Source organism: Diadema setosum, chromosome 1 (assembly GCF_964275005.1).
Source record: "Diadema setosum chromosome 1, eeDiaSeto1, whole genome shotgun sequence".
Lineage (NCBI taxonomy): Eukaryota > Metazoa > Echinodermata > Echinoidea > Diadematoida > Diadematidae > Diadema > Diadema setosum.
The window spans coordinates 2,599,079-2,858,144 of NC_092685.1; the positions used below are offsets into that span (position 1 = coordinate 2,599,079).

Below are 259,066 nucleotides of genomic sequence, written 5' to 3' on the forward strand. Positions count from 1 at the left end.
CTCACAACAGTTGCTAAGAAACTCATTCGGTTATTTATGGCTAAAGATGCATGGTTTTGTACCAAGGTGCAAGACTTATTAGTATTCCCAAGCCCACAGTACTAAGAATAACACCTTAATCCTTCTTTCATCATTCAGACATAAGAGAGAAAGTTATATATGAGTGGAGAATGACTCTCCAATCTGAAGCTCATTACTAAGGCCACCAGAAATAAGGTACCTGGTGCTTGATGTTCGCTATATAATACACAGCCTAGCCATGGTTTCATGCCACTGATGCAAGGATCTTGGCAGATTGCACTTGGTGTCACACTTGCTATGTCAAAACTACGGCAAAGAGACCCATTACATTATCTATCAGTCAGGAACTCTGATGATTCAAGTTCAGAGACTTGGTTTGGGTTTACCAGCTATCTCTCTGGGGGTAAACTGTGCTCTGCAGGTCGAATCTCTCGACTCTAGAAAATGTATCTAAACTATGACAGGAGCAAAATACTGTTCACGGTTAAAATATCAATTTAGTCAACATTATAACAATGTTTTCTGTGCCTCTCAATGAGCCTATTGTAAAGTCTGACACTATTCCACAAGGTGATCACTATGAATGGTAAGCCATTCATAACAAATCGATTGATTTTTTTTTTTTTTTTTTTTACATATATATATATTTTTTTGCATCCTCCCATTACACCATCAGTAACATCATGACTCAGGCACAAAACCTTGTCAATACCCTCATTTTTAATAAAGCATGTAGCTGTTGTGATTTTAAATTTTTACAAAGCAGTACGATTTAAATATCTAACAACATATAAAAGAGCTCAACCATCACTGCTAGAGACAGCTGAACGCCAATGTTCAGCTATCTCCAGCAGTAGCGTGTGATTTTATTTTTCAATCACATTTAGGCTGATTCTATCCATGACATCTCAGTCTGATCCATGAGCCCTGCTCTGCTGAGATATCTGACTAAGCCAGGAGGTTATTTTTCCAGCACTGGTAGTCAGAACTTTCCCTTCCCCCTTGTCTTATCCTCACTATGTCTGCATATTGGGGGGCTGTCTCGGCGGGGGACCTCTCGGATTCATGCCCTGCAGAACAGTCAAAAAGATTACAGATGTGGCACAAATGCTGTAACAACAACTGAAACAATACAGAACAATGATAGTGGCATGATGGGGAACAAAGAGCTGCATTATCAACTTTGCTCATCTTCATATTCATCTTCCTTGGTGATAGGTTGAGCAATGCTGCACACTGGCACTGGTCTGATGGTCTCTGACCAGTTAAAATTACTGTCGGACCAGTAACTTTTGCAGGAATGGACCAGTAAAACCTGGAAAAACTGGGTACCTACTGTTCCGACAGACAGGTTGGACCAGTATAAAAAAAAAAAAATCAAAAAAATGTGTTAGTGTGCAGCCCTGGGTTGAGTCGTATTTTGAGTATAGCTGGACAGCAGGAACTTGTTAAAAGTTACAAACATATGTTTGCAAATGCAGTGTGAAAAAAACTTTTTCTCCTGTGAAATCACATGCATGAAAACCTGGTCATTCTTAGTGATCTATCAGATTATTTCAAAATGGAATAAAATCTAAGTGAATATGTCACACACAAAAAAGGTAGTTTGATGAGAACAAAGTTACCTGTGGGCCATCAGGTACCATTGGAGATGACGTCCTGGGACCTCCCATGGGACCCTCTGGAGCACCAAACTGACCAGCTCTACTTCCTGGTCTCATACCTACACATGACATTTACAAGAATGAAAAAAAAAAAAGAATAAACAAATGAAACTCTGGACTCACAGACATAGTGCAAAACACATCAACTTTGTTTGTTTGTTTGTTGTTGTTGTTGGTTTTTTTTTTCAGGAAAAGCAATTCAATAATGAAACTGTGAAGTAAATTACACAACAAAAATATCCGCATCACAAACATACCTATTGTAGTTCATGGCTTTACTGCAAATCTTACAAAGAAAATAAAAATTGTTGGTCATAATGTGGACAATTTGTTGGTAAGAATGGGACTGAGATGAATTTCTACTTTTCAATCAAGTGCCCCACAACATGATACATAAGTATTTGCAAACCTGTAGATATGTATTGCTTTCTTTGTTGAGTATTAATTAAGTATTTGCGACTTTGAGTGAATTGATACAATTAATAAGTTATTGATGTGTTTACAGAGAAAAATGTCCTGAATGAACAAAAGTCTGAAACACATACAATGCCAAATGCTGTGATTGATGTATCTATTTTTTAATGTTGAATATTTGCGATTGTTGTTTTTTTTTTCTTTATACACTGTATAGAAAGGACTAAAGGCAATTACAACTGTCTGCTGAGGGGAGAAACAACTGGATAATGACAGCACAGAGAGTCAGAGCAGAGAGACAAGACTCATTAAGCTGTATAATTCCTAAGAGCTTGAGACAAAAAGGATCATGGTCAAGCAAAAACTTACTGCAGCTGAAATATATGAAAAAAAAGAAAGAAAAGTTGTGTAAAGTATGAAGGAGGTATGGTTTCATGGGTGGATAGAAATAGCTACTTATCAGGCCGTATTACAAGATAGAAAAGACTCAAGATTACCTGGGGGTGGGGGACCTCTTCTATCAAATAGTGGAGGTGGACCATCCCCTGGGAGGGGCCCTGGTCCACGCATGGGAGGGCCCCTGGGGTCCATACCATGAGGTGGAGGGGGACCAAACCTAGGACCAAAGTCTGGATCCATTGGAGGTGGTGGACCATGGGGATCAAACTCTCCCCTGCCTGGTGGAGGGAACCTGGTCATGGGCCCAAAATCTGGATGTGGTGGCCCAGGAGGGCCAAAGTCCATATCATCGGGATGGGGTGGGAAATCGGGCGGGAAATCTCCAGGTGGGGGACCATGCATGTGAGGCGGGCCATGTGGAGGGCCATAGGGATCGTCATAGGGGCCTGGGGGCCCAAAGTCTGGGTGAGGCAGCATGGGTTCCCTGCCATATGGTGACGGGCCAATATCACGCTGCATCGGAGGAGGGAGCATTGAGGCAGGAGAGTCGCGGTGTCGTTGATCTATTAGAGGCGGCGATGGTGAATCTGCTTCTATGATACTATTGCGACTTGGACCTGTGAAACACAAACACATTACACGAGTATTATCAGCAAATTTCACACATCCCTTCAACCATATTGCACTTGTTAAAATGTAATAAATCATCATAAAAATTTTTACTTCTTTGTCCCTCCAGCAAAAAGTAGAAAATAAAAAGTAATAAAGTAATATATAAAGAATTAAACCTAAATGCCAAATTTGAGGTTTAAGAATTAGCAGTATGTATATGTTTCTACATGCAAAACAGTATTAACAGTATAGCCTTCTTTATCCATGACAGAGTCTTCAGTGTTGCCACTGCTCTACCGGAGTGCCCTGCCATTATCATCACCCTAGCATTGCCAGGTAGGTCTACCCATTTATGCACCTGGGTTAAGAGAGACATGGCAGGTAAAAACATCTTGTCCAAGGATGTAAGCATCGGACTGGATTCAAACTTGGGTCCCCAATTGGGAGTCAGCAGTCTCATCCATTATGCCACAGTGTAAATTCATATTCATAAAGTGCAACCAAGATACCACGGGAGAAAATGTCTTAGGTATGTATCAATACATACAGTACATACAGTATCATCAAAGATTGTGAGCTCATCTTCTAAAATAAAAGAAAATTAAAGAAAAACCGTGACACTCACCCCTTCTCGATGAGCGATTATTTCTTTCCCTGTGGATAGGAAAAACAGTGTTGACACATTTTTTAGTATTCAAGACAAAAGTGAAATCAATCAACAAATTCTGTGGATAAATATCAAAAGAAAATAAAATCAGATACCAGTAAATCACTTACACAATGTTGACATGTGACTGTGCCAAGAAACTAGTCAGATGTGAGCCATAACACATATGAAGTTAAATGTGTATTTCTTAGAAGGATAATTTAAACCTTTCAGTGCCAGGGACTTTGGACAGAGTGTCCACTCATACATGGTTTTCTGTGTCAATCTGTACTCAGAGCACACAAAGAGTGGATATGTCCCTGTCTGAGTTACTTTGCAGGGCAATATATGGACATGTAAATTTGTAGGCACCTCTAAAAAAGCACAATTTAACCATTTCGTCTGAAGAGTTACCAGTATCACAAATAAAGCACAAAAGCATGGCGCATCTGAAAAATAATTACCAGCACTTTAAAAACAAAATTCTTACAAACTCTGAACAAACTACCAAATACTACTACTACTACTACTACTACTACTACTACTACTACTACTACTACTACTACTACTACTACTACTACTACTACTACTACTACTACTACTACTACTACTACTACTACTACTACTACTACTACTACTACTACTACTACTACTACTACTACTACTACTACTACTACTACTACTACTACTACTACTACTACTACTACTACTACTACTACTACTACTACTACTACTACTACTACTACTACTACTACTACTACTACTACTACTACTACTACTACTACTACTACTACTACTACTACTACTACTACTACTACTACTACTACTACTACTACTACTACTACTACTACTACTACTACTACTACTACTACTACTACTACTACTACTACTACTACTACTACTACTACTACTACTACTACTACTACTACTACTACTACTACTACTACTACTACTACTACTACTACTACTACTACTACTACTACTACTACTACTACTACTACTACTAATAATAATAATAAACAACTACTTACCCTGGTCTGAATGAGGGTGATACTACACCTGGTGGTCAATATAGAAAGAAAAGTAGGGTTCAAACAATGTTGCAGAGCATTTTATAACAATTAATCCATATTACAATCATTTGCATTTCCATACTGCATCCCAATCACAGATTGCATATTTTCATCTAAATCGGCACACACCAATGCCCACACTGTCAAATATTCCCCAAGGTTTCCAGTTTGAAATCTCTCTTCAGAAAATGCTACACACATAAACACACACAAGTGGCCCACCATCAACTTGGCGCAATAGGAAACTAAGATGGACTAATTTCCTTCACTGAAGAACTATCCTTTGAAGTTTACTATCATATCTAAATAGACAGATTGATTGCACGATTATCAAAACTTTTTAAAAGCTGTATCAGTAGGAGAGAAAAACATCTGAAAAAACAAAAATAAATATTTGTTACTCCAATAATGCAAATATAAACTTAATCGAACAAGACAGAGCCTAATTAAATCTAAAAAGAAATCATGAACATAGACAAGAACTGGATTTAATATCAATGAAGCATACTTCTAATTATTCATGCTCTTAAGTACTTGCTAGTCTGTAATGCTAAGTTAACTCACGCATTGGGGATGGTGCTGCTGCTTGGGGCTTCACCAATGGGGCATTCTCTGATGTGGCTCGCCTTCCTTCTAACTCTGTCAACCTAGGTATAATTAGCAATAAGACAATTATCAAAGCTTTCTTTCACCAGGATAACAAGAAAAGATACAAGGCTCGGTTTGGCCTTGCCATTACATATATAGACAAACAAAACAACCTGGTGGAAAATATATATATGAGAGAAAAAAAGTTGAAGAGGGAGAGATGAAAAGTCATGTAACAAATGGATAAAATGCGTCATTTCCTGTCTACAAAGAGCTGCATATCAATCACGGACTGGTCCAATGTAAAATTCCTGTGTTTCACATTGCATGCTGAAAAATCAGTATTTTGCTTTTGATTCTATTCAAACTGGCCTGAACTCAACATTACTGTGCTATTGTGCCACAGGGAGTGTACATGGTTGTGAGTTGGGAGGTTATCTGGTCATACCTGTGTCTTAGTGTGGCCGCCTCTTTCTTGGATTCCTGCAGCTCCCTTTCAGCTGTTCTAAGTGACATCTGATGAAGGAAAGAGAAAGTTTCACAGATTTGGATGAGATATACAGATAGCCAAGACATGAATGCAAGTTATGAATTAGTATACAAATGTACAATAACTTTCAAGGGTCTAGCAAAAACTGGAGCTAATGAAGAGGTATAAAGAGTCACTTTACAGAAGACTTTCCCTCGAGGCAGATTTATATCAAATTTACTAAACCCATGGGTACAGTAAATTTGATATAAATCTGCCTCGAGGGAAAGTTGCTCTTTATGCAGAGCTGCCAACCTTTTGAAGCACAAATTAGTATTCAGCAGCTCCAAAATGCGTATTTTTCCACCAGAATTCGTATTTTTCAATCTCCCTCTTTTTGCTATTTTGAATTAAACTCGTCGACTTACGAGGCCTACAGGCTCTAAACATAACGTTATGACATATGCCGAAGCATCGAGCTGGTCACCAGTACGATAAAGATGCCAAACTACGCAATGTTCAGTGTTGACCGATTGCTTTCTCGCAATGAATATGTACAAGTGCAAGTATGTACCTCCAAAAACTTGCTGGGCTGATTATGGAAGCTTCCACTATCTAGCAGGGGACAGGGAATGCTTTCATCTTCTCAAGAGAGCTTCTGTGTGAGCGGATGCAAAACTCTCTTCTGTGTTTTCAATTATTGTTTACTATTAAAACATAATCATGCGTTGTTTTCAGGCTTTTTGGATTCTGAATTCGTACTTTCTAAGGACATTTTCGTATTCCCTTCGATTTTTCGTAACAAATACGAATTTTTCGGAACGGTTGGCAGCTCTGTTTATGCCTTTGAATGCTCACAGTTTGTTACAGCCAAGAGTTATTACCTGTATTACAATTGCTTTGTGAAGATAAGTGCAGATAGTTCTCTATGCACCTTAACCCTAAAGGGGCCGGGCTTTTTTGGCTATGCTCAGACCGGGGGGGGGGTTCCCCCCCCCCCCGAGATCTCGGCCATCGGTGGTGCGATTGCGATGAAATTTTGCATGCGTGAGACCCGCGTCATAATCTACAAGATTGTGTCATAAGATTTTTTGAAACAATCAATTTCTAATTTTAATTAATTAATTATGCAAATTAAGCTCAAGGTGATATTTTAGCTTAATTAAAAGCATTGAGAGTCTAATTTTTTGATCTGTAAATCTGTTTTAGCATATTCAACAATTGTACATCACAAAAACTTCCAAAACTCATTTCAATTCTTATGTATTTTATTGTTTTCAGAATTTCTTGTGTATTTCTTTGTTTTTCAACTTTTGTTTTTTCTTGTTTTTTTCATTGGAAATTGTCACTGACCACTTTTCTACCATAATTAGCACAAAATTAATCAATGAAAGTGATTAATTGTAAAAATAATCAGGTTTTTATGCCTTTCATGACAGAGCACTGTTTTCCATAGGAAATGTACACAAAATCACAAAATTGTGCCCGTTTTGGAGCGACATTCCGTTACAAAAATGGGCGTGGCTTCGCAAAAGTATGCGCGGACGTTGCAAATTTGGTCTCAAAAGTTGCGCGAGACTTGAACGAAGAAAGTCAAGAAGCCTCGCGATGAGGCCTTCTCGCGTTACAGAATTCTAGCGCGAAACGTCGAGGGGGGGGGGGCGGATTCCGCCCCCCAGCCCTTTTAGGGTTAAAGGGGAAGGCTAGTAACTGATCAGTGGGAATCAGTGGAAATGCTGGGAGTTGATTGTTCCAATCCTTATGGGATTCATTCAAGAGTTCATTGTATATCTATTGTTGTGTGAAAATGATTTGCTTCAGAATGGTCTCATATTCAAGTAATGTGCAGTTTAATGCTTCCAGGTTAGCGTCCCTGGTCAGTGACGGAGCATTAGAAGCAGTAGAAGGTCTATTGCTCAATAACATTTAACCTCTGTCATAAGACTTCTTTTAAGACTTGACTCACCCAATGTTCATGGGCCTTCTTTTCATGAGCATTAACCTGTATAGAAAGTGGAAAATAAAAACATTGATTTGCAGTTATTAGTATTCACACAACAAATCCAACAGATTTAATATTTCTTTGACACAAGACTAAATGTATTGGATTTCTCATGGCTAAATTCCTATGAAGAACATACAATGCATTTGATTATAGGACATTGACACGACTTTAACATTTCATCTTACTTCTCTCTATTCAAGAACCTGTACAATGAAAATAACTTATGGAACTCAGATTTGAAAAGCAGTACTTATCATTAATTAATAATAATAACAAAATAAAACCAAATCATTAGATGAAATAGAGCAATCACAAAAATGTTATATTTCTTTGATGATGCTGGAGAACACATAAAAATCTAAATTTGTGCATCTCATTTTCTGCCAGACGATAATTTCTGATGAGAATTGACCTGTCTGCCTTTTCTTTTCTCCAAGTGAGATCTGCCTCATATCGGTTCCTAAAACATACCTGTGTCCTGTAATTTCTCTCTGACTTATCCAATTCAGCTTTGAGATCAGCAATCTGTTGTCTGTAAAAGAACAAAATGTGTTAAATATTGAGGAAAGTTTATCAAGATCTATAATCATGTGCAAACGTGATAACAGATAAAATTCTAAGGAAAAAAAAAATAAGAAAGTTACTTCATCATATGTTTTGTATCTTTCTTCTACTCTATTTAAGATACATACACAGCTAAACTAGTTAATGTAAATGAAGTCAGGCTCTCAGCTAAGTAAAAACCTTAAAACGAGTAACATTAACCATATGAATCATTTCCCAATCTGAGGTCATAAAAATCATGCATCAGATCTGAACCCACACTTATGCTTCATCAGAATCTCACCAATGGCAAATAACTAGGTGAAATTCTCATTATTTGAGAACAATGTTTTGTACATGCTTCAGAAGAATATACATCCACAAAGAAGAGAGCAAATACATCATGACTCAAAGTAAATTAATGAGGTAATGTATGGATAATTATTATCTGACATGGCTTGCAGAAGGCCAGAGAGTGGTCAAGTGATTATCAACTGACCTGTAGTTGTTGAGGTCCACCTCAGCACTGATGGCCTTCTCACTCAACGATGTCACCTGTTCCTCACTCTGCAGCTTGAGGGCTTCCTCTCGGCCGAGCTTCCTGCACAAAGAACAGCCACCAAACGACACTCATTCAGTCAATATTCCACATTTTAAGACCAATAAATGATGTCTGGTACAAATCAGTCATGCATTCAAATGAATCTGCTAGTCTTGTCAGAGCAATATCATACTGTACATGATGTGATACAAACAAAGCAAAATCTTTGGTAAATTACTCATGATTCTTCAGTAGCACAGTTAACGCTTTAATATTTCATATCAGAAGTGATGTATAATTGATCTATCTTGAACCAAAAATGGTTGTACCGGTATTTTTTTCAGTTCAGCTTGATAAAAACTGTGGAGACAATCCTTGCATGCAATATCTCAGGATGCAGCAGGGGCCCGTAGTACTGCAAACTTACAATAATGGTGACTTACCAAGTGTATTTTGATCTTCCATGGCAAAAGTAAATCTGCTATGAGGTTTCAAGTTGTTGGGTTTCAAGTTGTTGCCATGGTACCTCCTTCTGCCATTAGTGACTGTCCAAGTTCTATGGAATTGGGCCCAGGATCTTTCACTCACCCATTTCAGGATATCATCATTAATTGTTTACAAATACAGGCACAAAAACTGCACTATAATTCAAACTGATATTAAAATGTATTCCCCATGGACCCCCCCCCCCCCCTTTGCGATATACATTTGACAAAGACACTTCATTTTCTTCTGATGCCTTGTCAAAGGGGTCTACATCTGTCGATAGTATTGCATGTCGATTGCATTTAAACAGTTTTGATGGAATGTATATAAGCACCAGAGGGAGTTTAATCCTATCGGGGGCCTCTGCTCACCTCTGAAGATCCACCTCTTTGGTCTTGAAGTACTCCTGCAGGACCTCCATCTTAGTCTGGGCCTCCAAGTGGTCACTCTTGGCCTTGCTGTGCTCCATGCGCAGTCCCTCAATCTCCTGCCTGAGGGAGCCCGTCTTGGTCTCCAGCTCCCGGACAGACTTCACCTCCAGGTCCAGCTTGTCCTGGAGTTCGTCACGCTCCTTGAGGACCAGAGAGAGCTTAGCATTGACCTGGAGAAGGAGGACACCAAGGATGATGATCAGCAAGATGGCTGCTACCATCCTCCTTATGGGTGACTTTGCCTAGTGAATGACTCCACATTTTGAAATACATCATAGCATTTACAAATGCATATTCAGCATATCAATCACTCCAGTGGACTTGGTGAATTGCAAAGTGTTTCATAATTATTACCATTACTACATTGAGCATTACACATACTGTAATCATTCAAATAATTCATCATTCTGAACAGAATTGAACAAAAATTTGGGATATCACATATTCCTTCCACATTAATTTCAGTATAAAAGCAAAAGGCAGAAAACAAACTTGGGCATCTTTTCTTCTTTCTTTTCTTCTTGTACACAATTACAATGTTTTCAAACATGATTCACCCTGACTAGTTAGTTATTAGGTGTGTCAGAGAAGTAAAAATTGAAGAAAAAAAAAAACACTTACTCTTGTTACATCCATCAGTTGTTGGATTTTGGATTCTGAGTCAACCTCTGGAATGCAAATAAGAAAAACACACACATAATAAACAGAAATTGAAGGAATCACTTTAAATGCTTCAGCAAGATCATGGGCAGTAACAATAAAATACTTTCACAAACAATTTTATCATCTTGGTTTCCTTTCATATCAGTTATACCACACACCATAAGTCAGTAGCAGTTCTTTTTTCCTATTTAGTTCTGATCTGTAACACGCCTTTAAAAAAACAACAAATACATGCATTAAAGAAGAAAGTAACAACAATGAAAACAACTCTGTGGTGGAATATTTGAATCAAAGTGCTCTGTTCCAGGTACACCATACATGTATATCTTTTCCCCAATCAAGTCACAAAACATTGCACACAGAAAATGCTTACCAGGACCCTCATTTTGAAGATGTTCAATCCCCTTTAGTTGTAGTAGACAATCTTTCAGAACCTAATATGAAAACAGATGTATTAGCAAAGTGAACAACATACTTGCACAACAGAAAAGGCTTTGTTCACACGATAACACAGTACATTTTTTTTTCTTTTAGTAATGTGATCTCTTCATATATGTACGTTCAAATTCTGATATCAAGCTACTCTTTAACCCGTTGAGGACGATTTGATTTTGCTACAACACGCATTTCCCATAGACGCTTGCCCGAGTATACTCGGGACTCGTCCTCAACGGGTTAAGATACCTTGCATTTGATGTCGTAGTGCCAGTTCTTAAAACTTGCAAAGAGGTCATTCAAAGGAAAACCATTTGTACATGTGACATTGATTCTGACTGCACATCACAATAATATGTGAGTTGAGCATGGCATAACACCACAATGTAATAAAGACAATGACAGCCTGAAGCAAACAGGGTCACCTATCTGGTACAACAATTTTCAAACAATCACAATCAAACAATCTGAAACTGCTGAAGCAGATAACTTATAACATACTTCATACTACTGCAGAAGCAGACTTTCTTTCTACATTTCAAATTACCCACAATTCTAAGGCACTCCTTGATCCCACACACAGGGCAAACTAGGTCCATACTTTACAATGGAGAGATCAGGGCAAGACTAGTCTGTACAACACCCACCTCAATTTCATTATCTTTGAAGACCAGGGACTCCTCCATGTCTTTCTTCTCTGTGTGCAGCAGCTCAATTTGTTCCGTTAACTCCGAAAATCTAACCACATAGAAAATCATTTCGTAAATGATGCTATGTTATCAATGAATCACATGAATACAGGAATACAAATAAAACTCTAAATATTATGTAACATCATCCACATCATATATTAGAGGAAAATGAGCAAAGAAAATGGCATTCCATCAGGATCTATATCATTTAGTCTATTGCATTTTCATCACATGCAAAATAAAAATCTTGCAAACTATAGAGATAATAGAAATAGAATCTTTACTATGTCAAATGAAAAGAGCAACATTTCACACACACACACACACACACACACACACACACACACACACACACAATCCAATGATTTGGTACATTTAAACAGAGAATATTGTCAGTTACCTTTCATTCTGCCCTGTAAGCTCCTCTTGAAGCTGTTAAAAAAAACAATAATAGAATGGTTGTTTACAAATTGACATCAACATGATTGTTGACACATACAACTATCAAATATTTCTATGCACTGTTTCATATGCAAGCTCAGCAGTGATGGCCTGTTTCTTAGATTTAATGTCCATTTTGTTTCTTAAGTCAAAGCAATACAATCTAGATATAATTTTATTTTCCAGATGATCACACTTCAAATCTATAAGCTTGAAGGACAATACATCAATTTAAAAAAAAAAAAAAAAAAAATCAACTCTGGTTAAGGGACATATTGTTTTCCTCTCAAAATTCTTAGCAGCATTTCACTATTTTAGCATGCAGTCACAGATAATTCAGTATGTTTCTTCAGTGAACATAAACACTAGGAATAAAAAGCTTTGACAATACCCAGAATAGACCGAGAAGTGGACAGACTGGTGTGTAACTATAGTCATGCTCATACTGCACTGATATTATCCAGAATAAAGTGAGAAGTGGACAGACTGGTGTCTTATCATCTTGTCAGACACCAGTTGATGCAGCTCTGATATTACTCAGAACAGAATGAGAAGTGGACAGACTGGTGTCTTACCACAGTCTTGCTGATACAGCTCTGATATTACCCAGAATAGAGTGAGAAATGGCCAGACTGGTGTCTTACCATAGTCTTGCTGTCATGCAGCTGTTTATTTTGTTCTTCTAGTGATGAGACTTCCTGCTTGAGATGTGAGTGAATCTCTTCTCCCTCGTACACCTTTCCTTCAAGCTACACATGGAGAAGACAAATCCATATTGTTTATCTCTTTCTTTTTTTCAAAATTGTCATCAAACACAAAAAGACATTCACAACAAGACTACCCAGACACTTGTACTACGCCAATACTGAGACCTCCACTGGTTCTCCAATTCAGGCAAAACATTTTGCATCAGCAGCATACAATAGCATTTATAATATGCATGTTGGTCCGGAATCTATGCAATGTGCTCTAAAAAACAAAAACAAACAAAAAACAGACAAACAAACAAACAAACAAGCAAAAAATGAATGACACACAAATATCAAACTTGAATGTACTTTGCAACTGAAATGGCTTTCTTTTGTTAAAAGTTCTGTCCATTTTGAGTTCTGATAGGCAAAATACCCTCATTGGTAGTCATGTTAGACTGTGGAACAAATGTGAAATTTACCATTTCCCAAATGACATCAAAATAAAAACTGCATAATCTAATGAATACTGTAGACAAAGAGAAGTTCTTGACACTTACATCACGGACTTTGGCATTCAAATCTTTGATGGAGCTCTGGGATTTTTTCATCTGACCTTCCAACGACTTAATCTGAGAAGAAAATGAAAATAAAGCCTGAGATAATCAGCAACTTTCATAACTACTGACAAGTATGTTTATCTATGGTTTGTTGATATCAAGTAAATATTATTTTAAACATATTCAGTAAAAAGAAAGTAACATTCAGAAAGGATTTACCTTTATGGCAGGAAACCCATTTTCACACATAGTTTTGGAATGCCAAGACAGTGAAAATGCATTCCCATCCTGTAAAGTGTTTTCAGTATTGAAATTGCAGTCTGCATAATATGAGTATAGCTGAACTTCTTAAGATGACTGTATAACTAGGAAAATTTCTGTGATGAACTCAGCAGATATTTAAAACTACAGATTCACAACATCATATTCTTCAGTGTATGATACAAATTAAGTGAGCAGTATAGAAGTAGCCCCTTTACATTAATATGCACAAGCATTCCTACAGTGATGAAGGAGACATGTAACATTACAAGAGTAAATTAAAGATGATATATATAAAATTCAAGCCTTCAAGTTTCCCACTGACTTTACCTTTTGCTGACTTGAATCACTCTCAGTGCTCTTCTTCTTCAAAGATGACTTGAGTCTATCCACCTCCTCTTTTTGTTCCTTTGTAATGTGCTCTAGCTCTTTGCAGGTTTTCTGAAAGAATGTGGATATACCAATATAAAATATCCAATGTGAAACATACATATTTTGATTTTCCACAAATATACTTCATCATTTCTGATCAACAATTTTAAGAATGCAATTTATCAAAATCAAGAAAAGCATAGCCACTCCTAAGGTGGTAAATTTGTTTTCTAAATAGGTCATAGAACAATTCATACATTTTTGTGGTTATCCAGATCAGCAGCTGAATCATGGAATCTTTAATAAGGATTCTTTATCATTATGACAAAGGGTCAGTTTTGACATTTTACTGCATGATTCATAAAATAATGTCCAGGATGCTTGTTGAAATGTACAGAGCAACCTCTGCACAAGATCTCTCACACCACAAAATTTGATCTGAAACCTGCCAATATTTTGATATATAAATTGGCTACCTTGGCAGAGGTATGTCCTCTCTGAGTACTTCTTTCTAGTCAGGAAATACAAACATTAAATCAAGCAAGCACTTGTGTACCTCTAGCTTGGATTTGTCCTGTCCAGTCTGGTCCTGAGCTGACCTCAGCTCGAAGAACTCAAGGTTCTGCTTCTTAAACTGCACATTGGTCATGTCCAGGGCATCCATGACCTCAGCCTTCTGGGCATTCAGGACGTCCACCTCCCTCTTCAACATACTTTCCACTCCTGAAGAAACGATTGGCGAAGAGGTGAAAGACAGTCACTTAACTCAATTGAACTTTCTTGGAGATGAATGGGATTTATTCAAGGAAAACACATCAGACATCTGTCTGGACACTGAATGAATGCACTTTCATCACATAAGAAAAGACAGAATACTAATCCATCACATGATCATCAGCTTTGCAGAGGATGCTACAAATATACAATATCACAATTGATATACTAAATGGAATTTCAACTTATCATGGCGTAAGCATAGTACACTAAGCTCCATGTTGATAAATAAACAGGGCTGACTTTTACAAGTACATTCACAGCTTCAGACTAAGAACAAAGCTCATTAGCGATCAATGCTACTGATGTCATATACTTAGTATTACAAAGTATCTTTGTATAAATGTGCTGCAAAAGTCTTCAAGCAAATCAATAATGCAACCCTAGATTTGTTTTCCGATACTCCTGCTGAACATTAGTACTTTACACATTTAACATAGACCCTTTGAAATCTTATATAAATGCAAACATTCCATACTAATTCAGTGCCTCAAAGAGATTCACAGTATTTGCTAAATTAAGCATAAACACCAAGAACCCTCTCTTACATTTCAAAAAGGGGAAATCATTACACTTACTTCTATGTCTTCTTGATCCACACACCTGCAAGAGATTGAAATTGAATGACTTCATTTGTGCAAAAGGTTTTCTTAATAAGGAACTTTACTTCACATTACTATAAAGTATAGAGATACATCTGCACATAACATGTTTGTATGTGATTCCTTGAAAAAACAAAACAAAAACAGCTGTACAAAATGACCAGAGTCTGTTGTGTTATGGATATTTATATAATATGGACTGACCTTGAGGGGGATACGACATTTATTGCCTGAACTAGAATTGTATTGCCCGAGTCGAAGACGAGGGCAATACAATTCTAGTGAGGGCAATTAATGTCGCATCCCCCGAAAGTAGACAGTCCATATCATTATTATTACCCATTTCAGGCATCTTGAGCAGCAAAATAAATCATTACAATGTAAATTCTAACAATTTTCCACTCGACGCCAGCTCGAGCTCTACACCACACTGCGCGCTGCATCCCTATAGGCCCATACACAGCTCAGGTACGCGGCACGCGTGTAACAGCTAACTCACACAGGCGCAGGGATCGTCCCCTATTTTTACGTGTTAACCTATGGGAATTTGCCCTTCGTCGCGAAACTACTCCGCGAGAGACTGCCATCAACAGCAAGTTTTCCTCACTGGGAGCTCAAGTGCCCGGATGCTATATTCCCCTCGTTTTTAACACGCAAATCCCATAGGCGTTTGTCAAAGCGAGGAATATGGAAAATTTGCTCCTCAACTCCCTGCTGGCACGTAACCTCGCGCGTAAGACGAGGGGAATACAATTTTAAAGAACCACAGCTCAGATGCCTGATATGGGTAATAATCAACTAAATATGATGAATAGCTTACATTAATTGCCCATCTGTTTACTGCAGACAGTGATTGTGCATGACAATGATGAAGGCAAATATGCCTACTGACAGAAGTACCAGTAAAATGTTCAAGTATTGCCTGAGAGACTGATAGAATCTTTGAGCCTTTTGTCATTGAAAGGTCGACTGCTTCAGTACATCATTTCAAGAGTAGTTCAGATCAGCTACGCTGAACCATCATTCAAGCATTTGACAGTAACTTTTGAACACAACTACAAACTGACGAAAACTCCATGAAAATTGAAGTTTAACAGCTAATGAATGATTAGTGATCAATAACTGGATAATAAGATTTGAATTGTATAGTGACTAATGGTGCCAACTATTCTTGACAGAATACAGCTAAGGTACACACATAAGATGTTTATCATCGTACCATACAGCAGACGAGGCACATGATGAAGGAGACGAGGGACACCTCTAGGATCAACAGGGAGAGCCAGGGGATACCAAGGAAGTCTGGTTGCTGAATGGCGTGCTGAAACTGCACTGGAAACTGCAGGGATCAAAATCAGTAGCAGGTCATTACAGACTGAACTTCAAAACACTTTGAATGAACATATTGTTCTGGGTCTTTACCACTACTTTTGCATAATAAACTAATGCTGGACACTCTACATTAGCATGAGAATGATGATGCCACTTCCTACATATCTTTTGATATCTTATTTTCCAGGAAACACTTCAAGAAGAACATTTATCTCCAAGAAACCACCATAAATGAGGACAATTCTGTGTGACCTTCATTTTGTCCACTGAAGTTATTAAGAGTACAATTAAATCTTGGATTTTCTTCTTTTCTTTTGTGAAGCATTACATGACAAAGGGGTAAAATTCCTCCAGAAAAGTTGAAATAAAACTAGACTTCAGTACCTGATAAAATATCTCTGAATATCTCTGAATATCTACTCACCATTTGAAAGAAAGGAAGGAAGACAGAATGGTTAAGGGCATCAATGGCCGGCTCCAAATTCTTCTTCAGCTGAGTCATCCAGTCATCTTCACTTATGCTCACTGGTTCCTCCTCATCTTTCACTGTCTCCACGGTAACACCATCATCCAGGTCAGCATGCTGGTTCTCCTCCCTGGTGTACAGCTGGTGGTGGAAACCCTCATGTGTTCCATTATCCTCTGCTGGCTCCTGACTGCTTGAGTCGGTGGCTCCTCCATCACTAGTTTCTCCTGAGTTGTCATGGTAATGCTCCTGTTCTGCTGCCTCTTCCTCATACTGTAAAGGAAACTGATGGAAGGATATAGAAAAGTACCTCCCTTTGACAATCTATTTCATGCAAATCCTATTGTTAGTTCCATGCAGTTTAAATGGCAACATGAAATGATTGACTTATCAACTGTAAACAAAACAAAGACCTCCAACATCTTTCTACCTTTTGCCCCATTTATCACTACCACTTGTGCTATCAAAAGTGAAAGATAGCTAAATTGTGAACATAGCAATAATTGTGAAAAGATCGTCAGAATCTTACCCGTGTACTGCTGCGAATAAGAGGCTCTGCATAGTCATCAGGACCATCGACCTTTGTGTCACCAGAAGGCGCTGCCTCTCCAGGTTCCGGTGCTGTCTGGTCCTGGAAGCCTTCGGAAGGCACTTCTGGAAGAACAGGAGAAGTATTTACAGCATCTTTCACCTCTGCACTGGGGCTGTCTTGGAAGGATGAAGGTAGCTCTTGATATTTTGCATGATTCCCACTTTCAACTTCCATTCCTGCAGGATCCTGCTGAAGTTGAGTGTCAACCACAGTATTTGGTCCTTCAGCCCTATCTACCACATCTGCAAGTTTTGCTGGGTCATATGTGTCACCTTCTTCCACTTGCTTGGATTCTGTTGCCTGATATGGGTCATGTGTTTGTTCCAGAGTACCCTGGTGATGAGGAGGTTCAGGAACAGAGTCTGGAGGATGAACATGTGGTTCAGGGTCCACACCCTCCGTCTTCAAAATTGTCACTGGATCTTCAGGATCTTCCTTGGTAAAATCTCCAGGTTCTTCATTTTCACTTTTTGGCTCGACAGGAAGTTCTGGCACACCTTCCTGACTTTCTTCTTGGCGTTTTAAATCATTGGTCTGCTGAGAAACATCGTCATCTGCTTGTGGCTGAGGAACAAAGGGTGATAAAATGTCTCGCTTCGGAGCTGGAGGTGGTTTCACAAGAAGGGTCTTCTTCAGCTCTGGATCTCGGAGAATTTTCAGCATTTCCTGCTGGATGGCACCTTCCTTGCCGCTGAGCTCTGGATTGGCATGGAGTCTATGCAAGATATTCCTATATGCCTCAGGATCAATTTCTTCCTCACTTTTCATTGAAAAAGTTGTTGGAGGAGGGGCAACATCATCTTCATCTCCTTCTTCTTCTCTTTCTCCTTGAGGCACGTCAACAATATCGCTACCTTGCATTGTGAAAACAGAAGTCTGTTGTGGAGTTTGACTATTCACTTCTTGGCTTTGGATTGGAGGTTCATTTGGCATTGGTGTGGGTTCCAGATCCTCGAGATATATTGTGGTGCCATCTATAACCTCTATTGATGGGTTCAGAAGAATCTGCTCTTTGTTCTGATTGATACCCCCAGGAATGTCTTCAGCCTCTACTGGAGTGTCCTGAATACCTTGGGTTGGTTCAGGGGTACCTTCTTGGTGAGCAGGAGCTTGGGTAGCCTCCACAACACCTGGAATAGTTTCCACTTGAGGGGTACTTTCATGCACATCTGCATCTGTTCTTTCATTGCTGTTACTGTCGGCATTTCCTTGAACTTCTCCTTGGTCTGGATGAGGATCACCAGCATCTTGAGTCTTGGACTCTCCAGGTAAATCAGCATTCTGGTCTTGTTGATCACTCAATTGCAATCCAAGGTCCTCTACAGTCTGCTGTTCACTACTGACTGGATTGTATTCTCCTTCTTTAACATCTTGTCTGTCTTGTTCCAGTCCTTCCCCTGCCACCGGTTCTTGTTCATCCCGCTCCACCACCTCCTCTTCTGCAGGCTCCTCTTCCAGTTGAAGATCAACCCTCCTATCTACCTCATCTTCTTGGTTGTGTGGATCTGTTGCTTCATCTTCTGTTGAAAAAAAAAATGTAAATTAACAATAAACTTTAACTCCATGTACTATAAAGAGCTGTATGCAATACGTTGTTCCACGTACCTGCAACATATTAAAGCTATTTTTTCTGTGTAATACATTCTCACTTGTAATTTTGCAGCAATGCATTTGAGCAAATTATACCTCGATGGTAAAATGCAGTAAACATGAATTAAAACAACAATCATTTCATGACTGATTGTAGCTTGTTGCTGTTTTTTTTTTTTTTTTCTTTTTGGTCTCTTCTCTTTACACCATCTCTAGTGAGACGAGAAGAACTGGCAAAATGTGGAGGTCAAGAACGCCCATCTTTCAAAGCTTTAGTTGTTATTGAGGAAAAGCATTAAAGCTGTTACTGCACTTCTTGTTAGCATAAAGACGATTGTGTTTCAATCTTTCACATATTTCAATACATTATCTTTTAAACATAATACCATATCAACGGAGGAAATTTAGACTTGCAGCTTGGGTAAGTGGTTTTAACTTTGGTCACTATATTTATCACAGAGACATGATCACAGAATTCAGTCTGAAGGAGATTGTTAAGCTAACATGTGTTAGGGTATTACAAAAATCAAGTGATAAGGAAATTAATTCACTAGTAGGAAAATGTCAGGCACTGGGTGAGAATATTTCAGTTATCTGAGATGTTCTTTTCTTTCTTTCTCTTTTGCTCTCTTTTTCTCGCTCCTCTCTCTTTCTCATTATCCCTTTTTCTCTCACATTTTATCTCATATGGTACTTTAAGACTGCCAGTTACTTACCGGTATGTATTTGTTTTCAATCTATTATGTCATGATTCCAAGAATACAAAGTGACATATGACACAGCCAGGGAAGGTAATCATAATTTTGATGTCTTGTACTATGAATGTGTGCTATTTTGCTCTTCTACTTGGATATATACTTTGTACCTCTAGATCACTGGTACAACTTCCTTCTTCTTCTTTTTTTTTTTTTTGGGGGGGGGGGGGGGAGAAAGGGTTATGAGATGGCACATACACATGAATATCTACTACAATGAATGGAATGACGAATTAGCATGAAATAATCATGTACATGTAGTGTGGCGTACCATTTCAAGTACATGGATGAAAGGACTAGTTATTATAAACACAGCCAGATTTTATCTGTCTTACGTTCATTTGAATCATACAAATGTATGCACTGTGGGTAATTTTAGAGGCACTAAATCTGGTCAATTTGGTTTCATAACTGACACCAACAATACTCGTGGAATTCCACTTTGTGTTATGTATTGAAAACTTACTACTGAGGCTTGCGATTTATTGGTGAGATATTTTCTTGAAGCAACCTGGAAATATCCCAAAACCAAAGATTCCCACCAATCCAAGTTCAACAGAATTCAGTGCTATCTCTAAAAGTACCCACATGCAACCTGCACATGCTTATTCACATGCTTCATAATCATACTTCCCAAAAGAATATGACCCACTATGAGAGTTGTTTGGGATAAGAAGAAAATAACAACTATCATGGAGAAATGGGTCAAATATTTCATCCAAAGTCCAACAAATGAGTAAAGAGTATGGATGTCTGCATGTCAGTAAATTATCAAAAACTGCATTCTCCAGGCAATTCAAAATGGCCATTCTGATCACATGATCATGACGTCTCATGATGTGCTTGTGACATCCCACAACCCAGTTTCTTCATACAAAGAGAGCACAAAAAACCCACTTTCTCAAAACTGTAGTTTCTAAATGTTACATGATGTGTGAAAGCACTAGTAAGTCTTGAGTACTTTTGAAGAATCTTTTTTTTTTAAAGAATTTGAAATAATTGGTTTTATTTCAGTATCAACACATGAAAGTTTTCAGCTAAGTGACATCACACTTGTGTAGTTCCCATAAGATGTTATGTTAAATGATGCCATCACGTTTTAAGACCCAAAACTTTTTCTCAATAGTGTATATTTATATACAACCAACTTCAATCACAATTAGTTTTTGTTATTTTGTTGTTTTCCCCATTCTTGCCCATCAACAACCTCCATTGGAGTATTTTTTCTTTTACATTCTGATTTCCATTTCCATAAATTCACTGTTTCATAGTGTAAGCATCCACAAGCTGGGAAAGAAGTGTTAATGGATTTTCCTTCTGCATGTAACAAATGAATGGCATCACATAATCTACATGCATGCAACATTCAGGTCTATGTAATACAGTGTACATGACACAAAATCCAAAGAAATGTCATGAATAGAAGTCCTTTCCTGTATGTGGAATGGAATATGTGTGCACTGACTTATGTGGAATGATATCACAGATGAAAGAATAGATATGACAAAGATAGTATGATGACAGATTACAGCAAACACAGAAAACAGCTAGGGTATCACACTTTGCCACACAGAGCCATAACACATGAAGAACAACTACTGTACATGCATGAACTTCATACTCTGCTAGCCCATAATTAATTCGCATGAGACTACATTCGCAGCAAGAGTATGAATGATATAGGAGATGGAGTGGAACACACAAATGTTGGTGTAGGTGAACATGTCAAAGAATTTAGACATGATTATGTCAATAAATAACTGAAACCAGAATAAAGTTTCAGTACATTATCTACTCATTCATACCCTTAATTCTGCATGAAAATTATAAACTTCAAACAAGTATTATCCAAAAGCAATTTTGTGCAACTTAACTTTGACCATGCCAGGTATATTAATCTGCAATATCCAATGTATAATTAGATCATTACTTGGATACTCCCATACCCATTTTAGAAGGTACTGAATAAAAGTGACCTTGTAAAACTTCTTGCTCTAAATACATCATGTGAAATTTGGGGCACACTGGCCACTGAGAAGGATGCATAAGACTGCCCCATGACCCTAAGAGGATAATTGGATAATTGGATCATACTCTCACCCACATTTCCTGGATATTAATTACACAGCAGATTAAAAGATATGACAAGGGAATACTGCACCAAGATTTCATTACATGATTTCAATGCAGTGTATAAATGTTTTCTAGCATGATGAATTTAGGCTATGAACTTTAAATAGCAAATTTGATGAACTAGAAATAAATGTTGTTTTTAACTTTGACATTTATAGCAACATACATGTATCTCATGTATAATCTAAATGTCTTCAATTTTTGGTGAAAATTCACTAGTTTTTAGAGTCTTCAAAGCAAGAAATATAAATATATTATGAGTAATACTAAACATCAAGAAACATTTACTGCATCATATGAGTCTAATCACTTCTGGAACAAAGATTTTCCGGTCATTTCTAGGTGTTGAATTATGACTGCTTTTGCAAAATTGAATTTTGAATTTCTGCTCAGTTGTATTCACTGAGCGGAACCTGCAATAATCTTCGACTTTTTTTTTTTCCTGCCTGCCTCTGCTTCTTCTATTTCTCTGGGTTTGGGTATTTGTAATCTACACACCTCTATTCATGTGTCTACAGCCTATAGTAAATCTACTATAACATGCACCACAAAGTAGCTCTACAAAAGGCATGTATACTATTCATGCAATCTGTGCGAGGTAGAAGAAAGAATCTGTAGAGGAAGTAGCAGCATTGTAGTCCACTCACCAGCAAGATGTCTATACAGTGGCCTGACAGGTTGTTGAGGGGGAAACCCATGGGATATAGTGTTTGGAGCAAAGTCACTCAAGGAATTGGTGTATATGACACCATTCTGGACAACATGGGGTACAAGGTGATTCAATAAGGTGCAGCTACTCAGGAAACCCTGACCTGAAAGAACCTGGCAATGGGCGAAGGAGTCCAACAGAAATTTATAAGCGCCTAAACCAGATGTGACTAGGCTTCCTCCTCTCCTTGAGGCTTTGCGCCTCTTTTTCAATGCAGAGTTAGACAGATTGTCATCTCCTTTCCCTCTTTCATTTTGATTCATATTGATTTGGACATAATCCTGAAATCCACATTCCTTACCCCTGCCCTGCTTGGTGAAACATTGTTTCATTGACAAAAGGACCTCCTTGTAGACACTATCCCTGGAGGATTTGATTCCTGCTGTTGAGTCAATTCTATCCACCATAGACGAGGGCATATAATCTGTAAACTTGCAGCTGTGTGAGTTCTCCTGATAGGAGAAACATAGCCATTGAGAAAGAATGAATTCTACATACATATTAGTAACATCATGCTTCCTTCCTGGACTCTGTATCTCAAATAATCTTGAAGAGAACACCCTATTCTGGAAACTACAATGATTAGAATCATTCTGGTAAGAAAAGCAATACCATGGTGACAGAAGCACTTCTTCATAGAGGCTTGTCATCTTAATTTTGCCTTCTTCACTGCCAATGTCAAGGCTTGCTCTTGAGGAATCTAAATCAAAATAGTAGTCCAAGAGCATGCTGCATGGGGACCTCTGGCATCTGTTGCTGATACTGATTGGATTATTTCTAACCACGGCTTTGAAAGCAAGACAGTCTAGGCAATTGGGTTTCACTATATCCACTGTGACTTTATCATAAATGAAATGGTCAATGACAGAACAACTAGCATCATTCTCATGGCCTGAGGAACAAACGCCTCGTCTGGTGAGAAGAGATTTGTAAGCTTCACGGTAGAATGAGTGCTTTTCCGGTAAATCAACTGTTTCCAGATCATCACACCTGAAACATCTTCTATAGCGATGGTGAAGCAAGCACCCAGTCTCAGAAAGCATTTCATCATCTGGGTAGGAGATCCCTGCTCCTGAAAACAATGTTTTAAGGAAAGTCTCTTGGAGCCAATGTCTATAAAGTGACTTTACTGAATGGACCTTCAACACTTGGTTCTCCTCATCTTCCAAGTAGTGAGCGACTAACTCACATTGGTTGCCAGTACTCACTTGATCACTTATCAAAGTGTACCCTTCATTGGTCATCAGGCATCTATAAAGGTTCAACTTAAAGGACCTCTCATTTTCCTTCAATACGGAGTGATCGTGATCTTCATTCTCAGCAAAGAAGAGCTGGATAAGACAATTTTGTTGCCCTTCTTGTTGCTCATTTTTGAGGCACCATCTATTTCTTGTCATGGCCAAGTGGTACAAATCCCTCTTAAATGGGTTTGTTCTGCGATCATCAACACTGCTTGTTTGCGATAATTTGTCAGACCTGAAGATATGGTCATAGATTGAACACTGATGAAAGACAGACTGCTCCAGTGTTCTGCAAGCGTGCTCCCCTTCCATCACAAGCTTATACAACAACAGTTCAAACATGCCTTGTTTGTTTGATTTCTTAGTCTTAGCAGAGAACTTCTTGAAGAATTTGTCACTGAGTGAACAAGATTTAACATGAATAGCTTCATCTGACAACAGACACAATGGTCTGTTCTGAAGCACTTCTTTGTACAGCATATTCTTAAATGGCAGTGACACAGTTTGCTTCCTACTGATATCACCATCAAGCAGCTTAAGAGAGAGATCATGATAATAACAAGACATAAAGGTACCAGAGAAGTCAGTTACAGAGCATTGGTACACAGATGTCATGACCATCTCATACACAGACCACTGCAAAGTCTCCTTGCTAATCTTTTCTCCAACCCCAGTACGATTGGGTCTATAGAAGCCTTCTCTGAGGCTACATGATCCTATTCCTGTCAGTACCATCCTGTAAGTTTGAGAGTAACAACTGCTCTCATCAGGAGTTTCACTCTGCCCTGTCCAAACAATGTCATCAATAGCAAAGTCATGCCATAAGCAGGTATGAGGCTGGGGCAAGATCTCCACAAGACACTGCTTCATCATGATGGCAATGTACTTAAAATGCTCAACTTGGTGCTTATTCAACAAAATTGGGGATGCATCTGTCTGAATGTGAAGTGGTAATGGAGCACTGAGATATTCACACCAACTGCATGTCTTGGTGTCCTCTACACTCATGCAGAGTCCTCTCAACATGAGGAATTCCTTTGATACCTGCCATCTAACATCTCCATGGCAAGTATCTGTATTTACTGGAGCAACATGCACCCTCTCTGACATCTTCCCCTCATCAGGTATGGACGAAACCTTGGAATAATCTTCAGGAAAACTTCTCCAGAAAGAAGATATGATTTGTCTATAAGTTCTCCGAGGGCAACAGGATGAGAACAGGAAACTGGTAATTAGCTTAGGCATCACCTCACCAGCATAAGCTACATTGCTTAAGACTTCCTTTGTAGGATAATGTAACATCAAATTTTCATACCAAAGTGGTCTGGAGCAAGTTTCATTTGATATTTTTGTTGTTTCATACATGACAGCTTTTTCTGATGTACCAGCTTCTTTCCTCAGTTGTACTGAATGTTTCAGAAGTTGTATGTATCTTTCTTTCCTTGAACAGTAAGGGTTGACTGTAGTGTTTTTATGAAAACTGTGCTTGGACTTTGCTTCATCACCACTCACTGTTAAATCTTGGGATGCTGTTTTGAAGTATGGTAGAAATAAGCTTTGATACCAGAGAAATTTCATACAAGTTTCAATTGGTGATTTCACCATTTGATGAACAGTAGTGTTTGATGACAATGCAACTCCTTTCTCAAACATTGGTTGAAGGGTCCAGAGTTCCATGTACCTCTCTTTGGATGAACTGTAAGGATGGACAAGGGTTCCTAAAGCTATTTTGCGCTTCAGTGTTGGTTGTTTTGCATCAGCTGCCTCACTACGGTTTGCCCTCTGGTGGTGATGTGAAAACAGGTGTTGATACCAGAGTTGTTTGGAACAGGTTCCTCTTAACATCTCTGTTTGACAGAGAGGAAAGAACTCCAATAATTCCATTTCTCGCTCATATTCAAGTGAAAACATCACTGGTTCGATGTACCTTTCTTTTCCTGAAGAATGTGGGTGAACTGTGGTATTTAAAGGAGGGCTTTGTTCATCAGCATTTATGTGTTTGTCCTTAATCTCTGTTCTGAAATCATATCTATTTGCATGGAACCAAAGTTCTCTATAATCCCAAGGCAAGCATATCTCAGTTTTGTCACCATATTCCCCTGTGTCCTGAGTAGGATGAGTGGCATAGTGTCGGCTTGTTTGATTCTGTATTGCCTCATGGGAAGAGTCACACAATGTACATGATGAGAGTTCTTTCTGTCTTACACTGATGCATCTACCTGTCAAAACTGAAAAATATTCCAACAACTGATGCCCACCTGTCTGTAAGGTTTTGATTTGCACTTTATCTTCAAACTGTTCTGAATGACTGTCTGGTATACAGGATGGCATGCACATCCAGTTGTATGTCATCAATGTTTGGTAGTTGAACAAGGACTGACACAGACTTGGCTTGTAACTTGGTGTCATGGACTGAGCTTCTTTTAGCTTGTGAGGGTGTTCAGTGGACTGTCTGTGATGTATGCTACTAACTGGTTTCTGATGGTACCTAACTTCTAGATAGCTATCATTTGATGGCAATGGCTGGTGATTTTCATGATAAGAACTGATAATGTTTTCCTCAATAAGGCACAAGTTTAAGTCTTCAAACAATGCCTTATATCTGTTCAAAGAGGAGCAATATAACTGGGAATATTTAAGGACTTTTTCTGGAGCATCTTTCATAAGGCACTTGTCTTTATTTGAAGTAAGAAGACATTCTTTATAATCTTTGATAAGACAGACTACTTGTCTAGAGAGTACTTTCCTTTGACTGGGAGGTGTGACAGAGTAGGCTGTAGGGTCTTGTTTGCTTTGGAGATGAACATTCATTGATGTAACCATCACTTCACCTTTCAAAGCATCACTGTAGTCACACCACACACATGAGTCACATGGTTTCAGGATGCATGTGTGACAGCAGAGATCATTCAGGACAGGCAAGAACAATGGCAATCTGGGATGTATTTTCTGTCCACCTGCAACTTTTTGTCCATCTTCAGGGTATATCTTATGATGCGCATCGCTGTAGTTCTGTGCTGTGCTTACCTGAGGAGCACACAACCAATATGATTTAATGAGATTCTTGAAAGCAACTAAGGATTGATCAGAACGCGACACTGGACTGGCTACATGTCTCACGGATCTCACTTCCTCTGCATTGTTTGTCATGTCTGAAACAGATTCCTCTATACACTTAAAAGTGACAAGATCAATAAACCTACCGATTTTTGAACAAGAAAAAGCTGAGGAGCTCCCGTCCTGAGCCAGGCCATGCTTGTGATCAGTAGCAACTTCCTCTCTTATAACCAATGACAAAGTCTGTGGTTCACAAATGATATCAAAGAGTGCTTTGTACACTGACAATTTGGAGCTATATCTTGGCGACTCAAGAAGTGGCTTGAACTGCTTGAGTGCAGAAACTTCTTGAAGATGTTCATGGCTACCTGACAATTCTGTAGAGTTTACAATGCTGCTCCTATGCTCTTGTATAGCATCTTGTCTATGAGTGTTTTGTAAATCAAAGTATGTCTGTTTCCAGATTTCTACATAAAAATGAAAGCTTGATTCAGATGTACATTCCAGTAAAACAGAATCATTAGGGAAAGGGGCTTGTACCATGTCAGCATCATACTCCACTGGATCAGGTGTTTTCTGAACCACTTGATTTTGCTCGAGTGTCTCTTTGACATAAGTTTTCTCCATTATTGGTAATTCTTCCACTGCATTGAGGACGTTTGCTCCCTCAGATGTCAAACATTCAAACCATTCACTTACAATAACATCAAGAAAACTCAGTTTCAAACAGACACCACGGAGGATACTGTGGGAATTTCTCATATCGTGCCATTTCTGTGGACAATTTCCTGAGACTTCACAATGGTGCTCTTTTGTTCCAGAGTCAGACAAGGGAATTGACCCGCCAGGCAAACACCCAATCCATCCCTCATAAACAACATCCATAACACTCTTTCGAAAGCAGACATGATCAAGTACATAACTCAAGCGTTTGCCATCTCCATCACATTTACCACCTGTTTTCTGAATAGGAGATGTATCACTGTCTTCCCTGTCTGAAGGCTTTTCATCTTTCAAGGGAGCACTGTTAATATATTCTGCTTTTGATGAGAAAGGCAAGTCTGAGACTGGGGCTATTTCCCTACTTAGAGCCAACTCTTGAGCACCTGTGTGTTCACTATTACCCATTTCATACCAACTTGTCACTAGCATTGACAAGAACTCAACCTGTGCTTCAGGGTAGGGAGAAACGTGGACCACACGTCTGGTATTTCTCATGGAATGATGGGTATCAGGTCCAGAGCTGATCAGGGGCTGATGATGACTGATGCCCTCCTTTCTAGCAGCCAGTTCAATGTCAGAGCTATTGTTGCCAGGTATTTGTATGACAACTAACTTCAACTCTTCAGATTCTTCTTCAAGACAAATAGTCAAAGACTTCATTACCATTGGGTAGCTGAGGCTTTCACAGTAAGATTCCTGCCTTGGCAACATATTTGCACCACTTGCACTCTCTTTCTCCCGATTGTGCAAATCAGACTGCATACAAACTGAAGAAGATTGCAAAAGGCAGACATAGTCACATCTATAGCACGAGGGGAGTGTGCTCTGCCGTGGGTGTTTGCCAACATGGATTTGCTGAATGTTTGCAGGACTGTCATGAACTTCACTTATTTGAGATAAAGCAAATGCTCTCACCAGTGAACTTACAGCTGTGCACACATTATACTTCTGCTCAAACATATGGCATTGATCAAAGGAATTCCAAGTCAAAACTGGCCAGTTCACAGTTGGCATAACACCGCCTGAAATACTCTGAGTCGCTTTATCAACAGGGATCATGTATTCTTTTTTGGACACCTCTGACGTATGAAAATCATTGATCAGGCACTTATTCCAGTGAAGCCCAGGAAATACCCATGGACAATATAAACCCCTGTCCTGTGGACCTATCCTAAATTTGTGTGCTTCTTTCACTGCTTCTACAGGTTTGGGAGGAGGAGAAACTGTACGCTTTTCTACAGAGTGGATATCATTTTCATTTGCCACAACTACTTTGAAAGTGAGTGATGTGCAATGAACCATGCAAACACAAAAACAGTACAAGACAGGCACGGAAGACAAAAGTTAGAACAGAGGGAAACAAACAAAACATTGTTAGTACTCAAACTATACCTCAACAAGCACAACAACAAACCAAAACTGTGATGCAATCATAACAGTTAATGCAATGCTGCAATAAAGTGTTCACAGGGAGTTACACCAAACTGAATGTTCAAGCTTGGAAGCATATTTTCAAACAGGAGTAGCCATTAAATATTATGTCAGTGTCAAACAGATAGCACTTAACAAAACACAAATTGACAAAACAAATATGTACACTGAAATATTTCAAATATTTGTCACATGCATCATGTCTATTGGCAGTCTCACAGCCAAGGCTCTACATGTTTTGGGGAAAGCATTGTACTTTATTTATTTATTTATTTATCTATCTATTCTTATTACTGGACACTGTGAGGACTGTGACATGTGGACAGCTTCTAATCCACCAAATTTAATTTTTATTTGTTTTTAAATACTTAGCTATAGACAATATCTTTTTTTAATGTAAGACCCATTTTGGGGTGCAATGGACACAATTTATATAAACATTCATCCTCATACATATCAATTCGCACAGAACATGAATCAATCTGCTCTTTGCTGGACACAATGTAGAGTCAAGCACCTTATGTTTGACAGAATGGAAAGCTCATGCCAAACAAGTGGTCAAACACATGCTTCCTTAGTGAAGCTTGAGGTATACAAGTCAAATGCCCCTGTGATATTTTGAAATGATTGTTTCAAGTGACACTAGACTTTACCTTGCCACACCCTGATGCAGTTAACATAGATACAAAAGCTGTTAGGAGGTTGACTGTCAAATGGGTGTCACTGGTTAAATAGAAGGATGGTCACAGGATGACATGCATATGAAGCGCCTTGATGTTTCGATGACATGCCGCTCCTTGTGAGGTTATTGCTGGGATTCCATGCTGTCCATGAATTAAACTTACCAATGGTTGTCTCTTTCTCTGGGGTGTCTGCACCAGCTGCAGCATCTTCACCAACTCTCTGCTGCTCTTGCCTTATTGATTCAAGCTGTTGGGGTTCATCATTGACTGGTACAGGAAGCGTCTCTGCTACATCGTCTTGATCAAATGCCTCATCACTGCGTTGTGTCGCTTGCAGTTGCTCATTTAAAAGCACAGAAGTCCTTTCTGTTTTTTCCATACTCTCAGGTGCATCTCCTCTTTCTGGATCATGTACATCTCCCACTCCTTCACCTTCATCTTCAATATCTTTTCTGTCTTCATCATCATCTTCTTCTTCTTCAACATTGCCTTCTTCCTCATCAGCCAGTGCTTCCTCTATTTGACTTTCATCCTTGAGAATCTCTGCCTCCTGCTGCCTTCTTTCCATCTGTTGGAGTTCTTCAACCTCTTCTGCCTTCATTACTTCACCCCTGGGGGGACCATCTAGAATCTTATTTGCCTGTTCCACCCTCTTTCTCTCCTCTTTCTCACCATCCCATATGATCTTAAAAACTTTTTGCACAATATCCAGTTTTTCCTGAGGTGGGTTATTATCAATGGGTCCCTTATAGTGGCTTTTCTCAATCTCTTCCAAGTCTCCTTTATCCTGGTCTTCCCCATGAGACGAGACCTTTTCTTCTCTCATTTTAGTTTTCTGGAGTCCGGATGTCCTCTCATCCCCTGCTCTCGCATCCAGCAATTCTTCTAGGAAATCTTCTTCTTCTTGTTCTTCAATATACTTTCGATCATAGTAACTCCAGTCGTCATCATCATCATCATCATCGTCATAATCATCATAATCATCGTCATCTTCTGATTCATCATCAATGTGTCCTGTGTCATAAGCAGTTGGTAATTCAGATAACTGTTTATTCTCAAAAGGAAACTTCTCTTTACTTTCTTTGCTAAAAATAATCTTTGGATTCAGCTGTTTTTGAACAGTCTTATCAGTATTCTCAACAATATCAGATACATAGTTATCAACTTGAGGAGAAATATAGTCTCTGTTGTCACTTTGTACTTGAGGAGGCATGGAGTTGTTATTCAGGTTTGCAGTGTTTGTATCTGAAATTTTGTCAGTTACAGAGATATGTCCATCACTGATCTCTCTCCCATGATGTTCATTTTCTCCCGTAGTCATTTCACTTGGTACATCCTTTAATCCAATTTGATTGATCACAATGTGCTTGGATATATCATCCTTCTCACTTTGATGGTCACTACCTCCTTCATTCTTTACTTCAAAACTGCCAATGATCTCTTGTTTAGGCAAGTCATCCAAAAACTTGTCATTTTCGCTCTGAAGGTTATCCAATGATTTTACAATGACCTGCTCCTTTTCATCATTTTTCTGAACATGTAAACTTTTGGCAGTGACATGATTAGTGAACCTGCCACCAGCTACACTTGTACCATCACCATCAAGATGATCCTGGTTATTCAAATCAAACTCTGTCAAGGAAATTCTGGCCTGCACTTCTTCCTGGCTGCCAGAATGACTACTCTGAGATGGTTCCTTGTGTAGCTGCTGTTCAGCTACAAACTTAAACCTACCTGGCCCACCAAAGTCTTGTCCCGGTTCCGTCCCATTTCCGTCCTTGGCATCATTCTTCTCTGGCTCCTTCTCTGGCTTCTGCACCTCCACATTCCTGGGCGTAGGAAATGCAGGTACCGGTAGTTTCCTCTGGAATCCATCCCCTATTAACCGAGCCTCAAACAAATCCTGCATTAAAATACACAAATATTTGCTTTCCAATAATCAAATGAAAATATCGCGGGATTTTGTGCTTAGACATTCTGAAATTTTACTCTTACATTAACATTATTACCAATGAAAGGAGTACATTTGTTTTTGTTGTTAGCTATTTTATGAATAGTAACACAACACATGTGAATTCAACTCAGCATAATACATGAAATATCCAAGGGTCATGCAGTTTACTCCATTTCAAAATATACATATTGTAAATTTGTACATTTGTATGTCATTACAAACAAGATATGGTTCTAAATTTCTGATGCTTTGTGTATTGTCCTATATCAGGTCATACATTCTAGATAGGTATGTAAAGATCTCATGATGATGAGGCTTCCTGTTGAGTTTTAGAAAGCTCCTAGATGTTGGCATTCACGGACACAAGTTTGCTGCAGTTTTAAGCTTATTTTTTGAATGTTTTCTCACCTCAGCATGAACATGCAAAGACGGACGCTTGTTGAATACAACTAGTTCTTTTACGTGATCCTTGCTGAAAAGGCCAACTCTTCCTGGTTTCATTAGCAACTGCAAGGACAAACGTGGACACATACGGAACATATGCAGGGATTACCATGTGCAAGAGAGATAATTCAATAAAAAAGACAACACATGATTAGAAGTATACATGTATATTCATTCTCATACAAACTGGTATGGGTTGTTTAAATGGGTATCATTTTCATAGGCTATTACTAAAAGAAGGTTTCAGAAATATGGGTACTAAACATTTTCCATTGTACTAATGAGGTCTGACAGTATATAATTTTGTTTTCATTGAGTTTTCACTGTCACTTTGATTGGATAACACATCCATTGCACAATGGAAACATCCGTTACAATTAATATTGAATATATGTTGTAGGCATTGCTGTACTGCTCATTTCACTTTAAACAATTTTATATTTCAGATGGCATTCACTGAAATAACTCACGAATACACAGTGCAATAAACTTATATCATAATGTAAATAAAGACAGTAATAAAGCATCACTCTGATGCATATAGGAGAAGACCTGAAAGACTTAATATTCTCCAGTTGTACCCCCCTTAAAAAAAAAAAAACACACACACACAAAAAAAAACACATTGTTATCAAGATAAGATTAACCACATCATTTTTCAGAGTACACGTAATTTTACCATGAAGAATGAAGTGAATCTGAAATCTGATGTCTAATTGATAGAAACAATGCCAAAAATATCATTTTCTAACAAAGTGTGCTTGGGTGGTCACAGCTTAGATACAATGAGGAATTGGGTAATCCTTGATGATGTTAATTGTCTCCAAGCTAAAAGGAGGTGCACTATAGCTTCATTTCACAGAATTGTGGTATTTGAGTTTTTGTTGTTGTTTTTTGGTAATAATACCATAATATTCATATGACATAAAGTACTAATATTTTTTGTGCATGATCATCATTGATACACAGGCATATCATTGTGAATCACCTTTTAACTGCATTTGGGTAAGGTAATCATGCAGAACTAGAAGCAATGGAGACTATTGTGTAGTGTGAAAAAGTTTGCTGCAAACTGGAGAGCAGCTTTCCCCAGACCAAATTAAATTACCATTTTTACATACAACCTCCCCCCCCCCCCACCAAAAAAAAAATAATAATAATGATAACAAATTATACAAACAAAAAAAATGTCTTTAGTCTTCAGATTATTCAAAATTAAATTTTGAAATTATATGTGTCACACAGCGGTAGTTTAAATAATTCAATAAAAAATTACCCATGAATATTATGGATGGATGGATGGATGGTAAGCCTTTTGAGTGTACCAATAGTTGACTTTTTACACTAGTGTATAGTTCATTGGCAAAAGTTTTCCTACAAAACAAGCCCACATAATTCACATCTGATTTGCATAGACTGTAAAAATATTGAATACACAGATTTTCAGCTTCATAAACTATTCTAAAGACCTCCTGTCAAGACAGTGATTGATATGAGCAATGGGTGACATTGTAAGTCTGAAATTATTTGAGAAGACTTATGTGTAGTCTCATTACAACCAGTTTCATTAAGTAAGTTTTACCTTGTATGACGTACACTACGCCTAAGACATTGACATTTCATTTGATGTTTGACTCATTTCTAATAATAAGCTGTAACTGTATATTTCTCTTCATTACCCTGCCAGAAAGTAGAAAATGCTTCAATCCTAGTGTAGTGCATGTGGATGGATGTACACTAACAATCTTACATCCTGTAGCTACCTCACTGGACAAACGAAAAGATCCCTGAGAGGAAAAAAAAAAGGTGCTTTCTACATCATACATTTCTCTTTCTCAAGTGTCTTCCCGCAGGTGACCCCTTATTTAGAAATAGAGAAAGGTGTGAGAATTGACAATCTGCTTCGAGGGAAGTTCAAATCAGAACCCGATACATGATTGGCATAAAATGTTTACAGAGTTAATCTATTAAAGATTCTAAATGTTTGCAGCGTAGGAACTTGCACAGGTACAAATGGAACAATCTTAACAGTTTGAAAATCACCTCTCCTGTCCACAGTCCTGAATCATCCACATCTTTGGCAAACACCTGGATGACATCGTGCTGACTGAAGGAGAGATGGTGTGGATCTGGAGCATCATAGCTGAATACAGTTTGCACACGGGATATTGGAGCTGAAGAGAAAGAAGACATTCAACCATAAAAGTGGGGATAGGCCTCTACTCTTTCTTATAAATTACGTATCTCAATCAGAGTCACTCTCTAAACATCCTCAATTTTACATTATGCTTACGCTTTAATGTTACATTGTTTTTATGAGAACTGCATATGTGTAAATATATCAGTCTCCTTATTTATCATTTCATTACTAATACTCAATAGCTAGGGCAGGTTCCTACTTATTTACAGGCCTTGGCCTTGGCTGGGCAATGCTGGGGGAAGAAGCAAATTAATTTAATTCTTGTCAGTTGGGATACGAGCTAAACGGCGTTCTCTGGCCGCCTATCCTTCATCTTGCTTGCAAAGCCCGATTTTGCTCTCGAGTCGTACATAATTACATGATACAGAACGTAACAGAACGGTGCGCAGTGCAGCAGCGCAGTGATCAGTATCGAGTAAAGAATCGGCGATCTACAACAAGTATACCGCGACCGTGTACGCTACCAGCTACGCCGCGCCGTAGCACTATAAAAACACGTTTACGACAATCCGTCATGTAGATTTCTAGGTCCTATGTGTGTAGAAAGGCCATGTAGCTAAGCCAGCGCTGTTTGTAGTGTTTGTGTTATTGTAAATATTGACGGAATAGTACGCAAATTCGACTAAAGAAGCGAAACTTACCTCTGCAGTAGGCATCTGCACATAAAACCTTTTCTGGGAATTCAGCAATGACTGCAAGTACATGTAAAAGCACAAAACACACAATAATTTTCATTCCGCCGGGCCCACTGGACGCAGCCATTTTTACACGTCGACGAACGAATGAAAACAGGAAGTGATTGTGCAGAGACACACACGTTACTTAGCGTTTTCCCTGGAGTGAAACCCCATTATTGAGAACCTTCACCCGCATTGGACGCGCAATGTGGTACAAGTAAAATTGGAACTCAGGATATTACACCAGTCTGTGTGAAAGGTTGCAGTTCCTCGAGTCGACTGTGTAAGAGTTCTGTGGTGTAATGCACAGGTGGAAAATTGTTCGAAGGGGATTTAGAGATCTAGGCCTACCTCAAATATACCAAATATATTACAAGAGCATTCAGTGAATGCAGAATTACCCATCAGGAAGTTTTAGCAAAATCGGACAATCTGTTGAAAAGTTGTGAATTCCTACAGTATGTCCCGCCATCGCTGGATAAAAAGACTACAACAATGCGTGATATGTCACAGTCGGACCGATAGGATAAAGATACTTATGTAGAGAGAATTTTGTAGTATAATACATAAAATTCCACAAAACCCAATTTGAATCACATATCTTCAAATTTTCTGTTAAGAAGATTTTGAGAGGGAGATCATTGTGGCTGCACACAAACACAACTAATCGGGCTGTAATCATTCGCGTATATGTTCTGCAAAAAAAGTCCAACGGCATAATTATGCCGTTGGACTTTTTTTTTTAATCATAGCGGTCTAATGGTAACAGAATGGTCAACCCTTTCATGACCTTTGAAAAAAAAACACATTTTGTTTCTAGCTTTTACAAGCATTACATAATGATTATTTTCTTCTTTTCCTTTTTCATAATGCCTTATAAAAAAAAAAAGTAGTTCTGACCAGATTGTACTTGATAGTGCATGAAATACAAAAGGTTGTCTACCCTGTAAAAGTAGATATTTTTGCGCGACTAATTTTTTCGCGCTCAGCTGGGTAAGAAGAGCCTTTCGTGTGTTTTTAATTCCGCGGAATCAAGATATCAACTACTAGAACATAGTGACAAGCACGATATAAAATATTCGCGTGCTTTTATTTTCGCGTTAGTTTCTGGTTGCGAAATGCGCGAAAATTTCAACACCGCAAAAAAATCCGCTTTTACAGATGTATAATGTCTTCCTCCACGCAACATAGAATATCATATATGAATATGAATATCTATATATGTACTCATATATAGACGTCCTCATAAAAGATGGGTTCCACCTTTAATCAGAACCAGTTTGTTTTACTTTGTTTTTGGATATCTCAACCATACCCGATTTTCATCAGTAAACTTTTCATCCCTCTAAGAATATTGTATATGCTCTTTAATATTTCATATAAATGGTTTCTAATTATCTCGCAAAAAAAATGTTAAAATATGAATCTCCTCTCAATCAAAACTCTATCATCCCTTTAATCATATTGAGAACAATGATAGTATGCAAATATAAATGACGTCATTACTGACACTGACGATAATAGTCATCATCATTTTTATCATCATCTGCACAACATCGTCATAAAGGTCATCATCTTCGTCATCATCATCAGTACTAATTGCTCCATCTTATGTGAGTGAATTAAAGTTTGGCCGCAAATACAGGTGCAGTGAGTTTTTTGTGAGATACAAATATACAAAGTTGCCTATCAACTTCGTCGGTATTTAATAGCTCGCATTATAAGGATACTCCTAAATTGGAGAAGACTCGCGTGGAGAGAAAAGTTAGGGGACAGAATTTCGCCACACCGCCATGGCATGCAGACACCGACTACAAAATAACGCTTACTGGGCGCAGTATGCGTGATGGCAGAAATAATCACATTTTGTGCAATAACGACGCCTTCATAGAGAACACTGAGCTTTTCTTTCTCGAATGCATAAAGTTCATCGATTTTGTTATTATTGCAAAATAAGCTAAGAGCCATTTTTAAACATTTCAAAGTAAGTCCATCATCAGGAGCAAAATTAAACCGTTGAATTCCAGTAATACCTTTCCATGCCATGTAACATAACAAGAAATATTCTGGAAGTTATAATTGAAAATATCCTGTATTTTCTTATTATTTTCTGTGGGTTTTTTTTTTTCAGCAGCCTTAATCACAAATATCTCAACTTAGCAAGAATGGAGTTAGATCGTTTTGCGATAAAACTCTCCACTTGTTGAGTTAGAAATGCCGCTTCCTCGTGTGGTAAATGGAAATATGCGGTCTGTTATTGTTGCGTCACTGCGTTAGGGCGCGTTGTGACCATGCCAATGACGCAGCTTGCGTGTGGTTGGCATCGTTGGCATGGGCACAACGCAACTTTTATTTTTCATGGGATAGATATAAGATGACGCAGATTTAATTGATTCTTGACTTTGACTTTGGCTTGTGAGACAAATGGACGTGGACATAGTCTCTGCGAGCTCTTTGATGTCGAATAGTCAAAAGTTCGACTATATTTGTTATTCTGTATAGAGTCTAGTTATCCTGGCGCATTGGATGTACGCATGAGGATAATACGGAGTAACGGAGTTTATACAATAAGTATCGGCAAACTGAGACTGTTTGATTTGTTCAGTAAAATCTATGCAACGTCAACTGGAGACTGTCAGCGTCATCATTAATCCAGCTTACAACACTCGATTTCCAGAGAAAATTCCATATTTTAGAAACAATCATTCTTGTATAAGCTGAAACTGAAACAGGTGATTATGGGTCGAAAGTGTACATTTTGGCGTTCACACTCAAACGACAAGTGCGGAAGACACTTGGCGATAAAAAAAAAAAAAAAGAAGAAGAGCGAAATCCATATTGACCCTTTCATTATCCCCGGCCGACCTCTTCACTCCCTATTATCACGACGCCTTCGCCATGCATCTTTCATCTTTGCAAAGGTTTCCTGTACACTGTCCCATGCAGTACAGAATAAAAGTCTCTAAATACCACGTTATAGTTTCCCAGCGGCACTAAACTGAAACAAACACTGGGTTCATATTGGGTTATACTTTGCATTGTAAAATTAATATATAGCGATGCGATTCAAATGGACCGTTTCTGAAGGAGCGAAGTAACCAAGCGGGTGCGGTCTATAGAAGGGGATCTTTTCAAACGTAAAATTCAGTTAATATTTTCCAAAGTTTTTAATAGTTTTTATATAGTTACATTGTTTGACACAATCGTGCCAGCCTTGAAGAAAGGTCTCCGATCTTCTTTGTACGCGGTATTTTATTGAATTTTTTTCTAACCTACTAGCTTAGCATAGCCTTCTTGGATTTGTGTTGCTGAAGATGTCATCCATCTCGTTCAGGCTGACCACTTTTCTGGTGGGTAGTGCATGAATATGAAAGAGTGCAAGGGACGTTATATGGTCGAGTTCATGACCGTATTACACGCAGATTTTTTTTTTTTTTTTTTTTTTCGGGGCGGGATGGGGGATTGGGGGGGGGGGGGGTGCAAGAATAATGTATAATCGGTATAGAACACTCAAGCCAGGGAGCGCATGTGACCCAAACACATACGGGGATGGGTGCATGAGGGTGAACACCGCCCTCCTATCCACGTTCTGACGAGAAAACTTCTCGCTCAGATTCACTCACAGATAGACTGTAAGCAAGTTCAAGGACAAGTCCACCTTCATAAACATGTGGATTAAGAGACTGCAGCACAGTGGGCCTATTAGTAGAACACATACCTCTTTCTGTACCGCCTGCGACATTGTGAGACTCTTTGATGGATAATATTTAGAATACCTGGAAGATTTACAGCAATGCAATATTTTTGTTATGTTGAGAATGGCAATACTATTTTATCGGTAATGTTTTCTTTTCTTTTCTTTTTTCACTTCCCCCGGTAGCCACAATTTTCTTTTTGCTTAGTAATATTCTATGAATATTAGCTTTCTTGAAAAACATACAACCTTTCAACAGGTTTGCGCACCCATTTTTTCTTTTCTTTTTTTTTCTCATTGGTAACTGTTGAAAATTTAAATTTGTTTTTTTTTTTAATGTTGTTTTTAATTCCCGGATATATATTATGAGAGTATACGTGAGTATATCATGTTCATTAGGCATATTTTATAATATCGCATCACATTAGATTATTTCATTATACAGAATTTATTTTTTTTGTACTCCCATCAATATTTGTAAACATTCACTACATTGTGCATTTGACTGTTTGTAAACATTATGTGATCAAAATGCAGTTTAAGCGTGACGAATGTACAGTTATAATCAGTAATGTCGTGTGGTGAGAGAATGAGAATTTGTACGTGTGTGTATCTGTTTATGTGTTTGTGTGTGTGAGAGTCACTTATTGGATGTGATGAAGAGATGATTGTGTGTATGTGTTTGTGAGTGTAAGTACCTGTGTTTGCGCGGGCGTGTACAAGTGCGTGTATGTTTGTGAGAGAGAGGGAGGGGAAAGATGTGAATAGAATGTGAGGAAAGGGAGTAACAGCATGGGTCCCTTTTATTCAGTTCATTCGTCACGTACAGTGTGTTGAATGTAGTGAATGTGATAGATTTTATAATGAATAATGTTGTAAATGATGTCAATTCTTTTTTTTTCAATAGTGATGAATGATTTGAAAATTGTAAATACTTTCTTTTTTAATCAAATTTGTATTGTAGTAATATGTCTTTGTGATCAAAATAATGTTGCAATTAAGCTTTTTGGCTGCGAGAACATTTTATCTAATAAACCATACCATACCATACCATACCATACCATACCATACCATACCATACATACTGGTGAAAGTTTGATTAGAATTGGACAATCCGTTCAAAAGTTATGAATTTTTGAGAGTTCTGGGATCGCTGGATGTGAAGACCACTTTACAGCACAGCTTGTGATGTCATATGTGTAGAAAGAAGTGAAGAAAATCAACATCTCGCATGATAAAAGAGCACATGACTTGCCTCTTTCAGAAGGTAAGGGAAGTAATACTGCCCTAACATCTAATGTCAGATACAAGCTGAGGGAATATATGTTACTTTTTCATGAAATGAAATTTAATGTAGGCCACCCCCACCCTTTCTCTTTATATTTTCCTGATGTTGTTTGCATTAACTACGGGGCTTCTCATCCTGCAGTGACTACACGGAAACTTTAAAAAATCATAACTTTTGAACGAATTAAATTTTCCTCAAACTTTCACTGATGATGACGTGTTCTAGTGCTGCACTCACTCAATCCACATGAAGCGGGGATGGGGTTTGGAGAGGGAAGCTTTGGGAAGAAGTTTTCACCCCCCCCCCCCCCGTACGCGTTTACAAGTGGATACTGGTCACCAGCGGGGATCGACAAGGGGGGAGGGGGTCTAACCCCTCCCCTTCGGCCTTCCCCTCCCCTCCTCCTCCCTCTCCCTCCTCCCGCTCCCCTCCCCCATGCAGGGCCTATTTGCAATATTTTGGAATGACACGGTGCATTCGTGTTGTTGTCTTCAAATTTTTTGCAGTCACTTATGAAATATGTTCAACTCCCAAGATACAAGCAAAAACAAAAACAAAAACAAAAATAGGCCTCTTAACTGATAACAATGATAACAAAAACAGACAAGTGAGTTAAACCCCCTAACCCCACCCCTATCCATCACTGTGCACTTGGAGCAGAGCAGTTCACAAAGAGGTTCTATTTTAGAACCTCTTCGGCAGTTCAATGGGAAAAAAAAAGAAAAAAAAAGACTGCACGTTGAAGGTCAACTTCGCAATAGACGAGGGGGGGGGGGGTAGATTTACTAAGTATACCATTTCGCTGCCTCAAAATCGTTTACTATTTGGGCACGTTGCTGCAATGCAGCAGCGAAATAAAGGGACGCAAGCTGATGCTTTTTCCAGGCCTTCTCGCCACAACAATGGACCTGTAACTAATACTTCCGTAAGTGATATGCTGTTAATGACAGTGTACTTCATATCTTTAAGTGACCCAGATTTAGCTTTAAATTCTGATCTACGGAATATGCGCTTTTCAGAGCAGATCTTGCACGGCTGATATATTTGGTTCTGTTTCTTCTACCCACTTACATTAACGAAAGATTGTGCACACCACCAACACAACAGTGAAACGCAGAACGTGCTGCGGTCGGTGAAGTACAATCGGCACTGAGCACTAGCATTATCATCAGTCCTGTGGCTGTACCACGAAGGGGGACACGAACGAGCGACCTGCGCCCGACGGAAAGTCAGTTCCAGTGACCGCAAAAGTCATCCGTCTTTTCTGATATAGATAAGTGGTTTTCACGCAAGATGTCTGGAATCGAACTGAAACCAGTCAAAAGTGGGGGGACGAATATCTTACTTCCCTTGGGTAAAACAAACATCGGAAGAGGAGCCTTCTTTAGTGTGAGTACGATTTCGGACATATCAATTCATGTATCTGTATCTAGTTGTGCCCAAGGTTGTTGTGTCGTATCCCATATGGTCTAGTGGTTAGGATCCGGCGCTCTCACCGCCGTGGCCCGGGTTCGATTCCCGGTGTGGGAATACATGATATTTTTTTATTTATTTTTTTTGTAAGGGCATTGGACAAAACGGGGCAATGGTTTGACAAAAAAGAAAAGAAAAAAAGAAAAAGAAAATTGTTCATGATGATTTATTATATAGTCATGATAGTAAGTAGACGTCTCAGTGGTAGTTCTATGTCTCCACTGCACTACTAGGCACTAACCTGTCTATGAGTATATATGACTATGTCCAGACTGCAATCACAAGTTACAGGAGGCCTAGTCTACAGTGTATTGAAGTTGAGAAGCTCATATACTCATCATAACAATCTCTAGCACTCGGCAGTCTCATAATTTTATGCCATATTATACTTGTGCCATGAATTTCAGCTGCAAAAGGTTTATGTAAAGTATCTAAACACTCTTTCTTGGATAACCACCACCAGCTTGTAAATTTGTGAAGCTGATGAAGCTCGTCATATTTCACATGCTAGCACTCCGCAGTCTCATAATTTTATATGCCATTAGTGCCTTGAATTTCAGCAGCAAAAGGTTTATGTAAAGTTTAAATTTTACATTCTCTTCCCCCAAAACAGAAGAAAATGGAACCAAAACTGTCTCGTGAATAGTGAAATAGTTGGGTTGTACAATGTACACCTATGGATGTCAGAGATTGATTTGTTTACATTGATTTACATTGGATGTGTCAAGTCGTTTGTTCAGTTTTTTGGTTCCATCATTTGAATCAATTTACTGCTGTATTTAACTAAGATTCAGCATTTTTAGAGACTGTTAAATATCCTTCTGTGGAAGTTCTTTTGAAATAAAAGGAAATGGTTTGATCTGCAAAAACTGTAAGCATATTAAATCATGCGTACAATTCTAGCGTAGTGCATTGCTCTATGTCTAATGAAATATATCAACTGCTAAAATAAAATGTATATATTCCACGTAACTCTGTATAACCTAACCTACATGTAGCAAACAGTTGTGATCCACTCACCCAGAAATATAGTGTAAACTAGGGATCAAATATGTTGACAGTGTCACTTCTAAGATGTTATGTTGCAAGGCCTCAGCATTTCTTTTATTCCTCACTTGATTACTTTCTGTTTGATTTACAGATTGGAGACAAGCGAGTGTCAAGGAATCATGCTGTTTTTGAGGTGGAAGATGGTAAAGTGAAAATAATGCCGGTAAGAATGCTTTTGCTCATTATGTCTTCCAACCACATCATTTTCTGATACCATGAATGTATACGACAAACCATTCTCAAAATGTGAACCAGGTTGTACTTGTATATTAGGAGCATGGAGGGATTTGTAAGCAAACAGATTGTCTGTTTACGGATATGATAGTGGTGTTTGGTACCCCAGTGTACAAACTAAAATTCACCATTTTGTAGAAGTATGTACCCAGAGTTACCAACAAGTGGAAGAAGGTGATTTCTTTAAACACATCATAGCAGTGATGAATTGAAGTTGGGATCGTCAGCGCCAATCACTAAACTTTTGCTGCTATGATAGCACTGTGCCACTGTACTGTCAAGAACATGATGTTCCACTTCACAATGCTGTAGCCGTGAGTTTGACTACTGTATAATATAGGGAATCAAAAGCTACTCTTGGTGAAAGGGCATTCTTGTATGCTGCACCAAAATTATGGAATAATCTCCCTTTGTAAGGCAAGCAGCTACAATTAATGAGTTTAAGGTCAGGTTAAAAAGTCATCTTTTGAAGTTATTTGTATTCTACAACGTGTATGTTTGAATTATGTATGTTATTTTGTAATGCGCAGTAGGGTACTGTATAGCTGTGCAATATAAATGTCCTTTATTATTATTATTATTATCATTATCCCAGGGTTACAGCGTGCTGAATCATTATAAGACATGGATTTGATTTCCCATAGTTGTATTCCTTGTGAGATGCTTGCCAAAAGTCCAAAGTACACATGATTCAGACTCTGGCATCGAGAGACGTATACCTTTTAGCTATCAATAACTGTGGTACAGTAGGTCCTGTGCCTGATACACGCAGTAGGGTCTTTAAAATTGTTTGTTGAAATCTTCTGAATCACAATGAGCTATACGACCACTTTTGTGAGAAATAATGATTTGTCTCTCATGTGCACAGTTTGACTTTCTATGCAAAGATTTCTATGAGATGCAAAAGATCACAGCTAAGACTTCCACACATGGCCACTACTTGTCATGCCCCATTTGCATGCCTGGCTAATAGTTCTGTGGCTACTATGTATGGTGAATATGGATACATGTTGGAGCAGTATTAGACTATGTTCCACAGATTGAGTTTGCAAAATGTTATTGAACATATTCTAATTATGACATGCCATGTTTTTAAAACATGGTACATGTATGTCATAATGACACCACCACAAGTCTTCAGTGCAGTGAGTAGGTAGAAAGAAGACTCTTGTATGTTATCAAGCTCAGTGAGTACAATCATTCACCGGTTTTCCTAAACTGAGTACAGGATATATTGCCATGGACCAATCACAAGGCATTCTTACTGAGTGTAGTGAAAGTGGTATCAGAGTGATAATAGTCACAAGGAGTAGAAGGAGAGGCTAATGGAAATAAGCGATGTTTAATACAGAGACTTCTTGTTACGTTTATATTGTCATCTGACAGATTCACACAAATCCCACATTTTTTCGGCGTGAGGGTGGAAGTAAACTGGTACCACTCGTTAAGGACAAGTGGCAGGATCTCAAGAACGGTGACCGTATCGCGCTGACGCCAGATGAACACATCTTTGAAATTGTCATTGACGAAAGACCAATAGTACAAGAAACCCAGAGTCCAAGGTTTGTGGAGTGGAACTAAATAATTCATACTAATTTGTACCAAAATACCAGTAATGTGTATGTTTGTTATTGACTAGTGATGAGCAGGTCAATTCGTATTTTTTACTGCAGACTTTGTATTGGAAAGTCAGACATGTTAGGCTAACAGTCCACATTATAATCTCTTGTATTTGAATAGCCCTTTTGTTTGCAGAAGATATCTGTTATCAAAAAATGATGACTTGTTCAGTACATATTGAAATGTTCTTTCCCGTTTGGATTTGTTAATGCAACATTTGCTTTGTGATATTCTCAACTTCATAAATGGTCCTGAACGACATCTGTTTATGATCAGTTTTGTCACAAGTAAATAGAAGATATCCAGCAAGAATATGCAGAATCATGAAAGCAAGCATGATTGGCCAATATACTTGCCAAGAATGAATCAAATTCCCTTTTAGTTTTATCTAGACAGGAATATCTCTACAGCTGTGCCGAAGAATCTTAAAATGATTCCAAATTTGTGACCACACAAAATACTTGACAGATTCTGAGGTGTCATATTGATATAGTCTTGAGAAGATTCCATTTCAAACTGATAAATTTTCACACAGTAGGTTTACTGTAATATCCTTGCTAAAATTGTGTCCTTTTTTGGCAATGTCAAATGAAACAATATCAACTGCTAGTACCCAAAACATTTAGATTGACCTGCCTTGTCAATACTACACAAAAACATATCATGCAGTTTATATAGTGATTATGAGAAGAGTACAGTAAATGTGTGATCATTAAGGGTCATTGTGACAATGTAGCACTCAACATTCTCATCTTTTTTTTTTTTCAGACCCACACTGGGTGACAGCTCACCCTTGAAGCTCTCATCTCCACAGCAAAACAATGGAATACATGATGCAAGAAAAGAAAATGGCCAGAATGACCCCATTTCAGGTAAGTTCATTTGATAATCATCACTCATGCTAAATATAATAATGGCAGTATGAAGTCTGTTCTAGTATCTGTGCAGCCTTATTAGCAGTTCTCTTGAAGACACTGTCTATCAATGGTTCTAGTTTGAGAACACTAAGCAGCATGCATCCTTCATAGTACCAGCATCTCTGATATTTTGTTTAAAAAAAGGAAGAGCTATGAAAAATAAGGATGCGGCTGAATATGATTTTTTTTTTTAAATCTATGAACTGGCAGATTTACGATATTTGACTTTATGGTCAACTAATTGCCCAGATCAAGGTGCATTTGATAATACAAATTCTCAAGATCACAGCAATGAAATTGTGACACTTGGTTTGATGGGTTGAGATAATGTTACATATGCAGTAACATGATGAAAATGTGTATAAGAATTAGAGCTAAATGTACATTGCTCTATTTAAGCACCGGAAAATGGAGAGCAACAGTATTTTGTTTTCCATGTACTGTATACACCTAATATTTTGCGAGGTTTTTATTTTCGTGAATTTCACGAGTCAGCTGCTATTCGCGAAATTAAAAACACGCGAAAATATTGACTCTAATACCGATAAGAATGTGACGTACACGTATACATTTCTCCGTTCAGTACATGACTCCGTGATCGCGAATTTAACCACTTGCGAAATTGTCGGGAAGTCCTGATTCGTGAAAATTTAGACTCGCGAAATATATGGCGTATACAGTAAATGATTCTCCCAGAAATGTCATATTTGACAGTTACAGGTATTTACCCTGACAAACAGCCATTAAGACTTACCATGGAGAATTTCTGTGTTTATTAATTGTAGATGGTCATCAAAAAGAGAACAATGATATCTCAACAAACTCTGAAGGAAGGAGCAAAAGCCCGATCCAGGATGAGAAAATAGATGTGAAATCAGAAGAAGATACAAGAAATGGATCAAGTGATGCTGCAGCAGACAAGGAGCATGATGAGGAGGATGCTACCAGCAAAAAGGAAGATGAAATGAAGAAAGTTGAGGAGGAGGAGGAGGAGAAGGAGAAGGAGGAGGAAGAAAAGAAGACTGATACTGCAGTGGAGGAAGAGAAGGACGATGACCACACAGGCATTCAGGTAAAGAAATGTTGTTGTTTATTTTTCATGCCAGAGGATTACAAACTTTACCAGCGAAACATATACATTTGTTGTCGTGCTGTCGTTTTAGAGTATCTGATTCTTGAGAAATCCTGGCCATATTTTAATCTAAAGAGTTTTCTAAAGTAAATACATTATTTTATATAGTGAAGGTACTTTATAAATGTGTATTCAGACATGATTTGATTTTTACCACCACCAAGGATGTTATGTTTTTGTCGGCATTTGTTTGTTTATTTGTTTGTTTGTCTTTTTGTAAAATAATTCCAAAAGTTGTGAGTAGATTTGGAAGAAATTTACAGGAAAAGATGATAATGCCACACGAAGCAGATGATTAAATTTTGGTAGTGATCTGAGAATTTTTCTGAATTTTCGAAGGATTTTTTATCTTTTGGCAAATAGGGTCAATGAACTTGGGAGTTCAAGCTGCGCGTATTTTGAGGTTTACGTACACGCACTAAAGCGCATGCTCTGCTCAAGGTGCCGCGCAGAAGGAGCTGATATGATGAGGTAAACACAAGGCTTCTTTATCATATTGAGCGATTTTCAGCATGTGTGTATGGGTGGAAATGAGCTGCTTGGTGGAGGTCTGTACTCTGAGTGCTTTTCTAGTTTTAATCCCTACCTCACAATCTGCAATCTTACAATTATGTATAAGCACACAGTCTTACAATCTGATATACAACAGCACACATCATTGAACCAACAATGCCTTTACTAAACATGCTTTACTTAACTGTGTCTAAGGTATGAAATATATTTCACCTTTAACAGAGTCTTTTAGTAATAGTCTTTAATTCCTCTTTGTTGTTAGCCATGCATAGTGTGTGTAAACTGTGCAGGCTCACTACATCTCTTGAGGAATGCTACCATGAGTGTACAGTACTGTGCATATTTTGGTTGTTTCGTAAATGTCGCCAGCATTACTAAACAAAGGAGAATATGGCTGAAATTTTCAAGGATAAATCATTCAATATTGATTGTGATGACAGCAATAATGATATTGGCACATATTCATAGCAGACTGGCATGGTCTGAGCTCAAGTAATATATTACAGCGTCCCCCTTCGAGGATAGCAAGTGTTATCTAAATATCTATGTCTTGACCATATCTTTTGTTACAGAGAACTGCAGCTGGAACAGTGGTTATAGATGGAGGAAAAGAAGTTGCCTTGCCAGTTCAGAGAGACCGTAAACTTCCGTCATGGATGATGGCAGTACAAAAAGCTGACAAAGAACCAGCACCAGTGAAGGTCACTAAGCAGCAACCACCAGCCAGAGCAGGTAATGTACTGAAAGGAAAGAATAGGATAAATGGAATACCCTTTTTACCCAGATTTTATGCTAAGTACTATGCTGCAACTTGTTTGAAGAATCAGAATATCATGGATTGCAGCATTTTGAGATAAAAATGCTCCCTCCCTCTGTCTAAAGACATGAAATTCTGTTTGTGTTTTTTTTTTTTCTTTTTAAATCGAAGAAGACATTTGTTTGAATTATGAATTTGCCCCTTGTAAATATTGAGGTCATCCATGTTTCACGGCATTTCCTTGTGGCCATATGCTCAATAGACGAGTCAATTACTTCATTTAACAAAAGAATGATAGACTTTTAAGAAAATGTTATATTATATTGGAAGGGTAGTCATATGAAGGATAGATAGTCATTGGAAGGATTGAGTTATATTGGAAGGATAGTCATCTCGTGTAGGTGCCGAGTGAATTGAAGATAAACTGTCTGTAATGTAATATATTACCTTCAGCACCCAAGGAGGCCAAGGCGTCAGACACAACGCAAAAGCGGGGAAGGGGAAGGCCAAAGGGAGCCAGCAAGTCACAATCTCAAGTCACGAGGACACCAGCCAAGTCGAGGAGTCGAGTGCGGGACGACTGGGAGGATGATGAGGACTACTCCGAGGAGGAGCCCGCCCCCAAGAGGTCCAAGTCCTCCAGGTCCCAGCGAGGGACCACCAAGGTGGCGTCCTATGCTGAGGACGACTATGATGACTTGGATGAGGAGTGGGTGGCATCCGACATGGATGACGACGGGAGTGATTGGGAGATGGACTCACAGTCACAGTCTCAGAAGAAGGGCAAGGTTAGATATAGAACACCTCGTATCTAGCAGTGATCAAGAAAGCAGAATGTGAATTTTGGATGGAGTTGTTTTTTTTTCTGCTAGAGAAATATTCATTTTGGTAGGTTTTTAGAAGCGAGAGAGAGAATGGTAAATGCAGCTTGGGATTCCTGTTTTTGAAATTCTGATTGGTCTGTTTAAAGGACAAGTTCACCTTCATAGACATGTGGGTTTTGTGAATGCAGCAGTATTAGTAGAACACATCAGTGAGAGTTTGGGGAAAATCGGACAATCCGCTCAAAAGTTATGAATTTTTGAAGTTTCTGCTTAGTCACGACTGGATGAGAAGACTACTATAGCTTGTGATGTCACATGTGTACAACGACATAAAGAAAGTATAAAGAAAATTCAATATATTTTTACTTTTCTTGCGTAACAAAAGAACACACGACTTCTCTCTTTCAGAAGGCAAGGGGAATAATATTACCCTTAAACATACGTTAGTAACAATTCGAAGAAATGTGCACTTTATTCAAAAAGTGAAGTTTTGTGAAATTCTCTTTTTATTTTCTGATGTGTTCTACTAATATTGTTGCCTTCACCCAATCCACATGTCTATGAAGGTGGACTTGTCCTTTAATGATATCTTAATTGAGTAGGTGTGGTGATTTCTGTGGACCCTGTCTTGTGAGAATTACCTGGCATTGGTTAGGTTCTTAATTGACTCACAAGTTGAGGTATACTGCATGCACATATTCTGTATGTGACCAGATTTCAGAACTGATTAATTAACATCTCTGATTGATGCAATGGGTATACATTGGTGAAGGGTCGAGCAGATCATTGATATTTACTGACTGCTTGTTTGTTTGTTTGTTTATTTTTCATTCTAGGGAAGGAAGAAAACTAGGAACAGCCCCAGAGGAAAAGCGAGCAGTCCAAGGAAGCGTGGTCGTCCAAAGAAATACACTCACACCAGTGAGGAAGACTGGAGTGAGGAGGAACTCTACGTTCCCCGCCCAACAAAGCGACGAGCTTCGTCTTCGTCAAACTCACAGCCGGTAGCGCAAACCAAGAGAAGGGGCAAAGAGACTTACGTGGAGCATGATGTGAGCGAGGAAGAGTCGGAGGAGGAAGTAGTGCCCCAGAGGAATCAGAGAACTAATGCAAATAAGGGGAAGAAAACTGATGCCAAAAGGAAGGATCATAATGTCAGTGATGAAGATGAGGATGATGATGCTGCAACTCAAAAGAAACAAACTGGAAAGAAAAAACTCAAGCGTTGCCAATTTGGAAAACGTTGTTACAGGTAATAGGCTACCATGTTTTGTTTTGTTTTGTTTTGTTTTGTGTGTGTGTGTGAGTGTTATTTTGTAATTCCTTGCATGGTAGATTACTTATTAGCTGTCAAAGTGTAGATCAAGTTTCAAACTTAAGAAAATGCTTGAATTAATATGTTGTGGTCGTTAAATGTTTTGAGAGTAATGTGTACTGCCATGTACCTGCATCAAGTGACACTTGAGAAAGGGGAGAATTATATTGGTATTTTCTGCTAATTGTAGTAACAGGGTATCCAGAAAAGAGAATGGATGTGTAACTTTGAAAGATAGATAGTAATCAATACAATCTGTTTGAACAAAACCAAGTGTGAAAAGTATAATGATTCAATGCTTTGTTTCATTGGATCAAGATTTTAGTAGTTGGCAAATAAAGACAAACAGTAAGTATTCTTGTAATCTTTTTAGGCTTAGTTGTGTGCATACTTTGATAGATTGGTAAGAGTATTCATAACAATTCTTGTCATAATGTCACTTCTTTTATGTCCATAAGAAGTTCTCTCTTAATTCACGTTTGCCAAAATTGACTCGAGTCGCATGTTCAGCATTAGTGATATTAATTGATGGTTTGTCAGGGCTACAAGTTCAGTAGATGAGAGTGGAAGGAAAAGAAGCACAACAGCATCAGCTGTTGATGCTTTGATAGTGTTCATCCTATTGGCATGCTCTTTCTTTTTTTATTTATTATGTAAGTTGTAGATAGTGGGAACTAAAATCCTGACAAAGTTTGTCAAATTCTCTTGTAAACTGCCTGATAGCGAAATATGACATGAAGTTGTGTCATCAAAATTTGATATGCAGTACTGTATTTTTGCCATGAATGGATTGGCCATGAATTAGTGACTCTGACATCTTTCGTGAAAGGACAGTGAAACAAATGGTTCTTACTGCTCTAGCCACTATTTTACTATTTTTAGTCAGTAGTATGATTTGATGGTGAGAGATGGCAAAGATATTCTAATATGTTTTGTATTTCTCTCATATATTAGTGTGCTGTGTAATTTTCTCCTTTTTTAAACCACACAGAGCCTCAAAAAGAGAATTGGTACAAACAGTGTAGCTTTTGTATGAATTAGAATCAGTTGACTCAGTAGCATACCAGGTTAGGACTCTACACTATGGTAAATATGCACGTACATTTTCCTTTTGCTTTCAGGAAAAATCCAGTCCACTTTGCCGAATATTGCCATCCTGGTGACCCAGACTATGATGTGAACTCAGAAGAAGATGACGACGGTGATGACAGGCCGGAGTGTGAATTTGGGACGTCCTGTTATAGGTTTGTATTGGAGTCAAAATACTGTTCACGTTGTATACGTAGCAGTACAGTGTATTCCCGTCAACACAAACATAGTTATTACTAAATTCTTGTTGCAACAAAATGAAAATTCAGGTCCCAAACTTATCGTCTATATATATCTTTGTTTACTTTACTGTGTGGCTTTGATGAAATATTGTCATAGCAAAAGAAAACTCCTGTCCTGAGGACTTCATCATACTGGGATTCCCTTGTAATATGCTGCCTGCCTTGCCTCCCAACACCAGTGATATCTCATTTGTTAATTGCATAAGATTTGGTACACGTGTATTATGATACATATAACTTCCTAGCTCACTCTATAAAAAAAAGTACACCTGAACTGCAAAAGTAGATTCTTTAATATGCAAATGGCATTACGTTCTCCAAACTTTTCAAATCTTATTCAAGTGGCACTGAAAGTGAGTTAATGGGCACTATTTCAACTTAATTTTTACATTCTGTGTTTGTCAAATGGGAGTTTATATCACACAAAAGTATGTGAAGCCAAGTTGCTCTTTATCAAAATTGATTGTAGTTTCACAAATGCTTATGTGGATGTTTCTATTGATTAAGTACAATATCCTTCCCTGTATGATGCCAAGTGTTTGTGCTGTATTTTAAATGTATTGCTCAATTAATTCACTGCAACCCTTCTTTGTTGTTCGGAATCACTCTTAATCATGCAGGAAGAGTGAGGAGCACAAGGAGATATACAAGCATACCAAACCCCCTGGAAGACCCAAGCGGGAGGCAACCAAGAGAAGTAAGATTTCTGGCCATAAATGTACAAATTTTTAGAAAAACAAAACAAAACAAAACAAACTTGGACAGGACTAGTTAAGCTATTTGTAACAAAACAATGAAGGGATCAATCAAGGTCAAGACCTGTCAAATCCCACATATGTTTAAAATCTACTTAAGTATTTTCCCTTGTGCTCCACCTTTTTTTTTCCACTAAATTTCATCCGTAAATATTTCAGATTTTATATCTAAATGATTGAATTTTAGTTTCAGGCAGCCAGCAATAAAGTGTAAAAGTTCTGTGAATCTTTTGAATTTCCTTTTAAAGTTTTGTTATTACCAGAAGTCTACCAATATCTACCAATATAGTTTCATTATGAATGGAACAATGTCATATATATATATATACCTAATTTGTCAAAATGGAAGTACAGTGTACTGTAGTTTTCCTGGACCTTTCACAACTGATTACAACCTTCAATAAATAATCAAGAGGGATGATGGATCTATGTTATGAAGTAAAGCCTCAGTGATGATATTTTTCCTTTGTAGACCCCAAAGAAATCAAGTAATCAACTCCAGTCGTAACACAGTTGTTGAAGACAGAGATTACTTTTGCAGGACATGGCAGATAATTATTTCCTGTGTATAAACTGCATGATGGTATCTGTTCAGTGCATTTGGTTGACTAACAAAAATGAGTTATGAGAACTCGTCTACACAGGATCTTGAATACGATCTCTCTGTCAGCCATTTGAATTATTTGCCCTATCAAAATACCAAGGGTAATGCAATACATCAAGAAAGCAAAATAAACGATTCTTGCAATACATAGCGCTGTGTATCATAGCAACTTCTGTACTTTGTGTAAAGGATCTTTATTGCAGCAGAAGATTGTCAAATAAATGTGTTTGTCATCTTTGCCAGGTAAGAAGAGGGGTGACAATAGTGATGAAGGTGATGATGAGCCAAACACCTATGACTACAATGACAGCTTCATCGACGACGAGGACGAGACGCCATCACCTCGTGATCACGTTTCAGACGACTCGGACTGGGGTCCCGATCAGGAAGATAGCCAAGACGTGCGAGACCTCATGAAAGAGGCCAAAGGCTTCATGAGGAACAAGAAGATGCACAAAACCTAGGACTGAATTCCTTCTTCTGTATCTTGCACCAGGAAGTTTTCTCCTCCCCCTCAGGTGAATGTATTGTAATACACCCTTCATCAACTTCATCTTATAATGTCTTCATTGAGCCCCTTCAGTTCGTGCTCAATGATCATGCCGAGACTTGTGAATTCAGCCAGACATCTGGTTTAGTCAATAATGTAACTTTTATTAGTAGAGGATAACTTTTTCCTACTGTGAAAAAGAATGTGTTTGCAACAATTGTAAATATACCCTGATAGCTAAACCCCAGACCGAGTTGAGTGACATCTAGTAAGATATATTGCCAGAAAAAATGCAAGGTAATGGTATGCATTGTGGTTATTATTAAATTAATGAGAAATGCACATTCTTTGTTGTTAGTTCTGTATAAGAAATGACAATATATAATCAGCTAATATGTGATCCAAGAAACACCCCTGAAAGTCTGTGAAACATCTTCAGTGTATCTGTGATAAATGATCCGAGATTGTGTCGCTTGGATTACATGTATTTTAGCAAAACAGTAATTGATTGACACTTTCAACTGAAGTTTGTGGAGGAAGTACAGCATCTCTTTAATTATCATTGTACATTGTTATTGTATATTGAACCTTTTCTATTGTTATATCAGTTTTTTGCACTGAATTTACGACACATGGCACATATCAACTGCGATATTGTTTTCAATTGAAAATGAGGAAGAATGCATCACATTTATTTTAACTGCCATTTTTTATGTATTTTAAATTTGTGTTTTTATTTTTAAATAGTTATTAGAGCTAAGTGCGTTCACTCATATCAGAGTGCAATAGATTCATAAAGTGCTGTCCGGATGCAACTGTGCTCTGTGTTAAAACACTGTAATATAGCTTCATAGGGGAGCATCAAATTATCAAAAAAAAAAATTTAGCAAACAACTTTTAAGGGTAGAGAGATGCACCATATTTTTGATTCTCTTGAGATACACAAGGTGTAAACTCTCTCTCTGTAGTGTAGTTGCCTTTCTTGGTTTTTAAAGGACCCACATGAAGGCATACATACAGTATTTAGTACCATATTTGTTGTTTCTGATTGATTTTACAGTGTGTTCCACTGTTAACAATCTACATCATGACCCAACAGAAAAATGAAAAGAGCATGCGCTTTCATAAGGAGGGTTTTCCTCGATCAGAACTGTCACATATATTCATTTGAAAAGTTGTACAATGTACAGTGTAATGTGATACAACTGAATATTGCCTCGTTTGAAATGTCATTGAAGCCAAGTTCAAAATTGTGACAGATTAGTGTCCTAAGTGCTGGACATTTTTCACTGAATTTCAGTTGGTTTGTTCTCATCATCAAACTTTGTGATGTTCTCCTCAGTTGTATGGACAGTAGTGCAAAGAGATCAAATGTACATGTATTTTTTATTTTCAACTCACTGACAAACCCTTTAAAAAAAAAATTGAGTGTAAGTTTTTGTTCTCTCTTCTCTTTTCTTTTTCTTTTTAAAATCTGAAATATTTGACAGAAATGATAAGAAACTAGGAAGAGTAAAGTGTAGGCTTCAATTGTTTGAATATGCGCTAACAAATTGTGTCATTCAAGACTGGGTGGCACGATATGTGGAAATATAATGTACATTTCCAGATTGTCTTCTTGGAATCTTCCATGTACATGTGATTGTGGTATACTTTGTAGTATTAGTTTTCGTCATTCAAGGTATTCTTGTTTAAAGAGTTGAATGTTACTCAACAGTAAATGTACATCTTGGTAATCAGCACCTATGACTGTTTGTAGTAATTGTGAAATCAACCTTGCGTAAGTCGACCTCCCATAAGTCAAATAATCGCCTAAATCAAAGGTTTTTTTTCAAGTTCTCTTCTCTTTATATTCTATTGATTTTAATCCCTCCTAAGTCAAATTTTCTCAAGTCAAAGCTATTTCTTCAGTCTAAGTACACTTGACTTATGGAAGGTTGACTGTATTATTTGCAGGTCTATTCATCACAGAATATTTTGCATACCTGAGAGTGTGTTTACAACTCAGTAATCAGTTGTATACAAATGATATTCCATTGGGGTACAGTGGACTCCTGTTATAACGAAGTCCTCAGGAAAGGCAGTTTTCTTTCGTTACATCGAAATTTTGTTATAACCGAACAAATAAACAATGCAAATACATTGGGTAGATAACGTTGCGGCCTAATTTTTACTTTGTTATAAGCGGAATTTCGTTATAACCCTGTTCATTTTAACGGGAGTGCACTGTATAAGAAAAAGCAAACAAACAAATTTCAGTATTCAGACATTCATTTTCATTTCACCCCCTCATTAGAGTTTGTAAGTGTATGCACACTTTAGCTTTAGTCTGTTCTTTCAAAGTTACCGCAAGAGAATCATTCAGGTGTGTGCCTAACTTTTCTCTTGCACAAACTTCATGAAAGTGTGGCGGGTGTACTGTGCATCTCACTACAGAAGCCTCTCGTGCACATTTTGTTTGTTTGTATACCACATTTGTAATGTTTGTAAATTAGAGAAAATATATTTTAAACGTCAATTACTGCTCACTTTGTTAATTATGAAGGCAAGTCTCAAACTTTGATATGTCAAGAGGGGTGTGCACACTCCCATCTGTCACATCACTTGAGTACAGGCAGATGCATGGATAAACAGCTGAGAATGTTGTATCATACACATCTTTATTCCACTCTTCCAGTCCATGTGTCATACGCGTACAATTTGCTGTCATCACCAAACATGGCTTACACACCTTACATATATCTACATAATCATACTTGTACAAACGTCATCTGTACAGTTCAAATTTCATGTGCCATATCATATCGTCAAGACATCTGGATGAACTCAGATGACATGTGTTGCAGTTAGCACCATGTTCTGTCAGTGAGTCTGTCACATCTTCACTCTTCTTCCCTGGAACTCTTCTTTGCTGTAAATGTGCAATGTTGCTTCTTCCATCAGTCCCTATTCGATGCAGTGTGAATCATGATTTTGTGCTCATCACACAAAAATAAAATGAAAATCTTTTAATAACTTTGTGTCTCGACTAATGTTCTATCTTCAAGCCTGTATGTACATGTACATTCTTATACATGTACAATTGTACAGTATAGGCAAAATCACTAATGGAGTGAGGTGGCCAAGTCCATCAAATACTATGACAAGATTATACAATGTATACCAGTAAACCATATTTTCTTCTGATCTTGTTCTGCAAAATTTCACTAGTTGCATTGAAACTTCTGTTTTGCCTGTACAGTATTTACCTGTAAGGTGAAATCATTAAGCTAGGTTGTATCCGTGCATCTTTAAAAATGGCATTTCAACCAATGCCCCTGAATTATCTTGAAGAAAATTGAATACAGTACATGTATCTAGCTGGATTTATTTGCATGACTTTACTTACAGGATTATGTAATGAAAAACTTACCAACAGGTTACAAGTAGTGGCGGATCCAGGGAGGACCGCACTGGGCGCACGCCCCTACCCCCTTTATTTTTTGTTGAAACAAAAGAAATAAAAAGAAAAAAATGGGGAGAGGGTGCGTGCGCCCCCTTCAATTTTGTAAACGCGCCCCCTCTTTACAGAATTCCTGGATCCGCCCCTGACAAATGCATGTTCATGTACATGTATGCATACTGGTACTACATATACTCGTGTCTGCAAACATACTGGATATACAGAAGATCCAAAAAAAACAAGTATCATTCTTAGCACTGATTTCATACATAACAGTATGACGGTGAATATACACTATAGTCAATCAAAATACAATTGTGATAACTGCCTGCAGCTATCTAGTGTACAATGGTGTGCAGTTCTGACATAATTAAATGGTGCGACATGTCACAGCCTGAATATGTATAGCCCGCTGCCCAGGCGGTATTTTCCATCCCCCCACTGATTAGCAATAACGCCCCCTGTAGCTCAATAACAGAAAGGGCAGCTTTCATCAGCTTATGCTGATAGTGAACACAAGAGGGCGACATAAAAGGATACAGACACACACACAAAAAAGGACAAGAGCCTTGTCTAGAATATGTAAGGGGTAATACAGTACATGTAATCATGACTGCAGTAAAGATGCTCAATCCATGCCTAAGTTAATACTTGTACAATGTACTGCAACAAGATCTAGGTGGAACTGGCAGACAGCCGGATGGATGCACAGCCCCAAAACGTACAGTATGCCTATGTCCCACCATCAACATTGGGGCATAGGCATAAATAAAAGACAATGAAAGGAAGAGAAAATGGAGAAGAAAAATGAAATGAATTCCATAGGCCAATTTTGGGAAATCTTAATTACATAAAAGCAGCTCGTGAGGACTTGAATAGAATACTTAAACAAATGCTACTCTGTTTGGGGTGGTTTTATTTTAAGTAAAGTTGGATATACAGTCAACCTTGCCTAAGTCTAATCTATTTGGACTGAAGAAATAGTTTGACTTAGAGAAAATTAGACTAACGAGGGATTAAAATCAATAGAATATAGAGAGACAAGGACTTGAAAAGACTTTTGACTAAGGTCATTATTTGACTTACGCAAGGTCGACTTAAAGGTGCATATTCTATAGTCCCGGTAGTGTAGAGGGCGCTGTTGATGATACTGCCGATCACCGTTAGCATTAATATGAAGACTGCCGAAGTTGAGCTGTCATCAAGAGTAAAGCGCGTAGGTGTTGCTAAGTAACGTTGCCTTCGTCGTCTTCTCTGCGCATCACGCAGTCTGTAGTAATGCCAGGGTGCGTGCATATGTGCTTCTTATTATGACATCACAAAAGAAGTTTGCTAAAGCTGTCATCCCCTCAGCCAAATCATGAGTCGAACTGTGATCGGACCACTGACTACAGTGGATCGGACTTCTTCGGACTCAGGGAAGTGGGCCACAGCGTAAGCGCCAAAGAGGAGTCGATAACATACGTCTCTATAGGAAACTTGCACCTGCGTACACATTTGACTAAAACACCAGGACCATGCACCTTTAAGCAAGGTTGACTGTACATCTGTATTGAATGTTTCGGTGAATGAGGAGTCATATTCTATGCACATGACTATGCATCAAAACTCACTGGACAAAATCTTCATGTGTACTCTTGTGTGTTCATCAACAGTAAACAAGTACTGCACAAGTTTTCCCTTCTAATCTTGAAAAGATCAGCACAATTCAGAACAAGTTAATGTGACAACAACAACAACAATCCTGCTTTGCGTAAATCTATGGCCTCACAGTATCTACATTTGACCAGACATACTAGTAAGAAACTAATGGAGTAACATCACTATGTACACTTTACAGGGAAAGTATATACATTGTACAAGGTTACAATAAAAAAAAAAGAAAGAAAAAAAGGGGGTGGGGACAAGATGGGTGGATCCATTGTCACTCTGTCCACCGGTGCCCACAGTTTGGTGCTGTGCACACATAGTACAGCCGCATCCCTTCCTGCAATGGGAAAAGAAGTGTGAATCTTTTCAATCCAGGCATTCCCTTTTAATTTATTCAAAAGTTTTTATATTCATGTACCAACAAGCTGCTAGAGGTCAAATAACAGAGCACTTCACAATGAGCTGAAGTCAGCCATCCAAACTTGATCCTGTACAGTACAGGTTGACTGTGCACTGTGTGTCTCACTTCTTAAGTGCTGCTGACTAAATAGCAATGATACATTTTTTGACAGTGATATGGTTCTAACTTCAGGTTCGGTAGAAGTGCAAATCTGTGGAGTTTATGTTTATGCTTTCATGCAATCAGGGAGGTGCTAGAGAAGGAGAGGCAACTAAAGCTCTCCTTTGAAGTCATGCGCGGCACCACCGAGAAGTTATGCGTTCAACTACAGGTGTTACCCATGTGCTTTGACAAAAGAGAGCATCAATAATCGGGACTTGTGCTCTCACATCTAGAAATATTTGCTCCTAATTCGCTCTCTCTTTCAATGTGATGGCAACAATGAATTTGTGTACCTTGAATTGGAGCAGTGAATCAAAATGCAGTGTAAAACTAACAATTTTAACAGCAAATAATTTAAAAACACGCTGGAACACGCTTTAACGGAGTACTTTATTTGAAAGATCAAAATATCTCCTTATTAACAGATAGAAAATTAACATGCGGAAATGTGCGCATTTTAGAAAAAATTAGGTTTTTAAGAGGGCCTAATTTTCATTTCCTTTCGATTTGCGAATTACGAAGAAACTAGAAATACATGTTAATGATATTGAATTCTTTCCTAAACTTTTCTAAATCAATTCGAGTATTTCATTTAAAATTTTGCGGTGAAATAAAGCTTGTAAATCAACAAAAGGTGAAATGCGTTCTTCGTCTCCGAACTTCGTCTTGCAACTAGAGCGGTGCCGAGCATGACTTCAAAGCGTAATGGAATGCTAGACATCCTATTGTAACGCCTTGAACCCAAACATGTGTTTGCATGAATTACGAAGAGTTGCCACTCCATCTCTGTAACACCTCCCTGATGCAATGACCAGAAGTGGACATCTCTTCCTGGGAGAATTCTTTTAAATCTATCGTCTATACAGTGATCATATACACACAATAAGATGGTCCATATATCAAACATAAATACTGTGTCAACCATGCAACTGCTCACAATCACATATCTCTTTGTGAATATCTAAATAGATTTGAATTTATGCATTTATTGTAAAAGTACAGTACACTGAGAAAAAAAATAGTGAGAGGACAGGAAGAACTTTTCATACCAGTATTTGCATTTCACTACAGGTTGTTGCAAAATACTAAAAAAAAAGGTCACCGCACTGTAAAGAATGTTTAATATACTAGGCTTGAACCATGTTGTCAAGCCACAATTAACTTACCACACATTAGTAAGTTAGTCAGGTCACTTAGTGAAATTACCGTTACACGGCGGATAAAAGCACCAAATTTGGAGAGATGACCCCTCAGGATCTACTCATTGATATTTGAGTAGGAGCCCTCTGCAAAATTTTTATTTTCATGGTATAAATGCTGAATTTCATTTTGCAGAAAATTTCGCGGGAATGAAACTTTCGTAAATTTCGAGAGGAGCTAATATCGCAAAGTCAAAATGCGCGCGATTCTAAACAATGCATTTGATGCCAGTGGCAATTTGCGGAAGTTTCATGCTGCGAAAAAAGGTCGTCGGCTCCAAGTCACGAACATTTCATGTCAGGAAAATAACACCGTTTTTATGTATCTGAGAGAGTAAAGTAACGAAAACGAGGTTCACATTTGTGGTACTTTTTTCATTTTCATGGAACTGGAACACATGAACCCTATCTTGAATTCCATGATCAACAAAGCATTTGAAACATGGAGGTTGTGAATTGATTACCGATTTATGAAGAGAAAATGCTGTTGAGTTGTCACATTGTGGTGTAAGTCCCATTCCCAGTTTAGTTACTTTATAAAAGGGGCTTAGAACGTTTTCTAATGGTAAGGGGAGGGGGAGATCACTGACCCTTGAACACTCCCGTCAACGGTCCGCAGCCCCCTCCTTCCCTCCCCCCCCCCCCCAAAAAAAAAAAAAAAAAAAAAAAAATTGAAAACGATCTGCAGCCCCTTTAATATCGGGTCTATGCTTTATGTACATAACTCTGAACTGGCAAATGTACATTACACTGTGACACCTCGACAGCATTATTCTCTTTATAAATCGGTAATTAATTCAACCACCTCTATGTTTCAAATGCTTTGTTGATCATGGAATTCAAGATTGGGTTCATGTTTTCCAGCTCCATGAAAAATGAAAAAAGTACCACAAATGTGAACCTCGTTTTCGTTACTTTACTCTCTCAGATACATAAATACGGTGTTATTTTCCCGACATGAAATGTTCGTGACTTGGAGCCGACGGTCTTTTTCGCAGCATGAAACTTCCGCAAATTGCCACTGGCATCAAATGCATTGTTTAGAATCGCGCGCATTTTGATTTTGCGATATCAGCTCCTCGCGAAATTTGCGAAAGTTTCATTTCCGCGAAATTTTCTGCAAAATGAAATTCAGTATTTATACCATGAAAATAAAAATTTTACAGAGGGCTCCTACTCAAATATCAATGAGTAGGTCCTGAGGAGTTATCTCTCCAAATTTGGTGCTTTTATCCGCCGTGTAACGGTAATCTCAAAATTTGACGTTAAGCGACCTGACTAAGTAGACTGAATTGGCATCAGAACTCACCTCTGCTCTGTTGGTTTGTGACTGGAAGAAGACAGACTCCCTGTGTCCACATCTCTCACATGGATGATCTTCAGTTCTTGGCAGGGTGGGATCTGCTACTACTTCGGCAACAATCTGTGTAAGCTCACTAGAATCAAGACCAATGCATTGCTTTTTATTCCGGGCTGCTGGTTGCTTAACATTGGAAAAGGGATTGATTAAGTAGCTTTAAGAATTCAATCACAAGAACAACTAGAAATACTATTTAGTATCGATGTATCAATGAAGGTGATTAATACCCCCGCCTTATACATGTATACTCATTGCTACTTTTGCAGTTTCTTGCACAGCTCTACATCACCAGGGAATAATTTTCCAACTCATATTTGATTAGCAATTTCAGCTGATGAACAATATTTCAAGTGGTATCCTGTACACTTCTATGGAAGAAAACTGCTACACAAAAGTTGGTTTGTATAGCAGTGGTGTAAAAATGCATAGCAAATTGTGATGCGATACCAGGAAAATTATTCCCTGATCACAATCAGCACATTTGCGAAATTTCTTCTGAATCACTTACAGACTGCAGACAAATTTCAATCTGCAAAACTTTTCTCCTTAACATGGGCCCACAATGCCCCAATATCCTGGCAACATACTTTCTTCTATTCTTACATTTTTGTCAAGGAAACTTTGCATAAAGTTCAGTGAATGTAATAAATTTGAATTGCTTAAAAACCAAAGTACATGTAGTTCAATCTACAGGAACATTATTTGGGAGCAATAATGCACTCTTACCATGGTAATGTACTTCGAGTACCCTTAAAGATTTGTTGTGCACAACTTTATACCAAGTTTGTTCATTTGCCAACATTCCTTTGAATCACTGATAGTAGTCAGATCTACAAGTCTCTAACTTGATTTGGAAGGCCATAATGTACTGTTACCATGGCAATGCACTTTCCGCTACTGTTGAAAAATGTGTCTTGCACAGCTTGACATTGAGCTCATCATGTGTGACTAATTTAGTTTTAAATGCTTGAAAACTGCAGAAGTTCTTCCTTCATGTGGAAAAAAAAAAATAGAGACTTGCACAAGGGATGTTAGAGTCATGAGAAACTGTTCTGAAAAACCAGAAAAAAAAATGATATGTAGTGGAATGGTGTTGACTTTCACACCCAATGTCAGAATTCGCTCATATGTTGATTGGTCTGCTGCTATAAGGCACCAGTTTTAACTCTGAAAGGGGAAAAAATGCTGGGTTTATCCCCATTTACATACTCAGCTACATTGCTTCCTAGAGCACACATTTCCAAGAAGGAAACAAAGCAAACCCTTAAGACACAATACATGTATTAACACGCGACCTTAATTTGAAGCGTGTTTGGATTTTGTGAATCCAGCTTAATACTTACTCCACTTCATGGGTGATCTTGTTGACATACACACATGCATTGTCAGCTTCTTGCTGGTAGTCACAGTTTCTGCACTGTTAGAGAGAGCAACAATAAAACAGGCAGTTCATCACAATAGATGTACACTGTAGTGTAGTAATTAATCACCAAATATTTCAGCTATGTGCGCGCAAACCAGTGTTTAACATTAACACAAAAATTACTGGCACTGGTATAAAAAACAAAATTGAAAAATTAAAAGTCAAACATACACACACACACACATACTTACACACATACATACATGTACAAAAGTTGTACACATGGGCACTGCTCCCTAAAACAATGTCCTTGGTTTAAGTTGGTACCTGTTATACCAATATAAACTGAATATGCACAAACATTTCAAGAGCCCACTTACCCTATATGTAAAGGGTGTCAATAGAGAGACAGACAGAGATACATCTCATATTTTATGGTAAATAATTCAACACCTAAACCCCTTTTTCTACTATGTCATCATTGTTCTAAATGCAATGCAGCACAAACAAGAAACAAGGAAAAGTAGAATTTACGCGGTGCGTAATATATGTCCCCGCCGGAAGTAGCATTTTGTAGCAAAATGTACAATACAGGTCACAAATCAAGGTCAAAGGTCAAAGAAATCAAAGGTCAAAATTCTGTGTCCAGTTTTGAAGCCCTCACCTGCTGCCATCACATAAAGCAAACGGAATCGAAATTGGGTTAGAAATGGCAAAGGAGTAGCATTTTGTAGCCATTGTACAATATAGGTAAAAAATCAAGGTCAAAGGTCAAAGAAGTCAAAGGTCAAAATTCTGTGTAGAAGTTTTGAAGCCCTCACCTAGTGCCATCACATAAAGCAAACGGAATGGAAATCGGGTTAGAAATGGCGAAGGAGTAGCATTTTGTAGCAAAATGTACAATACAGGTCAAAAATCAAGGTCAAAGGTCAAAGAAGTCAAAGGTCAAAATTCTATGAAGAAGTTTTGAAGCCCTTACGTATCGCCATCACATAAAGCAAACAGAATCAAAATCGGGTTAGAAATGGTGAAGGAGTAGCATTTTGTAGCCAATGTACAATATAGGTCAAAAATCAAGGTCAAAGGTCAAAGAAGTCAAAGGTCAAAATTCTGTGTAGAAGTTTTGAAGCCCTCACCTCGTGCCATCACATAAAGTGAGCGGAATCGAAATCGGGTTAGAAATGGCGAAGGAGTAGCATTTTGCAGCAAAATGTACAATACAGGTCAAAAAAAATCAAGGTCAAAGGTCAAAGAAGTCAAAGGTCAAAATTCTGTGTAGAAGTTTTGAAGCCCTCAACTAGTGCCATCACATAAAGCAAACGGAATCGAAATCGGGTTAGAAATGGCAAAGGAGTAGCATTTTGTAGCAAAATGTACAATATAGGTCAAAGGTCAAGGTCAAAGGTCACAACTGAAATTCTGTGTAGAAGTTTCAAAGCTCCCACATAGTGCTATCATATAAAGCAAACAGAATCAAAATTGGCTCATAAATGACAGAGAAGTAGCAAATTGAAGATTTTGATCACACACGGACGCACACACGGACACACGGACACACACACGGACACACACACGTACGGAGCCCGTTTCATAGTCCCCTGCTCGAACTCGTTCGGCGGGGACAATGATGCAAATGATCCATCATGTACATATGTATAATCATATCTTATTTCATGTCGCAATGAAAATTCAGAGATTTTATTACTGAGGCCAATCTCCTTGTCAAGCATTTACTTGTGATGATGGTCTCCTGCATTTCTGTTATATTTAGAGTTGCTTAATTTGTCTTTTGAACAGCAGGTACATGTGATTCTTAAGTTTTCATACATGCATAAAATAACATCCGTTCATCTTCATTTTGTAATATTATGGAATAATGTTGAATATTTCCATCAATCAATTATCTGTTTCAACTGTTGATTCAAACAAAATTGCACTCAATAACTTTATTCAATTGACTTTGTGTTACAAGCAGGCATGAACAAGAAATACAGGATTAAAATCATTCATTTAATCGATCAATCAAATTCAGAGACTAGTGAGTTCATTGGACAATTTATGAAGCCATGATGTTATTTCAGTTGCATATACATGGTTGCTAGTTGATACCAATAGTACTGTCTCATGAAACTTCCCAAGCTTTGAAGTTCCATAATTCTCTTAGTTCAAGTCTATTTTGATTTCTTAAACACAGCATTGTTTATTTAGGTTTAATCTATGAAGTTAATCTAATATGCAAAGCAATTGCAGCTACCATACTGTATACGCCGAATATTTCGCGAGGTTTTTATTTTCGCGAATTTCGCGAGTCAGGTGCTATTTGCGAAATTAAAGACACGCGAAAATAATATTGACTCTGATCCAGATGTGAATGTGACGTACGCATGAACACTTCTCCGTTCAGTACAGGACTCCACCATGATCGCTAATTTAACCACTCGTGAAATCGTCAGGAATTCCCGATTCGCGAAAATTCAGACTCGCGAAATATATGGCATATACAGTACATGTATATAAAAGTCATGTTCATCTCAGTGGTTTTCACTGTTTTGTGATTTAACAAGATGCTGTGGTATCAAATAAACTGAAACTAAATAGACACTTACCGCATAGAGCAATATTCTATTTTCTTTGTCTTCTTTAGGATACAGCATGTTGTTGCTAGAGACAAAGGAAAAATTTATATTTCATTAGAGCCTCTATATCAGAGAAACAGAGCATTGAACATATTGTCAACAGGGCATGTATAAAAGTAAACAGCCTGTTAATGTTTTGTTCACCTGATCTTAAGCTTTTACACATACATATTACCGGTAGTAGTTTGCCCACAATTACAAAGATTTATCTTGCTCAACTGCCATAAAATGTCCACTCATTACTACAGTGCATATCAAAAACAAAACAAACAAACAAACAAATGTAATTTAACTTTACAGGGCTACTATTTCAGAATTGTCAACTATGGAGAGGAAAATATTGGCTGTGAGGAAAAGAAAACTCTTTTTCTTTCCATTATTTTCCAAGTTTGAGTGTCACCATGGCCATGAAGGAACATTGAATGTCTCACTGAAATGGATGAGATCTGTCAATAAAAGTGGTCAAATTAACAGGCCAGCCTGCATGACTGCAGGTTTGTGTGTAGGTTTCCGGATTCCTCTACAAGGCTCTAGTTTAATTTTTCAATCTTTCATGGTCCATACCCTTTACCATGGCTACCTGTCTGATACTTGTAACAAAGGCAAACCCACACAATCCATTGCATTGGCTATTTTTCTGTCTTTATTTCTCAAGTCAAGAGTCAAGACATGGTCTGCTGTTACTAAACTATGTGTTGAACATAAAAACATAACATTTGCATAATGATTATTCAGTCATTTTTTTTTTTCATTTGCATGTACCAAAATGTTTTCGCATAGAAACCCTACTCGTGAAATAGGCCCCACCACTGCGTGTCCGTACTGATGCTACGGCGGCTCGCCTGTGTATACTCGTGAATTCAGCCCCACTGTGTGGCGTTAATCAGTAACCTTAGATAAGCACAGTGGTGGGGCTTCCTTCCACAGTATATAATACTCGTGAATGCGGCCCCACCAAATGGCGTTTACGCGAGATTGATACAGAGGTGGGGCCGATTTCCACAGCATAGCATCTTTCGTCCTCCCTTTCTCCCGTTTTTTTTTTTTCTTTGGCCCAAACTCCCCTCGACTAATTTAACGACCAAATTAACCATACAGCCCTACTTAACCCTAAACCCTAACCCTAGCTAACCTTGCCTGCTAACGCATGGGTACACACGCACTGCGGTAGGGCTGATTTCGAGATTTTGCCAATGTTTTGTTATAACCATTTAGAAATATAAAATCTAGTTCGTGTTTATGTTTAATTAATATGTTTATTTGGATCAACATGCAAGTATTTGACATAGCAACAGCACCAATTTTAATAATATTCTGACTAACTAAGCCCATGCCATGGCCATAGACAGTTTTACCATGTTTACAAGCAGAGAACGCGAGAGTGACCCTTTGTTGATGCGATGTGGGTTGAGTTAGAAATTAAAAAGTGAATTTATATTAATTTCTTCCTTTTGGGGTAAAATTCTGACTAGATTCTAGACTAGTCACTTCATGTGCACAAATCTTAGAACATGTAAATTAATAACACTCACATCTCTTAGTCTTATGACAGGGCGACGAAAGAGATTGATTTTGACGTGAACACACACATCAAAATCATAATATGGGACTATTGTATGACTCTGCCATGTGCTTAATGGTTATATAGAAGTGCCGAGCCTACAATCCTACATACCACTCTTGACAAAACCGTATGCCAACGAAGCCAGGCCCTCGTGATCCGCTTTCGGTGTCTTGTCGGTGAAGTTCCATCTCTCTTGGCAGTGCTAGTGGTGTGTACGAAATAACAGATCTAGTCTACTCCTTCGCTTCGGTTCAACTATTCCGTAGCAGATCTGTACAGTTGCTTTATCACTCATTGTGTAGCGTAGCACTAGCACTATATACTACGTGGGTTACGTCGCGTCGTCGTCGCGTGCGCCTATTTTTGAGTTCGGTGCTCTTTGGTGTTCTCACATGCAATAATGGTCTCTTCGCTGGAGCGTGCAACTCGACCCAAAAATAACCCGACCATGGACAATACGGCCCGATCCTTGGATAGCTCTACCGGTGCGAGATGTCGCGGTGTCGGAGGTGAGAAGATTCAAGTCCACTTGAAATGTGGAGGCCTGACATTCAGTGGCGTATCTAGAGGGGGGGGGGGGCAAGGGGGGCACGTGCCCCGGGCGCCACTCCTTGGGGGCGCAAAAAAACGGGGGAAGAAGAAGAAAAAAAAAAAAAAAAAAGAAAAGAAGAAGAAGAAGGAAAAAAAAAAAAAAAAACTCGCCCGGAAAGGGGGGGGGGGGGGGGGGAGAATGGTGGGGGGGGGGGGGAAGGGGGCAGAAAACCAGATCAAACAAGATAAAAACAAAACATGATGATGACGCGGACAAAATGACAATGTTTATTGTGATCACACAAAAATTCCATGTTCTGTGAGCTGAAAAACAAAAATTTTCGGCTCGCTCGCTGCGCTCGCTCGCCAAAATTTATATAAAAAAGAAGGTAAGACCAAAACGTGATGATGACAAAATGACAGTGTCTATTGTGTTCACACATGTTATTTTATATTTAGCAGGCAAAATGTTTCACGGAGCAGCGGCTGCAATTTCATTCGTTCTGAAACGATCGCCAATTGGATCAAAAGTAGGCGCCAACGGTTTCGAACATACGGGGGGGGGGGGGGGGGGTGCGCAAAAAACCCCGAATCAAACAAGATAACAACAAAACGTAATGATGACGCGGAAATATAAAAATTTCGGCTCACTCATTTTAGAGTATTTTTTCAAGTCCTCAGTTTGTTGGTATAAATCGTTATCTATAAGGCCGTCACTATATCTTGATTAGAATTGTAAGATTTAATAAGCAAAATGACAAGAGTTTCATGATTTGTAAGCTGAAATACAAAAATTTTCGGCTCGCTCGCTGCGCTCGCTCGCCAGAATTTGTATAAAAAAGAGAAGAAGATAAGAACAAAACGTGACGATGACGCGGACAAAATTATAATGTCTGTTGTGTTCACTCATATCACTTTACTGTAGCAGGAAAAACAAGAGACCCGCGGGTCTAGCGCCCACCTGAGTATCGCAAGTTCACCTTTCACGCAGTCACTAATCTAAATTATTCACAGCTTTACTAAAATTTGACCAGGCATTCTCAAGTAGAACATGAAAATGTAAAATAAGGGCCAAAATTTTTAAAGATTCCTTAATTTGGGGGCATTGGGGCCCCCTGGGGCCCACTGGGTGGGGCATGGTGCCCACTTTGATAAATTGAGATCCTGACCCCCTAGGGATGCTACCTGCCAAGTTTGACGAAAATCCATCATGAGGTTTTTCAGGAAGAAGATGAAAATGTACAATTCAGGCCCCCATTTGGACCTTCCCAACCCCCCCCCCCCCTGCCCCCAAGAGGGGCACCCCTGGATCTGCCATGAACAAACTTGAAACTACAGTCATTAATGTACTCACTCATAGTATTATCTTAGCTTATCTTAGAGAAGATTTTTAAAGATTCCTTCATTTTTTTTTTGGGGGGGGGGGGGTGGGCCCCCCTGGGGGCCCATGGGTGGGGCATGGTGCCCATTTTAACAAAATGAGATCCTAACCCCCTAGGGATGCTACCTGCCAAGTTTGGTGAAAATGGGTCATGGGGTTCTCAAGAAGAAGATGAAAATGTACAATTTAGGCCCCATTAGGACCCCTCCCCACCCCCCTCCCCTGGGTCCCAAGGGGGGCACCCCTGATTCTGCCATGAACAAACTTGAAACTATAGTCATCAATGTACTAACTCATAGTATTAACTTAGCTCTATCACTTCTGGTTCTAGAGAAGAAGATTTAATACAGATTCCTTAATTTTGGGGGGTTTGGGCCCCCTTGGGGGCCCCCTGGGTGGGGCATGGTGCCCATTTTAACAAATTGAGTTCCTAACCCCCTAGGGATGCTACCTGCCAAGTTTGATGAAAATCGGTCTTGGGGTTTTCAAGAAGAAGATGAAAATGTAAAAAGTTTACGCACGACGGACGACGGACGACGCACGACGGACGACGGACGACGCACGACGGACGACGGACGACGCACGACGAACGCCGGACGAAGGGCGATCGCAATAGCTCACTTGAGCCTTTGGCTCAGGTGAGCTAAAAACGTAATGATGACGCAGAAATATACATATTTCGGCTCACTCGCTCGTACTAATTTAGAGTATTTTTTCAAGTCCTCAGTTTGTTGGTATAAATCGTTATCTATAAGGTCGTCACTGTAATTGTGAGATTTAATAAGCAAAAAATGACAAGAATTCCATGTTTTGTAAGCTGAAATACAAAAATTTTCGGCTCGCTCGCCAAAATTCATATAAAAAAAGAAGAATACGTGATGATGACGAGGACATATACAAATTTCAGCTCACTCGCACACACTAATTTAGAGTATTTTTTAAATTCTTACAGTTTTTTGGTATAAATCGTTATCTATAAGGCCGTCACTATATCTTGATTAGAATTGTCAGATTTGGTAAGCAAAAAATGACAAGAATTCCATGTTTTGTAAGCTGAAATACAAAAATTTTCGGCTCGCTCGCATGCGCTCGCTCGCCAAAATCTATCAAAATTCATTACATTTAAATCACTCTCAAAAAGCATCATGTGGACTTTGTTTAAAGTCCCTACCGGGATGGGGTTGGGGTTGAACACTTTTTCAGAAATTAGGGGCGCAATTTTCGTGCTTTCCCCGGTCGCCGTTTTCCCTAGATACGCCACTGCTGACATTATACCAGGATGTCCACATATTATTGTCATTTTTCATTTTTAGAGAAGAAACAATTTTAGAATTTATGTTCATTAGTTGAGTTGTGCATTAAGTAATGAAGTTTCAACGTCAAAATGTGGATACGTAGTTGTCCAGAAATACGTTATAGTCTTTGATTCTTTGGCAAACATACGAAGAAGACACTAGGCCTATCTTTCCTATAATGAGAGACTGAAAATATTTTGCAGACATAATATATTGAGTACATGACATCGAAATTAAAAAAATATTTATAACAAAGTATCAAAAAAAAATACAGAGTTGTTATACAGTATCTATATCTAAAACAACTCCTTTCCTATATATTACGAGATAAGATATAACAAAATGTTGGGATGATTCTAAATAGTCAAATATACTTACTAGTATCTTACCATTAGTGCAGATGAAACTAGTACTGTGAAACCCAGCTCAATATTGATGCTGTAGTTCTTTACCGGATTAATTTGCAGATGAAACACTGATCAGCTTTAGTGCTTCAAAATGCATGGTTCTAAAGTGGTTGATGATCTAAAAGACCAATGTAAAATTGTACAATATCATTGTAGTATACAGCTGTAGTAAACAATGTTAAAGCAGTGGCGGATCCAGGGAGGACCGCACAGGGCGCATGACCCCCCCCCCCCCCGTGTTTGTTGAAACAAAAGAAATAAAAAGAAAAATGGGGGAGGGACGCGTGCACCCCCTTTAATTTTGTAAATGCGCTCCCTCTTAACGGAATGCCTGGATCCGCCCCTGTTAAGTATTGTTAATATATGAATTGTGAACAACATTAAGTTGTTTCTAGAGAACACTGAGTCGTCTGTACAGTTATGGTTTGTCGAGAAAGGCAGCGATATCTCCTTATATTTTAGGATTTATTGCGAAATTTTTATATGCCTGTACCTGATGATTTTATATGTACATAGCAACTGAACTTGTTTTACGCATATGCATCAGATGTGATATACATAACTCGAATTTGATTTAAATCACAACTCCCAATGGTAAACAATACCTTTAATTTTGTGTTCCCCTATACCTGGGCAAGTGTTTGAACAAGAGGTGCAGAAAGGATGCCCTGGGCTGTTGGCTGAAAGTCATGTCATATATATATATATATATATCAGTTTCCATTACAGACTGATATGATCACTGGTATACATGTATATGTTTATGCACTGGTCACTGAAAAGCCAACAAATAAATCATGAAATTGCAAGGCGATGGCTCATTCAGATGGCACAAGCTAGTGATCTATAAAATAGGCTAAGAAGTCGCCAGTCTCATAATTCTTTTTGATACACATCATGATACGGGATGCTAAATCGATTCTTATCTGACTCGAAAATTGATAAGAGTTTGCATTGAATTGAGATGTAATTTATCATTAATTGATAACATCAATTGCAGCCCGCAGGCTGAATTGAGAACATGATTTTTTTTTCAGCACGAATGCATCAAAATATATACAAAAATACGTTAAAGATATTGACTATTGCACAATAAAGTTACCTTTACCATTAACAAAATAGAAACAAATGTTACAATCACAATTTCTAACACCGCTATTCTCATTTTCACAATTAATAATTATTGCTTTTACAAATAACCTGCTAAAAAAATCAACTTCTTTCTCATCTACTCATCATCTTCTTCTTCATCATCTTCTCTTTTTCACCTCCTTGTAAACTTTACTATCCTTTTCTTCACTTCCCCTCCTTCAAGCTCTTACCCTGCAACAATATGCAAATTATCATTATCATAATCACACATATTTTTCATCAAAACTACCATTTACACTATACTATATTGCAAAACAAAAATCAATATTACATTCATGAAAAATATATCATTATTACACAAAACATTGGGTTTATATCAATAACTATGGCCGGCGGAACCGAGGGGGGGGGGGGGGGGGCAGGGGGACTCGCCCCCCCCCCCACCTTTTTGTGCACCATATTTCAAAGGAATACAAAATGTCATCGCTTTGGCTCCCCCACTTTTTTTTTTTAATCCGGAAGTACGTAAGTGGCACTAAAAAGAAATTAAATGTGAGCGCGGCAAACCCGGAAGTGGAAGGGGAGAGATGAGCTGGGTTTGCTTGTCAGCTGAAGAAACCTGGAAGTGGAAGGGGAGAGGTGAGCTATGGACTTTTTTTTTTTGTGCTTGTTAGCTCATGAAACTCGGAAGTGCCCCCACCCCCCACTTTTGAAAGCGCTCCGCCGGCCCTGATAACATTGTTAAAATACTGTATATCAAATACAAAAAAAAAAAAATATATGGCTGGTATAAAGACGAGTTGGCCTATAAGCTCATGCAGAATGCCTTTTCCGAGTTTGTAAAAAAAAGTAGAGAGGCAACCTCTGGATGAAAGATGCAACTTACATCCAAACTTATGAACTATGAGATTCATTACGTCATCATGTCCATATATACATATACTGTAGGCCTATGATACGTGATAAAATCAATAGCCAGAACAAAAAGGATACGGGGTTTCAGATCCAGCACCAATCACCTATACATTAAAAACGACATTTCACTTAATCTTCATGCAATAATATTAATGATATATTTGCACATACTATAGATTTGTTGAGATAATGAAGCAAAATATTGTATAGGGCCTACATAAATAATTGAAAATTGGAAATATGCAGATCCAGCACCAGACACGGTTTCATAACCTATTATACTGACGCAATGTCGTGCTTCATTTGTGTCTACACATGCACAGTAAAGTAAACGTTTAATGTATCTGAATATTAACATCATTTTGCTTCCTGTAAAACATACGGCGTCAGAGTTTCAAGACATCTGCAACGGTTGCAGCTTGGTATTGCGAGGATTCGTTTACCCGAAAATAATACAAATGTCCATTTATGCGACTATAAAGGAAGGGTGTGTTCATCCGACAATTAGATTAAAGATTCACTACTCCACTATTTGAGTTACATAATAGATTTCAGTCACTGAAAATTCTGAAACATTTATAGGACATTGATGACTAACAAGACGTTTGCCGTAGATTATAGTGTTCCGTTTTCCCGCTCGTTCGTTAAATCCGTGAACGAAAAAACGGCTCACTAAACCGAAAATGAAAAGGGGTCCATTAATCAAACAATGACATGCATAGTAAGGTATACATACACCATGGAAATAAGATAAACAACTAACAAATAAATTACATCTGCAATCAAAAAGTCATTAGTAAAAAAAAGAAGAGTATATTTAATAGGATTTATATGACTTCAGACGCCTGCCGCAGTTTCGTGTTTTGCCTATCAATACTTACTCTTTTGTCTGGCCAGATAGGTCTACATGTGGGTGGGTAAATGTGTAAAATAGATACTAGTATATGAGAAAAGTCCTTAATTGGTGCACTTACTGGATGAAATGCTCTATGCCCTCACTTTATAAGATTATGCGCATTGTATACTGCACGAGTGTAGGCCTATACAATGAAAACGAAAAGAAATAGCATGAGGTAATCACTTTAAAGTCATCACTAGTAACTGATTAACATAACGTTTGGATCAACATTCATTGCGTGGCCGGCGGAACCGGTCATGCAATGCTTTTTGCACCGTACAAAGGACTCATACATAAGGTGTCAGCACTTTGGTGCCCCCACTTTTTTTAACCCGGAAGTGGGTAAGTGGGAATATAGAAAGAAATAGATAGAGATCTTGAAGTGTGAGGGCGGTAAGTTATGTTTTTGCTTGTTAGCTGAAGAAACCCGGAAGCGGGAGAAGAAAGAAGAGCTGAAGACTTTTTTTTTTTTTTGATTTAGCTCATGAAACCCGGAAGTGTGCCCCCCCCCCCCTTTGAAAACGCTCCGCCAGCCCTATACTATACCTGAATAATGTTCGTCTCAGGTGTTGTGATTCAATCGGATTAAAATAATCAATTTTTATTCCTGCAACATCAGAGTGCATGTGCATGATATAGACCTCTTTTTCACATTGGTTTACTTTATGATCCGTCTCTGAATGTATCCTCTGGTCGTGTCTTGGGGTGGTGTTCTGAAATCCTTCCTTAATTAGGCCTACAGGAAGAAATTTCTTCGTAAGTCAGGATGATTCTGAAAATCTCCTAAGTTTCTTCCTAAGTCTATTCCTAAGTTTTTTCCCTCAACTTAGGAAGAAACTTAGGAAGATTTTCAGAATACCACCCTTTAATTCTGCCTGACTTTGGAAGAAACTTTGGAAGATTTTCAGAATACCACCCTTTAATTCTGTCTGACTTAGGAAGAAACTTATAGGAAGATGTTCAGAATACATACATGTACCACCGTTTGATTTCACTACATTGTATAACGCACAACTCAAGAGGGCGCACAAGCCCAACGATCAGCCAACGAAGAGCGATAGCGCTTGTGGCTTGTGCACGTAGAAAATGTTGAAAATGATGATGGCACAGAGAGGCCTGCCATGCATGCACTGGCACTATGTATTGCAAACTGCACATCACAGCACAGTGACTGCATAATACGGTTTTAGGTACGTATGTCAACACGTACGATGATATTAATCTATGGCGAAAGGAGATGCATTTATAGATCATGATGACTTTCTACGTAAATAGCATTCGTAGAAAACCGTAGCTACTAAGACCAGCGAAGCGAAGGTAGCCACGTTCTTCTAAATTATTGTGTACTTCCATGAATACAGTTGCGGAGTCAGAAGATATCGTGTGGAGCTCCGGAGGATTGTGGAGAAGGGAGCATGGTTTAGTTTTGGTAGCTGATGCCTGATGGATCCATGGATGGGGCTCTGCCGGTAAATCTACGGCCAACGCCAACGGTGGTGTAGCGACTGTTGTGTGGGAAACGGAGCGGCGTCGATTCCATTCATTGAACAAGACTCGAAACCTCGCTCAGGTCTAACGTTAGGCTCTTAACTACGTGGGGCATAGCTGGACATGTTGAGTACAGTTTGAGTCAGTTGAAGTGGTAGGCTGTTGCTGAAGATATCAATCTCTGGTGAGTCTGACAAAATGGAGAAAATAGAACCAAGAAAAGACAGCCTGTCTACTTGTGACAAATGAATGATTGATAATGTCGGAATGATAGTTATCGACCCTACGCAAGTTAAATTTTTTGTTCCAGCAATCGAAGCAAGTGAGCAATGACATTTTAATTAAGTTTGATCTGGACTTCTATGACTTGTTTAGCTTTCATCGAAGCACTTAACGTTACACAATCCAGTCAAATAGGAGACATCTGCACTGTTCTGTTGCTTGCTGAGCTGTGACTGACTGTGTATGCCTGGAAGATTTAATAAGTTTCTTCAAGTAAGGTGATCGCTTTTGGATGTAACATGTTAGATCTATAACTCTCTCATGCCGTTGCCATTAGTATCCCAACAGTCAGTGTCTACAATTCCGCTGCATCTTGTAATTGCTTGCGCTAGATTTAATTAAGGCTAATTCAAAGATCTAATAAAGATCGGTGTATGTGCTTAGTGTACAGTGTAGCTGCCCAGCACAACCAGTCGGCAAAGGGAAGGGCAGGCATTTATTGATTGTTCCTCTACATTGGACTTCTCACCATAAACAAGAAAGACTTGCTGAATTTGAAATGTTGCAGTCAGCAGGAAGTTCAAGGATGGACCCAGCAGGAGCAGCAGTGGAATTAGTACGCCGTGACCTTGTCCCATCAGCTGTCGGTTCACAGAAGAGCCATTTGTTGTGAGTATTTAAGAACCCCTTTTTATGTAGAATTAAATTGTTTCGGTTCCTTGTTTCACTCAATCCCTCCGAACGTCTGGTCATGTGATTGTGATCATTTTTGCAATGAAAGCTGTGGACCTCATGTTGTGTGACCACCCAATGAGACAAAAAACACTAGATCTTTAAATTCTACAACTACAACTAAGTTTCTGAAATTCAATATTTAAATGTTCAAAAGGTAATGATATCTAATATGTTAACAGCAGTAATAAAAAGCATTCCATCTCTGAGGAGGCATGAAAAAAAAAAATAAAAGTATTATTTGAATCATGTGCAGGAGTCAACATCCTTAAAACACACACACAAAAAACAAACAAACAAACAAACAAACAACAACAACAACCCAGGAACATACTATGCAACGTCCTTGAGAAAAAATAATATGTATTGAAACTTATAAAAAGCATAATGTAAGCAAATCTTGACAAACATCAAACCATCTACAAAAATTGTGTGCAAAACATGACACAGAGCAGCGAACATTACAAAGCAGCACAAAAAATAAGTCATGACATACTGTATTGCGTGCTACGCTCTCAATAGTATCATGATGTGCATTCCACGTACACATGTGTACAATCCGCAATATTCTCACATTCAGAACTTGCAACGTGCTCAAATTTCAAGTTGTGGACATTCCTGATACAATGTACTGTACTTACAATTCTGTACAGTGTACCAGTATTTCAGTGGTGCCTTTAACAGATAATAGAAATCTTAATAGATTATGGTTCAAATGACCCTACATATTTTAAACCAATTGTAAAAGTTGTATCAAACTATTACTTTACAGTATTTAATACAATATACACGTTGTAGTACATAGTTCAGATATGAAGCAGATGAAGGATATTTATTAATATTATTATTATTATATTTTTTTAAAGCAAAGTTGACTTTGTTGGTTAGCTTTGAATCCAGTGTTCATAAGAATATTAGCATTTAAGAACCAAACAAACCCACAAGATGAATATACAGAACATTTCTACAAAATTTATCAAAGCCTAAAATTGAAAAGCAGGAGCAAAGTGAAATACCTATGGATATCACAAAATGACAGGGAATTGCAATGCATTGATGTACATTGTATTAATCAGTTTACAGAAGAATTCTGATATACATTGTAGCCACGTCTGTATGAAGATGCTCATTGTTATGGGGACTGGGAGTCCAACCAAAGAAGTGACAAGTCGCCATCTTCGTGTATGAGTAATGAGCCCTATCCTGACAACGAGGCTTGTGAAGTCCCCTCTTTGCAAAATAAAGGCAGGGAGCCTTGTTCCTTTGTGGGCTAACAATGCAGTCATTTCCAGTTTCCCCTTTGTTGTGAAATTGCACAGCATTGTAAGGTGATCCTACAATCTAAGCCCCAATGGGCACTGTCACCATACACAACACTGCATCAGAACCCATAATACTGTGTACACCTATCCTACAATGTATGTGAATGTAGAGACTTCATAGGATTTTGTTGTGGTTTTGACAGTGCTGCTGACCTGGCTCCTGTCATGATTTGTGGTTGTTATCAACTCAGTGGCTTTTAATTCCGTAACTGTCCATCATTTGATTGAAGTGAAAATGTAAGCATCAAGTAACACGTATACAAAAATACAGAACTGTCCACTTTTCCTGTAATCTGTGCACTTACACTGTATATAAGTGTGTGAAAGAATGGCATGATTTAGCATGATTACCATTGGGTAATGACAAAAATGTGAAATACTAACCAAAAAGGTTCACCGGAAGTACTACACTTTCTGAGCTTACCCGATTGTGATTGCTACGAAATGGAATATTTTACATTTAAAACATTGATTATAAACAAACTTTCATGGTGTGTACAATGGGTACATGTAAGTGTACTTACAGGCTGTATCAGTCGCAGTGGACGACTATAATTAACTCCCCCAAAACCCACGAAACGTTTTGAATTTCCAACCGTCATCGAGGCAGTGCGAATCGGGCATTCTCATTTTCACCAAAATTTCACCTCCTCATATCTCCGCTATACATTGACCAAAATCGCTCAAACTTTCAGTATCAATGTAAAATGATGATTTCTATAGATCTACATACAAAAAATCACGAGAAACGATTGAGAACTTAAGTTATTCAACATTTCATGTTTCGCTGTCTCGGAAAAATACCCTCCGATTATTTCCAGACACATCTGGTCGCACCACTTAATATTCATGAAACTTTACATACATATCGTTATTAGACATGGGCGGACGTTAGCAGAGTGGTGTTCGCTTTGCCGAAGACCTATTTTTGAAGTTACAAGTGAAAATAAATGTATCTTGTCAGAAATCTCAAATTATACGGGAGCAGCAAACGAGAATAATGATGTCATATTCTAAGAAAAACTGATTTGCGCTTGCGCAATGAATGGACTTTTCCATGCTGCTTCGATCCAGCGAGCTGATTGGTCGATGTAATGCAGCCTGCTGTTACTGTGCGATGCGAGGTGGCTGCATGCTGCGGATGCCTAGTACACTGTACATGCATGCTATGAGAGTGGGCCGCGGGGTGTGGAGAAGTACAATGTAGCAGTGTGCTGCAGGGGACTTCGCAACCTCAAAAACAAGCACTTACGTTATCAGAACTGGCCTATTAAAAAGAAAGTAGCAAAAATATGAATATCTATCAGCTATGATACCAGCTATGATACGGGTTGCAAATTCATGACATTGGATTATTCAGACTTTACGCAGATTTTACTGCACTAGTATGTAACATTACAACTACGAATTCCCGGTACGAGGTACGATCAGAGTACAGCAGTGCCGTACGGCACTGAAGTACAGGTGATGTGAGCGCAACAAAGATGTGGGTACGTGGGACTGTACCCTGTCTTCCCGTGTGCGAATCACTATGAAATTTCATGCTCGGAACGAAGGTAGAAAGTGCACCTCTTTCGATTATTTCCAGACATATCCGGACGCATGACTTCTCGAATGTGATATTTTAGAGTTCCATAAAGAAATACATACTTAGTACACTTGAAAATTTGTTGTTGTTCACGAAGTCAAAATGTGAAATTTTAGCAACGATTTCTGACAATTATTTTCCGTTTTGAGAGTGAATTTATGCTCCAGTTTGGAATATTTTATCGTCGTTATTTAAAAAAGGTAACATAATGGCAGGTTAAAATGAGATTTTTACTTTTCATAACCGTTTGGATTATCAAAAAATATGAATTAATAGTAAAGTTACAGCAGTTTTGCTGCGAAACTTTCCTAGGGGGTTTTCGTGCGAAACGTGTTCATTCAAGAGGAAAGCGAGGTCAGGTCAAAATGAAAACAGTGAGTTAATTGCACCCGTCCGCTGCGACTGGTATATTGTTTTCATTCTCACAAGGATACTTCCCCTTGTGTACATGTACAGTTAGTGTAACTGTAATGTATACACTGTATACCAGCATTTTGAAAATCTGAAACCACTTTGGATTTGTATGCAGGAGATTCATACACAGTAGTGTACAAGTGTACGTTGTGTTTTTCAGATCATGGGTGTGAGAAAAACGTATGTTCATGCTACATTTTTTTGCAAATGAGGAGGTAGTACAACAATCTTGTTTGTCATTGCTTACGAACATAATTGCAGCAGAATTGCACATCTTCAATCCGAACATTCCTTATTACATGTACATACAGTAAGTGTATACAGTAGGTCATCAGTTGAGGTATTCTATAGCATAGTCACAAGGACTTTATAGATTTGGTGCAAAATTTTAACTGATGATGATACAAGGATATGTATGGGAATTCACAGATTGTTCATACCTTTCTCTAACAGAAGGAGAATTCTGCTGGCAAACTAGGCTGTATGTATGTAATAAGTTTCAAAGGTATTTTGGACCTGATTCTCAGCATGGTCTGGCTTTCATATTAGCACTTCCACCCACTCTATGAAATCTTTTTCGAATACACGACCCAGAATGACCCCAATATTCACCAAGGTCACCTGACCAAGGGAATCTTCATCATTGTAGAGTTGTAGAGTCACAGATGGGAGAAACATGAAAATTGATCTACAGGATTTATATATTGACAGATGGCAGAACTCCTGTCTTTGGCTACAGCTGCTGCATGCAACCTCACTTGGTGAAAAAGATATGCTCTAGACTATGTGCAAGTGGAAGAAAATTGATATAAAAGTTGTGTACTCATAGTAACCAAGCATTTCTTACCCCAGCTTTCAAATTAATTGCTTTTATTACTGTATACCTGCTATTGTATTTCTTTTCATTTAGCCTTCTTTAGTGTATGGTACGTGTAATACAGGCAACAGTAAGAGAGGAGGATTTTTAGCAGTGGGGTGAAAGGAGTTCTTGTATCCAAAAATTCTTTATTTGATTTAAACATACGTGTACAAATTCATTGGTGAGAATTTCTGTCAGTGCGACATTTTTGGCATACAAGTGAGTACCAGTGTTTTCTGCAGTAATAGTATATGAAATTTATGTCAGCTGCAATTAAATGTGATAGACATACACTGTACATGTTATTAATTCAGTGTTAACAGTGTGATGCACACAATGGACCTAGATTTACGTGTACAGATGAATACAGTGTATTAACAAACTAAAAAAAAATATGCGAAAGAAAAATGTGTAATGAAATTTTAATGATACTCATACAACTGTACATAACTTAAATCTCTTCAGTTTTAGTCCTTGATCAGTGGCAAGTTTAAGCATTACAAGATGGCAAGTAATGAAAGTTATTGGATTGTAATGAATCTTACAGTGTTAAGTATTCTTAAGTAGCAGCTGTGTATACCTATTATATTTTTTTCATAGGAACAGAAAAATCAGTAGATGGGTATAAAAGCTTTGAAGAAAGGCCTGAAATGAAAATCTCTACCAGTTTCAGTGACATATGGCATAAAAATTTGCCTTGCAAATGAGGACGACTGCCTTTGTTGGCTTTGCTTCTTTGCATAGATGCCACTTTTGTTATTGTTGTTGTATAATTCCTTTCGGTTCAACGGGTAACAGGAATGTGTAAGTGTCTTTCACTGTAGTTCTGCATACCATCTGTTTCTGTTGTGGTGAGAGCTGTTTGCCCTGTCTGCATACACAATGCATGAAGTTGCATAATGCAATCACTTTAGTGCCAAAAGGCATTGAATGCTGACAGAAATAATCCTAGGTGCTATTTTCTAAAAGCAAGAGTTGACGAGATTGTTCAGAGTGATGCGGGTGAAGAGAAGTATGATTGTAAAAGCATATCACTTTCATCATTGTTGTCGTAATGTCTATTTTTTTTTTTTTTTTCAGTTGACAGTGATCTCTTCAGTCGGGCTGTTTTCATGATATCATTTATAACTGTGAGGACTTTACATGTTCATTCATTGTGGCTTCATATCTTATTGTTGTCATTGGCACAGTTTGCGATTCCTGTAAAACGAGGAATGTTCGCGTGCATTTTAATTTCGCAACTTTCGCGAGATTCAAGATTCGCACTCAAAAGTTCTTGTCTACACTACTGGTATATGATTAATGTTAGAGGCAACTTGCGAGAATTTCATGCTGCGAAAAAGGCTGTCGGCTCCAATTCGCGAAAATTTCGTGCTGTGAAAATGTTGTGTTTTGCAGTAGGCCTATGCAGTTCTCCCTATTCCCTATTCAGAGTAAATGTTAACATTTTGTTGCTGGCGGTCTGGTCCATATGCTGGCCGTATGCTAGCCGTATGGTACACACAAATTAATGAGATGATCTTACGCACCCATTCCCAATACATGGAGATCAAGCTGGGTTACATAAATTTCAGTGTTTACTTGTGCACTTTCAGTAATGTGGAGTTACTGTGCAGCAGGCATGTGCAGATATGCAGTATAAATCAGATCTAATTTTTTCATTTCTATCATTACTAAAACATTGTTACTTCACAATGGAGTTTCAGAGCTTACAGTTGATAGTTCTTTTTCCCAACATACTGTATAATTGCTGAGAAAATCTGCAAAACTACTATATGGTAGTTTGAAGATGCATACAATAAAGAGAGTGCTTGATGCTTTCGTGTACGACCAAATAGAGCATGCGCCATGCACCAGCACAGAGATGTCAACACATTATTGTGTTGCTGTTGTTGCCATTTTCATATTCATATGTGTGCAAGAATTCTGCCCAAAGGGTACAAAGTGATGTATCCCTGCAGAAAACATGCACTATAGTTGATACAAGGCGTGTATTTTGTACTGTACATTGTAGTTGGCCTGGTGTTTCCTTGCAACACAGTATTACCTGAGCTACCATGTACAAGATGTACACTGTACATTGTATTTGTCCATTATTCTGTCCAGGTGTGGGGATTGACCTGACCCTACACAGAATTCCTTCTTTAGTCTTTTCCCTCTTCTTAAAGGTGATGACTCACCTCTTTAAGACCTGTCATGCACTAAAATGTATGCACACTGCACCATCAAACTGACTCATGAATACTACACACTCCCTGCCCTGTGTATGCCCCTCGGCATAAGCCCAATTGACTAAGTGTCAAAATACATCAATTTACTCCTCAGCCATTCATTGGTCGTAAATTGATGATTGCAACCTCCCATTCCTATATGGTCTACGACATGTTGTATATCTCCCTGACGTCTTAGAATATAGTACATTGTAACTATGCCTGTGTACATTGTATGATATTTATTCATGCATGCTCACAGAGTACAGTAAATTTAATGACTCAATTTTTTTCCCCTGAAAGTTAAAAGTACCGAAAGTTGGGGTTGTGCCTTGTACACCAAGGTGACTGTAGAACCAGTACTCAAATGCACACTTGTACAATTAATGGATGTCTTGATGGCACACATGCAAAGTTTATGATGACATAGAACATGATAGTCTAAATGATTAGCATGACGATTGTCTAACACCTCCCCAATATAATTCTTTGTTAAAATTTTAGTGCTATAATGATATGGCCTTCAAATTCTCTTTTTATCCATGAAAATACACTACCTACAGGTATATTATTTGTAATGATTTAACACTGCTGAATAGAGTTATTATACTGGTAAAGTGTGTGATACATACAATGTGTGCACTGGAAAGGTGTTACTGTACGAGTAGACTTGAATACTACATAAACACTGAATTAATGTGTAGGATACAGATATGAAAGTCTCCAAGCCAAGTGTAGATTATACACAGAATGTACACAACTGTACATGCTTATGTAGTATGAGAATAATGAGGCAACAATGAGGTCAGTTATCAGTGGTTAAAACCAGCACAATGGCCACAGATAGGGTGATGAATAAGAGGTTAATTAGTCTTAAAGTATTGGCTATTATTGATTTGGATGTAGAGCAAGCTCTAGTCTTCATTCATGCTGTGCTAATAAAGACTTGCTGTCATGTTCATTAAGTCTACTACCATTACCGGTACACCCATACCTCTTTTCTGTTCGAGATATTATACACACAGACCCCAGAGAATTGTTATGATGACCAAACCAGCAATTTAGCATGCACTGCATGATTGTACATTTTGTGCTGTATTAGCTGTATACTGTATGCATTGTGTACAGTACATGTTTCAGTTTTCAGTGTAGTTTATTTTGCACCAAGCATTAAAAATATACAAAGCATACAATAAAACATGTGTACAAGGTGAGATACAAATAGAGAAAAATTCATAGGACATACAGTACAACATACAATTAGGAATAATGTGGCGGTATGACTACATACAAGACAATGCCATTGGTGGGGGAAGCAGCAAGAAAGGAAAAAGCCCTTATGAGTAGCTGACCCATGTACTGTAACATCCATACCTTTGAGAGATTAAAAAAAAAAAAAAAATGTCAGTTTAGTTGACAAAACAGAACAAGTCAAAACAACGCAATCATTACAAAACAAAACTACAACAACACAAAAAACAGCAACAACAAAATACGCCTTGAATTAGCTATGTGTGTAATCTTCGAATAAAAATTGTTTATATTTAATTTTGAAATTAGAATACCATGTACATTTGCATGTACTTTGTATCATGACACTAATCCTTCAAAGTTGTTGGAAGTTTCATCATACTGCTTTCTCTAAGAGAAGTGGTTTCAGATCTATGAAGCCATATCAGTGAAATAAAAGCTAATGGTTCATTGTAAAATGAGGTACATGTACAAAAATTATACGCTGTACATACATGTACTGTATATCAGTCAAATGTCAAGAAAAGTCTGACCTTATGATCATCAGTATGTTAGTAAACGAGGTGCTCTGTGATGTCTAAAAATAACCATTATGGTCATGTTATCCTATGACCAGTGTAGTGATGAAGAAAATAAAATTATCCTTTGCCCTGACTTACATTGTACATATACACTGTGTAACTAGCAAATTCTGTATTCTAAAACATACATGCAATGCCTTTTCACATCTTCAGAGACAGATGTAATTCATTATCTTTTTTCAAGTTTGTAAACTATCCATTGTACATTGTACGTTTGTATATTCCATCATTTTGTTTACCTGAACAAAAGTGATGACTTCACAAGAAATACTTTACATACTGTAGTTTCATGACTAAGACAGCTATTCTGAATTGTTCAGAGATGTACACCATGTATGTACCTGATGGCAGCTGATGTACCGTAAAAACATTCAAACAGTCTCAAATTCTTTTGTTGTTAATATCATTTGATTTGCCTGCTACATGTAAGTCTTTCCCGTCAATCAAAGTATTTCTCTTCAGAGGATTATGTTTTCCTGCTACTATATACTACAATGTACATTTGTAGTTCACGAACTGGAATGTCAGCTCTACTGTACAATGTGCTCTGAACATACAGTGTACACGTATGTGCCTCTGTGCAAGTTTGATATCCTGCACACAACACCCACACAGACTACAACACTTTGCCATCTTGAGTAGACATAAAATTTGTGCACGTTGCTATGAGCATTTTCCCCCTGCAGTACAGTTGTACATTGTATGTACATGTAGCAGCTGAAAATGCAATTTATGTTATCACAGACAATGGTGCTTCAATAAATCATACTTTGGGTTGTTGTTTAAATGTTTTCTTTTTCCATTTTTGGCTGCTGCTCCATCGCCTGATGTACCGTTGGTGGGAGTATATCTACAGTGCAAATGAAAGCTGTTCACTCATAGAAGGTTTTGTAGTATAGGAATTGCTTTGATTTAGTAGTAAATCCCTCCAAGTAAGTGCATGCATAAAATGATGCTCAAAATGGGGTATATACAATGTATCTATATAAGTCTTTACATTCAAATGCTATATTTCTCCAGAGGACTATGTAATACATTTGCATGAGTCATGTTTGTTTTTTTATGTGGTTGACAATAGTACTTGAAAGTTAAACATAAATGAATTATTTCTGTATGAATTATGGAAAATGAGGGGAATATTTGTAATAAGTTAAGAATGCTTGCAAGAACCAGTGTAGTAGTTTCTGTCATACAAAAGAGTATGATTAATGGTGCAAAGTATGTATTTTCTGTTCAACTGTGCTTGTAATGACCATTTGGTTTTAGCTCCTATTAACATTCTTGATGTGCTATTTTGATTTACATCACTTCATTTAATGGGATGTTGGTTGATTAAGCAAAAAATAAATAAATAAAAGGAAATGAAAAATTATCCATATATGAATTTGTCTAGATTTTACCCATCATCAAAACAGAAAGTGGTATTTGTTTTATCTTCACTTACATTAACCTAGGGGGCACAACAAACAGAGCAACCACTGTTTTCAATTATGTCTAATCCCCGGTGATCATACATTACCCTGATATTTATTTCTCAGACAAGTCAATTTAATGATGATGATATGAAACTGGTATAGTTGCAATTCTCTCTCGTTCTACTGGGTGGAGTACACTGTAGGTCTAAGATGTCAACTTTCCTAGGAGCCATGGTTATTTGCTGTAAGGCTGCCCTCAAGGGGGTGCTTCGTACCACCCGTCCCTTGATCTCCTCCTCAAGATTGTCTGTATTCATTCTCTCAGCAAGTAGCCTTCTTTATGCACAGTGCATTGCCTGCCTGAATGAATAGAAACTGGCTTGTCGTAAAGTCAGCCAGTGATGATATAAATCATTTCTCCAGAAACACTGTTATGTGAATGGCAGACTTCAATTTCATGCCAAATGATTAATTTTCATCACACCTACATCATTCATGAATCAGGCACCCAGACTAATGCCAAGTTTGCACTTAGATTAGATTGTAGGAACACAGTGTGTTTTATTTCTGTCAGCACCTCAGATTAGTTGCACTTGTGTGACTGTCTACAAGTGTAATAGGACCTTTTAATGTATGCCACATGCAATATATCATCTGTTATTAATGATAGTAGTGATGATATTCTTGATTGTGATTGATTTGGTCTGTATTTTGCAGAAAGATTTTGTCAGTTCTGAGTCATGCTAAAACAAAATATGATGGAGCATCTAGCTTCACATTTTCTTGTTTTGTTTTTTATGCTAACCCATCTCATGTGGTAGCCTACGTATGTATGTAGAAATCCAGAGATGTCTCTTATTTGCACATCACAGCATGGTGCCACATTAGCAGTCAATACCTGTAAGCCGCCATACATGTGGAATATCAGTGCATAGCCCAATGCATATTGAGATGAGAGTTGTCCAACGGAGTGTGTGCAATAAAGCTGAGCTGTATCAATATGCATGTGTGATGCGTGCAGCAGAATGCAGAGTCGAAATGCCACAGTTCTGTCTATGCTACAGTGGGTCACTGTAAGTGTGACGGGGGACCAAGGGACTTTGAGTGCAAGAGGAATGTTTAGCTTGTGGGTGTTGTAGGATGCAATTGGTTAATGTGGTATTAAGGGAGGTGGGCTGTATCCACCACAGCTGCATGGAAATCATGGGGGTTTTTTTATGTTGTGAAGCTCTGTATTCATATTTCATATCTCACAAATTGGGAAATTAAATATGCATCCTGAAACATGTGACTACCAATGGTATGCATTTCTTCCAGGTGACTGAGTGGTTCCACAACCATTTACCAGTATGATAATAAGCAATGGTGTTTGCTACTTAAAGGTCCAGTTTACCTTTGGGAGCAGTGATTTCAAAAATGTTCAAGATATCACATTTGATGCATATGTGTAGGTCTGTGGTATCACAAAACATCCTACAATATAAAATTTTTGCAATAAAGCCTAAAATATGGGGAGATATCAGCATGCTTCTGAATAAACCATAACTGTATACTGTTTAGTCTGGAAGCATTCTTATTATAACTATTGTTCATATTTTGTGTACTTAACAATACTTAACATCGATTATACGGATTCAAATTTTTACAGTGGTTGTTTCTATCCCTAACTCACATTTTAGATCTATTTTAAAGCACTAATGTTGGGTTTTTGTTTCATCTGCAAATGGTAAATTATGCCTTTAAAGTGAAAAATTGCACATCTGAAGATGCTCAGGACTGTATGTTGAATGCAGTTTTATATATATTCAATATTTGCTTTAAGAAGTTACAATGTTACAAATCACCCACATATTTGAGCATTTGACATTTGACAATTTGCATATTTGCTGGCTGAAAGTGAAGTTTACTACGTTGTAGTTCTGAAATAAGAAATTAGTGAAGTAATTGTTTAAAGCCACATGTGTTTCTTATTGATGTTAATCAATTCTTCCTATCCCATATAACTGTAAACAGCGGCAGTGTTACAGAATTTTTGTAACAATGCATTGACGATGCTGTGCTGGTGTACAGTGCGAGCTCTGTTTGATTGTACATGAAAAACATGGCGCACTATCTCTATCCCCAAACTACCATAGTTTTGTAGATTTTTCCAGCAATTTTTACATGTTGGTACAAAGAAATATAACATTTATGAAGTAATACAAGTATGCTCTGATAATGCATTTGTGTTGTGAACTGACAATGTTTTGGTCATGATAAAAAGAGAAAAAATTAAATGTGATTACTTCATGTACTGATAGCCCTGCCAATGCCTGCTGCACAGTAACTCCGCATTACTGGAAATGCACAAGTCGACACAAAAGTGTGACCCCACTTGATCTCGGCGTGTTGTACGTGAGAACACCTCATTCATTTGCATGTACAGTGTAGCTTACTGCCAATGTCCAGACCGGACTGCTTGCAACAAAATGTTTACGTTTATTTTCAGTAAGGAGAATTTTGTTTTGAGGTGAGGATGAATTCAAAAAGTTACACAACATAAAGTGGTTTGTCAATGATATCTGAATGCTTTGAATAAGAATGGTCTTTATGTATAATTTGGAAACCTATATTTAGAAACAAATGTAATTGTTTGAAAGCTAGATTTTGTTAGACTTTTTAGCTCACCTGAGCCAAAGGCTCAAGTGAGCTATTGCGATCGCCCTTCGTCCGGCGTCCGTCGTGCGTCGTGCGTAAACTTTTTACATTTTCATCTTCTTCTTGAAAACCCCAAGACCGATTTTCATCAAACTTGGCAGGTAGCATCCCTAGGGGGTTAGGAACTCAATTTATTAAAATGGGCACCATGCCCCTCCCAGGGGGCCCCCAGGGGGGGCCCAAACCCCCCAAAATTAAGGAATCTGTAAAAATCTTCTTCTCTAGAACCAACAGTGATCTGAGCTAAGTTAATACTTTGAGTTAGTACATTGATGACTGTAGTTTCAAGTTTGCTCATGGCAGAATCAGGGGTGCCCCCCTTGGGACCCAGGGGAGGGGGTGGGGAGGGGTCCTAATGGGGCTTAATTGTACATTTTCATCTTCTTCTTGAGAACCCCATAACCAATTTTCACCAAACTTGGCAGGTAGCATCCCTAGGGGGTTAGGATCTCAATTTGTTAAAATGGGCACCATGCCCCACCCAGGGGCCCCAGGGGGCCCAAGCCCCCCCCCCCCCCCCCCAAAAAAAAAAAAAAATGAAGGAATCTTTAAAAATCTTCTCTAGAATCAGAAGTTATAGAGCTAAGATAATACTTTGAGTGAGCACATTAATGACTGTAGTTTCAAGTTTGTTCATAGCAGATCCAGGGGTGCCCCTCTTGGGGGCGGGGGGGGGGGGGGGGGGGGGGTTGGAAGGTCCCAATGGGGGCCTGAATTGTACATTTTCATCTTCTTCCTGAAAACCTCATGATGGATTTTCGTCAAACTTGGCAGGTACATGTAGCATCCCTAGGGGGTCAGGATCTCAATTTATCAAAATGGGCACCATGCCCCACCCAGGGGGCCCCAATCCCCCCCCCCCCCCAAATTAAAAAATCTTTAAAAATTTGGGCCCTTATTGTACATTTCCATCTTCTACTTGAGAATGCCTGGTCAAATTTTAGTAGAGCTGTGAATAATTTAGATTAGTGACTGCGTGAAAGGTGAACTTGCGATACTCAGGTGAGCGCTAGACCCGCGTGTCTCTTGTTTTTTGTTGTGTTTCTTATTTTCTTGCCCAAAGAGGATGTTTTATTGGGCAAGTGCATATACGTAGAGTCTCATTTTATAATGAGATACATACAGGTTGTACATGTGTTCTAATTTATGATGCTGTAGTTGTATTAAGATATATACATTGTATTAGTGGCAGCTGTTGTGTGATAGCATTACATAAAATAAAGCATTCTACATTGATTCTTGCAATCAATATACCATATGACAGTGTAATTATTTAACAAGAAGGATAAGCAAGGACAAGGTGCCATGAGCAGTAAGAGAATCAAATCAATAAGTGCTGGTTAATTTGATTGCCTGGTACTAGTGGTGGCTGTCTGAAGGATCATGTGGTAATCATACACAGCTTATACACCAGTCTGAGTACGGATGTGATAGGATGTGTCATGTTGATTGACATGGAATTAATTGGAGTACAAACAGTGTACTAACTTTGCATGGATTACCATTGCTAGTCTGCTGACATTGATGCAGCCTTCCACGTGGAATCTTGTTATGGTGTAATATACACTTGTATGCAATACGACATGTATCTTAGAATGACCACTGCTCAGGGGTATTGCCCTCATTCTCATACATCATTGATGAAGTCTTGAAATTTACATCAGGTCAGTTCCAGCCAGTTTGGAGAAGCCATTTATCCTGGGAATGTGGTTTGCTCTAATGAGTAGTGTTGACATTGCGTGTGATTTTGTCATGCAAAGAGAGCTCTTGGGGGTGTTTACATTTGGTTTTGCGCAAGTGTGTAGATTAAGTGCCACTTTCATTCTAAAGCCACAGTTTCTTGTTATCATGAAATGTAATGTAGATCACCACGATGCCAGAGAATCCAATGCCAGCCATAACACTTCCTTGTTGCTATAACAATGAAGCTCATCTTGTCAGTGCACGTTGTAACAAAGCCACATGCCTTGGGCAGCTAAAACTCACTACTGAGCAGGGAATACTGTTTATGGGCAATTGCCTGTTAAAAATGCATAGGGTCCTTCTCTGAATGTTCATTCCTGCTGGTGGAAGGACTTAATTTTGTCATACTCTGAGTGCCTGACACAGCAGTGATGATATGAACTGCATTCTATGTGGATCTTTGCTAACGTCCTTTGAGGTTTCTTAGACTAATTCGTCGTGCGCATGGCAGATTGTCGTTAGCGCGCTTCCCTGCGCCTGGCAGATTGTCGTTACAGCGTGGGAGTGCGCATGGCAGATTGTCGTTAGGGTGTGGGAGTGCGCGTAGGGTTAACAACATTCTGCCATGCGCACGGAAGTGCTCTAACAACAATCTGCCATGCGCACGGAAGCGCGCTAACGACAATCTGCCATGCGCACGACGAATTGTGATCATGTGACGTAGATCTGTTACATTTTACTGACTGAATAGATTTCAACAAAGTCTATCATAAGTACAATGTAGAACTTTTTGCACAATGAAGCTATGACCAGTTATAAGTTGTACTTCAAGCTAAATACAAAACTGTACATAAAACTTATTTTCATGAGTTTTTATGTTCTACCTATGTGTACCACAGACAATCCTAACTTTGTTTGCTCTGAGTAGGGTTTGAAGACTTCTTGCTGTGATTATGTAATCAATTACTAAATGGACTTTGCTGTCATAACAGCAAGGTCTGAAAAAAAAAAAACAACTCAAGATATTTGACTTCAGAAATACTGTGATAATGGAGAATCTTCTGATGATATTGTCCAATGTGCAGTAACTGTCACATCGTGCAAAATCTTCATGAAACACAAGGTACATTGTACAAAGTTTCTGTATTGTAAAAGCTGTACAGATTTTCGTGAATAAGGTCACAGGCATTTTGGCAAGATGTCATTTTCGAGATTTATCTAGAGTGCACCAATGTCTGTCTTTTCGTGTGTTGTTTAATTCGCACCCTAGCAGTGATTCACAAAATTTGCGAGAATAACGGCTTAAATCACAGTATTACTATTATGCTCTGTATTTTTGGAAAATGCAACTCATTCTGATCTTCAAAGCATCAGACTATTCAGAGAGGCATGGAATGTGGCAAAAATCTGCAGTTTTGACTATCTACCTATGTGAATCAGGATGCACCTATCACAAGTATCTCTTTACCTGAATCATGGTTGACATTAAACATTTACCTAATTCCCGAGTCAGAAAATGGGAAGTATAATTTCTGTAATGCACAGTCCTCCACCCTAAATCTTGCATTCCTGGCCTCAGGGCACAGCTAAAATGAAGGCATTTACATATCTTATGAAGATGCCTATGTGAAGTACAGACTTCAGCACAGCTTCAATCGTGCACACACACACACACACCATGCCAGTGTTTATGAATATCAGCTGAACACATCTTTGCTCCCTCTTGTGTTTGCCGAGGGTGAGGTTTGAACACCTGCTTCTTGCACTGAAAGGCCTGTCTTGTGTCTCCGTCACAGTTGACTCTGAAAGGAAACTGTCACTCCCAGCTTCTGCGTGCCGGCTTGCCATGGGTGCCAATGTTCAAGCCAGACACACTGTGCATTCATAGAGTGAAGGGCATGTATTTTCATCGCATAGTCTTGTGCTTCATCAAAGGCTTGTGTGTCTACCAACTGCTTTGAATGATGAAATAATTGCATACACATCCTCCGTGAAAATAACTCATAAGAGTTTGTGTGGCACGCATTTAATAATTCTTCTGTATAATACACATTATAAAAGATAGTATAGTAAAACAAGTGTTTTCTCATCTAAACCTTGGTATGTTTCTATCCCAGGAACAAAAAAGAGTATGATAGTGTCCTTATATGGAACTACTATGTACACTTTAAGTGCACATGTACACCTTACTTATCTTTCTTGATTAACATCAAAAAGATTTTCTCAGAAGACATTGTCTTTGTCAGAGACAGTCAGCCAAGTTGCCAATGAATGTCTCTGGTTTATAGCAGGGTTGGTGGAGCATTTTCAAAAGTGTGTGTGTGTGTGTGGGGGGGGGGGGTACTTCCAGGTTTCATGAGCTAATAAGCAAAAAAAAAAAAAAAAAAAAGAGAGAGAAGAAGAAGGAGGCCCTCAGCTTATTTCTCCTCTTCCACTTCCGGGTTTCTTCAGCTGACAAGCAAAAAAAAAAAAAAGAAAAAAAAAAGGGTCTTCGGCGGAAAAACATATATCTTACCGCGCTCACACTTAAAGAGCTCTATTTATTTCTTTTTAGTGCCACTTATATACTTCCGGGTTAAAAAAAGTGGGGGGGGGGGGCAAAATGATGACACCTTATGTATTCCTTTGTATGATGCACAAAAAGGGGGGCCCGAGCCCCCAAAGGGACATTATGTAACATAACAATCTAAGACTTCCATGTTTATGAAATAGTGTGAAATCAGCTGTAACCATATTTTCTCCCAAATGATGCATGTGGTGGGCTTTGTTTTGAATCTGTGTTTATGTTGTTCCACATTTTTGGACCTAAAAATATATGCTAATTTTGATGTGAGTATATTCAACTTCTTAAAAAGGGAATCTGTAGGTTTTAAAAGATAGGAATTTGCTATAGCACGGATTACACACGTCTTAAAAATGTCTGCTTTATTCAATAAATACAGTGCATACATCCCCCAGCAGAAATACAACATGATATGCAATGGTAAAATCACAGTACATAAATTCACTGAAATACAGCGGTAAAAACTAGAAGTCTTTTCAGAATACCGATCATTATTTTGCAAGACATACACAGTTGTACCATTGATGTGATATTTCCAACTCAAGTACTCCTCAATTATAACATAAAGAAGTTTGAGATGTTTACCTCTTATATTCTATTATTTTATGAATATGATCTCATTTCTATTTACATACTTGGTTTACCATGTAAACATCAAAATTCATTGTGACATTAATTTATGAAAAACCAATCACACACCTTCAGTGCAGAATCTAATGATTCTATCATATCATGTACATGTTTTTACCAAATAAATAGAATATACAGTACAGGAATTAGTTGTGTACTATACACACTGAAGCAAAAGTCCCATGTCTTCTAATAATCTCCATGTATGCACCTAACAGTAAAGCTATAATTTCTTTTTTACAATTATTTGAACTCTTCAGAAGAATTTCTCAGTTGAATATTGATTGTGACTGACACCACCTGGTGACTTACTGTAATATTCATATTTACATTAGCAAATAAATTGATTTCAGGGCCAATTCATTAATGCAATGATATGAAGTGAAATGAAGACAATAGAGAGCTTGTGCTTGAGTGGAGCCCAGTGTACATTGTATTTCACAGTTCAATTCAAGAATTTCCTTTACCTGTTGGTAGATGGTGTGAATAAATTAGGCCAGTTTTCTAATAATTCCTAGAATAATTTCATACACCTGTATTAGATAGATACAGCAGATAGATCTTGTATACTAAAATCCTGTCATCAAGCTCTCAAACAATGTAACATTTGGCTGTCAGGCTATGTATAATAAAGAATTTCATTTCATATAACATGAAAATCACAGACTATCTCTTTAGAGGTTGAATAGATGTGTGTAATACTGCAGGGTTCCTGTAAAACAAAACTCAGTGTAAGACACTGTCTTTTGTGCACTTCACATCAATTATGTTGTGTGCTAGTGTATTCAGATCATCAGGATGGTACCCAGTCATTTGGTTGTTCTCATTACAATTATCCAGTTCCTTGGCAATGGAAGATTACTACAGTACCATCCTTGACTGCAGTCCCCTCATCAGGGAATGGAGTTTGCCTGTATGAGAGCAGCACCAGGATAGGCTGTGTGCTGATTGCCAAGTTTGTTTGTTCTTGGTGTGTGTCATCCAGTGAATCATGAAGAACAATTGTCATTTGACATCGTCTGTGTGAGAGAGAGAGGGAGCTCTGATTAGCCACAATGAGTGCAAACGTGATCCCTTCATCCTTGGAGACTGATACCTGTTGAGCTATTCTTTCATGGGAAATGATAGAAGACATGTACATGGCTGTTGTCTAAACTTATTATCATGATGGTTTTCATTGAAAAGAAAAAGGGAGAAATATTTATACTCTGTGACAATACTGTGAATGAATGTCTGTTACATCACTGAAATGGATTTCAAGCAATGCGTGGCGTATTGTTTTGTTTTGTTTTGTTTTTCATGCTGACATTGTCAACTCTGCCTTTTGAATGACAAGTTTATAATACTGTGTATCATCTTCGGCCTTTGCGCTGTACATACAAATATATTTTTCTTTACTTCTCGGCATGGCTTACAATAAATACTGAATTCACCCAACCATTAAAATATTAAATGATTGGTATTTACACAGTCTTTCATTACACCATTTAAAAACATTTCTCTATGTTGGTGACAACATCTCTGTTTTGGTTTGCTAGCCAAACGTACACGTGTGGAAGAATTTGATGTGTGAAGGGGGTTCATGAAAGAAAATCCAAAATGATAGGGTTTCTGCTTAAATCTATAATTGTTATTCCATTGAGGGAAATTTGTGAGGAGAAATTTCCTTTCGATTTTTCTAGTCTAACAAATCAGAATGAAAGAATGTATTGACTGAAAGGTAGCCATGTATTCGTTAAGTCAGTTGAAACTTAGCATATACACTGTATTTAGACAGAAACTGAACTTATCATCCAGACCCTGATTCATTCTTGATTGATGCTGAAAGTCATGTAGACTTCTTCCAGCCATTGGCAAAAAAAGCTTAATTAAAGCTATTTGCTACCTTCACAGAACAATAAAAAAAAAAAAAAAAAATAGATGGCTTTAACACATACAGTGTTGCTTATGTACCTGCTTCTAGTATCACTGTTTCCGTAACTTGCTTTTTTTTTTTTAGATTCTATTTTGTTAGTTTTAAATCTATCCCATTTATTGAAGCCAGCTTGACCATGTTTCAAAGTTACACTTTCATTTGTGTACCGGTATGTGAATGTGTGTATTGATTGTAAACATAAGATGTTTTTACCAGAAGCATGTCTAATGAAGTGTTTGTTTGATTGAGGCTCTCAAGGTAAATTCTTACATGCCCTTTTCCAATGTGTCAATATGCTCCTTCCCATTGAATGAGTATGAAACACATCCCATGAATAGAGAATTCAGTAAGCAGAATATAACTTGTGAACCAGGATTTAGCTGGCTATATTTACGTATTTCTGAAATAGATATTTTATGTGTGTGTGTGTGTGTTTCTGTCTGTCCTTTGGAACAGTTATCTCTTACAGCTGTACTTAAATTAACTGAAGTAGGTGTATAGTTTTAGTAAACAACTTACATTGTATGAATATACATTGTACATGTACAGTCAAACCTGTCTATAGCGGCCACCCAAGGGAGACAAAAAAGTGGCCATTATGGACAGGTGGCCGCTATAGACAGGTTATCCAACTTTGTGTGCATAGCCTACATGTACATGTACATTGCGCACATGTATGTGTGTACGTATGCACATGTGTGTTTCATGCATTGAACAATGCCGGTGATTATGAATTGTTGCACAGTAGCATGTGTACAATTCTGAAGAAAGCTTAACACTAGTGCATTGTTATTATACAAATGATGCACAGGATAGAGTGCGTTAGTGGAGATGTAGCGCACTCGAGGGTATTTACAATTGTGAAACATGCACGAGGCGAAGCCGAGTGCATGTTGCACTACATTGTAAATACCCGAGAGTGAGCTGCATCTCCACTAACACCACGAAATAATCCTGTGCATCATTCGTTTTATAAAATGGGTCGAAAACTAACAGCATTTTTCACGTACCTTTGTGGATCAAGATGTCCGAAGATGTTCGTCCCAAACATTTACGCACGTCGCACTCGGAAATCCCGCACACATATAAGTACTGTACGTATAAGAGTATACGTACATGCCACACATGTTATGCACACAAGAAAGGCCGGCCGGCAGCCCGAACTGAAAGTTGTTTACAGGATTAACAGTGCGTATAGTAGCACGCGACGCACTTGTAACAATTGATTGAGTGTGCACTGCTAGTGCAAACATTGTGACGTCGGCCGTGCATGTTAGTGAGAAATTAATACAAGCACACGTGACTCATTTCAGCGCTTCCAATTGGCTACATTCAGAATACTGAATAAGTGATGACTAAAGCGGTTGCGATCACTGAACGTTGCTCAGGAATTATCTGCTGGGCTATGGCTCCATCTGGTCTTTGGCCGTTATAGACAGGTTAAAATCTACCACGGGAAACAAAATTTGTGGCTGCTGGCCATGTTAGACAGGTGGCCACTATACACAGGGTCTTTAACAGGACTTTTCTCTCGGGGGGGGGGGGGGGGATTTTTCAGTGGCCGCTATAGACAGGTGGCCGCTATAGACAGGTAGCAGCTAAGGCAGGTTTGACTGTATCTCAAGAGCTTGTGAATTTTCACAATCATACAGCGTACAAATGAAGGCATCATATGTGCCTAGATAGCCATAAACTGTAGGCCTACACGGTCTTTAAACAGGTGGAAAAAATACGACCATTTGTTTCCTACATTCTTGTACTTGTCAAAGGTCAGGATGGAGCAATTTAGATGAGTTTAGACAAGAGGATGAACTTGTCAGCGGGTGTTGTTTGTTTCTTTTTTTCCTACCGCATTTAAAGAAAGATATACACTGTGGCTTTCTTGGCAGATTCTAATGATTTAAGTTCTCAAATTGGAAATAAATATCTTATTTCCTCAAATGCTAATCTCTCTTCTGTAACAGAGTTGGATATGAGTCAACTGCTGATAAAACTGTCATTGTATCTGTAGTAGTTGCCAGGGCTAAGTATCATATTTGTGCCACCCCCTCCCCCCCCCCACCCCGACATTCACTTGCGTGCATGCACACATTTGCACACACACTGTCTCTTATACACAAGGCACAATGCGACACATCTGTAGACGTATAAACGAAGGGCCCCCTTAAATAATCCAGTGGTGGATTAGTAATCGGGACAATCAGTGGACAGTTTAAGTGGTTTGTATCTTTAAACCAAAGAGCTTCAAAGTCAGAAGTCAATGTAAGTGCTTTGCTCCGTCCCAGCAGCACTCTCAAATCAGCTCGCCCTTCTCGTTAGCCTTGCTTTGAGGGGGAGGTTCCATGTGCTGTGCCTTTTGTGCGACGTATCACTTTGAGTTCAACTTAATTTGATGTGAGTGTGACATCAGGGAGCCCGTTGCCGAATGTAGTTGAATGTATTTTTGCCGTCTTGATTACTGCAACAGTGAGGCCTAGTATACAGACTATGGGAAGCAGCTAGGACAAGCGCTGGCTTAGACGGAGGATTCACCCTAAGTCTCTATCCAGACAGCGTGCTTTCTGCACTGAAAAGTGAGCCCAGAATCAATTAGTTTCTGGCGAGAGAACTTTCTCGGAAAGTGTAGTCATGCCGTGAAAAACAAACTGGAAAACTGAGTTTGCCAGTGGTGATGTGGTTAAGCTTCATGTATTGGGTTCAGCACTGATTGTGTCAAAATGGGACAGTGTCCAGCCAAGAGGTACATGTAAGTAGAGTAGAGAGCATGATATGGTTCAGGCTGGTTAGAAGAGGGATTCTTTTGCTCTGATTCTTTGAGAATTTAATGTCCTAAATAAAATGATCTACATGTAACCTAATCTTATGACTTGCTTGACAAATGCAAATCCAATACCCACTTTTCTATCAGTGATGTTATATTCAGTGATTATTTCAATTTTGTTCACAGTGCATGAGGTGTACTTTTTTTTTTAAAATCTTCTACATGGAGTAGATTACCATGGATATCTGCATCTCACAATCATGATATGTAGTCTCTGGTAGTATGTTAGCATGTTTGAGTTCTTTAAAACTTTCATTAATTTGAGGTGTGCTACTTGCATAATTATTGGACAGAAGGAAAAAAAGAAAAGAAATATTGAACTCTCTCTTTGACTAGGAGGTTAGACCTTTAGGATGGACCAGACCTAGTTTTGTCAGTATCAGCTTTATTGGCACTGAAATATGATGGATCCTAGACTCAAGAAGTATAACCAGGGTTCTGTGTTAAAGAGTGGAATGAAGAGTCGTGTGGTTTTTTCACTCAGTTTGATGATATGCGTGGTTTGAGGTGACCACAAGCCCTTCAGCACACTGTCCATTGTTGTGCTGAACTTGACCAGCAGTCACCTAGTGACCTGCATTAAAGGACCTTAGCCCTCACTTTATCCTCCTCAGTAACCCCCCCCCTTCATTTTTCTTTGTGTGCAGAGTAATTTTTTTCTGTCCTCCTTTTTTATTCTGTGTAAAACATGTTTGAAAGTGATTTTATTTCTAAAAGAAAGAGCATTCCAAGTACATGTGTCCCTGCTGAGGTTGACATTATTTTTCACTCTGATTGACCATTACAGTGTGGCTTTACTTTACAATGCCAGTCACACTTTTTTTGAAGTTCTTTTAAGTCCAGAATGGACATACAAACGTGTTGACCTTGTCCTGGAAGTTTTGGTGCAAATTGCACTTGAAGACTAGAAAATATTAACCGTGACGAGAATAGACTGCGTCACATCACACAGTGTGCAGTGTTGTTCTATAAAGGTCTCTGTTTCCCCGGTGGGCCTAGTCTATTTCAGAATTTCTTGCAGCGGAAAGTAGCCTCTTACCGCGAAAGTGCTATTCTTAGGGCCCAGGCCGTACGTGTTGTGTCAGAAGGGGTTCAGAGGTATAATGTGACGCATAACAGCTATCAGCATTTATGTCATAGCAGAAACCCTCACTTCACTTCAGTGCATATTCTGAATGTACCAAATCACCGTCAAAAGCCTCACACTTTGTGGGTCTTTGTTGTAGACTATTATATTTCATTCTTTCCTCTCAATTTCAATCGTTGTCATTAAAGTACTACAAGGTATTTTTACTTGAAATTGCATCACTGTTTGTCACTTGCAGTCAATCATTCCATGGCAGACAATGAATTACATGATTTATTTGTTTTTAATTGAATGTCAGATATAGAACAATGGGATTGCAGGGCTGATGTATTTTTTGTAAACCTAGACACATTTCCCAAGGATTTGAATAATGTATTTCTGATTGTATTCAGCTGTTGTGTATGAATACATGAACAGTGCCTGCAAAGTGTACGTTCAAGCAGTGACAAAGACATGTTTGTTCAGTGTATACAATGGTGCTACATGTATTATAGTTGACTCATTAGTGGTCTGTTCTGACTCAGAAAAGGAGAACTTGCTTGGTATGCCATGAAGTAAAATGTCCACTCTGTGTACAAATAGACTTTTATCAATAACTCAGTTTAAAAACAGTACCATATTCATTAGAAATATACTGTAGATATGGTTAAAAAATTTAAAAATGTCACATGCAATGTATATATTATACAAACAAATGTTTCATAGAAAAGTAATATTACTCACATCTGTAATATGTAGCTGAAGTCAGAGCATGACAATCCTCCCATTTACTTGTGCCCAAATCTTCACTAGATTTCACTCAATTTCCTTGGTAAACTAAAAGAAGCATTTGCTCTCCTGCGTATGAAATTATTCCAATAATCCAGCGATGATGGCATCATCAGGTAATGGGGGTTGTAGCTGCTGAATGACTGACTACACAATTTCCATCAGTCAACTTGAACATGGAGTGCAGTTTGCCTTTAAAGGGACTGTACAGTACTGGTTGAGGTGGGGATGCAGGTTTTGAACATTCCTAAGTGAGATAATGAGAAACCTCTTATGAAAACTGAATGAGCATGTAATTTTAAGAAAGATTCAATGTTTATTTGATGAAAATTGGTTTTCAAATGGCTGAGATATCCAAAAAAAGTGATTGTAATAAAAGGCGACAGGCCACGCCTTTTAGTAGGATCTCTTTGTTTCACCTTGTTTTTGGATATCTCAGCCATTTCAAAACCGATTTTCATCAAATAAACTTTTGATACCCCTTAGAATTGCACGCTCTTTGACATCTCATAGAATGGCTTCTGAATATCTCGCAAAACGTTTAAAGCTAAATCCTCACCTCAACCAGAACTGTACACACCATTTAAAGACATCATGGAATTTCTATTTTCCCAACTTTCAGTATGATATCACTTAGCATTTAGATCTGAAATCGTTGGATAGCATGGTGAAATTTTAGATCATTATGCCTCAATGCCTGTAGAGGGTGCCTGAGGTGTTATGTGTTTGGGTTGTGAGGCCATCCATATGCCCCAGATTACGTTAATGTGATTAAAGATAAACCTTTGGTGGATTTGCGTAATACTCTTACTCTAAGTATGCCCTATCAGGTTTAAATGTGTTCATATGAGTTTTGCCAAATCCCTCAAGATCAAAGGACAAATATCAGTGAACTTATAAAAACAGGATTTCTGTCAAAATTCCTTGGGGTTGAAGGTCAATGAATATTTGCTAAAAATTGTTATTAAAAAGGCCACATCTCCAGGAAGGACTCTTTGCTGATGGTATTTGATAGAGAGAATGGGAATTGATAAGTATTTGCACAGAGTGATCGTAGAGAAAAGCATATGGTCAAAGGTTACCGAACATTTACTAAATTGCCATTTCCACTCAAACCTACGGCCAGTAAAGTCATTAGGGTATGATTTGGTAGGAAAGATGGAAATTAGTGGAATGAAATGATTAGGATATTAGCCAAAAAGTCAGGTCAGTTTTTGTTTTTGTTTAACTAAAATGCCATTTTGAATTGTAGCTATCTCTAGGAACTTCCAGTGGTAACATTACTTGCTAGAAAGGATGGAATTAAACAGTTTCATGTGAAATTAGATGAATGAAATGTCAGAGGTCAAGGTCAAGAGTCACTGAAATTTAGCTGAAAATATGATCTCTTGCCAAACTTTATATTAGGAAGTCCAATGTGTAATGTTATTTACCAAAATTGATCAAACTTGAATAAGGCATGGAGTGTCAAAGTTCAGTCCTCAAGGTCAGTGGATGAGATTAGAGATCAAATCTATGGAGAGAATAATCAAATTGTATGTGAAAATGGAGACATCACAGTTGATGGCAAGCTGCAATCATAGTTTATTATTATCATCATCATCATCATTATTATTATTACTGTTGTTGTTGCTTCTGCTAACATCAGCACCATCATCATTATATCATGATTCATCATTTGTAAACCACACATTTTTCTACGTGTACATCTGAAGGAAAACCTTACAGAGGTGAAGATACGGACAAAGAACTGTGCAAAATATACGCGACTCATTTTAGTGCAAGTCATTATGTATCACATGGCATTCACTCATCCACCCAAGTGTTACAAGAATGCACACGCTACAGACTGCATCCAGCGGTACACTGTCACTGTCAGAAGTCCTGTATAGCAGAGTGAGCCTACCCATTAGATAAACGACTGGTAATCACTTCTGACCAAGTGCAGCCCTTCTTGAGAGGATGCAGTGTTGGAATTCCAAAGAAAAGCGTTCGCCACCATTATCATTTGATGGGCTAGGCATGATGGGAGCAGAGCTGCAAAATCCATCATTCAATCAGGGAGGAATTATAATCTTTATTAGCTCAGAGCTATGTGTGCATCCAGAGACACTGAGATAATGTCTGTGTGTATGTGTGTGTAAGGGGAATATATAGGTTGATTTATAGATCATAGATAGATGGATAGATAGATAGATAGAAATATAGAAAATATCGATTGAAAAAGTATGAGAGAGAGAGAGAGAATGTGTGTACAATGTGTGGTGTTTGATAAAGAGTATGATATAGCAGGGATGAGATATGAGTGATGTGTAAAACACCTTTTGCCATGAATATTCCATGTAATCTTTGCAGTGAACATGAGGACAGGAACACATGAAAAACCTTCAGAGCACATTCACTCTAACAAGCATCATTGAGCAGTACATCTTGACAATCAGGGCCCCGTCTTATAAAGCCTTCAAATCAATCACAAGTCCCCAAATCAATCGCAACTTGCATTGCCGCACACAAAAAACTTGTGATTGATTTCTATCACAAGTCTTTATAAGACGGGCCCCAGGTCAAACCTTTATAGCATGACATGTGTTTTTTTTCTTTTGGATTTTGTTTCTGTTTGTTTGTTTGTTTGTTTGTTTGTTTGTTTTTTAGAGATAGAGGTCTATAAAGTGACCAGTAATATGCAATGAAGATACCAGTTCCAAGATTCAGGATATTTTTTGTCTCCGTAACAGAGATTGTGTGTAGCTGTTTTTATGATGTTTTGGGGACTTACTGCTGACTTTGAGTGTGCACTGGCATTTCATAAGTTTGTACAAATTGAGTTTTAAGCAGTGTTTGGTTCACCTGTCAAGGTAATTCACTTTATATGTTAACATTTTTCTGTGATTGGTAGTCATGCAAGTTTGGTATCAATGCTCTGAAAATGAGACAGATGGAAAATAATTACTAATCGTGATAATCTTGTATGTTCTTTGTATCTTATACAGGAGTGGACAAGATAATTGTGGGCTTGGTGTTGTCAAGGGAGAGATTCCACCAGGAACGTGTAACTTTGACGACGAGGGTCAGAGGTCACCGGGGACACTAGCCACAAGATATGGTCAGCTGGTTGTGCTTGGGTATGTGAAATAGTATAAGAAAATAATGTAAGAAAATAAGATTAAAGGCACATACTGTCAGTGTATTGCTTGCGGGGTTGAATGAGATGGTATTTGATGAAACAGAACTGTTATGAAGTGAAAATGTATCAAATCAGTCTCCTTTTTTTATCATCACAGGTGTTTTAATATTTCCCTTTATGAAAGGACAATATTTCCTTGCAAGATTTAGAATGTCGTGATTTGCTTTTGGAGTGGTGTTGTATCACATTAAGGTTGCAAATTGATGCAATCATCCCTCAATTTCCTCTCAGTATTTTCATCTGTGGGTTGCAACATGTCAGATTTACCCATCAGAGCCCCTTGGCTTTGCTTCCAGACTATTAAAATGTTGTGGTATTTCATCAAGGCTAGTTGTCGTTTTAAGCTGTTGTTGTTTTACACGTAACTTCCCACAGTGCTTTGCAAACATAATTGTTGTCAGTGTCTGTGGCTCCCAAATACAGGCAGAGTTCACCAAAAAGTTCAGGGGTAGTTTAGTCATGTACCAGCTATTGTCAAAAATACACCCAGTCTTGTACATTTCCCATTAGGTGGCAATGGGGGGAAAGAAAAAGGTCTACATGAAATGACACAATGAATGTGACTAAAGGCATCTCGACATATATTAAAGTATCATGATCACCTTTTTTTTTCCTTCAGTATTTGAAGGTGTTTGTGATATTACATACATTAGAATGATAAGGCTAAAAACAAAAACATGAACTCATGGTAAAACAGATACTGTAAAACATGATATATTCGCGGTATGAAATTTTTGTGAATTGGAGCCGACGGCCTTTTTCATGGCATGAAATTTACGCGTATTGCCACTGGCCATTCAATGCATATAGTGTAGACAAGAACTTTCGCATGCATTGTAATTTCGCGAATCTTGGCGCTTGCCGAAACGTGTGTGCAAAGGCCTTTCGGATTGTTTCTTTCAAGTTGTTGCATATATCATCTTTATTGTGAGTCTCAAGGAAGGCTTTATCACTGTACAGCTTCATTGCACTGTTTGACCTGAGGAGCATGCTGCACATTGGTATGGATAGGTCCGAGCTATAAACACACTTCAAAACAACTTTGCGTTTATCATCTCCACAAAAAGTTTGAGATCGCACTCTTTTGATGTTTCAGAAAGGCGTTTCAAATGCCATAATCAAAACAGCTCTGTGTTTATCATCTGCCCAGAGCTCCTTGAAAGTTGTTTGGAAACCTTAATTCTATGCCAGAAGTGAGTTGATATGGTATCTGTGATCACAGATTGCAACTACAGGGTATTGTGTATGTTCTCAGTAAGTTGGTAAACATTTTTTTTTTTTTTTTTTTTTGGGGGGGGGGGGTCAGAACAAGTTGTTTTACAGTCACTCGTTTGCATTTGCAAATCTTTATTTGTATGACCATGTCAAAAGTAAAGCTGTACTGTGAATTTGACTGTAGTCTATTGAATTTTGGGCACACCATGATAGAGAGTTTGTAGGATCATGGGCCATGTCATTTGCATCCAAAATTGAATTCTCTTAAGACATATTTTTGTCTATATATGCTAGTAGTTTGAGGTTAAAAAAAAAAAAAAATCACATGTTGGTTTTAACATGGTAATCTGTTTTGGAAACATACAAACAAGAATGTTGACATTCACTAGCTTCATAAATGCAAAATGCACAAGTGTATATCTGTGGGTATCTTTGAAAGTGTTCAAAGCATTGCAAAGACAATGTACTGAGTATCCTTTTTTGGCCCATGCACAACTCTGTCCTGGGGTGGCCAAGTCCATGATGCTATTTGACGTTGGCTTTTTGCATCATGTGTACTTAAAGATGGCAGCTGGAGTGACAGCCCTTTTCACGCTTCAGTCCAACTCCCAACATCCATTATTCAAAGGGTGTCTGTGAATGCTTTACGGTGCTCGTCACTGAATCTATGCAGGCTGTAAATTAGCTCTTGCCCCGCCACTGGCTGACTGAGGGGTAATGCGAGAACCGAAAATGTCACCAACACTTAGACGTGCTGCATCCCATGATTGTAAATGCAGGGAAGATGCTATGTTGCATTTCACAGTCAGGAATTGTTGAAATGCTCAGTGTGATATGAGTCAGTGAAAAGAAAAGCCATCAATGAGCTTTCGGTGTACTGGTGATCTAATTGTCCTTCCAGTTTTGATTCTTGGATCTCGTCTATACTCCTGGGCAATTCCATGGGAATGTGGACATGGCACTAAAATTTCAAGTTTATTATATTGCAAAAGAATTACTCATTATGTATTACCCATATATTGAAGTTGAAGAAACTCAAAGAATTATATCAATCGGTCAAATATTTCCTGAGAAACAGCTACAAATGTTCAAGACAATTTTTCAGTCATCCAAACTGCTAAAATGCATGCTTAACTTGATATACATTTTTTTTTAAAGAAAAATCCTGCTAGCACTTCAGTTAAATCATTTTAAAGAAGCAAATTGGTTCTACTTCAGTCTCCCATGAGAAAATTTCTATGCCACCTTCAAAAAATTTTTATCACCACCTGAAAGTTCAGCCCTTGAGCCATGTAACGCGAGTTACCGAAACAAAAAATATTTTTCATTCTGAAGGAAGCAGTGGAGGTAATTTGTTGGGAATCATAATTTTCTAAATTCATCACACCCTGATACTGTACACAGGATGTTGACTTGAATAAACACTGTCATCACATTAAAAAATGTCAATGAAAAGTGTAACGCGAGTTACCATGTAACGCGAGTTACCGGTATGTAACGCGAGTTACCGACTATAAACACAAGTTTTCACCAACGTAAGCAAATTTTAACACTTAATTGAGCTATATCATGGTGAAAACAATCAAATCTAGTGTTATACATACTATGCTGGACTGAAACAAAGGAGAGTAGCCTAATAAACTGTGATTGTGTAATACTAGCATCAAGGCCACTGATCACATGCCACATTGAGGAGTCTAGCCAGGCTTACTGCATGTGTACATAGTCTGTACATGTACATCCAGCAGTGAACGAGGTTAACCTAAAATTTATCTTCTGAAATTCCTGCATTAGTATTACAGAATTTTTATTACAGTAGACCTATAAAGCAGCAAGTGTTGGTTCTAATACTTATTCGGTGGTCTAGTGAAAATGACGCCTGTCCGGAGATCAGGAGGTTGTGGGTTCGAATCCGGCCTGCTCAAGTACCCATGTGTGCCCATGATTTTTTATCATGGCTACTAATAAAACACTGATCAATTCAGTTTTTTTTATGTTGATGTAGGGCAATTTGTCAATTAGTTGCAATAATAACATCTCAACGAAAGAATTTCATGAATTTGAATAATTATGCAGTACCCGCTGCATGATATAAGGATTAGAACCAACACTTCTAGTCGGGCGGAAGTTCGGTGGTCTAGTTGCGAGATGATGCCCGTCCGGAGATCAGGAGGTCTTAGTTCGAATACTGCTCGAGTATGCACGCCCATGACTTTTTTAATCATGGCTACTACAAAAACACTGATCAATTGAGTGCTTATTTAAGTTGATGTAGGGTAATAAGCCAGTTCGTAATTACACTGTAGTTCATGTACACATTGGTACAAATGACCTTTCTTTTCTCTCAGTTAGTTCGGCACTTCACTCTTTTTCAAAGTGGCATAATGCATAAAACTTGCCTGACATAACAATTTATGGAATTCATGTTCAAAAAAAGAATGAACTTTCATTTCGATCAGGGGATCAGAATACTCCCATCAGTTTATAATTTAGCAAGCATCCATTTCATTGTTTTGTATTGAATGCAGTAACAGCTTATTTCCTTTTATATTGCAAAATACCATTCTTGCTGTCAGGTGGATGTGCTGGCAAGCATCATTTAGATAAGGCTCACATGAATAATCATCACATCACAGATGCTTATATCAGTGAATTTACAAACCAAAATGCCTGTTGGGACAAATGAACTTTTTCTGCTCATGCGCAAAGTGGAATTACGAACTGGTCTATTTGTCAGTTAGTTGCAAAGAAATTAGAGTTTTCAAAAAGACAGGATTTTAATTTTTGAAAGATTGTAGGCTTTTTTGTAAACTTGTCAATAGGGTTTGATACTTTTATGTTTTGTTTTTAAAAGAATTTCAACATATTTCATTTTTACACTCTGAAAATTACGTACTTATACACCTAAATCATCTGGGTGTATATTGAAACATATTCAGGGTCTCTTTGAGGAGTGAAGCTCTTTTTAGTCTTAAAAACATTCTTCTCTATCAATTGGGTTGATTAGTAAAATACTTGTTTAACATTTATTCATTTTACTATGTACTAAGCATCTCTCAAAATATTCAACACAAGATTCAGTGCCATCAGAACAGTTGTATGTCATCAATTTGTGTCACCCTGTGTTAGTGGACATAATGTAACGCGAGTTACCGTAACGCGAGTTACCGATAAAAAGGCTCCCTACATTTTACCAGGTCATTGTTACTCAACTTTGATAGTGTTAATTCATGAGTCCTAACCCACTATCAATTCAAGGTAGGAAAACTTTTATCAGGATTGTCTAGTATGAGGAGACTTTCCAAAAAGAGGCCTTTATAGAATTGACCATGTCCTTTTTGTGTAACGCGAGTTACCAAAATTAAATGATTCAAGAATCCCAACATGTTTGTCCTTTATTTTTCTTTTTGGATTCATTTAGTTGGTGTATGTCTACTTAACCAATGATGAAAAAAGTAACTTGTGGATCCTTCCAATTACAAAGATATTGGCACATTATCCCATAAATGTACCCATTATTTGTAACGCGAGTTACCGTGGAATTGCCCTCCTGCAAATATTAGCATTTGCATTACTGACTTTCAACTATTTGTTCCTGTTTCACAAGAGGCTAATGTACTCATTCACTTGAAGTGAGGGGTAATGACAAATGTCTGCATGTGGAGTGAGTAGTTCTTCAGAGGAAATTTGATTAATCGGAATCTGGAATCGGGAGACTGCAGCATTCAGTCTCACCTCCCTGGTTTCAGCAACTCGGCACTGCAAACAAAGAGACGTGGGATAAAGGGGCATATTACACAAGAGACTGGATGCAAGTTTGAACTCGTTTCTGTTTCCTGGGAATGCTTCCCTATGGTTGACGTAGCATAACCTGTGTGCACACAGGAACTGCCTATTTAGGAAGCAGTGATGGTGGTTACCCAAATGAAAGAAGACAATCGCTGCTATTGACAAGCTGCACTAGGGGCCCCCATGTGTGATGCTAGGCATCTGTTCTCACTGCATAAGTGGGAAAGAGAGGCTGAAAGCTTCAGACACATGGGACAAGGTCTCCATCTTTATTTTTGAAGCACATTCTAACATTATGGGACAGATGAATTCAGGTAGTAGGTTGTTTACTCTGTACGCAATGATATTCAAATAATTATTCACTTGGAATATCTGACTAGTCTCGTCTTTTTCCTATTGTTAAGAGGGCAGTTAGTAACCTGTAGCTTGTGAGGTCACACTCAGTCAAGCTACAGGGCAGTGCTCTACAATGCGCTTCCCTGACCAGCCGTCCATACCAGGGCCATCAGGATATCCCATGATTCATCAGAATTGGAGATGTCTCTGTGGGAAGGGACAGTCAACCCATTATGCATGGGCTGGCAGGCAAATGTGCTTAGATTTACAGGTAGTTGCTCAGACCATACATCATAATACTATGCAGCTCAGCCTCATAAAGCAGGATGATAAATCTTTATGGGTGAAGTAGACAGGGATAACAAAGTAGGACAACCAGGGGGTCATTTCATGAAGCATTTTGGTCGGATATTTTTCTGATAAACCGTTGTAAGCTACTGAAATCTGTGCATCTGATTGGCTGAGAGCAAATTTGACAAATTTGTCAGATAAAACGCTTCATGAAATGCCACCCCCCCCCCCAAATATGTCTTCTACTGCCCCAAATCCCCCACCACTCCAAAAGTTAATTGATATGCGCAAAAATTACATATTGTACATGTATGTTTTACTGTTTTTTAATAGTCATTCTGTAAGATGATGAAGCCTGATTCTTTTCCCTCTCATCCCAGGTACAATGGAGTGCTCCCGGCTGGTAATCGTGGTAGGAGGCGGAGCACGTTTGGTCTGTTCAAGCGAGACACAGCCAATGGCGTGAAGCCTGACAAGCAGTATGAGATCAATGCTGCTAAGCAGGGGGAGGTAAATAGAAACACACCTTCACTGATTGGTAGATGTAGATGGAAAGTTTAATTCATGAGAAATGAGTTATTCTAATTTTGTATTTTGCCTTTGTCTTCTGTATCTAGCATTCCTGGGCCAGGTTTAAAGTTGTTGTTGTTGTTTTAAAGAAAGAAGAGAGAGAGAAAAAAAAAGTTTTAAGGTTACTAAAGGTCACTACTCTCATTGTAGGAACTAGGGCTGCAGACCATAAACTCTGTTTTTGCTATACTGATATAAAAACTTTGGTATCTGCGAATACATTGTTCCTAATTTTTTAATCTATCTTTTATTCATTAAAGAGTAGCTACATAGCTGAAGTTCTCAATTAACAAAGCAAAATATAGAGTATTTCATCTGTATACCTTCCATCAAGCAGGCCTCTTGTGAGTGCTCATTTGATTTTAAATGGAATAATTTTGGCACAGGTCTTGATTTTGGAGTTCTTCAGAAGCACTGTTTTCCTACACATGCCAGACATTAGGGAGCAAAGCAGAGATACCATTGATAGATTCAGCTGCATTTGTTTATTGTTTCGTGATCAACAATGAAATTACATGGCACGGAATAGGATCATCAACTCAGTGTAAGTCAGTCTAATAAAGCTCAGCCAGTTGTCATTGTTACATGGACGTCAATTTCATTAGAGGGGATATATTCCAAAGAGGGCTAATTAGTTTATCTGCTGATTTATTAGGGGAGAATGTCTTCTGGACAAGATTACTCATGTAACTGCGCAGACGGATATTAAGGTAGCAGGCAGGTTCGTCATCCCTCTGACGTTTGCATTAAACGCTGATGTCAGAGTTGGGATATGTCATAATGTGTGAATGAAGACTTGGGTAAAACTGTGACAGACAATTAATGCAATTTGGCATCAGCTGTTAGTTTGAGGCACAGTTCATCATGTGGTACTGATCAGTGCAATCTGCTGCTTCTAGAAAGAATTTAAACACAGGTTTCGTATGAAATGAACATGTTGCAAAAGGACATTTGAAGGCACTTTTACATGTGTGACAGTGCATCACTTGTAACGATATGAGTCAGGTACATACGGGAAAATGCATCATGTTCACAGCATAAATTTAGCCATTATTCTGAGGGAGATTATTTTGTGTTATAGAATTCCATGAAGGATGTAACTAAGCAGTAAGTTTGGAGTAGTGAGTACAACAAGGGCATATCAATAAATGCTGTAGTGTCTCAGCATGTTGTGAAAGGTAATGATGGAGCACAATCACAAGTGATAGTGTTTTGCCTGCAGGGTTTGAATGGTTTGACCTGATTATGCTGCACTTCCCTGGCATAACACCAAGGAAGACTTGATACAATATATTTATATGATGCACGATATGTAGAGGCATATATTTCTCATGATATGACATATATGTACAGTGTATGTGATGATAATATAGTGAATGGAAAAATAGATTTGTGTTCCATATGTTGTGGCCACAGTACCGGTATTGTCACTCCCATTTATGTGCATCATCTCTCCTGTCTTTAACCTTTTGTCTTTATGTAGTAAATATTTTTGTTGCTTTATCGTGTGTATGTGATTCTTTGTAGGTAAGGAGTAGTAAACAAGAGTCACCTGTAATCAAGAAGGTAAACAGACTGTCACTACGAATGTGAAAGCTATTTTCATGACTAACAGATCCTAACTTGCTGTGTACTGCTAGGAGTAAAGTATGGCGTCAAAAGAGTCAAAAAGTAATATTTATGTACACACTGCCTTGTGTAAGGAGCACTGCCAGGTTGTAGTATTGTATACAGTGTATATTATGCACAAAGTCTCTCTACCATGGTCTTTGAAAAGAAGTTGTGTGATGCCATTCGCTTCGGTCACTAAATGCAATGCATTCTAACCAGCATGAATCATGAATTACTGATATACATTGTAATAGCATGGCATTTCTTTGATTTGTCTTATCTGTGGTAATTTATTTTGGCATAGTTGACTAGTTCTTAGAGGATATCTCAGCGAGTATCCCTTCATCATTGATGATGTGCTTTCTCTTTGACAATAGATCAGATGTACTGAAATGCTTGTCATATCCAGTCAGCCTTCATGCAGTGCAAGATAGCAATGAATGTTTAACGAGCTGCTCATCAAGACTTGACGTCATTGCATTCATATCATGAAACATCTAATGTAATGACTGTTTTGTTTGACATGGGAGGAATTATTTTGCATCAAGCTAGGAAGATATGAATGTCTGATTAGGTCTTATTCAGCCACATTCACTAAGTTCTCTAGGGAGTGTTTTGTGTTAGTTCAGAGATGCAGTAATCATCTGTCATTCTGTCACAGCTGATTATGACATAGCTGCTACCGCCACCATCTCACTGACCTGTTGAGCCCCATAGTAACAATGCTTACAACCTGCCACTTTGCAGCCTTAGCAAGGCTTGTGGTGTTAGAGCAGTGTTGTTTTTTTTTCTTAGGTGGAGTTGTATAAGTAGGTTCTTAAAGGTTGACTGTAAGTTCTCATGTACTTTGAATTATTGGATTGTAAGTTTAAGATTATAAACATACATTTATATGGGACTATCATCTACTAAAAAAAAAAAAAAAAATCTTCCTAGTTAGACTCATGCATGTGTACATGTCTGCATTAACAATTAAGAATAATTATGTGTATGTATGTATTCATTCTGTAAAGAAAATTAGAACATTTTGGTCTCAAATTTGGCTGCCCTCTGGGCAATTACCCCAGACCCTTTCCCTGACCCTAACCGTAATCCTAAATCCTAAACTTAAACCTAACCCTAGCCCAAAGTCTAACCCTAAACCTAATCTTTACCCTAAACTTATTACTAACTAGTATTTAGCTGGGGGGGGGGGGGGGGGTGGTGATTGCCCTGATACGGGCTACATTCATGTTATTTCAGTATTTTTAACTAGTGTGAAATAAAACCATATTTTTGTCTCGTTTCCCCAAATAGAATGAGGCTTTGGTATCACCTCACAAATTGAAACCTCTTAGAATCCAACCTGCTCTATTCCATGCATGTAAGCTGGAGCAATGGGATGTCATTATAAGAGGTTCATGTGAGGTGTCATAGGCATGTGACTAGATCATGAACCTTGAGTTGTGCATGGTTGATTTATGCGTATGTAGGCTAATTTAATTACTTGGCTGTGTTTAGCATCTTTTCCCAGCACTATTTTATTTATTATTCTGTGTGTGTAAGTGTGTGTGTGTGTGTGGAGGGGGCTGGAGGGAGCGATTGCAAATCATTTGATAAGTGGACCAAAGTAAACTAAAAGTGTTACAAAATGGGACTTCATTTCAGAAGAAAGAAGCTAACTAATTTGTTGTCATATGTTGCGCAGTGGCTCAACAGAAAAAAAAAAATGTGTGTGTTATGAGGGAGGTATTACACATGTGTGTGATGCACATACCTCCTTGGTGTAACTGAGTATTTCAACCATTGTGACAACTGACACATTGAATATTTACTATGTATTAAGAATTTCTACAATGACTGCCTTCATTTTTCTCTTTCCAGGAAGTTGGTAATAAGAAGATGACGTGGGAATCCGTAGTGTTTGCCTCATGATGCTAATTCTTTTTACTTTTTATCATACCTGATTCTCTTCAGGAATCCTGCCACTACTCGTAGGCAGATATGAACACTATATGGCAATTGTTTGTTTGGACGTTCTTTTGTACAATTATGATCATAGTACTGCTGCCCGAAAATTCCAAGAATTTTGTTTCAGTTTTGTGGTGTGTATTCATGGACATGTGATGGGTCTTCTCTTTAACACAGGCCCTCAAAACGAGTAATAGCAAGCACACGATAGCATACACGCTGTCCAGGCATCAAACGGTGGTGGTAGAATACTCCAGTGATGCAACAACAGACATGTTTCAGGTGAGACGTTTGTAGTCTGCACACTTCTGCTTCATATTGAAACAGCGTTGAGTAATCATCATGTGTGGAAAGTGCTGTTCAAGATTTATTTTTGGACTTTGTTGGAAACAAAGCAATGATCTAGTGCTGATTATTCGTCTGCAATATGAAGGGCATTTCCAAACAACAGATGACAACGTTAATCATAAGTGTTCATTGCTTTCATGTGGAGTGATATCCAATACTATTGTTATTATTATTTTTTTTTTTTTTGCAGTGATATGGTGCCACTTGATTTCAGCATGCTAAAATTCTACTTTTTAATGCTGCAATTACACTTTATTCTCCATACCTTGGAGGTTACTCAATGCGTAAACTTAATAAAACTAAGCATATACGAAATGCATTACTTCACAATGATATTGTAGGGAAAGAGTTTGGCCATGAGGTCAAAGGAAAAGTGAATATCATGCTAAAATCCCCGAATACCTGCTCTCAAACAATTTAGGCATTCATTTTGATGAAGCCTAGTTCAAGGAAAGTAAACACTCAACACATGTGTGACAAACATATTTTGATTTTATGCCAGTTATGTGAATCCATCGTCTCACAATGAAAAGACGTAGTATAGACCTGTTTGGAGATTAATGCATTATGGCAGAGGCATACCAGTCGCTCTATTTCTAGTTATTATTTGTGTTAATTGAACTGTATAACAATTTACTTTTGACCATCAACATTCACTGGCCTGGATTCTTTGTGAGTCAATTGGTATTTGTCTGTTGAAGTAGCTAAATAGAAATGCTCCATTTCCACAAATGCTATATATATTTATATTGTTACTCTCTCCACAGATTGGCAGATCAACAGAACCCGTCATCGACTTTGTTGTCATGGATACGGTGCCGGGTGCCAAGACGCAGAAGGATTGTGTTGTCTCAGAAAGCACAATATCACGCTTTGCGTGTCGCATCATTGTTGAGCGGAGTCCCCCACACACGTCAAGGATCTATGCAGCAGGCTTCAACTCAACAAATAACATATTTCTTGGGGTAAGGCTGGAATTCACCCTAATTTTCTGTACAATTATGTTTGCAAATGTACCGTTATGCAAGCTATGAAAATGCATGGCAACAAAATTGTCCAGAGTTTACATTCAATTTCTCTTTTCCCATGGCATTTCATGTGAGGTTACAGATTATGAAGCTGACAATACCTGAAGTCATGGTCAAACAGTCACACTGTCATTAATGATAGGCAAATTAGTTTCTTGTTGTGAGCTACATTTGCACTGTGCTGATCATTGATGATATGACTTGTAGATAGCTGTATTTAAACGATGAGCTATGCTGGACAATAATATCCATAAATGCAGCATGTATACCAGCATCTTTCACCCTTTTCTCTTGAGTTCACAGGTGGTCACAATTGCACGGAAGTTTTTATATATTTTTTATCTGTCCAACGATGCAGAATCCTGTTTTTTCTCTCTCTCTTTCTCATTTGATATGCTATTATTATTTGTATGGAAACAGCTAAAGCTTATCATCAGAAAATTTTAAAACAAAAAGTCTATATTCAGAACTCCCAATTTGATTTTAGAAAACTAAAAAGAAAATCAATTTTTGAAAAATGCTTTTATCCTCGTTATAGCCCAGACATAGTGTTGGACCAGTATTTTCTACCAATATATAATCAAGATACCAAAATCTGCTGCTGTTATTTTTAAGTTGTCCCTGCATTATCACAAAAATATAATATGGATTGACCATTAGGGGGATACAACATTTATTGGCTGAACTAGATTAGACTCTGACAATACGATTCTATAGTGAGGGCAATTAATGTCTTACCTCCTGAAAGAAGCCAGTCCCTGTTATTAACAAAATCAGACATCTACAGCAAACTTATATTGACAATTAATGTACATGTACAAGTAATCTAATCTTAAAATGCATTTGAAAGAGGGAAAACAGAAACATTAGGGCAACTTGTTATTACTGGATGCACGGCTATCGTCGATGTGTGAACACTTGCCAATTGTGCAAACACTTGTCAAGTACAGTGGACAAACTCCTTTGCTTTAAGTGCACAGTAGCAGGTTGACAATGTCTATCCAACTTCCCCGGATGTCGGCTCAATCTTATTGCCTGCTGTTTTATACGCATTTTCCCACTGACTTTTCTGAGGGGGCAAGAACAAAATTATTGACCGGTCGATTATGATGGTGGTCAAAACTTCAGCAGTAAGGAAATAAAATTGTCCTGCTCAGATGTCTGATATGGTTAATGATATTGCATATCAAGTCATCTTTGGGATGTGTAGAGCAGCAAGAAGTGTCTGCAGAATCTCACAGATATTATTGGTAGGACTGGTTTATTTATCTATTTACTTAAATTTAATTGAGATCTTGCAATGCATAGTGCTAAGGTCTTAAAACCTCTCAGCATGTCTAAAGGTCTGCAGACAACATCAGCAGCAAACCCAAAGCATGTTGAATGCTGAGAATTTGTGAAGTTTGATGCACTTATGGTTCTTTCAGTCATTACATAGCCAGTGAGAAGCTGCTAAATCATCAGGTAGTTTATAAAGTGCATGTCTTGAAGGATTTAAGCAAATGGTAAGCATTTAGCTCATAAATCCTGTAAATTTGTTTCTATCTCCCCTTAACAAGCCTCCCACACACCTTCATAATGTGGTAAATTTCAACATTCATTGGGATTTAAAGAGAATTGTAATGCTTCATAATTTTCAGAATGGGGTAGACTATTTCTGTGTAGCATTACATGTTTGATGGTCATTATGGGCTTAATATGGAGACTATGTGGTTCCATTCAATCTTATCCAACTGATGGGCCAGGAGTCTGTTAACTGTGGCCATTATTGTAAATTGGGGTGTTTATACCTGAGCTATATTTGTAGCGGCATTCTAGTATGGCTTGACAAGGGAAGATAGAGAGAGCAAGAGATAGATAGAGTCAGAGGAACGTGGGACTGTAATGGGTTGCACATCAAACACTGACAAGCCACATGCATCGCATTAGGCACACATTAATGCCCAGGGAGAATGCAGTGACGCGTTCTGGAGTGTGTAATTCAATTCCAGCACTCGCCACAGAATGCCGGTCCATGCCAAGTAGTGGATGTGATTCCTGTCATGCAGTGACATTATGCCTCGTTTTTCATTCGTCACAAATCATTTCACATTTTTTTTTCCATGTCAGTATGACAGGAGCTTTTGGATAATATCTACTCTACTAAATTTTCATTTTGCATAATTGTGCAAAGATGCTGGGATGTTTTGCATATAGAACCTGTGAATATTTCTCACATTTTGTCTTGATGTTTGATTATAGCGTAAACTCATGTAGTTATAACTGCCTGCTCTACAAAGTGGCATTACAACATCAAGCATTTCTAACTGTTCCTTTCATTGTCTGTTCTCTGTGAGACTATTATGTAATTCTTAAACTTGAACTGATTCTCTGATGTGAACGCACCTGTGTGTTCATTCGTGGGAATGCACGATTTCATGTCCAATGTCATGCTCTGTGTGAATTTCCAAGCCATGAACTGCCCCCAAGTTCAACCACACATTTGCAAATGCTCATGCACCATATACTCCACCTCTGCCCCCCCCCCCCCCCCTCCAAAGAAAACAGTATTTTTCAATGTACAATGGATGTTCATGCAGTGAAGCATTCAATGTGCTAGTGTACCAGGAGCAAGCAGAGCAGAAATTAAGCATAAGTTTTTCTCTACAAGCCTTCATGCACCAAGTGTTAGATCTCTGCTGGTTATGACCATCACCTTCATGGTGGGGCCTCTCTAACTTTTTTTTTTCTTTCCCACATCATGGCAGCACCTGTTTAAGGGATGTGAATAAAAGTTCATTGAACTTACTATGGACAAAGTATTTTTCTCTTTCTCACGCCAAATCTAATCCTGGTTGGATGACCGTTATTAACTCCCACCGTTCCCACCAAGAGATGATTGACATGATCAATTGACTTTAATTGTTCCCACTTGAGCTAATTAACTCAAATGTCCCCTTGCATATATCAGTTGGTATGAATCGGCCTACATTGTCATGTACTGTGGGAAGTAAGTTTCAAAAGACACTGTAACAATCTATTAGATTGTCCTTTATGTGCAATGATGATTTAAAAAAAACAAACAAACAAACTTGATAGCCCTCCGATACTGTAAAACGAGGACTGTTCACTTGCATTTTAATTTCATGAATTTCGCAAGAGCCAAGATACGCGAAATTAAAATGCTTGTGAAAGTTCTTGTCCATACTATATGCATTGAATGTTGGCAACTCACGAAAAGTTCATGCTGCAAAAAAGGCCGTCGACTCCAATTTGCGAAAATTTCATGCCGCAAAAATATTGTATTTTACTGTATATACAATGTAGTATGGTGTATGTGTAGGGTGTTTACTATACTGAAACTACATGTAGCATCGTTAATTCAGTGCTAGAGGTAAGCTTATCTTTTCTAAACAAGGTTAAAACCACCCAAAATATCCTTATGAAACTACAGTATGGTGAAATTTTCTAATATTCATTTAATTGCTGTTATATAGGTATCATTTGTGTAATAGCTTGAAGGATCTTGAATAAGAAGAAAAAGAAAATGCTCCCGTGTTACAGCTGAATAGGAAAACGTGATGGAAACATGATCACATTCAATGCTCTATCGCAAAATACAGCCTGTCAGAGACTGTGAATATTCTTGGGGCAACTTGCAGATTCTTCATCAATATAAAAAAACATAGAAATTCATGAACTGTTACATAATCAGTCTAAAATTTGGAAGTGAATTTAGACACCTGCGATTTCAATACTGTGTGTCATGTCTAGGTAAAACGAAGAATTTCAGAGGGATAGGAGCAGGTTACTCCTATTTAAACGTGAAGTACATCTGTGCTTGGTGACAATTGGAAACAGGAGAATTATTCCAAATATGGTCAAAATCATTAATCAATGGTAAGGCAAACCTTACATACACTGTGAATGAAACTCAAGAAGTTGTACAGAGCTATATGTGCAAGTAAAGCTTGCAGCGTGATATATGGATATCTTTAATGACTAATAATGATGATTAAGACCTCTTTTCAGGTTATGAAAGTGTGATTAAAGCTATATTATTACCCTATTGCATTATCAACAAGGCTGTGATTGTTCATAAAGCCTCACTTTCACATAAAATATTGGTAATGTGTGTGACTATGCATGAAAGGGATATTTTGTCATTCTATTAGAAATTGTTGGAAAAAAAAAACCCGAAGAAAATAAATCTTATAGTGTGAAACTGTAAGTGTGCCTCAAATGCAAGCATTCAGTTTTGAACATGAAGAGATCTTATGCTGTTTATGGATGATATCATGTGAAGGCTATTTCAAATAATGACTTCATTCACAATAATGATGACAAATTTGAAGTTATTTCTTAAGGTGTGGTTGCATTTTAATTTGATATACTTTAAAACTGGAAATTTTTGTGTGCCTGGAATGAAACTTTCACAAATTTTGTTAGTAGCAAAGATTTGTGAAAGTGAAATGCATGTGAAAAGTTTTTGTTTGCATAAAGTATTAAAGGGATGGTATAGTTTTGGTTGAGACCTAATTTAACATTTCTAACATTTTTTTTTTTTTTTTTGGTGAGATAATGAGAAACTTCGTATGAAATATGAAAGAGCATGTAATTCCATGAGGAATTCAACGTTTATTTGATGAAATTGGTTTTGAAATGGCTGAGATATCCAAAACAGAGCGATTCTAGAAAGTGTGGGACCCACACTTGTTTTTACAGTCATTCCAAACCCGATTTTCATCAAATAAACTTTGAATTCCTCTTAAAATGGTATGCTCTGTACTATTTCATAAGTGTTTTCTTGGTATCTTGCAAAAAATTAAAAGCCCAATTCTCATCTCCACCAATACTGCACCATCCCTTTAAATGTCAGCCACCTTATTGTGAAAATTTCATGCCACAATTGTTTCTGGGTTTACAGTATACTATTGACAACACTTGAGTATGATGTCACTATGATGTCACTGGACTCTTTCGTAGAGTGGTGTGACTGTAATTATCTCAAACTTAATGAAAAGAAAACAAAGGAAATTGTGTTTGATCACAGAAAAAGACAGAATGATGTTCCAAGACCAGTTGTCATCCATGACTCGGTTATTGAAATTGTTTCAAAATATCAATATCTTGGTGTAATGATTGATCAGTCGTTAAACTGGGAAGAGCAGAGCAAACAAGCACTGGCAAAAGGCCATGCAAGGCTTCACTTTTTGAGGAAACTAAAATCCTTTCATGTTGACAAACCCATTCTCAAACTCTTCTACACAGCTGTTGTCGAGAGCACCATTCTATATGGTTGCCTCTCCTGGTATTGCAGTCTAAGGAAAAGAGACCAAATGAAAATTCAAAGGTTATTGAATCAGGCAGGTAAAATAGTCGGAGAAAATTTCAGCCTAGATGACATGTGCACTGTCTGTATTCTTAGGAAGGTAGAGAATATCATGAAGGACCCCCATCACCCTCTTCATCAATGTTTCTGTTGGTTAAGATCTGGCAAGAGACTGCAATCTGCAAAATGCAAGACAAACCGATATCTGAATTCTTTCATTCCATTTGCAATTAGACTTTTCAATAGTACTCGTTAACCCATTAGTAGTTGAATTATCTGAGCTCGCCCGTACCCGAGGCCGACCGCCCAAGTTCTGATAATTTTGTGTTTAATTGTTTTCATTGTTTCTCACACAGATTCTCAACAGTATCTGTCAACTCATTAGTAGTTGAATTATTAGAGGAAGCCATGGGGTTGCTCCCTGGGCCATCTGAGGCCGCCCGCTTTTTGATGATTTTGTGTTTAACCGTTTCCATTGTTTCTACGTGGAATATGTGATTGAGTAATTTTAGGAAGGTTATGGGTCAGCAGGGATGTGTCGAAATTGTTTTTGTGATGAGTAAGTTGTTTGGTAGAATTATGGGCTTTTAAATGGATGTAATGTGATAGGGGTAAATGTACGGTGATTTTTGTATGTATGGGTTGGAAAGTTGTTGGGAGGAGGGGGGCATTGTAAAACAATAAAGCAGTTCTGAAGATGTTATGTTATTCCCATTATTATCATCATCACCCTCAACTTTTTTTTTTCCTTTTCTTATTTAGTCATTGACACAGACTGGTCATTATCATCATCACTTCATCTTGGGATTTTACAGTTTTGGATTTATGAAGCCATAGCTAATGATATTTGATATATCGTCTGGTGAGAATGACAAGGGCGTTAAGTTGCCACTAAACCCGTAGTGTTTAGGGCAACTTAACGCCCTTCTCATTCTCAACCGACGATATGTTATTTATGAACTGTTATATATGCTTCCTTTCCTTTCTTATTCTTTTTCTTTCTTTCTTTTCTCTACCGCTGATCCTCCCTCTCTTTATATTTTTTTCCCGGCAAGTTGATGTACAACTACAATGATTATATTTTTTAACATTATTATATTTCAGAATTTGGGAAATGACTGTGCAATATTGGTGGATTTAGAAAGAAATTTATATGATATGATGATATAATCACTGATATTGTTTCTGTATGTTTTGATTTGTTTGCTGTGTTGTATTTTAGGGTGAGTTGGTTTGGGTTCCAGTCTATTATGGGCTGACGGGGGGGGGGGGGGGGGGGGGGGGGGGGGGGGGGGGGGCTGATATTGGGACGTAACAACAGGCTTTTGAAGTTTTTAGCATCATGCCAATGGAGTCCGTTTTTATGCAACGTTTTTATACGATTGTTCTTTTCAGTTTGATTTTGCATACATGTCCGGTTATTTATTTATTTGTCAAGTGCTATTCCGTGTTGTTCTTTTTTTTATGTATATATTGTATTTGTTATGCTTTCTCATTTATATGTGAAAATCCCGTGATGAGTTTCCTGTAATACTTTTTATTGGACGAATAAAGATGAATTGAATTGAATTGAATGATATTACCAGCAGATTTAAAGGACAAGTTCACCTTAATGTACATGTGCATTGAGTGAATGCAACAATATTAGTAGAACACATCAGTGAAAGTTTTAGAGAAAATCGGACAATCCGTTCAAAAGTTATGAATTCTTGAGGTTTCCGTGCTGCTAATGATAGATGAGTAGGCTACTGCAGTTTGCGACATCACATGCATAGAACAATATGAAGGAAATATGAACTTGTCCTTTAATTGACAAAGAGTGCCTTCCTTTTAGTACCTAATGCTACTCTCAGTTGCATAATATAGGTATCAAAACAACATGAATGAAGGAATAGAAAGGGTACAGTATTTTTCTTCAGATTGTGTGCTTGTTTATTATGCCTATATATGGTATTTTGGTCAGTATGATACATAAGCGTGTTTAAAGGACAAGTTCAAAGGGCAAGGGGAATAATCTTACCCTTAACATAAGTCAGCAGTGAGTCGAGGGAATGTCATTTTTTCAAAAAATGAAATTTTGTCAAATTCTCTTTATATTTTCCTTATAAATATCGTTCTACGCATGTGATGTTGATATATATGCTGTAGTAGTCTTCTCATTCAGCAGTGACTGCGTAAAAACTTTAAAAATTCATAACTTTTGAATAGATTGTCCGATTTTCTTCGAACTCTCACTGATGTGTTCTACTAATATTGCTGCATTCACTCAATCCTTATGTATATGAAGGTGAACTTGTCCTTTAACTAATACCAGGTGTACCAATTAACCCTTTTTGTGCCAGGGATTTTTGACTAAAGGATTATTTCTGTATCAATCAACACTCAAAGCACAACCAACCAAAGTATTGTCCTCAATATTACCCTGTGTGTGTGATTGAGTAGTTTAGTGTATTTTGAGGTTTGTTCATTTTTGGGCGTTTTTGTTTGTTTGTTTGTTTGGTGGGTTTTTTTTTTCATCGTATTGGGTAGGCCTACACACTGTGTACTCCAGTGTGACAGGCTTTGAGAGGTGTATAAAGGATTATTCATGCCTGACAATCGAAAACAAAGCAAAGGTATGCCACAGAAAAGTGTGACTGTGTCACCAGTACTGTAACTCAGGCAAGTAAAATACCTCACTTATTCATGTTAGGCAAACATGGAAGTGTTACAGTGTAACATCCATGTTGACACTGAACGTTAATTGCCTCACTCCCCCTGCCAAATACTTTTTGTTTGTTGTTTTTTTCCCCTTTACGGAGAACAGACTAAGAACAGCTAATACAACATCATAAATTCATGCGCTCCAATTCCAGCTACACATAGATAGGAATCTAGTCTATCCAGCAGACTCGGCAAACTATTGATAGTAGTCATATTGCAGTGAATATTTCATGTACTCCCATGTGTAATTGTCATGTATTGGAGACAATGGTGAAAAGAGTTTTACAGAGAAATCCTGCTGAAGCGTATCAAAATTCTGTTGGTGTATGAATTATGAGGCATGACGAGTGATGAAAAAAGTGTGGCTCTAGCAGAAGCAAATCGAAGACAGTTTGTGTTTTGATACTAGGGCTGAAGCTTAGGGCTGTGATGGTATAGGAAAGGATGAAATGCGACTGAGTATGTGTGTACGTGTTGAAATGTGGGTCTCCTTCATGAGTGAAAATGAAGTGTTGATGTACAAATGTCTCGTGGGGAAACCTTTTCCACAATGTGTCTTCATCCAGTAAATGTCTACCACTGTCTGAGCACTGTCTCCCTTCTTTTAAAACCACATCCCATAGTTCTCAGAAATCCTTACATTGTAGTAGGTGAAAAGTAGATGGCTATTTGGGACTTTCTAGTATTTGCATAGGTAGTTCCTTATCTTGTTCTAGTACTTGCATAGGTAGTTCCTTATCTTGTCTAACTTAACTACTGGCATACATTAAGCCCCACCAGACCTGCAGAGGGAGATAACTACTGGCATACATTAAGCCCCACCAGACCTGCAGAGGGAGATAACTACTGGCATACATTAAGCCCCACCAGACCTGCAGAGGGAGATAACAACAAAGAACCTTATTAATAAAGCTAATCCTAACAGTAGGTGTGTGGTTGCATTTTATTCTTTTTATATTCCATATGTAACAGCCATAAGAATGGACATTTTCATGCATCTCCGTCATTTCCATTGATTGTTTGGAGTGATATACCACATTCTTTCTTTCTTTCTTTTTTTTTTTAAATCTGAATCCGGAATCATATACATCACGTTATTGTGATGTTTTAAGTGGGGCTTATGCCGTACCAAGGAACTGTGGGAGTGTGTGGGATATATTTGTGGGTAAATGCTTAAGAGGATGTTTTGATGAGTAACAGCTTGAAGTGGTTGTGGTTGCTACCAGACTCAGGAGTGGGTTAGAATAAATATTTTTTTTTTCTTTTTCCTGGTGCGTGCCAAGGTTTTAATTCCCAGATAGGGTGTGAAGGCTGTTTGCAATGTACAAATTGTTTGTGCCAGTGTTATTTTGGGGACTTTGTGAATATGCTGTCCTGGCAAAAATGAAAGGATACAGTCATTGAGCATATTTACAGAGTATGATTTAGCATTGGAAGGCAGATTAAATACTGCATACATTTTGCCATGTAGTGGATGTCATAAATTTCTGATATTTGTTTCCTGTCCAAATTTACATTTTGTACTTCATTCAATTATTTTGTGCACACATGTATAGAAGGGAAGTTACTTTACAAGGCCCTTTTGGCTTTATTCAAGTAATAGTTTTCTTCTTTTTTTTTTTTCATTTTCTCAGTTATACATGTATGATTTATTTTTGTTTACCTCTGCCAAGGGAGGAGGTTATGTTTTCATTACCGTTGGTTTGTTTGTTGGTTGGTTGTTTGTTTGTTTTTTTGCTTTTTTTTGTTTTGTTTTTTGTCCATGTGCAAAATAACTCAAAACGTTGTGAATGGATTTGGGTGAAACTTGTAGGAAAGGTTGCTTGAGAATGACACAAGAAACAGATGATTAAATTTTGGTAGTGATCCGGAAATCTTTATGGGTTTTATGAAGGATTTTCAATATTTTGACAGGTAGGGTCAATGAACTTGGGAGTTCGTGCTGCACATTTTTTAGGTTTTCATACAGTGCCATTTTGTGAAAGGGAAATGAATGCTTACGTGGGTATTACACCATCATGACCCATGAAAACAAACAAATTTTTTATAATTTTCATGAGATGTGAATCAAATTTTTGATAATTTTCATCAGATGTGAATCAAATTTCAAACATGTTGCTGTAAAAGTGGATATTTTCACGCGACTAATTTTTCGTGCTTGGCAGGGTACGAAGAGTTTTGCGTGTTTTGAATCCTGCAGAATCAAGACATCAACTGCAGGAACATATGGCAAGCAAAAATATTTGCGTGCTTTTATTTTCTGACTTGTTTCTGGTTGTGCGAAATGAGTGAAAATTTCAACACCACAAAAATTTCTACTTTTACAGTAATTAAGATGAGAGAGTCACGATGTATGAGAGAAAAACAGATAGATTTCAGTCTGTTCTTGCACTCTAAAAAGATGTCAATTGAAATAACTGCAGAGACGATGCACTGCAGAATGGTTGAAAAGTTATGCATGTCACATGACACACTCTTGTCCAATCCAGGAGAAAGCCTGTAAGTGGAAGACAGAGTCTGGGATGGACGGCTTGACCACCAATGGGGTGCTGATCATGCGGCCGAAGGGCGGCTTCCAGTCGGACGCCACGCCGGGGGTCTGGAGGGAGGTATCCGTGTGCGGTAACATCTATTCACTCAGGGAAACGAGATCATCGCCACAGAGAGGCAAATTGGTGAGTAGTGAACCTAGCCATGTAGGAAGACAGGGAATCATTTTCCTGGTATCGCATTGCAATTTGCTATACATTTTTTACACCACTGCTACACAAACTAACTTTTGTGTAGCAGTTTTATTCCATAGTAGTGTACAGGATACCATTTGAAATATTGTTCATCTACTGAAATTGCTAATCAAATATAAGTTGGAAAATTATTCCCCGGAAGAGTGTTCGGACTCTTGAAATACTGGAAGCCCTCACTTGCAAGGCATTCTGGGAGTTTGGAAATCAAATCTGATGATGTCCTTAGTGTTTTATTCATCTCGCTATATTGTTAGATCTTTAGATACAAAAATTTAGTCACAAGATGACTTGATACACACCTGTGCTGCTCTGCCAGAAATCTGAAGGAAAATTCAAAGTGCATCAATACGTAGAGCCTGAATTTGAATTTGTTTCATGTTATTCATACACTGCATTGAGATTTCAAAGATTTTTTTTCAGTTTTTTTTTTTAATGAATATTTACAAAACAGGACAAAGACTTATGGACTGAACTGAATTCAAACAAACATTTGATTGTGTTGCAGCTCTGACAAAGACTGGAATGTTGAATATAGTAGCTTTTGTCATAGGTGCAGTAACAATGTCACATTTTTTTTTTTTTTTTTTAATGAAGCATGCTGATAGCAACATTTCACAATTGAAACATTTTTTATTTCATAAAGTTACTGCAAGATTGTCATATTTGCTGTGGCATCTAATAGTCCACTTTGGTAGTTTTATTAGGTACTATTGATTTTTGTCTGGTTTAAGAGTAACATATTAGCATAATCTTATTAGCAGAACATATTAGCATAATCATTCAAAGATACTTCAAAAGTCTATGACCCACTTACTGATTAGCACATGATCAAGGTGAAGCTGGGTTATGTGGCATTGACCACTAAAAATCCCAGTTAGATAGTATGTATTGAGATAAAAAGTTCATCACAAATTGCAGAATAAATCCCAATACAGATAAGTTTTCTACTTAAGTAACATTCATATACGTTGACGTTTCAAGAATTACGTATTTTGTGTTATTGAGTGTTTGGTTCAAGGGTTTGTATGCTAGAGTGGTTACTAGTAAGTTAAAATATGATGTTTCTGAGACACTTAGATTTGTTCAACTACATCATGGGTTTGATTTGTATTCAGCTGCATGAGGAGAGTTAGTTTTTTTTTTCAGTCAGCAATCAGCTGAAACCCCCTGCTGCAAGCCTTCGTGACTGGCTTCCATGTGATGTGGTATTCTTAGCAGCGTTCTCTTCCCACTAATAGCAGAAAGGCCAGCTTTAGGTCACATCCAGTAACAGGCTTGAAGGGTTACTCCCTCGAGGGGTGTATCTGTAGAAAATTCTCTGTACTCTACTGGATTAGCTTGTGCCAAAGAAGATCACATAGGCCCTTTCACACGGGTCGAGAAATGCAATTGCAGTGCTGAAATATAATTACGATTCGAATTATTATTCGTACCCACAATTCTGCAGTTTTGAATTTCAGAGCAAGGAGGGGAGGTGTGGCTTATTTCTGACTTCCCATCAATTACCCTTGAATGATAAGTAGTGTGCACTTTGACTGCAGTGCAAGCATTTGAGAAGCACGTTTTTTTCTGCAAAAGTGGTTGAAAGGTCACTGTTAGCTCCGCCCCTCCCTCCGAAACACAGTGTGGAGGTCAATCCATACACACGGCTGTTTTGTTTCATAGTTTTGGAGAATCGTAGTTCTGGACCACCAATTGAATAATGATTCAAATCACCCTCTGCGATTCCAATTTGCATACACACGTCCAGAATTTGTCATTTGAATCATGATTCTAGTGATGCATCATTAAAATCCTGATTCAAATTATGCACTCTTGGTACGTGTTTAAACGGCCATGGTTGAATTTCTATTTCTGTAGTTTGTAGTCTTCTGCCATGGATGTGCATTATCTCTAGGTGCTGTCCAGGATGCAAACATTCCTTGCAAAATTTTCCATTTTGTTTGCACTAATATGAATAGAATAGAATGCATTTTATGAAGATGTAAGCAAAAAAAAAAAAAAAAAGAGAAAAGCTTTTGCGTATCAGTGATGCACAGTACATGTACATGTTTGTTGTCTTCTACATGATTCTGGATATTTGTAGATTTAAAGTGCACATTTTTCCTTGCATTGATTGTGATTCCTAACAGCTATTGAATAAATTGGTCCTGATAAAGGATGGGTCCCGCCTTTTATTAGGACAACTTTGTTTCTTTTTTCTGTATCTGATTTCAAAACTGATATCATTAAATGAATGTTTAATTCTTCTTTGAATTGTATTCTCTTCATTATTTTAAATTAGTGGTTTCCCATTATCTTGAAAGAAGTTAAAACCTGAATCCCCGTCTCAACAGAAACTACAATGTATACCATCCCTTTAAGGGGCAAGAGCTTATCCTCAAAGTTTAATAGCTCACCTTAGAGTTTAGGATCACCTTCTGAACGTAACTTAACTCACACACTTTTTAGAGTGTCTTCCCATGTTAACATATGAATTTATGTTTTTTTTTTAAATGTTGTGCATTCATTTTCTTCTCCCATATCATTCCACCATGACAAGTAGACAGCATTATGGGACACTGATTAATGAAACCATCCTCCGTAAGATTTATGTGTGTATATTACTATGCACATTCACGTCTCTGTTTGATCTCATAAATGTGTGGGCCTCCCGGACTGATTATTGTACGTGATCAGGATCATATTCTTGATGTGTTTTGTTGAGTTGACGGATGATTGATGAGAAATTCAAGCTATGATTGCAACGAGAATTAAAATATTATATGTATGAAAATGCAGAGAAATCTTGAGCTGCCATGATAGTGCTTGCATCAGATATGGCTGACTGCCGCATAATGAATACACCGTAAGAAAGCATTGGCAAGAATGCGCTGCAACAGTTCAGTGCTATGTCCGATGCTCACATAACCATGCTTGGTGATGTGATTTTCCCATTACCATACCCCCTTTCCTGTCCTTGCGGTGAACCTTGTAATGAGCCAATTTAGCGAGAATGCGGGTGTGAAAGTCTCCCCGACTGCAGTGCTGAGAAATCTGGTGTGGGATGCTGAGTGGATGGGTATTCTCCAGTAACGCAGGGAGGCATCGGTCCTGCACATGCTCTCTGTAAACAAGATTTTTTTTAGTACTTTTGTGCAGATCTGTTCCACCTTGGTTTTACTGGGCAATAAACTTGTGTACGAGATGATCGAGAGTTTTAAGGGATCTCTTATCGTGTAACATTTATATGCTGGTGTAGATTCAAGCATTGAAATGAATCTCACCAGTTTCCCCTTGATAATGGCTTAAAATCGATGGTTACAGTCACCTTTTGGCACGGTGTAAGGCAGTAAGCTGTAAATAGACATCTTTGCATGGTAACCACCAACAGATACGCTGTTCCACAATGCTTCTTCCTTTGGGCCTACGCCAAGATTACCAGCAATTAATTTTGAAGTCTTCCTGCCTTCAGGATTGATACCATGTAAACAATGTCCCTGGGAAATGGAGAGGTAATACTTTCTCAGAATTAGAAGTTTACTAGTAATACACCGTTACATATAACTAGTGCATTTGGAGAGGGATTATGGTGGGGAGAATAGACAACATCGAGCATTAATGACATTCATTGATATACCCTATGATGTGATATACATCCTAACTGGTATATTGTATGCTGTACACTCAAACTTCTGTAAGTGAAATGCCTCTCTTTAGGGAGATGAGCCTCCCTGCTCTCCTCCATACAGTCTGTTTCCTGCTTCGGTCCTCCACATGGTGCTAATTTACATGCAACCAGTCTGTAGCCAGGTATTCATTCTCTTCACCCAAGGACACACGCTATGGATGAGAGGTCTGTTTCAGGAATCCTGACGGGGAGACTGTGCCCCTTTCGTGTGTTTCTGCTTTGTGGTGTCTGCGGAAAGGGATCTTAATGATTAATTCATCAATTGTAAAGCAGAAAGACCTTAAATCTGTGCGTGTTGAATATCTTTAGCTCAACTTCTATTGGCAAATGATGATTTTCCTGTAATCTATATATTCTGTGTTATGCAGATGTCAGTTACACTCCAGCAGTTTGTTTGTATGAAATATTCATGATTTACAGTGCTCTACTGTTGCATGACTTCGCATGGTCTTGATAAATTTTCTTTCATGTCTGTAAAGAACCAATTTATAGTTTGGGTTGCAGAGTAAAATAAGTACCTGGGTACCATTGTATGTTATCAAACACAGCTATGTGTCATATTGTTATTTGAAGCTTACAATCCAACATACCCTCGTGGCTTTCAGTGGCCACAATGCCACAGAAAATTCCCTTACAGAGAAATTCAGTGTGTGACGGCTGCCAATAGCAACCTTTGTCCTAGCTGAAAATGACATGCATTAGAGTTTGCACCATTTGATGAAAGATTAGACAGTTTAATTCAGGCACATGAAACATTAAGAAGATTATGTTATATATTATAGACTGCCAATATGTGGCTGACAAATGAGCTGCAGTAGGTCTCTTTGGAGGAGATACAAACATTGTGCTTATATGTAGCTCCCTTTTTGGAGTGTCATAATTGCCACTAGTGTGTACTTCAATTGTGCTTGCTATGTCAGCAGAATCTTTTGTAATTTATTTATTCCCCACCACTTAAATGTAGTTCATGAATTGTGTTCAACATACGCCTAGTTTTACTGGCTCCAATTAAATTTTTTATTATGATGGCATGTGAAAAATTGTAATTATGTCACAGTGAGGCTGTTTCATCTCTTAGGCAAACACAGTGTACATTTATCAACTCTTACAATCCTGTTTAAGTTCAACTGACTACCAACTTGCTTGTAGTGATCCCCTTTCTTTAGTGGTTGCTTGATATCAACCTATAGACAACAATATATGCTCATGGTAACAATCAGCATTTACGGTACTGATTCAGTTTACATATGTTTATTAACATTTTCCTTTTTGTGTAGGTTTTTTGTTGTTCCTGGGTTTTATCTTCTAGCTCAATGACTGTATCAGAGTAAAAGAGCATTTTAAGTTCTGTGATTAATTCAGACACCATTGTTAACCCAGTATTGTAGTGGTTTAAAGAATATAGCAATTGCTACCATATCACCTTTTGCAATCTAGACAGCTTTCAAATTTACTTGGCTTCAAACCATGGAATGGATGAATGGAATTGACTGCTTAATAAACCCCTCGGATTTGTGCCAGCCATGTAGAATTCTGGCAAAGTCTTGCCAACAAAATTGGTGACTTTTTTTTTGTAATACAGGAGTCATTCCATTTAAAGGGAATCTCTCCCCTAAAATTTAAATTTGGGAGGTGTGAGAGCATGTCCTAAGAACTCTAGAGAAAATTTTATCCCATCACAAAAAATGTCCCAAACTGTGAAATATAAATTTTTGATAAATCAGCACGCACTAGTGTGCGCTGCAATAGTAGCCAATCTGAAAATAGTAGCCAAATCTGAAAATAGTAGCCGTGCGTAGACCATCGGTGTGTGCACGTTTCCTTTGTTCGCGTCCGTCTGCACACAGCTACATCGAGTACTGTCTAACGATATCGCCTCATCAAGCCATATGCATCCGCATGAGTAGAGGCTGTCGCGGCTGCCTGGTCAGTGGCCCGGCGCGCAGGTAGCACCAACCTAGCTGCGTACGTGGACATGTATTTTGCGTGCGTTTGCGTGTTTTGAGAGTATCGTAGTACACTGATCGTACTGAAAATCATCGAACTATGCAATCGACTGCAGTCGATAACGCCAGATGACTACTCTTAGATCAAGGCGCATGTAATTTTTGGCATTTTAGAGATTGCTCTATGTCTCTTCATATATATTGCTATACAAGTGTATCTCTGTATGTGAGTAACGTTGCACTCTTATGTTTCATAGGGATATTACCAGTACAATAACCTAAAATGTCAGAAAACTAAATTTCTGGGTACAGATACATTTTAGCAGTCTCCATTATATCAATGGCAAGACATTGTGCTCGAAGCATTTTTTTTTTCCTTTTCAAGAAGAGGTGAAGTTGAATGAACACAACAATGTGTCACCCAATGCAAATTTCCCATGCAGTATTCGGCAAGACTGCCATGAGGGGGAAAAAAATTGAATGTCCTGTCTTGCTTAAAGCACACAAACTTCTTGAATATTGCTAGGCTTCCCCTGCACTACACAAGTTGCCAACTTAAATCTTCAAGGTTTCCTTAATTTTGTTAGCTGTATGTTTCTGTAATATTGTGCTCTCTGTATTTCTGTAATATCAAACACTCTGTGTTTAGTCATGAATTTGTTGCAAAGATGATCTATATACTGACATGATGCTGAGCTCAAATGAAATGACACCAGAGAGAGAGAAGTGTGTGCTACTGATGTCATTGAGTGTTTCTGGCAGGTGATAATTCCGCTTGCGAGTCCTTGAAGTCATTGCCGAATGAGTTGTCAGTGGTTGGATTTGGGGCTATCGATAGGCGGATGGTGGCTCAACGAGTTGTGAGGCTGAATCACCTGGAGGCTGATCTGAGAGCCACCCGCCCCAAGAGGGCCGGGTACGGCAGCTCTGCAGACAACATTTTATATTCATGAGTGCAACATAATTATGTAGGGGACAGAGTATATACACTGTATATGAAATATAAAAGGCCCCACCCCACTGTCTAACATTTCCAGTTTTCATCCCTTGTTATTGTTATCTTACTATTATGAATAATGCTTTATGATTGCAATAGTTAGCTGAGAGACAAAGTATCTCATGTGGACCTTCTATTTCTGCCTACATATTCATTTATCAAGTATTTGTTTGCCTGTTTTATGAAATACCAAAGTTAATCAGTGTTTGTTTTCTTTGTTTCTTGACTAGATTGAAGATGAAGATAACGTTCTAGAGGATGGTACTTTGATTGATCTATGTGGAGCCACGTTACTATGGAGATCAGCAGTTGGACTCCTCAACACTCCAGTAAGTTCAAACTATTTAAAACATATTTCTCAATATTATTGCTGATGAAAAGAGGATCAATGTAAAGATTGTGAAAATGGTTATGTGTGTATTTTATTCATATACATGCATTTCTGGTAGAAAAAATTACTTGGTATTGTCAGGTTAACAGTAACTCAGTGCACAAAAAACCCCTTTGATACAATAAGAAAGCAACCTGCCATCTGAGTTTATTTTGAAAGCTGTGCTCATTGTACATGACGTAGAATGTCATGGGAGGCAGACATGGTGAACATATATACTAGAAGTCAACTTGAAATGGAACATAAAATTGGCATGTCATACAGCATGTGGGAATGTAAATATCTCGTCCACGGTCAGTCGTGATGTAGCTTATAGCCATTGATGTGTAGATCATGCACTTAGTGTTTTGAGAGGTAGCTATTTTGATGTGTCATTTGGCCATGAACATTATCATATCACATGATAATAAGTCATATACTCAATTCTCGGTATTAATGTGATATTTGCATGGAAAGTGAACATGTTCACCTTGAGTAGTCAGAAAACTGTAAGCATTCAAGGGATATTGTAGTGTTGACACTGCCTAATGTAGAGGAGACGTTGGTTGAAAATGGCAGACATTTTGTTCCATTACAAATTAACCTCGCACAGATGAGATTCTGTGCAACTGTGAGAAGCCAATAGATGTCTGGCACCTTGGAGTTTATTCTAGTAAGTTGGGTGTTGTAATGTTCCATTTTAAAAATGAAGTACATTGTGTTTGCTGGATATTTCCATATCAGAGATACTCATTTCTAGGAAGGCTTACTTGCAGTCTCATATGTAGAGTACACTCATCCAGGGAGTTTGTTAAAGGAAACCCAACCCAAATATAAATGTGAATTGAGTGAAAGCAGCAATAGTAGTAGAAGACATCGGTGAAAGTTTCAGGAATATCAGAATTCTTAAAGTTTTGGCACCATCCTTGCTAGATAAGGAGACTCCTTTACTTCATGACGTCATTGTAGACAAAAATATAAAGAAAATGTAAAGAAAATTCAATGTATTTCACTTTTCTACCATAATGAAAGAGCACTTGACTTAGCCCTTTCAGAAAGTGGGGGATAGTATTACACTTTAACATATGTCAGCTACATGTCATGGAATGGCATTATATTTTCTGTATATCGTCCATAATGACGTCATGAACTGTAGTGGTCTTCTTATCCAGCAGTGACAGCACCAAAACTCTAAAAATCAGTCGCTTTTGAATTGAATGTCCGGTTTTCCTCAAACTTTCACTGACGGGATTAACTAATATTGCTGCTTTCCATGCAATCCACAGTTATACTTTGGCTTTAGTTTCCTTTAAAAGACAAAATACTGTCCCTGTTATGGGCCATTAAGTAGCTAGGACCTGTGTATGGTGGAGTCACGACTCGCACATGCAAAGATCGCACTTCACTTCCTTGCAAAGAGCGGGGTGCTAACCCTGTGAAATAGTCTGTCTGACACACCTATGGGTGAATGATGCCGACACTCTTGTGGTCCGTGACTCTCAATAGTCAGCAACTTGGCACATTGCGCCATACGAAGAAAAAAAAAAAAGAGAAAAAGAAGTAAATGTATCATGGCTGATATTAAATGATCAGAATTGAGTATAAACTGGATATAAACCAGGGTATAAATGGGGTATAAACCACATAAAAAAAAAAAAAAAAAATGGGGGTTGATGCCTTTACAAGTTCATTAAAAGGAGGTCTATTTGCTCTTTTCCAGGTGGCTTATTGCCTCAAGTATTTGCCCAGATTTAAAAGTCTCCCACCTATACCCACCCTTGCATCCCCCACCCTCAAAATATGAGTATGTCACGGATAATAGGCACCACACACAGCTTTGGCTGTGTTTGTGCTGTGCAGCTTTTGTGATATGTTCTCAAAAGTCCATGCTTAGTTTTGTAACAAAACAAACACTGATTTTACCACTTGGCAAGTACCCTCACATTTGTTTCTTCCAAGGTTGAGTTTGATTTGCCTTAGATCGATACTTGTGATATTTTAGAGTTGTGCAGTGAAATCTCCCATTGATTCTTACTCCCACAGCATTGGAATATTTAAAACAAAACTCTTATCACAGATTGATCTGAGAATTTCATGGCAGTTTCAATGATTCTAAGGTACATTCCTTTTTGTTTAACATTTTTGTCAATTTTTTTGTCAATTTTATTTATTGTTATTTATTTATTTATTTGTTTATTTATTTTCTTATTTTATTTTGTTTATTTATAATAATTATTATTATTTCATTTATTTATTTTTGGTGTGTGTATGTGGAAGAGGATGGAGTAGGTGCTAGAATATTGTTCGGTATAAAGGATAATGTTGACAGCTTCCGTGAGGGAATATCCTGGCATGTTATTCACGGTTCCCCGACTGGAACATCCTGAATTATTTATGTCAATCTCATCATGATCACGTTTCCTTGGGAATTCTCTGTATGAGGGATCCTTGAGCCCATAGCTGGAAATCCTGGCATCCCGTTTCCTGGAGTCCAACATGCCACCCCTTGTACGCTGCATCCCATGAATGCTCGCTGGCATTGTTTCTCTATTAGGTATGACAAAAGCAAGGAGGAAGATTGCAGGGAGATGACACCACATGTGTTTGCTGGAAAGTGAGATAAGAGGGAAAATATTTTTATTGCCCAATTTGTCGCTGACAGGGAGGTGATAACCCCACTCAACCCCTTTCCTGGTCAATCAAAACTAGTCATGAGTCTATCCCTCTCTGGAGTAGGACAGGCCCCCTGTTCAGACGCAAGCCAGTTTATACCAATACTCAATAAAGAAACGACGTATAAAGAATCATTGTATGGCCGACAGACCGTTCAGACTGCTAATCTCGACTGTTCTGGAAAATGTCATATAGATGTGCAGTTTCCCACTGGGCATGCATTTGTGGTCAATGAGTGAAAGCTATGGGACCACCTTCCGTGCGCGCTCCCATTAAGCCCCGCCCAGTTATACCGTTCTATGGTCGCCATACGTTCAGACGCATAATGGACATGATGGAATGCTGATTCGTTATTGAATTCTAGTTCGAAATGATGCTCTGACTGTCATTTCGCTATACGTCATTCTGTTATACATTGTTTCATTAGTCAGCGTTCAGACGTATAAATTTATTGTATAACTATATTGTTTTGGTATAGCTTAACCGTTCTAGTATAATTTTTTTTTTTTTTTTTTTTTTAACGTCTGAACACCCTGAGGGAATGTATGACAGGTATGATGATCATCGATACTTGGTTTTCTTCTGTTTTCTAAGCTTTCCACAGACAGATCTGTGCCATGACATAACACAGATCAGATATTCATGTTGTTCATTAAAGGCTACGCCAGACATATAGCGACTTCTGAGTGTGATTCTGCACGTCCCTATTTTTTACGAGAAATACATTCATTTGGTATTAGCGTACATGTTCACTCACAGTTTGACTGTATCAATATCTTGTGTTTTGTGATTGCTTGTAATGGAGTGGCTATGTTTATACTTTGGCTAGATAGTTTCCTTCAAATACAAATAGGTATGATCCTCTTTTTCATCCAGAATACTGTAGAGAAACAGAATATGTCTTCGTCTGTTACGAATGAAAACAGAGTTCTAGAAAGCTATTCAGTATGTTAAACATGATTAATCTTCCTTTGATTTCACAAGACAAAAAAAAAATAAATAAATAATTATGATGATGATAATGTAAGAATGGAAATGAACCATTTCATTCCTCCCATGTTCCCACGCCAAATGTTGTCACAAACATAGTACGTCATGGCTATCCATCTAGATTATTTTGAATGATGACTCAAATCACGTTGATGAGAGTGTTATACAATCAAACCTCAGCCAAGGTTGTACTGTGATAAGACAAGTTTTGTCATCAACATTATTAGTGAAATAAAGCGATGCTTTGGGTCAAATGTAACATTTTGCAGACACAGTACAAACATTTGTACACAGATGAAATATATGAAATATGAAAGAACAATTAACTCTAGGGTCTAGGGCAGAATATCTGTAGAGTCAGGGGTCAAAGGATCAGATTCAATATCAAATGAAATTTTCTATTTTTTGTTTCAAGATATTTTTTCCAAGTACTGACATGGTATGAAATGACTTCTATCTGATCAGATTTACATCCCAATGAAAGGGTCAAGTCAGATGCTGACTCAAATACTTTTGTAATTATGAAATTATACAACGTAAGAAGTTTATCAGTTGACGTAATCTAGCAAACCTACTACATGATTATTCTATAACAGCATGAAAGATCATCAAAATTAGATTTGTTGCAAACTCTGCTAGAGAATGTCAGCATATGCCATGAACTGGAGTTGAATATTAATGGGCATGTATGTGACTTAATTTATCATCAGAAATTTAATATCACCTTGTATTACAGGACAATGGCTAATCATATTTTGGACTCAGTAGGAGATACTAATACCATACACTTAAAGCCACTTAGGTCACTTTTACAATGTGGAATGTGAAGATTTAATTATCATTGTACATAGTGCTGTCAGGTAGTGGGACATGTCTAGTTTTGAGCAAAACTGAATTGCCCTTATACATTCTGAAAGGAAAAACCCTCACACCGTGGAATATCCTTTGACATTCTCCATTTGGTGGCAAGTTATGCGTCAGTGTTATTGTTTTGAAATTCAGGTTTAGACCTGTCACAAGCCAGTCATATCTGAGTCAGTCCTTGTTGTGTCCTCAAACTAGAATCAGACCAACGTCAGTGTCTGATTTCCTTCCACAGCGTCAGATTGTGTTCTTAGCTGTGACTTCCTCTGTGAAATCGGCTGTCATTTTACCTCACAACTATTGTGAGGAATCCCCCGTCATTTTACCTCTGAGGTATTGTGAGAAATGGTGTCTGTTTTACTTCTTGTTGTTTTTTTTTGAGAGTATGGAGAGTCATTGAAAGTCATATGAAGATTTAAAATATTATGCCATTTCATATGAATGCCAATCATAATATTTGACTCGTTTAATATTTACTTATCATTCCCTGTATTCATTTTGTATCATTCCAAGCTGTTTTTCATGAGAAATCTTAGTCTACTATCAGTACAGAAGTTTAGATGAGCTCCAGCACAATGGTTTCCTGTACCCTGTTTATTTGAAGGAACCTTGGGACAGTGTGTTATTACCAGTACCAGTAGTTGTATTCATATCCCTAAAGAACACGGCCATACAATGGCTATACATCACATATGAATGTGATTTTTTGAATGTTAGAATTCAGTCTTCATATTTCACAACAAAATATACTACATATCAATACTGGAAAAAGGGTACCAAAATACAATTAAAAGCATAAAAACCAATTACTATGATAGATGCAGTGCTGCATGGAAATAAAACTTCATTCATCTTCTTAGATGAATGAAGCAGCCAAAGCTTGGAGTCCATAACAAAAGAAACTGAACAATGGATGTGGCAAGAGTCCATTGTATGCCACAGGAAGATTGGAATTTGAGACTTTGTGTTTGTGTGTGTGTGTGTGTGCAATTACCCATGGTGTAAAACGAGGACACACATACGAACTTTACATTTAAAGCAAGGACGCACAGAGAACCGAGGACATCCTCGGTATGCAGACCATTCCAAACGGTCTGCTTTTGCATGTAGGGGGACATGTTTGTAGGTCCTCGATTAGCATTATTACCTCCACCAAGGGAGGAGGTTATGTTTTCGTTACTGTTGGTTTGTTTGTTTGTTTGTTCGTGTGCAAAATAACTCAAAAAGTAGTTAAACAGATTAGGATGAAACTTACAGGAAAGGTTGAGAATGACATAAGTAACAAATGATTAAATTTTGGTAGTGATCCGAGAATTTTTTTTTAATTTATGAAGGATTTTTGATATTTTGACAGGAAGGGTCAATGAACTTGGGAGTTCAACTTGCATATTTATGAGGTTTTCAAACGCGCACTAAAGTGCGTGCTCTAGTTTCTGCTAGGGCGAGGCGCACCGCGCAGCTGAGGGTTTATGACGTAACAAAGGCTTCTATGTGGGAAATTGGGCGATTTTTCAGCATGTTAGGGTGGAAATCACTGATCTATCATGGAAGAGCCCAAAGAACTTTTCCCCAGTTGTGGAGAGGAGAAAAATCTCTTTGGGAAGAGCAAGCTCATCGGTGGAAAGTAACTGCTTGGCAGAGGTCTGCGCTCTCAGAGTGCTTTTCTAGTTGTAATAAGTCCTCAGTTGGATGGTAATATATGAATGAGTCTTCGGTTGACAAGAGTCCTACTTACACACAGGTCCTCGGTTATGTGGTAAAATTCTTATGGATAAAACAGGTCCTCAGTTTCCACCATAGCTGTGTATGTGTGTGTGTGTGTGTGTGTCTTGGTGGGTGAAGGGTTTACATTCAAGAGCATATTTGTCATATTGTTTTGTAATCATTGTTATTCTATTGTTCTCACTCACAGACACAAAGACATCTAGAGAGACTAAGACAGGACATCAATGATACAAGACCTCAGTGTCCTATTGGTTTCAACACTCTAGTCTTACCCAAGTATCGCCAGCATTCAAAGGTAAGCTCCTTTCTAAGGAAACATCCATTTACATCACCTCCAGTCATGCATGTATTCTGAGAAGGAAAGAATTCAACACTTCTCAGTAGTGACTCAACAACACTAGATACAATGGCAACAAGCACATGATATCTATGAAGTTTTTGGCTGTTAAATATACAGTGTAGTTTCTGTTATGATAAGTTTCTGTCATTGTAAGCAATAGAGGCCTGATCACTTATGGATTACAAGCTGAGAATTTCTGTCTATAAATATGAAATGTTTTGATATTGAGGTTGTCATTAACCATTACAACTGGATCTTTCTAATTCAATTTTCATTTGTAAGCATGTCCATGTTTTGTTTACATCATGTCAAACAAAATAACTACAGGATATTGTTATGTCAGTCAAACTAATGCAGCAAGTGATACCAGGATACTAGTTATTGTATAAGTGAAAGTTTACCTTAGTCATTTCTGGAACTTGTACAAACTTTGGTCAGTGTATTAACATTACGATATTATGACAATAAAGCATACACTAAGAACTAAATCATGATATGAGATTATGAGATAGCATAAGGAAAATTTGTATCTACTTTGTGTTTACCCTCCATTACTGTAAAAGTGGATATTTTCGCACGACTAATTTTTCGCGCTAGGCCGGGTCAGAAGAGTTTCGCTTGTTTTTAATTCCGCGGAATCAAGACATCAAGCACAGGAATGTATGGCAAGCAAAAATATTCGCGTGTTTTTATTTTCGCGCTAGTTTCTGGTTGCGCGAAATGCGCGAAAATTTCAACACCGCGAAAATTTCCACTTTTACAGTATTGGCAGACATCCCTTAACACCATTAATGTATAAAGCTACATTTCTAAGTGTAATGTTCCCTTGTGAACTATGCCAGTGGTATTAATGCACTGTTATTCCTCCCTCAGATTATGGAAGAGAAGCAGCCGTATGCCTACCTGAAATGTGGCCATGTACACGGCTACCACGTGTGGAACAGCAAAGAGACACAGAAGAACACAGAGAGAATGTGTCCAATGTGTAGAGAAGTAAGGCTGAACATTTGTCAGTTGTAAAAAAAAAATGTTTTTTTTTTATTTGTTTTTTTGTGTGTGTGCATTTTCAGCCTTTATCCCAGCTCTTTCAAGGCTGATCTAAACCATGGACTAGTTATTTTTTCAGAATTACTGTCAAAAGAGTTTTCATGTACATTCTCAAGGTTGTGGATATCATTTGGTTTGAATAGAAGTACTTTGTGTGAATTAATTGCTGTGACGCGAGTTTAGTCTTGTCTTTACATATCTGTACAAAGATATTTCATGCCATATTGTTGTTGAACCTTCTTTATGTCAAATTTTTCTCTGTAGTTATGACAGTGGGAATAATATCTTTCTTAGAAATGCTTGTTAATCATCAATTGTTGTTTTTGTTTTGAAGACTCAATTAGACTGAAATGAAATGACAATATTGCTGGAAAGAAAATTTCAATTTAATACGCCAGGCAGTAGATGATAGTGACAGTTTTAAATACCTATTGGAGAAGAGGACTTACGATACAACAAGTCGATGACTTTATGCAAGGTTTATAATGCACCCCTGATGAGATATGTTTGATCCCCTTCCCCCCCAGGTGGGACAGTATGAGGCTCTCATCATGGGTAATGAAGCCAGCTTCTATGTGGACCAGGGAGCGTCCACTCACGCCTTCTGTCCCTGCGGCCATGTGTGCTCAGAGAAAACTGCCAAGTACGTCTTTTCTCTCTCACTCCCACACATTGATATGCCAGTATCTTTGGTGTACAAATTGTGTGCACACCCCATGTATCTCACATGTGGGTGTGGTACAGTGGTAAATGCTGACTTAAGATCATCACTCTTCATTTCCAGCAATTCACGCCCATGAAGTGTATTCAAATCAAGTCCTGAAACATAATCTTGTGGTAAATTTGAATTGAGAGTACAAGCTGTAATGCATTTTTTGTACATTAGACAATCAAGGTTTTTCTACTTCCTGCTTCTATGCTAGCAACACACCACTATTTATGACAGTGTTGTCACATTATATCACATGGATAATCCTTGATTTCATATTGATAAAATGTGATTAGGAATAAAATGCTAATTTGATATTCATATGGCCAAAGCTACTGTAAATCAACTTTACCAGATGGCATGTTTGAATTGCATTGTACTGACATGTGACACTTTGAATGCCAAAATAAGGGTTTTAGTGAGGACCAACTAATACTGTTGTCTGTTTTTGGTACTCTCCAGACCTCCCAACCATTCTCAACTTTGAGCAAAGGATCTGAATTTGGGATATTCCCAGCTTTTGTATCAATAGGAGTTTCCTGGTTTTTTCCTTGATAATTTTACTACACACCCCTATGGAAACTGCTCTTTCTTTTCTACTTCTGAGCCAAACCAAATCATCCCTACTTTTCAGTCAGAAAGGTTGGGAGGTCTGTACTCTCAATATACATTTGTGTATGTCATTTTTTTCAAATATGAGGGAAGGGCTTTATGAATCATTTTTTTTTTTTCATTCAGATTAAAGAATAATGGACTTCTGCAGGAGTACTTCAATGTAAGGTTCACTTCCTGTATGTTTTTTTTTTTTCCCCCAATAAATGAGGGAAGGACTTTATGAATATTTTTTTTTTTCATTCAGATTAAAGAATAATGGATTTCTGTAGGAGGACTTGAATGTAAGGTTCACTTCCTGTATGTTTTTTTTTCCCCCCAATAAATTTCTCCAGATACTGGTCTCAAGTGCCCTTGCCCCACGGCACCCATGCATTCCAGGCTGCCTGTCCCTTCTGTGCCACTGCCCTCAGCGGTGACCAGGGCTACATCAAACTCATCTTCCAGGAAGCCATCGATTAGGCCCTCGTCAAGGCCCGTCGTCCACCCCGTCGTCTGGCTCCCACAGTCCCAGCGCCGAATGGTCCATCCACCGGTGACCAGATGGCCCAAACCTTGCCTCTCATCCTATCCACCAGACCAGTGCTCTGTGGCGGATCCTCTCACAGGAATGCATTGGACTTTATTCTGTGACTAAACCTGGGACACTCTAAGAGTGTATTTAGCAAGTGAACACTGAGGGCGCTGTAATGCTTTTTGAGTGTGGTATTCCTCTGCGTGGAAGAGCCTCTTGCCACAGTGGACTTATGTTCTCCTGGTCTACTCTCGTGACTGGAGTAGTTGGTGAAAGATTTTCAGATGATACAGGGTGCCCTCAGTGTGGGAATTAATGTGGTGGGACATTGGATGGAGTAAACAAATTGCAGATGTGCAACTTAACTGCAAGAATATGTGTATCTCATGTGATTGCTGCAAGATTATGAGGTGTAAGTCTTGGGTAGGTAATTGATCTGGTGATATGGAGGATCCTTTTGCAGATTGCATTAATAATTTGTTTATATTGATTAAGAGTTACATACTGACAGTGTGTACCTACTAAATGAGACAAGCTTTCATTATATTTTGAAATTATTGCTGTGGAATGCATTCCAAGCTCTACTTGTTGATGTGATAATAGTGTGTTTTTTTTTTTCTTTCACAACCAAATCAAATGTCACTGACGTAGTTTAATATACCAGAACTAACACATCTCATATAACAGCTTAGATGTAATCTAAGATGCGGGGTGACAATCAATGATTGATGAGGCATAGAGTGTGTTCATGCAACAAGAAATGATTTACTAGAGATGGAAAGGAACATTGGGCTTTTGAAAATGCCTTTCTGAAAATCAAAAATCAAATCCTAGTAAAGTTTTAAAATTCAATGACAATAGAGCAGGCTATAAATTCAAAGTCTGTTTCAAACAAGGTTTATTCTAACATGCTAGATACAGCAAATCAGTGTTTTCAGCTAGTCTTATAATCTCTTTTCCCATTGACTCTGTTCTTTCACTCTCCTATAAGTGCACTATGGTGTAGATAACCCAGTATTTCCACATGGACTTTTCAGACACAGTGTGTTTTAACCTGTTGAGGACGAGTCCCGAGTATAATTGGGTAGGGGTCTATGGGAAATGCAAGGTGTGGCAAAATCAGTCCATTCTCAATGGGTTAAGCCGTCTTCATGATTGCTTTCGCCATTGCAATTTTTCCCCATTCAGAGAGGAGAAGTGGAAATAGAGACATTTGGCATACATCTGAAGGAGTTTCTTCAAGTTATCTTGGGAGAAACTGGTCATGCCTCAAAAGACCCTCATATGATGATGAGTAACATACCAGGTGAAGGGGACTCCATGAGGCAACACTATGAGCTTAACTTGTTGTCTCCATGGCTGCCGTGGCATGGAAGTGGCAGCCAATCGTAGGTCAGCTAATTGAAGCAATGTGGCAATCAACCAATGAGAATGTTTCAATTGGCAAGTTGTGTGTTGTTGTTGTTGTTGTTTTTGAATATGCAGTTATGTGCAACTCATACATGCAACTGGACCTGTTCTGGTCTGCCATAATTTATTTGCAAAGGAGAGACATTATCTTGAAATACAGGATGGACAAGTTGATGTGTTTGTTGAAGAATAGTGGTGCTGGAAAAAAAAAAAAAAAGAAGAGTTGTCAGAAAATTTCCTTGGTATGAGTGAGATGCTTTGCTGCCGTAAAGAGTTCAATTTGTCAAAATATTTCTGGCTGAAATTAGAAGGGACACCCCGGCAATGTTGGTATATGTGTTACCGTTTTTTTGTGAGGATATAATGTATGGTATATGTTGGACGCGAAGAATATGATGCATAATATACTTCTGTGTAATTTTGGAGTTGACTCTAGCTTACGTACAAACTACACTGAAATGGAGTGCGGAGCCAGTTTGGGTGCTTAGGAAAAGAGTGACATTGGTTGAGATGGATGATGCTGTTGTGATTTGCAGTTAATGATATTTGCAGAGAAAGGGTTGTTTGTTTTTTTTTAAACTTGCACAATTTTGTAGTGTGTGGGACTATTGAATGATAGCTTGAAGCGAGTCCAGGGCTGGTCCTTGTGAAAGCAACAAGTCGTTACAAGTATGTGTAGATATGCTACACACACATTGCATTATTTGTCTGTATTGTTGGTCTCTGCATAATCCAAATGAAGTGAAATGAAGTTATATTTGGTCTCCGCAAGATGGTCCAAATTAAGTGAAATGAAGTTCTTGATGATATATGCAACAGGCTACTGTAGAAAGTTACTGGATGAGATTTGCAATAAAGTTTGGTCCTCTTACATGAAATGATGTGGTTGATCACAAAAAAAAAAAAGACAAAACGACTATCAACATGTAAACTCAAGGGATATCAGCCAATCAGAACCATTCATCTGTACACTAAAGAGCTTGAATTCTGTTGTCACATTGCTATACAAACACATTTTGATGTAGCAAGGTCCTTTTTTTTGTTGCATTTTCATTCTTCTTTCTATTTCAGCTGGCTCCACGGTGTTAAATCATGAGTAATTCTTGCAAATGACAAGAAAATCTAAAATGGTAGACATGTATGATGACAACTCACAATGATATCCAGATGATGGCAGCTCTCATATTTCAGCCAATACTTCATTTTGTCACGCATGAATATCTATACATTCACTTTTCTCATGATCTTAAATAACCCTCTTGCAAAATACCGCCTAATACTCATTTTCTCATTCAGTAAAGGGAACTTCTCTATACAGTATTGTGCTGATAGTCTCCTTTAAGATTTTGTCATCTAGAAACTTGTCCAGGCATGGGGGTCAAGGATTTGACCTGCAAGGCAGCGTTAAATGCCACCAGAGGAACTTCTCCGTTGCTCCATTGTATGCCAGCAGGTCACTCTGGTACCATAAAACAGGATAGTAAGAAAGTGGTGTCCCATTTAGGGTTCCTGTGTGATCCCAGAGAGTCAGCCTAGTGCTATGTCTTCATGTCATGGCCAACTTTGTGTGCCTTTGCTATACTAACTTCTACTGTCAATGCAAAACAATCCCTCACTGTTTGTGAAACATATTTCATGCAATTCTCGCAGAGCGCAGCAACTATAACTTATTGATTTAAATATTTACCAAGGGTAGCATATCTTGATATGTGATTTCAAGTAAAATTGCTAAATTAGTGTAAATGTTCCAAAACTGAATATATGTTAATATGGGACATTACATGTAAAACAGACACACAGTTATTTAATAGCATCCATTCTTCCACAGATAAAGAAACATATTATATGCATCAATTTTCGTCGAGTCCAACAGAGGATATTTTTATCTCTGACGTGCCATACACCTCAATGAGAAAATATCTGTTTCTTGCTGCCTTCTCTATGATACCTAAGGGTTGAATGTGTGTTGGATGAATACATGTAGGTATCCATACCCTGCCTCTCACTAAAGAGATGGGAGAAAAAAAGGGGTTTGCCTCAGATATTTGGCAGATAAACACCTGACGCTGAATTAGTGTGAGAAAGACATGCCATGAATATTTTATACAGGTCAATGTATACTCTCTCATTGTCTCAGCCGTGATTTATTCATTTTGCATTCACTAATACTCAATGTCAGTGATATTTCCCCCCAAAGTATTGATTTTGAATTATTCATCTAATTTCTTGAATTTTGCCAGCTTTCATAAATGGTCTTCTGAGTAATAGAAGAATTTAAGACGATTGCGAAGCAACTTTCAAATTATTGCAAATCAAGATCTTTTGTCAAAAAATTGAAGCAAAATTTGCCGCATGGAAAGTAAAGAGTGAAGGATAAACTTGACTGCACAGACACATAACATAGATACTTTGTACAGACTTTCCTTCTATACAAGTAGGCTTCCCATTCATCCAGTGAATGAAAAAAACCCATCATTGTAAAACAGTATGTCATCAGTACAGTGTGAATAGTGTCAAATATTACCCTATGGTCGGTCCAGAAATTCCCACCAGCTCGATTCTCTGTGATTACACCCAATACTGACCATATACATTCTAGTTGCTTGACCATCACGTTCTAGTTGTAATTAATGTCATATGATATGGAATACATGCATCATCTCTATCTTCATCCAAACATGAAATCATTTTTGTTTAATAATTGAATCAATATACTTTCTGTCGTCATTATGAAGGCATACACAGTAGTTGTCTGCTTCGTGTTACATCACACTACAAAGTAACAAAGAAGTGAGTTTTACCAGGGTCCGTACAGGCTAAACTGCACGTAGCTGGATAATAGATGTGTACTGTGTTCAGTGTTTATCATTCACAGCATTTATTTTCAGAGTTACAACAGAAAAAACAACTCCAATGTGTAAATATAATGTATTGGACTTTTTCCAATTGTACATATGTCTTTTTTCAGTAGAGAATTGAGTATTTGTTGATGGAATTGTGCATCAAATGGAATGCTTCTACATATGTATGTATGTATGTATGAAGACTATTACTATATTGTTGTATTGCTGGAGCACTTTGTCTTATTTATTACAAATCACTGCTAACTTATTGTCATTGGAGCTACAAATACAGAGATTTTATCATCAAACATTGCGTTCTAACTGTCATATGTTGTATTTGTAAATTGATTTCTACAGAGCAAGAGCCTGCCAACGTGTGCATATTGGAGTCTATATTTTTTCACAGAGTGGTAAGGAGCACAGACGTCACTTTCCTATAGGCAGTGGTCATTTGTGTCAGTATTATTTACTTTCATCCCAATATGTGGGTCGTGCATCATCTGTCAAGAGTGATTTGATTTCTCATTGAATGTCTTCATGGAGAAGTACGTGTCACATACAAAAATAACTTTGTAAGTGGTGTCTATCTTCCAGGAGAACACTATGGTAAATGACCATGTGTCAATGTACCTATGTGACTGTGGATACTTAGTGTTCATTGCAGACCAGGCGTTTGAAATGGTAGTTCTGCCAATGCAATAATCTATTTTAAAAGGCCTGCCATGGGTTGAATATTCTATATGTGCTGTTTGCCATTGAAATGTGCATTGTGACGATTTATATGTCCACCACCCGAGCAGGTTTTGCACAATTGCAGTCATATTGACGTATTCATACATGCTTAATTTAACAAGAGTTCGAAATCACCATGTAGAGTATGTGAATGTATGTACATGTGCTCCAGGAAATTTAAATGGTGTATCTCGGTCTGACTTTGCCCACCCAAGTACATTCCACATTCTAGGAGTGTCTTGCTGCTCATATTGTCAAGGCACTGGTCCGTCGTCTGTCTACACAGAGTGATTTGTGGAAAACTATTATGACAATTGGGCAAATATCTTCATGCTCAGACACTAGAGCATTCAAGTGGACATTCTTCTGTCTGTCTTGCGGATTTTAAGACCTGCTTAGCATAGATAGGAAGATGTAAGCAATACAGTGAGTATGGCACAAATGTAGATGATTCTATGAAGCAAACAAAGGGGTGAGTGTGATCTGAAAATTAACTCATTGTAAGCAGCAGGTGCTGTCTCCTGTCACAGCTTAATACTTGTAGAGTGTGTGCTGTGTGAGCTGTGGTCTGTTAGTGCTTGTGTGCAGAATTGAGCTCAAATACACAAGTTTTAGACTTTTTTGAATGGTAAGCATGCTCAAATCAGTTGTTAAGTCAGTTAAACATCAGTGTCAGTGAAGTTGGCTCAACCATTTTAAGAATGGTAACCCTGTTGCCACACTACTGCATGCCAACAGGTTGCTGATAGTAGTTACAAAGATCATTTGATTGAACACCATCCCTTAGTGGAAGACTTTCTTAAGTCCCAGTTGTTTGCTCCTACATTCATTGCCGTAAGACAAAGAAATCACTGTTTAGCTACCTGCCTCAAGAAAGTGATAGTAATTGTAAAAGCTTTTGCAGAAATAAGATAATGCATTTCTACAAAAATCTTAGAAAAGAGTGAAGTTTATAAAAATTAATTTCTGTCATTAATGACAGAGTTAAATGTGTGTTATCAGTAAAGTGTCAGAAATGACTTTTTTTAAAAACAATTACCGGTACTTGTTCTCCCCAGTGAGGTCTATCATCTTGACTATCAGTCATTCAACGGTTTTTGGCAAAGCAAGCTTTGCCCACAATAGAGATATGCTTGCAAATTGAAAGGTGCATTTGTGTGTTGTGGAGAAACTGAACCTCTGCATACTCAGCTAGTCTCTGCCCGACTGCCTATACAGAAACTGAACAGATATATGTGTATGCATTAGTGATTTGTATATTGTGGCACAATGTGAAATAAAAAAGGAAACCTTTCCATTTTCAGAAAGTCGAATATGTCTCATGTGAAGTGGATCTCTCAAGTGGCATACAAAGGTAGCAATCAGCAAACGATATGCTCCCGGGGGGGGGGGGGGGGGGGGCAGTATGTCCCCCAAAAAAGATTACAATCGGATTTCTGCATTGATAACTTTCAATATGATTAAACGTCTGAATGCTATTTCAGGGTCTAAAAATATAACATCTTACCTATATGTTGCAGAAAACCCCGTTCAATTTAGTTAATTCGTCACAGAGAAAATATGGCTCTTAAAGCATGTCACGAGTCTGTTTCTTCCGAGTTTAACACTTGGATTCTTTTGGAATTACATATTAATGTGTGAACACAATGGACAGAACTTGGAGGCAAGAGATTCTTGACATGCTCCACAAAGATCTTCATTTCTCTTTGACCACTGAAGCAAATCAGATGGGGTTTTAAGATGTTGGTAATAAGTGATAGTTTCATACCCTGAAATTGTATCTGGACTGATTCACTATTAATAGTAAAGTTATTGTTGCAGAGGGTCCTGTTGTAATTTTTTTGGGACATACTATACAGTACAAGATGTAAATGCCAGCTAGATAGCCCTTGATAAGTTCACATATGAGAAGAGTTATTTTATGAAAGAGTTGACCATTTTTGCATTTTTTTCTCCTGTTTTGACTGCAAATATTCATATTTTAGTCGTTATAATTTGTCTACACATGCCAGTAATAGCTGATTAGTACAGGCAGTAGTTTCCTTGATTATTCATCAAGAATTCACGTGAAACATGTAAGGTCACACATTCTTCAAGAATAGAAATTCACCATCATACTGCACACAGAAAGACAGTTCATGCCCATAAGCTTTGAAGTTTACAAAATTTGCAATTTTATTATTATATCTTTTACATTTTCTCTCATCATATTTGCTATTACGATGCCGAGTACTCACAAGTAGCTGGAGTGAAGTGTGGGAGAAAGTACACAAAGATGAATTAATACCTGTTTACCAAGACTTTGCTCACATAACACTATCAATATAGTGATGGGCACACAGAAAGAAATGTCTCCAAACTGCCAGGTGTATTCATGCTAACCTTGTTGAGAGTTTGCCTATCACCAGGTGTATTCATGCTAACCTTGTTGAGAGTTTGCCTATCACCAGGTGTATTCATGCTAACCTTGTTGAGAGTTTGCCTATCACCAGGTGTATTCATGCTAACCTTGTTGAGAGTTTGCCTATCACCAGGTGTATTCATGCTAACCTTGTTGAGAGTTTGCCTATCACCAGGTGTATTCATGCTAACCTTGTTGAGAGTTTGCCTATCACCAGGTGTATTCATGCTAACCTTGTTGAGAGTTTGCCTATCACCAGGTGTATTCATGCTAACCTTGTTGAGAGTTTGCCTATCACCAGGTGTATTCATTCTAACCTTGTTGAGAGTTTGCCTATCACCAGGTGTATTCATGCTAACCTTGTTGAGAGTTTGCCTATCACCAGGTGTATTCATGCTAACCTTGTTGAGAGTTTGCCTATCACCAGGTGTATTCATGCTAACCTTGTTGAGAGTTTGCCTATCACCAGGTGTATTCATGCTAACCTTGTCGAGAGTTTGCCTATCACCAGGTGTATTCATGCTAACCTTGTCGAGAGTTTGCCTATCACCAGGTGTATTCATGCTAACCTTGTTGAGAGTTTGCCTATCATTTCTTTATGTAGATTTGTCTCCCTTTTCTCCAAACTTAATTATTCACAAATCTGACTCACAAAAAATTGCACAAATTATTCAAATGTAGACTCTCAATGAGAAAAGAGTAAATAACATAAAACAAAACAAGGCAAGCTGTTTCTTCATGACTATATTACCATAGACAAGTTGCAAGAACTGCACACATCTTTAGGAGAGAAAGAAGGATTCACAAGCATTTTCCAACCTCAGTATCATATGATGCGGGAAATATACATGTAGTAGAGCAAGAAAGCAAATTACCAGTATCTCACATCAGAGTTCAGAAGTGTGATCTTCAAAACTGGTATACATTGTATTTAAATACAAACCTAATAAAGATTCTTTGATTAGGCGAAAACTGCAACATAGCTCAAAGGCCAAGTTTGTAAGATTCTGTTTTCACTCAAACCACGGACCAGAATAAAAATACCAAATTTGAGGGATAATATCAATCTTATGGAAGTTTCTTATGTCATTAGGGAGGATTGGGACACACACTTTATGTTTAGCAAAACCAAAAGAAGATAAGTACTTGTCAAACGAAAACCATTCCAGCACATCACGTGATCAATGCCCGAAAGGGATTTTGTGTAGACAGTATTATAACCTTGTCTACAAAATGAAATTTATCACACATTACAAACATTTCCAAACAGGATGTAATCCACAGTCCACAAACTGAAAGCATGTATAATTCTGAAACAGACATCAAATCAAATAGGTACTAGAGAAATACAAAATATAGATATATCATAACCGAGTCCAATATTCATGTGTTACAGTGTACCATTTGCCTGATTGGTAAATCAATATACTGCATGACAACATCCAAACAGGTACAAGAATCAAAAGTAACAAATACAGCATAAAAGCTATACCGAAATTCAAACTGCGATCAGATAATGTTCATATATACACAGATATCTTTAAGATTATTTACAAATGCTTCTCGGAAGATACATGTATTTGCTGTTGATAAATCATTCTGCTGTACATCATCAGTAAAAATCATAATATGAATATTTCAGTATAGACATGTTTTCTGTTGTTTTGTATTTAAAAACTATAAACAAAAAAGACCTATGTTACTACCTGCAAAACATATGAAATGATTGGAATAAGATGGGTGGGAGAAATGACCCTAACATCTGGCTGGACCTCATCATAAGAAGATTGAATTGATCAGTGTTTAATAGTAGCCATGATAAAAAATCATGGGCGTACATACTCGAGCAGGATTCGAACCTACGACCTCCTAATCACCGAACAGGCGTCATCTCCACTAGACCACCGAGCTTTCGCCCGACAGCAAGTGTTGGTTCTAATCCTTATAGCATGCAGCGGGTACTGCTTTGTTATTCAAATTCAACAAATTCTTCCGTCGAGATGTTTTCATTGCAACTGATTGACAAATTGCCCTACATCGACGTAAATAAGCACTGAATTGATCAGTGTTTTAGTAGTAGCCATGATAAAAAATCATGGGCGTACATACTCGAGCAGGATTCGAACCTACGACCTCCTGATCACCGAACAGGCGTCATCTCCACTAGACCACCGAGCTTTCGCCCGACAGCAAGTGTTGGTTCTAATCCTTATAGCATGAAGCGGGTACTGCTTTGTTATTCAAATTCAACAAATTCTTCCGTCGAGATGTTTTCATTGCAACTGATTGACAAATTGCCCTACATCGATGTAGGGCAATTTGTCAATCAGTTGCAATGAAAACATCTCGACGGAAGAATTTGTTGAATTTGAATAAGAAGATTGAAGCTGATATTTTTCTTATTGTGTTTCAAACCTGCATGTGCATTCACTGAGAATGGGATCGCATAGTTGCATCAGTTCCTGAGCTCGGCTAGTTATCCAAATTTGCTTGGCAGACTATCTAATTTCTGTCCGCTTCATAACTTCAGATAATAGACAGGGGTATTCTGACATAACAGGTCAGTTAATGCAAATGGCAGATCAGTAAAAGGTTTATCAAATACCTGATTCAGATGCCTGTTGTTACCAAAGTTGCACCATATATATGAGCACTCACATTTCAATGTAATGTTACCTCCCTCATCAAGCCCACTTAGAGTAGAAAAAAAAACTGCTTTAACTTCTGAATATTCTATATTAACTTGTGCAGCCATAGGTTGATAAAATGAAGTATAATTCAGAGAAATTGGGGGAAAAATAAATGAAAATAAAATATCTACGCAAACATGAGTAAGAGTAAATCATGCCAAGCATGCAGACATTTTTTTTTCTGATCCAAATTGAATCAACAAGTTGGGACAATATGAATTTCTGGACAGTTGCAACAGAAATGTTGTTCATTCATTTCAAACAAAAGCTACTGACAGAGACAGCAAGATACTGATTAAACAATTATATAAATCTCCCTTATCTGCAGACACAGAGAACAATGCATAACAAGAAACTAAATGCTGATTTTTATAGCAGCACTACTGCCTTTTACTTTTAGAAGAATTGTGATATATGCCTTGGGCTACAAGCACGACTACAGTGCGATTTATAAAAATAATTTCTCTCTTCCCATAGTGCACTGCAAATTTTAGTACAACATGTAATGCACACCAAACAGTGAGAAAGAGTGTGTAATTTAGATATCTAATTGCTCACTCTCACAAACAGAACTACCAATATCCCAGGATAAAGACATGAAGCCATTGATACATCCCTCACCTATCTCAATATGATCAAACATAAAAGGAAAACAGTGTCACTGTGGCAGCTTTGTATGAGTGTGAGTGTGTGTGTGTGTGTGTGTGTGTGTGTGCGAGTGTGTGTGTGTATGAGTGTGTGTGTCAGCCTCTCACCTCCCTGGTGTCAGTGTGTGTGTGTGTGTGTGTGTGTGTGTGTGTGTGTGTGTGTGTGAGTGTGTGTGTGTCTAGCCCTGCTGCAAGTCACTATTCATGCCATTTAATCTGACTCGAGCCATTTGAAATGATGTTGATGTTATCTCATGGCATGCATGCTAACCATTTTGAAGGCATGCTGGCAGATAATGAATCAACCTGGATTGATATTGCTAGCCATGAATGCCAACATAAGACCTTTTGCATATCACATGCCTATTTCTTGGTTTCCTAAAAGACTAGTCAGTTTATGTCTGCTAAAAAGTCTCAATGACAATAAACCAAAAAATGGTTTATAATACAAGGAACTTCCTGTCAATCATAAAATGATACGAATGCCAGATCATCTATCAGCACTTTCTGTACTTTGTAACAAAATAACTGCTAAGATTGAAATAAATTGTGTTAAACAATTAAAAAGGTACATAAAATCAGTAACTTAGAAATGTTGCCTCAATAGGTAATATAGGAAATTCGATTGACTGATGACGGTCACTATTTTCTTTTTCTTTTTCTTTTTTTTTTGTATAACCTCAGCTGCAAATTTCAAGTTATTCAGATCAAAAACATAGATATCATAAAGAAACTTTGCATCAGGCTAAGAAATCAATGATACTGAAATGCTTTGTAAGCTATAGTTCATCAAACCTATTTAACAGCATGAACCCAACTACCTTGGGTTCTACAACTCTCTAATCCTCATCTTTCTTATTCTCTTCTTTGTATCATAAACTATTTTATCCTTGCACTTTTGAGCACATATAGATTGATTTAAAGTCACACACATAGCTGCATAATTACATTTAGATTCCTTCATACCTCACATAGGCACATGCAGTTTAACACTGAAGACAATCTTAATATGATGGTAGACTAGCTTGCGATAAAGACACAAAGTAATGAATTCTGACATCACAAATTCAACAAAGATCCCACCATATGGTTGTGTTAAGCATACAGCACAGATGATCCCAACTTCAGTCAAAATAAGCTATCGGTAATTTTAGAATGGAATATTGGTCCTTCCTTCCTGCACCAACCAAAATACACGTCCAATAGATGACTTTGGATGAAGTAACCTGGCAAAGGACATGTGTAGTGACTCCAAGTTGGAAAATACATTGGCCAACTGGAAATTCAACACATTTTCTCTAATGTTATGAGATATACTGAGATTTATGCCGGAGTATTTACAAACATATGTTGAGGGAGGTGAAAAAGTATGACAATACTGATAAGACACACAGCTACTTTTTTGTTGTTCATTTGGTCACATCATTTTTTCTCTCAGAGTCATGTAATCTTCTTCCAGCACATGAAGTGAATGAGATGGAAAATCCATAAGTTGATACTATATACCAAACTGATGATTATTAGTCTGAACAAAATACAACATACATGTCTGAATAACTACATCTGTGCGCTATGCATCTTCATGGCTACATCAGCAAGATCCAAGTATTTTACTTGTTTGGATTTTTTGCACCATAACAAACCAACACAACTTCTATAACAGGTGGTCTTAAGTATTTAACTTTTTAATGCCACTGGAAAATATCAATGAGGGAGAAATAAGTACGACTATTGTACATTGTTTAATACACATCACCAGGCCACTGATGTGTACTGGCACTATGCATTGCAAAAGGTAAGAGGACAGAAGGCGTAAAAGGGCAAGAATGAGATTTAACTATGCATTAGCTTACACAGGGGAAAGGGAGACATCTTTAAACAGATATCACAATATTCATGGTCCATGTAGTTAAAGCTTTACACATGAAAACGGACGACTGATACCTAACTTTGCATTGGCATGTCAACTTGGGCTGGAGAGAGAGAGAGTTTAGAAGAAAGGAGGGATGGGAAAAGGGGGGCTTGAGGAAGGAAAGCTGAAAGAAAGGCTGGGGAAAGAGGACTGAAAGAAGAAAAGCAGAAGGAAGAAGGGCTGGAGGATAAAGGACTGAGGGATGGAGAGCTGAAGGAAGAAGGACTGACAGATGAAGGACTGAAGGAAGGAAGGAAGACTGGAAGGAGGACTGAAAGAAGGGCAGGAGGAAGAAGGGCCGGAGGATAGAGGACTGAGGGATGGAGAGCTGAAGAAAGGACTGACAGATGAAGGACTGAAGGAAGGAAGACTGGAAGGAGGAGGACTGAAAGAAGGGCAGAAGGAAGGAAGACTGAAAGAAGGAGGGATGGAAGAAGAGCAGCAGGAGAAAGGAGAGCTGAGGGAAGAGGAGGTTGAAGAAGGGCTGGAGAAGAAGTGGGCAGTGTCATGAGTCGAGGCCGAAGAGCTCCACGATAAGGGGACTGAGGTCCTGCTCCTGGACCTTGACGGCCATGATCTCACTGAGGTGTAGGATAGACATGTCTCTCAGGGTGGTCAGTTTGGTGATGAGTTTGGTGAAGAGGAAGGGCTTATCAGCATGGAAGACCTTGGTGGCGGCCTGGAGGGCCAGCACCATCTCAAGCTGCATCTGCTCCACCATTTGGCGGTCCTTCAGGTCTGACCGGTCTGTGGGAGGGCGGGAAAAAGGACGGGAAAAAGGATGGGAAAAAGGACGGGGTTAAACACAGAAGAGCTTTCAGATGTTTGACACTTGTGATAAATACAGTAGCTTGGTGCGATGTGCATGAGGCAAAGCACACAAGGGAAATACGTTGCATCGCTCTATGCATAGACTATTTAAAGGCATGCATTATACATCTTGATGCAAAGACAATTATGGTGAAAAGCTGAGGCAATTGAAACCTATTAAAAGAGCTTTCACACTAAAGGAATATTCAATACAGCAGCATTGCCCTTTAAATCACCACATATTCAGAGGCATCATTTCATGGAGCTACATGTGAATCTGAGTAATTTAAACACTTTAATCTCAGAGATATACAGGTTAATCGTATACCCCCATGGGTGATGGTGACTGTTTAGAAAGGCTCCTAAGATATGACATGGACTTCGACTGTGTTCCTTAAAAGAAAATCTTAAATATGGTTGTCTGTTCTTTTAAAATGCTGAAGTATCATCAATCATAAACTACTGCTAATACTGAAAGTCCCTAGAAACTGCCATTACAAAAGAGCAACCACAATTCAAAACTTCATCAGAAGTTGCAGTTGATTGGTTTGTTTGATTTCTACAATATCTTTGATAACAATCCAACTTGTATGGCAGCTCCCTGTTTTTGCTTTTGGCCATTTTCTTTGGCTGCAATAAAAATGTGAAATGAATGTAACTTTGAACTGAATTATATTAAACCATCATATCTAGACATATGATTCCTTTTGAAACCCTTTATTTCTGAAGGAAACAACTGGGAGTTTGGTCTAATGAATGAATGGAGAGAGAAAAAAGAATAAACAAGAAATGTAAGATGAATTAACATATTTTTTGCAACTTCTTAATACTATGATGTCCCCATGGTAAATGCATTCAAGTTCAAGACATGATAAAGTGGGGAGGTACATATCTCCACGCTTTACCTGGTGAAAGCAGAGCAGCTGCAGTGAAGAGTGCGTATTCAGCTGTGGTAAGTCCGCAAGCTTTTGTGTCCCTCATGAACTCAAACACAACTTCTGGTAGAGTGGAGAATCCTAACTGGTACATCATATGCACATCAAACTTATCCCCATTGGTATCATTCACAAGGCAGTCTTTGTCCAAGGCATAGGAATCTGCACACCTCAGCAGCAGTGCATCCACAATGCTGGATTTGATGAGGACAGCCTGGTCATCACACGACAGTTTGGTGAAGCCAGGTATGCTCTTGGCAAAATGAATGGTCTGTTTGACCAGCACAGCAAACATGTCCATGGCTATATGAAGCATCTCCTTGTTGACAGTACGCTTGGCCTTGCCTGAAGATTTAGAGCCTGATCCCATCTTGCCGCTAGTCAGAAAGGAGGTGACTCTCTGGAGGGACTGAAGAAAGGGGCTTGTCTTGACCTCATCCTCCCCAACATCGGTTGGCATGTAAAAATTACTGCATGACGGTGACGATGCTTGCGAGGATGAGAAGGACATCATCTGTGGCTCGTCCTCACCCTTGAGGAGTGAGACAGCGGCACGTTTCACCATCTCTACAATTGTCTCCTTGTTTTGACTAGATGAAGCCATTGCTGCCAGCATGGCCAATGCCTCTGCAAGTCCACTAGAAGCTAGCCGTGCAACAGCAAGGTTATTGATGGATTCATCCTGTACAGCAGCTGGCACAGACTCGTTTCCGTTGGCATCCTGACTTCCAGCCAGGACTCCCGGGACACTCTGAAGCAGCTGGGCATTGATGACATTGTCTGGGACTCCAAATGATCCGTTCAAGTTCCCTGTGATACTACCTAGGATTGTGTCTGCAAGAGTGTCATTGAGCAGGCCTCCACCTGTTCCTATGATTTGGCCGACTAGCTTTGACAAACTGATCAGGGTGTCCAGGTTTTGTCCCTGGACCAGTGCACCTATGGTCTGGATGACTCGCATGCCTTGTTCTGATGACGCCAGAACTTTTAGAGCACTAGTGGGATCTTTGATTTGTCCATTAGTGGCAAATGAAGTCAGTTTGTAGATCACATCAATGCTTTGACCAGTAGCTGCAGACAAGATGGCCAAGGGGTCAGTCCCCAACATGGCCTTTGAGCTGGCATTAGCTGTTGCATCAGCTCCATTCATATTTGCCTGCTGATTTGAGTTTGTATTTGATATTGTGTCAGGGTCATTCATCAGTTTCATTTTCTTTGGATCAGATATGGCAATAACAAGTTCATCATCTTCATCCCCTTCCTGTAAGTCATTTGCACTTTCCTCTGAGCCTTTCAGTTTGCTCCAGTAAGTCTTTCTGAACAGAGGCACATCTTTCTGCAAGGATCGTATCAGAATGCAATGGCATAAAGTGAATGAATACATGTCATGTTACAGCTGAAGAAAAAAAAATAGATTTTTCTGGTTCATACAAATGTAAGCTCTGGTACAACATTGTCTCTGAACAGCCACTTAAAAGCTGAGATATCCAAAAACAAAGAGGTCCTAATAAAAGGTGGGACCCACCTTTTACTAGGAACACTTTCTTTGTTTTTGGATATCTCAGCCATTTCAAAACTGATTTCCATCAAGTAAACATTGAATTCCTCTAAAATGGTAGGCTCTTTAATATTTCATAACAGGTTTCTCATTATCTGGTAAACGGCTAAAATCTGAATCTCCCATCTCAACCATAACTATACCATCCCTCTAAGTCTTGCTACATAGTAGAACACAGATATTTCTACAAGTAAAGCAAAAGTGCTCTTACTGAGAGATGTTTGAGGACCTCTGTCGAGGCATTGTAGCCCCTCTCTAGTGTCTGCATCAGCTGCTCCTGTGCTGGAGTTAGAACCAGACCTTGGGGTTGAGTGAAGACCATTTGAGCGGATGTACCAGGAGCTGCGTGGGTGGCAGGAGGCAAGTCCTGGAGTACAGCTGGGTTTGCTGTAGCAGTAGCGTCCATGCTTGGGGGGATACTGGGAGCAGCGTTTGGTGGCAGAGAGATAGGAGTGACTGTTGGTGTGGAGGTTGGGATGGAAGGGCTGTTGGATCGCGTACTGGACGGTGAGGTGCTGAGAGATGCCTGTGCTCCAGATGGCAGGGGCTGAGGCTGGGGCGTGGGGGCTACTGATGCAGGCATGATGGAGACTGGTACGGGACTGGCAGGAGGAATGCTTGCTGGGGCTGGGGTCTCCTGCACAACACCAGGCTGCTTCTTCTTCCGCTTTCTCCTGATGAGTGGCTTGCGTGTCTGCAGTCGATCCTTGTCCCACACTCCTATTATTGAGAAGGTGACAGCACATCCATACACGAAGATTACAATACACTGATATTACATTCGTAGTACGTGTCAGGTACAGAATTTAATGCTGTCCTAATCAACATGGACATTTCAGAGGAAATAACTTGATATTGAGATCTGAATGTTTACCACACATGTGAGGCTCAGCAATTCTGTCTGATGTCGCTGTATTTTTTCCCTGTTTATCTTATTTGTGCATTTTTTGAAACCTTCCTAGAGCTTTGGAGCTCTGTTTTACAGATAAAACAAGGAAAAGTAGAAATTACGCGGTGCGTAAAATATGTCCCCGCCGGAAATAGCATTTAGTAGCAAAATGTACAATATCGGTAAAAAATCAAGGTCAAAGGTCAAAGAAGTCAAAGGTCAAAATTCTGTGTAGAAGTTTTGAAGCCCTCACCTAGTGCCATCACAAAAAGCAAACGGAATCAAAATCGGGTTAGAAATGGCGAAGAAGTAGCATTTTGTAGCCAATGTACAATATAGGTCAAAAATCAAGGTCAAAGGTCAAAGAAGTCAAAGGTCAAAATTCTGTGTAGAAGTTTTGAAGCCCTCACCTAGTGCCATCACATAAAGAAAACGGAATCGAAATCGGGTTAGAAATGGCGAAGGAGTAGCATTTTGTAGCAAAGTGTACAATACAGGTCAAAAAATCAAGGTCAAAGGTCAAAGAAGTCAAAGGTCAAAATTCTGTGTAGAAGTGTTGAAGCCCTCACCTAGTGCCGTCACATAAAGCAAACGGAATCGAAATCGGGTTAGAAATGGCGAAGGAGTAGCATTTTGTAGCAAAATGTACAATATAGGTCAAAAAATCAAGGTCAAAGGTCAAAGAAGTCAAAGGTCAAAATTCTGTGTAGAAGTTTTGAAGCCCTCACCTAGTGCCATCACATAAAGCAAACGGAATCGAAATCGGGTTAGAAATGGCAAAGGAGTAGCATTTTGTAGCAATATGTACAATACAGGTCAAAAATCAAGGTCAAAGGTCAAAGAAGTCAAAGGTCAAAATTCTGTGTAGAAGTTTTGAAGCCCTCACCTAGTGCCATCATATAAAGCAAACGGAATCGAAATCGGGTTAGAAATGGCGAAGGAGTAGCATTTTGTAGCAAAATGTACAATATTGGTCAAAGGTCAAGGTCAAAGGTCACGACTGAAATTCTGTGTAGAAGTTTCAAAGCTCTCATGTAGTGCTATCATATAAAGCAAACAGAATCAAAATTGGCTCATAAATGACAGAGAAGTAGCAAATTGAAGATTTTGATCACACACGGACGCACACACGGACGGACGGACGGACGGACGGACACACGGACGGACACACGGACACACACACGTACGGAGCCCGTTTCATAGTCCCCTGCTCGAACTCGTTCGGCGGGGACAATCAACTAAATTGATAGCTGCAAGCCTTAAATCCAGTCCTTCAAATCTGACTATGATAATTAGTGTTTATCTGTTACTACACCATAGACTGTATCCTGAGGCACGAACTGGGACCACAGGGTTCCAGATGACAACTTACTTTCTACTTTCATTCCCATCTCCAAACAGCGCTTCATCCGGCAAGCAGGACAGTGCCGCCGTGTGTACAGGTCCATGTTACAGTTTCCTCCCTGGGCACAGGCGAACGTTGCTCCAGAACGGTTGCTTCGCAAAAAGAAGCTCTTACAGCCCTCGCAGGAGAGGACATTGTAGTGCACGCCATTGGCACGGTCCCCACAGATAAGGCAGAGTTTTTCCCCACTACTCACTGTCCCACTGCCAGAGGTATCACTGTTCACATTGGGTTTGCTTTCCACAACACTGGGGGAAGTAGACACACTGGGCGGTGCTTCAGTTGGTACTGTCTGATGAATGGTAGTCATGACTGACTCTGTGCTTGTGTTTGGTGCAGGAATCTTTTGGAAAATATGAGAGAAATTAAATCACACTGAAGAGTATCTTCTATCAAAGAAGGCATCATTGAAACATGATATTAGTAGTAGAAGAGAAATAAATCTATATCAGATGATTTTGTGTACACTTCTTTAAAAAGTCACAGAACTCTTTACAAATAAAAGTAAAATTCATAAAGAAGTAAAAAGAATAATTTCCATATGCTTTTTTTTTTAAATTTAAACATTTTCATAGCTAGTAGTTTCAATATTTTGTGAAGGTCTCATCGCCATAACATCAATCAAATGAAGCAAGGATATTGGTAAGAAATTGCAATGAAGAGGTGTTTCTGAAAATCTAGATGAATGAGGAAAAAGCCACCATTCTTCCACTGCTCAAAATTCTCTGGCACTGTCTAGCCAAAGTTCAGACCTGACCATGGTCAGCGTCCAGAGCTACTCACTGTTACAATCTGCATGACATGGCCTGGAGTCTGCCCGAGCTGGGCCGCTGCTACGGCCGCTGCCTCTGCAACATCGGCCACATTGAGCACCTGGACATAGGTCACTGTCCTGTCCATCTTTTGCTCTGAGGGAACCTCCATTGTTGTGGCTAGAAGTCATATAAACTGCGAGAGAGAATGATACAAATATCAGCCATATTCCTCGATTTTTAGATTCTTGGTATGACACTGTACTCATATCCTTTTATTCTGCAAGTTCAGCTGCACTTTTGACCATTAAAAACTCTATATATCCATCCAAAGTATAATTTTTGTGTGATGTTTTACTCATATACAGTACTGAATTATTTTGGTAGAAATTTTTTACATTAGAATTTGATAATATCAGTTACGTGACATATCTTCATTGGCAACAGAGAGCTTAAGAAGGAATATAATGAATGAAGGTGTAGACATTCAAACTTTTTGATTTTGTCAGTAATCACAGTCTACTCCTTTCACAGTATACTCCTTTCTTCATGACAAGATCACATTAATGGCAAAAAATATTTCCTGAATGGAATGATTTGGGATCTCTCTCTGAAAGAAGTTTAAAAACTGTAAATGACCACTCTGCTGGATGGGCATTTTGCACTCTAAATAACAATTTCAAGACACATAATGATGATGATTGCTTAAAATGTACAAGTTTGCAAAGATGCACACCTAGTTCAATCACAAGAAGATGTTCTGCATTAGCAGATATTACAGCTGCATTCTCATCATAATTGAGGCCAAGCACAAGTCTTCTGTGACTGCTCCAGATCAGATAAGTTGGAAACTCTCACATTTCGCAGTTATCAGGATTATTTCCCCTTTACTTGTCACAAGTGGGTCGTCCTAAAGACCCTCAAGACCATCTACTGTCATACGATACCAAGGTTACCAGGAATTTGCCATGCAAAAATCATAAGGGATACGTTCTTGTCATAGTTCACCTAGAAATCTGAAACCTAACACTGTGAATCTCAAGTGGTAGTGATAGGCTCCATCTGACATATACTTGTTGCAAAAATGAAAATATCCCTCTCAAATTATTGCTCTAATCATATCTTTCAAAGTTGGTGAGTACAACAGTTATATTAAGACAAACAAATCAAATCTTCACGCAACAAACAACCAAATCTTACTTTGTCAACTTATCCAAAAAGTGAATGCAAGATTTAAGTTGTGCATTGAGAAGTGATGTTCACTGGTTAAAAGCGACCATTGTGTCAAAGAGATTCTTGGTTACAAGTCTTAAAACATTCTTTTGTGTTTTGTGAAAAAGTACCATAGTGGTATCACAGTCTTCACACTGTCTCTATGGAAGTATGCAAACTTATACAATATAAATAAACTTTCAAAAGTGATTCCTGTTTAGAAGCAACTGTTCTGATTTCTGAACAGCAATGCTAAGTTATGACAGACATGTACATTTTTTGTAGCTCATATCTGTGCAGAGCAAGTGATAAATGCACTTACCAAACATCAATAACACTGCGTGCTGTCTCACAATGCAGCAAATGAAATGGCTGATCCTGTAGCCCACCTCAGTGGATCCTGGGATTACATTGCAGCCCTGCACAGCTGGAAGGAAATCAGAATTGGAAAACATACAGAGGAAACAATGTGAAAGAATAGCTTAGGGCCCACAGTACTCTTTAATCCAGCAGTTTTGTATACCACATTTATGTAACATCAGAAACACTGTGCCAATTTTTTTTTTTTTATTGATTTATATTAATCAGGATCAGAGAAAGTGAAAGTGGTACTCAGAACAACAGGAAGATGTATCTGTGCTTTTTGGATGTATTCACAAAATGGTTGCATAGAAATGAAGAAAAAAGAACATATAGATCTACAAACATGCTATTGACAGCCCAGTGAAAATACTAAAATCAGTAATATGATTGTTAATGTTCAACTCATTACTGAAACTTGAATGTCATTTACAAGATATCATAGTAAATTGCAAGATATGACTGCTATAACGACTTTTGATTCACAAAAAATGAATATATTGTCTGTATGTGAGTGTATGTTTGTAGAGGACTACAGGTACAACAGCTTGCAAGATACACAGTACGCATGTAATATGTACATCTTTTAGATTCAGAGACTCAGATAATTTCCAAGAATGACATTAAAGTACATTGTAAATGGTTTCCTGAGAAGAGTCAGAATGGCTGAGAGCTTGTAACTGAACAATCTTATTAATACACAGTGACTTGGACAACAATTTCCCACTAATTTTTCAAAGTCAATAGACCGATTCTGTGACGCGCTATGTGTATTTTCGGCATGGGCAGCGTCATTACTGCGGTGTCTCAGCCGACTCCCCACCCCTCTCACACGCACGGAATGAAAAACTGATGCATGGTTGTTTTAGCCAATGGGCGTCTCGTACTGAGTGCGCGAATGCTTGCTTAGTGCGCGAACCTTTGTTACAAGTGCGCGATAAACATGTTGCCCGTGGGGTGGGGGAGAGGAGGGGGGGTCGGCTGGGACACAGCAAAATGAGCTTATGGCTGCACCCAGTGCCACAAATTGTCTGCTGCCCTCAACGAAGCCGAATCGGTCTATTGACCGATTCTGTGACGCGCTATGTGTATTTTTGGCATGGGCGCAGCCATAGTGGGTGTATCAGCCGACCCCCCCCCCCCTCCGCACTCCCCCACCCCTCTCCCTACATTAGCACGCGCGCAGAATGAAAAACTGCTTTAGCCAATAGGCGTCTCGTACTGAGTGCGCGAATGCTTGCTTAGTGCGCGAACCTTTGTTACAAGTGCGTGTAAACATGTTGCCCGTGGGGTGGGGGAGAGCAGGGGGGGTCAGCTGATACACCCACTATGGCTGCGCCCTGTGCCGTAAAATGTCTGCTGCCCTCAACGAACCCGAATCGGTCAATAGCTTCATTGCAAGTGATTTTCTTCCATGCACATGATCTATAATGAGTGACAGTATCATGGCTTTCATTGTAAGTATTACATTACAATGACTGAATGTGTTGTAATCTATCATGGTTATGTATAGGTGTTGGGGCCTTTGGCCAAGTAGTAATGTATCTTCTATGTACATAATTGTAACTAAGAGGTTTGGGTACATGTTTGTCACAGTGATGAACGTTCAGCAAATGTTATGTGTTTTCATGGTAACTCCTTTATGCATATATGTTTACACCATGTCTAGATGTGGCTTCAACAATCACGTTTCAGACCACTGTGGACAAAACAGAATGGACATGATACAACACCACGGATGGGATGGGTAAACATGACAGACCATGACTGCCTGAAAAACTGGGGAAATATTTGCCACCGCAGTCATGGTGCTGATGTAAAACTTGGTGAATATGTACAACAAATTGCCCCGTGGGTACCCTGTGGGTGCATGAATGCAACAAAATGTGACAGCACGCAATATGCCGTAAGAAAGCTTGGTGGCAATCCAGTCCAGGACGTGACAGAAAATATGTGTAGTCTACATTATGTAGCCTGATCAGATGACATAAGAATGGCGTCTCACAGATACATGTGCATAGGAGCAAAGACTGGAATGAACATGACTACAATATGAAGGGAAAAATAATTAAAATATTCCAGGTACCCATAGGGCACTATGTTTTGGGAAAACGGGGCTGCCATGGCCATTGGGAACATGGTGTAAATGTACTGTAGCATAAGAGGCCCCCTCATGAAATGGGAGTTCGCTGTGCATCCAGAGACTTAAAAATCAAGACAACGAGCCCACTTTACTTCTGCTCCCAAAGAGTAGGGTGCCTACCCAGAGGACTGCTTCATCCAACACAGACTGGAAAATAGGCAAATGATACCGAGACATTATGGCTTGCCCCAGCAGATTGGCAATAGCCACCAAGTAGTAGCATCACAGCACATGCTGTCAAAGTTATGTGAATGAATTCAAATGGTTACGTACCTACAAGCACATAGCTCAAATGCGATAAAAGCATTCAATCAAAATGTGAAATTGTCCCTGAAATGTGAACTTCAGACCAATATGAAATATTCACCATCCATATGAATCGAAAAATTCCAATTAACTTTCCTCTTGGCATCAGTTGTGAAGAACACTGTCCTATTGCATTTCTACCCACACAGTAAGACAGCACTATTCTTTTGTCATTCATTCATTGTTTCCTCTATGCAAATGCTATGTGTACAGTCATTCTACTGCCCTACATAACACTACTACAGGGTAGGATACACTAGTTAGCATCAAACATAACACTAGTGAAAAGGTATTACTCTTGTAATAGCACATCCCTACCCATCATTTATGAACCTCTACAATGCTCCCCCTCCCCATACCTTTCTGGCGAAAGGAAGGCAATGCCATAAAGACTGCCACAATACATAATCATCACCGCTAAACAAAAAGACAAAAACTAAATAAATTTTCGTTCACTGTTCTGATCTTGTAAAGAGTACAGTATAGCCTGAGGTGATGAGGTCCTATAGAGGATTAGCAGGGAATAATCCTTGATTCATCATCAAGCTGGGAAGCACATGTTGGTTTACCAGCCTGCCTCTTTCCTTTGGCTAAAATAAAGCACCTGTTGAAATTACATCCCCCTCTCCCCCTGAAACATCTTTGTCTGGGTCAGTGCTTACTTATTCATGTCTTACACATATGCACAAGTTTTGGACGTAAAATGTACTTACCGATCAAAGATTGCATGATTTCTGACAGACCAAACAATATGTAGCACCTTCTCATTTACTTTCCCAATATGATGGGTAAGCTCATTTCCTTCATTTAAGAAATAATACTGTCAGCCACATTCAGAACAACTGACAATTTCATTGCCATCTGGTGTACTCATACCATGGTGCCTTTAAGATATTGAAAAGATTATTCATTAATTCAAGTGATCAAATGCAAATTATCCCATAATGATATGCTTTGTTATAATGAACAGTGACTCAATGTAAACACAACTATTCTATGCAAATATTTAATTGCCAATCTGTAACAATCTACCAGACATGGAATAAGCCAGTTTGGAGTTCCACTTTGCGCATGTGCTGAAGAAAGGTCATTTGTACCAACGGGGCATAATGATTTTTAAATTCACTGAGGTTATCTGTGATATGATAATTCAGGTAATCCCTAAAATATGATGGTGCTTGCCAACACATCCAACTTGAGAGCAAGCCTTGTATTTGGCAATAATCAACAGAAAAAGTTTGTCAGTATATTCAATGCGAAATAATGAAATAGATGCATCCCAAACTGCTAAATGACTGACATTCTGGTCACCTCATTAAAGCTGAGAGGAACTGCGAAAACCAAACATAAGTCTGTGAATAATCAATTCTGATTGGATGATCCCGACTGAAGTTTGATTTTCTGACTCATTCAAACATCAGGATCTGATCACCTTTACCTTTAGAGGAAAATGTATCATACACTTATTCATCTGGAATGATATATCTGCAGGAAAAAAAAAAAATTGGCTGAGTGAAAATTTGAGTAAAACCTGACAAACTTTTTTGAACGCTGAGACCATTTGAATGTCAGACAGTCAATGACATGATGTCATGTGGATATCTTCAAATAACATGTGGTTTTGACCTTGCTAGCTTTGAGTCCCTCATTAGTTTTGTCCAGAATGCCAATATACTACCATATTTTACTCAGATTTGCCCTTCTAAATCTAAATCACTTTTCATTTATCTAATGAAGTTTATGTTTTTCATTATACATATCTTGCTCTGTTCTGCTTTGTTATCTTTATGTAGTCTCATTTGACTACTGAAATTTAAAGTACCTGTAAAATATTACAGAAATTTTGATCTTCATATTAATTCTCAAATCAACCTGACAGCTAATCTGAGTCTTAATTTGAGAGTTTAAAGATACTGATTAGATTTGAAATGCGATCAACCATGAGCATTGACATGACAGGCTTACATACAGCATATGGAAAGCACTACCTTTTCAATCAAACAATTAACCCTGCTTGAAAGAAAGTGCATCTTCTTTACATTTTGAAAAATAAAAAAACAAACTTCAAAATAAAATTCGAAATTTAACAAAAACTATTTATTTGATAAAATCATAGAACTTGTTACAGTATGTCCATTGTGCTGTAGTAGAAGACTAAAATTGTCAGTGTTTCAACCATCAAAATTTCAATGTCCTTGAATTTGTGTACGTTTGCAGATCTATAAATCAATATGTTTGTTCCTCAAATGCAGACATGCTATGAACTTGTGACCTTGTGCATCAATTTCCTGCAGAGTTTTTGAATTGAGATAATTGAGATACAGTATTGTTCAGTTTGCCCGCAAAGTATGTAAATTGCAACTTGCTCAAGATTATGATTTCTATCAACTGTGCTGGTAGCAAGTTTCAAAATTTCCTATAAATCTCAGGATAACTCAGTTATTTACTACTGATAGTGATAACACACGATTAAAGCAACTGAGCAATTACCAGAATCTCCCTGACAAGTACATACTATCCAACACCTTTCACAGCACAAATAACACTTTTCATTGCAACTGATCTCCACGGAAGAATTTCATGAACTTGAAATAACACTTTTCTCTGTGAGAATCAAGTCACATACACATGGCACTACTTCACTCAAACACAGTGTATAAAAAGCAAACAATACTCTTCCTCAACACTAGTATGTGTAAAGAGAAACTAATATTACACACATCGATAGGAATGGGCACAGTCACGTGCAGATGAGTCGGCCTCTGTTGCCTCCTGTCAAGTTTGACCTCCGAGGTCAATCTCTGGTATTGTCAGCTGCCTACCAACCAGGAAACTGCTCTACACAAGGGAATCCACGCAACTTTACTACCATTTGTGGAGTTTATTTTTCTTTTTCCCAAGCTGGACTGAAAATGGAACTGTGAAATGGCAGACATAAAATATCAAACAAGTTAGAGCAGTCTAAAAAGACATAAATATGGGATACTAAATATGGAACTGCAGTCACTCTCGCTCATACTGCTATACACTAGGGGCTAATTTTTATTCTCAGAACTTTTGTAATGCGAAGATGATATATTCACATATCTTTCAGGGTCATTTTTGCATGCAGTCAAGCTGACCTAGTTACAAAAATGCAGAAGAAAGCAAAACCTACATGTTATGGAATCAGTTTACTCATAAAGCGTGTTGATCTCTGACCTTTCGAATACCCTTTAATTATTCTAAGTTGTACGAACGTAGTCTTTTTAGAGGCAACTCTCAAAAATTTCATGCTGCAAAGAAGGCCATCAGCTCCATTTTGCAAAAATTTCATGCCACGAAAATATTGTGTTTAACAGTAACCTTTAGCAGATTTAACCTTTGGCAGGTTCTGTCCATAACCTATCATTCTAGATCATTTCCTACATGATGGTATGTAGCTGACTTGCATATATATATATTGCCTAAATTTAAGCATAAATGATAATAAATTGTGACAACTGTCATTGGATGTGACTTTTCAGTTAACCCGTTGACAGGCTGAGAGGCAAACTGGAGCTTTAGCACAACATTAATGCATTTCAAAAACAAATAAACAAACACTATCACCATGTCTACATTCAATTGCAGTGCATGCACCTCATACAATAGAAACCACTGGATAAAAGCTGCAAGAGTAATGATATGCCATGTATATTTAGTTCTCGACAATGGATGGGAATGTTCCTAGTTGTGATATGGCAACCAATTGATAATGCATCTGAAAGAAAAAGCTAATTGACCAACTTGATACCTCAAACCAAAACATTTCTTACTGAATGATGATACTCATTTGGTATACTTTGCACGGCCAAATCTACCTTTTATGAGACATCAAAAGTTCTCATCATGAAAACTAAGATGCAATAGGGATTATCGTACTGAAATCATTTACACTGAGCTGTTTTCCCAAGCCTTATAATGCATTTTTGTGACACTTAATTTTGTGGAGAACACTGCAAAGAGAAGTGGAAGAAAAACATGTCAACGGATGAAGGATGGAGAGTATGAAGATGCCCTTGACAACATGGGAAGTTACCCAGAAGTGAGCAGCACCCGCGGGCAGGAAGGAAGCGAGACTGAATATTAGTTTCATCTGTGGAGGAAAGGCATGCTTGCCTGTAACACTAACAACAGCCTGATCAACCCAAGAAGATTCAAGTGAGAATGCGAATGCAACTGGTACCTTGGTATGAAGAGTGCACCCTGTATCCAATTGCACTCTTCTTAAGCACTGGAAGCATTTCACACAATTAAATTGAACAACTTCACACTCCAATGATACAATGTATATAACATTTATGTTATCTTTATTCTTTTTTTTTGGGGGGGGGGTGGGGGTGATGTTTGTTTGATTTTGACAATCATGGTTTGCTGCTTGAAGAGTGATGGAATAACAGACCTACAGGAATGGATAGGTTGTATGAACTATCCCCATAAACAACCACTACGCACTTGACCAATGGCAGAGCTCTGCAAGAAGTATTTTATACCCTCCCCCCCCCCCAATCATCTCTTGCTGTGATCCAAAGGGACTCTTCATGCAGTAGATCATTTGAAGTTTACAGGTACAGTACGTCAGTTTGGACGACACACACACACACACACACATCAAACCTTGAGTGGATCGACATAAGTTCCTGTCCTACATCACAGACTGATGGGATGCTGGTTCCTGACCATAATTTCTCTTTATAATGCTTTAGACACATGGACACACAGCACTCACAAATATTTCTTCTGAGGTATGACAAGTAGTGTGATAGAATTCATTGATATGTAATCAGTGGCCGATCCAGGGGGAGCGCACCAGGTGCACACACACCCCCCCCCCCTTTATTTTTTGCTAAAACAAAAGAAATAAAAAGAAAAAGATGGGGGGGGGGGGCGACTGAGCCCCTCTTTAATTCTGAAAAGGGGCCCGGCTTTATGGAATTCCTGGATCCGCCCCTGGTAATGCATACCATAATAAAGAGATATGAAATATAAGGAAAATGTTTTTGTGGGAAAGTGAGATATTAAAAGAAATTTCAGCAATTCCTCTGACACAAAATAAATGCAGAGCTCTCTGAAATGATCATCTCTGACATAAGACTACAATCTGAGATATCCACTATAGGCCTAATCCATAATGTCAGAGACCAGACCATCTGATGTTCACACAAATAATAATATTTGTCTATAACAATATGATAAACTTTATCCCCATCAATGGTTGGGTCAACTTCTCATTTGTGAGGTGATCCCCTGACATCATAATTCAGAAAAAAAGTTCTCTCACATCAAAGCATATACCAGCTTAAGGTCTCCAAAATAACTAGGAAAAAAGACTTGAAAGAACCTCTCATCATGTAAACATCAATATATCACAGCCACAAATTATGTCCAGCGAAATTTTACATTTGTTTTGTTGTGTCTTTTTTTTGTTTGTTCTCTATCTCCCTCCACTAAGCAGAGATATTATATAAACTGGAAAATGTCATTAAATCAGACAACAGATGGGGTTAGATTTGAGATGAAAATGTTTTGAGAATTAAAACAGTCCTCCAAAGAGAGCTTTTACCTGCTCTCCCAAGAGAAAACAAACATTGGTTGACATACCTCAAAGAAAATATGAGCACTGAATGGCCAGAAGTCCTCAAGCTGGTGCTTCCTTGACTCAGATCCTAGCACACTGCAAAGAATTGAAACAGAGGAAACTCTTTGTTAACACTGGCACAATTACTTCAACATTTTCTTAACCTTGTAAAAAGCATTTTTTTTTTCATGCATCTACATGAATCAGTATGGTGCAATATACAGTAAGGGACCATATCTAATACTGAGTGTTATTTATACTACCGCCTAACTAGCAAAATGTACCTTAACCTGTATTGGTAGTGATGGAAAAGCAAGAGTAAAGTTAGATGGCAAAAATTATAAGCATCCTAAATCAGAAAAACAAAAAGCAGGTAATCTTTTATTTGATCTTAATCAGTTAACCTCTCACTCATTATTTTTTTATTTTTTTTTTTAATGGAAGAAAGTAGAAATCATGTTTGCTTTGTTTATTGATCATGCAGTATCTTGTAAGGAGCAGGAAACAAACAGCATTATCTTTAGAATAATTTCAGGGCTGCCAACTCTCACGCATTGAGCGTGAGACTCACGCAATTCAACCAATTTTGACTGTCTCACTCTGATAAACGAAATCTCATGCTAAACCCCCAAAATGGAATGTACATGACTACAAAAATAAATATATCTCTAAATTCTCTGATATTCCGAATATCGATATGCCCAAGCCCAAAATTTCGAGATTTTCCCACGCGGGTGTAAAGCTTAACCAATAATAATCGTTTTCGGTTCACGCGCAAAGACGAGCTATTGGATTACGATTGGTTTCTACCTATACCACGTGAGCGTAGCTTTTGGCAAATTACAGTACATGTATGGCTATGATGTGTGCTTTACATCGCTTTACATACACTGACTGTGTACATAGTAAGAACGGCCGCACAGCAGGCCGCCAGGTGCTAGCCAGGAGGTCGCTCTGCTCCCTCACAGTGTCTCACGCCAACCTCTCACTCAAGGTTGGCAGCCCTGTAATTTCCACATGTAGAGGTGACCAAATACAAAATACCAATAATTTAACTATACACTATATATTTCATCAGTATATTTCATAAATTGGGACCAGAATGACAATTTTGTGAGTGGTTGAATTAAGATTGAGAACCATGGCTGGGGATGGAATGAAAATATCATCCAGCCTTCTTCAAGAGAAAAGTTAGTGATTTCCCAACTTGGAATACAATGTACACTGTACAACATCAGATAATGCAGTTGTGTTACAGAAAGCCATATTTTTGTGAGAGCCTGTTAATTTTGTTGAGTATATCAAGTCAACTCAAGAAATGTATGGAAAAAAAAAGGGAGAAATATACCGGCAATGTGTATATAAACACTGTGCAGTGTTATCATACCCTGATCACCACACTCTCTATGCACAATAAGAATAGATTCAAAGTGCTTGGGGACACAAATCACACATACCAAGCTGGTGGTGACACAATACCCTCAATCACATCCATGTTTCAAGAGTTCCCACACTGGATTAGATCCATGTGTACATGCAAATGAATATTCCGCAACTCCTACACATCTTTATCTGCCATGTTCCTTTTCAAACAATGAGATTGTATTCATCCACAGTTCCTATTGAGCAGCAACAGTATGTAGCTTTTCTGATGGTTTGACTGCTCTATGAGAAATGGAAATACAAATATTTGCTAGTTTAAGGACAGTTTTACAACTTCGGAGGTCTGGTATTTGACCTACATGTATACAACTCCTTCATAAATCTGCCACTGTCGGCATATCACTCAATCTTAGAATGCCTTTTAACCAGAATCTCTTCTGAATTTGTTAAAGTTACAGAATGTGGTAAAAACCTACTCTTTTATTTGTACAGTAAAAAGATTTCACAGCAATCAGTTCTAAGTATAATGTCAATATATTTCCGGTAATTTACAGGTACTACTTTCTGAACATATCATATGGTGAGGAAAAAAGTCTGAGCATGAGTAATGCTTTATCCCCAAAACTACATCATGATCACATTCAGGCTTTAATCTCAAACACAAAAAATGGATTACGAGATTTTAAATGGCTATGGATTATAAAGAAATCACAATCACTAATGCCTACTTTGTGTAAATAAAGTGTACATTGTGCATTGTAAGTCTAAAATTGTACCACACTGTATGTTAACTTTGCTAAATTACTTGTACGAGAGCAACAGAAGTGTAATAAAATAAAAATAGATGAGACATTGCGTAATGCACAGCAATCTCACTGCAAATGTACTCAGGCTCTAGATGTTTTCTTCTCTAGAAGCACTTTTCTTATGTTACTGATGAGGGCTAATGTAATACACTTACAGCGCCAACACTTTGACACATTGATCCTGAAACGGTTATAATCTAAAGTCCACAAACTTACCAGAACATAATACCCCCATACTGAAAGTTCTTTGAGTTAAAGAACAGAGAGAAAGTACATGAGTAGTGCTAGTACCTGTCAAATAAAACCTTTTCTGATGAGTGGGAGGCAAATGACAATGTTAGGAGTATTCTTTTGATGCAAACATGGATGGATTCTAATCATCCCAAAACTGACTTTCATCTCTTAATACATCGTGTATCAGACTGAGTGATGAAAAATTAAACATCAATGAAATCTATAAGAGAAGTAGACACTGTAATGTCCCACCATATTAAAAGGAAGAAGATGGCATACATTTGTAGCGTTCTTAGAGTTACAGAGTACTGTACAACACAATAATATCGCGGCATGACATTTTCGTGAATTGGAGCCGGCAGCCTTTTCCGCAGCATGAAATTCTCGCGATTACCGGTAGCCTCTAATATTCAATGCATACAGTGTATACTGTAGACAAGAACTTTTGCATGCATTTTAATTTCACGAATCTTGGCTCTCGCGAAATTCGCAAAATTAAAATGCACACGAACATTCCTCACTTTACAGTATACTCTGCATTCCTTATCACCAAAAAGTACTAAATTCTATGGAATATATTAAAACAATGCACAGTGTATCATATGAAAGATTTCTGAGAAAAAAATTAACTATACGACTTGTTCAAAGCTTTCATGGCATATATATTACATTTTTGTTCTTGATTGCTTTTTTTTTCTTTCCCCGAGATGATGAATAACGTGACAAAAACCACTTGTAAAGTTTACCTGACTGATGACACATTGTTTGGACAGACTTTGCAATTTATTGCAACCCTTCAAAGGCCAGCGCAAATCAACTGTACGACTACAGAAAGCTGCAAACTTTTGATACTGCATTGAGCTACATGAATATCAATAGGTAATGCTCCCTTATTCTCTACAGTGCAGGCAGCTCTTATGATTGATTGTAAAAAGTATTTACCCTCACTAAGTGGACACAATTTTTATTCACTATCAACATATTGTATGACCTCATTGATAGTTGCCAAGTCAAAGAAATAAAGGCTTTACCACTTTAATTCACAATGCTAAAGCTTTGGCGTTCAAAGACAAACTTGCCAACAATAAATGATAAAGCTTTTTAGTTCAGCCTTGAAAGAGCAAAAGATCGACCTTGAATCTCAAAATAATCATCAACCTCAAATTGTAATTTCCATGATAATAATAAAGAAAAGTGTGAGATGAATATCAGCTGCTGCATACCAGTTATGAAAGCCCTTGAAGCAATAGTAAACGGTACATAAATACTGCTGCAAATCCCTGTGAATTCACACACCTAGGAAATGCTATAATGGAAAATGGAAGGGGGTAATCATTAATGCAGTCTTCATGTGAATGTTTTGATAAAAGTCCCTTCATCTTCTAACCTGGCAAACTATTAGTATCAAGCTGTGTGGATTCACATGAGACAACCACTGTGACCTCATTTTCTTCACCCTAAATCCATAAGGCACCCGCTACACTGTATGCTGGATGTACACACATCCACTTCCAACATACACCAGGCAAACTCTGAAAGATAAAAAGATTGACACATAACTCACCAATAAATCACAGCATCTCATGAACCACATTAAACATGGATATCAAAATCTGCTTCCTGTAACAGTAAGATTTCAGAAAGTTGTCGTCAGATTGAGGCAGGCTGATAAGAAAGCATATTTTTGCTGATGAACTTTGTCACACACATCAGGCCACAGCCGTTGTCTAATTGAGGAGTACACATTGACACTATAAAGTCTGAAGTCCACTGATAATGCAGTTATCCATTGAACTGGAGTAATAGGGATCTAATAGAAGAATAGAGCAATGTTTAGACACAGCTGGTTAATGAAAAATCTAAATTACACGTCACTGCCCATCTTCTAACCTGCCTTTAGTCACAGAGACAAAAGTTAACTACATGTCACTCCTGCTCTAGCCTACAGTACTTTGCTTCTGCACTGTGTTAAGTCCAGAAACCTTAGGGCACCCCTGCTCCTGATAATCAAGAAAAGCCTTATAATTACTTGAACCCTGAAATGGTCGTTTCCATGTCTGCCTCCCTCATTGCAGCAATAAGAACAAAAAAACACACACTGTCTACTGTAACCATTCACCTTTTCAATGCAAAAATGCACAAATAACATGTTCTTGTTGTTTTTTCCAGGTCTTTTTTTTTTTTTTGGGGGGGGGGGTGGGGCTACCACTAAATATCACATCAGTGCCTCAACATGACATCTACCCTCACTGGGTACAAATATTCAAATTTCCTGTATACCTACAATGTAGTTACACCTGCTCCTGCTCTTTCATTTCATTGGACGGTGGTTCATCATTCTCTGCTGCTTTAATCTGCTTCATAACACATGCATCACAAACTTCCTACATGCAGCAGTTACATCATCATTCTTGCATAATTTGTATGTCTATTCACTGCAAACATTTTCTTACAGACACACTGCATACATGTAACATACACTTGAACATTAATTTATGGATATAAATTGTAACTTTACACATGTGTATGATGATCTTAATTGATCATAAAAATAATAATGCAACTTGTGGGCCATGGGGCTATCTCTCAACAAACACCAAAGATAAGACTTTGCTGAAAATGGAACACTTGAATGACCTTCCCAGCAAGGTCTCAATGACATCATCTACTTATGATGCTGAACATTAAAGGGACTGTACAGTAATGATTGAGGTGGGGGTTCATGTTTTGAACATTCTTAAGTGAGATAATGAGAAACCTCATGTGAAATATGAAAGAGCATGTAATTTTAAGAAGGATTCAACGTTTATTTGATAAAAATCGGTTTTGAAATGGGTGAGATATCCCCAAAAGTGATAATATTAAAAGGCGACATGCCCCAACTTTATTAGGACCTCTTTGTTTCACCTTGTTTATGGATAACTCAGCCATTTCAAAACCGATTTTCATCAAATAAACTTTTGATTCCCATTAGAATTGCACGCTCTTTGACATCTCATAGAGTGGTTTCTGAATATCTCGCAAAACGTAAAAAGCTAAATTCTCGCCTCGCCCAGAACTGTACACACCCTTTAAGGGGATTGTATAGTTTTGGTTGAGAGCTAATTTCAGGTTTCTAACATTTCTTGGTGAGATAGTGAGAAACCTCTTATGAAATATGAAAGAGCATGTAATTCTATGAGGAATTCAACATTTATTTGATGAAAATTGGTTTTAAAATGGCTGAGATATTCAAAAAGAGCGATTCCAATCAAGTGTGGAACCCACACTTTATTACACTTGCTTACCCCGCGTTCACATTAGTCCCCGCGACGCGGGGAAAGTCCCGAGCTGTGGGACTTTCTCCTCGAAAACCATAATGTGAACGCTCGCTGGGACTTGTCCCCTCGTCCCCGCGAAGCAAGTCGGGTACGGGGACAAGATTTTGGAGGGGAGAGTGACCTTGGGGCGAAATTGATAGCGTCCAGCTGTGGTCATCAAATGTGCGCATGCGCTATGCCTGGTTTCAAGTGGCAGAGTTCGCTCCAAGCCCCAAAATGCCCCCACAGCTCGGGGACAGATGAGATACCAATGTGAACGGTCAGTCGTAAAATAGATAAGATCTCTTGTGACTGTCCCCGCGTCGCGGGGACCAATGTGAACGCGGGGTTTGTTTTACTTTGTTTTTGGATGTTTCAGTCATTCCAAACCCGATTTTCATCAAATAAACTTTGAATTCCTCTTAAAATGGTATGCTCTGTACTATATCACAAGTGTTTTCTTGGTATCTCGCAAAAAGTTAAAAGCCCAATTCTCATCTCCACCAATACTGTACTATCCCTTTAAGTAACCTAGTACTCTTTTTAACACAGACTCCATGCCTTAAGATATGCACATCAGGACCCAGGATTCTTTTTTATTTGTTTGTATGTTTTTACAGCTGTATGACAAAATCCTTGCATTATACTGTGCTGATGCCTGGTCTTGCCTACCAATTGCACAATTGAACCATGATGAAAGTTACCATAACCATATGATTTCCTGCTATAGGGTCCATGGAGCATTTTTCAGTGTGTGTGTATGCCCGCAGCCACCCCCCCCCCCCAACACTGAAAAATATTCTGCGGCGGCCCCTGTAGCAGGAAATCATTTGGGGGGTTTTGGGTAACTTTCATCTCGGTGCATTTGGAAGGCAAGATCAGGCATCCGCACAGAAATACAAGTATGCATGTATTTTGTTTTAAAAACAAACAAATAAACAAAAAAGAATCCTGGTTCTTGATGTGCATGACATTCTAAGCCCATCTCTGGGAGGGGGAGGTGGCGGGGGAGTGGGTGTCAAGGTAAGGTTTGATGGGAAGAATCTAAAGGAGGATCTTTTTTAAAGATAATAAAAAGTTTTGGTACCTCAAAAATTTCCTTGTCTTAGTTTGTGAGACTTACTCGCCCCAAAGTGCTCTCATGTCTTAGTAATCATGCAATTAACTGCGACCAGCAGCCCCATACGCATAGCGACCAGCAGTCCCATACGCATAGCGTAATCGGGCTTCGCATTGTAGCATTCAGGATCATGACAGATTTAGTATTGCGGGATAAATGTTAACTTAAAATCCCAAAAATTCTTCAATTTGAAGACTTACCAATTAACGTGAAGTATTGAAAACAGGCTTCGGGCAACGTTTGGTTCTGCCTATAGTCCCTTTCTGTTCGAATTGATGACTGAATGTGACTCGGCCGAGAGGACCTTGGGAGAGCTACATACACCATGTACACTGAATACTACAGCCAGTGCATGCGAGCACATCACATGCGCACAAATTTCAAATCCCATATCAACGGATAAGATGTTTGTGTGCGCATGCGCTGGCCGTAGTAGTTAGTGTATGCATCGGTCCATGGTATGTAGCTCTCCCAAGGTCCTCTCGACCGAGTCACATTCAGTCATCAATTCGAAAAGAAAGGGACTATGACATTGGCAGAACCGAACAACTGGCAGAACCAAACGTTGCTCGAAGCCTGTTTTCAATACTTCAACTTAATTGGTAAGTCTTCAAATCGAAGAAATTTTGGGATTTTAAATTGACATTCACCCGCGATACTTATTCTGTCATGATCCTGAATGTTACAATGCGAAGCCCCATTACGCTATGCGTATGGGGCTGCTGGTCGCAGTTAGCTATGCGTACAATGGGCTGCACGCTGCTGGTCGCAGTCAGTGGTTTCGTACAATATTTATCGACGCTGTACGGCGACGGCTCTGGTACGAAACCATTATTGCATGATTACTAAGACATGAGAGCACTTTGGGGCGAGTAATTCTCACAGACAACGTACTTTAACGTGAAACACAAACCAAGACAAGGAATTTCAGGGAAACTTTTGAGGTACCAAAACTTTTTATTATCTTTAAAATTAAAATTCATGAGTGATATGATTACTTTTTTTTTGGATGAGCCGAAAGTGTGTGTGTGTGTGTGTGGGGGGGGGGGGGTTGCACCAGCCCTCCCCAGTTCCGCTGCCCCTGTGCTAGTAATTGATCCCAGCATTTATCACTGCTTGTGTTATTTTCACAATATACATGTAGTCACTGCATGAAATTTCAGACCCCAACCTGACTGTGGTATCTTCATTCTTTGTGTGCCATGGTATAAATCCCCTGTGTGTCACATTGTTCTGAAACCACAATGTACACTGTAAGAGCACTTTTTGAGAACATTCTGTTTTTCAAAGCCATACAGAACATTGTGACTTTTCATAGGAGAGTATATACAAGAAATAAAGTACACCAAAATTGTACATAAAACTGCAAGCTTTGATGTCATGTAAATTATGTGACAAACATACGGCTATTTTCCTTGCTAATGGCCAGTATTCAAGGCATAACCCCAAAACAGACGGCAAAAGTGTATTGCATGTTACGCTGCCAAGCCGTCGACTCAGTTGGGCACGTGAAAGACGCACACAAAGAATTCATGTGTTGAATAAACAAATGATGATGATTTGTGGGAGCAAAGACATACAGCTGCTCTTTCACAGTATCAACCCAAAAAATGTTATAAATACAATGTGTTTTTGCATAAAAATCAAAAGGAGAGAGAGCAGCGAGGTGCTGACACCATCACCTCATCAAATGAAAGTGTGTTTGCAAACAATCACTATTCAGTAAAAATACCACATGTATGAGAAATTTCAATTTTCTTTGATTTTAGGTTCACTTGTGATGAAACCTTTTTCATACTCATGCTGTCAGTTTACTTTACTCAACTTGAGTATTGGAGTTTAAAGATCAACTTGTTCACGGTACTGGTAAACTGCCCTGAGAAAAGCAGCGACCCCTTGATGACAACAATTTAATCAGAGCTATTGAGGAAGGTCTTGAAAAATTAATCCAAGGAGAGAATCAGAGCTTTGTGGATGGAAGATGACAGTATCCTTCATGCAAACAAGACCTCATTCCAAAAAGAAAATGACCTTACAAGTTGAAATAGCAATTCCTTGCATTCAATGAAGCTCAACATGATTAATTTTTTAACTAAAGTTTGGATGTAAAGTGATAACAGCATGTTCAAAATCATGCTCTAGTACAGGGCATGTACAATTTGTATGGATAGATAGATATTGAATGCTGACATTCTACTGTAATATCACTAAAGGGTTCCCTGTCATACAGAGTTTCCTTTATTGAATACTCAAAGTGAGAATGAAACTATAACCCCAATCCCAACCCTAACCCTCCAGATTACCACCAGTAGTTTAAGTTTTCCACAGTGAGGATAAACTTACAAAATGAAGATCTAACAAGTGTATCTTCCACTTGTCAATCTTAATAGTGGGGTTACTTATTGAACTCCCACCTCAACACAGTGTATCTTTTGTGACATAAAATTAAAATGAGGTGTATGTAAGAAACTAACTAGAAATGCCACTATAACATGATGACTGGTATGCCTCCACTATCAAAGAAAATGAAATGGCACATTTGACAATTTGATGGTACAAACCCAAAATAGGTTGAGTGATTCCTCAACCAAAGACACAAAATTTTACTTGATTTTTGACCCATGACTTATGACCCAATAGCCCACACTTTTTCTTTTCCAAACAATCACTATCTACGAATAGATAAGCTATACACCAATTCTTTGTATACACAAGCTTTATACTTTGAGCCATTTTTAAAATATGGAAAAAAAAAATACTGAAAGCTATTTTCAGAGGGATGTTGCACTTCATGCTCTGCACATGTGCTATGTGCACTGTACTGTACAGCAGGATATATTCGCGGCGGCTTGAAAACTTCGCACATTGGAGCCAACGGCCTTTTTTTTTTTTGTGAATCGCCACTGGCATCTGATGCATTATGGTGTAGCTAGTAACAAACTTTCGCATTCATTTTGATTTTGCAAATCTTGGCTCTCATGAAATTAGAATGCACGTAAACATCTCTGGTTTTACAGTATTGCGATTGATCTCCATTTCGCCAGAGGGTTCAGGCGAGAGAATCTCCAACTTCATAAACTGAAGAAATGCTTGGGGTAGAGCATAATCAGATGATTAGGGCTTCAACTCTTTCAAGTAACCTGGAGCTAAAATCAATGATTATATGGCACAGTTGAAAGTCTGCTAGTCAGTTCAGAAATGCATGTGTGTTTTGTGCTTCAGTCTGTGTGTGTCTATGTGCGCTCGTGCGAGCAGTTTATGAACTGTATTTGTCAACCGACTTGAAGAAAAACTCGTAAATATTGATTTTTACTATTTTTTTGCTCATGTTTACAATCATGAAGATACACTGTATGTCCTTTGATACTAGACTGCTAACTTCAGTTTCAGATTGAGCAGTTCAATTTATGACATTGTCCACATGTTCAAAAAACAAACAAACAAACAATTTGATAGGCCTAATGTTAAAGGGATCGTATAGTTTTGGTTGAGACCTAATTTCAGGTTTCTAACATTTTTGGTGAGATAATGAGAAACCTCTTATGAAATATGAAAGAGCATGTAATTCTATGAGGAATTCAACATTTATTTGATGAAAATTGGTTTTGAAATGGCTGAGATATCCAAAAAAGAGCGATTCAAATAAAGTGTGGGACCCACACTTTATTACGATCACTTTGTTTTACTTTGTTTTTGGATGTCTCAGCCAATCCAAACCCGATTTTCATCAAATAAACTTTGAATTCCTCTTAAAATGGTATGCTTTGTACTAATCATAGTGTTTTCTTGGTATCTCGCAAAAAGTTAAAAGCCCAATTCTCATCTCCACCAATACTGTACCATCCCTTTAAGAGTTCTAATAGAGTAAAACCACCAGTTTTCGGACACTTTAAAAGCTTTTTTGCAATATTTGTTCAACACAAATAATACATACAAAATTATATCTACAACATGATAAATATATATCAAACTAGTTTACAATGTAACTCAATGTTGATTTTGTTAAATACATCACAAAATTTCACAAAATCCCAAAATATTATCACCTTGATAATCCACCAGAATCCGTCCGGCCTCTCCAGCATCTGGACGTGCGCTATTATGTGTGTTTAATGTCAATGCACATACAAAGCCGCTGAAAAATGTGCCATACAATAGCTTGTTGGCGCAAGGTTGCATCGGGGACGTGACGTTGCGGTGCCCGTTGGTGTCCACGAATTCTGGCAAGTCAGCACTTGCATTCAACCCTTGTACGTGTACATTTAGTCAAGTGCTGCATCAGCACATATGGAGATTTTGTTTTTCTTTCGTGTTTTTGAGGATACCATCACACTCTGAGCTTGTGATAAGTGAAAACTCTCGCAACAGAACGGCATATTTTTTTTATTTTTAGCGCTTTCTCAGTGACCCTGATTCTTAACAGGGAACTTAATTCAAACGCTTTTGGGAAAAGTTGCGCCGATTCTGCGTTTTTGACAGCGAAATTTGGCATTTTAAATGAATTTTTGGAGGTGATTTAATAGGGACTTTCCTGTTGTGAACGAGTGTGCCAGTATGTGAAACAATGTGATATGCGTGTGTTGTGACAGTAGAATTTGCTGGCTTGTGATAGAAACTAAGTGATAAGTGTCAGGATTCTGGAGGCTGGCCGAAAACCGGAGGTTTTACTTTTAGTGTAACGTTAGTAGACCTAGAATCTATCTAGAGATCAGTGGAAACATTTACGTTGTAAACACAAACGTGCACATACTACGTAGGCCTAACCATCATATTCAAATTAAATCTGGATAAACTCTGGAGTCTAACGTTAACAGTTAATGTTAGACAGAAAAATATAGATTAGGACCTATGTCCTACCGTATCTATCCATCCGAGCGAGAGGAGTTTTTGTTTCTTCACTCCCTTATGACTATGGCCCTTCTCCGTGAAGCCAGAAGTATTCTTTGCGGAACATATCCACGACTAACCCCGTCGCGGGGCGCTGTGTCTTGTATTTGTCCGTATGGGGTCGCTGCTGCGGTTAATCCACGACAAGATACATGTACGCCTACATTGTACACTTACAGACTGATCTTTCCGTCAAGATTTACATTTAGGGCCTAGAACCTACCTTATAACTAACCGTTAACTGTTAAACACAACCGTCTACACAATTAATACACCAGAGCGGAAGTCTAATCAGCTAATGTTCAGTTACTGTTAGCATGATAGCATTGGTCTGTTGGTTAGTGTTAGTGTTACAGTCAATTTTACAGTATTGATCTAGGCCTATCTGTTAATTTTACACATGTGACATGGTTCATCAGCTATCAGTGCAGTGTCCATGGTGGTGTAAACTTTATTGCTGTAATTGCTTGTGTTCCTGTTTAACGTTAAATATGATAGTTAATTTAGTTTGATGTCACTAACCATGCTAACGTTACACTTCTCAGACTTCAACTTAGACACTAGTTCAAAATTGATAAACTTACATTTTAAGACCGAGGTTCAGTGTGCTTGAAGTGACTCTTGATCTTCTACGTCCTGCAGGATAAATTTACTTGGTTACGAATTTGAGAAATTCTCCATTGCTCCATTTCTCTGATGATGGAGCACCCCTAGACAACAAAGTCGAAACAGGGATGATAGAACACTCCGTACAGGTATACGAGTAAATTTATTCTACTTGTCACGAGATCTACACACTGCTGACTGTATTTAGCTGTGCAACGAGCTGTAGGACATGCAATGCAAAAACACGTACAGTCACAGTACCGTAAGCAGCAAGTTTGCGATCGGTGCAGTGGGTGCATGTAAAAAAAGCAGTGAAAGAGACTCCGGTGTGTGCGAGCTGCCAACATCACAGCAAAACACTGCCGTCGCACAACTTAGTATCCGAACTATCATGTCGAAAAGCACATAATCAGGTATCCGAGCTAGTCACGTGTTTGTCATCCATCCCAGCCTCCCGTACGTACATGCTGTATGCATGACGGAGGAGACAATGCGAGTGTGCTGTACATACAAGCGGAGCAACGCGCGTTACCGGCGGCACACAGCACAGCCACTGCACTGCTACTGGCCTGAGCCTAACCCACCGAACTAAAACATAGTGGAATGCGTGTTCACCCAGGAAATGCGCAGCCACCAAAACTTGCTACCACCGCCATTTTGTTAGGTCAATTTTCCTTAGTTATATGGAGTGCGGGCTGTGTCTCCGAAGCGTAAGCCATTGTCATATACAAACGTGCATTGTTACGTCATAATCACTAGCCACTGGACGGCGTACTCTTGCTTGCGCGCGTACCAGTGGCCCAGTCTGACCGCGCCTAAGCGTGCACTCCATATAAGGAAAAATTGCCCTAAGAAGATGGCGACGCAACACGTTAATTTGGCTGCACGGTCTCGTGTATGTTGGGAATAGGGGCACGCATTCCACTATGTTTTAGTTCGGTGGCCTAACCCCGTCGCGGGGCGCTGTAACACAGTTTGTCCGTATGGGGTCGCTGCTGCGGTTAGCCTGAGCCTAGCTGAGGGTGGGTGCATGCAGAGTTGTTGGGCTAAAAGCAAAAAGCTGATCTAACTGAGACAGACTGTAGAATCTGCTCTATGCCGTGTTGTTTGCTGTTTTGTCTCCTGTTTGTACTAGTTTCAGATCACTTGTAACTCCAGGAATATGTAGCAGTTGTTCCACCCTATTCTAGCTCTCATCGGACAGCTGTAGAAGCCTATCTGCAGTGACAGTGTTGAGAAGTGTGCCTGTGAAAATATCCAATCCATCTCTGAGACTGAAAGGAAGGGTTGGAACTATCCATAGCTCTACAACAGCAGACAGTCTACTCTCAATTAAATTTGCTACTAGACTAATCTAGTCTAGATTTGTACTTGTCTAGGAGAGATATTGACCCTACTTCTCCATTATGTCACATCAAGCCACGCAGGTGTACATAGGTACAAAAAAATCAAGGTGAGCCAGCTGATTTTTCAAAGAGTTCTACTTTTCATGCATATAATATGCTTATTAAAGTGTTATTTACCCCTTATCAATCTAACCAATTTAAACAATTTTCAAGATTCAGATTCAAGATATTTTCTTTGTGATGTACATGTAATAATATTTGTATCCATATGTCACAATGCGACCAGTTTACCCCCCACCCTTCCTCCTCTCATTTGCATTAGGATCATGCCTGCTCACATCTTAGCTTTATTTTGAACACATTAGATAGGGACTATTATAAGGAATAAGATAAGGTACCAGTCTGATTAGCGGGTCAATAACACATAGCCCAGGGTTTTAGCATAGTTCAGACAGGTGGGTTTAATTGGGTAGGATGCAAAATCTTTTGTGTTTGTGTATGCAAGTGAGTATGAGAGTGCCCAGTTATGAGAGAGAGTGTGTGAGAGTAGACAGATGATACCAAGAGCTCCTTGCAGAAGGACGAAAAGCTGAGGAGCTGCAACCCAGGCTCCTGTATAGCTATAGGGAATTGGGAAGGCACTGAGGCTGAGGCACGCCCTAATTCGCAAGTTGGTTTTAGCATGGCTGGCAAAACCACAGATTTGCAGGCAGCGTGACTTCTGGCAGCACAGGCCAGGAGGAGCCCATTTCAGCGCAACTTTTGGCAGCACAGGTCAGGAGAAGCCCCCAACTTCCCCCAGCTCGACTCACCCCTTCCATGAACTGTAAGTAGTTATATTAATTGCATTTTGTTAAGTAATTTTGTATCCTAAACTCAAAGTGGAGGAAAATGTTAATTGCCTGCATTATTTGAGTAAAAGTAATTTTTTGCTTCTGGTAAGTCTGAAGAATTGTAATATCCAGAAGGCAGAAGTGTAATTAGTTTTTATATATATTTGGTATAGAAACTGAATTCCAAGAAGGAAGATATTTATAACGTAAAGAAGATAACTGTTGTAATTTGAGAAAGATGTGCGTTGTTTATTGCATCCCAATTACTGATAAGGGTTTGTTTCAAGTTATAGTGAGGCAAAAGGAATGAATATAATGGTGAGCTACCACCATTAATTTTGTTTACACGTAATTACTTGATGTTCTGAGAGGTATTATTATCACCGTCCGCAGTAATTTCGAGTTGCATATATGTATCATTTCTGAGTGAGAATAATAACAGGAAGAGGCGGTTCGAATGTGAGGAAATTATTGCTTTAACCGAGTAATTATATGTTGGCCTATGAAGCTGCAATGTATAGAAGCTATGATATGTATAATTGATATGATGATTTGTTGTAATGGTTAAGTATGTAATTGAACTGATTATATATATAGGTATAAACCTTTTGTTGATAAGATGAAGGTGGCAGACAAGTGGCAGACACATGGCAGAGGGAAGTTTAAAGGTATGAACGCTAGAATTACCCCTTATTTGCTTAACCCGATATTTTAATTATTTCAGGGATGAGCTGGGCTTATGAGCTGAGCTCACGACAAAGTTCACGACAAGCTTCCAGCCCGCATCGCTATATAACGCGACATTCTTCACTCATCAATCCCGAGCTGCTATTCAGCACGCAGCATCCCCGGCACTCGGCATCACGCCACCCGCCAAACACTCGTCGACATTCGGCATCTGTCGGCGTCGTTCGTCTCGGAGCCCCGTCTTCGGACCTACTCACCGTCTTCGTCCTCCGGTGTGACGCACCTGCCCGTCGTCCGCTCTCCCGCGAGTAAGACCCCTGGACACTCCAACTTTGTGAACTTCACGCGAGTGAACTGAAGGACTCGGTAGCTCGATCCGCACACCCCCCCCCCCTTTTTCCAGGTGCTATTTAACCATTTAAACTCCATGATTGTGTGTATGTCTGCCACAATGTGATTTGGTAGAATAGTAATTTTTGCAGCAATACTGTTCGTTTATGTAACCCTTTGAATTGTTCATTTTTTGTACTACTTGATTTTTATTTCATTTTGACGAGCCGGAAAGCACCGAGCTTCGTCAATAATAAACAATTTATTTCACGGAATATATTTGTGCAACGCCGCCTTTCTTCGGAGTTTATAATCTATACCATTATACCACTGTAACAGGACTTAATCTATCGTCAGCCAGACCACTCAGGGCCAAGAGCTGACATAAATGGCGACCACGAAGGGACGTTTTCTTTTGATAGGTTAGGTTGAAATATAGTTTGGTGTAGTTAGCAAGTTTTGTATGTGTTATCAATTCTCATGCAATGCTATACCCATGTTATATGCAATTCTCATGCAATGTTATATTCTATGCTGTATAGGTAATTCTGCATGGTAACAGTGTGTCAAGTGGGGGAAAGGAGGCTTCATCAGCTGTGCCTGTCTTCACTTCAATTCTGTGCAGCGCGAAATTTATTTTGGTAAGTGTGCAAACTTATCCTCAGTGCCTTACAGTATGGAACGTGATAAATTCATTGCACAGGGAAAAGAATTTGGGTTTAGTGGCAGTGAGTTGAAGGAGTATGTTGATGAGTGCATTAAGGAAGCCAGAGATGAGAGAGCAGAAACTAGGCGAGCTGAGACAGATGCTAGGAAAGAACAAGCAGACTTGATAGCCCAACAAATCAAACTAGAGGAATTGAGGAATGCTAATGGGATGGGACACAGGCCCAAGGTTGGGAATAAACCGAGCATTCCCCCTCTGCCCGTTTTTCAAGAAGGAAAGGATGACATAGATAGTTACCTTTGTCGGTTTGAAAGACATGCATCCTGTGTTGGATGGGATAAGGAAGATTGGGCGCTAGCACTGTCAGCTTTGTTATCTGGTAAGGCCCTTGACATTGTCTCTAGGCTTGCATCAGAGCAGGTGCAGGACTATGAGATTGTAAAATCGTCCTTGTTGAAAGGTTATGACCTCACCCAAGAAGGTTATAGGTTAAAGTTCAAGCAGTCTAAACTCCGCCAGGGTGAAACATTTGTGCAGTATGCTTCCCGAGTCGAAAAGTATTTGGATAGATGGATTGAGCTTAGTCCATACAATGATGATGTTCAGGGACTTAAAGCTTTGTTGATCCAAGACCAAGTATTTGATGCATGTAGCAAGGAGTTACTGATGTTTGTCAAAGAACGTCAGCCCAGGAATCTGACAGAGGTTCTATCACTTGCTGATCAGTATCGGGATGCCCACATGGACCCTAGGATTAGGAGGATGAAGGACAAGCCCATTCATTCTAGTGGAGCCCAGCAATCCAGTTCATACACTGCTAATACAACTAACAGTGGTACTAACAAACCTAATTCCTCCCCAGGAGCAGTACCATTTAGAGGAAAGTCTGGTCAATCTCAGTCACCCATGAAAAGGTCAATGAAATGTTTCAATTGTTCTCAATTTGGTCACTCCTCTTGGAATTGTCCAGATAAGAAAGGTCGACAGGAGAAGGGTGCGAGTTTCACAGAGGGCAAGCCAGCAGCAGGTCATCCCCAGGACATGGGACCCGCTGAGCCACGACGCAAGGAGCCCAGTGAGACAACCCACCTGCCGGAACAGACGGGGATGTGCCTCATCGTGGAGCCCTCACCTATCGTGAGGGAGAATCTCACTGACAATGGAGCTGCAGTGAAATTGGCAACTGGTGGCACACTTCCTGTACTGTCAGCGGCTGCGTGTGGATCACGCGGAGATGCTATGCCAGTGTGCCAAGGCATGGTGAATAGGCGGCGTGTGGAGGTACTTCGCGACTCGGGTTGTTCAACCGTTGTTGTGCGACGCAACCTTGTGTTGGAGGAGCAATTCACTGGTGAGCAGAGGACCTGTGTGTTGATCGATGGAACAGCGAGGACATACCCCGTCGCAATTGTTGAGGTAGACACACCATACCTAACGGGCACACTTGAAGCGTTGTGTATGGATTCGCCTGTTTATGATCTCATTCTCGGCAATGTGAATGGAGTCCGCGAACCAACGAATCCAGATGAGAAATGGGAGCCAGAAAGTCATCAGGCCAGTGCAGTGGAAACCAGAGGACAAAAGAGGCAAGCAAAGCGTGCACAACCGGCCCTTTTAGTGCCTGAACCACTGGAAAGCATTGTGTCAGTGGATGGCTTGGTGCAGGCTCAGAAGGACGACGAGTCGTTGAAATCGCTGAGAAACCTTGCGGAACTCGGGGATCAACGTGTGACAAAGCACGGCAACACTACCTCGTTTGTGTACAAGAGCAATGTGCTCTATAGGAAATTCCTTGACGTAACCCCAGGATCAGATGTGGTGATGCAAGTCGTTGTGCCATCAAAGTTTCGGAATCAGGTCATGAAGCTGGCACACGAGTCCGACTTTGGAGGTCATCTGGGAAATAAGAAGACCCGCGACAGGATTCAGTCCACCTTCTTCTGGCCTGGAATGCATGCCGATGTGGGACGTTATTGCCGTTCGTGTGGGCCATGTCAACGAACCTCTCTAAAAGGTAAAGCGACAAAGGTGCCCCTAGGATCAAAACCCCTCATCGATGAGCCGTTTAGAAGGGCTGCCCTCGACTTGAAGGACCAGCCTACATCACGGAGCAATCTGCTTCATCAACCAACATCAACTCCCACTGAATCTCCCCATAAAGCGCAGACCAGTCCCAATCCAGATAAAAGTCGGCGTGGAACTATCAAACCTGTACTGGACGAGAATAAGGACGTCCTGACCGACATCCCCCGAATGACAACCCTTGGAAAGCGCGACATCAGACAACCGAGCGAAGGACCAACCAAGAATAAGCCATACTCATTACCCCAGATTATCTCAGAGTACCTCAGGATATCTCGGATCATCGCTGATCATCTCAGCAGGATCCCTGAAACCTGAATTTGGGGACTGTCTCCAAATCAGGGAGATCTTTTCTCTTTTTTCTTTCAGATATATTGACGCTGAATTTCCACCCCAATGTGTATTTGACAGGAGAAAGCCACTCCGCTAACACAAACTAATGATTTTATTATGTTCTAATTTACTAATGTTTCTCCCTTTTTTGAAATTATAAAAATTTCTTGAAGGAGGGGGAGATATGTCACAATGCGACCAGTTTACCCCCCACCCTTCCTCCTCTCATTTGCATTAGGATCATGCCTGCTCACATCTTAGCTTTATTTTGAACACATTAGATAGGGACTATTATAAGGAATAAGATAAGGTACCAGTCTGATTAGCGGGTCAATAACACATAGCCCAGGGTTTTAGCATAGTTCAGACAGGTGGGTTTAATTGGGTAGGATGCAAAATCTTTTGTGTTTGTGTATGCAAGTGAGTATGAGAGTGCCCAGTTATGAGAGAGAGTGTGTGAGAGTAGACAGATGATACCAAGAGCTCCTTGCAGAAGGACGAAAAGCTGAGGAGCTGCAACCCAGGCTCCTGTATAGCTATAGGGAATTGGGAAGGCACTGAGGCTGAGGCACGCCCTAATTCGCAAGTTGGTTTTAGCATGGCTGGCAAAACCACAGATTTGCAGGCAGCGTGACTTCTGGCAGCACAGGCCAGGAGGAGCCCATTTCAGCGCAACTTTTGGCAGCACAGGTCAGGAGAAGCCCCCAACTTCCCCCAGCTCGACTCACCCCTTCCATGAACTGTAAGTAGTTATATTAATTGCATTTTGTTAAGTAATTTTGTATCCTAAACTCAAAGTGGAGGAAAATGTTAATTGCCTGCATTATTTGAGTAAAAGTAATTTTTTGCTTCTGGTAAGTCTGAAGAATTGTAATATCCAGAAGGCAGAAGTGTAATTAGTTTTTATATATATTTGGTATAGAAACTGAATTCCAAGAAGGAAGATATTTATAACGTAAAGAAGATAACTGTTGTAATTTGAGAAAGATGTGCGTTGTTTATTGCATCCCAATTACTGATAAGGGTTTGTTTCAAGTTATAGTGAGGCAAAAGGAATGAATATAATGGTGAGCTACCACCATTAATTTTGTTTACACGTAATTGATGTTCTGAGAGGTATTATTATCACCGTCCGCAGTAATTTCGAGTTGCATATATGTATCATTTCTGAGTGAGAATAATAACAGGAAGAGGCGGTTCGAATGTGAGGAAATTATTGCTTTAACCGAGTAATTATATGTTGGCCTATGAAGCTGCAATGTATAGAAGCTATGATATGTATAATTGATATGATGATTTGTTGTAATGGTTAAGTATGTAATTGAACTGATTATATATATAGGTATAAACCTTTTGTTGATAAGATGAAGGTGGCAGACAAGTGGCAGACACATGGCAGAGGGAAGTTTAAAGGTATGAACGCTAGAATTACCCCTTATTTGCTTAACCCGATATTTTAATTATTTCAGGGATGAGCTGGGCTTATGAGCTGAGCTCACGACAAAGTTCACGACAAGCTTCCAGCCCGCATCGCTATATAACGCGACATTCTTCACTCATCAATCCCGAGCTGCTATTCAGCACGCAGCATCCCCGGCACTCGGCATCACGCCACCCGCCAAACACTCGTCGACATTCGGCATCTGTCGGCGTCGTTCGTCTCGGAGCCCCGTCTTCGGACCTACTCACCGTCTTCGTCCTCCGGTGTGACGCACCTGCCCGTCGTCCGCTCTCCCGCGAGTAAGACCCCTGGACACTCCAACTTTGTGAACTTCACGCGAGTGAACTGAAGGACTCGGTAGCTCGATCCGCACACCCCCCCCCTTTTTCCAGGTGCTATTTAACCATTTAAACTCCATGATTGTGTGTATGTCTGCCACAATGTGATTTGGTAGAATAGTAATTTTTGCAGCAATACTGTTCGTTTATGTAACCCTTTGAATTGTTCATTTTTTGTACTACTTGATTTTTATTTCATTTTGACGAGCCGGAAAGCACCGAGCTTCGTCAATAATAAACAATTTATTTCACGGAATATATTTGTGCAACGCCGCCTTTCTTCGGAGTTTATAATCTATACCATTATACCACTGTAACAGGACTTAATCTATCGTCAGCCAGACCACTCAGGGCCAAGAGCTGACACTTGTTTTCCATGTTTTCAGACATTTTTGTAGAGTGCATTTACAATGTGCACTCGGTCACTAGTGTACCTTACACCTCCTCGTCAAATGATTTCGAAGCATATCCACAAACTCACCCTAGCTCGATTCTACATTGAGTAAATAAATGGACCACCTGCTGCATGTAGAAACATACATGCTTTTGCGCATGGACCATGGTGGAACCTGGTTTGGGCATAGATCATGGGAGGTCGAACCTTGGTGCGGGATCGATATTCGATAATTGCATCTGAGACCGAGTCTCCAAGACCAAAGTTGAATCAAAGTACAGACAGTTTTAATTTAACACTTACAATTGTCAGAAAATCACGATCGCTCTGTACATTTGTGCACAAGCAATCGGCACAGTACAAATACGTTCATCGCATTGCATGCAACTCGGAATTAAGGGTCAATTGTTTGATCTGAATTTAGCGATCAGAGCAGCTTTTTCTATGGTGTCTTTGAAAAGCTAAAATTTGTTTTTCCCTTTTCCTCAGCCAAGTCTTGCGGTAGCGGTTGTAGCTTCTTTACAAAGCAGTGGATCCGTGTAGTGCATGTGTGTGCAGGCTTAGGCCTAGGAAAGGTTAAACTTCTTCAATGTGTTTTTCTTTTCTATCTTTTCTTCTTTCAGTTTCAGGTACAGGTATTCCTAACTTTCCCTTCCCTTCCCATTAATATTTTCTGTGTGGGTTTCCTGTTGTCTAACTTTCTCTATTTCATATTCAATCACTGTACTTTCTGCCCAATTGTTCTTGGTTTCCTTCATGAGTTATCTTTCCCTCCATCTTCCTAGTTTCTTTCTTTCAGGGACTCTCCAGTAGGCACTATATTTTTCTTATAAATGTGTCTTTGTGATGTATCCTTTTCTTTATTTCCTTTTCAATCTGTATAATTCTTTCTTTCCTTCCTGTTCATCTTTGCTTTCTTCCAGTTTTGTTTCATCTCTCATTCGATTATTCTGCATCACATTTTTTTTTTCAATCTTTAATTCTTCTTTGCTTTCCGCTTTGCTTTTCAAAGATATCATTCTCTCCCTTGTTTTCCTTTATGATGCAAGTTTCTGTACTTCCTTTTCTTCCATTATCTGTTTGTATTTTTGAAATGTACTTTCTATTTTGTAAACATTTTTTTTTCTATTTTTTGAGGTTTACCTTCTTAGCATCTTTTCATTCATTTCCTTCCCCCTTTTCATAATGTTTCTTTTTATATACTTTACCCATGTCTTATAACCACATTTTTCACAATCTTTCATTCACATACACGACACGAACAACAACCCCATACCTCGGCAATTGCTACCACAAGGCTCGGTACAAGCTGAGGGAAAGGTGGAAAAAACAGGTTTATTTTTCATACCATAGAAGTACTTGTGTTGTAATCACCATGAGATCGCTACATTCAGATCAATCGCTGCGCTTGCTGTCGTGCGACGAACATTTTTTGTATACTGTGCTCTGCCATCTGCTCCTGTGCAAAGCAGTTGTCAAAGAGCGAACTACACTGTAGCTGCACTCAACATATATTCTGACATGTGTACAAGTGTCCAAACAGTGAAAATTCCATATCTCCTGGACTTGGGTGTCACTCCGATGCAAATATCTAAGTTTGTGAATGTTTGGAGATCAATTGAAGGAGGAGGTGCGAAAGTACTGTACACTAGTTCCCATACAATGTAGGTGTTACAAACAGAACTGTAATCAAAGTATACAGAACAACATGCAATTTAAAGTATTACTATGTGGTTGTGTAAGTGTTTGTTAGCGGTGTAAAAACTAATGTAAAATTATTGCCCATACAAGTGTAACATAGCTTGCATTCATCATTTGCATCCCAGCGAATTCATAAAGCTAACAAGTTCTGTTAAAAGCAAGCTGCCCATAATTCTCCCAAATTTGACTGCCAGCAACATCTTGTAAAACCTAGTGGCTATGCTTTTGAGTGTGGTCAGATTTTGGCATGGGAGATCAAACCTCATTTTGTCTTTAGCTTCACACAAAAGAAACATTTAAGGTGAATATTCTGTCACTAGATTTCTAAAATTTATAAAAATGGATGAGATCTAGAGAAAAGGCATTTGAACTCTAGACATCTCATGTTTGAGTAGAAGTTTTAAAAAACAAAAGTGTGTCATCTCAAAGTTGTAGAAGGTAGTCATATAATAGTCCAGACATTGTCGAAACTAAATACATCATATTGAACCATGCATGTAAATTTGAACCATACATGTAAATTCGAACCACATCTGATTACAGGAAGTGTTGATTTCTGCCTGGATATTCAGTTATTTTGCTCAGTGTACTTTGTCACAATAGCAAGTGTGTAGACCGGGAGGTACATGACATGGATGTAATGAGAGACAGTATTGAAGGAGACTTCAATATGATTTTATGTCTTCAAGGAAACAGTGAAGATGTTATAAGTGAAATTAGGATAGGAAACAGAAACAGGGACTTTTAGTTTGTTTGTTTTTTAATAGATGAACACCTTATCATCAATGTCATATCATATAATACAATTTTTGCTTCCATTCTTAAATGTTTTTTATTCGGAATTAGCACTGACTTTGAGCAGTTCTACAAAGAGGCCCTGGAGAATGCATCCAATTTCAACTCACGAATGATGGCAGAGCGCAAGCTTAGGCTACCCTTCCTAGACTCACAGACTGGAGTGGCCCAAAACAACAGCTACCTCTGGTTCCAGAAGCGGCACCGTGGACAAGGCCAAGACGCCGGCCAGCTCTACACCTACCCCTCCCGCAGGTGGAGGAAGAAACGCAAGATGCTCCAACCCGTGTCTCTTGAGGTGGCTGAGAACAGGATTCTTGCTGAAGCCCTTGGAGCTGACCTTAGTATGTAAAACTGAACTTTGTTTACCTTAATACAATGGTCTATGGATCGTAACCTCAATTTTTAAAGCAGTGATCATGTTAACAAAAGTTATTATTTATGTTCCTTGTGCAAATGTTACTTAAAATGACTGTCCAAAGTACAGCAAACTTTTGTGTTTAAAGTAGGTTAATTGCAATTGATGAATGCATTTTGATAGAAATAATTTGAATCATACAGTTATGTAAAAGTGTGAAACACTATTTGAAACTTTCTAAACATGACAGTTGGTAAGAATGAAGTATATGTGTCTATGTCTGTACAGGTGAATTATCTGGAGAGGTTGCTGTTGAGACAGCCCTGAATCCAGAGCATGATCCCAGCCACTATGGGATCACCATCCACCCTGCCTTCCAGGAGCCAGATGACATCTTGAGACAGTTGGAGGCAGAGGATGCTATCCCCGATGCTGGGGAGATCGACCGTGCTGACTCAGAAAGTGATGAAGACTATGAAGTGTCTGCGAGAAAGAGGAAGCAGAAAAAGGTTTGTTTCCTCTTTAGGAAGGAAATTGAAATAAGTGGTGGACAGCCCATGGCTTGTAATGTTCTTTGGATGGCCTGAGCATGTTTCCTCATACGTGTATTTTCTTGTTGTTGAGAGGGTATGAGTTTGTAGACTTTAATGTATAATGCAATGTGTGAGGAATTTTGTCCCAGGTATAGCTGTATAGATGTCAACATTATGAATGCACAAAACTTGTACAAATAACAAGCATGAGGGAGTGTGAAAACAGTGTATGATTAATACCATGTTAGCAATGACAGGTCATTTTACATGTGTTGTATGATTGAAACTGAAGTCAAACTGAGCTTAGCAGAAATGCCACAAGTACTTATGAAGTTACTACCACTCCTGTCATGAAAATTTGCATGACTCCACAGGGTCGTGGTACCACTGGGCGGCGGTCTCGGGGACAGGATGGGGATATGCCTCAACTCACAGCGGAGGACAAGCCATTTGGATGTGAAGGTCAGTCTGGAAACAATGGAAAGAGGAAAGCTAACAAATTGGTTACTCCACTTGGTCATGTCACATGCATTCTGGAGTAGCTATCTCTCTCCTTTTTTTCCAAGGCCTTTGTTTTCAGACTTTTCAACTGAATAGTAAAGATGTGTATGGCATTTGATCACATGAAGTAAGGTGTAGCTTCCACAAGAACTCAACAGATAAAACAGTCTTATTCAAGACCTTAGTAGAGTTCGTCTCGGCTGAATACCAGTGAAAATGTGTGTAGTCATAAAATCAATTAATCTGCAGCGTGTTTTAGGAAGATGTGGAAAAAACATCAAATTTGAGGCTGGTGGATGCTTCAACCATTGTGTAAGTGCACATGCACTTGCAAAATATTGGTAAATAGTAATAAGAATGCAGGCGGCCAGTATGATAATGTGATTAGTAATAAACCTCTATGATTTTTTCTTTTCCCTCTCTTTTTCTTCATTATGGTTTCAGTGTGCAAGAAACGGTACAAGAATCGGCAGGGGTTGAGCTACCACATGCAGCATTCCCACAAGACTCCGGAGCAGACGATAGATGAGGATCACTCCCAGCCCTCCCCCCTGGAGCCCGTTGAACCACGTAAGCAACCACAACCACCCTCCAAGAAGAGTTTGGACCCACAGGCAGCAGACCTTGCTGCCATTGCTGTGACAAGCGTGAACGAAAAGAGTCGTAAGTCACAGCCGGGCAGGGCACGATGACAAGGAATAAAAGTCCTTGAAGTGGTTGCACCTTGTCGTCTTAACATTTCACCTTTCCAGTGCCCTTCATTTACCCAACAAACAGTTTTAGATGCATGTGAATGTGTTTGAAGTCCAAAGGATGGAGTCTTTCTTGCAAAAAAAAAAAGGGAAAAAAGGGGTTTATTTTAATATATTTTATTATTTTTTGTAGTACTCCTTATATTATTTCTGTGAGGAATTTGAGAGAGTGTTGTGGGAGTGGTGGTTACAAATGAAGTACAGTTTCCCTCAGTCTTGTTTCAATGTTTTGACTTTGCATGGGTTGTAAGATTTCAGTTTTGGGGCAAAGACAAAAACAGGATAAGTCAGAATACATTGACAAAACTTTAGCTGGATACAGTATTGCATGAATCCATGGCAATGTATTGGGTGGGTTGTGAAAGGCATCTCCATATCTTTGTGTCACAAAACACCTGAGAAATATATGTTATCTCAGGAAATCAAGTAGTGAACCTACCATATCATCTGCATTCCTTTTTTGCATGCATTTTTTTTTCTATTATAACTCACTTTCAGTGATACTTCACAAATAGAAAGAGGATCAGAAATCTGGTCATCACCAACCTCATGTAATGTTTTATAGAAGGAAAAGGAGCCTCTCAAAGTAGTTTCATGTTCAATGGAAAAGAAAAATACAGTGCACATTAATATATTGCATTTGCCATTTGGTCCTAGTCTGGATATTTTTAAAGGAGCACCTTTGATTTTATTACCTCAATAAGAAGAACATTGCACATAGCATCATCCGTAGCAGTTGTAAATCTTTCAATGTTTCAACAGCTTGAAGATTAAAATTTATTGAAATAATCAACTTGCCAGGTTTTCAAACACCTCCATACAGTGATGCATATACAAAACTAAACTGTAGTCATTCTTACGATTTGTTAAGTTTATATTGGTTAATTATTGTCAGCCTCGTCTGTGAAATGTAGGGCTATTCTATTGACATTGGACAGGCATTTACCAATAATCTTATTCTTACAAACACAATGTAGCATACCAACAGTACTGTTTGCAATATCAGCTGATTTTATGTAACACCCGGTTTGTTGCTCGTTACGTGTTGGAATGGAGGCCTAACAAAAAGAGTTCATTGTGATGACTCTTCCCTGTATGGCAACATTCTTTAGCCAGTGCAAAATCTTTGATGATTCATGACTTAAATCATCCTTCTTGCAGTAGCTGAACCCAGAGCCAAGAGTGGAGTGACAGAGCCTAACAACTACTGCGATTTCTGCCTGGGTGATTCCACGGAGAACAAGAAGACCATGATGCCAGAGCCTCTCATCTCCTGCTCAGACTGTGGCCGATCAGGTGACCACAGAATATGTGCCAGTCTTGGCAATGTGCTTCATTTTTTTCAATACAATGTATCAGTATTTATACATCGAGTGGTGCTCACGAGACATGCAGTCATGTTGTCACACTCAGTAATCTTTCCATCTCATCTTTTGGTGTTCTATGGCAACTGGATGTACTTGCATGATTTCTACAATGAATGATTTATGGCATGAATGAAATGTCACCTTTATTGCAAAAGTTGGCAGCACTATTATACGTTGTCAAATGCAGACTAATAAACTTGCTTTTTAAAATTTAGCACAAAATAATTTGCCTTTTCACTAATGTCTGCATTTTAAAAAGCAAGTAATATACACATATTTGATCTATAGATATGAACAGAAAAGTAGTTTTAGTTGTGAATTAAACATGTAAATAAAAGTGTAGAATATGACAATTGAAAAGCAGCTAGATACAACCCATCATTGTAGAACTTTTAATTTGCTCGTAGTTTAATACCACATGTATTCACTTAAAGCCTCGGTCACAACCCGCTGTACTTGCAAGTGCGTGCTGTCGACTTACAAAAACATGAGCAAAATTTGGACATTAGGACGTAGTAAGTACCGGTACCGCCTCAGTGCGGATTTTGGAGCATGCAGACACAATGTAGCACTTTAAGTGCATGCAGAACTTTCGCTGTGTTTGAGCTGCGGTCGCGCTACAAATTCATCCCCAGTATGGGTGACATGCGTGCTCTGTACAGCCAACTTGCACGCACTTACAACATACGTGAGCAGCACATGTAAATACGTCCTCGGTACGATAATGTGGCAGTTGCATGGAAATTGTATGTTAGCACGTTGTAAGCACGTACAACTTTCTGTCTACGTGCGCAATGTATGATGGGCACGACTGCTTATGGCACGTACTTACACCTTGCGCAACCGTGCGAGTGACGTACTCCCTTCCTGCTTTTGCCACTCCTTCCCTACGTTTTCAGAAAAACGTGGCAGCTGTGGCCTCCCCAAATAACATACGGACTAAAAACACGCACGATGGGTTGTGACCGAGGCTTATGTGAGTATTAAGTGGTAGGCTACCCGATAGGATATGGCTATCTTAGGGCAATTTAAACATGCAACAACACAGAAATCATTCCATGCTTCATGAAAAAGTCACATGAAACATTGCATCATTCACTCTGTTCTTCATGAAAAACACCCTTGACATGGTAAAACAAACATGTTGATGTAGCTCGTTTGAGTTTGATGAGTCTGCATATGTGAGGAGATTACCTCTATGATCATTATTTGCAGATAAATACATGTACCTACTTTTTAGACGTGAGCCACTGTGATAATCTCCAAGTATGGATATGGATGTTGTATGAGAAATTAACAAGTCATGCAATGAAGTATGTCCATGTTATATAGCCATTTGTTATTCATCTTTCTCTGTATACCCTCTATGATTGAATCTCTTTGTCAACAATGCTCCAGTCCACATTTCCAGTCTTGTTTGCTCTTGTTTCACTCTGCTGCCCTCTAGTGCCCATTCAGGTGCCACTTTGTGATGCAATCAATGCATTAGTGTAGCACAGTAGACAAAGATCTGATTGTGTCACAAATTTGAAGCAATGTCTGTTTAGAGAGTAAGGGATTCCTGGCCATATTTTGTCTGCTATGTTACTGCAGAGGAATGTAAAATGGGCATGTAAAAATATGTTTTTATCATTTTTAATACAAATATAGCAACAGCAATAGCACCAGGTTTAGAGCATGCATGTTTAGTGCCAGTTTAAAATCACCCTTTTCTGCACAAAATCGTTGAATGCTGTTGGATAAGACTACCCTTGTCATGTCCTTAGTTGGCCCAGAAAGAGCTACAACCCGTATCCACAGATTTCCGTTTGATCAATACCAAATTAAGTCCTGTTGAGATGCCGTATGCGCCATTGCTTTGCTGTTATTTGATTTATTAAAGTGCACTTGATGGTCAAAGAAGAAAGCTGCATCTTACTCTAAAGTCTTTGGTGTTAGCAATTTCCTGTAGGAATAAAAGATGGTGCAGCTTTTCAAGTCTTCCACTGTTGTTTGCTAACCTCATGCAGGGCATCCCTCCTGTCTTCAGTTCACGGAGACCATGATTCAGAAGGTCAAAGGTTATCACTGGCAGTGCATTGAGTGCAAGTCATGTGGACTGTGTGGCACTTCTGACAATGATGTGAGTATCTCAGGGCCACATGGTGTCACTGTCGGCTCTCACTCCACCTCCTGTTGTACCTGTCCTGTCCATCATCAGACTGGGTGTCCATATCATGAGAGTAAAGACTTCTGTGCATCGTGCTCACACCTCACTGCTCATGCTCACTTCTCTCACCCACTCATCACCAAAGTATTCGAAACTGGAAATCCAGTCGAGATGAAGTGCTATAAGCAAACACTTATTTAGGCATTAGAAGACAGCTCACAGGAGAATGAAGATGGCATGGTTTGGAGCACTAGAATGGAAAATGTGTTTGTTTGCTTCTAGTGATCAGGGATTCAAACATATTATTTGCACCTTAAAGAAAAACTAAAAACAATATCGTTTAAAGCACAGTAGGTTTGGATATTCTTGTACTTACTGCCAAATGAAAATCAGATGCATGTGCTTCACTGTAACCTTGTATATGTGATCAACACTATGACCCGGTTTACAGTGCGAGGCTCGGCCGCGGCCGAGCTGAGGCCGAGCCCAGCCCCGCTTCAGTGTAAACGCGCAAAAGGCCAAATGCGAGGCCAAAATTGGCCTCGCATTTGGCCTTGCTCTGGAGGTGGTCTCGGCTGCGGCCGAACCCGGCCTCTTCTTGGTGTAAACGCAAACTGGGCCAAATGCGAGGCCAATTTTAGTCTGCCTTCCAGACCCTCTGCCCGTACTATTTTGCTATTCACGATATTAACCCCCTCAACGTGGAAAACTAGTATAGTTTAAGGTGGTTTTGTCCTGCAAAGGATTTTTCCTTCGGCAAAGGCCTTTGCCCGAACGGCGACTTCGTCGCCACGGAATCCAGTTGGCAAAGGGTCTGAAAACCAGGCTATACCAAATTGCGTTTGTTTACAAGCAGAGCGCCACTACGACAAAATATTGAAAGATTTGAATTAAAAGCGCGGCCGAGCCCAGCAGTGTAAACGTACAAAATTGCGAGGCTCGGCCGCGCAATTTAGGCTGGGCTGTAAACGGGGTCTTAGCCAGCTGATGTGTCATTGATGATTGTAGCAGCTACAGCTGTAGGTTTGTTAGGGGTTAGAATACACAATTTTTATATTGATATTAAAATACTAATGTGTAAGCATGTTTCAAAATGATTTTGCAAACAGCTATTTTCTCACCATTTAAATACAAAGGAAAGGGTACCTTTTCTATCCAGAAATCTGCATAAAATCTTCATGTATTACAAAAGTGTTGTATTCCCTAGGTACTGCTAGCATTCTGTCATACTCTACTAATTTCCGGTTTTCATTTATCTACTATGTAGGACCAGCTGCTGTTCTGTGATGACTGTGACAGGGGCTATCACATGTACTGCCTCAAGCCACCCATGTCTGCCCCACCGGAAGGTAAGCTTAGTTCTAGTGTCAGTACAGGTGAACCTCGTTACAATGAATGAGGATACAAGAGCAGACTTTACCAGTAAATCTGTCAGTTCCCTTCTTTTTTACTTTTTTAACAAGATTTCGACGTAGCAAGAAAACTTCTTTGTGTGCCGTCTGTTTTAACAGGGTTCGCCTGTATAAGCATCTCATGGTCACCTACATAGCACTGGCATTCAAGTTAAAGTTATATGTATGAGTAGGAACTTTCTTAATGGGATAGCACTGGCATTCAAATAAAAGTTGTATGTATAAGTAGGAACTTTCTGCATGGGATATACGTGGTAATATTATGATATATATCTTAATCTTACTGGATCTTGCTGGGACTTGGAGATTAAAAGTCCTCAACTTCCTGTGGTATTTTTCAGAGAATGTTGAATCATGTGAAATTGTATCTGTATGGCATATCTCTGAATGCTTCTTTTTTTCATGAATTGTACATATCTGTAAGATCATCTTGGCACATTTTAATACACATGATGCACACTCCCTCCCATATGTCACGAGGTGCTCAAATAGGTTGATGGTCACTTTTAAAAGCTGGGATGTATTAAAGTCTTGAGTTTCAGGGTTGGCAGCTACAATTCAATACTTGCTCCATCCATGTCAGTGGAGGCGATTTCTTGACACGTTTGTTGTCTTTCAATTCAATTTACAGGGAGCTGGATTTGTGACTTGTGTAAAATGTGATGTCCAGTCTAAAGAGGAAAGACCCACAACAGTCAAATAGTCACAGACGAGCCGTGACACTCAAGAGGGATTTGACTAATGCACAGCAAACACTCTAGAGATGGGAACAGTGGTCGGAGCATCTGTGTCCACCCATCTTGCTGTCAACTTGCCATAACATCTCAAGCTCTGCATGTCATCTCTGCTTCGTATTACCATCTTTGGTGTAATGTTGTCCTTGAATGCTTGCTGGCATTTGTGCTGAACTTAATACAGGTATTGATGTATTTTTGCATATGTATCTAAACAAATATTTTTCTTGCAAATTACCTCAACATGAGGTTATTCTAATGTCTTTGCAGAGTATGTGTTTTTATTTTCCTGTTTTATTTCGTGATGATACTGTATTATCGATAATGATCAGTGGGTTTTGACTGCAGACAGGAGTAAAACCATCATGATTTCTAGTAAGTCATAGCCTTTTTGCATGACACACTATGTCAAAAACAGGACCTACTCCTAATACTTGTTCAAATTGCTGGTCAAAAAAATCAGTCAAATTAAATAAAACAACACTGTACTAAACATTACTCTTTAATTCCTGATATCAAAAAGCATTACAACAGCAAAATTTGAATGTTTTATTCAATAATGAATAAAAATTTGGGTAACTCAGGTTATCTAAACACATTGAGTAGAAATTCATTCAGACTTTGTACTGACTTGATTTATGCATAATTGATAGGGGGAAAAATATGCACAATGCTGGAATGCAAGGTGTGTTTTTGTATGTTATTGTGATTATATTGGTAATTTACTTGTATACAAAGGCTTCCTGTATACAGGAACTCTTTGTGAAGGGATGGGATGGGGATATGTGAAATGCCAAATAGTGTATATATGCTACATGAAAGTAGAAAATGCAGTCGTGATAGATAGTTGCTGCTTTTGTAGGTGAGTTAAATCTGTAGATGAGTGGGAGTAGAGTATGGTAGCACAAGCAGTAGATTAGCACATTGTTCAAACAGTCTATTCCAGTGGCTCTTCAGATGAAATATTTTCAAGGTTAATTATTCCGGCCCTGTGATGCATTCACAAAGATATGCCACTGCATAATTAATATTGCCAACAGTATTTGTAGACAAGAATATTCACATTGTACCTGCTCAGTAAATTAGTGTTTTTAGTGTACAGGGAATATTACGCGGCAGAGTCATAAATACTTGCAAAAGAAAACTATATTGTGTTGCTCACCAGGCAGTCTGCACTCACCAGGCAGTCTGCACTGCAGTAGTTCTCCATTTTGACACGGGACATTTTTCATGTTTTTGTTCACTTGTCCATTACATGACTTGCAAGGCTAAATATATGTTTGAAATGATGTCATCTGGCATCATGGTGCTTTATATGCAGCTTAGAATGTAGTTGTAGTTATTAGTCAATTAACTGTCTGAATGTCATAGTATTTATGTTTGGATCTGCATTCAAACTCATTTTTCAAAACGTCCATGTCAGCTCAGTGTACTGTGATATACATGTATCTGAAAGCAAAATAAAGCCATGTGCTTCTACCCACTTCTTTTGCCGAGATCTGGTTTTAACTTTGTTGTCTCTCCTCCGAACAAGAGATGTTCATGTCTTACTTCATTTGCATACTCCTTTTCTTTGTCTGTGTGTGTGTGTGTGTGTGTGTGTAATATTGACATGATTTCAAAGACCACAGACGAAATCTCCTTTCAGTACAAGTATGTTCAATCATCCTTGTGTTAATATGCAAATCTGTTGTCTGAAGAAGAGGTTAATAGATCTCAAGAGCTCCATTGTGGTGGTGGAAACCCCCTTTTCCTTTGGCACCATGCTGCAATATCAATTAAACATTCTGGAAATACGACGTGTATACAATGTACTCTGTACAATTTGTACAACATGAAAATTTTAAGTGACACAAGTTACCACCTGTGGCTGTGTAGAGGTACCGGAGAATGACTGCATACATGTATTTATAATTATCTATTGCTTCATGGTTAAGCAGCAAACAAACAAAAAAGGACACGTAGACACACATGCCAGCAATGATGAATGACAATCTGAGGGGTATTTTATTTATTCTTTATTGTTAATGTAACATTTAGACTCCAATGTAAAGCAATGGCTGATCTTTTCATGATGGATACAAGTACTGTACACAGGATTTTAGGCTGTAGACAGGGCACAGTTTCTGTAGTAAATCATACCTGTTAACAGCATCGTGTCACATTTGACCCTATGTGAGCTCCCACAAGTCACTTTCCTGTCTTTCATTTCCACTCGTCCGTTTTTCTTTTTTTTTAAAAACCAAAGTTGTGACGGGGGAATTTTGGAACAGGGAGAGGCAGCGTGCCATGAAGACTTACAGGTCATGGATACTGAGCCAACCCTTTTTTTTTTTTTCACTACCCAGGCAGCCACCTCGCCTGTATCAAAGTTAAATAATATCAGTGATAATAACTTGCCTGAGAAGCATATGGCCATGTATGAGTTTCACACTTTTATTTGGGATGGCAGATTCCATGGTCCATAACATTAATACCCCTGCCGAACATAGTGCATACAAGAATACAATCCGACCTCTGTTATCTAATCATGTGGGAACCAGCAAAATATGCGATTTGGCGGATATGGAAGAGACAATGTTTGTCGATGAGTACAGTTTGTACAAGTAGGCTGCCAACCCAGTGATAGCTATGTAGGTATTGTACACCGCAACAGTAGTGTAATTCATGGTAGCCTACTGGTACTCAAAATAATAGTCATGAAATTGAAACATTTTACTATAAAATTCATACAGTGCACTCCCGTTATAACGAACATGGTTATAACGAAACTCCGCTTACAACGAAATAACATTATCGGCTCTCTGTGTTTTTATTGTTTATTTGTTTGGTTATAACGAAATTTTGATATAACAAAAGAAAACTCCCGGTCCCAAGGACTTTGTTATAACGAGAGTCCACTGTACCATGTTTCTGTAGGGAATATCAGAGTTAAAGTGTGAGTTTTGTAGGAGTTTTCACTGTGTTTGAAATCACTTCTCCTTTCTTTTTCTTTTCTTTTTTCTTCACTGTTTGGAGGCATCTAGATAATAGAGGGCCTGATAATCAAAGTTGGACTGTATTGTATATAGGAATTGCACCAAGGTCGGGTGGCCAGGTGGTTGGTTGGTCTGTTGCAAAATCTTCTGGATTGAACTAGGATTGAACTATGATTTTGCAAATTTTTAGTTTTTGAAAAATGTATGCATTCTCTCGACTTGTCACGGGTGTGATTACAGGAACACTGTAATATAATTCTCCAAGCTTTCTGGAAAAGGCAAATCATGTGCTCTGTTATTATGTGAAAAAAGTGAAAATATGTTAAATTTTTACATTTTCTCTATATCATTCCACACATGTGACATCACAAACTGTAGTAGTCTTCTCATCCAAAGATGGTGGCTCTGAAACTTCAGAAATTCATGACTTTTCATGGGATTGTCTGATTCTCCTCAAACTTTCACTGTGTTCAAGCATTGCTGCATTCATTCAATCAAAATGTATGTATAAGGTGAACTTGCCCTTTCAGAAAAGTGGTGTGTTGCCATGGTAACAGTGCATTATGGCCCCCAAATTAGGAAAAGGACTTGTAGACTTAAATTCTTCTGCAGTTTTTAAGTGTTTCAGATGCAATTTGGCACATGTGGTGATTGTGATTTAAAGTTGTGTAAAACATGTTTTTTACAACTGATTGACAAATTGCCCTACATCTACGTAAATAAGCACTGAATTGATCACTGTTTTTTAGTAGTAGCCATGATAAAAAATCATGGGCGTACATAATCGAGCAGGATTCGAACCTACGACCTCCTGATCACTGGACAGGCGTCATCTCCACTAGACCACCGAGCTTTCGTCCGACAGCAAGTGTTGGTTCTAATCCTTACAGCATGCAGTGGGTACTGCTTTGTTATTCAAATTCATAAATCTCTTCCGTCGAGATGTTTTCATTGCAACTGATTGACAAATTGCCCTACATCGACGTAAATAAGCACTGAATTGATCAGTGCTTATTTACGTGCTTATTTACGTCGATGTAGGGCAATTTGTCAATCAGTTGCAATGAAAACATCTCGACGGAAGAAATTCATGAATTTGAATGTTTTTCACAAGTAGCTGTTAGCATGTTAGGCAGCAGCAATATAATCACCTTCAGTGATATTTTTAGTTTCATTTCCACCCAATTATGTTAACATGATTATACTTGTATTTACTTAAGGGGACTCTCAGCAGCATAGTTACGCTTTACATATATTTTGGAAGGACATCGTACAAATTGCATTATTAGAACAAACTGGATCAGGTGTGATAACTCTTTCAGAGAAGCACAACAGATATATTGTTTGTGGCAGGAACGACACTTTGTAAGCCGCAGTTTTAATCATCTCCTGAAGGTCTTTGTATATGTAGAGACAAATTTATTTAATTGCGTTACCCAGCAAATCAGCAGGAAATTGCAGGTAACATGTAGTACCTGTGTGCATTTATGTGCTTTATATTTGGTCAGAGGGGGTACGAACAGGACATGCTCCTTATGCTCATTATTGCTTCAATAGAAATAATGTGTTATCGGTCCTGAAGGCTACAAAATGATGTCCTTTCATGATTTGTCATTTAGCAAAATATAATCACCTTCACTTAAGAGTTAAGGTAGAAAGCCATATCAGCATAATTCACACAAAGCATGATTCCTCTTCTGTGTGTGTCTCTACTCATCATCGTGAAACCAGTTTGGTTTATCTCACCATGGGGAAAGACTGTTTTGATCTTACATTCAGAGCTCTGAAGAATTCTGGAACAAAATAGTGTACCGGTATATATATAACAAAAAATGTGATGTCTTTTGTGACATGTATTAGTGTATTATAGAATGGGTAGCGAGAATCCTGCAATCTCATTGGTCGAGAGCAATGTGTTGATTTGTACTGGCCGCACGCTGAGTCACAGTGGTAAACATGTTATCGCGCACTTGTAGCAAGCGAGTACGCGCACTTGTAACAAAGGTTCGCGCACTAAGCAAGCGTTCGCGCACTCAGTACAAGACGCCTATTGGCTAAAACAATCATGCATCAGTTTTTACTGGATGCATGGTTCTGAAGAAAAACCATGCGTCCAGTAAAAACTGGTGCATGGTTTTCGGGCTCTCGTCTATGGTAAGCCAAAAGGCAATGCACCCAGTGAATTTGTCACTGGCTAACACGATAGAAAAACGGGTTTTTGGCAAGAAAATCACCCATTCTATAAAACAGATGACGCACATGTCTTTTCGTGCGTCAGTCGGAATATAGCGTGCATGCGGTAACTATGGAATTTAGCCTAAACCCACTCGGCTTCGCCTCGTGGGTTAAGCATTCCATAGTTACCTTACGCACACAATTCCGACTGATGCACTCAGACCTGTGCGTCATTTGTATACTATACCTCATCTCATTTCTCATGCCTAAGCACAAGAGTGTGTGATGTATCATGCAAAAATATGGACAGATTCCTTAAAACAGACAGTTGTATTAAAACTTAAAGGAATGACCAGCAAAGAGCACAGCATGACAGAAGAGTCCAGAGCTCACTCGTCTTTTCCTTCACTTGCAGTCCTGCTGACAATTGTCAAAATGCTTCAACATCACATAATCCTATTTCATCATGACCATACCTAACAGTTCAAAGCAATACCCATTATATTGTTGAAGACTTGAATACAGTCCATTACACTGAGAAAAAAAAAATAGCTACACATTTGCCTACTGCTTCATCCTCAATCTGCTTGAAGACAGAATGAGAGAATGAACAAGAATCACAGTATTGGTTGGTCCTCTTTAGCAGACGCCAGCAATGATGCTCTTGAGACCAGCCAATGACATGCAATCTCATGCGTACATTCCCACCACATAATTATGCCCACTGATATGATGACAAATGAAATATTGCAATTGTTCAGGGAAAGCAGTCATCTTCTTGCAGTAGGTAAGATGAGACGACACAGCAGTCCATCCTCAGTCAGCCTGTCTGAGATGCAAGGTTTTTTGGTGATGGAAAACTGTCAATGTAGGACTACGCTGGGTTTCCTTTCTTATCAACCACTTGCATTACCAAGATGCAGGTTTACCTGAACACTGCTCTCGTTACAGGTATCTTGATTAGCAGTCTCTTTCTCTGAACAGGATATACCAAGTAACCGTCCCTTATTTTCTGGATGCAGATTCCAGCAGTTCATTTTATTCCAGAGAAATGAATATCATCTCTCTATGGATGCTGAAGAAGATTCTGTTGAAGGGGATGATGATGATGATGATGATGATGATGATGATACTGATGTGTCTCTTGTGGCATTAAGGTTCCGGATGACAGTGGAGGCAGGAGCCATCAGCGCCTTGCGTGAGAGCCGCATTTTGCCACTGACAGGGTCGCGGCCAAAGAACTTGACTGGGATTTCCTGCCCAACCTCGAGTTTGAGCGCACTGGGATGGTTGACCTGGTTGGGGTGGGACAAAGAACAGAGAGAGGAGGGGAGAGCAGTAATGAGCATTACTACACAGTCACTATTTATAACTTTATAAGAATGATCAAAAAAGTGTTTGTTATATATGTAATCATTTTTATTCGTTCCAAGAGGAATGTAATTTAATAATCTAAATAAATTAAATAATTTAACAAGTCTTCCAATTGTAAGAGAATGAAGAGAAAATAATCTAATCTCACCCTTCTCTGGTCAAGCTGAGAGTTGTGGAGCAAGGTGGGCTGCATGGATGGGTAGAGTTTGACCATCACGCCATTCTCTCTGTCATTAAAAACATAAACACACAAAAAAAATAAACAACTTAAATGCAGGTCATTCTATCGTATTATGTAACCACAAGGACAATACAACTGGAAAGTTCTTCATATTAACCACAAATTAGAATCATATCACAAAGCTGTCGATGGAATAACACGGCCCCATTTCATTAAAAAGAAAACAGTTGATATGATAGTAACTCTTGCTGCAATGTCAAGTGTCATGGTTATGATAAGAATCCTGCTTCCTGATTGGCTGTTGCTATGGGAAGATGCTGCCATAACATCTTCAATGAAATGGGACCCAACTGAAGCATAAAATGTAGTAAGCTTTTGCTTGGACTCAAATGCTGAACATGGAGAAAGCAAACAATAGCCAAAAATAACCTCTCACCTTAGCTCTATGATGGTTGCTGTGTAGATACCTCCAAACTCAAGGTCTGGTTCCTTCTGTAGATGGGAGAAACAAACAAACACTCAAATATACACTCTTTTACACAATACAGTGCATTCCCGTTATAACGAACACGGTTATAACAAAATTTCAGTTACGACGAAGCAAAAAGTCAGTCTGCATCTTTATCCCCTCTATGTTTTTTATTGTTTACTGGTATTTTTATGATTATAACAAAATTTTGATAAAACAAAAGAAACTGCCAGTCCCGAGGACTTCAATATAACAGGAGTCTACTTGTACACAATATTAACCAAATTTAGACTTTTAGTTTCAGAGAATGCATTACTCATTGAAAGACTTGGGGCAACACATATTGTTCTAATTTTCCTTTCTTTTTCAGGGGGCTGAGCTCACTATTAATATCACTGCAGAAGTATATAAAATCACTATGCATATATGATGGTTAGAGAAGCACAAACTTTTGAACATACACAATAACATTCACTCTGTGTCTCAACAGTTCATTTCTATTTACACTTGAAGCCTGTCAATCCTTTGTTGCAATAATAAAACAATAAGGTGTAATTCCTAAAATCTTGATTTTCTTTTAAACAACTGAATTTCTTGTTTGTTTGTTGTTGTTGTTTTTGTACGAGTGTTTGGAGAAATACAATTGTGATTTGAAGATAGAAAAAAATATGAATGTGACTTCTTGTGGTTCCAATGACCTTTCATGACTTTGTACAAGTAAAACACACAATGATAAAACATCACACCACCCCATCCCCCAAGACACAAACTATGATTGATTAGAACACACAGCTTACATCCTCTAGAAGGAGCTGCTCTATTCTCTCCTTGGCTTCACTCATAGCGCTGGGTGTCGGGGCAAAGACAGAGAAGTGAGACTCGTCGACTGGAGTGATGGTTACTCCTGGGATATAGAGCAATCATTATACATGTATGTATGCAATATTTCTGACACAGCATTATAGTCCTTATGTTTTCATCAACTCTCTCTCTCTCTCACTCTCTCACTCCCTCTCTCTCTCTCTCTCTCTCTCTTTTAAGGCAATGAACTTTAAAGTTGTAGTCCAGATATTCCACATGGCCCCTGCAAATTTTGGTCTGGTTCAGCATAAATATGTGTATGTACATGCAGTTAATGCATGTCACACACCATATTTTCAGCATAACTGCAACAAGGATATCATATATAAACAGCACACAGAAAAAAATGTAAAAACCTCTTAAAGTATTTACTTGAATTCAAAAAGATTTCAAGATGAAATATACAATTAATCTAATGTACTAAATCTACAGGATATGTATCAGTTCAATATGGACATAACAGCTTAATCGTGGCATAAGATTTAAAAAAAAAAAATACAAAGATAAACACACACATGTCAGTTCATATTTCTTAATCTAACTAGGCAATCACGTCATTCCCTTCTCATCATGATAAAGTATAAAGCTATAAATCTAAATAATGTTCAATCACATAGCAATCTTGACCTCATCTCTCCATCAACAAATAATCAACTGAACAAACTGGAACTCCTTGTATTAACAACACAGTCATATTCACAGTCACTTCTCTAATGATTCCCTATACTTGATATCAAAAGACACAGGGAGAGTAACTGTCAAAACCAGGTATATTGGTGTCAACAACAACAGCAACTAACTAACTTACCAGTTTCTGCCCGCAACTTTTTCAAGTTGTAGCCACCCGGGCCAACAAATTTGGATCTCCTCTGGACAGGGACTTCAAGATTCTCTGGTGAAAAGACAAAATCAGAAACAAAATTGAGTTGCGACTTTATGCCTGCAGAAAGCACGATATTAAATTGGAAATATTGAAAGCAGACATCAGTTTTCTTAATTCAAGAATACTGTAAAACAGGCTCTCTTGCTGTGTTTGAATAATGTGCATTCTAGGGTACTGGCTTGGATCACACTAAAACTTGCAAGAGTGTGACTGCCATTGGTTTGCATGTTTGAATTCACATCATTTGTATGACACTTCAAATATTCCCCTTTCTGAATTTAACTCCAAATGTGATATCAATATGCACTGTGACATGAATATGTAAACATTATATAGATGATGACTGGCGGGGGAGGGAACATACCGAATGTTCCACCTGAAGGGCTTGTAATGCTATTGAGGGAGGTTATAAGTCCCGAGACGAAGTCAAGGGACTTATAGCATTCCGAAATAGCATTTCAAACCCTGAGGGTGGAACGTTTGGTACATGTTCCCAACAACAAAAGTCATCATCTGTTATATTATATGGGTTAGTCAAATACGATACATCAAATATGTCAACGTCAACCACCAGCACAACGCACTCGATCGCTCACTCGATCGCGCAGAGTCAAATTCACTGTGCGCGTGCGGCCCTAGGCCTTCTGTCATTTGTTGCGTGAAAATTTTTTCCCATGGGAGAACATTACAAGAATGTTCGCCCATGGGCGAACATAAAGAATGTACCTCCATCACGTGACTGTGTTTAGCCAATCACTAACCGGTATTTGACTAACCCATTTAATATAAAGCAATGAAATCATATCACTGTGGTCAGATAGTGTCTACATAGTTTGAAAGCTAAACTGTAGGTAGCATACAATGGTAGTTTCAAAATATACTGGCTGTTCGGGTAACATTCAGATTTTGATTTTTGAGCATTCCATCCACAAACCTACGACTGGACTATTTTCCTTGCGACCATCCCGAGGCTTCCTGAGGGCGCCAGACATGATGTTGATAATCTTACTCTTGGCTGACGTCCCTGCCTGGATGGCTTCTACCACTAGCTTCATTGGAACGGGAAGCTTAACGTCAGTCTGTGAGAAAGAATCAAGAGTTTGTAGTCTGATGTTGGGTAGAGGCGAGTGTGTGGCAGTAGTATGGAATGCTGCTTGTGCATCAATGAGCTCATTTCAAGGAATCTACTGTAAAACAAGAAATATTCACTGCATGAAACTTTCGCAAATTGGAGCAGACAGCCTGTTTTGTGGCATGAAATTTTTGCATATTACCACTGGCATTCAATACTGATTGTGTAGGCGAAACCTTTCATGTGCATTTCACTTTAGCAAATCCTGGCTCCTCACAAAAGTTGAATGCACACAAAAATTTCTGGTTTTGCAGTATTTAGTGCTGGTGCTGAATAACTGAGATACCTTACAGAATTCACCAATAGCTCCTGTTTAAGAGAAAACCAACTTGAAATGTTGTATCACTTTGAAACTGTTGATAAAAAAATGAATAAAATGTATGCCTACTACAACTTTTCATGGGTATGACATACTTAAACTAAACATTTGATAAACAATACAATATCATCAAACCTCATACTGAACTCGAAAATATGGAACAGGTAGCATGATGTGAATTTGTAACTTCCCATGTACCAGGCTGGTCATTATTTTGATAAGTCATATGTTTAGACATCATGGAGTTGGCCCTAGTGAGGGTTTATTAAACAGAGTACATACTACGAATCACCTCACAGATTGGAGATGTTGTCTTCTAATTAGAAGTCTTGTGGCTCCATCCACACTCACAGACTGCAGAATCTTCAGTGAATCCCAGTTTTAGCATATCAGGCCCACATCTTCCCCTGCCTGCCCTCACATTACTATTAAGATCACACCATGGACACTAGACCATAGAGGGAGCTTTTCAAACACACCAGTGTCTCTTGCCTGCATACCATGTGACAGGCTGGAAATCATGTGACAAGCTAGATGTGACAAGCTAGATATCATGTGACAAGCTGGATATCATGTGACAAGCTGGATATCATGTGACCGTATGCATCCCATGTGACAAGTAACATACCTGCAGTGCTGTGATACCCTTCTTGCTTCCAGCCAGCTTCATATCCATGTCTCCCATGTAGTCTTCTATGCCCTGCAAATAACAGACAGGAGCAATGCATTAGCTTTGTCATTCAACATACATGCATTTCTATCATGTTAGATTCTGTACCTACCATGCATGAGGTGAAATTTTCAACTGGTAAAGCTTGCCACAAATTTTCATGGCCCGTGTTGGCATGACAATCAGAAACGGCAACTTAAAGCCATGGATGAGGATACATTCTCTTCTAACAAGGCACTTTGAGAATATGTGACATTCTCTAAAAAGTGAAGGCTGTAACAAACTTGCCAAATCACATTTCACGGCTGAAGATACTGTGATGAATACTATATTAGTCCAATTCTAAAACAAATACATTTTCCAAGTCATTCAATTGGTTCTTATACTGGCCAGGAACTCCCTGACCCTGGGCCTCCATCATTATCCAAGCAACAAAAATAGAACTTACAAAAATTGGTAGTGTCCTGACTTCAGCATGGGAGACAAAGAAAAAGAGAATAACTAAGAGTTACATCAAAACTGCAATGATTATTAGAGTAAATAATTATAGACATCTTCGATCTTGTAAATATGGGCTCAATGCAGGGATTCCATGACATTGCTCCTGTGAGTTGCTCACACAAAATATTTGCATACTGAGCCAAACACAAACTCTACCCACAGATATAACCCTAACCCTAATCCTCACAACAAACTAAACCTAAAATCCTATCACAACCCTAATCCTAACCCCCAAGTCCTTGGAGAAAATAAGATTGTGATGTAACCCTATGCCGGACAACCAAGTGACGTCTGCCTGACCTACCAGAATGTCTGTCAGAATCTTGTAATCTGTGATGCTGTGGATGTCGTCAGATTCCGTCTCAGCTACCAGTCCCACCGCTACACCTGCTACCGGGGTGGAGATGGGAACGCCTGGATGAAAAATGAAAGCATCAACACAACACAGCTCAGAGCTGAATTCAATGCAGCCACTTTCTGTTGGGAGTACCTATTGTCTTATGAAAATTTAGCAGCCAATGTTCAAGTTGACTTGATCATATTTTATTTGCTGAGACCTCTGCCACGCATTCCTTTCCATTTTTATTCTATTCATCAAGCATGAACATGAAATACATGATAGGATGTCATATCAAATGTTCGAGACATGTATTGTTATCTTGAACTCTCCCAAGCATTTATATCACTTCACATATTTTGGCTACTGGGGAAGAATCATGCCACAAATGACTGCTTTTTATCTACAAAGAATGGTGGCACGCAGTGATTCATTCACAAAGTTTTTCTTTCTAATCTTTACACCTACAGCACACACACTCTCACTCTCTGAGGTTACTCTAACCAGAGAGCCATCATTATACTTCAGCTGATCCAAGCACAATAAACAAAACCTATTAGATACATATTAAGAAACCTGGGTGGAGTGAAACGTTATTGAAGAACATTCTACCTCGGGTGCCACAGGTGAAACAATATAGTTTGAACCATCAACCTTTTACTTCAAAGCACAGTGCACAATCCACTAGACCAACATGATTGTGTGATCCTACCTGCATCCATGAGAGCCAGACATCCCCCACACACTGATGCCATGGAAGAAGAACCTGCGGAATAGTGATAACAGCATTTTCACTAACCAATCCATTCTCTAGCATTTTATTCAAGCTGCTCTAATGACATTGTTAAAGCAACAATTAAGCGCAGGAAGATAACAACTTTAGTCAAAATATACCGGTAATGGCAAATGCATGTTTGATGGGTGCCTATGACTAAATTCATTACAAAAATGCCTTTAAAGGTAGGGGATACCTTTTACAGAACTCCCAAAATGCAGCAAAACATTAAATATGAACCTCAGGGGACTTGTTTAGGCCACTGCTTAGAAATTTGGAAGTCAACAGTTATCAACAATTTGAATAATGCACAAAACTCAACTACTCAGTAGTTCTGTGTGTCAGCCACACTTAAGCCTTTTTGTTGCAGTCTTCTGTATTTTTTATCTACAAACACAAATCTAAAAGTATAAGAGCTGATGTAATAACATATAGAGTGTGTGGCAAGAATGTATATAGAAATGTTTGTAAGTTTTGATGAACTTTATTCACAAAATATACATGATGGACACACATGCAGTGCATGGGTCTGCAAAGGTAGCCTAGTAATGTACTGGAATTTACGGTGAGCCCCGAAAAGAATTCAATTCAAAATCTAACGGTCAATAAAAATGTACTAAATGTTACCTTCCACTTTCAATACTTTCTGGGAGTTTCTAAAATGATACTCTCTTCAACATTCCACTGTGTTTATACAACTCTTCATTTAGGCATGCAAATGGGATTCCCTACCTTTAAAGGCCAATTCTGACACTGCTGTCCTTTCTCAGCAGGTTATCACTTTTAAGCAAACTGTGTCACATCAAAATCAGCCTCAATTGCTGCCATGAAATGCTGCAAATTTGATAAATGTGCTACCACACTACTAATCACCAGACATCATATTTTCCAGTGAATAAAATAAATTTTAATGAATACAAACCCTGCAAATATTTAATTTTTCTCAAGACTAAACAGACAATTTTGGACCAAATACTCATTTCCCCCCAAACGATTGAAAAGTGAATATCTATAATATCTCAATGTCTGCACTAACAGGATCGTGTATCAGTCGTAGAAACGTGCGGGCATGCATCATTACACTTACCATTAGATTCTAGGACTTCACTGGTGAGACGTATCGTGAAGGGAAAGTCTTCAGGTACCACAGGTCTCAACCCTTTCTCAGCCAAAGCTCCTGTATCACACACAAGAGAAAATGAAACACAAATTTTGATGCACTGTTGTTCACATTAATATATAAACATTAGTTTTAACGAGTTTTCAACATGAACAAATTATCTCATCTTGTTATAATCATATCTCATGCACAACAATTGCTTTCTCAAAAGTATAAAAAAGTATAGTCTCCCCCCTCAAAAAAAAAAAGGGGGGGGGGAATGGTAAAAAGAGGAGTCCAGATATACTTTGCATTACTATTCTGTTGTTCAACATAACTACCATAGATTCTTAACATAATTTGCACGATGATCTCATACTCTACGTATACATTCATCACTAATTCTTTTACAAATGTTCATGTATTACTTCACATTTCATTCACTACAATTTTAGCCTATATCCCTTTCAAATACTGCATTTCACTGACAGGACAAATCAATCTGTGCATATGCTGTAGTTTCCTGATACCATTAACTCACTGCAATGTAAGCTGACAATTCATCAAGGAAACTGGTAACATTTGTTCATTGCAACAATAGAACATACCAAGGCAAACTTTTCCCTTCATAAATGCCTGATTATGCTGTTGAAGACTATATGAAAATTTCAGACATTTTGATTTCAATATTTGAGCAGTACTAGTGGAACTCTTTGACAATCAACATTGAAAGTATGCATAAACCTCAATAGATATGAAAAGTTTCCAGCCATTGAATGTTATACACACGAGGAACATTACTTCTTTAGAAAACTTGTCTGATAGGAAAATGATTGCTTGCTGTTTAACATATTCATCTTAGTTGATACTGTCTCTCACCGTGGCCAAGTTCTCTTCTGTTCACTCCCCCTGTCCTGCCAACTTCATTTGTGGCATACGGTGGAAACTGGAGAAAAAAACAAACATAGTAAACTTATGTATCATAATACATAAAACACAAATTAATATGACATAATCAATAAATTATGCATAAATCTACATATTTCAGAATTAGGGATACAACATACAGAGTGAGTGGGAGATGAAAAAGTGAAATGCCTACTTGCTAACAGGGATGTTGGGAAGTGTAATGTAGGTAGTTGCCGAACATGGTGGGCAGCATGATGTTGGTAGTCACTAAATATGTTGAGCAGTGTGTACTGAGCAACTTGTGCCACCAAATGTCAATAAACAATACACACAAAATATGCCTTAAAACACAACAGTGGATGAAAATATTTCTCACCTCATAGTGTAGCATAAAGTTCTTCTCTTTGACATCACTGAATGCATAAATGAAAAAACAAAGATATCAATTATTCATAATCAATTCATAGATTCAATAACAGATGGTGACGATATTATTAACGCTTTAATTTTTGCTCTGGTTGACCAGCTACACACACGATGCCATCGCTCATAAACTCCTCAATAAACACTGTGTTATGGGTAATATAACACTCTGAAACATGCACCAACAGGCATTGTCTTTCAAGGTTTGTGCTTTAATGCCATCAAACTGTTACAATCTCGTATCTTATAATTCCATGATATACTCTTGCACATGTTAACATTCTTAGGTATAATCAATGCACTGAAATTCAATCACTTACCTCTCCCAGACAGGGTCGACTCTCAGCGCTGATTCAATGGAATCAAATGTTACTGTGCATAAAACCTGAAAGGCAGATCAGTTGAGCGAGAAATGAAATGGTTGGTTAATAATCACAAAGAACACTTCCATTGATTTAGGAGTACAAACATTTATTTATAATGTTTAAACTGTGTTCTTACACTCTCCAATTTCAACATTTTAAGGCATAATTACACTGATCTCATCCCACTTACCTTCACATATTCATCAAAATGATAAGCTTATCCCCTTATTCGGCAATAACAACACACACACACACACACACACAAGTACCAGTGCAGAGCTGGAGATTGGATTTTAAATAAATGCCTTTTCAAAGCTTTTTTTTAAAGGAGTTTGTGCATGCAGACTGAATTTGGAACAGAATCAAGACATGGTTGACAGATAGATTTGTTGATGTAAAGTATGGCACAAGACACTGTAAACATTGATATTTTTGCGCAATCAAGTTTTCATGCTGAGCAGCTCAAAAACATATTCATGGGTTCTCGAATTAGCACTGTGCAATTGCCTAATACTTGATATGGATGTTCTCATTACATTCACAGAAAAGTTGCGTTGCCCGATCTATTTGATTGCACAGTCTGCACAGAAACTACAAGCACTGCACAGACACACATGCTCCAATAAATACTACTAGGGCACATGCGCACGCACACACACACACACACACACACACTCATACCAGAGAGGAACCATCGATGAAGCCTACGACTAAACCCACTGAAAATGTGCAGAGAAGATTGTGAAGATATTTTCGCAGGTACTAGAACTCACGCTCCCCAAAAGTAACACGAAATGCGCTAAGATTTCTGTATGGTGAAAATTTCTGTGTTTACAGTATGTGAAATAGAGTGTTAGTACATCGAACCTGAGTTTGTCCCCTCTGGAAGAGTGCCGAGCCATGGAGAGGTTTATAGAGATCCACCTGACATCTGATGTCACGTAGCTCATCAAACTCTCTACCATCACACCTAGGGATAGTCATGAGAAAATTACAGGCTGCATCATCCATATGAATAACATTACAGGGTAACAAGACAGAAGCTAAAAGAAAATCGTCATGCAAGTTCACAAACATACACTTATCATTGCAGTCACTTTTTGCTTTTGTGTCTGCATGACCTGTTAGAATTATCGTGTTGTAAAATTTAACCAGAGACGGAATTCATCAGACAATGGTACTTCTTAAAGGTGGCAATAAGTTTTGCAACTTTCCATTTACAAATAGTCTGTTGTGACATTTTCTCAGCAACTTCATCTCGATCAACCTCATGACAAATAAGGCATAACTTCCTTCCGTCTTTACTTTCAGTGTCCCTGAAGCTTATGAGACACACTTTTGCCACGTGAGCAGTAGATATTTAGACCCTACTTTCTTGATTAAACAAAATCAGACATCTGTGAACAACATGTAAAATCAGTGCTCAAAAGCTGATTTATTATTGTGGTATTTGAACTCATCATTGAATGCTACATCTCATATGAAGAAGGGTCCTGGTCTCAAAGTGAACATGGTAGCAGCTTTTACAGCGAAGAAAATTGTTGGCTGGCAGAATAATCATCCTTCAACATGACAGGATATGGTCCTCAGTATGACCACTTCAATTGGAGTCATCTTACCTTCTTTCCTGCTCCATGACGATGCTCCTAAAGACCTCCTTGGCAACGATGCTGAAAGCATCATGGACCAGAGAAGAATCTTCATTTGGAAATGTGTCTGAAATGATACAGAATGATAAGAAAACATTCCTGAAGACAACCAGAATAGGTGGTTAAGTCTGGAACATTTCAGAGATCTTTTTGCTAGGTACCATTTATTGCAATTTAAGAAAAAGAGTGAAGATCATGGTAAATGTTGTCAGATTACATCTTAACACAATATATTCTGCATCACGTCTATAGAGATTTTCCTCATCATTCTGTTCACTACACATCACTGAACATGGTGGGTTCTGCTAAAGATTTATGTGAAGGTAAACAAATACCTGCAAATTTGATAGAGGAAAGATTAAGATTATATATATATATACTAGCAGCACCCGTGGAAATCCACGGGTCTGAGGGGTTTTATTTTTTTTTTCTCATAGATACCACTTTGCACATTTTTATTGATGAAATAAAAAGAAAATTTTTCTCATTCTTTCGTTACTTGTGCTCGATCTCTTCTACCCATGACCACCACCCCCCCCCCCCACCACACACACACACACACACACATTTCCACCCCCGCAGAACAAAAAAACAAAACAAAACAAAACAAACAAAAAATAAAACAAAACCCAAAAACAAACATTCAGGGAAAAATTACCACAAACGCTTATGAGATTCTCCGGAAGTTCTGCCCACAATTTCTTCCCGTCGGAATGGGGAGATACTATTGACACTATGACTTTGATATCAATTATACCCCCTGCTCTTGCATCCATGCAGGCACCCGAGGGAATCCACGGCTGGACTCAAGGCCTAGCATTTTTTTTTTTCATTCCTATTTCTTTTCCCACGTTATGAGAGAAAAATATATTTTTTGATCGTCTTCAATTGCTCCCTCCTTTTTGTTTTTAATCACCAAAACTTGGTCTGATAGATCATATATCCATCCGTTTATCTGCTTCAGACTATACATCATCATTATTATTATCATATTATCATTCTCATTAGGCCCCTATTGTTATATAGCTATTATTATTATTATTGTTATTTGGGGAGGGGGATCATAGTCATTAGGTTTTATAAGTACTAGGCACCCGTGGGAATCCACGCGTCTCAGGGCTTCGTATTTTTCCTTTAATATTTCTTCAACCACGTTATGAGAGAAGAAATACACAAAGAATATTTTCGTCTTCATTTGCTCCCTCATTTCTGTTTTCATAATCAAAACTTGGTTTGATGGATCTAGAACCATCCGTTTATCTCATTGATACTGTTCATTGTTTTTATTATCATAATAAATAGCATTATCATTATTATTATTATTGTTTTATGTTATTGTTATTTTGTGGGAGGGGAGATCATAGTCATTCGGTTTTATTATTATTTTATATCATTCATTGATATGGGGATGAATCAAGGGAATTAAGGAAAAAAGTTTATCGGTCAGGGATATAGTGAATATCTTTTTTTTCCGTCATGTCAAGGTTTCTCTACGACTGATAGAAGTTTCAAATAGCTTCATTATCATTGATATTTCATTTTAAACATCAAAACAATCCAGTACCTGTTTGTGTCTCTTCCGCCCACTCTTAAGTTATGGATCATAGCACCCCCTCCCCATTCATCTGCATTGGCCTATTGTATTATCATCATTATTTCAGTGTATTATTAGGTGATCCGAGTATCCTCTCGGATCACCTTCTGTATCTGTACGGATTCTTTGTTGGGTGTTCTTCTTCTTCTTCTTCTTCTTTCTTTATTTCTGGACAAATTTTGTGTATCGATTAGCTCAGAAAGTATTCTTCCTATCAATGTCAAAATTATACCATAAATGTATCATGTCCCAAAGACGACGGGTCTAATAAAATCATAGTGATCAGTCGACCGTGACGTCACTATGACGTCATTATATGACTAGAAATGTCGCTCTGGCGACTGGTATGCCTCCGCCATAATGCATGATTTTCCCAATAGGTCTAGATAGTACATGTGGACAATGTGTGATTACATTTTCACAAAATTGGCAAAATACTGAAATGACAAGTTTGTCACAAATGTGTTGAATGTTCACCTTCCTTGACCTAGGTTTAATTGGATGAATAGGAGAGCATGTATCTAGGGATTTAAGGACTTTAACTTGACTTTGACCCATTCATACATTTAGGCATTGAGTAATTTTCAAGGTACAGGTGTGGAGAAAAAGTGCAATTTCTGAATTGAATAGTAAATTGTTACCATTTTCATCTGGCCCTTGACCCTAAAATTCATAAGATAATCACTTTCAGGTAGAACATGCATAATATGTACTAAGTTTCAAGATAACTTGAGCCACTTCGAGATATGGAGGAAAAAGTTAGTTCAGCACTTTCACTTGATCTTTGACCTTTTGACCTTTGATTCAAAAAAAGAAGAAAAAAAAACTTTCCAGAGAATTTCTATTAGGTTACACATGCATACACCAAGTGTAAAAAAATAATAACCCTGCTGGCATTGCATAAATATGAGGGAAATAGTAAAATTTTGAAGTGTTGCACTTGACCTTTGACCCCTGACCTTTGACCCCATGAACCCTACATTCTCTAGATAATCACTTCCAGTCAGTACATGTATATACTATGTTCCATGAAGATACCTTGAACAATTTTCCAAGGCACGGAGAAAAAAAAGAAGTTTTGATATTTTTACTTGACCTTTTGACATTTGACCTTTGACCTCATGATCCAAACTTTCACCAGAGAATCTTAATTGGGTAATACATGTATACACTAAGTTTCAAGAAAATATCTTCAGGCATTCAATAGATATGGCGAAAATAGTGAAATTTCATGTATTTGACCCTGACCTTTTGACCTTTGACTTTTGACCTCATGACGCAAACTTTCACCAGAGAATCTTAATTGGGTAATACATGTATACACTAAGTTTCATGAAAATATCTTCAGGCATTCAATAGATATGGTGGAAAAAGTGAAATTTTATGTATTTGACCTTGACCTTTTGACCTTTGACCTTGAGTATGTGCACCCAAAAGTTGATAGGCACAACTTCACCCCCTAATACACATACATGCCAAGTTTCATTAGGATACCTCAACAGGTTTTGATAGTTACCTTGTCCACAAAATTCATTACGGACGGACGGAAGGATGGACGGACAGACGGACGGACAACCCGAAAACATAATGCCTCCGGCACCACTTCGTGGCGGAGGCATAAAAACACATTCTCATTCATATCTCATTAATGGAATGGAATCTTTCAATGAGATTTACGTCACATATATTTCAAGTTATGCGCATTCTACTCATATTCTCAAAATTCATATTTTCTCTTAAAACGTGCGCGTACGTGCGCGTTGAAATATTTGTATGCTCAAATCGAGCTCAAATTTTTTTTGCACACGTTTCAGACCATTTGGAGCATTTTTTGAAAAATTGAAAAAATTGGACGGACGCGTACGCGCGCGCACATATACGCACGCACAGCTCATATGCAATAGAAATTTCCCATTTTTTCACACTTATCGGATGCCTGAAATGTCAAGAAATATTTCTACCAAGTTTCAAGTCGATCCGACTCAATATGACGTCATACGGACCCGTCAAAGTTGAAATTCCGCGCGCGCGTCAATGGCGATACACAGTCCAACAATGCCAAAAAACCGCCAATTTTGAATCCGATTTTACTCGTCAGGATGGACGGTGACCCCCCATTTTCTTTACATATTCTGAAAGCTGATGAGTTGTACATGTCATTTCATGGGTCAGCTTTGCTGCAAAAATGATTAAAAGATATCAAATTTCTTAATAAAGTAAAAAAAGTAAATTTTCAAAATGATGTCATCAAATTTCAAGTTCACTCAAGCGTATCACACTTATTCTTTTGTCAATTTTCGTCCAAATTTCAATATGTTGTAGCTTATTAAATGGTCTTTCAGTCATATAAAAAACAACATTTTTATTGGATGACGGCATCACCTCGTAAAAAGGGATTAAAAGTAACATTTTCAAATTTGACCAGTTTACGTGTTATCTCTATGGGAGTGCAGTTTTTTCTGGAAATGAAAACTGACATGACTATCTTTATCGAGCACTAGCTCACTTATGCTTCGGTGAATTTCTCTCATATTTTAGTATGTTGTAGCTGAGACTTTGGGCTATCGTAAGTGTGCCCTTCGTTTTTTCATACGGAGTCGGCATCACGTCCAAAAACTTGGTTGAAATTAAAGCTTATCTTCGATGTATTGAAATATTTCTTCCTTTCTGCAACTTTCTTTGCAATAACTCAAGAAAAACACCCTATCACCACCATATTTCGCACATGTTTAGTTCATGTCACGTACATTATTTCACAAAATAACAACTACTTGATCAGACACCATCTTGGGTATGTATATTAGGGTCAAAGGTCATATATATTTCATCCTGTATCTTAGTAAAATACATGTCCTATCTTTCCCATATTTTGCACACGTAAAGACCATGTTACAAGGATCATTTCACAAAATAACCACTTTTTGCTCAGAGGCCATCTTGTCTGTGCAAAGTGGGGTCAAAGGTCATATGTACTTCTTCCTGTATCTTCGTTATGACGTGTTATCTCTATGGGAGGGAATTTTTCTAGATAGGAAAGTTGACATGATTGTCTTTATCAAGCACTAGCTCACTTACCCTTTGGTGAATTTCTCCCAGATTTTGATATGTTGTAGCTGAGACTTTGCGCTATCAAAGATGTGCCTTTTGTTTTTTCATACAATGTCTGGATCATGCTAAAAAACTTGGTTGAAATTAAAGCTTATCTTCGATGTATTGAGATATTTTTCTTTCTGCAACTTTCTTTGTAATAACTCAAGAAAAACAGCCTCTATCACCCCCATATTTTGCACATGTTTAGTTCATGTCACGTACATTATTTCATAAAAAAACAACTACTTGATCGGACACCATCTTGGGTATGTAAATTAGGGTCAAAGGTCATAAATGTTTCATCCTGTATCTTGGTGAATACTTGTCCTATCTTTCCCATATTTTGCACACACAAAGACCATGTTACAAGAATCATTTCACACCATAACTACTTTTTGCTCAGATGCCATCTTTGGTGTGCAAAATGGGGTCAAAGGTCAAATATACTTCATTCTGTATCTTCGTTAGTGCATACGGAATTCGGTACCAAAGATGGCAGGTCTGACTCCCTTTTCTAAATGAGACTCCAAACATCACATGGCCAATGTCCCCTCAACACAGATGAAACCTGTATGGTCATGCCTATTGGGATCAGGACTCAAATCATTGATTTCCCAATAGATCGGATCACCTAATTTGTCAGTGTTGACAAATTCCGAGTCTAGTTGTTATTGTCATTATCATTATTATTATTACTAACATTATCATTATCATTATTTAGGGGAGAGGAGAGAGTAGAGTCATAATATAGGGATGATCAACCAAGGGAGGCAGAAATGTTAATTTGTTAAGAATTGTAAAAATCTGTTTCCCCCACTTTTCTGCTCTTGATAAAAAGCATTTCTGAAGACAGTCCTGCGCAAACTGTCCAAAACTGCTTCCCTGCACTAACATACGTAATCTTGTGCTGAGTATGACTACTTCATATATAGACCCCTAGTGTTTTGTTACTATTGTGCTGAGAGAAATAAAATATTTTCGTCTTCGATTGCTCTCTTCTTTTTGTTTTTATCACCAAACCTTGGTTTGATGGATCATAGAACCACCCGTTTATCTGCTTCAGACTGTACATTTTTATTATCATTATTATCATAATCATTAATGTCCTTCTTCTTCTGCTTCCGGCTGTACATTATCATCATTATTAGTATTATCACTATCACTATTATTATTGTCATTATTATTATTACTATTATTATTATTATTATCATATTATCATTATAATCATCATTGTCATATTTGGGGAGGGGGAGATAATAGTCATTAGGTTTGATAAGTAGGCACCCATGGGAATCCATGGGTCTCAGGGCCTCGTATTTTTTCTTTAATATTTCTTTTCCCACGATATGGGAGAAAGAAGAATATTTTTGTCGTCATTTGCTCCCTCTTTTTTTATTTCTATCACCAAAACTTGGTTTGATGCACCATAGAACCACACATTTGATGTCCACTTGTAACTTCAAAAATTGGCGGTCAGCAAAGCGAGGGTTTCCCCCGCGTCCGCTCGTCTTATGAATATTCATGTTTACAGCAGCCATGCAGTAAACGAATGAACAGCAGCGCGTGTACTCTGATATGGAAGGGTACGATCAGCAAGGACAAAATCTACGTAGATATTTAGCTGTCCTGAACAGTTCGAGTACAATGATACACGACTTGAGAGTAAACTAAACGACGTACCTGAGCTGCATAGTATCCTGCAGTTGTGCAAAATACGATAAAATAACGGCATTCGTTGTTTTCATTTGGGCACGCCAATGGCGAACGTCGCTGTACGTAAATGTCCTTGTACTAACAATGACCGCGCCGTGTATTGTACCATAATGAGTGTCCCTATCACGCGCACGCAGATAGTGTTTTGTGTAACCATCGTCAATACACACACAGGCGCAGGCCACACACTGGCATACCGTACCCGAGAGTACATTGTGTGCGTGCGTGCGTGTCCGCCCGAATATGACAGAGATTTCGCTGCACGCCATCGTCTTTTTGACTTTAGTATCCCCACTGTCTCTGCAAGCTAAAAGATGGACTATCGAGAAAGGCAGGAGTCCAGCGTAGGATCGGTGAATATTAAAACGCTCGGCTCTGACGTCACGCACAAAAATGCATTATGCATCTATCTAATTAATTTTTCTTTGTCGTCCTAGATGTCGACACGGAGGCGGAGCGTGGACGAAACCCGGTCCAAGGCATGTAGGAGACCCTCCCGCTGCCGACGGCACCGGTCTCGGGGGCCCGGAGCCGACGGCTCGGGAGGAGATAGACAAACCAGCATCGCCGGAATAAAACAGGAAATACATAAGGCCCCGACAACAACAACAACTTCGCCTTTTACTGTATTTTATATATATATATATATATATATATATATATATATATATATATATATATACATGAATGGGAGGGCAATCCATGTAAGTACTTCACTTCATCATAGAGCATAGTATACTGACCTAAGATTCCATGTAGATGAGTCTCTCTAACTACATTTGCTGCATTGTCTCTGGAAAACTGGGAGAAAATGACAAAAAAAATCATAAGTACTTGAGATGAGGCAATCAAGGTATCAAAACGTATACAGACATTTGAAGAACAATTACTTAATTTTGAACAATCTCCTGCAGAAGTAACTGCACGTTACATTTTATATTGACATACATACAAATAAAACCACTCTACCAGGGCTTTTTTTTATTGGGGGGGGGGGGGGCTGGGGCACCCCACCCCCCCCCCCTCCCCACACACACACACACACTTTTTTTTTGCACCACACAAAGGAATACATAAGGTGTCATCACTTTGGGCCCCCACTTTTTTTTCCCCCTAGAAGTGCATAAGTGGCACTAGAAAGAAATAGATAGAAACCTTGAAGTGTGAGCACAAGTAAGGCTTTGTTTTTGTGCTGAAGTCCTTTCTTATTTTTTATATTTTTTTGCTTGTTAGCTGATGAAACCTGGAAGTGGCACCAGAAGTCTGAGGTGGGCTCCCCCACTTTTGAAAACGTGGTGCCGGCCATGCGTATAAGCTGTTACTTTTGCAAACAGATATTTTTGCAAATGAGAAGCCGGAGACATTTTTCGCAAGTTGTTTTTGAGCATCAACACTGACGCAATCATAAATGCACTATTACCCTAGTGCATGGTAATATTTTTGTGTGCTGTTAAATTCACAATAGATCTAAACATAGATCTAAACTACATTGTCACTTAGAGACATAAAAGTCAGTAGCATGAGCAAAGAAAAAGAATCAAACAAACCTTGTCGTGTATTGGGTCGGTGTAAACCTTGTAATACTCCTCTGAAGACACCCTGCAAAGATTCAAACAAGGTACTGATCACTCCAGAGATCTATATATGACTCACTAAGCTCCAAAGCTTCACACTGAGATTAGATTAACACAAACACACAGCAGCATTCATTCACTTATTTTTTGCCTAGAATATAACATGGTTCCATTACACTCATGTTTTTGGCACACCTAGCGCAAGGTCATTAACTACAACAGCATTATATTATCACTGATAAATGAAATGGTATCTGCAAATTCTGAAAACAAGTTAGAGTAAAAAAAGAAAAAAAAATGCCTTTGCAGCCTTGTGTTGAGATTATCTCTCAAATTGAGGCACTACATAGAAATTAAAACCAGAATAGATTACCATCAAACTCATATTCTTCTTATGATTTGTTAAAACATCAAATTTTCCACATTCAACACTTACACACTATCATACACAGAAAACAAAAGCTTCTAATAAATCACGTTACTCATGTGGTTCTTACAGCACCTCTTTGCATGACAACCAGAGATTGAGATAATACAGTCATTTACAATCTGAACCAAGTTTCATGAAATCAGGGTTGGGATCAGAGATTGAGATAATACTGAGTCACCTTACAATCTGAACCAAGTTTCATGAAATCAGGGTTGGGATCAGAGACTGAGATAGCACTGAGTCACCTTACAATCTGAATCAAGTTTCATGAAATCAGGGTTGGGATCAGAGATTGAGATAATACTGAGTCACCTTACAATCTGAACCAAGTTTCATGAAATCAGGGTTGGAGGGGGAAAAAAAAAACAACAACTAAAAAGGAAGCAGACCAAATGGCTGAACCTTCAAACACCTTACCTCCTGACTTCTTCTAACAACTCAGATGATGGCGTAGCCAAAGGCTCAAACTCCTTCTTTTCCTTCCCATGTTGCTTGGCAAGTTGTTCAATGCTCCTTACGATGATCTGCGTCTCCTTGAGACCTGCCTTCAGAGCCTTGAGGAAGTCTGTCTGAAGCACATTATCTGCCGAGGCCTCGATCATCACTTGAGGGTTCAAACACAGAGAGTCAGAAGAAACATAAATATACAGGTAAAGGACTCAACTATACGGCTCTAATCAGAACTGCATGTCTGGTTGGAACAAAGCACACTGATCATTGGCATCTTGCTATATCCCCTGACACTCACTTTCATACAATTTTCATGAGTCCATTCACTGGATGCATGTTTGTTCAAATGGTTACAGTCTGTTCTAGCACAGTGTATTACATAGTATTTGCAGACTTAAATATCTAATTTGTAGAAGAATGTCATGACTTTGAACATAGGATAAAGATATACTGTGGAGTTTCAAGCTGAAAACTTTTTGCGAATTGGAGCCAACGGCCTTTTTCGCAGCATGAAATTTTTGTGAATTGCCACTGGCATTTAATGCATACAGTGTAGAATTGAACTTTCACATGCATTCTAATATCACGAATGTTGGCTCCCACAAAATTTGCACAATTAAAGGACAAGTTCACCTTCATTAACATAAGGATTGAGAGAATGTAGCAATATTTGTAGAACACATCATTGAAAGTTTGAGGAAAATCGGACAATCCGTTCAAAAGTTATGAATTTTTAAAGTTTTTGTGCAGTCACCGCTGGATGAGAAGACTACTGCAGTGTATGATGTCACATGCATACAACAATATAAGGAAAATATAAAGAGAATTTCACAAAATGTCATCTTTTGAAAAAAAGTACACATTCCCTTGACTCGTTACTGACATATGTTATGGGTAATATTATTCCCATTGCCTTTAGAAAGAGTCAAGTCAAGTGCTCTTTTATTATGCGAAAAAAATGAAAATATGTTGAATTTTCTTTACATTTTCTTTATACTGTTGTACTCATGTGACATCACGAGCCTTAGTAGTCTCCTCATCCAGCGGTTCCAACACAAAAATTTTAAAAATTCATAACTTTTGCATTGATTGCCCAATTTTCCTCAAACTTTCACTGATGTGTTCTACTAATATTGCTGCATTCTCTCAATCCTTATGTTTATGAAGGTGAACTTGTCCTTTAAAATGGTTTCTCAGTACCTAGATTGCTCTTCCTGGTTCCTGCCACCACGATGTTGAGGCTGCTTCTCTTCAGCTCCAGTCTGGTCGGGTTAATGACAATTTCATCATCAATGAGCCCCACCCTGACCGCACCCACGGGACCATTCCATGGAACGTCAGACAGGGCCAGGGCTGCAGAAGCTGAGGAATGGCACAAGAAATAAAATGATCACGAAAAGCCCTTTATCACATGAAGGAAATTGGATGCATCGCGTAATTTGTGAACTAAAAAAAGCTAAAAACTACAACATCACTGAAGTGCTCTAACTTGCATAGGATTATGAGTTTGACTGGCATGATGCAGCATCTCCCTGTACAATAAAGAAAGAATTATCAGAATGATTAATGAGTTGACAGCACATCTAGTACCTTAGAATAAAGTTATATGATATTTATTAGATAATCTAATTTGTAAAGAAATAAAATGCAGCTCACATACAGAAAAAAGTTATCTTATATCATATTGCAATGTATAATTCCTGAGGTAAATACTCAACAAACAAAACAAACAAACAAAAATGGGCAACATCAAATACCCAGTAAGTACTCTTGGTAAACTCGAAATGCCATACACTGGATGGTTCCGAATTCATGCTGTCAGAGTAGTGAAAGGTGCTAGAAACATTCTTTCAACTATTAGTCAGATTTTTACAAATTGGGTGGATTTCTTTTTACAAAAACAGCAACTTCAACCATAAAATGTGTCTTTGTTTTTAATCACACTGTCAAAAAGTAAAGATATCCTCTCCTACTTTGGTCATATATTGGGGCCAATAAACACAATGTGAAGACAGTGAAACGAAACCTCATGTTGGATAGAGATCTCACCATCGATGCAACCTATCAAGTTTACTCAAAATCTACCCTTTTACAGTCAAACCACCAACAGTTTCTGTTGTCATCACTTTTTCCTTTATATTGATACGCCTCTGCAAGCTATCTCAGCATTTCATGCTACACAGGAACACAAAGTGCCTGTTATCATTTCTTTCAACAACGTCCCTCTGTGCTGCTGTAAAACTTACCTCCATTGATGCTCAGTACACCTGGATCATGAAGTCCATCTACTGCCAGCAAATTGCACATAATCTGTAAATTATCAAGAGGTTGCTCAGTGGTAATACAATACATTCATACAAACACACTGCAGGATTTTCAAGACAAAATAAATGCACAACAATTATCCTTCCACATAAAATCAGACGCTGCACTCAAGAGATAAGCCATGTGTTACTAATTTGCAATGAAAGACGAAGAATACAGCTGGCAAACAAACTGACTTTAAGAATATAAGATTATATTATTTTGTACCAGAGAATGTTGTCATATTTATGTTAATAAGCATAAAACATACAACGCAAAAAACTATGTATCTATTATGACATACCTGAGTATCATAGAAGTAGCCTTTGGGAAAGAGTGGTCGTATTGATCTGTCTAATTAGTCAGAAAATAAAAGTGGATTAAAACACAGGAGACCATTACATCATATTCCCAATGTAACATCGTACTGTAGATACAACAGACATTTGAAGAGACATACTTGCATATTTCAAAATCTTAGCTTATTGATGATGATTCACAGCAATTGTATGGTGCCACATATCTGTTTAAAAGATATTCAAAGGCTCCTCTCTGAGAGTTAGTAATTGAATGTCTGGTGAAAAATGTGAGTCTTGAATGAGGCTACAAAGTGATCCAAATTGACATTAAAAGACATTAAGGAAATGCATTCAACAGGTAATTCTAAACTCAATCTAAGGTACTATAATTCATTCTACGATATTACTGTCTATCAAATCTTCATATGAGACAACCTATATAAATGGTTAAGGTAAGCTCTAGCAGAGCAGCATTTATCAATATTTGTACATAGTCTACACATTCATAACACAAATTGAAGCTATTTAAGAGCATCACTTCAAATGGACTATCAACAATTGCAACAGAGTAACATTATCAAAATGATGCATTCAAAGTCATAAGAGCAGGTTTCAGAGTACATTACAAATTCGGTTACAGAAATTATAATGAATCTGTCAACAGTAACCTAACATTTACAAGCAGAATGCAGCTTGCATACCACTACTCTGCTACAATACATTTGGTCAAGCTTTAGAGAAATCTCAAACAAGCTACAGAATGCAATGTATGTTCAGTAGGCTTTGCACTGGTTAAATTAACTTATCAAGCCAATATTGTCACTATCATGGAAATTTAGAGAACAAGATCATATGTACCTATCATTCTACTTGTGAGAATTTCTTGGTCTGTCACTCCCCTCTCCCTCCTAAGGTGATTGGTAGGAATCCTTCCAGCTGCTGCTGCCTTCTGCCTGTAATCAACCTACATGGTCACAAGAAAACAAGGTCATAAATAAGTGGTGCTAATACAGAAAAAAAAAGTCACAGGAGACCGTCAAATAGCAAATGAAGCACATCTCTTGAGCATACAAACAATTAACTGTAATCACATTACGCAAGATCCAGTTGAACGACTCCATCTACTCTCAGTTATTTGTTTTACTTACTGTCAATGGTAGAAAGCCTGGTGAAGTGCCACTTTTCTTGCTGACTGCTGTAACCATCACAGTAGTATCCCCAATCTGTAGCAATTGATGGAAGATGGTGCCATAGAATCAGTCACAGGATTTTGCTACCGACAAAGTATGTATGGCATAAAAAAAGTTCCCTGTGTCAAATTTTCTTTAGATTATCAAGGTATGCTATTTATTTCGTGTTTATCATGATAATAATATCTCTTACCATGTCAATTAAAATCATGCTCTGCCAGACATTATAACAAAAAATTCTGAAATTAAATGACTGCTATCATATCTCACACAAACATAGTTTTCCCTGAGAGTAGTAATCATAGGTTTGTTGATATCATCATGTAATCTGTATATATGGGTTTTGGGTTTTTTTTTTTTTTTTTTTTTTTTTACTGAATGCTGTTCCAGCTGGAAAAAAACAAAACAGCCAATTTAATTCACAGGAAATATTCATGGTTACCTTACCTTTGCAGTTGCACATCCATCTGCTAACCTGGCAAGCTCCCCTGTTGACAGAACTAATGGACTGGATTTGAGAAAAAAACAACATTTGACTTCATTACTCAAGAAGTGTATGAACATAATCTAATACACAGAAGAAAAAAAAAATAAGCCTGTCATAAAAGATGAATACAGGAATCCAGTCTCTCCCTGTGTGCACAGTTAATCATCATTATGATTATCTTTTTTTTTTAACTAATCTTTTTTACCACCACTCTACGGTCCTAGAACTGAAACATTTGTGAATGAATCAGCTGACCAATGACTCACTCAATGATGTCTTCAGTACACAAATATTTCTCTTAAAAAAAAAAAGTTTAAAAAACAGACAGGCACTAAAATAAAAAGCAAGGCATTACTACTATCTGGTATATAAATATGCATTGCCTTAAAGGTCCAGTTTATCTTTGGGAGCAGTGATTTCAAAAATGTTCCAGATATCACATTTGATGCATATGTGTAGATCTGTTGTATCATAAAACATCCTACCATATGAAATATTTGCAATAAAACCTAAAATATAAGGAGATATCACGGTTTTTCTCAATAAACCGTAACTGTATACGGTTATAGTCTGGAAACATTTTTATTATAACTATTGTTCACATTTTGTGTATTTAACAACACTTAACATCGATTATACGGATTCAAATTTCGACAGTGGTTGTTTCTATCCCTAACTCACATTTTAGAACTATTTTAAAGCACTAATGCTTTCATCTGCAAATGGTAAATTATGCCTTTAAGAGTTTCTGGTAAAACTATGGGCAGAGGTGACTCCAAAATGGTACTATTCACTGATGGGCACAGCCCCAGAATGAATAATACTTCTGGAGATACCAAGGCCCATAATTTTAACCAGAAACTCAAAATTAGGCAGAGTATACCGGTATTTGGGTTTTTTTTTTTAATTGGGATAAGAAATTTATACAAAGAAAGGGAAAATGTGAGGAAAGCTGTCATGTGGTGGATGTGATGTTCTGGAACGATTCTTACAGTGACCATATGAAGTAGGGCGTGATGTCACAATAATTTTGTTAGAAATCGTTACATTTCACAGAGTGACTGTACAAAGCAGCACAGCACACAACGTCAGAATTGTTTTGTGATGTCACAATTGCTTCATGAGATCATTTCACAAATTGTATGTATGCAATTAACTGTAAAACATGTTAACAATACACATTCCTGAATAGTTGAAAACACATATAATCTCGAGCTCTTTCAACCAATCACTGAAGGATGAATTCTTCAGCCAAAATATCATACCTACTAGGCCTATAAATCTATAATCTCGATCAATCCACCAATAGAATCTGTTGCACCCCCTAAAATAAAAACCTGCACCAAGGTTCGACCTACGCCGGAGCTGCCGGTCATATTTTGGATAGCGTTTATAGTCAAATTACCTTGATTTACCTTGATTTACCATGATTTACCTGGAAGGCCTCACCTCGCTAACTATGGTGGTGAAAGTACATTACCAGTACCGGTACATTAGATAGCGTGGTGTGGCAAGGTTAAGGCAGTCCCATAGGACACATTTATAAACTCAGTTTGGAAAACTGTTTTTTGAAGCTAAAGAGTGTGGGGCTGTCAATGACAATTTGTGGTAGTTTGTTCCAGCCATTGACAACTCTGGCTATAGAAGTTCTTCCTAATGTCAAGGCGGCTTCTTGTTTTAATTAACTTCATGTAATGACCTCTTGTCTTGTTTTATCCGTTCTGGCAATCTCAAAATAGTTCTCTGCCTCTGGTATGGATTTGGCAATATGTTTCATTATCCTGTAAGTTCAAAGTGAGTCTCCTCTCTCTCTTCTTTTCTCCAGAGTAGTTAGTTTCAGTTCTGCTAGTCTCTCTTCATATAATGGCAAATTTTGAATGTTTGGGGTGAGTTTTGTAGTGGCTTGCTTTAACTGTTACCAATTAATCGGCAATACCAACCATAAATCATTTTACGCAAGAGTCATGACAGAATGTTGTCAAGGCACTTCCCTTCACATGGCAGAACGCCAAAATGTTGTTGACTTGACCCTAGGTGCACTCCCACAACCTAGCGACAATCTGCCATGCACAGGGAAGCGTGTTAATGACAATCTAGCTGCCATGCACACAACAAAATTTTATCATACAGCTACCGGTGGTAGACCTCTTCATTTATTCATAGTTTGCTGAGACAGTGGTGCATGGTGCTAGCTAGCTAGTAGTAGTAGTAGCGCAACCAGTGCCAGGCAGTACTGGGAGTGCTAGTGCATGCTGGTGCGGTGGCTAGATCATTCTAGAGATGGCTCCTATTTCAGTTGTAGCTGATATTTCACTCTATATTTATCACAGGCTAGTCTTAATACACCTGTGTCTGTGAGGCTAATTTTGGCATCTTTGTTCTTTGAAATATCACTGTAAAATCTGACTAATCAAAATGCTTGATCTAACGTTAGACTGTTGTAGAGCTTTATAGATGTCACTAGTAGAGGTCTATCACTTCACATTGATGCAAGATGATGTGTTCACGCGAGATTTGATTCAATTCACCACATGCACATACCACACGATTATGAAGGCCAAACAAACAAACAAACAAAAAGTAAATTTTAATGAAATATCGGTGCCGAGCTAACATATCTGATCAATTTCACGTACTGATTACACATACAAACAAAATGTATCTATGATATCAAATGCAAGAGAGCTCGCTCGAGAGAAGACAGACAGATCCCACATCCCATGCTCTCCTCAGTCCCGCATGTGCAAAGTTGTGTGGGCTCGGCACTTGAAAATTAAAAAATTTCTTACCTTTTGCCAATAACTGCCTCGACAGTACCGAACATATCATCCGCATTCCCTGCAGCAAAATGCTTTAAACGCACTCGGCTTCCTTTTCTGAGCAAACAATGTGCACTTTCATAGTGCATTGCTTTCCAAACCATGCGCCACATTTCCAAGATTACGTTCCGACCACCATTCATTCAACAAGCGTAGCATACATAGAATACACTGTCTGGCCCACAGAACTCTAAAGAGTTCTGTGTGTCTGGCCACTGCATCAGTAGACCACCACTGACGCTCGCTCGCTCGCTCGCTCGCTTGGTTAGCACATGGGCAATGGGTGTGCAAAAGCCGTGGTAACTGTGTTTTCCGTACCGCTATTAAAAGCGGCGGATGCCGAAAATATAGAAATTGAAGGCACACCAACAGCAATAAAGAAGAAGTAACAGCAACAGAAGGACAGTAACATAGAAAAAGTAGAAGAACTGAAACAACAAAAATAGAAAAGAAAGAAACGAAATAAAATGTGATAACTGCCTCTTATGTCAAAAAAATTCCCGTCCCATTCACTTTCGAGAAACACTACGCAATCTGAGCGAACCTGGGATACAAAAGAGAGATTATGAGATACGATTGCACTTGTTAGTAAAGAAAGAAAGACTCTATTGGTACATAATTATGCAATGAGGATCGTACAACTGGAGTTTATTTGAGATGGTGGTTTGATGATAATTCGGCCCAAGCACGATGATATGGAGGCTAGAAAAAAAAAAAACTGCCATCCTGAATGCTGTGGTATAGAGTTGGGGGAAATATCTACATAATTATGTGGGGAAAGTAAGAAAACAGAAACTTTTCTCTATGTTTCCTTTCCTCCCTCCCTCCCCTCTTGATCTTCCGCCTTCCTCTCCTTTCTTTCTCTTCTCTTCTCATCTCATCTCTCATATCTAATATTCAAGTTCCTGGTTACATAAGGAGCGGAGAGGGGGTTGACCCAATGACGATTGGTCATGACAAGAAAAAAAAGGAAAGGTCTTCACAATTTATTTGGTGCCACTTCTCTCCCTAAATCAGCCGACAAGACAACAACAAAAAATAGTCCAAAAGGGCTTAACAAACCCCTATACAAACTGATAAAAAAGAGCCAAATTGAGGGGGTAATTTTACTTATTTTACTTGGACACGCACATGCTCTGTTGCACTCGGCTTAATTGAAAATTAGGGCCTAATTGAAAATAAATTGTGCTAGCAAAACCGTCAAAACAGATTTTTGCCAACAGATATTAACCTATTAGTATTAGCGGTATGGAAAAATATTTGCAATCACCGGCGTGTCCAATTTGCACTGTAGATGGCGCTGTTTAAGATTTTGTTATCCAGTCTCTAGCTGGACTGTGTTTGGTTTGTATGTACCATAGAGCTCTATGGTATGTACACATGTTTTGCAATTTCGCATATCTCACACGTCTCGTCACACGAAAAATCTATAATCTCATAGGTGTGATCTTAGTGACAGTCTTTTCTTCTTCTTCTTCTTCTTCTTCTGGTTAAGTCTGCCTCCTTCAATAGCCTGAAGATTCTTGCAGACTGGTGCTATTTACATTATAGTACAATTTATTTACAGATATTTACAAGCACATAGAAAATTTGACGAAAACAACTAGCCACTGTGATCAACCGTTAGACGGTTTCGAAATGATCCCACAGATGGTGCAGAAACAATGTCTGACGACAGGGAATTCCAGTTCCTTACAGTTCTTGGGAAGAACGAATGGCGATGCGATTCAGTTCTCGAATATGGTACCTGATAGGAGTGTGGTTGCGAGGCTCTCGTTAACTGAGTAGCCTGTTTGATAATATAGTCCTGTGCTGAAAGAGGAGTAAGATTATTGTGTATTTTGTACATCATAATTAACCTGTCATTTTTTCTGCGCTGTTCCAGAGTGGTCCAATCAAGTTCTTGTAGCATTTTGGTGACACTTGAGGTGTTATGGTAGCGATTTAAAGTGAATCGCACAGCTCTTCTCTGGACCATTTCCACTTGGTGGATTAGCTTCTTGGTGGATGGGTCCCAAACTGTAGAAGCATACTCAACAATTGGTCGAACCAACGTTTTGTAAGCTGTGGCTTTAACATCAGAAGATTTTATGCGAAGATTGCGTTTTAGAAATGCAAGCACGTTATTGGCTTTATTGACAGTATTATTGATGTGTTGGGTCCACTTCAAATCAGAAGTAATGGTTACACCTAAGTACTTCACGGATTCAACAGATTCAAGAGGGGCGTTATTTAGATGATACACGTGTTGCACCTTACTTCTTTTCCTGGATATTGTCAAAACCTTGCACTTATCTGTGTTCAAATCCATCATCCATTTTTTCGCCCAGTCACCAATTTCTCATAGTCAGTAACAAAACTTTAACAATTTAACAACAGTATGGGTAAGTATAACATTTGGATGTGTTTGTTACCTGGTCTGTGTTGTTATTGTACTCTTGAAGTAGAGAAAAAGGTCCTAGGGGTGCTTCATAAAGTTGTTCTTAAAGTTACCAACGACAAAAGAAGGAGTGATGAACAGTTCTTGTGCTGAATTATTGAAATTCTGATAAGTATAGCACATCAGAACGTGATCCAGTTGTTCTTAAGTCGTTCGTAACCTTAAGCACAGCTTTATGAAAAAACCCCTGATAACCTTTTGAAAAACAATCTGGCAAAAGCAAAAACAGAGGATTATCAGTCATTATATTGCAAGATACATTTTCTCTTTTAATTTTGTCAATCAAAATTTTCTTGCCAATGTGTAACAATACAAAAATGAATTTAAAATAAAAGTTATAGAAGAAGAATTCGAACTCTGCTCTGACTAAATGAGAACAAAGTGAGACTATCGAATGGTGCTAAAATACTTTTATTTTGTTTTCAGTCTGAAGTGTATAACTATACTCACAACTAGATGTTTGCAGTAATTGAAAGCAATGCTCACAATAATGGAACATGGGATTCAAAAGATTTGGGCATAATGAGAAGGCAGTTAAGTAAAGCCCTACAAATAAATCAATGTTTGAGGATTTCCAGTGCATTAATCATAATAAGCTTTGTAACGCAACTGAGTAAGGGTACACAATATTGAACACATAGTGCTTTAACTCTGTGGGACTGTCAGATGAGTGTGACAATCTCTGTGATTTGATTGGCTGCTGGCTGACTATGCAACGTACAACAATCAATCTCATTGGTTGTTGGCTTACTGTGCAACATACAATTCATCTCAATGGTTGTTGGCTTACTGCGCAACATACAACAATCCTTCTCATTGGCTGTTGACTGACTGTGCAACATACAACAATCAATCTCATTGGCTATTGGCTGACTGTGCAACATACAACAATCAATCTCATTGGCTATTGGCTGACTGTGCAACATACAACAATCCCATCTCATTGGCTGTTGGTCTACTGTGCAACATGCAACAATCTCATTGGCTAATAGTGCCACATGCACCACATGCAAAAGAACATGAACATTTCATTGGCTGTTTGCTGACTGTGTCATATGAAACAGTCAATCCTATTGGCTGTTGCCTGACTGTACAACATACAACAACCAATCTTACTGGCTGTTGTCTAAATGTTCCACATGAAACAATATATTTCACTGAATGTTAGCCAGTTGTTTCACTTGCAACAGTTATTTTCATTGGCTGTGAGCTGATTGATCCACTTCCATTCTTTGACTTCAATGGATGCAAGATTTGTAGTGCTACACTGTTGACATTTGTTGTAACCATTACAATAATCCTTTGGTCATACCTTTCACACAGAAGGATGTGCAGACCAATACATGATAGAAGACCTCATCATAACAAGGACACCATGACAATTACCTTGATATTTCAGGTTTTTCACCATGATGGTATCTGCAAAAATGACTTTGTTATGAGGATTTTGTTATATCCTAACTCTCAATAACTACAGTTAGTATTTGCCAATAGCAGGGCTGCACACTAACCCTTTATTTATTTTTTTTTTCAGCGAAATACTTTTGTTTCTATTAATACAAAATAAGACAGTGTGGAATAGCAAACAATAGTAATTCAGACTGTACATGAACAATTCAGACCTTTAGTAAGAAACACAATGTGGAATTTGATGGGTTACATTTTTTAATGACATTGACATTATATTTTTCTATCTGTATTACACTTCATGCAATTCTCTCTTCTTTGCTTTCACAAAAACTTGATTTGAGAAAGAGACATGAGGTATTCGGTATTCTACTATCTACTTTACATTACCTCTTCCTAGATCCACAATTTAGACATATTATATATTTTCCCGTGAGCAGAGATTTGCTTGGTATTGTTTTTTAGAGTCGACACTAATCACCCTCATCTCGACAAAATATGAAGCTTCTAGTCTTCCTAACTCTACCCAGTGATGTTATCCTCTATTCACCCTGTGTGGTGTAATCTATAAAAATGGTGTTCAGCATTGCCCAGCTTTGTATTATAACACCAGTCCTATAATCTTGCACGTTCTCATCATCTCCCCTCTCGATCTCCTCCTCTCGTGTATAGATCTGATGTTGAGATCTGTCACTCTCATGATTCAGTCTATACTCTTGCCTTTATATTTTCTTTCTTTTTATGGCCATACTATGTTTCATATATATTTTATATATCATATTATATATTTCACAATACTACTCATCCACCCGACGATTGTCCATTCTGCCCCAAAGTACGGTCACATTTTATATACACGACATTTCTTTGCTTTCTTTGAATTTCCAAAAAACAGACGAGCGATAAGAGACTCCCATGCAGTGGTCAATAAATCTAAGAGGATGTTTTTTTTTTTTTTTTTTTTTAAGTCATCCTTAGCGGAGCGAAGAACGTTGTTTGAAAAAAAAAATGATGTCAATTTGGAAATGAAAGTATTACAAAGTTACCCATCGCAAAAAATACTTTTGTTTGAATACCAGTTGCTCATTTCTTAATCTATTTTGGAATGCCCAAATCAGAATCTTGTCCTCGAGCTTTATTACAATCAACATACAGACAACGTTTGGAATCTGATGTTTCTCCTTTTGAGCCTTTGATAAAATGATGAAAGATACCCGTAATTCCTGAAGAACTAATTACGCAAAAATAATTGAATTTCAAGGTGTCAACTTATTTAATTTTCATTCATCTATATACCCCGCGTGTTTGTACATTTTGCTTGAGGAACTTCAGTAGAATCGTTCTTATACAACAAAATTGAAACCTTCAGACTATAACGCGATATCTTTTTTTAACCCTCCCACGCAACCCCCCCCCCCTGCTCGTTAACACCAAACTCTGCACGTGATGGTTCACGTGGCATTTGATACGTTAATGGATGGAATAAACATAAATGTCTAAAAAAAAAAATACGTCGTGTATTCTGCAGAGTAATATTTTTGAGACATTGACCGAAAGATCGGTCTGTATCTGGTTGTCGGGGATATGTTTCGCGGAGACTGCGTCTGGCTTCACGGAGAGTGCTAACGTCAATAAAGATAAAAGACTCCTCCGGACAGACGGATCTTTCTGTCTATTAAAAGACATCATTCTGTCTTCATTTATAAGAGACATCACTTACAAACTATACTCAGCAAAAGACAATTACCCTGTACTACATCTATCACATTATTCTGGGAATCAAATTCAGTTAATTGCCATGGTCTTTTAACTAGAAGCAATCTTAACGTTCAGCACTATTTCAAAACAAATGAGTGTTGAATTTTTGAACGTTCCTTCCATTTTTTTTTTGTTAATTTTGGCATAATGTTTTAATTTCCCAACTCGAACATTCTAGTTCGAGAGTTTAATTTCAATCCGAATTTCAATATCTGATTGGCCTTTTTGTCATTTTTTTCGCATACATTTCAATAATGATTCCTCTTCATTGAATTATATACGTTGAATTCCATGGCAAGCAGTTATAGAATCATTTGCCTCTGTGAAACTTAAATCAGTATAGTTATTCCTATTCTATTTCTTTCAGGACTACAATGATTTAGATTAATTGTCCAATTCCTGCTTCGCGCTTCTTTTTTTTTTTTTTTTGTGCAAGAATGAAATGCTTGTTTGTCTGTCTGTTTCCTTTTGTTTTTTTTTTTCTCGTCAGTTCCTCTGTGTTGCCAAAAAAAAAAAGAAAAAAAAATGTTCCCCAAATAATATGGAACCAAATATATACCAATGAGGCCTATTCCTTTATCAGTGTTCAGTGCAAATCCTACATTTAAGTCAGGCTTAAGAATATTTCGTATTTTATGGAAACTATACAAAGGTTTCAGAGATACGCAAAAAAAAAAAATACAGCAGAAAAAGAAGGAGGAGGAGGAGAAGGAGAAGAAGCAGAAGGAGAAGAAGAGGAAGAAAGAGGAGGAGAAGAAGAAGAAAGATGAAGAATCTGGAGGAATCAAGGAGGAGGCGGTCGACGGTGGAGGGGGAAGAGGAGGGGAAGGATGAAGAAGAAAGAAGAATCGAAGGAGAAGGGAAAAAAGAAAAACAAGAACCACAAGGAGAAGATACTTTTATTAGGCGAACGAGTTGTACAGATGTCCGGACTAGAATACTAGTACACCTCAGAACCGTTTCGATCTGGAGCGATTTTGTTCCCGTGTTGTACGACAGAGCACGGTGGATGAGATCTAACAATGCAGACCGCCCCCTTGATTATGATTCCCATAGCAACACCATTGCTACACACGCTATTGAGTCGCGACGTGAAGCTATTCTTGGGCATCGGATCGCTATGTGCATGCTGTGTACGTGCATGCTAGATGCAATGACCGTAGTTGTGTCGTCCCCGCCGCCGCCGCCGTGCTAGCAGCCATTGAAAACAGCACAACACACGAACACAACGATGAGGTGAGCAATGTAAGCACCGAGAAAATATTGACAAATTGTTGTTTTTCACCAACCACCGTTACCTATTGACGTATCAGCTGGGTATCCAACACCTGTCGCAAGAGGAGTGAAGTACAGACGGCAATTAAAATAACTCACGATATTTGACAAAATCAATTTTCATATCGCGTGGGACAGCACTGAACACTGAAGTTGCGGAAGTCGGGCAGCTGCGGCAGGTGGATCTTTCTGTTGTAATTGAAAGAAAAAAAAAAATTCCAGTCGGCATCGCAAAGTTGACTGGACTTTGCCAGGCTAGGAACCCAAAGTGGCGATCCAAATTGTGCAATCATGGCCAACGTGAATCTATGAGGTAAGACCACTTCTAAAATGAACTGCAAATTATTTTAAACTGATCGTGCAACGGCCAAAAGTGCTGCAAGACAATCACCTTCATATCAGAGAAATCAGCAGTAGAGATCAAATAAAGAGTCAACGATGCCTGTAGCACAAACCCGTCTGGAGATCTTACAGGTGCACAAATTTCTCCAGTGTGTTCGCACGAAAGACAAGGCTCAGATTGAAAAGTTGTGTTCCCATGGAGTCCCACATCTTGTCAACTACAGCGAGCCAGATGAAGGAGAGACGGGACTGCATTTGGCTGCCCGAGTCAATGATGAAGAGATGGTGCGGTTCTTGCTGGACTTTGGAGCACATCCAAATGTCATTGACTTGAAAGGGAGGACGGCTGCCATGAGGGCTGCAGAGTTTGGCCATGTGCAGACTCTGGAAATTTTAGCGACGGCTGGTTCGGACATGAAAGTCAAAGATACAGATGGCAAAGGTGAGTTCAAATCTGTATCATAGTGTATCATAAATGAAATGCTGGTAGTTTTACTACTAGACATTGTATTTGTAAAGCAATGTAAATGTAAAAAGCTACTTGCCCGTCTTATCATGGCTATGGGCATGAAAATGTGTTTGCAGCTAGTCCAGTGCAAGCACAGTGGGTCTGCAGTCAATATAGCACTGACTAAGACTTCAATCTTTAATGTTTTGAGTGGCAATTGCAAAATAATATCTGTTAGAGTAGTGTTGGTGTAGTTTTTGCATCATATGTCATGTCTTGCTTACCCCTGTGGCGTAGCCCCTGTGGCCTGTCATTTTGTAGCATCATTTCAGTATACAGGGGCCCATCATTCAATTTTTGACATAGCTGGTACGGACTAATTGTATTGTTTGATTTATGTAGGATCTTTGAATGTGCATTACTATTAGCTACAAGTGGTTCAACAAAATATTGACTCCAACACAATCCAAACTTGGAGCCAAAGTTACAAATTGTATCACTATCATTCATGTAGCATTAACCATCCTACAAATTTATTGGGTAGTATAAAATCTATAGTATGTAGATCTATAATATTCTTTATCAGTTCACGACATTTCATCTCTAATTCTTTTTTAATCCTACACAGGCATCTTGTTCTACTGCATCTTGCCTACAAGTCGACATGACAAGTGTACCACCATCGCCATTGAGAATGGAGCAGAATGCAATAATGTTGCCAATGATGGGATGCCCCTTTTGGTGGTCGCATGCCTCGAGGCCAAGGAGAATGAGGGCATCTGTCTCAAACTTCTGGAGCATGGAGCAGACCCAAATAGTGTGCATGCTGTAGGTAGCCCTTCCTTATCTAGTACTAATGAATGGAAAATGAAGAGTTGCTATTACATATATTCTATGATTTTTTTTTTCTGAAGTTTGCAAACAAGAAATATCAAGGTATGGAAATACTGATTGCAATTACAGACAGACGGAAATGCACAGCTTGTCTCATGACTTTCAGCTAAAGTGTTCCATTTTTGACATTTTGCTATGTTTACTTAAAGGGATAGTACAGTATTGGTGGAGATGAGAATTGGGCTTTTAACTTTTTCTGAGATAACAAGAAAACACTTATGAAATAGTGCAGAGCATACCATTTTAAGAGGAATTCAAAGTTTATTTGATGAAAATCGAGTTTGGAATTAATGAAACATCCAAAAACAAGGTAAAACAAAGCGATCGTAAAAAAGTGTGGGTCCCACACTTATTAGAATTGCTATGTTTTGGATATCTCGGCCATTTCCAAACCAATTTTCATCAAATAAACGTTGAATTCCTCATGAAATGACATGCTCTTTCATATTTCATAAGAGGTTTCTCATTATTTCACCAAAAAATGTTAGAAACCAGAAATCAGGTCTCAACCAAAACTATACGATTCATTTAACCCCCTCCCAAAAAGCAAACAAAAATCAATAATATTGAAATTAATTGAGATTATTGATATTTTTGTCATCACAGTCCAGTGGGAGAACAGCACTGAATGCTGCAGCTGGTAGTGGCAGCGAGGCTGTAGTCAAACGTATCCTCTCCAAGGGGGGTGATGTCAACACCCCAGACAAGAACTCACTGACCCCAACACACCGGGCTGCTATGAGAGGTCACTTTGAGGTGCTACAGGTCCTGGCCAGCTATGGGGCTGACTTTGGCTGTTTAGATGTCATCCTGAACTCCCCTGTCCACTATGCAGCAGAGGGTGGTCATGCGCTGTGCTGCAGATACCTAGCACAGAGAGGTAGGTTAAGTTCTTTGCATGTATTGTTTATTCAAATAGATGGCCCAATTCCACAAAGGTAGTTTAAATCAATTCCATGGTTTAAATCTAAATTAAATTTCAGTTTATCTAAATTTAGGTATATAGAATATTAAAGCACAAAAGGGGTACATTGCTCATGCACGAACCCGTGCATTCATGATTGGATGGCTCTTGGCATATGCAATATGTTTTACAATATGTTTTACACATTTTCACAGTTGAAATTTGCATGATTTGTTGACTACATTCAAACTACTGTTGTGAATTCAGGCTAATGTGTTCTGGGATTCATAACATGTGCATAACACAATCATTATTACATTCCTGCATATTCAGCAAAACCTCACAGGGGTGGCGGATGACTGTTATGTTGAATTTAGGTAATATCAACCGCATGAAACAAGTCTTTAAAGACTAATAACTCACATATTTGCCAATAATAATAAGGATTATGAGGTTGAAACTCACGCCAGTGATCTGCAAGCCACGTAACATGTTGCTCTTGCATTATCATAAAATTTATACCTCGGTATGGCTTTTATTGTGGGCATATCTCTAATATTTTTTTTTTCCTTTGAATGCCTCGAGTATTCATCATTGCTAGATGAACCTATACAATATTTTGTCCTCATTTGTTCTTACAGGAGCAAAGGCACACTTGAAAAATGAAGATGGCCTGTTACCCAAAGCAATTGCCAAGAACTATGGTTTCAAAGATGCGCTCAAAGAATGTCGGAAGGCAGAGAAGCTTGCAAAGAAAATCCAATCAGGAGGCAAGCCACCAACTGAGCCCTGGGCAGTCCGGCTTTACGACTGGGCAGTCAGCAGACAAGATGACCTCTTAATGAAATTCTCTGAATTGGACACAGAGGACAATGAGGTCATCTCAAAGGACCAGTTCTATGATGTGCTCGTGACAATGGATGCCCCTATTGATGAGGAGGACTTCAAGAAACTATTCTTGCTCTATGACAAAACAAAGGAAAATGTAATCAACTACAATGACTTCTTAGCTGCCAAGAAATATGTGCACAAAACCTACCTCATGTCAGCATACTCCAAGAAAGATAAAAAGAAGAAGGGCAAAAAGGGCAAAAAGAAGAAGGGTAAAACAAAAGTGCCTATGCCAATATGTCTAGGACCAGAGGGTGATAGGACCGAACGGGGCGGACCCCCTCCAACGTTCATTGAGAGGCATGTGCCCTTCACTGATACTGGTCGATTTGACAGAGACCGCCCACCGCTCCATCCCATCCAGGATGACTCAGCGTGGTATCTCCATCATCCTGAGAAGACGTACATTAATGTGAATGATGCTGCCAAGATGGGTGATCTCGACTCCTTGAAGCAAGCCTTCATTCATGGCAGGACAGCAGACGTCAGAGACAAATACTACAAGACAGCTCTCATGATCTCATGTGCCCAGGGAAACTTGCAGATTACCAAGTTTTTGCTGGAAAATGGGTGAGTGATGTAACGATACAGCTATGTAATTGCTTTGGCACATACTTGTTGCCTTTGTGTGTGGAAGTCATTAGCAACCATAACGTTGAACAGCAAATACTGAACTCACAAATTGACAGGTGGCACAAAAGTATGTTGAAGCTATTTACTCATCTCAAATTATGCACACAAATTGCCTAGTAGATGTGTATTTAAAAAGTGTAGCTATTGTTATAAAACAAATATTGATTGTGAATTAAAACAATTGGTAGGTAACACATGTGAGCATATGATTCCTTTTGTACAATCATGAAACTATCTGTAGGTACATAAAACAAAAATAAAAGAAATCCAAGCCTATATTGAAATGAGAATACCCTTTTCTTCCATAGGGCCCAGGCGAACACATATGACAACTTCAAGTGGACACCACTACACCATGCATGCCTCTCAGGCCAGCTGGACATTGTGCAGCTGTTGGTGGATGCTGGAGCAGACATGAATTCCCAGGCACTGAATGGTGGGACTCCCCTGATGAGAGCCATTCAGACCGGCTCACCAGACATTGTCCAGTACCTCATCAACAAGGGCTGTAATGTCCAGCTAGAGAACAGGAAAGGTGAGTCACATTTGGCAGCTTCAATGTTATGTATCAAGTAAGCAAATTAGGGTAATAGATGAATAAAAGGTTTTGTGGGGGAGTGGGGGAGGCCTATGTTACCATGATATTGTTTGTGTAGTCCCAGTCTTGATTAACATCTTGAGACTGAGAGTATCCGTAGAGCAATGAATCTCCTAGTTACAGCATATTTTGAGATTCTTAGACCACTTCAAGAATGGCATAATGTCTCATTGTAAGTAAAAAAAAAAAAGAAGAAAAAAAAAAGAGGGATAATCCAAAAACTCAGTCATATTTCATGAAAGTCTTTGTGTTATAACACCATCACACAAAAATTTTAAAATAAGAATATCTAAGTTTTTTGGCATGTTAACTGCAATTAAAGATGGAAGTAAATAGATAATATTTTCTTTGAAACAGTGCTGAAATGAACTTTATGGATGTCAAATCTATAATGATTTATATCCTCTTTTCCTTGTGTGTAGGAGACACAGCCATGGATGTTGCAAGATGGTGGGCAGACCCACGAGTCCTGAAGATTGTCAGCGACAAGTTCGAGTCTCTCCCAGCTCCCAAGGAGGGCAAGAAGAAAGGGAAGAAGAGCGCTAAGAAGGAAGGGGGCAAACGGGCTCAATCAGTACCCCCAATCCCCCAAGGTGGCCTCACATCTCAACCATCAGGGGTAAGACAGTTCTGTAGCTTCCATAGCGTAGCTTCTTAGCCACCTCTGTCATGTCATTATAGTCAACGATCAAGTCTTAGATGAAATATTCTTCATGAGATTCTCTTGAATTGGGCTAAATAGTCTGTGATGATATGTTGTCCTAAAAGCTTCTACAGGTTGTAGTATCCAGTTCTTTGCTGCTGTTGGGTGTTTTTAGTAATGTTTTGTTATGAAGTTACAGATTATTTCTCCGTAACGTTGCTGAATATCTTACACAATGGTATATTCTAAGACATACTATACAAATTGTTGTGACCAAGTGAATTTGCCAAATGTTAATGTGTTTTCTGTGGATAAGGAGAAGTAGTAAATCTTTTCTTTCTTTTTTCTAAAGACATCTTCATTTCTTGTGACTGTATTAAATTCAGACCAAAGTTAGATAATGCGGTATATTTGAACCGCTTGATCATAGTATATTGGTACGTAAATTATATGCATATGGAATTAGAGGATTACCATTACAATTACTTGAGAGTTATTTGTGTGAACGTAAACAACATGTAAGCATCTGTAATGATAAATCAATTAATTTAGGCATAAGATGTGGAGTGCCCCAGGGCTCTATTTTGGGACCTTTACTATTTTTGTTATATATCAATGATATTTTTAATGTTTCTGAAACTTTAAAGCTTATTCTTTTTGCCGATGATACGAGCATATTTTTTTCACACAAGAATATTTTAGAGTTACAAATTATTTTGAACCAAGAACTTACTCTGATGACAAAGTGGTTTTATTCAAATAAACTTACAATTAATGTTCAAAAAACTAATTATATGTTATTTACTAAGAGAAAATGTAATATTGATAATTTTTCTGTCAATATCTGTGCCTCTCAGGTAAAACGTGTGTCGGCTTTGAAGTTTTTAGGATTAATACTTGATGAAAATGTTACCTGGAATGCTCATGTAAATAACCTTTGTAATGTGTTGGCAAAGAATATTGGTGTTATGTATAAATTAAAGTCAATGCCTAAAGTGTTTTTAAAAATGATTTATAATTCAATTGTTTTATCACATTTGTCATACGGGATCATAATTTGGGGCAATGCATCAAAAACCCAGTTGAACAGAGTTTGTGTCTTACAAAAACGTGCAATACGTATTGTACACCATGCTTCATATCTTGCCCATTCAAAACCAATCTTTCATTTGTATAAGATGCTGCAATTTTATGATATTTATCTTTTACAGTTGGGTATTTTTATGTATTTATGCTTCAAAAAGTTCCTTCCAGAATCCCTTTTAGATTATTTTTCGCTGAACAGCACTATCCATAATTACGAAACAAGAAATTCTGCAAACTATCATCTATATCACATGCGCACCTCATTTTTCAAAAATTCAGTTATATATCAGGGCCCTCATATATGGTATTCTATCCCTAGAGAAATTAAAGCATCAAAATCCATAAATAATTTCAAAATTAGATATAAACACTTTTTATTGGAAGATTACAAACATAGTTAATTCAAGGCGTATTTTTGTTGTTGCTGTTTTCTGTGTTGTTATCGTCCATACCTCCGTAGTTTTCTTTTGTAATGATTGCATTGGTTTGACTTGTTCTGTTTTGTCAACTTAACTGACATTTTTTTTTCTTAAATATGTCAAAGGTATGTATGTTACAGTAAAATGGGTCAGCTACTCACAAGGGCTTTTCCTTTCTTGCTGCTTCCCCCACCAATGGCATTGTCTCTGTATGTAGTCATACCGCCACATTATTTTACTTTTATGTCGTATGTCCTATGAATTTTTCTCTTTTTGTATCTCATTTTGTATACTCATGTTTTATTGTATGTTCTGTATATTTTTAATGCTTGGTGCAAAATAAACTAAACTAAACTAAAAAACTAGAACCATCTGAAGGACATAAGTCTGAAGGTTAGGTACATGTCCGAGACATCTAGTTTGGGAGACAGTCCAGCTGTAGAAAGTCAGGTAAGATACCATAGGAGCCATTCCTAAATGGTTTCTACTATGAAACCATACCATACGGGATTACTTGGTATGCACTTTTTGTTACAATATTTCAGACTGACCATCTGATATTAGTACAAATGGCAGTGCCCATTGATCAGCATATATCTAGGTATGACTATTTATTCATCATATTTCAACCCATCAGACGGACTCCCCCATCACTACCCCACGGGAGCGGAAGGGGTCAGTGCTGAGGGCAGCATCTGCCATGGCTGGAGGGATAGAACATCAGGAGGACATCACCTATGTGCCCCTAAAGGCCTGGAGCAATGTACCCAACACCAGGGAGCTCATCGTCAAGAAGGAGCTGCGGAGGCAGCGCTATGGCGATGGCATCGATTTCCCAGACTACCGTATACCCTTCAAGGACCACTTCATGAAGAAGTCGGAGGAAATGGGTGGTGTGGATACCGATGATGACTAAAGGATGCAAGTTTTGGTTTCCTGTATTTCTCAGCTGAGTGAAGCTGTGAGATTTACACAGATATTGCTTGTCTCAACCGGATTGCAAAGCACTTACCATCCCATCATGTTGATGCTGATTCTTTGAGGCAAGTCTAACTGGTCGTAGCGTTCAGCTCATCCAGTGGAAAGACTCAATGTTTGATATCTATTGATGGAAGACATTGCTAAAAAACCTGACCTAGGGTCAATGGTTGAGATACTACTTTTCTGTTTCTCGCAGTCATACAAGGTCTTTTTCTTTTTGTACCTCATGTAAATACATCAAAACAGAACACTAGTGCACCAGAGTAAGCACATTCGAAATTATATATGACTGAAAAAACAGAAACTCAAGTATAATATGAAGTGAACAGATGTGTAAATAAAGTGTAATCATGCGTGGCAAAAATAACATCTGTTATCCTATGATATCATGTTGTTTGTATTTATGCAAGTAGACTGTTTACAAACTCAGTGGGAACTGGTTGATCGTGTTGATAGCATATTGATGAGGATATAAATAGCATACCTGTGTTGAAATAAGAGTCATAATTATCTCTTTGCTTTACAAAGATTGTGTATGGCAATTTCCGTGTCGCAAAATTGGTTGATTTTATCTGTATTGTATTATCCTACATATGATATAAGATGTGATGCTATGGAAGAATGTGTGGCAAAGGTATGTATGTTCACTGTACCGAACTCGACTGCTTAGTATTTTATTTTTTTAATGTCTTTTGCAGCTGCGGATTAATTGGCAGTTGAGAAGCGACCGCCTGAAGTACGTCACAGAATATTTAAAGTTAAATAGAGAGCTCATTCAGTTTGCATAAAGTGTCCATTTTCTCTTTGTTTCTCAAAAGTTCATCAACTTTGTGTTTATTACCCTCTGCATAAAAGATTCAGATCTTATAAATTCTTCCAGGAGCTTGACAGTTCACTGACAGTTATTCTCCTTAACTTTCTACTTTCGTGATGAGACAATATTTTAATAGCATAATATGTGGAAAATTTGATATTTCCTTGCCTTTTCTGCTCTTTTGCCCATGATTGTACAAAATGCAGTGGAGATATTATTAGGTATGAATGAGAGAGAGAGAGAGAGAGAGAGAGAGAGAGAGAGAGAGGCGAGAGAGAGAAAGGATTTCTTGGGGAAATCCCCCTCCCAATAAAAAAAAAAGAGAAATGAAAAAAAAAATTAAGGCAGAATCATGAATTGATAGATTTATGAAAAATCAATTATATTTTATTGTACAAATATCTGAAAAGAAATCATGAAATGCCTCATTCCATACCTACACAGCTGTGCATCACCAATTTGGTTGATGTATGAACTGTGAACTCTTCATATTACTGCTGTAATGAATCTGAATGGCATCAATACAATGAAAATTGTGGTCTATACATGAAGGTAACCAACATCATGCAGTGTAATCAGTTTTTGAAGCACTCCAAGAAAATCATTGTATGGAAGCTTACTGCTAAACTTGGAAATATTTGGCCAGTTGATGGCTAAGTCCATGGATGACAAGGTTTTCAGAAAATTCAAGAGTATGAGGAGTGTTGAAGCACAGTGAAAATGAAATAGAACTAGTGATCAATGCTGTGAAAAAAAAAAGTCATTTGATGGCTTATGTATGTCTTTCTACATTGTGAGATGTCAATTGCTCAATAAAAGAAGGTACAGTGTATTTTCATCCTGAAATTGGCCATGTGATATTTATGAATTTATACTCTTTGATTTATCATAATTATGCAAGCATATCACCTTAGTGACTTGTTGTATAAATGAATATATACAAGTAGAGGTATGCAAAAAGTAAATGATCAAGTTTTCCAAGTCACAAATGTCCTTTTCTACTTCATACAAATACTCAGTATATGTACGTATGCGATTCGCAACAAACTATTCTTATATATGCACTAGTGAATTGTTGTACTGCAGATGTGCCTTTTATTTTCATGTCATGTGTAGTGTCTTAGCACTCTCATTCATTGTACATCATCTGTGCAGAGAGCAATCTTATTCCAATCTACATTTTCATGTCAGCAAAATGAATAAATGACTGAACAAGAGCCCTTTATCACTGTGTTTTCCCTCATTTACTGGAAAGTTGTTTTGTTTGTATGTATGTATGTGTGTGTGTGTGTGTCAGAGACTCCAACCCCAAGCACCTGATCTGGAGATTCTCCCGCCCAGAACCCCTAGCAAACGGGAGACTCCAACTTTATGTGCTCGAGGGGCGAAGTTCCTTGTGGCCGGGGTCCAGCTCTAGCGTTCTAGATGTTATCTCATGCTATCTAAGGCTTATTTTTCAACATACGATGACACTAAGTAAGAAATCATTTCAAGCGGGAGAACAGAGATTTTGCAAAAATGGGCTTTCGGCGGGAGATCTCCCGTCGAAAGCGGGAGAGCTGGAGTCTCTGGTGTGTGTGTGTGTGTGTGTTGTGTGTGTGAGACCTTAAGATGGATAGCAATATTTATCACGCAAGAGTAAATTGCATCAAGGAGGTACAGTGGACTCCCGTCATAACCAAGTCCTCGGGACTGGCAGTTTCCTTTCGTTATATCGAAATTTCGTCATAACCGAACAAATAAACAATAAAAATACATAGAGCAGATGATGTCGCGGCCTGAATTTTTACTTCGTTGTAACCGGAATTTCGTTATAACCGTGTTTGTTATAAGGGGAGTGCACTGTACTGCCTTGATTGCATGCAACTTTGCATGCTGCATGCGACTCAATACATACACATGGATCATCATGTAGTAGTAGCATTCTACATACCCACACCTGAACAGGAGGGCACTTCAGGAACAAAAGTTGGGTACTCAACTTTTTTATTTCACACTTGATCTCAAACACTCCAGAACCACTCATTATGGTGACAAACTGCATCGGCCAGACAAGTTTCTTGGTAGAGCATTCCGATACATGTACATGTATAGCAAGCATATTCCAAGTACTGGAAGATGAATTGTGAGCCCTTCTGAAAACTGTTGCATTTTTTATGTCACCTTTGATGTTCTTTTCTCATATCTGTGTTATGATATTGTCAGACCCTTTCATCTCAGCTCAACTACAGTTCAGGCACTCTTCAAGTAGTTCAGAACAGACAAACAATTAAATGTAATCTTAGAGCAAGATATTTATTATCTTTCATTGCCGAAGCTTTTTTTTTTATTTTGTATTTTTTGCAATGGAGCACACAAACACAAACAACATAAAAACAATTCATAAACTTGGGATTTCTACTTTGTGTAAGACAAATACACACAAAGAAAACAAATAAAATGTAGAACAACTGTGCTTGTACAGAGCATTCATCAAGGCTAAGAGTTTATGATTATGACAAATTAAGCACTCAAGTTTCTCACATTGCATAGTACTTCTGATGCCAGAACCACAGTGAGAGACAGACAAATGCAGTCCCATTTCAATTGTACATTGTATTTCCAAATCTCATTTTTTGATTTTCATTCCTCTTTTCTCCTTGAGAAAATATCAAAATAATTTTAAATGGTTAGATTTCATGAACACACTTGCATGATCAATAAATTATACTCAAACAGATAAAATCAACATGTAGGAATGTGTCACTACACAAATATCACATATAAATTAGTAATATGTATTACTGTGTAACACTTTTTTTTTTTTTTTTGACTGAATGCTATTGGGATAGGAACAGTCTTGGATCTCTCTACATTTTCTTGTGAACCACTAATATCAACAGGACATAAAAGCTTATGAATTGCCAATATTCTTTTTCCTTGTCTAAAAGCTGCTACAATTTCAGAACTCAAGGTGTCTTTGACATATCATATAGCAATGGCAAACATCTGAGAGTGGAGTGAAACAGAAAAAGCTCAAAATGCTACCACTTGACAAATACTTTCAAACATTTGATCTACATGTACATGTATTTTATCTATTTCAGGTGACACGCTATCAAAAAAAAAGTATGTACACATCGTGAAGGAATTGTACTCCAAATGGAACACAGACAAAAAAAAAAAGCTCCTCTTTGCTAAGCAATGCCTTCTCTGCATTACAAGCAACAGATAGCAACAAATGGCATCATGTAGTATACTAAAAACAGTTCTCCATAAATCTTTTAAATGTCAAATACTGTGAGACCAGAAACATTTGTGGCAGGCAACTTTCACAACTTGGAGTTGACGACCTTTTTCGCGGCATGAAACTATAACACACTGCCACTGGTGTTCAATGCATTGTGAAGGAAAAAAGACCTCTGCATGCATTTTACTTTCATGCATCTTGCCTTCAATTCGTGAAAGTTTCATGCAGACAAAAATTTCTGGTCTTACAGGAGGCATTCTGTTTCAGCCATTCTCAATAAACCCGTTTGCACTGTCAATGTTGCTGCTGAAAAAACAAAACAAAACAAAACAAAACCTAAATCTGTGGTGTTTGCACTGAAACAAGAAAAAAAAAAGGAACAATCTGTATTAAATAAGACTAAGCTAAAAGGAAATTTGACAAATTCTTAATTGTTAGTTTGAGGAATACTGACAACATACTCTGCTTTAATGTACAATGAAGATAATGGTACAGGCTGAAATGATACTCATATTGGTAGTAGGTCCGGTGTCAAGTAAAGAGCTTGGAAATTGGCAAATGCACTCATAGCATGTACTCACATGCAACACATGTACTAAAACAACACATTAGTCTTTTTAAAATCACAGACATGACTGTTATGTTGCTAAACAGATGCTCATTCTGTCATAAAGGGACACAGTTTGTTATGTCACCATCATCATTCTTAGCAGACTACAGATACTGGCATAAACAAAGTTCATTTTTATTTTGTTTTTGTTTTCTGCTTGGTATTATACATTTACGAGGACAATTCTGCACATATTAACTTTGCTGATAACTGGGGAAGCATTAACTATATGCACTTCATCAAAACAAAGTCAAGAAAAAGCATGATAGAGTATAATTTTGTTGTTGTTGGAAACCTACCTCTGAATAATGATTGCAACTTTAACAACACACTAATACTATAAATAGCACTGACGCAAATGGATGGCCTTTGAATACACAGATATCCAGACATACTAGACGGCACATCATCTATACCTCAGTTGAGACCTTGACAAAAAAACACTGACTAGCTGCTTGAAAATTTTCAATATTCAGTTGTGGCACATTCTCTGATATCAGTTGGCATGTACTTAAATCTTTTGTTCTGAACAAACAAATGCAAGCAATGACAAACTAAATCTCACAAATGAAATAAAGATTATTACTTGGTAAACCAATTGGGAAAATCTGCACTGGCTCTATTGAAATACACTGTAGACTCTTGTTTTTTTGTTTTGTTTTTTAAACATTTTTGTTTTTTAAACATTGCATTGGGATATATACATTGATATGTTTCAGGGAAAATGTAGCTCTAATATCCAAAATAATCACATGACATGGTTCATCCAAACATCAGCATTTCAAAATACTTCAACATACTTGAAGACTTTTTGTGTACAGCCCCAAAAGCTTGGTGATAAATGTGGTAAAAACAAAACACAAGCAGTTCTGTGAATCGAAGACAAATTTTAAGTCATAACGTTAATGGCCATATCACATAATCACAGAATTTCAAAATAGACATATCAAATGTATGCCATCTTTCACAGAACAATGGGGAATGAGAAGGGAGTTAACGGTAACAATGTACACAGTGTTACATTTTCCCCTCCCCCATGACCATAAATATAAATACGAACAACAAAAGCAACAAATGTGTGATATGGATAGACTGCACAGGCATTTAAGAAAATACAATATATGGAAATATACCAAGTCCATCTAAAATAACACAGCTGCAAGAGATATTCATTACAATATATCGTTAAAACTTGTTGTTGAAGGTTTGCTAATATGTTCAGCTGCTTTCAACTTCAAGTCTGAGAATTCAAGAAATTGAAATTAAAAAAAAAAAAAAAAACTTATAATTTAGTGTATTACATCAAATGGCAAAAGCCATAAGAAAGCAATAACGTCAATGCTTGCTCTTTCATGATTAATACAAGCCAGACTTATCATTACTACATTATTGGTTAATTCATTAATGTTTCTGACTACTAGAAATCCAGTGCATCTTTTACAACAAAAGCTTTTCTTTCTTTTTTTCTGTGAGTAGAGTGCAGGCTGTGAAAACTTTCAGTCATTATTTCGAAACAAGACTCAAGAAGCCAAAGAACCTTTAGGGTTGTTGTGGTCATTCTGTGTGAAGGAAGTAAGCTTATATTGTACCACATCATATCAACAATGATTGATTTTTTTTTCATACTTTTCTCAGTTTTATAAAGACAACATGTCAAAAGTGTTTCACAATGATAATCATCACATATCATACAGGTACAAGATCTGATATACTGTACTTCCTACATCTAAGATTTATTTGGTTGAATATGGCAGGTTGAAGCAGTTTTTTTTGTCCATACACTCTTTCATTAACAATTCTAGACTTCATGGTCCTACTCAAGCTTACCTTATTTGCCTGACTGAATGTATTTCAAGCACACAAACACACACACATACACACACTGCGCACCACATCCATAATCAGAATACAAAGGAATAACCAAAGTCATGTTTAGATTATAGCAAGCAATACACATGGTTAAATCATGGTGCAAAGATGCACTATTTCTGGGCTCAATCACGACAGTCGACCTGTTTGCAGGGAGAATGCATAAAATATTGTAAAATGAATCCCTTTCACTTTACTAGCTATTCTACACAATGGATATTCTCCCTCTAAATTTTCCAAATTTCACCTTGACAGCAATAAATTGGTAAATAAGACAATGTAATACTTCAACGTTACCATCACAACTGCTTTAGGCATTAGTCTTTCCTACACCCAAGGGCAGAAGTCGTATTCACATTTGTTGCACGCAAAACAATAGATGATACTTTATCCCCCCCCCCCTTTAAGCAGATGTGGCACAAACTGATGATAGTGATGATGATAACAATAATAATAATAATAATAATGATAATGATAATAATAATAATAATAATAATAATAATAATAATAATAATAATAATAATAATAATAATAATAATTTTTTAATTTTAATCATAATTATACTTATAATAAAAACAACAATATACTATTACTCCCAAAATAAAGTACACGAACAAAAGAAAACAAGTAAAATTAATAAGGAATGTTAAACCCTAACCAATCAACAGAAAATTGACTATGACGATGCTTTCTGCTGACTTCTTAGCTGGTACCATGGACTGACTGGAAAATCCAAGAGTCACATGCTTTCTGTGCCCCTTTCAAAGAAGAATGTCCAATATGTTTCTGACAATGAAATTAACGAAACTGTTCATCACGCACTAAAATACATATTTTAAATTTCACATGCATTACATTAATGATCTACAAATGCCAATGTATTTTGAAGTCTTACTACTACAATCTGTACACCCACTTTCTGTGAAATTTAAAGAAAAAAATACAGGAATATACCCCAATCCACTCTCAGCCTGGAGAAGGGAAAAAACATCCAACAACTTGGACTAGTTATATTGTTGCAGTAGATTTTTTCAAAGTACTGCACGAATAATACACTTTTTTCAGTACATCACAAAATATATCTTAGAATTCTTAAAGCTCTGGAATAGAGTAACATACCTAGAGTTGTCATTTTAAGAATTGCTTGAATGTCCAATGAATACACTGTTAGCAACCAATGGTAATTTAAATAAATGTTTAGTGTGAACTAAAAAAGTACACTGCAAAAAGGTGACCACAAGAACTCTAAGACAGTTAAGCACTGTTCTTACATTCAAATACTATGACAAATCTTTCAGACAATACAAATATGAAATTCAACTCAAAATGTTACAAATATTAGATTCCAGAATCTATTGGTCATGACATTTAAGGATGACTTCATTTTCCTCAAAAAAATAAAGTATATAACATTCTTCATTTAAAAAATAAACTCTACCTCCATTTTGTTTCCTCATTGCATTCACTTAGACCACTAGGTGGCTCACTTTATCTCAAGGACACATACACGGTACTTCTTTGATAAATGTGAAAGAAATCTTACACTCAGTACTTTGCTCAAAATATAAAACAAACATGATTAGGCAGAACGGTGGATCATCTGTTCTTATGCTTGCTAAAATTTACATATTTACATACATTGAGTGTGTATGAGCTGACAAAACTATTTAACTCAACATTTCACATAACTTTTTGTACAAAGACAGCATGTCGCCCTCTTCTGAGACAATACAGAAGAGCAGGTTACATTCAACAAGTTCACCAGAACGCCAAACTTCAAACCAGTGAGACTGGGGAATGTGTTTATTGAAATTCTCTCAGGAACACACTGGACTCTCATCTGTCTTCCATACCCCAAATTCAATGAATCCATTATACACAATCATTGGTAATTGTTTACATTTGTGGAAGTCTGTTCAAAGGGTGCATCAATTTCAGTTGGATCTCAATGAATTAATGTCACCAGACCTCGTACCACAAAGAAGAATATAAATACCACAAGTAATATTTAGGTCTTCAGATCGTATTATGTGACGTACTCGGTCATCAATGTGCGTGACCTACATTAAACGGATGGTATAGTTTTGGTTGAGATGGGGCTTCAGGTTTCAAACTTTTTACGTCAGATGAGAAATCTCTTATGAAATATCAAAGAACATATTCTTAGAGGAATTCAAAGTTCATTTGATGAACAAAAAAAGTTTTGACGTAACTGAGACATCTACAACAAAGGGATCCTAATAAAGGGTGGGACCCACCTTTCATTAGGATCGCTTAGATATTGAAGCCATTTCAAAACTGATTTTCATCAAACAAACTTTGAATTCCTATTAGAATTGTATGCTCTGTAACATTTTGTAAGTAGTTTCAAGATATTTTCCAAAAGTTAAAATCTCAATCCTCAGCTCCAGCTCAACCAAAACTATACCATCTCTTGAAGACGATTCTTGTATTCAACGTACCTTTACATTTTCTCTTGTGTCATGTGCATGTGTGTGCTTTTCTTTTCTTACTCAAAAAGATCCATCTGTCCGGAGAAGTCTTTTATTTTTATTTATTTTTTTTTTTTGACGTTATCGCTCTCCTCCATTCGTGAAGCCAGAAGCAGTCTCTGCAGAACCTATCCCTGACAACCAGATACAGACCGATCTTTCGGTCAATTCTTTTCTGTGATGTAATATACTCCCATTATTTGGGAAGAGGTTTTGCACATCAGATTAACAATGCATGAAACCATGTGCTATCTTGACAACACAACCATCCCATATCCTGTAACTGTAAAGTAAGTTCTCCTGGAAAATGACCTGCTGTTTTACATTGTCTCGAACATTATGCACTGAATTAATACATTTTTTTTTCACTTATTTACACAAATATTTTAAAATGGCAAAAGTTGATGGAAAGAATCAACAGAAGTCAATGAGCATAATTAAGGCAATTGTTGTTCAGTACATGAACCACATTCATATACAAGGAAGTGCAAATCTACATAAATTCACACATGCTACATACACAAAAAAATAATGTCCACCACTGGATTTAATTCTACAGTTGATTGCACAGATGTCAGTGACGTTAGTAACGAAACATCTGTTGGCATTTAGGGAATTGTCACTACCGCTATGCATTCTTTCAAATTGCATGAAATGTTTGGCAACATATTTCCAATTATAATAATGTACACAGCAGCACATGTACTCCAGAAATACCTACTGTACGGATATCTAGCATGTGCATATACTGAAGACGTGTACAAACAGGTTTGAATTGAACAGTCAGTAAAATGTTGCTTATAATATCCTATTTAGCTTGGTACAATCTCATTGATGTATCAACTATAACATGGGGAAAATTGAAATATGAAAATATGACAAATCAACAAACAAAGACAATCCAAATAGAAGCCATCACTATGATGGCTAGAAACTGTTTTGGCAAGTTTTCATTCATGCATGAACTAAGATCAGAATGTCGAGAGAAATCTTTGGTACCACCGATATGGAAAGTTTTGACAACCTGTTACCATGCATTGATCACCTCAATGGCAATGACTGAATCAAATGTCTATATGGGCTGATACAACATTTAAATATCAGCCAAATATACATCAAACACTGAACTTCATTCAACAACCAAATTC

General features: G+C 38.3%; 8 protein-coding genes, 1 long non-coding RNA gene and 1 other non-coding gene across 14 annotated transcripts; 5 read left to right on the forward strand and 5 right to left on the reverse strand.

The window, feature by feature from the left end:
* Positions 1-680: 680 nt before the first annotated feature.
* On the reverse strand, positions 681-35,453 carry LOC140233184 (uncharacterized). 3 transcript variants are annotated; one of them, XM_072313309.1, is made up of 27 exons: positions 35,333-35,453; positions 34,535-34,665; positions 32,456-32,554; positions 31,828-31,996; positions 17,709-19,288; positions 17,138-17,464; positions 16,601-16,720; positions 15,358-15,382; positions 14,562-14,728; positions 13,964-14,074; positions 13,373-13,444; positions 12,768-12,872; positions 12,083-12,114; positions 11,638-11,728; positions 10,929-10,989; positions 10,514-10,560; positions 9,833-10,062; positions 8,934-9,035; positions 8,363-8,423; positions 7,853-7,888; positions 5,866-5,933; positions 5,394-5,476; positions 4,788-4,815; positions 3,736-3,764; positions 2,597-3,115; positions 1,647-1,744; positions 681-1,091 (listed from the first exon to the last, which is right to left on the reverse strand). In XM_072313309.1, the coding sequence occupies exons 1-27, from the start codon at positions 35,451-35,453 to the stop codon at positions 1,038-1,040; spliced, it is 4,566 nt and encodes a 1,521-aa protein (XP_072169410.1). In that variant the 3' UTR covers positions 681-1,037. The 3 variants fall into 3 exon arrangements, with proteins under 3 accessions (XP_072169410.1, XP_072169402.1, XP_072169417.1); XM_072313301.1 differs by having other exon boundaries at positions 17,709-19,291; XM_072313316.1 differs by lacking the exons at positions 31,828-31,996; positions 32,456-32,554; positions 34,535-34,665; positions 35,333-35,453 and adding an exon at positions 30,256-30,655 and having other exon boundaries at positions 17,709-19,291.
* A 5,750-nt stretch (positions 35,454-41,203) lies between these two features.
* Positions 41,204-56,035, forward strand: LOC140233208 (uncharacterized). Of its 2 annotated transcripts, XM_072313333.1 has the most exons (12): positions 41,204-41,275; positions 41,433-41,739; positions 42,965-43,036; positions 44,494-44,669; positions 45,496-45,599; positions 46,430-46,716; positions 47,862-48,021; positions 48,500-48,834; positions 49,707-50,122; positions 51,307-51,429; positions 52,137-52,213; positions 53,119-56,035. In XM_072313333.1, the coding sequence occupies exons 2-12, from the start codon at positions 41,644-41,646 to the stop codon at positions 53,337-53,339; spliced, it is 2,067 nt and encodes a 688-aa protein (XP_072169434.1). In that variant the 5' UTR covers positions 41,204-41,275; positions 41,433-41,643; the 3' UTR covers positions 53,340-56,035. The 2 variants fall into 2 exon arrangements, with proteins under 2 accessions (XP_072169434.1, XP_072169426.1); XM_072313325.1 differs by having other exon boundaries at positions 41,221-41,739.
* On the forward strand, positions 41,809-41,880 carry Trnae-cuc (transfer RNA glutamic acid (anticodon CUC)). The gene has a single exon. It is a non-coding gene; the product is annotated as a tRNA-Glu (tRNA).
* Positions 56,036-56,337: 302 nt separating the features above from the next.
* LOC140233226 (DNA-directed RNA polymerase II subunit RPB9-like) lies at positions 56,338-67,443 on the reverse strand. The gene is made up of 5 exons (XM_072313340.1): positions 67,253-67,443; positions 65,548-65,602; positions 62,922-62,995; positions 61,528-61,654; positions 56,338-58,794 (listed from the first exon to the last, which is right to left on the reverse strand). The coding sequence occupies exons 1-5, from the start codon at positions 67,327-67,329 to the stop codon at positions 58,732-58,734; spliced, it is 396 nt and encodes a 131-aa protein (XP_072169441.1). The 5' UTR covers positions 67,330-67,443; the 3' UTR covers positions 56,338-58,731.
* A 19,194-nt stretch (positions 67,444-86,637) lies between these two features.
* On the forward strand, positions 86,638-147,732 carry LOC140233236 (E3 ubiquitin-protein ligase pellino homolog 1-like). Its single transcript, XM_072313349.1, has 12 exons — positions 86,638-86,815; positions 102,897-103,028; positions 109,102-109,231; positions 110,819-110,857; positions 113,030-113,134; positions 113,968-114,165; positions 124,732-124,917; positions 131,830-131,928; positions 138,409-138,516; positions 139,435-139,554; positions 140,136-140,251; positions 141,265-147,732. Exons 1-12 carry the CDS (start codon positions 86,682-86,684, stop codon positions 141,389-141,391), a joined length of 1,494 nt encoding a protein of 497 aa, XP_072169450.1. The 5' UTR covers positions 86,638-86,681; the 3' UTR covers positions 141,392-147,732.
* Positions 147,733-152,347: 4,615 nt separating this feature from the next.
* Positions 152,348-162,078, reverse strand: LOC140246334 (uncharacterized). The gene is made up of 6 exons (XM_072325809.1): positions 161,962-162,078; positions 160,459-160,623; positions 159,643-160,018; positions 157,593-158,101; positions 155,794-157,159; positions 152,348-154,825 (listed from the first exon to the last, which is right to left on the reverse strand). Exons 2-6 carry the CDS (start codon positions 160,597-160,599, stop codon positions 154,584-154,586), a joined length of 2,634 nt encoding a protein of 877 aa, XP_072181910.1. The 5' UTR covers positions 160,600-160,623; positions 161,962-162,078; the 3' UTR covers positions 152,348-154,583.
* Positions 162,079-170,088: 8,010 nt separating this feature from the next.
* Positions 170,089-174,582, reverse strand: LOC140246345 (uncharacterized). The gene is made up of 3 exons (XR_011902458.1): positions 174,500-174,582; positions 174,035-174,090; positions 170,089-170,143 (listed from the first exon to the last, which is right to left on the reverse strand). It is a non-coding gene; the product is annotated as an uncharacterized lncRNA (long non-coding RNA).
* An 8,818-nt stretch (positions 174,583-183,400) lies between these two features.
* On the forward strand, positions 183,401-202,626 carry LOC140246351 (zinc finger protein ubi-d4-like). Of its 2 annotated transcripts, none has more exons than XM_072325825.1 (9): positions 183,401-183,835; positions 193,381-193,673; positions 193,976-194,196; positions 194,595-194,682; positions 195,166-195,384; positions 196,635-196,769; positions 198,850-198,962; positions 200,257-200,338; positions 201,033-202,626. In XM_072325825.1, exons 1-9 carry the CDS (start codon positions 183,789-183,791, stop codon positions 201,062-201,064), a joined length of 1,230 nt encoding a protein of 409 aa, XP_072181926.1. In that variant the 5' UTR covers positions 183,401-183,788; the 3' UTR covers positions 201,065-202,626. The 2 variants fall into 2 exon arrangements, with proteins under 2 accessions (XP_072181926.1, XP_072181934.1); XM_072325833.1 differs by having other exon boundaries at positions 195,166-195,291.
* A 4,720-nt stretch (positions 202,627-207,346) lies between these two features.
* LOC140246368 (polyribonucleotide nucleotidyltransferase 1, mitochondrial-like) lies at positions 207,347-234,320 on the reverse strand. Its single transcript, XM_072325839.1, has 25 exons — positions 234,156-234,320; positions 231,327-231,387; positions 230,838-230,912; positions 230,548-230,653; positions 229,695-229,744; positions 229,333-229,396; positions 228,287-228,448; positions 227,054-227,240; positions 226,180-226,231; positions 225,376-225,433; positions 218,206-218,302; positions 217,454-217,556; positions 216,542-216,606; positions 216,175-216,211; positions 215,769-215,835; positions 214,878-214,967; positions 213,728-213,781; positions 212,983-213,092; positions 212,136-212,207; positions 210,991-211,135; positions 209,982-210,065; positions 209,110-209,216; positions 208,280-208,335; positions 207,811-207,889; positions 207,347-207,583 (listed from the first exon to the last, which is right to left on the reverse strand). The coding sequence occupies exons 1-25, from the start codon at positions 234,296-234,298 to the stop codon at positions 207,347-207,349; spliced, it is 2,361 nt and encodes a 786-aa protein (XP_072181940.1). The 5' UTR covers positions 234,299-234,320.
* Positions 234,321-240,964: 6,644 nt separating this feature from the next.
* On the forward strand, positions 240,965-249,966 carry LOC140233244 (ankyrin repeat and EF-hand domain-containing protein 1-like). The gene is made up of 7 exons (XM_072313358.1): positions 240,965-241,849; positions 242,484-242,683; positions 243,356-243,629; positions 244,295-245,114; positions 245,486-245,712; positions 246,198-246,394; positions 248,561-249,966. The coding sequence occupies exons 1-7, from the start codon at positions 241,504-241,506 to the stop codon at positions 248,837-248,839; spliced, it is 2,343 nt and encodes a 780-aa protein (XP_072169459.1). The 5' UTR covers positions 240,965-241,503; the 3' UTR covers positions 248,840-249,966.
* Positions 249,967-259,066: the final 9,100 nt, after the last annotated feature.

What these genes read in the sequence shown, in the direction of transcription:
- LOC140233184 (XM_072313301.1), bottom strand. Translation starts at nt 35,453, where the DNA reads ATGGCTGCGTCCAGTGGGCCCGGCGGAATGAAAATTATTGTGTGTTTT. An exon ending in AAAGAGGTGGATCTTCAGAG is followed by an intron (nt 9,036 to 9,832) that starts GTGAGCAGAGGC and finishes TTCTTTGTGCAG; the next exon opens with GAAGCTCGGCCGAGAGGAAG. An exon ending in AGCAGCACCATCCCCAATGC is followed by an intron (nt 4,816 to 5,393) that starts GTGAGTTAACTT and finishes ATTGACCACCAG; the next exon opens with GTGTAGTATCACCCTCATTC.
- LOC140233208 (XM_072313333.1), top strand. Translation starts at nt 41,644, where the DNA reads ATGTCTGGAATCGAACTGAAACCAGTCAAAAGTGGGGGGACGAATATC. An exon ending in TTTGGGACGTCCTGTTATAG is followed by an intron (nt 51,430 to 52,136) that starts GTTTGTATTGGA and finishes TTAATCATGCAG; the next exon opens with GAAGAGTGAGGAGCACAAGG. An exon ending in GCGGGAGGCAACCAAGAGAA is followed by an intron (nt 52,214 to 53,118) that starts GTAAGATTTCTG and finishes CATCTTTGCCAG; the next exon opens with GTAAGAAGAGGGGTGACAAT.
- LOC140233226 (XM_072313340.1), bottom strand. Translation starts at nt 67,329, where the DNA reads ATGGAACTTCACCGACAAGACACCGAAAGCGGATCACGAGGGCCTGGC. An exon ending in ATACGGTTTTGTCAAGAGTG is followed by an intron (nt 65,603 to 67,252) that starts GTATGTAGGATT and finishes CTTTGTCTCTAG; the next exon opens with CAACAACATGCTGTATCCTA. An exon ending in AAGATCACCCATGAAGTGGA is followed by an intron (nt 61,655 to 62,921) that starts GTAAGTATTAAG and finishes TCTTGATTCTAG; the next exon opens with TGAGCTTACACAGATTGTTG.
- LOC140233236 (XM_072313349.1), top strand. Translation starts at nt 86,682, where the DNA reads ATGCATATTGAGATGAGAGTTGTCCAACGGAGTGTGTGCAATAAAGCT. An exon ending in ATGCTGCTAAGCAGGGGGAG is followed by an intron (nt 109,232 to 110,818) that starts GTAAATAGAAAC and finishes GATTCTTTGTAG; the next exon opens with GTAAGGAGTAGTAAACAAGA. An exon ending in TGCTCAGAGAAAACTGCCAA is followed by an intron (nt 140,252 to 141,264) that starts GTACGTCTTTTC and finishes AAATTTCTCCAG; the next exon opens with ATACTGGTCTCAAGTGCCCT.
- LOC140246334 (XM_072325809.1), bottom strand. Translation starts at nt 160,599, where the DNA reads ATGGAGGTTCCCTCAGAGCAAAAGATGGACAGGACAGTGACCTATGTC. An exon ending in ATGTCATGCAGATTGTAACA is followed by an intron (nt 160,019 to 160,458) that starts GTGAGTAGCTCT and finishes ATTTTCCAAAAG; the next exon opens with ATTCCTGCACCAAACACAAG. An exon ending in AGGTCCTCAAACATCTCTCA is followed by an intron (nt 157,160 to 157,592) that starts GTAAGAGCACTT and finishes CGATCCTTGCAG; the next exon opens with AAAGATGTGCCTCTGTTCAG.
- LOC140246351 (XM_072325825.1), top strand. Translation starts at nt 183,789, where the DNA reads ATGTCACATCAAGCCACGCAGGTGTACATAGGTACAAAAAAATCAAG. An exon ending in CAAGCCATTTGGATGTGAAG is followed by an intron (nt 194,683 to 195,165) that starts GTCAGTCTGGAA and finishes TTATGGTTTCAG; the next exon opens with TGTGCAAGAAACGGTACAAG. An exon ending in GTGGCACTTCTGACAATGAT is followed by an intron (nt 198,963 to 200,256) that starts GTGAGTATCTCA and finishes TCTACTATGTAG; the next exon opens with GACCAGCTGCTGTTCTGTGA.
- LOC140246368 (XM_072325839.1), bottom strand. Translation starts at nt 234,298, where the DNA reads ATGTGGCGCATGGTTTGGAAAGCAATGCACTATGAAAGTGCACATTGT. An exon ending in TCCAGAGGGGACAAACTCAG is followed by an intron (nt 216,607 to 217,453) that starts GTTCGATGTACT and finishes TCTGCCTTTCAG; the next exon opens with GTTTTATGCACAGTAACATT. An exon ending in GCAACCATCATAGAGCTAAG is followed by an intron (nt 207,890 to 208,279) that starts GTGAGAGGTTAT and finishes TTTTAATGACAG; the next exon opens with AGAGAATGGCGTGATGGTCA.
- LOC140233244 (XM_072313358.1), top strand. Translation starts at nt 241,504, where the DNA reads ATGCCTGTAGCACAAACCCGTCTGGAGATCTTACAGGTGCACAAATTT. An exon ending in ACCCAAATAGTGTGCATGCT is followed by an intron (nt 242,684 to 243,355) that starts GTAGGTAGCCCT and finishes TTGTCATCACAG; the next exon opens with TCCAGTGGGAGAACAGCACT. An exon ending in CCAGCTAGAGAACAGGAAAG is followed by an intron (nt 245,713 to 246,197) that starts GTGAGTCACATT and finishes CCTTGTGTGTAG; the next exon opens with GAGACACAGCCATGGATGTT.